Raw genomic sequence first — 263,514 nt, forward strand, 5'->3', positions numbered from 1 at the left:
GTGAAAAAATGTAGAAAATCAGTATACTTTTTCACAGCAGTTTGTGTGAAATTTGATATTGTTGCTGAAACTATGGAAGAGTCTCAGTGGATATTGTGCTCGCTGCGTTTGAAGCATTGTGAAGTCAGTAAAGACCAAATTAACAGATCTTTATTCTTGGGCTTTCTTTTGTACAATTCTTTATAAAGAAATGGTAAGTCAAAGGCAAGTGGACCTGATTAATCCATCATCCAGGTCATGATGTAAAATACTTGACACTTAAGGCTGTATTAAGAGTAGGCTGATTTCCAGGGACTTTGACGAACACTTTAATTGTGCGGTCAGGCATGAGACACCAGAAGAATCCAGTCCAACTGTCATTTATTTCAGTTCTTGGTTCTTAGGTTTAGATCTTCTACCAGGAGATTTGAGGCTGACAACAACCAGTGCTGGTTTATAATATCACACAGACAAACACTTGCTGTCAGTGGAGTGCAGGGATCTGCTGCATGGAAGTGTGTGCTCAATCCAGTCCAATTTCCAAGCTCTGATCAGGCCAAGCTCCTCCTCAATACCTGCTCTTCACAACATGGTTATCCATGTACAGTTGAATTGAGGACAACTGGGCTTGTTTGTAGATGGCTGAGGGCGTTTCAGTTCTCCTCCAAAAGGCTTCCTCAGTTCTGGATGAAAAGTGAAATGTTTTCAACAATGTACAAACAAGTCCAGTTGCCCTTGATTCAACTCTCCTGGGATACTCACCCAAGAAACCTCATCAAACTAATTCTTCATCATGTTTTTCCCGTCAGTGGAAAAGAGTTAACCACTGTCTTTTAAAAGAAATGCTTGTCTGCATAAAATATTTTTACCCAGTGTCATTCAGATATTTTATCTCCTTTATCTTAGTGCCAAACTGGTGCCACGGAGGGCAAAGAGCCTGCAGGTTTTCATTCCAGCGGAAAACTCCACCAGGTGATTTCACCGATTACCTCACCTTCAAGCAGAGAGGAGGGACTGATGAGTGAAATCATCTGGTGGAGTTTTGGGTTAAAATGAAAACCTGCAGGCTCTTGGCCCTGCATGGCACCAGTTTGACACCCACAGCTTGGCTAAGGATAAGCTTGGATAAGCATTTCGTAATCATTTGCTATAAAATGTATCGTAAAGATCACAGTCAGGCTTTTATCAAGCTTGGTAATGCAACCCATGATAGACTTTAAAAATATGTCAGTCATTCACAAATCATTTATCTACTATATTATAGTAGTATATTTACTGTAGGACAGAGTGACTTTGAGAACTGCTACTGTTGCCCAGCAAATATTGAAATCTTAGTTTGGTCTGTTGCTCTCCATACTTGAACCAGTCATCATATGCTGCACAAGGACAGTCATCAGCATCTTGTGGCAAGCAAACAGCAAGAGTATGACAGAAAGATGACTCAGGCTTTCAAGGTTGGAGGGACAAAGTCAGGATAAAAATAGCATTTGTGGGTATAGTCTCTCTCTAAACAAAGTTATATAATCTCTTGATGTGCCATAATGTCCTTGCTTGTTTGTTTCGCATGTATGCATTAGATTTAATATGCAAGTGATCTTTCCTGCGTGCTGTTCACGCAACTTCTAAGGCTGTGAAAAACAATCAACCATGTGTTATTAGTGGCTGCTAGTCTCTCAAATGTCCAGTTGACATCACAGGACAGATAAGACAGTTTAAAACCTGATTTTCCTTAACTGGCAGTGCTTCTCACGTTCAAAGAGAGTGGGAACTCCAGGCAGGGTCTGCTGTTTGAACCATAAAGAAAAAGTACTCGATCAAGGCTGGAGCTGCAGATGGCTTGCAAAGCAGACACTACTCAAATAGCATGTAAATACTGTCTGCAGCTATTCAGATACAGGAGGTAAGGGACGATTTTAATTTTAGATAAGCAGTAGCAGACCAGAAACTGGGTTGTAAAATCACCTCGGCTCACAGTCATTTTTATTTTGATGGAAGACATTTCTGTTTTCACCTTTCGGGGTTAGACTAGGTCAGAATAACACAGCGCTAGCACGCCATCAACGGATATTATGTTTTTAGGACTTGAATGGGACTCCTTGTTTAACTCTGGATCAAGTGTGCCAAATATCAAGACTTTACAGAGTGCTGGTGTCTGAACTTGTGCAGGCTTGCCTGTGCCGAAGGCAAAGTTCCTCTTGTTCATAATGCAAATGTAAAATTTACCCCTCAGAGTCATAACAGCCACACTTGGAGGCTACAACCAAATCTACTTCACAGACAATTCACATTCAGTGGATTAGGTATCAATACAGCAAGCAAAAACAGTAGATGATAAAGTATGAAATTCCAGGTTTTTTGTGCTTCGTGTCTTTCTTTAGTAAGTCACATTTATACACTGATTTATTTACTTCTTCATGTTCTTACTGATAATTCTACCTGTTATATTTTTATCACATACTTACATACTTTTAGTGGTTGAAAACAGTTGACATTTTAATTTTTGCAAAAGCTTTTGACTGGGTAAATTTGTAGGTTTGTAGAAACACACGTCTCATTGTGGTCTTGCCTGTGTTGGTGGAAAACTTTGTGTTTTGTGGCTAAAATCTAAGTGTATTCTTTACGTGAGAGTCCAAAGGTGGTGTTATCTTATACTTGCTGGCAGAGCAGGCTTGGTCACATTTGCTGTAGTCTTGATTGTTAACTAGTCTCACAATGTTCAAACTTTAATATGTTCAGCATTTGAGAAGAGGATACTTTTTCCGTGCAATCCAATTTATAGTCCTCCAAAAAGAAAGGTTGGAGCAGAATAGGCTTGACCATCCAGGACCAGGCCACAACATAGATACATATTCGAATATATGTGAGAAGACAGTACATGTAATTATTGCCCGAGGCAGTGTTTGAATTTCCCTGTTAATGCGAATGGAAAACTTTGAAAAATGACTGACGTTTTTCACAGCAGCCATTCATTCATTCATTCATTTTCCACACTGCTTATCCTCTTAAGGGTCGCAGATAGTGTTGGAGCCTATCCCAGTGCTCACTGAGCGAAAGACAGGGGAAACACCCTGGGCAAGTTGCCAGTCCATCACAGGGCAGACAGACAAACAAGCACATTCACACTTAGGGGCAATTTAGTCTGTCCAATTCACCTGACCTGCATGTCTTTGGACTCTGGTGGAAACCCATGCAGACACGGGGAGAACATGCAAAAATCCACACACAGAGGACCCTGGCCGGCCGGCGGGGAATCAAACCCAAGACCTTCTTGCTGTGTGGCAACAGTGCTAACCACTGCTCCACTGCACCGCCCACAGCAGCTGTTGTGATATGAAATAGCAGGTAAACACAGGTGTTACTGATGACATTAATAAAGGTTTTGTTCCACTGAGATCTAACAGAGTCTTTCAAGTCAGGCTGTCACTCCGTCTGTGTTCAGGTATGACGCAGACAGTAATTTACTAGTATTTTAACTGCTGTTCAAATTACAAAAAACAACAGTGAATATACAAAGATTATGCCAAAGGGAAAATGCAAATATTTTTACAGGCTGAATTATTGCTTCACTCTAGTATTTAAACTCACCTGTTACCCAACCTGTAGTAACTTGAGCTGTTTTTGTCACAATTGTTAAACTAATGCAATCATTATCTCTTGAAACAGACGTATAAGGTCTCTAATCATTAGAATTAGAAATCACTTGAGGAATGCCATCCATAGTGAAACAATAAAAAGCATTTGGATTTTCATGCTCACTATGAATTGGTTCTTACAGCGTCATGTCAGTCAGTACACAACCAACCAGAGATTTGGAAAAATGCAATCCAAATGTGAAATCCCAGCTGTTAGCACAGTATCATGACTTGCAGAAACTGGAACAAATAACTCAAATTCATGGGTTTTATTGAAAACACAGAATTAAACATGATTCTCGACAAAATTATTTACATGGGAAACGCACACTGAATGTTCACTGAAAACATTACAGGCAAAGGCAAACTGTTAAGTATAGACTGAAAATACATAAAAATATATTTTAAAAAAATGTTGTGATGGCATGTTGACAATAATTAAAGTAATAACAGTGCTAGCTCAGAGTTTTACCTCAGCTATGTTGGAAGGCTTTTTTTTGCAGTCACATCACAGTATATTTTACAAATCAATGGTATCAGTGTCCTGCACTGATTTATAGCACCTTGAGTCAGAAACAAACAGATGTATTATTCAAGAGCTCACAAAAATAAGTCACACCATAGTATTTGTAGTATATGTCATTTATCTGAGAAGGACCTTGCATTAAAATGGAATACGTTTTCTTAAAATTAATATTACAACATGTTGTGGCTGTTACCAAGTTCCCTGTGCAATGTCACAAAACTGATAAGCATGCTGGATTTGTAATCTGGTTTCACATTTTTCAAATAATTACAGTTTCAGTACATTTTTTATGGAGGTTCCTAGTGAAACTCCCCAAGTCAACACTTTTTTTGGAACAACATTGTTCTGTCAAAACAAGCCAAAAATAAAAGACCAAGGAGACATATCAGTTTAACTCTTCGCTGCAGCAAAATGAATCATTCAATTGGTGTATCTTCAACTTTTTTCAAAATTTAAAAAGAAACCTAGATGCTGTTTAAAATGATTTTGTCTGAGTGGGGAGGGGAGTGCACAGAGATTTAAGTATTTAAAAATGCATTATCTTGAGAAATGAGATCTTCGCCACACACCACAGACATGTTCACTGCCTCCCACTTGAGATTCTTATCCTCAAAATACTTCAATCTTCCATGCCGTCTGTTAACTGGGGCTCCCTCAACTTGAATGCAAGTCAAATTATTCTGCACGGGATGGTTTCCTTTCCATTTCTGCTGCCTCAGTGTCAGAGGTGGAAGTAATTAACTACATTTACTCATGATATTGTAATTGAGTAGCTGTTTTGTGTACTTGTGGTCAGTAATTTTACTTTTACTGAAGCACATTTTTGCTTGAGAACTTCATTAAATCACATCCATTACAGAGAACAAATGATCAGTGACAGATTGTGGAACCTTTCACAATAAAAGTTCAGTCAGCAAAGACAAGAAGAGTAATCTGGTTCTACCTTGTACTACTTTTTCTCATTTCTAAATTTCCAATAACAGGTGCACAACGAAAAACTGCAGATGGGCGATGGAAGTGAGGACCATTTAGACTTAACAGGCATTTATGTGGAATAAATGTGGAAAAAAAGGGGAATTATATCAGTGAGTATGCCTGGCGTTGAGAACCATGCAGACTCAGTCATCATATTATACGCTTATTCCACATTTTTAGACAGCTGAGTCAACAGGGTCCTCACTTCAATAAACCCTCTGTAGTTTTGCGTAATGCCCCTTTTAAAACATTCTAGTTTGAACATTTGAGATGAGCTACTTTTTGCTTTTACCTCAGTAGATTTTCACAGCACTACTTCTGCTTCTACTGAAGTAAAATAGCAGCAAAGTAACAGTACTTGTACTTGAGGAGTGATTTGTAGTACTCTTTCCACTGCTCAGTATCCTGTGGCAAGCTGACCTCTGCATGTCTCACTGTTCCTCCTGTCAGCAGAGACAGCTGTCAGAGTTTGTTGTCATGCCTCCCCCTCATCCCTTCATCCCTAAAACCACTCTGCTTTCTGCCTAACTCACAGAAATAGATGTTCAAAGATGACACCGACTTTCAGGCAGTTTGGCCTTGTGGTTAAACAGACATAAAATTTAACACAAATGATGTACTCTTGCCGGAGGAGGATCTCTCCTCTGATTACACTTGATGAATAATTTGTTTTGTTTACACAGGAAATGAGAGAAGGCAGTCAAATAGCTAAAGGTTTTTGTACTGTTGATTTGTAATGATGAACAATAACAACTTTTATATGTTCTCAATGGACCTTTTTCACAGCAGCCGTTATGACATCAGGACAGCAGGTAAACACAGGTATTACTACTGACATTAATGAAGGTTCAGCTCCACTCAGGTCTAACGGAGCCAGGGTCGTGCTGCCGTTCATGCTGGTCCATTAGAAAGGCTCAGCTATACTTAGTTGGAATGGAGCCTTGCTTGTACATTAGCCAGTGGGTCTGATGTGTATTATGTGCACCCCTTTTACCACAGATGTTGAGTGTTGTCCTGTAAACTTATAACCAGTATACAATCTATAAATGGTAACATAGTTCATACATTTTCTGATACAGATAAGCTATTATATTATTTGACTGCAGCAGGCAAGACTGTGGCGTGCCAATGCTGTTGAATGCATATGTGCATTTGTAGTCATTTTAATGAAATAAATCAGCCTGATGTACATTTCCACTGAGTGGAACAAAAATTGAAGGGAAGTGAGTTGGTATAAAGCCACTCCTGTTTAGAGTCTTTGGAGATAATACATGCTTGACCTTACAGATATGTGGAGGCAGCACAGCTGAAAAAATCCACACCTATGTTGCGGGGGTAGCCTTGTAGGACCTTCAGCTCAACAGGATCAAACTTCCAGTAGTGCAGCCCACTCAGGAAATGGGCATAGCCTGTCAGAGGGCACAGAGCAACAATCAGCTTCAGAGTTACAAGTTCAAACGATGCAATTTAGCAATCATCAAGACAGAGGCAGCAAATCTGGCTCTATTCATTAGAATAGCATGTGCTGTCTTTAAGGACCATGCCAGTCATTTGGAGTGTTTGGTCCATTTATTACACTTTACCCACATTTCATTGTAACAAAACATTTTGTGAACTGTGAATGTTTTAGTGTAACTTTGATGCTAAACCTCACCATCTCTGTCTCGGAAGGCTGCATCGATATTGCTGGGCACGCCGCCCCAGTCGTGCATGCTGTGAGGGTGTGCGGCATCGACACGATTATCCTGCAGACTGAAGCGCCAGTAAGCTCCTGACTTTAAGAGGTAGACTTTCTCGACGTGCTCCTCTTCCCACTTCACAGCTGCCTGGATGTCAGATACAGGCAGACCGAGCCGCCGCACTGAATCTGGTCCTGTGATTTTCCTCTCAGCATCAAACACCCAGTAGCTGTCACCTGTCAAACAACAAGAGACATGATCCAAGTCAAACTTCATGATAAAGAGGGACTGGAATTAATCTTGGATACTTAAACGAGCATTTAAAGGAATACATAATTTTTTAGGTAAAGCTTTTTTCCACATCTGGGGTGATGTCCACTGTTTATTGTTTATTGTTTACTAGGATCTCCATTAGCTGCTATCTGTAGGTGATACCTAGCCATTTCATTGCCACACCTTGTTTAATTTCATTACCTGTTATGTTAACCTTGAATTCCACTTAATAGTGCCGATACACATTACTATCCCAGGTCTGTTTGTGTTTAGCGCTGTATTTAGATGAGATTTCCATCATCCATAATCTTCGATTTACACAGTAATAACAGACAAACATCGTAGTCGTAGGAAATCATTGTGTGCTGCATAGATTCTGCATACTTATCTGTGCTTTCAGTTGGTTTTTTTTTTCTGATTTTATCAAGTTTGTCACACACAAAAAAAATCCTAAATTATACCAGTCCTTGTATTTGATTTTTTTCTCAGTGTAATTTCTTAGTGTGACTCACACCAGCATAAAACTTTAATCGCTCTGCCCTCTAGAGGCTGAAACTTCAATTCAGTTCAATTCAGTTCAATTCAATTCAATTCAATTCAATTCAATTCAATTCAATTCAATTCAATTTTTTTCAATTCAAATCATAACAAAAGTTATCTTAAGGCGCTTTACAGAAACCCAACAGGTATTCATCAAATCCATGGACCAAAATCTCCCCAAGAGCAAGCACAGGGTGACAGTGGCGAGGTAAAAACCCTTTTAACAGGGCCAAAAACCTCCAGCAGAACCTAGCTCTGGGTTCTGCTTGAGGCACTTTGCCACTGACAGCTGCTAAAAATACTTTACCTGCTGCCACATCACTGATTGGGTGTGGCCAGATGTGCAGCATGTCGGAAAGTTTTAACCCATAGATGGCAATGCAGCTAATGTTTTCTGCCTCATGTGAATTAATATTGATTTACTCAACGGAGGGTAAATCATGTTAAAAAATTGGATTTTCTTATTTGGAATTATTCTTGAGTTTTGTCTTCATTATCCACCAAGATGTGAGAGTTCTTCAAACTCAGTGACTGCAATAAAACAGAGTTTTAATGGCTGCAGTTTCTACAGTAATACATTCCAGCAGGACTGGGTGGGCGTTCCCCCTAGAGTAACAATATTGTTACGACTTGAAGACCAGCCAACTGCAGTCAAAAATTTTCACTTGTTGGAACGAGCACTGTAAAAATATGTTTGCAAATGTTTTCCTAGCTAGGGTTAGGGTTAGCATTTGATAATTAGTAGTTGTAAGGAGTGATTTTTGTTTCTTTAATAAGCAATCAAACAGAATAGGTTTGCAATTAAAAAAATAGATTGAGTGCAAAACTGCTGACTCTGCATTAAAAAAAAATGTTTTATTGCAAGTAAAATAAATTTGTATTTAAAATGCAAATCAAAAACTTTTGTTTGCAAATCCAAAAGTTTTGCTTGCTGTTGAGCTGAATCTCATGAGCCTATGCTGAAAGATGCAAGACATGTCACGTCTAATAACCATTTTAGCAGAATAATCTCATTTCACAACAACAATCCCAAAATCCTCTTTGACACCATCAACCGTTTAATCAACCCCGATTCCAGCAAGTTCCATCACACTCCAACAAACTCTCTTTGTGAGGACTTTGCGGACCACTTCAGAGGTAAAATTGATTTAATCAGATCCACAATTTTAGGTAACCAAAATACTAATTTTAATTCAGTTGAATGTCTGTTTTACCCCGAGGAAACACTGGACAGTTTTGTCCTGGTTGATGCTGACATGCTTGGTAGAGTAAGTTCCCAAGTCAAACCAACAACCTGCCTTTTAGACCCGATCCCAACATCACTTTTTAAAACATTTTATGGATTCTTTGAAGTTGAGCTTTTGAACATCGTCAATTGTTCTCTTCAGACAGGCGTCTTCCCTGCAGCTTTTAAAACAGCTGTAGTGAGGCCTCTTCTGAAGAAGAACAATTTGGATCCCAGCATTCTTAATAATTACAGACCAGTATCCAACTTACCATTTTAAGTAAAATTTTAGAAAAAATTGTTTTTATTCAGCTGAATGATTTTTTAATTAATCACTCAATCTTTGAGAAATTTCAGTCTGGTTTTAGGATGAATCACAGTACAGAGACTGCACTGTTAAAAATTGTTAATGACCTCAGGTGCAATTTGGACACACACAAGCTTTCAGTCCTTGTGCTACTGGATCTAAGCGCTGCTTTCGATACAGTAGATCACACTATTCTCTTAAATAGACTCAGACACCTGGTTGGCCTCTCTGGCACTGTTTTTAAGTGGTTCACTTCCTATCTCACAGCGAGAAAATTCCTGGTAAGCTTGGATACGTGCTCCTCAAGAATACATGAGATAAAATGTGGTGTGCCCCAAGGATCAATTTTAGGCCCCATTCTTTTTAATTTATATATGCTCCCACTTGGCAGTGTCATCAGGAGACATGGGATCAATTTCCACAGCTATGCTGATGACACACAGCTGTATATTTCCATGTCTCCTGATGACACAGGGCCACTGGATGCCCTTTTTAACTGTATTTTAGACATCAAGTCCTCGATGGCAGAAAATTTCCTGCAGCTCAACCAGGACAAAACTGAAGTTTTAATCATTGGTCCTGAGGCCCAGCGAGTGAAACTTTTACCAAAACTACAAACACTGTCTTTAAATCCATCCAATCACGTAAAAAATCTGGGCGTCATTTTTGACTCTGAGCTCAATTTTATTCCACACATTAAAAATGTTACAAAAACAGGATTTTATCATTTAAAGAACATAGCCAGAGTCCGCCCGTTTCACTCTCGGGCAAATACAGAGATGCTGATGCATGCTTTTATCTCCAGTCGTATTGACTATTGCAATGCCCTGCTTTCTGGTCTTCCTAAAAGAAACATCACAAATTTACAACTTCTACAGAACTCAGCTGCACGTGTGCTGACGAGGACCAGAAGGCAGGCGCATATTACACCGGTTTTAGAATCACTGCATTGGCTCCCTGTATGTTTCAGGATCGATTTTAAGGTTCTCTTAATAGTTTTTAAATGTCTTAGGGGTCTTGGGCCTTCTTATCTTTCTGAATTGCTTTTACGTTATGAACCCTCGCGGACCCTCAGGTCCTCCGACACCGGCCTGTTATGTATTCCCAGAGTTAAAACACGAACACACGGTGAGGCATCTTTCCAGTTTTATGGCCCCCGATTGTGGAACAGCCTGCCGGAGGACCTGAGGGCCGCAGAGAACGTGGATATTTTTAAAAATAGGCTCAAGACCCACCTCTTTAATTTGGCTTTTAACCCATGCTCTTAATATGCTCTTTCTTTTAACCTGACTTTTATTTAATGTTTATTTTATACCCTATACGTTTTAAATGTTCTTATATGTTTATACATGCTTATTTTAGCTTTTATTGATGTTCTTATATATTTTTACTTTATATGTTTTTATTTCTCTATATACTTTTTTATATGTTTTCATACTTTTATCCCATATATCCAGTGTTTCCTCAGTGGGGGCCCTCTGCGCTGGGGGCTGTTCTCGGCTGGGGCTGGGATGTCTCTTCTCGTGGGGCACACCAGCTGGGGTGGGTGGGGGCTCTGTGGCTCTGTGGCGGTGCCCCGCTGCAGTGCCATGGGTCCTCTGCCTACCTGTGGCTTGGTGGGCCCCTGAGCTGTGGCGTCCTGGCCTGGGCCGTGGGCAGCCCCCAGCGCAGATGGCAGCGCTTCCTGACCTGGTTCCTCTGTACTCAGCCAAACAAACATTATGTGTGTGTGTGTGTGTGTGTGTGTGTGTGTGTGTGTGTCTGTGTGTGTCTGTGTGTCTGTGTGTGTGCGAGTGTGTGTGTGCGTGTGTGTGTGTGTGTGTGTGTGTGTGTGTGTGTGTGTATCTATGTGTGTATATAAGAGAGAATCGTGGGGTGGGGGTTTAGAGGTTGGGGTGGGGAGGGGGGCGGGGGGTGTTTTTAACATGTAAAGCACTTTGTGCTACATGTCATGTATGAAAAGTGCTCTACAAATAAAGATTGATTGATTGATTGATATTGGCCAGTCTTGATTGGAGTGACAGCTTGGCAACATCCACCGTCATAATATAATAGTGCATTTAGTTGGAACCGGACCCTCTGTGTATAATGGTGGTTTAAAGTACAGTGATGGTTAAATTGATTTTGAAGTAAGACCAACCTTGGAAGAACCAGATGTTCCCAGACTTGTCTTCATAAGCAGCATCAATTTGGTCAGGAATGCCTCTCCAGTGGCGGGACGCCAAGGCTGGGTATGCAGGTTGTAGCTGCCCATCACGGATACGCCAAACATATCGAGACTTAAAGAAGAACAATTCCCCTCTGATCATGGATACGGCGTCAAAACTTATTGAGCAGGCATCCGGCTGTGGCACAAGTCAGAGAGAGAAAGATCAGTGTCAGTGCTTTACATGGTACATAGCCTAATGCAGGAGTTGAGCTTTTTTCTTTTTCACAAATATGTAATAATTCAGTGCATTATGTGATAAAATGCCAAAACTGCTGTCTTCATTTACATCAAGCGCCACACCTTATTATTTATGTAAATGAAACTGTGCTAGAGTGCAGTAAATTGCGCTGATCTGTGCGTCACGCCACCTTGAGGCTGATTCCAAAGCACTCAAAGACACGCCCACAGCAGTCCAAGACACACCCCCTGAGAGAGGTTAAGGTAAGGGAAAAGTGAGGGGAGTACATGATCAACCCCTCTGCTGCACTCCATAGACAGACTCCAGATCTTATTAGTACAAAATGCAGGAAAAAATATTACATTTTTATTACAAAATGGAAGTGTTATTAGAAAAAGAGGGGAAAAGTTATTAACATTTTGGAGAGTCATTACAAAATGCAGCATTGTTACATAATGTGTTGTTACAAGCTTTTTAGCTTTAAAGTCCAAGATTATTTTCTCACCACTCCAGTATCAATGTGGTTGGTTTCCGTGGCCTCCGCGGGTCTCTCCTGTGGGGGGCCATAGAGGAACTGGATGCCCCTCTTGTCATCCTCGCCCAGCTCCAATGGGTAGGAGAAAGTGTAGAAAGGTGACATGATAGCACCAGGCACCAGGGAATGCTGGAGGCCCAGGACATGGCCAAACTCATGAGCAGCCACTTGTAAGAGATCTGTGCCTGAATGGGACAGCAGTGGTTGAAGGGGTCATGACACTGGCACTGGGCCCAAAAATGCGAAAACAGTCCAAGTTAAAGGTAATAATTAGTCATGTGCTGTTGGTGAACAACAACAGGGTATCACAGAGTATACACATAGCAGGGTATTGTATATATAAAAATAGCTAATTGTTTATGACAATGACAATGACAAAACCTGTTTGCTGGTTTTGGTGAAAAGTAAAAATAAGTAGAGAGTGATATTGAGTGAGGGGTGAACTTGAATTTGGAGGGGACTACTGTGTCGCTGTTCTTAGTCAGAACGGTTTTAAACCTCTGTTCTAGAGGAAAGATCACCAAAATCAGTAGGTTTCCTCCTGTATGGGTTATGAATGTGCACAGTATCTTGGAAAAGATTCAAATAGTGGGTATTAGAGTTCATATCAGGGTCGGTGGCAGCATCACATGCAGCAGCGGTGGTGGGGGCAAATCTATTACATCCCAGGCCTGTCATTTTGAAAATGTGATTAGATGCAGCAGTGATAACATAATGTTAGAAGAAAAAACTGCTATCCACCTGCTGTTCAACATAATTTTCTATCCTTGTCTTGAAATAATTTATGTTTACCCACCCACATCGTTGCCCACTGTCCAGTACTCATCATAGTCAAAGTGGATTTCTCCTTCTCGGTGTGTTCGGGGGAAAAAAGCATGGGCGAGGATCCCGCCAGGACCATCGAATGGCAAATTGTCTCCATGCCAATACCTACACAAACGGTGCTGTTATTTTAGACAAACAAATATGAGTTCTAAAAACTACCCCTTTACCGTTGAAAAATACTTTGCTTCTGAAATGACTACAAAGGATGTATGACTATTTGTGCTAATTTAAAATTAATGCAATGGAGAGATTGTCAAAACTTTTTTTATACTCTAGTAATTACTGTAAGCATATGAGCTTTTATTCATTTCTCTCTGGGCAGAAACATCCATGAAGTCATAAATTCCCTCACAGCAACCTGAAAGTAATATTGCCAAGACAGATGAACAACATCATTTGTTGCATAGTTGTAGCTAGCATTCATGGGATAAGTACATAAAATACAAATCTAATTGACAACTAGCTACAAGACCAATCAATAACGTAGGTCAGAACAAAAAAGTCACTAACTAATCTTTCTCTTGGTAATGCTAGCACTGTTGCTAAGCATTGCCTTGCTGCACTGAAAACACTTGGAGCATCAAGAGAAACAAGATTTGTTTCTAAAATAAAATCCTAATTTTAATTTCAACTTTTTAACAAGATTTTGTATGTGGGGTTTATTTGAAAGGTGGTCATAAATCAAAAATCCCAAGTATTTACAAATACACTCAGCCTTGATATGTTTACCTTGAAAAGTAATAATACTCTGATTCAGAGACATCTTCCTAAAGTTTGAGAAGACCATGTGTTTTTTCTGCTTTTAAAACAGCCTTTAGTTGACAAGCCTGAGTCTGCATCCTATAAAAAGCATTTTGGAGGTACTCCAAAGCCTGAGAGTAGGTGCACAACAATAGATGGCTGCATCTTCTGCACAGAAATGGAAAGTTGAATTTGGAATGTTTTGACCCAAGCAGCTGATATACAGAGTAAATTAAAGTGGACCCAGAACTGAACCCTGTGGAACTCCCTTATATACTATTAACATATTAGATGTAAGGTCGTCAAACTGGGAGTCCTGTCAGAAAAGTAATTGACAAATCAACCAACAGCATGATCAGAAAAACCTCCAGAAATACCACAATCCAGTGCATCAAAAGCCTTAGACAAATCAACACAAAGAGACAAACAATATTGCTTATTAGCCAGGGCTTCAATGATATAATTCAAAACTTTCATGGCAGCAGTAACATTGCAATGATTTTTCCTGACCCCTGACTGATGATTGGATAGTATTGCATGAGAGTGTATAGTCCTTAACCTGTTCACTAACAAGGGATTCAAGCACTTTGGCTAGGGCTGAAAGTTTAGAGATTATCCAAAAAAAAACAAAAAAATGATGTCTCCATTTACATTTGAGTGGTTGACCAGATCACACTAAAGGGATACAAGACATGTTCAAATTTGACCTTTACCTTTATTGTAAAATAGAGAGGTAAGCAATGCAAGTCCTGAGCCCTCACACACTGCTAGATCATATGTACGACCAACAAACTAGCTCTGGGCAATTCAGTGCCTATAATCAGTCAACAGCTGTGTAGAGTATTGTCGGTCAGTGACTTGCCATACCTGTTGAAGTCAATAATGATGTCAGCTTTCTCTGTGGTGACCTCCCTGAACCTCAGAGGAGTCACATCACTCCAGACTCTTGATGCTTCCTGCAAGATGCGACGCACTTTGTCCTGACTCATCTGCCAGGGGAAACGAATGATCCTGTTGGAGACAGACAGACAGACACACACACAGACACACACACATACACACACACACACACACACACACACACACACACAAAGACAATTGTTAGAGTAGTGTTCAACCTTGTGAAAGGTCTCTAAGAACAGACAGGGGCTGTTGTGCGTCTGTGTAAAGAAAAGTTGATCCATAATAAAAGCAGATCATACAATATTTAGAGCCTAAAATGCAAAGTAGTCTGTATTACCATAAAGAGACATTGTAGTGGGACATGCTAACATGTTTATTCATTACGTCACCCCACTGCTATAATGTTGTTCATGTTTGTTGGCCAATGCATGACAGAGCTTTTTTAATTCACCTTCGTGGCTCCTGGCTTTTTTTTTTTTTTTTTTTGGTTCATTCTGTTTTGATGCATTGATGCTTTGTTTGCATGATGTATGTTCTAGTTTCCTACTAGTGCGTTACCAACTATGAATCATAGTAATTGCTTGTTTTGCATTATATCATTATATTACATTATTTCAAACAAATATTTCATTTTATTGTAAGAATTATTATTAGGCCAGGGCAACAACAGAGGTGCGCATGGGATGTGTGCATCTGGTGAAAATCTCTCGAGGGTCCACCTCTCGCCTGCTACACCAAGCAGCATAATTCTTTGCAAACAAAACTTCTGTTTGCAAATCACACCCCTGAAGATATTTGGAGAATGACATATTTCATTTCCATCCTTACTTTTGAAATTTCCCAAAACTAGTAATTACATCACGTATAGATATCATAGATTTACTATGTTTTGACAGGAATAAAAGTGCATCATCTGTGTATAGAGCTTGCATTAGGATGAGATCTAACAGCACTGATAATGTGGTTTAATATCAGAATAAATAACATTGGAAATGGAGGATTTCCCTGAGGGACCCTTCAATACAGGACAAAAATATTCAATATGAATACAGTACACATACAATGTATACATTCAGGCTATATTTCTCATGTATGAGAAAAAGAAAGTTCAAGATGTTTTGTGGGTCAAATGTGGTTTTACGGTTAACTGTCACTTGAAACCAAAACAGGTACTCAAAGGCTTAATCTTCTAATTTAAAATGACCTTAATCTAAGATGAAGAAGTCCTGCCAATGTACTTTAATACTGGCATTTTGAACTTCAGACACCTCTGAATGAACACACCAAATTTTGATCAGTCCTTCTTAAGCCATATCAAATTGCTAGCTTCTTGATCATTTAGAGCTCAACAACTCAACAACTCTCAGAAAATGTCAAAGGGTGAGCTGTTCACAGATGTTCACAGACACTAATGTCTCCTTGCACCAAACTGATCATAGACATTTCTTACTTGTAAGTGAGGTCAGTCTTTTCCCAACGTCCACCAAAGAGCACAAATCGTTTCCTGCGCTGTTGTCGCCCGAGTGCTCCCTTCTTCTTCATGTTGTAAAATGACAAGCCAAGCTGCTTTGAGGTGGGATAGTCTGGGACACCACAGCGCGGACGTTTCCAGAACTCAGTGTCATTGCCTGAAGGCACTAGAGACGTCAGATGATAGTCTTCATTAATTGTGTCCTGATCGAGCTTTACCCTCTTCTTCAAACCAAGGTCCTGGTGCTTCTGAGGTCGTCCCTGAAAACATATGTACATACACAAGTCTTCATACAAAAACACAAGCACCGACTTCACCATACCATTGAGAGAAAGTTAAAAAAAACAACCAGACATGTTACAAAAACCAAAAAAGACTTTACTAATCCCAACAGTGAACTCCTGTAAGAGGTGGATGTGGTCCATCCGAGACCTTTACCTGACAGTGGTGTGGGCTACTTTTGAATGATCAGGTAGGGCATGGAGCAAATGTCAAGAGGCCTAAACATGAGCCAGAATGACCATCACATTGCTCCGTACAAGGAATTGAGGCTCTCGTTGGGCAAGTGAGTCAGTAGTGAAAGAGGCAGCAGGAAGGTAGCTTGAAGAACTAGACTGAGACCATCAGAGGCAGAGGCTCCAGTAGTTAGAGCTTGAATAGTCATGGTGATGGATAGTAAAGCTTCAGATGCAATCCAGTGGATTTGCTGAGGTCAATCAATCATGTCCCCTTGGTTGGAGCGATGGAGCAGACTTCTTCTATCTCTGGTGTGTACATGCAAGTCTCAGTCTTATTGTGCAGAAAAGATGCAGTAGACCAAAATGCAGTTTCCAAAATGTGCATCAGCACAAAAGCAATCAGCTATCAGCAAAAACAATCTCAGTCAAAAGAGGTAACAGAAGACACAGGTCAAACAAGTCGTAATTACCACAGACAAAAAAACAACAACAGATAATTACCATCTTTTGGAAACGTGATGCCAATACAGGAACCGCTACATTTTGTGAAGTGGTAGAAAACAAGTTAGGGAAAAAATATTACTGTGCATGTGTAGGGACAACTAAAGAAGGCTAAGATTTTGCAGATGTGGACAGACATGAACTGACAACGAATAATCCTACATGAGAAAGACCTGGCACTGTGGTCCAAATGAAATGAGTTGTTTACTCTCTACAGCCATAGGAGGACGCAGATATAGATACACTGAGCAAGCAACTTGGGATGACAAGTGAAACCATAAAGACAGGGTTAGACATCTGCTCTGGATTTGTAAATGGAGTTACCAAGTAATGTATTAAAATCACACAACAAATCTAGTCATACACACCATTTTCTCACAGTAAAGTCAACCTTATGATGATACATGTAAGTTGTCCCTTTAGCCTGTGTTTGTTGGGACAATTCAGGTTCAGAATTGCTGAATGGGCCATTTCAAGACAGTAGGATCAGCCAGACTGCTATCCTATGATTGAGGATGAGGATGGGAATTATTGGGTGAGAAAGTGTAAATACATGCAGGTGTAATGACAGGGTGGTTTAGATGCAGTTTAAGTGCATATAGATCAATGTTGAGAATAGGTGTGGAAGAGAGTAGTTGAGGGATACCAAAATTTACTGCTACAGATTGTGGGGCTATTATGTTCTGGTGTCTGCCTGTTTTTGAAATGATTCCCATGTCTAAACTGTAAACTGCTCAGGAAGATAATGACATTAGCTATTAGCAAGATAATTATTCTTCCTGGTCTCATCAAGAAACAGACGATGCTACAACAATAACACTCCAATATTGTGATCAATAGATTTAAACTAAAAGTTATGACAAGCCGTACCATCATTGCTCCTTTAGCTAAGTTAAAAATGTCAGCTCTGTATCTAATGTTATGGTTTTGTCGCTTGAATATACTACATACTATATACAGTATGTACTAGACACTACATACTGACTTTCTTAACTACATCCCCCATGTATTACTGAAGCATGACCTGTGGCTTGACTCAGAGTTTTGAGACTGGATCAGCCAAACTGGCCCTGAGACATAACCTCACAGCTGTTGTGATCAGGCTCACTACACTGAACTCAGGCGTGCCAACTTGCACCAAATCCAGCAGTTCATTACACTGCCTCGGGCGTGGCATAGCAGCTCAGTCTCCAGCAAATATGTGGTTTGGTTTGGTGTAATCATCTGACTAATGTCTCAAAAACTGAGACATTTTTTCTGACTGTTTTTCCTGATACATAATGTTATCACCATGGTATTGATCAAACAGTCTGATCAAACATGATACCAAAAAAGATATTTAAACAAGAACTTTTTCAGTTTATTAGACAATGATCATTTTGTAAGCTTCATTTAACTACATCAGCGGCCAGCACTCACAAGCTCACCTATTTATGTTAAAGCCTCCTGCTCAAAACATGTTGGCAGTGCCAATCTCGGGCTCTGTGTACAATGGCGGCCCTGCTAGCTAAGAAAGCTGAAGTAAAGGTTTGGGCATTTGAACGCCTCCAGGTGCCTTATGTATTTTTTGTTTTGAAAAAAAAAAAAAAAATGCTTAATGTTGAGTTTTACATGCCACTTTTATTTGAGATAAACCATGAGAAAACTTTAAAAGATGAGTCAGACAAGGCTGAATCCATCAAAGGTGCCAGGTGCAACCACCAACTGTCTTTACTGGTGAGCCCTCAAGGTTTATTGTTGCCTACGTGGATGGAATAAAATCACAGATCCGGTTTTGAGGTTTTGATTTTCATGTGGTGCCGTAATTTAACTTAATGTTAACGTGAATATGGCACAGTGACTAACGAGAAAATTTCAAACTGGCACTCTGTATCAAAAAGGTTGCTGACCGATGAACTACATCAAACGACTTGAACCCACTCTGGAGGCTGAGCTGAACACACAGGCAGCTACATGAATGTGAGAGACAGAACAAAGGTAAGCCTGTGGGCCAGGGGTAAAGTTTCTTTAATAGCACAGGCTTACAGATTCAACATGGGTAAATGACACTGGTGGGGGGAGAGGAGCAGGAAAAGGGAGCTAACGTGTCATCACAGGACACTGCGGTTGTTGTGTCTCACCCACATTGCCATGCAGGAGCTTTGCCCTAAATAAAGTGATCAAGCTGAGGCAGACTGCAGAGCCCAGCTTTGTTGCTGTACTGTACAGGTGGCATCTGTTACACTGGGGAGTCTTTGTTCATGTCACTTTAACATGTAAACACAAAACATGTATGAGAGTGTACACATGCGCATGGACATGGAAAGGCGTGGAAAAATCATGCACACACCCCCACTCACCCACACACACATGCACATGCATGCACACACTATTCCATTATTAAAAACTACCATAAAGTTGCGAGCAGATGTCTGGAAATTCCCCCCTCACTCATGACATCAGCATGTGTGTGTGTGTGTGTGTGTGTGTGTGCGTGTGTGTGTGTGTGTGTGTGTGTGTGTGTGTGTGTGTGTGTGTGTGTGTGTGTGCGTGTGTGTGCGTGTGTGTGTGTGTGTGTATGTGTGCTGAAAGTGTTTGAGAATGCTGATATGACATTATATTAAATGACTGTCTTACTTACCTTAATCCTAACCCTAAAGAAACTAAAAAAACAAATTAATAAAACGGGCAAAAGTGCATAGAGATTCTTGAGTCCAAAAAGAACAACTTACTACAAAGTTTTATCATTTCAAGTTCAAGTTCAAGTTCAGCTTTATTTAGAGCCCAATATCACTGTTTACAGCCTCAAAGGGCTTTAGAAGTTCACATGTTTACAACAAACAGGATGACACCCCCTGACTCAAACCTCATAGCGGGCAAGAAAAAACGCCAAAAAACCCAGCTGAATGGGAAAAATGTAAGAAATCTGGAGAGAGACCACAGAGAGAAGAGACCACACATCCTTCTATCTTGCATTCACTTCCATTTATTAAATAAGAAAGCTGTAGATTTTTCTCTCCAAACTGGGTCATTATAAATGTAATTAGCTTTATTCCCACAGCCATCCCCTGGAAAATAAAAAGTGCTCCACACTTGAGGTAAATAATGTGCACAGTGACAGAAATCCCTGAGGGGTAAATATTTAACCACAAAAAGACATCAGACATCAGCAAGCACTCAGTGTTATGCACACAAACTGTATGATTAGAGCAAGTGGAGGGAATGTTTGGAGAATAAAAAGGATTAGCGTGAGGGGAGACGAAAGCCGACTCACATCACTGGAGATATTGCTTACTAAATCTCAAAATGATACAAAGCAGTGAGACCATCTGCAGCGATTTGTGACCGATAAGTTCAAGGTTATTGTTCTAGATATGCTGCATGTAGAGAAATCTGTAGAGGGAGCATCAGCTGCAGACATGCATGTTGACACGAGTAGTATCTTGTGTTGAATTAAAGAGCCTCTGGTGTGGTTTTATACCCCTTCATAACATAAACTATTCAGATTGAATACATGAGTATAAATGTAAATAAATGTCAGGGATGATAACCGGAATGATCTTTTCCGAGCAACTTGATACTTTTGGTACTTCTTCCTTTTTGCCAAACATGATGTGTACACATAAACATCAAGTGTTTGACGTTGCTCAGCTACTGAGTGTGTTTTCGCCTGGATGTCTCTCTCTCTCTCTGCTAAACACCTATCTTGTGCTTTCCCCTTTTTTTCCCCTGAGTCAGCAAACAAGCTCGTTTGTTATGCTGAACCAGATGCCTGATGACTTGCCTCTGCCTGCATAATCTTACTCTCTCTCTCAACTTTGTCAAACAGCGTGGAACAAATTGACAGCGCTAAACTTGGCATCCATCAACCTCCAGAAACCTGCTCCCTCTGTTGGAATACAATGGCACAATGCCCATCATGCTTCATGTGGGTTTCTATTGGACTGATCACAAGAAAACTAACATTTCACTTATCTGAATCTGTATTCCACAAATCCTCAAATTCCCTTTTTCTTCCTTCCATACGAAATTATACCTGTGCACAGTTCAGGCACGTCCACCACGTGTCACTGCTCCCTCTTATTTTAGTGAAATTCAAAATTTATCAAAAACCTCAATGACCCCTGAGTGTAACAACACTACCTCTATATGAAGTATTACAAGGCTTTCAGTGCGCAGCTTTATCTTCCAGAAAAGCTTGGAAAACATAAAACATCAACTAAACACATGAAGATCATGTTAGGTATGATAAAGACTTGGATCTCTGTTTGAATGATACGTTAAACTGGTTTCCAGTTCACCCAGAACGGGTATTCATTCTTGTGTGAAACCGACATACTGATTCATAATTTTTGCATGAAATAAAAATGTATGAAATGTCCTGCGAAAGTTGTAAAGAGTGAGCACATGTGCTTCTTCTGTATGCAGAAGTTTCACAAACGGTAGAGGAGAAGAACAAAACCTGTTGGCAAGCCTCAGCGTATTGAAAAGCATGCAATTTACATTCACTCTGGTTCAGGTCTTGTATAGCCTCGTCTTTTACGCACGCATGCACACATCTCCTCCACATCTCATCCTAATAAACGGCGTGTTTGACTCACCGGTACCTGTTTGTGCCTACCGATGGTCTTGCCGTCGTGTACCGGCAGACACTGGACGCTGAGCAGAAGGTGCAAAGCGAAGATGCTGCTGCAAAACACTACAAGCCCCATCATCTTGCAACATGCAAGCCGACAACGATGTGCGCGAAGCAGAGACGCGGAGGAGGAACAGGCTTGCACCCGGCCCGAGAGGCTGGTAAGAGGGCTGTGAGGCAGGAGAGTAGCAGCGGGACGGGGTGGAGGTGGAGGAGGTGGGGGGGGGGTGACACTTTATACATGAGCTCCAGAACCACACACGTGATCCAATCCCTGTTCTTAGAAAGAGCCCCGAGGGTGGAAAGAGATATCACGTCAAGCAGAGGCACACACAAAAGAATAAGGGGGCCAACTGGAACCGACCGTGTGATGATGACACTGTAAGAGCCTTTCAGATCATGGTTCTGTGAGGAACCACTTTTAAAATTGTTCAAATGTACCTCAAAGAGACACAAAGACAGCTCTTTGAGGAATCAGCGATGGTTCTTCATTTCCTAAAGGAAGAATGAAGGTGCCAGCAAGATGTGGAAATACTGTAGTTCTTCACAGTGGTGGTCGAGCAGAGAACCACCTCCGATTCCACAAAGAACCTTTCAGATCATGATACTATAAAGAACCAATTTTAAATGGCTCAAATGCCTCAGAGAGCCATAAAAAACAGTTATTTGAGGACCCAGCAATGGCTCTTCATTTCTTCGTTTTTTTTTTTGTTTTGTTTTTTTTTTTGGCATTTCTTCTTTATGTGATGTTACAGTAGAGCAGGTGACATGCAGCAAAGGGGAAAAAAAGCACAAACTGGCACTGGAAATAGTTCTTCATTTAGTGGTGGTAGAGGAGAGTCACTTCTGATTCTACAAAGAACCTTTCAGACCACCGTTCTTTATAGAATCATTTATTTACAGAAGATCTTCTTTAGATTGTCCCTCAGAGAATCCCCAAAGGTTCGTCAGAGACCTATCAGAAAAGGTCTTTGATGTGGTGCTGAGATGGTCCTGCAAAGATTTTTAAACCTTTAAACCGATTCTTCATGAAACTATTGAAGAACTTTTTTTGAAATGTAATTTTTCTGGGCTACACTTTACAATAATGGTACACTATTATGCATTCATTAATGATTAAATGATGCACAGATCATAATGAGTTAATATAAGACTCATGAAGAAATTGACTCAGTCTGTTAATAGGAGTTTACCTGAGTCATATAGGAATTGCTATTAATAAAGTCATCATAGATTAATTCCCTATCAACATCTAGCATGAATTACTACAGTAAATTCATGTGTTTTACCAGATGAACTGGTACATCTGTTTATTACCTTATGAACTTGAACTTGATCTTTCTATGCCAGAAGCTGTTTTCTGACAGCATTTCTAAGAAAAGCTCAAAAAAGACCATTATCCCCAGCCAGGTCACAACTTGGCTTTGGACCACTTTGGACAGATTGTGTGTCACAGCCCCAGTCCACCCAGCATCACTACCTGTCACAGCTCCTGCAAAATTACAACTTTTTTCCTTCCAATGCTTTTTGCTTGGTATCAGCTACAAAAATCCTTTGTATGAAAATGCACACCCCCTCCACCCTCCCGGCCTTTGCTTAAAGTTGAAATTAATAATGTTATCATTACTGCAAATTATGAATAAACTAGTACAGCTGGCCGATCTGTATTTTGACAAAAGATGTTTATTTGCCAGTGTTCCTCAGATTACCCACAGATGTCTGCGTGGTTTTCTGGCCTCCAGTTGACAGAAAACTGGTTAACAAAACAAGGCCTGTGGCTCCATAAATGATAGCAGCTCAGTTAAACTATGCGGATGGCATCCACTGCCCCAGGACATCTTGCAGAACTGCTCCTCTTAACCTCTAAGCTGTCCCGCTTTGAATAACATGTCTTGTTATTGAGAGTGTTTAGAGGAGCAGATTATTCCTTGCAGCTTCCTTTGGGGCCCTCACTCAGACACATTAGCTGCTGGTGGAATGGGAGAACTGAGATTTAAAAACTTGCACAAAAAATGCCACTTACGACTTATTCTTCAGTCACACAGCAGTCGCAAGAGGGAATATTCTGCAGGGTTTCTGCTGGTCAAACTCAGTTGTTCCTGTCACAAACCAAGCCTTCATTAAGCTCCATGAATTTGCTCTGTAAGCTTAACTAGAGCCTAAGTATGGCACAGTTGACTCTCTATCCGCTTCTGAGCTTTCCGGTGACTTTATTTAATCTATATCAATTTAATCATGCCTCTCATACATCAAGTTTGGAAATCGCCCTGTAGCCTATATGACAGTGTTTACTGAGGGAGTCTGCCACACAGTGCTCAGACACAGCCTGGAGAGACAAAAGGATTGATAGGACTGTTAATATCTGTCTGACTGATGCAGATTCACTTTGGATCTGATTCATCACCCACTACCTCACAGTCTGACAGCTAAATGTCTGAGCTTGAAACTCTTCAGACTATTGTCTAATAACTGGGTGGTGTTGCACCTCGATGACAGGTTCACTTGGCACCAGAGGCATCTCTGTGCTTCAGGAACTGAGGCTCCGAGCCAAGAAGATTTATGTTGAGGCTTTCTTTGTCAAACTGAGCCAATATACATCGACACGTGTCTAATTGCCTTCTATGAATGGTAAACATCAACTGTGCTGGCTCCATTGAAACTATATGAAATACAATATGGTGGCGAGGTTTCGCTTTCAAAGATTTTCAGGGGCATGTAGCCTGGAGGTTGCTTCCTCTCTGGCAGGTGTAATTAATGAAAGAGAAAAGTGCAAAATATAGAACAACAAAGTCTCAGTTATAAGTTCATAACATTGGCCTCTAGATGATGAATAATCCAAAATGATACGGTAGGTTTTGAGATGGTGACAGCACATTGTATATCGCTCTGTAAAAAAAAAAAAAAAAAAAAACTGTGAGTGCCTCCATATCCCACAACTACCTAAAAAAATGTTCCTCTATGCTGTTTATTCATCGTCCCTGTTTAGTTTGACAAACAAAGTTTGGCACACCTTGCCACTTGCTTTTGGCGAGGTATGATACTGTAAAGTGATCAGACTCTGTGGTCTTAGGCCACACATTTTCCAGTCCCAGATATACAGCACAGGGATCTCTCTTCTGTTGTTTGGCTCGTTGAATCTGATGCCAAACCATAGTTTGGTTTTCCAAACTGTCCACAAAGACTGGCATTCCTGCTTTTTGTAGCTGGTTCCTCTCTGAAGAAGTTGTCAGCTTCAGTGCTGTTACTCTAAAAAAGACCTTTTTAGAGGCAAAGTGGACTAAACTGAATGCTTTCTGAAGAAACTTTTCTTTCTGTTTTCTAGCTGGAACAGCATCTACTCAACATTGCTAGTTCAGCCATGTGTTAGGGGTGTATGATACCTGGCCAAAAATGCATGGTGGGTCTTGTACTTGTCTTGCAGTCACTGCAGATGCTCCTGTTGCTCTGCAGCCGTCAAAGTATCAAACTCCTGCCGTTCAGTGGACTCCCAGGCATTTATCAATTAAAGAAACTCAAAAAGAGAAACCCAAAGTCTTCACTGATCAGTATAATAAACTGATCCAGTACAGTAATGCTGGCCATGTTGCTTCATCTTAGAGAAAAAAGCAAAACCAAAAAAACTTAAGGTCTCTGAAATGTCCTTATTCAGGCTTCATCATTATTGTGGATGCGGTGTTGTGCTGTTTAAAATATGCCTTGTCTGCACTTTTCCACCAGCAAAAGCACCTGGTTTGGTTTTGAACTGCATTTTCTTGGTATCATTATCTTGATTCAAGTGGTGTACTCCAAAAATGGTGGAGAAAACTTGGCCAAGGTACTTTAAAGTTACACAAAACAACCCAGGCAACATGTGCAAAAAGAAAAAAAAAAGAAAAAGGAAAAGGAAAAAAGAAGCACTAATGAATAAATAAGATCAGTTTGACAACCATGTCATTACAAGCATGTTGAAGTAATTGCTGGGAATGGCAGTGCCAGAGAAATTATTATTCTTACTACTTTTGGAGAGAATCTGTTATTTTACTGTAAGCATACAAAGGCTGTTTCCATAAAATGAAATTTGAATTGCCTGTGTGAAGCTACAGAAGGAGCAGAAATCCATTTCAAGACGGCTTGAACACAGTCCAGAGTCTAGACTCCTGCTCCTGTTGCTCCTCTCTTCTCCAGCACAACATCCCTCTTTGCAATGTAAGCTGCTTTTTGTCACGGTGTCTGTTATTTTAATTGCAGAGAAGTTTATATAAGATGACAGAAATACCCTGTGCATGCTGCCTTGTGTGCTTAGTGTCCTGTCCTGTACGATCTTGAACCATTAGAGGACAGTTTAGGGGAAAGTTTGGTCTTGTTCTGTCCTGTGTCCTTGTCTCTTTTCATGCCTGAGGTTTGTCTGCTCCTAAGTGGCTGCTGTCCTGTCTTGCATGCTTGTCATAGAAGAATACATAAAAGCACAAACAAGCATGGCTCCACATGCAATGAAGGCACTTGCTAAACATCTTTAAGCCAATGTGTCAGTGTCATTACTACCAGGCATCAGTATCATTTCCAGAACTCAGCCTAGGCAGCTGTATATTAAGTCCAGTTTTCATAGAGTTTAATAAAAGTTAACTTTAATCTGACATGGTGAGATTAAAGTTAATTTGTGAGTTTATGATGTGCAGCTAAGAAAAGCAGCTCTGCACACTGAAGGCAGAGTTTAATTTTATGGCAGAAACAACTACCACTGTGGCAGCAGCTTGCAGCGTTGACCCTTTACTTTGGGCGCAAACACAAAACAGCTGACTCGGCTTTTCAAAATAAAGTGCAGGCAACATTGTGTTGGATGTTTTCAGGACAATTTCCATTAAAAGCAACTGTGATCTTGAATAACGTAAAAACCCCTTATGAGAGGATTCCTTGTTTCACCTCAGTTCTTTATATCACCCAAACAGTGAATTCATCAATCTAGGGTTTAAATCTGAAGTTTCTTTCTTTCTTTTTTTATGAGTAAAACTTTATTTCAAGTCATGAACAAAGGAGAAAAACAAAGAAAATAAAACAATAAAACATAGACAATAAAACATAAAGCAGTGCAAAAGAGAAAAATACAAAAACAAAACAAAACTAACAAAAAGAGAAGAGAAAACACATTGTTGACATATGTTGTTCCATTTCCTTCATAAATAATAAGAACTGATTTTTTTGTTTGTAATGTGTTTAAATGTGGAATTTGGCAAAAAGTAAAAGTAAGTTAATAAGGAGAAATGCAGTACCATCCTTGTTGTTTAAAACCAATAGTAGCATACAATATTGTGGCTAGATTGGCATCTGATAGGCGTGTGGTGATTTCAGTTTAGGAAGAAGAAGAAGAAGAAGAAGAAGAAGAAGAAGAAGAAGAAGAAGAAGAAGAAGAAGAAGAAGAAGAAGAGATATATATATTTCCACCGCAGGACCTTTTCAAAAGAAACTTGTCAAGCTAATACAATTTATTTTTTTTTTTCTTATTATTTACCCAAGCGGCTGCTGCACACGCCAGTCCAGATGGTGGCGAGAATGCGCCTTTAAGCCGGTTTGCCAACCACCAATCAGCATCAAAGAAGCAAACGAAGAAGAATTAAACGAAGAAGAAGAAAAAGAAGAAGAAGAAGAAAGCAACAAGACACACATGCCGTCAAAAGCCAAGAGGAAGAAGCAGAAGCGCTAGCTAGTTAGCTTATTTTTGGTTTACAACTTCTTTACAACTTTTTGTGTTTGAATAATGGCGCCGTTAGACCTGGATAAGTATGTTGAAATAGCAAGACAATGCAAATACCTGCCGGAAAACGACCTGAAGGTGAGCAGACCGTCGTGCAGAGTAATGAGTCTGTTGTTGCTGTGTAACGTTAAGTAACGCTAACCTCAGGGAGCTAACGTGGCTAAAGCGGGCGGCAGAAAGGTTTAATTAATCATTATTTCATGATATGAGTCCGACTTGCAACCAGTGGAGATCCTCTAACTTCGTGTGGACTGACGGGGAAACGTAAAAACTCATGAAAAATTACAAAGCAAGCGCATTTAGACAGCTCACGACATTACAGATGCTATAAAACATGACAACAAGGCTAAAGCTGGAGCCCGGCTCAAGGTTTTAGTACAGGAGTCAAAACCACTACATCTGCTTTATCTAAACATGTTTAAGAAAAAAAAGCCGAGTTTCACAACGTGACTCTTATTTTAATGTTTTACTGTAAATGTTTAACTTTATAGTTCCTCATCCGGTCTGTTTGAGGAAGAGCAGCTGGTGAGCTGTCAGTAATGATCAATGTGTTTTGTCTTACTTTTCTGTGGAGAGCCATACAGTTTGACATGTTTAAAACTATCCTCACCTCTGCTTTAACGAGCCAACCTTGCAGAAGTCACAATTTGGTAGGCTTTGGGTTTGCTGATAAGAAAATGCCATATTGATTAATTTATTTATATCTAAACGGAATGATGGTCTTAATCTGAAAGTATAACATAAAAATAAATATTTTGGGTCTTGGGTTATTTAAATGAGTCATGGTTTTGAAAATGTTATTGCAGCCAGCATTACCTGCAATTTACTTCTAATAGTAACAGATGGAACTAATCATAAAACCATATAACTAACTGAGTTTTGCCTGAACAAATTATTAGAATGGTTACAAATGGATTTGTGTTGAAAAACTTCAAATACAAAGCAGGCCATCAAAATAATAAAAATTGGATGACTGTGTTGCTTGTTGCATGTTTCCTCAAATGAAAGGCAGCAGGAGCACACTTAGAAAAATTGTGTGGGCACATGTTTTAAGGTCAAATGTTTTTTTATTATTATTATTATTGTTCCACAGCCTTTCTGCAATGCCCCTCACTTATACGGCCAATCAGGCTCCAGGTTGAAGCCTCCACACCTATACACTACATCATAAAAAAATAAGTTATATTTCAAATAGCAAGACTTTTCCAGCGGCAGTGGTGACCAGAAAATACCAATGAAACAAATGTCACAATTTGAAGCCCTTTAACTAAACCCTTTAAAAAGACTTTTTCCAATACTGGAGATACACAAATGGGGTCAATAAATACTGCGACTTTGAATTTTCTTTCCTATTGTGGCAAAAAGTTTCATACGTTCTTACAGATTGTACCCTAGTAATACAAAGAGGTGTTTGTTTCCCAGCCAAGGCTTTTCTCCTGCTTGAGATGGTAGAGAAATGACAGTCACACAGAGGGAGGTGGTCTTACTGCAGGCAGAGGCCTCTTAAGCTTAAATTTTAATTTTGATTTGAATCCTTTTGTTTTTTTCCTTGTAAAGACTTCTCTCCTTTCTCACAGTTAGTAAACTTATCATTAAGCCTCCTGCTTTCTGTGGTTTCTCAATACTGCAACTGTAACAGCATAATTATGACTGTTTGCTAACCTCATATTTTATTTTTGTTTTTTTCCAGAGATTATGTGATTATGTTTGTGATTTGCTGCTTGAAGAATCAAATGTGCAGCCTGTCTCTACTCCAGTTACTGTTTGTGGAGATATTCATGGACAGGTAATTGTTTATTATGCTCATCCTTCCAAAAATTGTGTTATCTTAAGTTATCTTCAGGCTGAGGTTTATCCCTGAAATAATACCGCAAAAACACAGCATTGGCATTTTTTGTAGTTAGAAATCTCTTGAAATTAAAGTGACTGTGGAAGTGAGCAGAATCCATGGGTGACAAAAAAGAGCGACATATCTGGGAAAAGTTTTCTGTTTAGCCAACTTAAAACAATCTTACTTAGTATCATTTAAATGCAATTTGCAAAAAAGAAGTTTTTTTTTTTTTTTTGCTTTTTTTTTCTTGTTTATTTTTGACTATAAAGCAGTAGAAATTGTAATCTCTGAATCTGATGTTTTAGAATAACACTGCCTGTTGCATTTAATGAATCAAATAAATGTAAATTGGTCCTCTTGAACTTTCTGTCTAGTTTTATGACCTCTGTGAGCTCTTCAGAACCGGAGGACAAGTTCCAGACACAAATTACATTTTTATGGTGAGTAATGGAGCAGAGAGGGTCTTAGTTTCTAGTTAAAGTCTTGCAGATAGCTGATCTTTTATTGTAAACTGGGCATTGAACATTTTATCCTGTTTTTCAGCGCCATTCATGTTGGCACTATACAGTATGTGAAAAATTGGTTACAGAATCTTTTTCCCTTTCCCTTGGCACAGTTTATTTGGTTGGTATGCAGGTGCAAATTGTGTTTTGTATACTGTCTGGCTTTCACTGAAGTCACCCAGTATCTTACTTACGCATTAAAACCACAATTTGAATTGTTCAAGGGAAATATTCACACAATTCAGTTTTCCTGTTGACTCCACTCATCTCACAGAGAAATCCAAGTTTCATATTTTCATTTGCATGAAGGGAAACTTATGAATATTTTCGGTTCTGAGTGCATCTTTTCTTTTTCTTCCCAGGGAGATTTCGTGGACAGAGGATATTATAGCTTGGAGACATTTACACATCTGCTAGCTTTAAAAGCAAAGTGGCCGGATCGCATCACGCTTCTGCGAGGAAACCATGAAAGCAGACAAATAACACAAGTGTATGGCTTTTATGGTGGGTAACGTGTCATTTATTGTTACCATGTGCATGTCAAGCTATGGATTTTTGCTGTCTTTACTTTTCACAATCTCATTAGACTACATTTTCATTTGTATTCTGCTTTTCAGATGAGTGCCAAACAAAATATGGAAATGCAAATGCCTGGCGATATTGCACAAAAGTGTTTGACATGCTAACTGTAGCAGCTGTAAGTTGATCCACTATCCATTCACATAGTTGTTTTTTTTTTTTTTTTTTTGAGAACATTGTTCTGTTGTGCTTGCCTTTCGTAAGTGTAAAAGCTTTAATGTTTGATCATAAGCTTGAGATTTCTGGACTTCAGCTAGACTTTCCCAAAGCAAGAAACACAAAACAAAAATTTAAATCTCTGTTATTTAATATTATGAGTCTACCTTTATGTTTACAGACCTGATCCCTGCTTTTCTAATAAAATCTTTAATCCCAGTTGATAGATGAGCAGATCCTGTGTGTTCATGGCGGTCTTTCACCTGATATCAAGACCTTGGACCAGATCCGCACTATCGAGCGCAACCAAGAGATTCCCCACAAGGGAGCCTTTTGTGATCTTGTGTGGTCAGACCCAGAGGATGTGGATACCTGGGCTATCAGTCCACGAGGTGCAGGCTGGCTGTTTGGTTCCAAGGTCACTAACGAGGTAAATTGTAACTTCATCGCTCATAATTTTGGTGGAACAAGGAAAGCTTGAGAAAAATGTGTGACTGGCTTGTCAGTAAGGTGCAGATCTAGGCAAACATTTACAGTTCTCTTACACTTGTTTCTGTTGATGCTGTCCTGTTCTCTTAGTTTGTCCACATCAACAATCTGAAGCTCATCTGCCGTGCACACCAGCTGGTGCATGAAGGATACAAATTCATGTTTGATGAGAAGCTGGTGACAGTGTGGTCAGCGCCCAACTACTGCTACCGCTGTGGAAACATTGCATCGATCATGGTCTTCAAGGATGTGAACAGACGAGAGCCCAAGCTTTTCCGAGCTGTCCCAGACTCTGAGCGGGTCATACCTCCTCGAACAACAACCCCTTATTTTCTCTGAACCATTTGTTGTGTTGGTCTTCTGTCTTTTCTTAAACTTTTGGAGACCCCGCAGCCACAGCCAAGGAGCATGGCACGAGTATTAACGCAATGCAACAAGTTTTAGGGAAAAGATTTTTTGCCATCTTACCAAGAGGCAAATGAGAGGATCCATACCAGTTTCATCTCTGTGCATCCAGTACAAAGGTAGCATCAGGTTGCATGCTCAGATAGAATTCAGAAAACACAAAAACAAGTTTTGTTGTTTTAAACACAGCCAGAGTGTGTTGGGGTTGTGGGTTGCGAGGTAAGATGGCTTAAATAATTGATATTCGGTCTCAAATAGATGTCGGCCTGGAAAAAAAAAATCATCCTCATTGTCAAAGTCAGACATAACCAGCAGCTGGTTTGCTAGCAACACTGGTGCACACCTGGCAATCCCAGTGTTCACTTGAAGCAGTGCTGCGCAGCTGCAGAGCAATCATTGCGTCCAGAGGATGTATTTCCAAATGTAGCTGCAAACAACAAAGATCTTGTTTATATGGTTTTATTTTTGCTCATCAGCTTTTGAGATGCTGCACAATGTATTTCCTTCTGTAACGGTTTGTCTGTGACTTGACTGAGCACCAGGATAGTCTCAGAACGCCTAAATGTTTTTTTATCACAGAGGTTAAACATGCCAGGACGCTCTCTTTTACCAACCAAATTAAATTAACAAACAAACCAAAAACTCATTTTAATATTGTTAGTCATGCTATTGATTGATCATCAAGTATCAGTGCAGAGGCAAACTGTAAGACCTGCAAATTCATTTTTTTTTTACTCACAAATTGTTTATCACTCAGCACATCACTCCTCCCACTCAAAACATAATATTCCACCATAATCTTATGATACATACATGCTGTCCAATTTCTGCTAACATTTATACACAAACTGAAATCTTTACCCTGTCCTGTGGATAGTCTCCCTGTTAAATTCCTAAAGGAAATTAAATGAAGTCAGTCCCTCTGTTTTAAAACTTACACATCGCCTAATGTCTTGCACTTTCCCTTTGTCTTTTAGAACCGCTCTTGTGCATCCTTATGCAGCAACACTTGAATTAGTACATACATTTTAAACTCCTGTCTCTTGCTAAAGTTCTCTATAAAATCATGGCTAAATTAACTTTTATTCTGTATGGATGGAATTTGTCTGAGAGGTCTCAATCTGGTTTTAGATCTCAACGCAGTAGAGAGACCGCCATCAGAGATGCCAGATAACCCGAACTGTTTGTCATTTTAGCTGTTAGTGTGGCGTTCCTCATTGACCGTCTTGAGCATTGGGTTGGTGTCTCTGGATCTGCTCTGGTCTGCTTTTAGTCCCACCTCTATTGTAGGACTTTCTGTGTTGGCCTCATAAATCTAGTTTGCCTTTTGGGGTACCACAAAGTTCAGTACTTGGCCCCATTTTATTTTCTTTTTATTTACAGCTGTTGGGCCACCTCATTCACACCCATATGAACTTACATTTTTATACCGATGATGTGCTGCTGTATTAGTGCTGCAATCCAAATACTTGCTTTAGGGAAGTAGGGTCACTACGTAGGGTGGACATTGTAATTGGATGTCCTAAAAAAAATTTTACAGCTTAATACTGGTGAAACTGAGAATATTGGAATTTCTAGATCACTTACTAACTTGAATATTTTTGCTTCATGTCGGTGAACATTGTTGGAATCTTGGAGGTGTTTTTGAAAATTAGATCACCATGGATAAAAACAATAACTCTGCTGCACTCTTGCATATTTCACCTTAGGCAAATCTACAAAATTAAGTCGTCTCTACAAATTTGGCAACAGTCAGTCATGCATTCATAATGTCCCGTTGAGATTTCCGCAATTCCCTTGCCTCTCACCGTCCAAAAATCTCTTAATGCCCTTCAGATGTGCCACAATGCAGCAGCCAGAATTGCATTGCTCCACTGGCTGCCTGCTACTTTTAGAATTTGTTTTAGCATTTTGAAAAGCACAAATGGGGTTTTCCTCTGACTATACAACTGACCTCACTCCAGAAATACCAGCACATTCACGTCGATCCTCAGATGCTGCTCTACTGCTTACTCCAGAGTCTAGGCTGACGACAAAACAAGACCGTGCTTTTGTAGTCGGGGCCCCTAGCCTCTGGAACAACTTATCTACAGAGATTGGGTCAGCAAAGTCAGTTTCTTCTTTTAAGTCTCATAGAAAAACACATTTTTAGACTAGCCTTGATTGTTTATGGTTTTGTTACTTCACATTTTTTGCCTTGATTCTTGAATCACATTGCCTGTTCTGTTTTATTCTATATGCTGCCTATGTTTTACTCACATCTCTCTGGGCATTAATTGCTCTTTTTGGACTTTTGTGTTTTCTATTGCTCCTGGAAAGCACTTTGTGACTAAGCAAAGTTTAATGTTATTATTCTTATTCTTACTGCTCTAATGGATGCACAGAGAAATAGAAATTGGTTATGGTTAATAAAATTACAGCCACATTTATTTATGTTCATATTTGGAGAAATTCATGGGAGTAACTTAGATTTCCAGTCTACACTTGCTGAGAGGATGTTATTTTCTATGGCAAAATCTGTTTGCACCACATCCAGTTTTTACTGTCAAAATGAAACCCCACTCTCCACCTTTAATATCAGACATTGTGTGTGCCTATTTAGAGTACTGTATATTAAACAACATTGTGTATATGTTCAAAGGCTAATGTATTCTTGTTTATGGTTTGCCAGTTTGAATTTGTGGATGGCTTTTGAAAGACCAGGGCTCGTTTCACTTTGGCATGCAATGAAATGGAAAGTAAAATAGAATTGTTGGAATCTACTGTGAATATTAGGCAGTTAGCCTCATTACAGAAAAAAAAAAATCACTGCTGCTGAACCCGTCCAGCAGCTCTATGCATTATTAACACCCTTAGATTTCCAGTTACAAATAAATAAATAACACTTTTTATTTGTTTGTTCTGAACATTTCTGTCCTTGTTAGATCAAATACCATGTACAGAATTTTTAATACTTACACAAATGTCCGTCCTGCATTTACCGGCCATTATTTTCTCACTGTACCTACTGTGTCTTCCCAAAATTGATAGTGTGATGAGTTTTTGCAAAGGTTACAATAGTTCTGTGAGCCTTGAAATTATAGGCTTTTGAAAGAAATTACACATTCGATGTTAAAAAAATCATATAATGCCAAGTACATATTACCTGACTAGGTGAAGCTGAGGTTGATTGGAGAATTTTTTCAGATGCCTATTTGACATGTTTTTACCCTGTTTTGTTTTAAAAAAAAAAAAAAAAAAAAAAAAAGAAGACCTTATTACACTTAACTACAAGCACACAATGCTGTTATTGAGTTAATATTTCTTTCAGTGTATGTTGCATAATTATTTGATTTTTACACTATTGGTTTACCCATAGATGATTATACCTTATGTCAAATTTATTTCAGTCAGGTGTGATAAATTGTTAGTTAACCATTGTCACAGTCGTGCTCCCTTTTCAGTCAAGACACATCATGTTGTGTATTGAACCACAAACTAGACTGTAAGTAGCACAAATTGTTTTTAAGTTGCAAATATTGTTGATCTTTTAACATTTTCATTTTTGACATTACAGTTTGAGAACTGTGTTGGCTTTAACTGCACTGGTCTACCTGTGACACCTTTTCTTTACATCAAATATAAAAAACTAAGAATATTTATAAATAATGATTTTATAATAGTACAAATGATATAACTGATCACACCTTTCATAGTACATCAGTACTTGGTAGTGGAACAGTGTATTCTTGAATGGCACGAATTTGTTATACTGGTAATAGATATATAATCTAGATCTTCTTACATGTTAATGGTGCCAACAGAATTATTAGAATTCCCATGTATGCCAAATTTGAATATATACTAAAATAAAAAAAATCTCATAGCCCTGAGAGGCATTGTGCCTGTCTTAACATTGTCAATTGCACCTGTATCAGCATTATCATCATCACTGTCCACTGGTCTGATTCCAGGTACATTTTTGGCCTAATTATGAGACAAACAGATTAAAGTTTTGCCCTAAAGTTGTTCTCAATACATTACAACTTGCCTAGATTGATGTCATCTGAGGATTTTGTTTTACAGTTTTGACAGCAGCTTCCTGTGGTGTGGGGTTTTTAAACCCTAGACCGAATCTTGCATCTCATTGGGAGATGCAAACCATGATTTCATGAACTTTGGGTTACATTTTAGTGAAAGCTGAGCAGTCATGGGAAAAAATATGATCAGTAATAATAAATAAAGATTTTTTACACCCTGAGTGTACCTGTTTGCTTATGTGACATTAACATGAGTTAACAGTGTGATATATGGTTCCTAAAACACTTGTGCAGCAGCACATTTTCTGATACTTGTTTCCATAATCATAACTTAAGGTCTGATGTGCTCAAATTGCAATGATCTGCTGAGTGCTGTAAAACTATCATAATTGCAGCTAAATTTTTCCCTACTGACAGATGAGGTTTAGAGAAGGCCTTCTAGTTTGTCATATGGCTGTTTGTCCTCAACACTTAACTCTAAGGCAATCTGTGTTGAATCTACTGGGTGGATTGACAAGGCATTCACTGAGTGTATCCATGCTCCTCAGACGATTAACCCTCTAAAATCCATCTACCTTCCCTGTAGCCATCCTCAGGCCAAAATGTCAGCTTTGCACAGGAGGCATCAGTAAATCTAATAAACGGATTTCTATATGTTGAGAGTGCATTTGTACTTTCCAAAAGTACAATCTTCTTGATGATGACCCCATTACCTTAATGTAGGTCTAATATGTAATGCAGCTGAATAAAAACATGATAAAGAACCATGGCTTTGTAGGTCAAATGCAGTTATACCATCTGAGATTTTCTATAGACGCTGGACTTCAAATGATCTCCAGACTACATTGTGAAATGGGAGGTCATCAGAGTAAGATATGTTGTGCTGATGAATAAACCTCTTTGGGGCAACATAAATATGATTTAATCATTCATCAGTTTGACATTTGGTGGACGCAGGGCCAATGAGAATGTGATGACAGGGTGCTGTCATGGTAGCGTCACCCTTAGACCAAAATGTCAAATTATTATCTCATACTGTATTGAGCAGATTGTTATGAAAATTTAGTAAGCACATTCATGCTGCCCAGAGGATGAACCCTGTCAAATTGCTAAACATCATGGACTCATAGTTGATAAGATATAGTCTCAGAGATCCCCATTCCATAAACATCTATAGTGTAGTTTGGCAGATTAACAGTGAAGAGTGTGAAAACTATGAACAGAATATTCATTATTTTACATTCTGTCATTGGGTTAATTCCTAGTCAGTGAAACAATGAAATTAAAATATTCTCCATTTTTGTTGGGATCCCCTAAAGGACCCCTTTAGGTCCCCACACCTCAGGTTGAGAACTGCTGCTCTCTATCAGTGCTGGAACAATGCACACCATCAAATTTTGCAAAAACTCAGTCAGTGCCAGACACAGTGCAAGCTGTGATAAACGCAAATACTGGATGCACCAGACACAGATACTGACAAGTTTTGACAGAAAATGCTTACCAAATTCGTGAGTCATAGTATCACACCAAAATTTTGTGTTAGTTTTGGTAAACTATGATTATGAAACAAAATTTCATTAGTAGTGGACGAGCGTCATTGTGTCAGTGATGATTCATATTTCAATGCATAATTTTGCTGTTGCAAGTATCGTCTTTATACCTGATATTATTTCTGTAATCGATTATTATGAATTATGAATTTTGAATGTGATGAAGGCAGTTTACTCATGGTTTTGCCGCGACAAGCTGGTTTTGCCTACAAGCCCCTCTCTAACCACTGGCGAGGCTTTTATTTTTCAAAAACGCTGACCCGGAAGTAGCTAGCCAGTCGGAGCGGAGCAGAGCGACCAGCTGTATTACTCACCCTGCCGCCCTGTCAGAGGACAGCCAGCTGAAAATCAGGCATCAATACTCCGTCCACATCTGTACCACCGCCTTACAGCGCAAATTAGACTGCATTCAAGGGGCACTTTTATGGTGAGATGCCAAGAAAGTTGCACTTCATCGACAGAGCTCGTCGTGGCTTTTGCACTATTTTCTGAGAAGGACCGTATTTTCTGTCCGTTAACATCAGTCGGCTAGCAAGGTAAGAAATGAATTACACAAGGAGAGGCAGTTAAGCTAGCAAGTTTATTACCTGTCTAACAAACAGATAAGACGTATATCGTTGACATTTAATAGGTTTACCTCTCTAGACATTTTTTCTTGGAATGGGTTGCCCGTGGTGTCTTGTTGAATTGTTCTTTGGGATGAGCTGACTTGAAACAGAGCCAGGTAGCAGGTAGCAGGTGACTTAATTGAGTTAATTAGTCGACGGTTACGTTACTTTACATTAACGGTTTGTTACGGCTGCGAGTCGGGACTCGTGTGCCGCTTCAAGTCCAAATAAAACGAACTTAACCAGTGGTGGCTAAGATAATGCACCAGCATATACATATATGATAGAAAGCCGTGTGATTTTTGCACATTTTGTAGTTATTTGGGCTCGCAAAGCGTCCAGAGAGGAGTTTTCATGTGTTCATTGTATGTTTCACACAAAGGGGCGCTCGGTGAAGGCGATGTTCCATTGACTGAAAACCGTTAATTTGTGCCCGCTAACAACTCGTCATTTTCAGAGACTGTCGTCCAAGACCATTTTCCGTAAATTTAAGATAACACTAAGAGGAGTCAGACCGGATTAAATGTCCAGCTAGTCTTCATTTCTACGTGAAATATTTCTCTAATCTTTTTAATCCACGATAGACCGGAGCATCACTGTACGTTCATGTCTCCGCTGCGAGTAATGTGATTCACCGAGTGCAGCGTAGGTGAAAACTGTGATTCTGGCTTAAGGTGTTTAGTGTCCTAATAAATAACAACGCATTATGCAAGCTTCATTAGTTAGCGTTACACCGCAGATGTTGCAAAGTAGCTGAGGTTATCTATCCTGCAGGCTTTTTTTTCTGGCGACCCTGATAGCTTCCCTCCATCATACCGTCCAGATGCAGAGGCAGACACCCTCTCTCTCCTGAAAGGTAGCTGGCAGTCGTTTTGATGGGGGGGAAAAAACTTATCAGAGGCTACAAATAATTTTAGGATGCAGTCTTGCAGCCTACTATGGCCATTTGGATGCTGTGACCGGACTGAGAGCTGGCTTGACCTGATTGCACATCCATCTTAGCAAACTGGAGGTTACTGCCAGTGTGAAATGAAATGAAAATCTGGGACAGCCCAGGTCAGCCTAAAAAAGGTGACCATGTGACGCAGTTCCTCCGTAGTTTCTTATCTCTGTTCATTTTTTAACTAGGACACCTGTAAGGCAGGCAGTCATCCGCAATGAACACTCTCTAATTTTAATTATTTCAGTATTAACAGATTACAAATGGATAGTCTCTCATTTAAAGACTCAGTAACTGTGCCAGAGACTCTCTTGTTTTTCAGCATCAGAAAAGTGACTTAGAAAACTGTTTGATAGTGCTGCCTATAAGGAGAATGATGCCCTTTTATTTCACCAATTTAAAGTCAAACATTTATGTTTTTTATTTGTAAATAGGTGTGAAAAATAAGTGTCATGACTGGAGCTGAGACTGAGGATGATATTCCATTAGGTGAAAGGAAGACGGTCACAGATTTCTGCTATCTTCTGGACAAGTCCAAGCAACTCTTCAATGGGCTTAGGTCAGTTCTCACATAACTCAGTTTTTCTCCTGTCTGCTGTCTTGCCTTTGAAACAAAACATCCACTGCCAGTGTTTTTTTTTTTTTTTTTCATAGGAAACTCATGAAATGTCACGGGAATGCCCTGATCTTACAGAATCTGCATACAAATAACATGACTTTACACTTTCAAAGTGTGTTCCATGCATATACCAAAGCTGAAATGTGTGTGCAGGTGATACATCAGTCCTTCCCATTCACTTCTGTGGAGAGCAGGTGTATCTAAATACCATGCATCACCTTGAGCGGTCAGTTGCATAACGGTAACGTGATGTTGTATGAAGCCAGCGACAAAGTCCATGTAAAGAGGCAGGTGGGGTGGTGGATGAATCAAACACCACGACTTTACCATAGGAGACACGAGTTTGATTGTCCCGTTGAGCGAGACCTGGGATTATGCTTGTTAACATTAGCTTGCTGGCTAATGTTTCCTAACCTTAAGCGCAGCCTATTCCAAACCTTAGCTAATGACTTACCAATGTTAACGTTCGCTAACATTTAGCAAACATTTGCGAACATTTCCTACCCTTAACCATAACCTTTTCCGAACCTTAACCATAACCTGTTCTTAGCCCTTTCCTAACCTTAGCTAACAACTTGTTAACATTAATGTTAGCTGATGTTTAGCAAACGTTTCCTAACCTATACTATAAACTTTTCCTAACCTTAAAGTATTTTTGGTGGCTCATGTTACCTATGGTGCTAACTGCAGCTAACAAGCTAACGTTCCTGTAACTGCTCTCCACTGGCGCATCACCTGCAGTGCACATGAAATTGGACTTTGGTGTATGCAGTACATGCAAATTGAAAGTGTAAAGTCGTGTTTTTTTTTTTTTTGTTTGTTTGTTTTTTTAATGCAGATTCAAAATAGTACTTTAAAAATGTGAGAAGGCCAATAGAACCAGCAGTGTTTATGTGTGCTGTGATGATCATACATATTTTCTTTTGCCTTAGTGTGCCTTTATTCTTTGATTGCCCATTCAGGGCATTGCAGCTTGACTGTCCTTGTAGTGGATCCCTTTCTCAGTTGCTTTCCCAAGGTTTTCCCCTCCTTTTTTCTGGTGTAGATGTAATGGGAATTGGCCAAGTTATGACATTTCAAAATATTAGCTCACTGTTGGGAGTTTTCTGTGAATGACAAGAAATTTGATCTGATAAAACCTCAGTGAGCCACAGCTAAAAATTTCAAACAACAAGTCATGTTTGATATATTTAGTTCCCAAATGCACTTTCCACTGTGGTTGTTTTAATGAATGTGAAAAACCTAAGCTTGTTGGCTTAAGCTAGCCAGGTTGGCTAAAGTTAGTCATCTTGTCATTAGCTTGTTAAACTAATGACAACAACCTTCCTGCATCTGGATTACACAGTAAATGAATGCAGTGCTTTTTTTTTCATAAACTAGGAAGTGTGAGGTTTTGAATTATCCCATGAATCTGACAAGGAAGTGAATGCAGCATTAGCTGATGGTCTGCAATTGGAGGGTGTCATCTTCATTCAACTTTTATGTCACAAGGCCATTTCAGACAGTAACAGTATTGAAGGAATATACATGCCGACTTTGTTAGCTGCAGAAGGACAACATTACAGGGTGGGTGTTGCAACCAAAAAATCAACTTTGAAAATGGATGAATTTTGATTGTGGTATTAGGTGGCATTAGGGCTGTGTGATTATAGCAAAAAATTAAAGCATGATTATTTTGATCAATATTGTGATCACGATTATTTAAACACAATTATTCACTGATTTTGGAAACCAATGCTTTTATTGTATTTTTAGAGAAACTGGTCCTTATTGACAGTAGATCTCAAAATACACTGGTGCCCCCATTATTTTGTATGTACAACACATAGAATATATAAAAGACAACCCCACACCAGCAGCAGATAGGTGCACACCAATGCTCATTGATGCACCGCCCTGCAACACCTCATGCCACCGTTGTATTTCCAGCCTTGGCACCCATGTGAAAAACATTTATTTCCAGACAAAAAGTTGTTTTGTACTTCTGTGTGTGGTCTTCATATACTGCAGTGCAACACGTCCTATTGGTGCTTGAGGTGGCACTTCACATGCACCATATGCGCTGCAGCATCACTGTGTTTTCAACTTACAGGTGGAGCAATTTTTTTTCTTATTGACTTTTTCACAGCAACCATTTTGACATGAAATGGCAGGTAGACCCAGGGTTTACTAATTATTAAGGTTCCATTCCATCTAAGTCTAACAGAGTCTTTCCAGTGAGCCAGCACAAACAACACATCCTGGCTCTGTTAGTCCTGCATAGAACAGAATCTTAATTAATATCATTAGTAACACCTGTGTTTAACTGCTATTTCATGTTTAAATGGCTGCTGTGAAAATGGTCTATTGAAAGTAGATCTCCTTGACTTTCATATAATTGTACTAACAAACAGTTAAATAAAGCATATTTTTTCTTGTTGGAGACAATGGCAGTTCTAGGGGGTGGCATGAGGTGGCGGCTGACATTCTTAAAAACAGATTTACCACCCCAGCTTTAACCCCAGTTTTGGGCAGTCTCATTAAAATGTCCAAGTTCAAGTGAATGCAGCACAATGTGTGGAAACTGGACAAATATAAGAGGGATGACACTACGTGGCAGTTTTTCTCTGCCTGACAGAGTCAGTGGCTTTGGCTGGGTTTTCACTCTATATAGGCTTTGTAGAGTGTAGCACAGAAGACATGATCTAATACATTGTATAGACAATGGATCAGCTCATGCAAAGCCTGTAGAGAGAGAAATAATAAAGCTACCTGGAAATCCATAAACTGTACTATGAAAACAAAATTTTAGTTATGGATGTCAGAATACATTTTAAGTCTACAGGTTTAACTAATTTATTTCATATGATGTATTTATTCCATGCCATTTTTGCTTTGATATAATATTGTTAAAAAGGCACTGTGAGAAATTAATTATTTTTCCAGTTCACTATTCAAACCTGTTTTCCTCTGCTTTTGGACATAATGCAGAAATAAACAAAAATCTTTACTTAGTGAGGCTGTTAAGAACAGTACTGCTGGTTATTTTCTAATTGCCAAACTGGTGGACAGCTGGCCTGTCACAGGCAAGTAAGGTAACAGCTTGCAGTATTATTTCTAAGAAAGGTGTAATGCTTACAATACCAGGAGAGTGGAGCAAAGTAGGGTTTGATTAAAGTGGTTGTGCTAAGGTCAGTCCTTATACATTTTTTTTTCTTTTTTTTTAATTGAAGCTGTCAATATTTGATGCCAGTATTCAGTATATTTCAGTTTCAGACTTACTCTCCACTTCAGCATAAACTAGCATAAGCGTAACATACAGCATAAGCGTTTTTAGGTTTAGCAGCTATTTGAAGGACCGCACCAGTGATTTTGCATATTTAGGGTTAATATCTACAGAATGTACATACTATTAAATTTATATACTTAATGTATATACATTGTTTCACTAGTAGGAAAACTTGTCGAAACTTTACTACTATTAAATGTAGAAGTTGTTCTCAAAAAGGTAAAAGCACTTTTAAATATTTAAAGAAAAAATTCTTTGCAGGATTTACATGTTCTGTTTACATGCAGCTTTTGACACGAAGGATTGATAGCAGATGACATGAATAGAAGAAAATTAGGCCAGTCAGGGCAGTTGACTGGTATATTTGCCACAAGCTGCAGTTTTACTGTCCTACTACAGGGTTGTTTTATCTCCTGAAAGTCTTACGCCCTCATAATGTTCACAAGTACATAAAAAAAAACACTGACAGAGAGGTAAGAGCTAACACAATCCATAATTTTAAATGTGTATTGTATTTTTTCTTTCCTCATCTGATTTAAAACCAAAGCATCTTCACACAATGCAGGGTGATCCATTTTTAAGTGCTAAAACATTTCCTGTTCAGACTCAGACTGAAAGAATTCTGAGCCAGAGAAAGAACACTGAGCCAGACCACTCCAACATTTTATTGAGGCCACATTTATTGAGGTTTAGATGAGAAAAATGGCACATGCCTTTAATTTATCGCAGTGTTTATACCTCATCAGGTGGCTGATAAAAAGTGTTTATACTCCACAAATATATTTACATTTTAAACATTTATGCTATGTAAGAAGAAAATACCGGTAGAAACAAACCAAGCCAGCTAGTCAAGTCAGCTAGAATAAAAATAGAGCCAAGTTAGGATGTTCTTAAATACCAACTATATACAGTGGTGGAAAAAAGTTTTCAGACACCCCATGCATTTGTGAAATATTGCATTAAGAATTACTCTTAGGTCTTCAAGTGCAATTTCTTTTAGAACAGTCACAGCCAAAATACTAAACAAATCCTGAAAAAGCCATTAAAAACTTAAAATTGATTGGTTCCATAAAAAAAACATAGGGAATTGGGAGTATTGGGTCATTTTGATACCAGTGATGAAGGTCGTTCTTTTTATTAAAAGACACAATTTTTGTTGCCAAGCTTCATGTCTATATAAAGCCAGCACATTTGAAAGTTCTTCAGACACAAAAATGGCTAAAACAAGGAATCTAACACAGGAAACACGCCTGAAGATAAAGATTCTCAGCCAGGAAGGGTACAGCTGCCACCAGATAGCCAGGAAGTGCAGATGCAGTCCTTCAGCAGTTGGATACACTCTGCAGAAATACAGACGAACCAACAGCTTGGAAGACAAACCAAGATCTGGGCGTCCAAGGGTTTCTTCAGCAAGAAATGACCGCATCCTGATCCGCATGTGCAGGGAAAACCGCCAAATGACATCACAGGAGCTTCAGCAGCAGTGGTCAAATCAAACTGGTGTCCAGTGTTCCACCCGCACTGTATGTGGCCGACTTTTAGATCATGGCTTAAGGTCCTACAAGGCTATCAAGAAGCCCCTGATCAATGAGAGACAGAGGTTAGCCCGGCATCGTTGGGCCCAGGCACACAAGAACTGGACAGCCAGGAACTGGACAGCCAGGAACTGGAAGAAGATTCTGTGGTCAGAAGAATTTGTCAAGAATTTAGTTTTGCTAGTTTTTCTTGTAAACAATAAACAAAAAAAATATAATTTGTATTTGTTTGTATCTGTCTAATGCAGCCACACCTTTTGAAACACAAAAAAGATTTTTCCACAAATATTTCATGATAATATTTGAGATTGTGTAAAATTTTAAGGGTGTCCGAAAACTTTTTTCCACCACTGTAGTCTTTACATTAAAAATAGAGCTTCTACTCACAAACTCTAAAATAAAGGCCTTGCAGAGCTTTCACACTGTGAGTGACTTGGTTAATAGAAATAGCCGTATGTTTCTCCACAAATCCCAAAAGCAGCATACTGTGACTGCATAGTGGTTGGCCTTAAAAAAATGTCCAAGATAGTGAAAAACATTTCATACTCAGATTTTCCTCCCCTCTGGGATACCCTGAATGCATAATTTGGTAGACTGTTACAATTTCAGTCACTCTTTCAAATGAAGTGTGATCTATCAGAATTAAATTCAACATTGTTATGAACAGCCACATTTGCCACTGAGAGACCAGCATGTTTTGGCAAGGGTGTGATTTGAGAAGCGACAGGAGGGCTCAGCCATTTGACTTTGCTAAATCAGAGCTGGATTATGTTCATTTGTGGCTTCAGTAAATGTACTTTTTCTTTAGTTTTGTTTTTCGCCAGTAAAATGATGACTCAAATGCTTTGCTGAATTTTGCTACTGGCGTTGGTTCAAGCATAGAAAAAAATGTTGCACTCCTGAAAAACACAGCTGAAAAATGCCTCCTCTGGAGCTCAGCTTGGAGTGGTTTTAGCTTGTGTGCTGCAAAAAGACTACAAATTGGCTTCAGTTATGCTCATTTTATGAGTGTATTTACGTTTTTATATCCAATGTTTTTTGAAGTAGGCAATTGGATGCACTGACCAAAATATTGCTGGATGGTCTGTATTTTAGGGCACCGTTGCTCAATGACAAGGCCTAGGTTGTATTGATGCATCATTGTGTAATTACAGATACAATAGAGGCCTTAAATTAATCTGCAGTTTGAATGTTTTTATTATGATATTTCCAAATGGATTAGATACAAACATAGATAGACTGGCCATCTGGAGTACCAGGAGCTTTCCTGCTGGTTGGTCAACCTGTCAGCTGGTGGTGGGCCAAGCAAGACCAATACAAAAAGATAGAAAGAAAGTGTCATGCTGTTGGGCAAGTCCTGTTGACCAGCTGGGCAGATAGAGAAAGATAGAGAGAGAAAGAGAGAGAGAAGGCTTCTTTGTCCCCACCACCTATTAGTTTCTACCTTTCATGGTCTAATCTGAGAGTGACAGAGTGATGTGGTTGTGTGTTAATCACAGCTAACTTTGCATTCACATTACATGGGAATTATCATTGGAATGTCTTGAATAATGGCTCAAAGCACCAATTTCAAAATGTTTGCATGTTAAGATTAATTTGAATTTGGTTATGATGGGCTAGTCTGAGTCAAAAAGTTTTTTTTTTTTTTTTTTTTTGTGCCAGTCTTGCCCTGGGATACTGATAGTGATAGTATATTCGTGGCTCAATTCAACAAGTCCCAGTGACACCTGTGTCTGTGCAGCAAATGTACAGAGATATAAATGCAAAAGGAAACAGTTTTGATTGTTATGGAAATAATTCTCAGTTTTCCAACATAAACAAATAACACATAAACAAAACTTAATTAAACCTTGAGAGAAAATGTGATAGATATGAACATTCTGTGTTTTTGTTGTCTTCCATTGTGTGTGTTGGTGAATTACCCTAATCCCAGTTAGCCATTTTGAGGTTGCTACCAAACAACCCTGACCAAAAAAAGATGTCAACAATTTAACAAATTTGTAAAGCAAAGCTGGAATACATCCAGTGTGCGGTCAAACACAGCAGGGATGTAGGGCAGACATCTTGGCTACTTCAGTGAAACGTCAGACAATTTCCAGTCAGCCAGACCTGTTTGCATACCTTGTACAGTAACGGCAGTAAAGGCAGCGTTGCTCCAGATTCTCCATTGAACAGCAAGAGGTGCTTCCTTTCTAGTATAATCAATTTAATAACAATCCTCTTAATGTTATTTATTTATTTATTTATTGGAGGGGGCATCTTCTACTGGCTGAAGGCTTGGCACAGGCCTCTTGTGAGCTACTATCTGTGACAACTTGTTGTACTCCTTGGAATTGTTTTCTTTCAAGCACCTGATTAAATTTGTAGTATCATAATTACTGCTCTGCTGCTGTCACCCCCGAAAACACATTGTAAACAGTATAATCAGCTGGTTGGCTGCTTTGGCTCTTCAAGTTAAAGTGATTCCAGACTGCAAACATGGCTCCTACCCAGCTGTTTTAATTTCACACTGTGCTCTTCACAACTGTAAATAGTGGCTGCAAATGCTTTTTAGGTCTATTTATGTCAGTTTGCATCAATGGGTCAGAGAGAGGAAATTAAATAAACACATGTGTTAATATTTGGAAACTGAATGAAAACTTGTAGCCAATATTATGAAATTTGCATGGATCAGCTGATTTCAATACTGGATATGAAATTGTTGCTTCCCTACGATTGTGTTTCCTGCTGAGAGTCAGAGCCGCAGAGTATAATTCCTGTTCCCTGGACGGTATTATTCCTGTGGGACTTTCTACTCTTAGACTTACCTCCATGACATTATCTGTCCCAGCTGTATATGTTATAGTTATAACACCTGTACAGAATAAGTTCATTTTATACAGTACAAAAGTGAGATTTCTTAATTCCAAAGCAATACTAGAGTCACAATCAACTAATAACTCTTGTGTTTTTATTTTCAGTCCTCGCACAAGTTACACACTAAGCTTCCCTTTCCTCCTGTACATAAAATTATCAAAGCAATTCAGTCATGCTGGGATACACTATACTAGTTACATTTTGGTTGCCTTATTCACAGGCTTGTATGATATTTCATAACAATCATATTACTAAGCCTGTCACACTGTGATTGGCATTCCAGGAGTTGTCCAAAAAACTTTTTGCCAACTTTATCCTTTTTTTTTCTCTCTCTCTTTTAAGAAATCATTCACTAATTCAAGTTAGGATGGCCTAATGGCTGTTCTAACCATTCAATCAGTTTATTATTGTGAATCCACCATTCATTAATCATGTTTAGTACACCGTAAAATATAAAAGTAACTGTTAAATCAAGAACAGAGCAATGCTAAGGTGCTAACAATTCTACTAACAGTCAATAAATCACATATGTAATCTATTGATTAGTATCTAATGAAAATAGAAATTCATCTTCTTGCTAAAATCCACCCTTGTTATTTCTCCATTGTACCAAAAGGTGGCAACAAAACCCCTTTTAAAAGCAAAGTTTAAACCTACTTCTTCAGTATTCACTATCTATGTCATGTCCTCTTAATCTTAAATATTTTCACAAACCATAGTGCCAGGTTGATGAGTCTGTTTTCTCAGAAATGTGATGGACCTCATAAAAGAATCATATACTATATCCCTGTAGTGTTTAAGTCTGACGGAGAATCCACCTTACACTTTAAAATCCCTTCACTCCTTTGCGGTTTGACATTGATCGACCATGCCATGTTTAGTATCCACTTATAAATTTCTCATGACTTCAGTAAGGCTTGAACAATTTCAGAGCAGTTCCAGAATTCCTTGCCCTTTCATTCTGTCCTATGGTAAAGATATAATGAGCAGTTTTGTCAAAGCTGGCATTCACATTCAAAAACAATAAAGAAGAATTGTGTCACTTGCCCCTTTCTTCTTTTTTTGATCTTTGCTTTCAAAGCCACACCTCATTGTGTTGTGTGTTTTTCTATAGGATCTTACATTTAAAAAGAAATTTTGACCATTACGTTTGCACAGTGTCCTGTATCTGGCCTGTATTGGACAGATAATATAGAGAAGTGTTTCCCAATGTAGTCATCAAAGCCTACATGTTCTGCAAGTTTCTGGTGCAGCCCTGCTTTTATACACCTGATTTGGTTAAGTTGTAATGAAAATATACAGCCCTTGAGGGCTTTGGGCGCTGAGTAGACAGCCACTGGTGTGATTTTATTATCCTGAAGATTTTTTTTCTGGGGCATAACAATGCCTGCTCTATAAAACACATCTCATAATTGCACTTGCTCATCCAAACAAACATAACTGCATGCATACTACCATACATGCAACATCACAGGCAACTAAGACCAGCCAGTGGCAGATTGCAGTTGTAATAGTGGCGTCCTTTACCCAGTAGATGTCAGTACAGCCTTAAATGTTCTTGTGTGCTTCTTAAACTATTTCTTTACCATTTGATATTGTATCTATATATCTGTTTTTAGCAGCTGTCAAAGTATCTGCTGCTACATCATAGTCAAGCAACTTATTTAAAACAAATGATGTCTGCCTATAATATAATAAATGTTTTTTCTGATATTTTGCCATTGAGACAAGGGATATGTATTAAGATATATATAAAAACTGAGTTTATATAATTATATAAATGATTGTATATTGTGGTCGTACCTAACGACATCATGTTTCTTGTTTATATCCTCTTTCCTTCCATGATTTCTTTATCTGCAGAGATCTTCCTCAGTATGGGCACAAGCAGTGGCAGTCCTATTTCGGACGAACATTTGATGTCTACACCAAGTTGTGGAAATTTCAGCAGCAGCACAGGTCATTGCCATTCTTGCCATTATGTGCCGTTACTTTCCAAGTTAGGATGCATATAAAAGACTTTCTGTGTTCTTATTGTGTATTCAGAGTAACAGTACCAGTGAAATTGAGCATGGATATACGTTTCAGCAATAACATTTTTAGTTGTATGTATGGGTGAAAATTAGGGCATTTCTGGCAAAAATGCTGTTTGATGTTGGACAAATTTTTGACAGGCCGCTTGTGAGGATTTCCCTGAGCTTCTCTCCTCCACTCTGGAGGGTGTAGGCAGGCAACGGTAGATGTATTTTTTGTGTCCTTATCATATTTTGTCAGAGGTAACATGAAGTTGTTAAGCATTCTGCAACGAGTACATAAAACAATAAGTTGTCCACTGTTTACAATGATTGTTTATTGTGTCAGTTTCCTAGAAACATAGTCACAAAAAAATGTAGTATATTCTATGTTGACGTGGTGTGGAAGTGAACTGAACTGAACCTGCCAAATTCATGTGAAAACACACGCTCTGGCATTACCACCTGGCGCCTGTAAAAACAATGGAAGTTTATTTATTTTTAAGAGTACATGATAGATGCATAAAGTATTTGGCTCGATTTGATCACAATTTTGTAACTACGGTATTCAAAAATGCAAAAATTATCACCCACCCATACTGACAACATTTAGTTTTGATGCAGTTGCTGTATGTAGTGTTCTATAACTCAGAATGGGTTTGCAAAAATGACAAAACTCTTGAACATGTCTGGACCTCTGTTTTTAACATTGCAATATTTCAGACAAATCTATCTTACAGTGATCTTTAGGATTCTTACCCATTTAATAGTAGGATTGTGCAATATGGGCACAATCTAATATCACGATATGGATCATTTCAAGTCTTGATGATGATATATATCACAATACAGTATGTTTTCTGTGACTTTGATGGAAATGTGTCTATAGAAATGACCACATGACTACTTTTTGATAATTTTATGAGCTAAATACAAATGAAAGGCACTTTATCTTTTCACCTTTTATTTAGAGGTGACATTGAACACAACTGAGGTTTGCTTTTGCTTTTCAACACTTGCCTCCCATGTAGCTCACATCTTTAGCGTCTCTCTGTCCTGCCTCTTATTGTTCCTCTGTAAGAGGTAGAGGGTGTTTGTTGTCTTGCAGTCTGACATGGGAACTGGTCTGTGGTTCACTGACTCACTTCCAAACCACATCCGATCTTGTGTTGTTGTGCATCCTTTAAAACAATTTTTCATCTTTGTATTGTAAAATCATGTAGTTTTCTGGTGTGTATCTATTTCATTCATTTTGCAGCAGTACACTCCTGGTGAAGCTCCCGTTCTTGCAAGGGGAAGGATTTAATTGACCAAACAAACTGGATGTATTACACTCACATGCAACAGCAAATACCACCATATGGATAAGAATCCACATTAACAGGGCCAAATGAGGGTACTTAAAGTGTTGGTTAGCGCACAGTTCAAGTAATGTGAATTCAAAGATAGGGCCACACAGGTCACAACTGTCACGGTGTTACTTGCTTGGGTCATTGACTTAACTGTTGGCTAGTTAGTTTTTTAACACTGCTCAAGTCTAGTGCTCAATGTATGTTCCTTTGTTTTTTGACTTATGGACAGGCAGGTTCTGGACAGTCGGTATGGCTTGAAGAGATGGCAGATTGGAGAGGTTGCATCCAAAATCGGACAGCTTTACTACCACTATTAGTAAGAGACCTGCTATTGTCAAATTGTGTCTTAGCTGCATTTTTTTGCAAATTGTTTTGAAAATGTGATAATGAAGTTAAATATCAACAAGAGGTCAAGAGAATGCAACAGCCATTAAATTTCCACAACGTATTGGCAATATGTGCTATGGGTAGCTGAATTCTAACCAACATGTAGGCCTAGTTGACATTATTGCTTAATGCCTGCTGCGTTACTGGGAGACTCATGGAAGTTCAAACCCTAACCCTAAACCACTTGCTTAAGGTTGGGGTTTGGTTGGCTGAGGGTTTATGTCAAGCCTGTTTTAGCAAATGGGCAACAGGTCTGCAAATTTTATGACCAATCTATACGGGACTATTCGAAGAATGTGTTAACAAAATTATTTATTTATGTGAAAAATGCCATTTGTTGGTGGATTAAAAAGTATCACCTTTTAGTAATAAACTTTTAGTTGCACAACAGAAGGGTTGAAGCTCATTCGAAGTTTCATATTGGGGCTTAGAGCCTTGAAAGACATTGTGAAATACTTTTTGCCTTTAATTGCCCCCCGGGGACAAATAAAGTTTTCTGAATCTGAATCTGAATCTGAATCTGAATACTTTTGTATTTTATAAATTATTTTGGCACCTGAATTGTATATAATGGGGAGACGGCATCAGATACACATTGATTAGTAACAATGAGCCCCATTGTGGAGGTAGTAATACACTCTCTTCTTTATGATCTTGACAGCCTTCGTACCTCAGAAACAAGTTACCTGAATGAGGCCTTTTCCTTCTATTCTGCCATCCGTCAGCGATCCTACTACTTTCAGGTCAATAAAGAGGATAGGTAAGTTCCCTTGATATGTTCAAGTAGTTTTTATTTTTATTAATTAATTTATTTAATCTAAGTATTGTTTAATAAAAATGATGGAAACACAATTGTCAAGCAATCACAGTTCTTAGTTTAGATTAAATCTTAAGAGTCCTTTTATATTTTTTATTTTAATTTTGTTTTATTGTTCCTCTGCTGCTGTAATATTCATGTGTAAAACCAATGTTAGGTTTCCAACATAGATCTCTTTATGCCTTTACTTCACATTTAGACTCAAACCTGTTATTCTATAGTAAACCCCCACGTTAACTCATTATTTCACCTCCCCACTATATAACATCTCTTCACAATTACCAGCTATATGGCATAATTGTTAGTGTGTACTATATTACTGGAAATGCTTTCAAATAGAATGGGTCTCAAGAAGGAAATAGTGTTTTTTCATGTGTAACGTAATTTGTAGTGTATGCATATCTATCACATATCTGTGATCAGCTTATCTGAGACAAGTGATAGAAACATGCTGAGTAGATAAATTCCCAAAGGTGTCAGTTCAGATGATGTAAATATGCCTGAAGGATTTCAAGCACATTCTGTAGGGACGGACAATCAGGACCAAGTCCAGTTGTAACATATTAAGCAGAGATACTCTGTAAAACAGGGTTGTCATGCTGCCTGGAAAACCTGGAAATTTACTGATTGCTTTTCCAGTCATGGAAAACACCTGGCAAATTTGAAAGCTGATAAAATGGCCTGAGAATAATAGTGAAATCCTGGAACATATAAAGTTTGCCTGAGATTACATATTCCAATATTTTCCACAGCTCATACTGCACATTTGTAGCTGCTGATGCTCTGTGTGAAGATGAAAATTGAGATACCTAGTTGGGTGAAAAACATACAAACAAGAGGACTAATTCCTGTTCAACTGATAAATTAACCATGAGATGTTACCAGTCGGCTTAATGAAAATATTTGCTGTTAAATATATTTGTTTGCTTAATTTAATAAGTTTACATTTTTATTCAACCAGTTTGCATTCACATATTCTCTCTTTCTTTTTTATTAGGCCAGAATTAGTTGTGAAGAAGCTTCGATATTATGCTCGCTACATAGTTGTCTGTTTACTGCTGAACAAGATGGACCTAGTCAAAGTTTTGGTTAAGGTATGGAACCAAAAGGTTTAAAGAGAGATGTTAAAAACGAAACATTCCTTTCTTGCTTTAAAAGGAGCTGATTGACAACAGGGAAATATATAGAAAACTTTTGTTCAAATGCTGTAGCCATTAGCAGTCAGCACTGCAAGGTCATTTTCTGTCTTTGTTTTACTCAGCCAATCTGTAATAGTTTCCAAAAAAAAAAAAAAAAGAAAAAAAAGAATGACGTTGTGCAGTGTAATTGTATAGAAATATAAACTAAATAAGGCAGCCAGGTATGACTGGTGGCTGGTTTGATGGCTGCTACTGCATTCCCCTTCAAATATAGCCCCAATTTAATTTTTGGAGTCATCTAAAAAATGCAGTGGAGCATGCAAAGTCATAAATATACATGCTGCATTGCCTGTTGAAACTCATCTCTCTGTCTCTGCTGCCTGTAGGAGTTATCTGAGGAAATTGAGGACTACACACAGCGATTTAACACGGAGGACCAATTGGAATGGAACTTGGTTTTACAGGAAGTTGCAGCTTTTGTGGAGGTAACTCCACCCACAAAACAACAAAGAAAATACATTTTACTTCTGGTGTTATACATTTCACTGTACAATAGGCATTTTAAAGATCTGTTTGGTTACTTTGTCCTAATGAGTGAAGGATTTCATCAAAGTTGAAACCCAAAGCTGTGAAATTCATAATAATTTGTAAATTATTTAAGCCACTCACTATAAACCCTCTATTCCTGGACAGGAGAATATGGAAGGCCATTTTGTAAGTTGTACAGGCTGAGGCAGTGAATAAACTCTGGCTCACTGATGTTTTTTCTCTGCTTGTTGTGTGAGCAGGCCGACCCAGTGATGGTCCTGAATGAGAACAATTCTGTTGTCGTCACCAGCAATCGGCTACAGGAGGGATGTGTGCCTCCTTTGGAACAAGGCATGGTGGTTGGACAGCTCGTCCTTGCAGATGCACTAATCATTGGCAACTGTAACAACCAGGTTTTAACTTGTTGATTCTAATTCACTATTCCTAACACTCATGAACACTTCATGCACCTCAACACAATGCTAGGGTCAGGGTATCTCAAACTTTTTCATGCCAGGACCCACATGTAGAGGCCGTGTTTGTTAAGTAAAGGTGCATTTTCCAGTTTTAAAGGTTTTATAGCTGCGCTTGAGGTAAAATCTCCATGTGAATAAAAAATTTGGGGGCTTCCACAACATCAGGGTCCATTTACAATAGGCATATTGGCAAAAAGCATATTGAATCTTGAATGTTTGTAATATTGTTATACAATATGAAGATTAATTTGGACTATACAGATGGACATATTCATTTAATATATCTACTTAGTATGTCTACTTTCTATATTCATTTAACACATAGAAGATTAAATGGCCAGAAAAGGGTTTTTAAGATTTCAAAAAATGTCAAGGCAAAAAATTACCACAAATTACTCCAAACAATGAAGTCCAAGTATTCTAAAGTCAATCAATTGCACAATGAGTCCAAGGGCATGATATTTAGCTCACTATCTGCCAGATTTTCTACACTTGATCACCCCAACACCATCAGACCTATTTGAATCACTAGAATTGTTAATAAAGAAACATTTAATTCACAGGTCTGTAACCAGGCTAGTAAATACAAATCTGTGGTATGTAGAGTTTTCAACATTTTTCTAGCAACCTAAAATCGAGTAGGATATTCTATTACCCCCAAAAAACATACTGTGAACAGCCTCAATCAAGCTTTCTGGTTTAATAAAAAGTTACAGTAGTCAAACCATTCAATCACAGATGTTTCTTATTGAAATGAGATTTGTAATTTTTTTCTGTGTTTGTATTTGCTTGTTTGTACAGGTTAAATTCAGTGAGTTAACCATCGACATGTTTCGCATGCTCCAGGCTCTGGAAAGGGAGCCTGTGAACCTGGCAACCCAGACGTCTAAACAGGGAACGCTGGTGAGTGTTAACTTCAGACAATTTTTCCTGCCCTTTGTCTGATGGAGATGATGTTCCTCTATGTTTTTTGTGTTTAGAGTGCTGGTGCTGCTGATAATGTTTTCAGATGAACCTTCTAGTGCAATAAGGTTATACAAGGCAGAGTGAGAAACTGAAGTTAATTTTGGTCGTTCATACTCCATGCTCAGTCTTCTGAGAGAAGGCTTGAGAGCCCAGTTTCACAAATGACATTTGGAGTTTTGAGTATGTGTGCCACAGCCATATGGAGCAAAGAGAGACTCTTGAACTTGGCAAAGTGACTCTTAAAACTGGAGCTGTTTAAAACTGGTTTTAAAATAACGAGTTATCTGGGCAAGTAGCCTCTAATATATTAAGAACTGACAGCTGAATTCAACTGCATAGATGTGCTTTAACACTTCTAAAATTTCTCTAATCAAAGCTGAAAGGTAAGGGCAGCATGGTGGCTCTCCTGGTAGAGCATGTACCACTTGTCAAGGCTGAATCCTTACAGCAGCGGCCTGGGTTCGAATCCGGCCTCAAGCCATTTGCTGCATGTTATCCCCTCTTGCTATCCTGCCTTTCCTGTCTCTGTCTACTGTAGCTATCAAATAAAGCAGAAATGACAACAAAATAATCTTTAAAAACAGGGTTCCCACGGGGTCTTAAAAAGTCTTAAAAGCATTGAATTTATGAATTTGGAAATAATACCTTAAAAAGACTTGAAAAAGTCTTGAATTTTGATATCTAGGTCTTAAAATTTGTTCTGTCTGTAACTTCACCATATCGCATTTCTCGTGAAGCATTTCATTTGTCAACCACGATTATTTTGATAAAATAACGGAAACAAAGAGCGGCGGAACCAATATGAATACGTCACTGAAGACCTTGCGCTTTTAAATTATAATCCAAAAAGTGCATTCATTGGATGCGCGTTAGTTTTTCTCCTCCTGCGCTGCTGTGTGCTCATGCTGGTGTGTTTGTGTGTGTGTGTGTGTGTGTGTGTGTGTGTGTGTGTGTGTGTGTTTGTGTGTTTGTGTGAGAGGAGCACACACACACCGGCGCTGTCTGAAGCGTAGCGCGGCAAGAACAAAGTTAAAACAGCAGCGCACTGACATAGATTGTGTAACAAAGTGAAGAGTTGCCACTCCGGTCTATTTTCACTGGCTAACAGCAGCACACTGGCTTAGCTCGTTTATTCATAGAAGAGGTATCACTTCGGCTTATTTTTCAATCTATGTTATCACATGCATACTAGGCTACTGCTCATTCATTGGTAACTGAATTGTTAGGTCTGTTTGATAAGCAATTTACATTTTTAAAATAATAATAATAATTTAACATATTATTAAATAAAAAAAGCCAACATGATGCAGATCAAAGACTACAAAAAGACTATTGACTAAAACTAGACTAAAATACTTTGTAATTTAGTCGACTAAAACTAGACTAAAATACTTTGGATTTTCTTCGGCTAGAACTAGACTAAAATGCCAAGACTTTTTGCCGACTAAAATGTGACAAAAAAGAATACAAGTTGACTAAATATGACTAAAACTAGTCATTTGACACAAGACTAAGACTAAAACTAAATTGAATTTAACAGTGGTATCCCAGTGGTAATTTTTCTTTGCCGGTAGGGCTGTAAAATAGGCCGAGAAATTGGTATTAATTTTTGATATAAATGGTCTTAAAAAGACTTGAATTTAACTTGAAGAAACCTGTAGGAACCCTGTAAAAAGGTAAGAGATATGTAAAGTACTTATTATAATTTGATCTGGTTTGTTGGCCTATAGCATAGGGCTCTATGTGCAGGATTTGGTTTAAAGATTATTGCAGTTCATTTTGCACACAGTTTTGGTCATTTACATCTGTTTTCACAGATGGTTCTTTGAGTTGTTTGTATTCCCATCCTCATTGCTGCATTTTCTCACTTGCCCTGGTTGTCATGACCACAGAACATGAATGGAGAAGAACAAACTTTCCCCATTCAGTTCAACATAGCAGGATGGTTGGAAGCAGCAGCCATTTTTATGTGCATTGTTGCCATTGCAAAGAATTGTGATCATATGGGTCACCTTGTTTTGAACTGTCCCCTTGTGTCAGTCAGTGCAGTTATGAAAATGTTGAATGAAGATACATCATTACTTTTCAGTTTCATTAAAATCTAATCATAGGTAACTGAGATATTGTGAGTGACAGACTGAAATGTTATCCTATCTTCCTTGTAATAAACTTAAAATAATTATAATTTTAAAATGTGTTTCTTTCCAGGAACCCAATGAGAAACCAGCTAAAAGAGAAAATCCTCACAAGTATTTGCTCTACAAGCCAACATTCAGCCAGCTTTTCACTTTCTTGTCTGCCTCTTTTAAGGTCTGTATTCACCTGTATCATTGACACTCTGGCTCATATGTCTTAGAAAACAAGACAAATTAATAGTGAGTTACTAATAATGCGGGTCAAACTAACAGCTTGTAGGCAATGAATGAGGCAATAAATGACTAACATTTGTTGCCTACATGTTCTTGGTCAAAAGTCTCATATTTTAGGCCAACTGATCTTATTCTCTTGGTGGCCATTTTTAAAACACTGGGTGAGAAACTCTACTTGAAGAGCAAGTTCAGCTGCTCTGTACATCATATAAACATTTTTCATTTCACAGATTCACGCTGAAAAACATTATAAAATAATGGATATCAAGAATCCAGATGACTTAACACTTTAATATATTTGGCCCTTTAGCGCTAGTTAACCAGAGTATAGCCACTTTAGCTTGCTGGCAGTTCACTAACCAGTAAGCTAGCCAGCTGACTTACCTGCTAAAGTTGTGTTTTGTGTTGTTGCACATGTTGTTCCTGAGACTGCTAATTAATGAACTGTCAGGTGTCAGTTCTGAGTTAAATGTTGGACAAAAAAATGTTGTTGATGTTATTGACAGGGTAAAGTGATTTTCCATTTAGTGATTTGTGCTTGATTAAATTCAGTGCAGTGATGTATTATGTTTCATAACTTCTCTGTAGTTTCATCATCAGTTTACATGTAGCTGTTGTGCTCATATGTAACATTCTCATGTTATTCTGCTGTATCTTACATCCTGCTGCAACTTATTTTTGTTGCTCTGAATTAACAGGAATTGCCTGCAAACAGCGTCCTACTTGTTTACTTGTCAGCTACTGGAGTCTTCCCTACTGGGCGTTCAGATTATGAAGGTAAAATCCCATATTTGTGGAAGATATAAAAACCAATAATCCAAACATGTTCTGCAAACTGTGGAAACTATCAGCTCTCTTGAAACAGGAGTGTCTTTGTTTGTTTTCTGTGATACAGTTCTGTGCCAACAACAGCCTTATTCGGTTGGTCAGCGCTTACAATCCTCAATGTACTACCACAGGACTGATATCATTTCTCTACTAATAAGTGCATCATTTGTTAGCAAATTACTTTGGTTGTAGTGCAGTTTTTTTTACTAGCTAACATTAGTATATTTATATATTTTATTTAGTGGTATTGATTAGATATTTGGGTACTTCTTTTAGGACCATATGATTTCGGAGGTGTTTTGACAAATACGAATCGAGATGTGGTGAATGGGGAGACGGTGCAGAAAAGGAATCAGGCCCAGAAAGAAATGCACTGGTAAGTGTCTCTAACTATAATTGTGTTATAACTGGATTTTCACCATTGAGAAAAACACAGTTAAGCTACTTGAAGTGCTCAGAAATCAGGTCAGAAGCTCCTACAAGAGACAACTGCACAAGCAATCACATCTTGCAGCATCAAAGCACTGATTTTGGAAACAGATTTAAGAACCACAATAGTAATGCTAGTTTACATCTTCAGCCTCATATCTACAAAATTTATATACTTCAAGTTTCCTCTAATCTTTTCCCCAAAACAGTTGTATTTTAGAACTCAATAATCATTCCCCTATCTTTTATCCAGCGATTGGTTTCCGTTCCTCCCACTACCATATAAAAATGAACTTTCAGGGACTTCAGACTTTCTTCACTTCAGTATTCCATCACTGTAATAAAGTCGTCCACATTAATTTTTTGGTTTGCTGTAATTATCAGTTCTGTGAATTATGAATGGTGATGACTTTGTTAGCTGCAGAAACAGAACAGTATAAGGTGGGTGTTTCAACCAAAAATTCAAATTTGAAAATGGAGGATTGTGATTGTATGTTGTGAAATCTTTAGTACCACCCCACGATTGGCAAAATTGTTTGTTACAATGTAAAATGTGGGAAAATTGTTGTAAATGGGCGAAACATTTAAAATCACAGGTATGGACTGTTTAAGTGTTTGAGGAACTGGAAAATCCTGTTGTCCTGCTTTAGCCAAATATCCTTGTCTTCTATCTAATATTGTACAAACTCATTTGTGCAGGCATTTTGGTTTGACTCAACATGCTGATGTGAAGTGTTTTTCCTGATCACTCCAGGGTCGATTACCATGTCTTGCTCCTAAACCTGAGATTGCTCCGACACTGATTAAAATACTGGAAGATTCCTTTGCTTTATTATTGTTTGTTTGAAATAGGGTAAAATAGATAACTAGGAAAGATAGAAAGGAAGTTTGCTCTGAACAATTACTAATGCCTGTTTGTCATGTGCCCCAGCCTTCATCCGGGGGACTTATTCCCTTTCACCCGGAAACCACTTTTTGTCATTGTGGATTCTTCAAACAGCACAGCCTACAAGGTATTTATTTAATGGTGTTTATTTATTTAAAAATAAGAAAATCTAGATGTTATTGTATGTCCTTGTAAATAACAATGTTGTCTTTTGTTATTCTCCATTTAGAATTTCACAAATCTGTTTGGCCAACCCCTTGTGTGCCTACTATCTCCCACTGTATATCCCAAGAGTGTACAAGGTGTGTGTCACCCTAGATACTGAAAAAAATGCACTGGAATAGAAATTTTTAATGAGAAATAACGTGGTTTGCAGATGTTCTACAGAAATGAAGAAGCAGCTAGTAAAACCCATCTAGTTTATACTTGAAAGCTGAAAAATTATCATAAGTCTAGAGTTCAACACATTCAAATTTCCATTGATTTTGTATTTCATAATGTAATTCATAATGTTTTTTTTTTTCTCCAGGAGTATGTTTTCACTTTGTTCTTACTTCTGCCATAAACTCTTTATCTTCTCAGATCAGTCGCAGCGTGGCAGTCTCTTCACGTTGTTCCTCTACTGCCCCCTCTTGGCTTTCTTCTCTGTGTGCGGCTTAAATAGTGTGCGACGAGGACTGTGGGAGAGGGCTCAAGAATTTCTGCAGAAAGTGTACCGTGACATTGGGCAGATGATAACTCGATCACCAACCATAGGTAGCACACACCTGATAGACTTTATCTTTAAGGCCCGTGGTTTTCAAAGTGGGCTGTTTGAGGGGCTTCCAGAGGGCTCAGCAAAATGAGGAGCAGTTCAAGAAACCCAGAAACCCATGAGCAAGATTTTATTTTTAGAGGTTTCACTTGACCATCTTCTTGTAATAAAAAAAAAAATATATACATATTTTTAAAAATTATGATTATTATTATTATCCTTTTGGTTAACCTGGTATTTTGTGGTCATTTTTGATTCCGTTTTTTTTTTTTTTCGTTGATCAGTTTTGATTACGTTCTTGCTAATTTCCTGCTAATTTTCTTGTATATATATATATTTTTTTTATTTACTAGTTTCTTGTCATTATTTTCTGGTCATTTCTTGTTAATTTGCTCATCACTTTATTTCCCCTCGTGGTTTTGAAAGAAATTGAGTAAATTTGCTCAGGTTTCACAGTGTTAATTTGACTATGATATAATTCACTTCAAATTGTAAAAAAAGTAAGGAACATAATGTTTTAATCACACCACACATAATCAATTTGTCAATATACGGCTGTGACAGCCTAAACAAATTGATGCACAGCACAAACCAAAATATCTTTGTATCAGTGTTTCTATGGCAACGGAAGAAGATGAAAATGTTTGAAAACCACTGGCCTAGGCTAGAGCATATTGTGAATGATCACATCATATTAGAACATGTATTATTTGTCACTACAAATGTTAAAGGAATTCACATTCTCCAAGTCACACAGAGCATTAATCCTTGTACAAGGAATGTATGTTTTCACAGCCAAGTGTAAACCCTGAAAGAATTTGTAGTGTTGTGGATTATGTAGTAATGTTTTGTAGTAGGCATACTGGACAATAAAACAACCGCTAGAAATTGCCATTGTCTTGTCTATATCTTTGCAGATCAAGCCTTTTTACAGTTCTTTGGTGACGAGTTTCTTCGACTGCTACTGATCCGCTTTGTGTTCTGCTCTGCTGCACTGAGACTACATAAGCTTTTCCGTGTAAGTTAACGCCTCTGTGTTTCTAACCTGAAGTGGGAAAGACATGCTTCTGCCATGTTACTTGTCAGTCAGGTGCTCTGTTTGTGTGAATATGAAAATGAGCAAGGCACATCACACAGCTGAAAAAAAAAAACCCAAAAAAAACGCAGCACTTGAATAGAACGAGCTAACATCTGGCTTTACCTGACCTGCTAGCTTTGTTTCAGTAAAGGCATAGGTTAAAGGATTGCACCAGTGATTTTACATTTTCACTCTAATATCAACATGTACATACTTCATGTTTCTGCTAATCTTTTCCCAAAGCAAGCAGTCGTATTTTAGAACTCCAATATCATTTTCCTCCCTTTTATCCAGCCATTGGTTTCCATTCATTTCACTACGATATGAAAATGAGACTTCAAACTTTCTTCACACAAGTATTCCATCACTGTAATAAAATCATGCACATTAGTTTTCCTAAAAGCAGTAGCACTGCTGTGTTTTGATGACTTGAAATTGGACTGAGTGAAACTTGCAAGTATGTAAAAAAAAAAAAAAAAAAAAAAAAATATATATATATATATATATATATATATATATATATATATATATAAAACCTGTGCAACTCATTGGCAGTTTTATTCTCTTTTTAATTTTTGTGAAATTTTTGGGGCATTTTGTTATAATACAAAAAGTTAATTGTATGCTTTTGGGTAATTTTATTTGGTCACAATTTCATTTTATTTATTCTTACAAACTTTCTTTTGGTATTTTTATAGAAATTGTATTTTTCTTGCATGTATGTTTTTATGGTTTATTTGGTGATTTCATTGTCATTTTTGAATGTTTTTTTTCTTGTATTTTTTTTTAATTCTATGGGTTATTTTGTTGTTTTTGACTAGTTCTTTGTTAATGTTATGGTCCTTTGTTGGTAATTTTTTCCTCTTTTTTGTCATTTCCTCATTATTCTCTTGAAGCTGTTTTTTCTCTATTTTTTATTATTTTTTTTATCATGTTTTTCAAAGAAATATAGTGAATTTACTCAAGTTTCAAAGGGATAATTAATACTTTTGAGTGAGTGACTCTATAAGTTATGTCATTTGTGTATTCTGCCTGAGCAACACAATTTACAGCAGCTTGATGAAAAACATCTCAGCTGGTCATTAATACACCTTGTTGATCACTGTGGTATCTGGAGGAATAAAGGTTTTGCTGTGTTGTGCTTGTAGGAGTCCAGGAGCTTCCCAGAGTCCTACCCTGAGCTCCCCAAACAGGATACAGTGGAGAGCAGCCTTCTACAGAAGCATATTTTGGAGCTTGCCACCATGCTGGACGTGCAGAGCCTGTTTTGGGATGATTCATTGGAGACCTACTGAACATCTTCCCACAGGGCAAAATGGCACAAGTGTACATACAGACACAGATAGACTCACTTGCCAGAGCCCTCGCAGTTCTTTTTTTACAGGTAATCAAATTACTGATTCAGCACACGGTTTCATGTCCTGTATCTGTTACTTGTAGAAGCAAATGTAGTGCAACATTAAAATGTTCACGTAGATAAGCCAGAGAGTTTAATATAGTTCAGATCCTTCATTTTGACAAGCTCAGCTGCTTGTCTCATATATAAGAAAACAAATTGGAGGCTCTAATTAACATTAAGTCAGTGAATATAATTTCAACTAACACTTGGCCATCCAAATGCAAAGTTTAATCCCCTCAGCTGTAAGTCTATTCCACATGTCAGATAATTGTAAAGTTGGCAGCCTCCGTTTTTTCAAATCAGTGTTCTCAATGTGAGTTCTATGGAGAGCTGTGAAGATGTTTTGTGACACAAACTTCACAGGGAATGGAGATCAGATTTGTGTACAGATCACTCCATGAAACATCGGGCTCCAGTCATCTGATTTGTTCAGACATAGAGACCAATATATGTGCCCTGCAAACACGCAATTTTATATTAAAAGTAAATACAGCTTTCCATCAAGGCAGTACATACGCAGTAGTATTTGTAGTTGCTTCCTTTTGGGGGTAGGGGGTATGCCTTAAGGATATAGAGGTGGATTTGTAACTGGAAAGCAGATGGGTTCAAATCACTGGACCACATGAGAAAATGTCGGCCAGAAAAACAACAAGAAATTCTTTTCTCACACTCACCAGTTGTCCTCACCAAAGTGCCCTTGAGCAAGGCACTTAACCCTCAGTGAAGCTGATCACTGGCCAGTAATCGAGGGCTGTGGTGGTACTTGGCAGCTCCACAGTGTGAGTTTGTGTGCATGAAAGTGAAGTGAGGCGGGCTGAGGAAGCACATAGGGCTCAACATAAACCCTTCCCTGTATAAATTATCATAAAAAGAACAACTGTCAAATAGTTAGATAACTATTAGTGCAGTATCTTTGAATTTGATAGATGTAATCTACAATATAAGTGTTAACCTGGAGATTTGTGTTTGACCAACGCTGCTTACTGCATAACGGTTGTTTATTTGCTTGTACGCAGAGCTGCATGAGGTTTTGTTCTGTGAGTTCTGTTTCTTGTTTCGGGTCGTCATCAGTTGTAAAGATATTGTGCTCCCCCTCATGTCATTAATCATATCATAACAATCAGTCTAATCTCTGCTTTATTTTTACACATAACTTAAAAAGCAGTTGTTAATGCCCTGTGCATTTTGAGGAAATGGTAGTTATTTCATGTTTTTTTTTTTTTTTTTTTTTTTTTTTTTTTTTTTTTTTAGATAATTAAGCTCTTATTTGCATGCAAAAAAGGCAAAGGAATGTATGCATTTTGCCCCTTTATCCACAAATTCTGGTCTGCACCCTAAAGGGCACAGGAGACAATATGAAAGGAAAAAGGGTTGTACATTTTGGAATAGCATGGGGTTGGGATTTGCACAGTAAATGGACCTATTACTTGACTTGAATTATTAAATGTGTACATTTGTAGTCGCATCAACAAAGTCAGACAATCTAGCTTCAGATAAGAGAGGTGGAACTGCTCAGTGGTTTTAACTGGCATGCAAACAAATATTCCTTGTGTAGGGTTTTTCCCCTGTTGATAACATTTATATACATGATTATGTAATTATTGCTTGTATTTTGGATGCAGTTATTTACATGGCTGAAGAAGTCTTTGTTAATGTTTCCATTTTCATGCAAACACCTCCCTCCTGACATCAACTATAGTCATGTCGCTTCATTAGTATTTCTGTTGTTGCAGTGACATTTTCCACTATTTTTTGACCACTGAGATTACAAAAGAGAGACAAAAATAATAGTTATAAAAGAAAACAGTAGCATGTTGGAATGATGAAAATCATTGGTAAAAACGTTAAAAACTCTCTTAGGCTGGGTTGCACCAACATGTATTCAATTTTTAAAAAGTGTTAAACCAGAGTAAATCACAGTTACCATTAAATTTTCTTTAACTAAACTGATTTCAAATAAAGGATTAAATGTAAACCTTTCTTTAAATCTATCTATATAGTTCAGTTTTTAAAATTTAGTTTTTTAAAATTGAATCCTGTCGCAACAAAACTTTAAACTTTATTTAAACTATGAGCTGGTATAATCTTTAACTTAAACTTGAGGAGGTTTAAAGTTTAATCCTTTGAAACCTGAGCAAATTTGATTAATTTCTCTCAAAAACATGGAAAAAGAGACGATTTGCAAATTTGCAACAAATGTCTTAAGAATTAGCAAGAAAGTGGTAAAAAGTTAGAAGAAAATCACTTGAAAATGACCTGATTTAAAAAAAAAAAAAATTGCCAAAAAAAATTAACAGAAAAAAAAAATTAACAAAAAACTGTGAAAAACACTATATTTACAAATATTGGAATGGCACATTTAAATGTGATGCAGATCGACTTTTTTTATTTTTTTTATTTTATTTTATTTTTATTACTTTCATTAGGCTGTTTAATTTTGATTTAACCCTCGTAAAGCCTTAAGGGTCAAAACGAACTGAGCATCTGTGAGTCCTTTTTTCCGGGGTCCTGCAGCGCATTTGGGGCCAAGACCGGGGGGACCGGGTGGTCCGGGGGCATGGGGGAGTGCTGGAGGCCACGACCGCCACCGCGGAGCCGAGGGCAAGTCATGGGCGCGTTTTGATCCCTTAAGGCTTTACAAGGGTTAAACCACTAAATTAGGGTCAATTTTTAATTGTACAACAGAGCTCTGCTTCATTTTTTATCTTTTATTTTGTTGGACTCTGATTAGAATTAATCGTACATCAAATTAATCCTTGTTGATGCCACCCAGCCACAGTGTCATATGAAGGCTTGTTTAGGCTGTGAGATAGTTTTTGAAAGAGTTTCAAACATTAGCAACAAGCCAAAAATCTTCCCATATTAAAGTCGGATTGAAATGACATCTTGGTGTAAATACCCAATTTCCCCTCGGGGTTAAATTTTTTTTTCTCACATGGCTGAAGTGAAATGTTCTTACACAGGAAACAGCTACAAAAAACAAGTTCTATTTTGTACCAGCCAAATGACCACAGCAAACTGTTCAGTGACCGTTGTACTCCATTCAGCTGCCGTGGCTGAAGGTGGGTGGTTGTGAGAACGTTACCTTTACCTCGCAGTGAATCAAACTATCATCATAATCAAAAATACTGTTTATAAAAGGTCTTCATAGTTTTTAGAGTGATGATATCTCAAGATTTGACTGTGAAGATTGATGAACAGTGAAATCAAATTTTTAAAAAAAAAATTCTTCAAGCCACTCTGGTCTGATTTTAGAAATCACTTGAGAGTTATTCAGCTACAGCCTCTAAAGTTGTATAGTTAGTTAGTTAGTTAATTAGTTAGTTAGACTTTTTTGTCCCCGGGGGCCAAATACAACTTGGGTACTAACAGGGGTGTCATGTTTTATTGATTATATCATTATCGTTTTCTCAAACTTCCTTTATATTTGGCATGTAGCTGTTTTGTCAGTTCCTTTGCATGCATGTCGGTTTTGTCCAAACATCATGCTGTCTTACTCATGCTCATCTAATTGCAAGTTTGTTTTTGCTCTATCAAAGAAAGTAGCATTATCTGGTCTTGTAGCGATGCTGATAATGAAACCAGCTAACTTTTAACTGCCCTTGACCAACCAGTTAAAATTGTTTAGTGAAGACATACGCATCTAAGCTGTTTGTATGAGTTTGAGATTAGATTTCTGAATTTCTGAATTCATTGACAAATTATAAGTAGAGCACTATTTTTAGTGCTTCTAACCATGTGATATTTATTGACATTGTTTAGAGTATGTGTATAGATTCTGTACAACGTTTTGGCACAGATGTGTTTGTTCAGTACGTGGAAAGTCTATAAAATGTGTGACAAATTATGAAGTTGACATTAAGGAGCAAATTGATAATGTTAATGAGGCCAGTCTGTTCTTGGGCCATTTTTTTTTGTAAAGATCTTACATTCCAACTTTCCAAGGACTTGAAGAGAGGCAGAGGGAATCTACCGCTGTTTCTCCATTTTAGATTTGACTGGGAAAGTGAGCCGTTTATACATATTCTTATATTTCCGTTGTAATACCAACTTCCATGTTCCTTTGTGTTGACAATTGTTATAATGAATAAGATACAGTAGCCTTGCACTTTACTCTATGGAGTTATGAGTTTAATATTATGGTCTTGTTTGTTGTGCTGTGGGAAAAGGAAAAAAAAGAGAAATCTATCCTTATTATTGTTCTTCATGCCGAGCCTCATACTGCTAACCTTTATGCGCTAAGGAGTTGTACGAACTCGCGGGTTTGATTTCAAAGATGTTCTCGTTGAAACCATTCATTCTCTTCCCTTTAGAAACTTGTGTCTAACATGTCCAAGATGTATAGGCTGCTCTCTGAAAAGGGTTTTACAATAAGCAGCAATAACAAATTAAATTTTATACATCAACCAATCAGCCATACTTTATTAATACTCCATCTTTCTTCCCCCTTTGATTTTTCTAGGCTAGTCCTAGCACAGTTGTAAAAGACTACTTTTGCATTTGACTGAAGGAAAAAAAAAACATTATGGGCATGGTAACATTTTACATCTTTGGACATGTAGACATGTGTTAGAAAGCACATGTATGACTAGCTGGGACGTTTTTGTATGTATGAACTAAAAATGAAGGAATTCATTCCTTTCAGGTTATTATCTAATAATTGTGGTGACATTACGTTAAGCCTCACTAACCCATGTTCATGCAGTGTGTAACTTCTTTCCACTTTTTCAACTCTTTCCATCACTTTTGGTTTGAATTTGCCCTCATGTGGGACATTATGATGTAAGTAATTTAATAGTTGAATAATCATCACATCTCTATTTTAATTCTAATCTCATAGGATTTCTAATTAAAAAGCATTTGCGATGTGCAGGCTTAATGTGCAAGGTAAATGAAAACAAATGTTGTGGCTTAACAATGGGAAATATGCTTTATTCTATGAAACAAATAACCCCAAACAATGGAGAGACACTAGGAACAGACCATTATAAAGACAAACACAGAAGAGCCATTGTTTAACAATCAAATGTGGTTCATTTTATTCTGTTAAGACCATGTGCTGTGCCTTCTGTGCTTCATATTTTAAATAGGACCAACATGACATTGCTGCCTAAATCACTGCTTTATGCAGCACAAGCTAGATGTAGTTTGTGCAGACAAAATGTAATTGATCAAAACAGTTTGAAATAGCTTGTAATGCCTTGTAGGCTAACACACCTTTAAACGGGTTAGTGCATCATGTTTACACATTTTATTTTTCATTTTCAAGTTTGTGGCATTACCTTAGACACTTTACATATTTGACTGAAACATGTAGGAACATAGATGTGCCAGGTAAACCTGCACAAAGTTCCTTCTAACAAGCTCGTCTTGTTAGCTACCTGGCAGGTACATGGTGCAGTGGTGGTAACTGATAGGTGATGTAAACGGTTCACATTTCTTCTGCTTGAAGTGACTGTCAGAGGCTACCAGTGGTGGCAGATCTGTCGTAACACTCCTTGTTCTTGGTTGCCCATTGGGGACTGCAAAGTTTTGTGCAAGGAGCAGCAAATCCAAGACTCCAACCAAACACAAGATAAAGCTTTCCTCTTTCCCTTTACTCTGTAGCTTAACCTGCTAATTGTAGTTGTTAAGAAATTGGCTGGGTAAAAATGTTATCTATAGGTCGATTATAAAATCTGCTGTTTTCAGAATTTGTGGCTTTAAAATATACATGCCATTTAAAGGAAAAATCCACCCAGAAATACTCTACCACTGTACAGCGAACAGTGATTATAATTCTTGATCCGTTTAGTTCATTGTTGAGGTATTTTTCTTATTCTTGTGCATTAACGGCCAAACACTGACAATGTGACATCAGTGTGAATGGTTTGTGTGCAGCTTGTAGCACTTAAACCTTTTTGTGTTTGGACACTGCTTAAAAGGATAATCCAATATTTTGGGCAAAATACTCTTTCCTACCTTACCCAGACTGAGAGATGATGTTCCATTGTACCATTTTCATTTGCTTTTTCTTGGCCAGAAAAACTCTTGCTCTCCTGCTCTTACTCAAGTCTGGTATAAAGAATAAGAGATAATATGTCATTGAGTAGCATGTGAGCCCAAACTGGTCCTGAGTGGGGAAAAACTCAGAGTGGTTGTTGCTGTTTTGAATGGGTTTGCCATCCCTCAGTTTATGCCTTATTTAACTGGATAGGGCCCATGCCAGGTGTGAGAATTATGAGTAATTTGTTTATTGCTAACTATTTCTGATTTGATGTGTCAGCTTGTAGCTTTTAAACTGGCATGTGGCTACATTTACATTGTTTTGTAAACTTTAGTCAGTGGATTTAGGCTTAATGCAGCTGCTGGACAGACTACTGATGTTTTTAGATCAGTGACTGATACAACTAATGCGCACAATGGATAAGAAAAACACCAGTTTGCATTGTGTAAAGTGTGTTTTGTAGTATAGATGAATCTATCCTATCCATGTGTTCAACCAGCAGAGCTATAGGGTGTTACAGTGGGATTTTCCACACCCGTCCCATTGACTTCAATTTTAGTGGCACCAATGTCAGGCACCAGTGCTAATTTGGGACTCTGTCGCTGTGACATATTAGTGTCTACTCCTTCTTTATATGTTTCTTTCTCTTACTGAAGTAGAAGAAATGAGGCAGGTTGTGGAAAAGTGGATGCATCCACAACATAAACTAAAAGACTTTATCACAAAAGAACTCCTGTAATCAGAACAAATGCAGTGCACGAGTATCTCAGGGTGGAGTTTTCCTTTAAAACTATCAAATGTTGAACTAAAGCAGACATCGTTGACTAGGCAGCTATAGAATGTGCAGAGCAAATGAAGGCTTTCACCTCACCCAGTCTAGGCAGTATAATCTCTTTCAGACTACAACCACGCCTTGTTGAGAAAATAATTGTTAGCACTCCATAACCTCTACCTATAATCCACCAGAGCACTTGATTATTTTTTTTTTTTCACATGGAGACACAAGCACAAACGGCCACTGCTCCATGTAATGGACCCACATCCATAAAGAAGCATGTCAAGAAAGCCTCTTGGGACTATATCACAAACTGCCGATTGATCAATCCTATTTTCTTCTCCCCCCAGATATCTTGGGGTCATTTATACCTTTTTTATACTTGTAAAAAAAAATGTCCAAAAGATGGTTACCCCACCTTTATAGCAAAATGTGTGACTTGCTTGTTGGTGTGATTTTCATAGTCAGTGTCATACTGTCAATTGTATTTTCAATATCTGAGTCAAAGAAATGCACTGATGATTATATCTGTAAGCAGCATGTTTGTTTAGAATAGAAAGTGCCAAAGACTGGTGTACTCTCACTTTTCCATCTCAACAGTGATTGAGATCAATTATTGTATGAAATGTTTGTTTGGTTTTTTTTTTTTTTCAGTGTATTGCCAGATAAAGCAAATAAAGATTATTTGGCATCATGAAAAGACAATCAAGTGTCTTGACTGTGGAACTGGATATGATACATAAATGCACGGTGTTGTTGCCATCAAGGTGCAGCTGAACCTACTGATGATTAAAGATTGATTAAAACACCCACTGGCAGCAAAATTCTTTACTACTTTATCAGTACTTTTTAGATTTCAATACAAGTATGAAATTAATGCAATTAATAAATTAATGGAAAACAGGAATTAAAAAAGGAATAAATCTTATTTATTTTCAAATTTGTTCAATTATAGTTGAATATATTTCTTTAATTATTTAAAAATATTTTAAAACTTTATGTATTTCCACATATAGTATATCTTGCGTAGCTGCACTGTAGGATAAGTGTGCTGATCTGTCAAATAAAAAATTGAGCCTATGTAAAATTGTATACCTCTATACACCATATCTACACACAGGGATGTTGCACTGTTGAGTTGTTGCCAAGTCCCACACATATACATTATTGCATAATGATTAAACAAGCAGTTTAAATAGTGTACAGTTTTACAAAATCTGATCAGTCTATCTTGTTTATCAAAACAAGGAGGCACATTGCTTTGTCAAAATGGCAACTGACAGCATGGGCTTTTGCTTTTTTCCATTTTACATATGATTTCTACCTTTTATTCAAGATGAAGCCCATTTATCAATATATTCTTTTACTCAAATTCTAATTAATGGCATGCCCGGAGGAACTGCTTTAAGCTTCTTAGTTAGGTCTACCACCCACCCTTCAATTAATATAGCCTCAGTCCCCTTGATACCACACATGATTCAATAAATCAAACAGATGTTCTACATTTCTTGCTCAATCTTCAGTTCTTGAAGACACAGTCTGTTCTACCATGCGGTGAGGGACGGATTTACATTTCCTCACTCTGTTTGCAGGAGCAGAGGCTTGTTTGAGTGTGTTGTTGCTAAGAGACGGTGAGACGTCAGGTCCTCCAATCACTGGAGGACAGGGCTGTCAAATGGTTTGAACTGACCAGTCAGAACGCAGAGCGACGTCACTTCCTGTTAACGTGTGTCCAAAGATGGACGGGAACGAGGCGAGATGTTGGAAAAAATAAGAACAATTCGCCGAAACTCAGTTGGGTTTGCCATATTTTTTGTTCTGCCAATAAAAGTACAAGATGCTTATTTGCATGAGGAACATATTTGAGATGTGGCTGATGTCAGCAACTTTGCGGCTTGTTCACCTCACCTGACCACCTGTCATTCTGTACTTTTTTTTCTATTTTAACATCACTTCATGCCGCAATTTGATAACGTAGCCCTATGGTGTTTGAACAGCCAAGTTGGTAAACGTTGTGATGTAAAACTCTCTTCTTTGTCATATATGAAACGGTGGAATTTGTCAAATAAAAAAACAGTATGTGCATATAATATTTCGGTGCACTTAGCTTATATAAAATGACAGAGTCCTGCCCACAGTATGAGTAGCTAACATTAGCTTTGTACATGAGCTCTGCTGTGGGCATCAGCTAACTTGACGAGAGCGCCGCGCGTGGATCATTTTTGACCAGAGTGAGACCTCTTGCTCTTTCCTATGTGCTCTTTGATCCCAGCTTACAGGAGACTTGTTTTAACTTAATTTACCTTACATGCTGAAGAGTAAACGCTGCTTTGTTAATGATATATAATTTGCTGTGTTGTGCGCTGTATTTTGGTTTCTTATATGGTAAGAACGAGTATTTTTGTTTGTTTGTTTGTTTGTTTGTTTGTTGCAAAGGCTAACTTCTGAGGCTACTCGGACTGCTTTTAAGGTTAGCGGTAGCTAGCTAAGGTTACTTGTAGCTAAGATACAGTCATCACCCTGTAGATATCCTTAAGACAGAAATGTACCATAACCACCCCAAAATGTCGCCGAATTCCTCAGTGACACATTAAGAGGCCATAGATTTTACATAGAAACCCTGAGCTGCAGTTATTTATGTAGCATGGTGCATTTTAATAGAAGTTTGGTTCACAGTAGAGACAGTTGTACTGATGAGTGCAGTCAGCTGTGTGTGTATGAGCCATGACATCCAGCAAACCAGAATTATGCCAGCTTTATCTACATGTTCTGCAGCACTTCACTCTGAAATAGGTCGATGAGGGTATGACAGATATACTGACTGGGTTCATGTGCAGTTTGATTCCCATTCCAAGCAAAACTAACTTTAAAACAGATCCACTTACAGTAAGTTGTGTACAGAAAGGTGCATGCATAATTCATAGTGTGTCATCAATGACAAGGAGCTGAAAAGGCAGTCGAGCTACCTTTTGCATTTCACTCACACCAGCTGACAATGTTGAATCACAGAAATTGAATTGATCTGTTCCATTTTTATGGTTCTGTAATAATTTTGCACATCACCATGTAGTGCGAAATTAATTGTTCATAACGACAATAATAACAGTAACATTAAGAGCAAAGCCCTCTGTCTGGTTCAGTATGGATTAAATGAAATTAAAGTGGACTAATGTTTAATAATTAAAAAAAAAAAAAAAAAAAAAAGTGAATGTACAAGGGGTCTAATTTTAGTGTAAGGTAAGATTCTGTGATTTTGTCTTTGTAACTGACTGCATGATTACAGTTACCAAAAAAAGTTAATTACATGAGGTATCATTTGCATGAACTATTGCTGGCAGTAGTGGTAGTTGTAGCTGATGTTTTTTTCTTCTTGACAGAGCCTCAAGTTATGAGAGTAGATATTATTTTCACCCACATGTTTCCATAGCCCACAGTTGTCCAGACTGTGGTAGTTCATGGTTCACCCATCCCAGTGTCAAGTATGAAAGCTAGAATTGGTTGGAGACACTAATCACTAATCATTCTTCAACTTACCGCAGAGAAAAGCCATGAGAATGCGTTCAACTTCACCTCCAGTTCATGTGCATGTCAATGACTCTACACCGGTACATGTCCATGTGAAGAGCCAACGGACAAGTCCTGCCAGGACGCCTCAGGTTAGACATTTAGGTCATCATTTTTTGGAATGAAACACTGTGAATTCTTTTACTTTTGTTGTTTCTGGGCACTTTACAATCTGAAAATGCACCTTCATGTCAGACCTTTCTGATTTCCATCCTTAAAAGTTCTGAAACTCATTCAAAAGAAACGGCCATCATGACTCATAAGTCAGAATACTGAATTATCATTTTCAATCTTTAGCCCTGATGCCCTTTAAGGATAGTAAAGCTGTGTTTTTACTTTTTTCCAGTCACCATGTGCGAGTCTAAAGTAGGGCTGGCAGATATGGCCAAAAATGTTATCATGATAAAATATATCTTATCAGTCCATATCATACTTTTAAATTACATGAGCAAGGTGTTTCCTCTGTAATTTTATGCTGCTGTGGTGGTTTGGATAATAATTTTGTCCCAAATCTGTCGGTGTTTGGGTGGAAGTTATGTTTCAAGTTAAGGTTAAAAGAGCTAAAAATGTTCTTTTAACACCATTTGCCTAATAACAGCACTTATTATACAAGTGGACTTGACTTTTTGCAATAGGCCTGTGTTTTGTTTTTAGTTTTTTTTTTTGAGAGGAGAGGCTGTGACAGTGTTTTTTGTATGATTTGCACGTTGGTTTATAACAGTAGTACAAAGCTGACATGTGTTTGTTTCCGATAGAGCTTTACACCTTAGTATTGAAACTGGCCACCACGTGAACTGACCTGCTGCGTGTGATGTGTGTTTTAAAGGGGAAGGTCAAGAGTGATAGAGGAAACCTGCGTCCTACAGCTAAGGTCAAAACACGAGTGCCATGGATCCCACCAGGAAAGGCCTCCACCCGGGATGCAACATACAAATGGGAGGTAATACATGTTTTTTATTAGCGTGATCTACATGACAGACATAAGATTAATAAACAATGACAGAGGCAAGATCTTTCACCAACCATACACTGTGATAATCCGCATACACATCAAGGACAAACCAAACAAAAAGTATGCAAAGAGTGAAAAAAAAAAAACAAAAAAACAATCTCAAGGCCATGAAAAACAACTGCAACAACAACAAAGTAAGCACAAACATAGAGCAAAACACCCTAAAAAACATTTTTCTGTTGCTGGAAAACAAGACAGCAGCTTAATCCTGGCCAATAGCCTTTATTTTCTCCAATAAATAATGTTTCACCGTTCATTTGAACCAGTCCAATGTTAACATTGATGGTGTTTGTTTTCTTAATTTAGACAAGCATGTTATTTTCTTTTTTATCATTAAAATTTTCACTGAAATTTAAGCGTGTTATAAGAGCAATAAACAGTACATTATTTTAGGCTTTCTTCAGTATTTGCGATTTCTTTACCCCCTAAATCCACCCCACCTCCAGCCCTCCATCCCCACAAGCCATTCCCACAGCTTAAATGCAGCATAACAGAATGTTCCCCCCAAACTCCATCCTCCTTATTGGCTTAAAAAATGTTAAAAACAGGCCTTTTGTTGTGCTGTCAACATTGCAAGGAGTTGCAGAAAGAACAGACACAGTCAAATCTGGAATAGTCCTCAAAGTATGTTTTCCACCCAGGGGCCAACTCACCGCCTCGAGATCACTCCACTCCCTGAGCCCGAGCCTTCCCAGCCTGCACTGCGGTTGTCTGACCTTTCATCCGAGGAAGAGGAGGCGCTGCATGGACGAATTAACCAGTACGAGAGGAAGATTGACAGCTTATTGACTGAGGTCAGCTCACTGAAGAGTGAGGTCAGTGCCTTTTGCTGTTTCCCTTGTAGTCAAAAGGAAAACTGATGTTTGCACACTGGATGACAGCTCCTAAAATTTTAATTCTGATAGCCATTTTTATTTTTAGCAGCCCTGTGACGTGTTTGTTTTATGCCTGTCAAAGGTCGGTCTGGATCATCACATCCAAATTATTAATGATTCTTTATCACAAATCTTGTGTAAATATTTTTTGAGAGCACCAACTGCCATCCCCACAGTATCATCACATTATTGATACTGAGATATTCAGTCAAAACTATTGTGATAACTGATTTTGTCCATATTGCTCACAATGTGTTTTTGTTTGACTGCTACATGTGCTTGCTGCTCCTGCAAAACTGGCATTAGGAATATTTTTGAGGAATTATTTACATATAATGTAAATAATTTAAGAAATAAGGAAATCTACACCCACCAGAGCTGCAACTATAGACCACTTCAGAGTTTGCAAACAACAATGATATTGTGAAACTCACTCCTTCACTCACAGGATCACAGTTAGCTCTAGGTGTGCTCGTGCCAGTTTGCTGCTTCTTACATGACAGCGAGGGCAGAGTAAACAGTTTAAAAGGAGACAAAGGGAGTGTGGGAGGAGGTGTATTAGCTACTGGCTGTTACATGAATTTACGTAACTATAGACATGAAAACAAACAATAAATGGACTATTATTGGCTCTTCATCATAAACCAAACTTGAAAGCCATCTTTGTGCTTCTGAAGGCATTGTGATAGGAATCCAATGACAGTCTCACATGATTTAGGTCAAATCATGGATCACATCCAGTCACTGGGGGGAAGCAGGTTCATTCTGACCTGCATCTAAAACTGAGCTATTAAGCTGACCAGTTATCATATCAGTTATCTGTTCAATCACCTATTTATGCCTCTGCTTATTTTGCTGACAACATTTTAATTGCAGATTGTATCCTGTCAGTCAGCCTCCATGACTTATCGTGACTGATGCCAGCGTCACTAGCTGTTGCTCCCTGGAGGTGTACCTCAACTCGCTGTAATGAGCAGAGAGGCTGCATTTTATTTCACTCACTAAATTCATATAATCCAAAAGTGCTCATTAATTGAGTTACATAATTCAATGATAGTCCTCCATTGATGAAAAGGCTGCATTTTATTTCTGTCTTGTTTTATACACTTGTTGAATGGCTAAAAAGATACTTAACTGTGTAATAAAGTAATGGTTTCCCAGGCCTCTAAACACAGTGGGCAACACTGCAACAACACAGTTTGTAGAAACTGAACTGCCATGCTGTAGAAAAATGTATAGGTGAACAGCCTCCACTCCATATCAGTGTGTCTGTCTGTCTGTCCATCTGTACTGCATGTAGGTGGAGCTCCGAAGGAAGGAGCAGCTGCTGGAGCGCCAGTCGGAGCAGCTCAGCGTCTCCCAGCGGGTCATCGCCGAGCAGGAGGAGGAGCTGGCTGAGGTAACCAAGGAGCTGGAAGTGACTGAACGTGAAAATGCACTCTTACGCCAGTCCATGGAAAAGATGCTGGAGGAGACCGACTACAACAGGCAAGGCAGAGAGATCGATCCGGAGAGCAGCTTTTATCAGCAACATTATTTAAAACATTTCCACCTTTATTTGAACAAGAGAACATAAGGACGGGATTTCCCTCCAAGCACTTCAGTGTGAATTATGATGTACCAAAGGCCCTGAACTAGAAAAGCAGAAGGGAAATTTCAATGAAATTTCATAAATTTTTTTAAACATTTATACTCACTCAAGGTGGATAAAGGTTGTTTTTAATTTGCCCAATATACATAAATTCTTGCTTAAATTTCTAATTTTTCTGTTGTATATTTTTGCTGACACAGTTATGCATTTATATCAAGACCTAATCCAATTTTTTGTTCAAGTACATATTATACAATATAATATTTCTAAAGCGGGATTACATAATCCCTTAATAATATAATAGAAAGGGTTTTTTAACTAAGAAGCAACATTCCTCTTGTCTTGTCCACCTTTTGCCTTAATTACAGCTTGTGCTCTTACTTCCATCCAAGTTTCATTTTTTCCAAAATCTGATTTTAAATTACCGTGTTTAGAATTTGTTCTTGAGTTTTTTTCATTTACACAAAGCAAAACATCTGTTCCTTACAATTTTGGAAATATGAGATATTTCACATAATTGATTAGTTTAACATGTAATCGGTTTGTAAACTTTGATAGTACAAACAAGGTGAATACTGTTCAATACACTTTTGTCACTAGGCTGATGAGCCTCCTGTTTCCTACACTTTTAAATTGTGGTAATATGATGCAGTGACCTTTCTTAAAGAGTTTTAAGTTCAGCATTTCAAAAGCTGTATGTAGTTTTATATCTCGCGGGAAAAGCAGAGCATAGGTCAAGAAATGTGTCAAAGCAGGTGAGAAAAACTAAAAACTAAAACTGTCCTTTGTTGTCTTGTCCTTGCAGGCTGGAAGGAGACTGCGTGCAAAACAAGGACGCACTGCTCAGGAAACTGATGGAGGCCGAGATGGATGGGGCAGCCGCTGCCAAGCAAGTGTCTGCCCTGCGCGATTCTGTTTCCAAAATGGGAAGCACTGGTGGCAGTGTGAGTACCAGCAGAGGCTTTGCCCTCATTAAGGGCCTCGTCAGAGGGTCCCTACATGTCCTAGAAACCTGGGAACTCATCTGTGGAAAATAAGAATTACCTGCAAGCAGTAATTGTAGCAGTTCCAAACAGAAAGAGAGAACACAAAATAAACTTGAAAATTGTATAGTGAGCATACAATAATGTGAGAAGTCTGGATTTTTCAAAATAACACCCGCTATAGCTAACTCATCACAGGCTGCCTCATGTCTATAGCTGGATAATATTATGTCTTTACCAATTCTAGTGTAATGTGCCATTCTTCACACGAATGCTATTCATTCTTTATTGCCACACCAGTTTATATTGTATAAACAGACCTTTTTCACAGCAGCCATCCTGACATGAGATGGCAGGTAAACACAAGCTATTGCTAATGACATTATTTAAGGTTCTGTTCCATGTGAGGCCTTAATCAGACTGCAGGCAAATCAGATTTGTTTCTCAAATCAGATCTTTAAGACAGACTGTCTGCGCTGTTATTAGCAAGTCATCAGATCAGATTTGTGTGTCCAGACATCATTACCCTATCTCCATGGGTTGCTGTGGTAACAACATTGGTGTTAGTGACTACATACACTGGTGATGCAGCTTTCCAATGTGGAAGACAGGAGAAACATACAGAAACCTCCCCGCAAAATGCCAGCAGTTTATTTCAGTGTCTGACTGTTGTTCTCTGTGTTGTCCTCCATACGGCTCTGCTAGTAGCAGCATGGATTCTACTCAGCTGCTCCGATGCACGTCCATGACTCTGGATATGGCGTCATCATTGTATGTTGCGTTGCAAGTGACATAAAAGACACTTTCAAATCCTATTTGAGTGTCTGGAGTGTCCGGACTGAGACGCATCTGTAAAAGTCCAATTTGAATTGCACTTCAGACACATTTTATTTTTTTTTTTTGCTGTCCAGACTTTCTAAAATCAATATGGATACAATCTGGATATGCTGAAAAACAAATTTGGGCTAGCAGTCTGAACAAAGCCTAAGTGTAACAGAGTCTTTCTATTGAACCAACATGAACAACAGCAGGGCCCTGGCTCTGTGAAGCCCAGTACAGAGCCACACTGAACTCAAGAACACATGGCCGTGTTTACCTTTTCCAATATACGTCCAGTTGAGTTCACTTGGCTGCAGGTGTGATGTTAGAACAGGTGCTGCTGCTTTATCAACAAAAGGTTAATCTACAGAAGATTTCATACACAGCCAATCTGTAATAGCCGGACATAATGGTAATTTATGTTAGTAAAGTATAATGACGTGCTAAAAAGTGGCAATGATTTTGCACGTAGGCTATAGTTATGATTGCATGTCTTCTTAAGTCACTGATGTGTAACGTAATATCAAACATTTGGATTTGCAACTACTTTGCAGTTAAATTTGACTAGACAAGGCCAATTAATGAGGTTATCACTTGATTTTGTATATTATTGCAGGATCTCAATCTACCAGAATAGTGCACTCATCATGATATGAGCATGTGCATATTAAAAAAGCTTGACCATATGAAATGAATGAGTGAGACACCAGTCGCTCATTGTTGCACCAACTTGCAGTTTAGTATAGCGTGGTATCACTCACCGTGTGAACTGTGGCTTAGACCTAAATGGAACAAAATGTCAGTATTAACACGTGTTTACCTGCTAATTCATAATTCAAAAAGGCTGCTGAGGTTCACTTTTCAAAACTACTGGTGTACATTAATTGTACATTGCTGTACAATTGTACAGCAAGTAGTTGTAAGTGCTGAATTCCTTTTTGTGTTTAGCACTTTATTGGGTTCAAATGTCCTGCCACCACTGAATAGGTGTTGGAAAATCTAGGAGATAAAAAGGTAAATATTGGGCTTTTGGACCCATAGTGCAATTGTTTGGCTTCAAAGCACTTGGTTTCTGTTGTATAAGCTGAAGCAATTCTGTTTTTGTTTTTGTTTTTCCAATTTTCGAAACTCTATGAAAACATGCGTTATTTTTCCTCTGCTTTGGCGGTGAAGAGGCTGTCTGGCTCCGAGTCTTCCATCCTCGCCCGTCAGAAGGAGCTGTTGCTGCAGAAACTGGAGACGTTTGAGGCCACAAACCAAGCTCTTCGCCACCTTCTCCGAGAACAACATGGATGCCAGGTACAAAACCTCCATGTCAATAAAGGGAAATCTGTTGATGCAGCTTCAAATGACTAAAGCACCGACACATCAGGGGTAGGATTTGTTCAGAGCTTGATTTAGATGCATATTTTTATCATTTGGATAGGTGCTGAATTAGATTTCTTTGTACAGGGATTGGTGCAGTTTAGACCAGACAATTTTGGATTGGTATTATTTTAAGGTACTAACATGGTGTTAACAGTATGGATTATTATCCTGATTAGCATGATCAGCTCCTGAATAGTTTCCTTGAAGGTTTTTCATCAGTGGTCAGAAACATTTGGCTCCCAAGCCATTTCTGCCTCCTCAGAAAAAAATATATCTGATGAAAAAACGCTTCTTCAAGGATAAAAATGTTCCCAAACCCTGTTTTACATAATCTATGTTTGTCTAGTAGTGTTCAGCCTTGTTTAGTACAGTGACTAAACAAAACTTGATATTGTCTCTTTTTGGGCAGATGGAGTCAGTACGGTTGGCAGAACAAAAAGACACATTACTGAAGAGACTGACAGACACAGAGGCAGAAAATGCGGTGAGTTTTGGAGGAACTTTGTGGAACTAATTTTCATTTTCCCATGTTCTCAGTAGTTATCTTGGGGAATCTTGGATTTTCCTTTGCAAAAACAATTATAGTTGTGTTTACACTTTTTTAGTCCTGTGCAGATTGTGCATAAAAGAGCTAATATTGACCTGTATTTTAGTTCTGGGTCTGGAGAAAATGTCTTTTTGGGGTGAAATAATTTATTTTGACTGAATAATACTTACCAAATACCTGGATGCGTTTTTACCTTTGTTTTATCCTTTGCTTTTACAGCATCTTGTGGTGAAAGTTCAAGAGAAAGAGAGAGAAGTTAATCAACTCACCAAACTTCTAGATACAGAGAAGGTACTGTAAGCATGCAGTTCACCATTTGTGATGCTTCTTAGTATAAAATATGGTTTTATGTGATTGTGGACTTCAGCATTTTTATATGATGCATTTAATATTTTCATTTTGTATATAATGTCACTAATGAGAATTTTGCTGGATATTGAGGATGTAGGAAAATGCCAAGGCTACAGGTGACTTGTCCAAGTCTCTGGAGTCAACAAGGGCCCATTTGCAAGGACAGCTTCGTAGCAAAGAAGCTGACAACAACCGCCTCGCTGTGCAGATCAAGGTTTGTGACGGGATCTCTTATTATATTCATTTTGCACAAGACATAGGCATGGATAATGTATTTGTCCCTGTGTTTCTATCACTCTTTCACAGCACAGTTACATTTTACAGTATTTCTGTTGTAGCCTACTATAATTTTTTGTTGTCGGTGATGTACATAGCGATTGTTATACCAATGTTTATACCTTGTTGTTTTGTGTGGGCTACTGACCTGTTGCTTTGTTGTGTCTTACTGAAAAAAGCCCCCATTCCCAATGGACAAGTATTGTCTGTAGCCATGGAGACAGAGTCTCATGAGCTTGTAAACACTGAATGTGAGCCGACTACTCAGAAAAAAGGGCTATCCAACATGGTTTTTGTTTTTTCCTGCCACAATTGTCATCTGGCATTTGTTTGCAGATGGAAAAAGGCAGAAAATTATGAGCTTACTGCACCAAATTGAGAAAGTGCTCAGTAAGACTTGGATTTACTGCTAGGCTATAGGCTCTGAGCAGCAGACTTACAAGAACCTTTCACTGACTTACTTTTCCACTTTGTAAAACTTCCATGTGTACCACGTGTCATAATTACCTTTCATGCAAGCAGTGCTGATATCTAGTTTGAATCGAATGGCCTTGGTAGCTGAAACACTCAGACACTCTATAGACACTCTAGACAACTATTGTGTGATATTCTATGATAAAATAGGACCATAAACCAGTTGATTATTTTTTAATCTTCTGTCTCAGATGGAAACATAGTGATGCACATCACACTCCATAGAGGTAGCATCGAGATGCCTATTAGGCAGAGAGGACTGGCCAGCACCCAGCGAGCCCCTCCCCTCCTGAAGCTGTAATATCTTATGCTGCCCTCCTTTCAGTCAGAGTGACACAGCTTTTCAAGAGGAGCCAGCTTTGATGGACCTGTAGAGTTGTCATTATTCCCTGACAGAACCAAGATTCTTCAGAGTCTCGTAAAGAGGAGGTTTTAATGACCTGTCTGACTTGCCCCTAACATCTTGGCTCAAATTTGATCACGCTGAGTTGATAGCGCCTCACAAAAGTGTGAGGAAATGCTCAAAGAGGAGGAGCCGCCCTGAGCATGAGCAGGGCCCATGATGTGGTCACACCCATAGTGGAATTAGCAGGCACACTGGGTGGCAGGTCCCTGCCCTCACAGCTATATTTGTAAGATTGTGGTTGTACTTTTGGATGATAAGGTAGAATTGTAAAACACTCAAATATCCATAATGATGAGCATTACACACCTTGGTCAACTCCGCCCATCTCTGCTATCCGCCCCACTGGACGCCGACCAATGAATGCTAATGTGTTCTGTCAGAAAGTGCAAACACCTGTTAGCCCAAAAAACAATCCTGGAATTCACCCAGTATTCCACCTCCATGGATTTCATGCTTTTTACATGGACTAGTGCTTTTTACATGGTTAAAAAAAATCTGTATGACCTACATTCTTAGGGTCAAGATGGTTTATGGGTCCAATGGTGTTTTAGCGTTAACTGTCACTTTAATTTGGACTGTTTAGAGACCATACATATACGTACCACACATCTTGACAAGGGTGCCACATTTTCCTCCAAGTCTGTAATGGGTTGCCATTTAAAAAATCTGATTATGTCCAAGAGACATTTCCATTACCACTTTTGAAATGATCAAATACAGGGAAATTCATTTTCTTTAGCATCAACAGGATAAAATGGGTTGAGGAAAAATGAAAAGAAAAGGACATTTAACCTTGTATGTGGGAGTGTGTGAGGGAATTCTTGCATCTGCAAGGACTCAGAGGAATCAATCAGTATAGATGTTACGGATAATTCTTTCTTTGATATGCATCATGGGAGAGGCCACACCACAGAAATGAAAAGCTGTTCTCAATCAAGCTAAGAAAATGTGAGGTTTTTATACAGAGACACTAACAACTCAAACAGAAAGCAGTCATTGTACAAGACAGTTTCCTTGTCAAACACATGATTACGAAGGCTACAACCATTAGTCTGGAAATTCCCTCTAAGAAAAAACTTACTATATGCCACAGACAATACAACAATTCATATCTCTAACATGAGATGGGGTAGACACACAGTTCACCCAGAGGACTTAGCTATTGTCTGTTCCTCTAACACACAGATACATTCATAAGCGGACAGAATGTTCAGCAAAACATAGTCCTTACAAATGGATACTTCATCATGACAGAAGGTCACAGGACACTGTTTACTTCTACAATGTTACAAGCATATTAGTATTTTCTCACAGTATCACCCTGCAGAGTATTTTTGTTTCCTTATTGAGAAAGACATTGGATAATGAGTGCGTCCTGTGGACGTATAGAGATCAGTTGGCAGCCGTGCCATAATACATCCATGTCCCATCACAGGGATGAATCCTCTATTCGTGCGAAAGATTCTCCCTTGACAAGAAATCCACTGCCATGTTTTGTTAAAAACAGGTGCTGGCCAGTCCTTTCTGCCTAAGACACATGCATAAGAACTTCAAGATTATTAAACTGGAGATGCTATCCCCTTATTGAATTATTGAAAGAAGCTCATTTAAAAATTGTTTAGTCTTAAGTATATTCTTAACTGAAACAAAAGCTTGCTTTGCCAGATGGACTGGTCTCCCCACTCCAGCTGCTCCCAAAATATTTACTTAAAACTGATTTTATCCTCTCCATTGGTCTAGAATCTGGAGCGAGCAGCCAACCAGCAAAGGGGCGAGATGGAGCATCTCACAGAGCAGCTGACGAGGTTGAAACAGCAGGCCAATGCAGACCGGGAGGCTCTGAAACAAGCTACGCGATCCCAGAAACGACGAGCTGAGCGTAGTGAGGACACTGCAGGCCAGCTCAGTGCCCAGCTGCTGGACTCGGTACGGCTGTCTAGTTTACAACAGAGTCAAAAGGCCATTTCACTCGTGTTTTTGGAGTGCACAAATAAAATTGACAGGTTCCTTGAGTGGATTCACTGAATGCTTATTGTGACTTTGGCCTATAGATGGCAACCGATCATACCCCATCAAAACAAATCAGCCAGGAAATGTCCAGTGGTGTGGTGTGGTGTGTCAGTGTGTTGCAAGTAGAACTCGATATGAAACGCTTGGGAAGAATATCTCAATGGGGATGCTCACATTAGGGAATTCTGCATATATCTTAGGATCCCCACTTTCCATATTCTTCCAAAGATAAAGACCCTAAAAGTAGATGCATTGTATCATTCATACGGTTTTTGGGTACAAGGGAAAGTCCAGAGCTGCCTTCACAGTTCACACTTCTTAACAGAGCTCATACCTTTGGTTCTCACAAAGGACCATTTTGAGTTCAATGAGCTCTACCTGCAACTCACTGGTTGAGCATTTGGTACAAAAATGGCTTACAGGTCAATTTAGAGATGACTAATTTTCCCAGACAGGGTTTGCATCATTCATGGAGAACAGCATATTTACCTTTGCCTTGCTTGCCATAATTTAAATTTGTGCTGCTCTTCAGGAGAAGCAAGTGGCAGATGCCCTGTCAGCAGTTGAGAATTGGCGAACACGTCACGCCCAAGAAGTAAAAGAAAAGAGTCAACAGGAAATTGAACTGTCAGTCTTAAAGAGGTAAAGGCTTCTTTGTTATGGCTAGACCTACAAACAGAAATGGGGTTCTGTCATTATGGTAAACCGACACTGGAGAACTTAAATCATTTGCATGATTTAACCTGAAAACCACTGACCAAACTGGTTGGTAGAAATTATGTGCACTTACACATGCAGCCCTCTATATCAAATAATCAGTATTCAAGTTTAAACTTGTTTTTTCTTCAGTGTAATAGTTATTAAGCACTTTCATTACCACAGCAAGTTCTTGGCTAAGGATAAGTCAATATGTAAAGCTCTGCAATGATAAACATGACATACAAAGGGAAAAAAAAGTCCACTTTTGTGTGATACAGCCGTGTAGCAGAGCTCAGCGAACAGCTGAAAAGTACAGAGAACAAAGGCCGAGCAGAGAGAGAAGCCCTGCTGAACCACCTGCATGAGCTGACCACAGAAAGCACCTCTGCTAAACTGGACAACCAGACTCTGAAGGTCAGACACCCAGCAGTATACAGAGAGCTTTAATTAAATTCAGTGAAAACACATTAACTAAGCATGTCTGACTCATGAATGTTCCCAAGGATCAGCTTTGAAATTGTCTTAACTCTTGCCCTCCCATGGTCTCTTCCTTATTACAAGGCATTTATACAAAGCATGTTTTTCTGTGTTGTTGTACTTCAATTATTTTCCTATTTTTTACATTATGAAGAACTTAAAACTGACATACATTACATCACATGTTAAATAAATAAGCCTGACTAAATAATTAACCAAAGATAACTGTTCCCTATTAGGCCTCACTTTCTACAGTTGAGGAGAAACTGACCTTGTCCCAGACAGAGCTACAGCAAGTCAAAGCCACTGTCAAGCAATATGAAAACCTGCTGGACAGCTATAAGATCCAGGTAGGTAGTACTAATGGAACAACTAATTAGGGCCCGAGCACTGGAACAGTGCGAAGCCCTATTGTTATTGTAGTGTTTTTTCTTCTCCTTCTCCTTTCTTCTTCTTATTATTATTACGTCAAAATAAACCTTAATTTGACCCCCTAAACATGCTCCAAAACTCACCAAATTCGGCACGCAGGCCAGGTCTGGCGAAAAATTTGATAAAATGGACAAACGGACCCCCTAAGTGCAAAAATGGGCTCGGTAGCGCCACCTAGGCACACAAAGGTAGCCCCTGCAGCCCACAGGAATGTGCTAGAAAGACCAAACCAATGTCGAAATGTAGGTCTCATCAAGCCCTACAATTCACAAGCTGACACCCCCGACCTAAAACCAACAGGAAGTCCGCAATTTGCGTTGCAAACTCACGTTCTCGCCCAAAATTCCACCTTTGAACAAAATCTATCTCCTCCCAGGGCGTAAATGTCAGCAGCTTGAAAATTGCACAGATGACAGAGGACACAGTGCTTAACAAAAGTTCTGAAGGATTTCGTCATTACTCGATTAGTTTGGATTTTATAAGACCTCCAAGTCAGAGTGACCAGAGCCAAAACCTCATTTTTTTCCCATGGAGTTTGGTGTGAAGAGGCTGACTTTTGGCACTAATTAAGCCCCTGGAGTCTAAATTAAAAGTCTGACGCCTTTGAAAACTATGCAGATGGAAAGAGGACAAAAATTCCTACAAAAATATGTAGTTTTGATGTGGATTGGACCACGTTTGTGGGAGCTGTGAAGAGTTTTCAAACGTTTTTGACTCTGGTGTGCTCTGCTCTGCACTCTGCCTGGACATGTGACTCACTCTAGCTGCCTCAGGAATGCGCAATACACACCCATTGTAAGAGCTCAGAGGGAGCAGAAAACACTCTCAAACTAAAACTGCCATAACTCAAAAACAGTAAAAGATAGCAAAATCATGTAAATGGGAGATTTATAGATCAGAGTCTCATGACTCGTTTAAACTTTGAATCAAGTCTGTAACTCAAACGGTGACCGAGCTGTGACACCTCAAACAGGGGTGGGTTTTCTGGATTTCTCCATTGGATTGAATGAGGATTTCTGTCTGCCTGCATTTTGGTGTGATCATGCCACAGCTGCCACTACTCAAGTCAGTCACACACTAGGACATGCTAAGGGCGCCATCTGCTGGAGGGGCGCTGCTAGTGGCCAGAGGGGCACCAGCAGCGAATGTACTACCAGTGGGTTTTTGTTGGCGTCGTGTGTGTGTGTGTGTGTGTGTGTGTGTGTGTGTGTGTGTGTGTGTGTGTGTGTGTGTGTGTGTGTGTGTGTGTGTGTGTGTGTGCGTGCACGTGCGTATGTGTGTGCACGTGCGTATGTGTGTGCACGTGCGTGTGTGTGTGTGTGTGTTTGTGTGAATGAGTGAGTGAGTGAGTGTGTGTGCCTGCATTTTGGTGTGATCATGCAGCAGCTGCCAGTACTCGTGTCGGTCACACACTAGGACTTCCGCGGCCTTTCAAAATAAAAACCTAAAACTCTTTCACAATAAAAGCACCGAAAAATACCCTTAAAACTGGTTAACTAATGAAATCAACTCAACGTATCTTGTGAAGGAGCCTCACATTGTTTTGCTTAATGCGAGGTCTTTGTTCTACAAGACCCTTTTTTTTTTAAAGACTTTTACATCTTGTGAATTTTTCTTGACTGACACATGATTATTCTCTGGAGGCTGTCAGCTTGTTAAATGGTGCCCACCCAATTTTACACGTTTCTATTCTCACAGGCTTACTGGTTATGGTGGGAGTACATTAAATAAAAATCCATAAATAAATACATGTGACCCTTTGACACAATCACATCCTCTCTTTCTGAAACCGTCTTAAACCTAACACAACCAATTTTTACCAGAAATTAGAAAATTCTTATCTGCCGCTGTATTCAAATTTGACAGAATTGTTAATAGGTGGTTACCTTATTATTCACACTGGTAATCCTGACAGTTAAACTTCAGACTTCTAAAAGTGATAGTTCTGGTTCTTGCTTATATAGTGGTATTTACTACTATATGCTACTATATAATACTATATGAGTATAGTAGATCCATCATGTTTGATCTGTAGATTCCTTCCCTGCCACAAGAATGAAGCAGAGCAAGCAGTTTGAATGGTTTGGTAGCTAGTGTAATACATAGAATGAGTGTCTCAAAACTCTTCTGTTTGTAAATGGATGGTCAGGGATGGCCACATGGTCCCCTTTTTGCTCTCTATCTATGTAAAAAATGATAATGTAAGGTAAAATGTGTCAAATGTTAATCTATAACGGTATGCAGATGACACTGTTATTTGTTGGGCTGATACTAGTGTTCCGGTACTACAGTCGTCTTTTAATATTATATAGCACAACCCTGTCAATTGACTGGGCTGTGTCACACTCATTAAACAGAGAAACCAAACAACACACAGTTTTAGCCTCCTAATAGCAATCAGACACAAACGTGGAAAATATGCAGTAAAAAGTAACACGTTTATTCTTCCAACTTCTAAACAGTTTCGTTGTTGGTTTTTCATATTGAGTGAAAATAGAAAGCTCTTTAACTATTAAGCAGTTTTGGCTGTACATTGATGAGCCCTAGAGGAAGAACCCTATTAATAAAAAATCCACTAGTTTTTATTCGACTCTTCTAATTGCAGTGTAATTTTAATTTATTCCTAATGCCATTATTGTCCATAAAAGGTCTAAACCACCTTTACATTTGTCACAGCCTGAAGCTACTACTGGTTGTTAATAGCATAATGTTAACATTGTCCTCTATTCAATGTCCGTGTATAGGTTGGCAAGACCCGAGCCGAGGCAGACGAGTACTGTACTAGGCTGGGTCAGGCTGAGCGGGAGGCACAGGTGGCACGAGGGGAGCTTGAGCAGGAGATAGAAGAGGTCCGCAGGGAGCTGCTGGGGAGGCTGGCAGAACTTGAGCCTCTTCCTGAAGCCCTGCGACGCTCTGAACTCGAGCTAAAGGAGGCTCAGGAGAGGGTGCACAGTCAGGACAGACGCAGCATGGAGCTCAGCACAACCCTGACCGATTTTCGCATGAAGGTCAATTGGTCCCGATGCATTAAGTGAAAGACCACAATAAGTTTGAGCACTTGACTTACTGTAAGAAAACAAGCCTATCATTGGTATAGTTTAGTATGAATGTAATATTTCAGTATTGTTCCTGTGTGCTTTTAGATCGAGACCCAAGGCAGCCAGATGGAACTGCTGAGGCAGAAGAACATGGTGCTGATGGAGGAGAACAAACAGCTTCAAAACCGGGTGGAGAGTTTGGAGAGGTCAGCAAGTTGTTGACAAAAACCTCTACTTCACACTTTGCACTTGGATGCTTTTTGTGTGTCCAGAGTGTACATTGTCATTACGTTTTTGTTTTCAACAGGTTGATCACCAGTATTCACTCTGAACTTTCTGCAGAGAAAAATAAGAGAACTAGCTTTTTTATTTTGGTTCAATACACCCAGCCTCTTCAAGAAAAAAAATACTGTGCAGTACAGGAAGTTTTGTGTTTTACTTTTCCATCAACAAGAACAATAGACAGGAAGGAGATAGGACTCCTGTGGTTTAGCTTTGGCAACAGCATGACGGCCAGTTGGACAGGTCTTCAGCTAGCCTGGTAACCGTAATCTCAGTCGTCAGTGCCTCCAAGCAGCTGCTGCCTTGTGTAGTGAACCTGCTTCCTGTCATTCAGATTAGTGCAATAACACCTTCCTTTGCTTTTTGACAGGCTTCCCAGCAACCTTAACCTGAGTTGTGTTGATCATTATAAAAACATGCCTATCAAGAAGTCTATTTCAAACATACATACAACATAGATAATGCAGCAGTATTGAACAAACATACAAACATCAAACACAAATTTGTTGCCTGACTTTCATAAGTTTACTTGCCACTGCGTGCTGTGCATTTCTCTGACTGCCACTGATCGTCTTGATTCCTCTCATTTCCTCCTCCAGAAAGCTGAAGGAGGCTGGCAGTCAGAATAGTGACCTGCTGGCAGTCATCACCAAACGAGAAGAAACCATCCACAGCAACCAGCTTCGTCTGGAGGAAAAAACAAGGGAATGTACACTGCTGAACCGCAAGCTGGAGGAGGCTCTTGATGATGCTCGCCAACAGGTCTGACTCTGATGGAAGGGACAGCTGAATCTGGTTTAATGTTTGAAATGTACTGAACGAACACAAGTCAAGACGATTGATGTCAAAGAACTTTCTCCGTAACCTTTCATTATTAATTTCATTAAGTCCTCCTTATCAGCAAAAAACAAAATGACTGCATGCATTTTTTTTCCAATGTATTGAACTGCTGTACTCTCTCTGAAAATTTCGTCATGAATTTAACAAATTGTTAAGTAATAATTTTGGATGGTTAGATATTTTATATTAAAAAAAGCAATTCTGCTGTTTTGTAGTAATTGAACTACTAACTAGACTGTAGAATAGACGTCTGCCCCATGCCTAATTCACATCTCAGAGACAAGGTCAAGAATTGTCCTAAATGATCAAGTCATTTGGGATATATATCACTTATGCTGCAAAATAAATACAATACAAACCGATAAAAAAAAAACCCAAATGTTGAATTTAAGGTATAGTACAAAAAGTATGTGCTTCCTTACAGCTAGCCCCTACATGAGTTTCACCATATTTATTTTTAGGTTTCTGAGACCAGGGAACGTGCTGCAACCAAAGAACGCACCACCCAGTCCAAGATATTGGATCTAGAGACACATCTTAGCAGGACTACCTCAGAGATCAACCAACTGCGACGCAGCAAAGAGGAGGTGAAAGCCTTCATCGGTAATCCTTTCCCACAGAATGTTTGCCTGTGTATCAGCTGTAGTGGTCTAATGTGGATTTGTCACGACCAGGTGGAGCGTCGGTACCAGAGTCGACTGCAGGACGTGAAGGATCGCCTGGAGCAGTCAGACAGCACCAACCGAAGCCTGCAGAACTACGTCCAGTTCCTCAAAGCATCCTATGCCAATGTGTTTGGAGACTTACCCCTCAGCAGCTCAGTCCGGGCCCCCTCACCCATCTGACGACCTGTCAGTCACCGGTCCAAAGATTCCTCTCACAGCTTAAACAAATTTGTGCAGCTGCAGAGCAGCTGTAGCTGTATAGGTATGCACAAATATATACAAACAATTCAAAGTTTCTCACACACACACACACACACACACACACACACACACACACACACACACACACACACACACACACAGACAGCGCTTCAGTTGGTATCCATTGTTGGATACCAAGTCTATTCTAATTTTATTATCCTCCGCTTTTTACCTCTTCATTCATGTGTATTGAATTCACAAAGCGACCCTTGAAAAGATGTTTTAGCCACAATATGAACAAGTTTGAGATGTGACTCAAATAAGGAAGCCATGGTCTAATACGTTTGAAACATTGGCTGCAGAATTTTCTTAATATGACCATTTGAATTAGAAAGTCGATACGAAACTGGAAGATCTGCATGCAGCAATAAACAGTGCTACCAGTGAACCTGAGTAGCAGTGTTGGTAAATATGGGTTACCTAGAGTTTACAAGCTCAGTCCAACAGCTGTGTGCTGCCACCATATTCCATATTTTTTTTCCAAATTTTCCAACACTGCAAGTAGACAGCAGCCTCTGTAAATGCACATGCACATAGCCTGTCCATGTCGTTGCAGGGTAAGAACTAATGTGGTTGCATGTCTACCGGTCTGACTTTATGTTTTGTTGCATTCCAAATTTACAATTGTTTATTCCACAATATGTTGTTAAAAGAAGTTATGAGAAAACAAAAGTGAATATAATGAGTGATGGTCGGAGATCTTTGTGTAACTTTGATGGTGTCTTGAAATTTTTGAGTTTGAATGTTCTCTTGAGAAATGTCTATCTGGGTCTTGGCTTAAGTCTGCTTTTCACATGCCAAAATGAATGAACATTGCACATTTTTATTCTTTATCAAGCCTCCAATATCAGTTATGTTTTAACCTCCACCAAGCAAGACAAAATGTATGTTGTTCTTCATCAGAATCACACCACACAATCATCCTGTTACATATAAAAATATTGTTATTTTAAAACCATGTGGCCAACCCATCCATGAAACATTATGTTTTTTAATGTGTCTTGTTTTTCATCTTTTGAATTGAGGACAGTGGTGCTCCGGTTGCCCTTGGATTAGTACAGTTTTTTTGTGGTTTACTGTCATATCAGTGTTAAATTACAATATAACATACATCACAAACTTAAGTTTTGTTGCCTATGTCTCTTCCTGGATTGCTTCACAGAGCATATTTATGAATAACTGAATAATTTATATCTTCTATGGATTACTTTTGTAGCTGCAATAAATCTAAGGAAAAAAGCCTTTGCCCATTTGTCAGTCAGTAATCAGTGAATCAGTTAAAGGCAACAAATATTACACCTGGTTAGCAGAACACTGAATTGCAATTTTGCACACAGGTTACACTCTACAGTAGCAAGCTCAAGGTTTAGAGCGGTATAGTAAAGCAAAATAAAAAACTGAAAACACAGTATTATGGTAAGGCACACCATCAAACAAAGGCCTGAGATTATATATCCACTTTCATCTTGCATGGTGTGATGGTCCATTAGATTATAAACATGCACTATCCTCAGCTAAAGCTGCTTATTTCTCAGTTCAAAAACATACTGGGGATGTGAACCTTGGCAGGCAAGCATGTTTCCACATGTCAACCAGCATTCACCCATATTTTTTTGCTAAACTGTGCCAAATCGACTGTGCACAGCTGGAGTCGGTTTGTTATCTTTAAAGTGCTAGTGTATCATGGAAACGATACACATAAAAATGGCTGCCATCCTGATATGTTGATTTGAATGGGAAAGACCACTCTACTATATTAAAGTTCTGTGGGTCAAAGCAGCAGAAACATATCAAAGCTGTTGCATGTAACACAGCATAACACATTATTAATAATGCTGCAACACTTCCTCAGTCCTATTGACTGTACTCACAAATAACTTAAATGTGACTTTGATATACCAGCTAATGGATCTTGTGTATAAATATGTGATTGTAAATCCAGAGCACATGTGCAAATGTGATTTACAGTTTTTTTTTTTTAATTATTATTACTGTGGCGCCTCTGTACAGCATTGTCTAGCTGTCTAGCTTTGCCGGTGTTTATTATTAGCTCTTTATGCGATCAGAGTTACACGGATGGAAATAACATGTACAGAAATGTATCCTGACATATGTTCCAGCTCATGCACTGAGAAACACGATCACTTGTCTTTGCCTCAGATGTAATGAGCTCTCACCAGTAATCAGCTGGTCATACTGGTGTGTGTTCACTTCTAAGGCCTTACTGCAGTCAGCTGACAGAGAAATTTCTGGGGGGAATCACCACAGAAAACCAGCTGATCACACAGATAAATCAGACATTTAATATTACAGCAGCTAGTTTTTTTTTTTTTTGCAGTTGAATGCATACTTTCTCAGTGCAGTGTGTCTAATAATAGCTATGTGGACTGAGTCCACAGGGATGGAGAGAGCAATGTCTCAGCAGAAGGAAATGAAGTCACCACAGAGATTGCTGCAGTGGTCTGGAGTAATTTAATTAGGCCTGACCCATTCTCCACATTAGCAACAACATAGATAATGCAGCAGTATTGAACACTGTTAAAGTTGTGCTTTACCCTCTGTTTATGTTGCCCCACTGGTACAGAGTGCCTGTCAGTGAAGAGTGTGGAGAATGAGAGAGGATGGGAGGTCAACATTTATTGCAAAAATTTAGTGCAGTCTCTTCATGTGAGGCCAACACCACCAGTCTGCCAAAAAAAAAATGTTTTTCTAGATAGTTCTTTTATTCATTTTTGTTCATGTTACCCTCTTTGTGCCTCACACACACAATGCCAAGTTTGAGATGCTTCAGTTCTCTTTACCCACATTGGGAATGTCTTTACCCTTGGTCACAAAAGTCAGGTCAGTGACATCCATGGTAATTTATCTGCCTAATCTAACTATAAATGGAGGGATCTCTGTATATATTTCTTTTGATTATCTCTGCAACCATTCATCTGATCAACTTGGCAGGTGTATTGCTGGTCATCCAAGGAAGTGCAATGTCAACTTTGAACTTGATCACATGAACACTTTTCCAGAAAATGCAAGGACACACACATACAGTTCAATGGATGGAGGTAGGGTGAGGGGCAGTGAAGGAAGGCAGGCTCTGGGGGAGTGAAGGGTCTAGCAGATATACCCTTGGACACACACAAACACACACACACACACACACACACACACACTCTCTCTCTCTCTCTCTCTCTCTCTCTCTCTCTCTCTCTCTCTCTCTCTCTCTCTATCTCTCTCAACCTGTCATCTCACACTCTTAGCCCTGCTTCAACTGTCTTTAAGTGTCAGACCTTTCAGGCTTTCAGTCCTGAAAAGCCTGAGGAGCAAATACTTTGCTCTGTCACAGTTTAATCCTTGTGTTCTTGCAATATGAGGTTTTAGGAAATCTTAGATCTGGCTCTGACATGAAAAACAAGCAATTCACAGTGGACAATTTATCGGCATGAAAAGAAAAGTAATCTGGTATAATTTCTGTACATTTTATGAAATAAATGTATAGTTTCTCCAATACATGAGGGTCTAGTTTGAACTTTGCAGGCCTGCTGTTGTGAGTAAAGCATGGGAAACATGTTCAAGAAGTAATTCCGTATAACTTATTTACTTACGTACATATTAATGCTACTCTTTACTTGTACTTAAGGAGATTTAAAATTAAACTAAATAAAAATATTATTTATTTATTCATTTAATTTCCCAGGAATGGGGTAGTTCTACGGATGTTAAAAGTATAGTTTCTTGGGGTGACCGGAGATCGTCAGTTTTCGGCCATTGTCGGTTGTTTTCGTACAGCTGCGGTGAATGACGTCACGTTCAGTTAAAAAAAAAAAAAAAAAATACGGACAGCCACCCTCGTAGCCAACAGAGGTCTCATCCTTCGTCTTTGATCCGCCTCGACAACACTTCACAAGCTCATTAACAGCTAGTCTGAGGTATGAAAACCACTTATTATTATTTTTGAGTTGGCATTTTTAAAACGAACTGACCGAAATGGTGCATAAGTGGTTATCTCTGATGCTCTGTCCTATGCATGTCCTCTCTCTGCTAACCTGTCGGCTCGCTAGCTCGTTTAGCTAGCATAACGTTAGCTGCAGCCTCTCGTCTTTGTTGAACAATATTCACAAGGAGAGACTGAAAGGAGGATGCAGACATATCAAAAAGCATAGCAGATAAAATATCACACTGAAGACAGTTTGCCTCTGGGGTCACAGTTAGCTTTAGGCTAACTTCAGGTTAGATAACGTCCTGTCCTGCCAGATGACATTAACATAAGCTCGCTTTGTCGTTTCTCCAGCTCAGGTGTATAAAAACACTGATTCACCGCCGTGGTGTTGCATAGAAATGACTTTATTTAATTAAAAGTCTGGAAATTGTGAAAAGAGGGGAGCGAACGTAATCCTGGTGTCGTCGGTTGCAGCTTGCTAACGTTACCCCGTAAGTTAGCTTGCTGTATATCTAGCTAACACTGCAAAATCGCTGTATGATTCACTGATAAAATGTAAGTAACGTTAGCTAGATGCTCCCCGATCTTTTGTACATTGTCTTTTGCAAATCAATAAATATGGATGAATGGCTGGCAACACTATCTGGTCGGCCATAGCTGAATGGGAGCCGCCCAGTGCAGCTCGAAATATGTGCGAACAAATGGCCGCAGCTGTCAGCCGTCCTACTCTCATACAGTCATTCAGATAAACACATTAACAACGTGGAAGATAGGTAAATATTCACACTTAACGCTAGTTATTCAGAGCGCTGCGTATTTTATTGTCAAATGTATAGACAGCTTGTAAGACTGCTCAATCTAACTGAATGCCATCGCATAAACTGATGGCTGCAAAATGCCCTCGTATATCTAAATGAGCACTCCTGAAATTGGCTTTGGATTATAGTTGCTGTCCTATCTAAAGAGGTAGGAAGGGCTTCTGTAAAAGTGGAGTTGTGGAAATGTGGAGGCGCTGTGTCCCATCACAGCAACTGTCCCGACCACAGCCTTTTTTAAGGGTGGTGCCAAATTGCTCACATACCAGCTGCCCCTCCACTCTTACAAGGGGTTGAGATAGCAAGCTGCAGTAGACTGTGTGAAACATGTCCAGAACTGCAATGAGAAAGAATTTTACACCCTGTATTATTAAAAAAAAAAAAAAAAAAAAAAAAGGGACATTGAGCACATCTCCCATTTAGTAGTGCACTTAATGAGTTTACATTGTTTGGAATATTACAGTTTCCCCTAGTAGCCTGGAATTGTACATGGTTTTATTTGGTTGTTGGGTTTTCTCAAAGAGGGATGTGTGAGATCATTCAGATTGAGCTTGAAAAAACTGAAGGACGTTTTGTGAGGATCACTCTGATGTGAGTGTTTGCTGAAGGCATAAGACACCCATGTAGCACATGACATGTGAGTGATGCTATGTTGTCTGGGCCTAATGTGAGTGCCTCTCTTGACTCCAGATCAAACTTCTCCTAACTTGAATAACACAAGCTGACATTCAAGAAACAATTAAATCAGACCAGGGTCCTGTGTGGCCACATGCATTGAGAAATTGGGCCCGTGGGTGAGTTAACAGTTAAGATTACATCATGTATGACTGTGCTCTGGTTACAATAAACAGACTAATGTGTTGACATTTGTAGTAGGGTAATCATTGTCTTAAATCTGAGAATGGGCTATCATCTGCATATTAATGTAACTCATATTATGCAAACAAGCATCAGTGGCACCCACTATTATACACATATACCTTTTGTTTATTTATCATCCTGATGCTTTAGGCTAATCTGACATCTGAAGTCAACTTTAGGTTAAGCAAACCAAAAGCTAAAACCAAACACTTGACCATGAAGAAATGGAGTTTGCATTCTTTGTCATAAAGATAAAAAGGAGGGAAAATAGTTAGACAAAGCTGTGGCTGTGATAAAAGATAGCTGACATGGCTGTAAGGTCAGTGACTGCACCAGCTTGGTATGTTGGTAATGCCTCATTACAGCCCTAGTGGCCAATTCACTAAACAGGTTTCAAGAATAAGCCTATTTTTACATGAAATAGCAGGTAAACACAGGTCTTAATAATGACATTAAGGTTGCATTGCATTTAAGTGTAGCAGAGCCTTTCCAGTGAGCCAGCGTGAATAATAGTAGGGCCCTGGCTCTGTTAGACCTAAATGGAACAGAACCAAAAGCTTGACCATGAAAGACTATAGAAAAATTGTCCTGGATTTTGCATTGAGCACATTAACACCTTTGTTTACATTGCTAAAATACATAATTCTTTTTCAGTTATACATCTGGTTTCACAGCTGGGAGTTTGGTACATAGACTATTATTACTCTCTGATAATTTGGAATGCAAACCTGAAAAAAATGGTGGTTATTGTTTAGCAGCCCCTAACATAAATGAGCATGGAAATAGAATATTATTGAGCCACAAATATTAGTCTTTTTAACTCTATATCTCCTCATACAGCATATGAAATTCAAAGATGAATTGTTAAAGTAAGAGGCAATAAGAGTGGAAAAACTTGACAAAAGTACAGTAATGAAGGGCATCGTCAGCCAAGGCAGCAGAGCATATTGGGCATAGTTATCAAAATATTTTCCCCCAGTGTTGATGTGGTGTTCATTTTGTTCCATACCTTCTCTTCTCTTCTTCTCTTCTTTCTGAAGTGCTCAGAGAGCTTGCTTACAAGCAGATTAACACAAGCTGTCATTGGCACATTTGGTGTTACAAAACATGTGAACAAAGTCTTTGCACATTTCTATAGGTGCGTTCAACAATGCTCAACAATTTTTTGTTGGTTTGAGGAGGGAAAATGTGCTTCTTTGCCCAGAAATGGTTTGGTCTGCTAGTATGCATTAAATTCATCCAGCCATCCTTCCTTGCTCTAGCATTTTCCATTATTCATGTATTTTATATGCCCAGGGGGGGATATGGTAAGTGTTCCCAACAAATACAAGTATTGATCTGACTCTGTTTTGTCTGTTTGGCTTTTTTTTTTTTTTTTAACTGTAGGTTGGGTGAACTTCCACTGCAGTTGTAAATACAAGAGGTTGTTGCATTGTCCTTATTTATTTATTTATTTTTGGGACTCTTTTCCATTAAATGTCGCTAGTTGCCATTATTTGTCAGGCATGACGTATCGGGCGCAAGGGCAGCCATATACAGATCTGGGGCTCGGTATAGACCTCCTTAACAGCAGCCTTTTGACATGAAATAGCAGGATCAATACAGGTGTCAGTAATGATGTTAGTTGAAGTTGTGTTCCATTTAGGTTAACATAGCCTTTCCAGTGAGCCAGCATGAACAACACCAGGACCCTGGCTCTGTTAGACCCAAATGGACCAGAACCGTAATCAGTGTCATTAACAAGCGGTAGGGTTAGTTAGTGTCTGCATACTTGGCACCAACTAACCAGTGCAGAATGGAATGGGAATTTTTTCCTTTGGACACCACTTTGTGCATTGTGTGCTTTAACTGCCTTGTACTAAGACCTCAGTTTTTTCATTTTTTTGCGGACCTGTCCCGTGTGTTGCATTCCCACCTCTGCCAGGTCTCTCACTATATATTGCATAACATCCTCATTTCGGCAAACACCATCAATTTGACGTTGGACACTATCCTCTGCCCACATAGTCAGCAGAGCCCTAATGTCCTCATTTGACCTCTAATGCCGGATGTTCTTTATTTGACTTTTCTCCATTATTTCTCCATGTATTTGCTACAAAAGCGGGCTACTGCACTGACATCTGTACTTATCAGCTGCACCTGTCCACCCTGCCTATGACATAGGTATTCGCTGGGCCTTTAGCACCTAGAAAGTGGCCCCAACATAGCCCTGCCAAGGCACAATCAAAGAAGAGAAGTGACTATGGAAATGCAACTGGCCTTGGCAGGCAATAGCACATCCGCGTTTGGCATGACGGTGGAAAGCTGGCTGTTGCGTATTAGTGTTTAAACTGCTGTTTCATGTCATGATGGCTGCTGTGAAAAGGGTTGGTTGAAATGACTTGTGGGAATTCACATCATTATCCCATGTTCCAGCAAGTGTCGGTAATGCAAAGTATACCTGTTACAGTCTTTGGTTCAGTGCATTAGCTCGACAGCACTAAGGCTAAAAGGCAGTCTGAGGAGGGTTGGGTCTGATAATTAGTGCCTGGTCAGCTGTCCAGTCATTTGTTGTTGACCTCTATAGTTGGCTCTCAAGTAATACATTTAGGATGTACAGTGAGTTACTTGATCATTTTAAACAGGTGTGTAATAACTTTTAACAATAGACATTTAAATTGACCTCGCTTTTTGTCATACCCTGTGTGACAGAGTATTTCAAAGGTCTGTCCTACTCTTTTACAATGTTTTGTGATCATTTTGTCTTGTCAGTCAGTCTTGTGATTTTGTCCTCCTGTTCCCAACATCCTAAGGAGTGAATTTTCTTGTTTAATAAATATGTAAAGCACAGTGTAACCATGACCCAAATAGAAAATAGGCCTCCCCATCCTGAGGGTTGTCAGCTTCTCAGGTTGGGTGTCGGGCCTGCCGATACAGCCTGCCTCTGCTAACTCATTGTCATTCTGTAGCTGGCATGTTCTGCTCTCCGACGACATGAATGACCCTGTCTTGCAAGAGAACATTGTTTCTCTGTCAGAGGCACCGCGATGCTTGATTGCCTCCCAGCTGAAAAACAACCTTGATGAATTTCCAACATAACAGTTCCTGTGACTAACATGTTTTCATTCTGATTGCTTTTCTTAATTTCTCTGTGCCATTAATGCATTAAGTTTCACTTATTTGTCCAATCATTGTTATGTCCTGTAGCCAGCCACCACTGACATTCAGCATGTCCACGTTTACTAAACCCAAGCTGAAGGTAACGACCACGTTTGTCTGACCACTGTGTGTTTCTCTGTGTGTGCCTCTGTTTGTTTTGGATGCACCTGTACCTCTGGATTGCGCAGGAGAGAACGTTCGAGAGTAGGGCAGCGGTGATGCTGTTTTGCTGAATAAAGGGTTGGGAGAGGGCAGGGGAGGGGTAGGAAGCAGCAAATACAGAGAGCGAGAGAGAGAGAGAGAGACGCATGGGCTGGGCTAGGTCTTGGCTTCCTCTCTGAACAGCTTAGCCACTGCAGGGGCAATGCGTCTGTCGGTGCTGCAGAGAGCTTAAGTAGACTTTGGTTCCTCAATCACATTCAAGCTCTAATGGAGCGTACAACAGAGATCCAAGCTGCTGAAGACATATGACTTGTGACACAGACATAGCGTTTTGATGAGCCAAGACACGTACGTGGAGACCAGAGGATCCTGGTTGGAGAAAGCTGATGTGTGTATCATTTGGTTTTTGGACTATTTCTCTTGTTTTCATCCTGTCAAACTTTGAATTCAGATCTCTTAACGTGAAATTGCTTGTAATTTGTTTATATTGAATTTCATGAGGATTTGGTAAGTGGCTAGAGATCTGAATTGTGCATGCATTAAGTGTGTTCCTGTGTGCAAAATGGACTGTAGCTGAGGTCTTAGTTTATATTGTGCTGGGACTGTTTTGGCTTCCTGTTGAATTGCATTATGCTCATTAGGGCTGGGCAATATATCCATATTATTATATTGTCATCATGATATTAGACAAGATGTCGTCTGGGATTTTGGATGTGGCAATATCGTGATATGGCATAAGTGTTGTTGTTTCTTGGTTTTAAAGGCGGCATTACAGTAAGGTGATGTAATTTACTGAACGTACCTGGCTGAGCTGTTCTGTTATTTGCCTTTACCCACTTCTCATAGGTATGACTCATGATTATTGATCACAAATCTTTAAAATGTGTAAATATTTAGTGGAAGTACTAATAGTCATCCCCACAATATCATCACAGTATCGATATTGAGGTATTTTGTCAAAATGTTGTGATATTTGATTTTGTGCATATTGCCCAGCCCTAATGCTCATACAGTTATCTAGAAGAATAGACATAAGCTCATTTGCATGCATTTTGTTAGTGTGACATTTCTTTGCATGAAAAGCAAAGCTGGTGTTTACTTGAATTGAGCTAGATTGAAGTATTGATGAGTCTGACCCAGGCATTTCAAATTCTGAGACAGTAGTCATTTCTTCAAAACAGTCTGACACAGCTGTGTGTGTGTATCGTCTTTTGTTAGTGTGCATGTACACAGAGGCCTGCTAGTTATCAGCCTGATTGGCACAGTGACTGACCACTTCACTGGCCTGGCAGAGCTTCTCTCAGCTTCTTTGTCGCAAGCCAAGACCTGGCAAATACTTGTACGTCACACAGTTTGCCAGGTCTTATTAAAGCTTCTTTGCAAACCTCAAACTGAGTTTGATGAGCACTGATAGATCTTATTCATGTCAAACCAATTTGTGCCTGTATTTCATTAACACATTTAGCTGGTTGTCCAGAGTGAATATGCGCTCTGCCACTGGGTGAAAGCTACTGACCTTAAAAACCTTGAAATTTGGTGCAAACAACTGGCAATTAATATGTAAAGTAGATGCTTTGTCATACATTATCTAAGTGAAGTGGGTTAGGCTATATATACTTTTTCTGATCTCTGCTTGAATAGAGGACAGTAGTGTGTGTGTGTGTTTTTTTTGTTTTGTTTTGTTTTGTTTTGTTTTATTTTTCCTTTGGATGAATTTGAGGTTGTGCGTGTTATACATTATATTTAATATTAGGGATGTCATGAGAACTGATACTTCAGTGCCAAGTCGATGCCAATAGTAAAAAAAAAAACAAAAAAACAACAGTACCAGTTATTCTATGGCACCGTAGGTACTGGATGTATTTATTTAGATTTAGCCTTCAGTGGGCCGTAACATATTCTTCCGGAACTGATGGGGGCAGTATACATACGAACCAGAAAGAAGAAAATGATCCATCATTTTGCATTTGCATACATTTTTCATTATATATATAATTCTAGTCACTTAAGTTAAAGTGATAATATTGGTAGAAAATTAAGAGTAGTAAGTAGAATATCCCTCATTTTGCTGAAGACCCCTGGAAACCACTCAGGGACCTGTGTGGGTCCCTGGAACACACTTTGACCACTGGATTAGGGCCTCATATCAGAGAATCAAGATAACAGAGTAATTAGATTTTGTACTGATTTCAGCTTGTGTTTTTGATTAGGTGTCACAAAGCTGTATTTAGTTTCTTGCTAAATGGTATATATTATGTAAAAATTCCTCAGTGGGTGCGGCTGGTTCAATAAACTCTTGCCTCATCAAACGTCCTCTCACTGGCCGTGCTGTAAAGCCAAAGGGAATGACACTGAGCATGCAGGGTGAACAAAGTTCAGTTTGAGCGGAAAAGAGGCGTTGTTGCTCTTGTATCTTTCTGCTTCCTTCTCCGTTCCACACCAACAGAATAGCCTTGCCTTGTCCCGTGGGACTCTCCCATTTCCTGTAAATTCCTTTAGCCTCTCTTCATCCAGTATGGCGTCATCATGACCCCTCTCCATAACAGATGGGTCACCATAGTAACTGGAAGTTGATAAGTGAATTACTTCATCCAATTCTCTGTGGGCCTCTGAGAAGGCCAGAAGATTCATAAAAGGCCTATGCCATCTATTAATCTACTGGAAATAAGCAGCACTCTCTGGGAGAGAGCCTAATGTCAGGGTGTAGCCTCTCCTCATCTGTACAACTACACCTAAGATTGTTTTACTCACTTAGCTAACGAGCTTACATTTGTTGAATGGTTGCAGAAGTGATGAGACTTTTTTTTTAATAACCAGTCTTTAATATGAAAACTAACCTGTTATTCCCACCTTTGGTGATGCACCATATTTTGAAGTTCTAGTCTAATTTGTGGTGGACTTTCAGTGTGCTAATATACATTGACTTCCTCAACAGCTATGTCTAGTAAAGAGGTGAATGGTCTAGAAATGTATTAACTCCACAGTATCCAAACTCATAAACCTGTGTTTGAGACCAAGGTAGCAATTAATGGTTTAGCTGTATCATACCCTCCCCCATACCACTGCGCAAACATCATTTTGTTTTTATGAGGAGGCCAGCACAGACCTAGGTAGAAACTCTTAACTGAATTATCCAGGTGATTCATGTGGTACGTGGGCAGTCATTTTAATTCACCGGATTCCTACCCGTTGTCCTCCATTTGTCTGCCCACACACTTGTATCTCTTGGCAGCGCATGTTTTCTCTGAACACTCACAGGCAGCATGGGAGCCACACAGAGCCTCTATAAATATCCTATCTGACTCTAAGCAGAGTGATAAAAGATGGATGGCCACTTTGCACTGGAGCCTTCTCTGTTAATCAGCTCTGGGGATATTCACATTCCTCCTCAGAGCCCAGAGAATCTTATCTTAATGTACAACATTGAACTTTATTGGTTGGCTTTGTGCTGTTTTATATACTTAATTTGCAAATCAAAATTTATTGCCAGTCACCAGTGTAGTCCTCTCTGTTGCTTCTGAATTTCTTCGCTTTGTTAAATGTGAAGGAGGGCTAGAGGTAATATTTTGGACGATCTGTGTTAGGTCAGAAAAGTAGTGTCATGCAATGATTGCAATTCTGCACCAAATCTTTTTTTTTTTCTCAAAGTTGTCAGTATTTTTAATGTTTCATTCAGGTGTTTGTTAAAACCTCAAGAGGCAGCGTGGTGATTTTTGACAAACAAAATCCTGAGCATTGTCTACAGTCTGTTAATGCATCTCATTCACATACAGAGAAAGGCATCGGGAGTATCCTGTCAGCATTCTCTAATTTGCTGCTAAGTGGCTATAAAAGCAGGTTGTTGGACTTTGAAAGGCTGATGACTTTCAGAGTCATCGGCAGCTGGCATGTGTCCAGAAGTCCTCCCAGCATTAACATTGAATGAGCCTGGAAGAAAAGCAGTTAGGGTTACGTGGACACGGCAGTCCCAGGAAAGGAAGCTTCCAGTTCTGCCGGCTAATGTCAGTATGTGTGGCTGCAGCAGTGTGTGTGTGTGTGTGTGTGTGCGTGCGTGCGCATGTGCACGTGCATGTGTGTGCGCATGTACGATGAAGAGACTTGTTATCTCTTGATACAAGTTGGTAGTAACTGCTATCAGCAGTTGCAGATGCACTGTATTTATGGGCGTCACGCGGGATAAAGTAACCTGCTACAAGGCTAACTCTTCAAAAATTATTCAAGTTAATGAATAAATTCCATTGCAGTTGCTCTTGGAACTAGCATTAACTCAAAAGTACCCTTAAAAAAACATACTTAAGCAAGTATGAGGTAAAACTGGTCCACCGTCCTAGCAGTGAGTTGATAAAATCACACGTAGTTGTAAAAATGTGCTGTGTCATTGCACTTACCCAACAGCACACATCTGCTGCTGAAATGATATTTATTTTTTTTCAAAGCATGTGAAATCCACCACATTTAGCATAAATGTTGTTCAACAGAAAGGTGCTTTAAAAAGAAGAGAAAAGGGAACTGGGGAAAGGGAAATTATACACACCCACTGAAGACTGCAGCACCCTTCATGGCATCCTCTAAATCTTAGTAATAGGAGTTACAATAGGGGAGAAGAGGCTGCCTCATTACAGTGAGTGCTTTCCATGTTATGCTGTGTTCCTGCAATACTGGCTCACTCCACAACAAATTACATAAATAAACTAAGGTCATGTATTGGTCAGAGGATGTGTCTGTCAGATCAGTATGTCTCACTTGGGCTGACATTTGTGTTGAGAACGGGGCTGAGGTCAGTTAAATCCCTGAGATGAATTAAGCCCTGCATGAACTGGGGCAAGAGTTAGGGGAGGATTGGGGGAGGGGATGCTAGCTTTTACTCTAGCCTGTTTCTTGTTTCTGACAGGCTGGTGATGCCAGTAATCTGCTTATACACAGATATACTGCTGTATGTTTTTTGTATCTACTTTGAGATTTAAATTCAAATGCATTGCACTACAGAATAAACCATCCCTTCTGCCTACAGATGTAAGCTTGTCCATTGAAAAGCCTGTGACCTGATTTGTAATGTTAATTGTGTGTGATGTTGTGAAGGGCACTGTAGCAACTAGGCCTTGCTTGGCTGAAAGCAACTGCAGTTTCAGTGATCATCAGTGATTTGGACACTACTGTTCAGTGTGCCAGTGACTCCATAGAAGTTGATTCATACAGGAAGGCAATTTTTGATTTACAGATTTGAGTTTCTGTTTTAAACACCCACCTTATAATGTTCTGCTTCTGCGACTAAAAAAGTCATCACTGTACATAAACCACAGAACTGATAATAAAGCAGATGGAGACTATTTTCCGGTGGAGAGACTGCCTCACTCCACCAAATTTCAAGTCATCAAAACACAGCAGTGCTGCTGCTTTTAGGAAAACTAATGTGGACAACTTCATTATGGTGATGGAATACTGGTGTGAAGAAAGTTTGATGTCTCTGAAAGTTCATTTTCATATTGTAGTGGAGCAAATGGAAACCAATGGCTGGATAAAAGATGGCAAATATAACAGAAATCTTAAATAAGACTACGTGCTTTGGAAAAAGATCAGGCTGAACGTAGATATTACGCTAAACAGGCTAAGTCTCATGTGGTCCTTTTAAGATGTTGTGGAGATCAAATGCACTAGCCCTCAAATGGTCAAAATGAGCAAATATACCCTTTGTTTATGAGGTTGCAGTAAACCTCCTGTCCTGTCAGATAGCATAGTGGTGTAAAAGGGAGATGGGTACTTGTTTGCAAAGCAAATGGTGCCTCTGGAAACCAAAGCATCTGCCTCCTTTAGCTGTGCTGAATGGGATGCCACTGCAGCTCTGCTGACTCCACTAATCCTGCTGTTAAGCCCGGAGGTGAACCGTTCTACTGTTTTATATCCATCCACCCCTCTTTGTCTCACTGTGTGTAATGCCAACAAAAAGTCACCTCATATGTGTTTAGGTCTGACAGTCCCAACCAGCTTCTCGCTGTTTTGGGTATGAACTGCTAAGCTGACAAGCAGACAGTGTCGTTAAGTCTGGGGTTTTGTTGACCTCAGCTTGGTTAGATAGATCAGTATCTCTCTGTCCTTCTCATAGTTTTAGATATATATATGAAGAAAGAAATCATTAATTACAGCTGAAATATGGTGGTCAGGTTTTCTAGATGAGGGGTTTTCAAACTTCAAACAACAACCAAGTTGACTGTCATTAAGCCCTGGACTTCCACTTTAAGGGATTTGCCCTCAGGACTCTGATGTGAAAACATGTTTAGGTTTGTTGTAATTATTGCATTGTCTAAGTGCCATACTCTTCAAATAAATTCAAAGTGGTGAGATTAGAACATCATGTTAAAATAGTCACTCGAACATATTTGTGTCTTAGTGACGTCTGATGAATTAACCCTTTTAAACCTGAGCAATTTCACTTGATTTCTATCAAAAACTTAGGAAAAAATACCAGAAAATGAATTCAAACATTTATTCGCTCATCACAAGGACTTCTTCGTGATAATTAGTGATTCTCCCCCCTAAGTTGCATGTTTGGCATTGTGGGCTTTGGAGATATATTGAAAGTAAAACAAAATCATCAAATCAAAATCCTGGTCTCTGCCATGCTGTTGCCTTAGTTCTTAGTTACTTAGTTACTCACAGCTATTCGAACAGTACTGCCCATGCTTTTTTTCATTGCCAGATTCTCAGAGGCTAAGCCGATGTGGATGCCAACAAAAAGTCTCTGTTCATTACCAGTTCAACGGGGTTGCTAGCCAGACATTCCCACAGTTTGGGGTAGTGGTCATGGGATAAGAGGCACTGCAGACAGGGAAGCTGACTGCAGCAGTCCCATTGTTTGGTGAAGCCTGGTGACTGTTTAGATGCATGTGGAATTTCCGCCCCCCACCCCAGTTTGGCATTTTAGTGTTTCAGCTGCTAGCTAACCTCATGGCCGCTCAGCTTGAGACAGGATGGTGGGATTTTTGTTTGGACCTTCCGCCTTGTCCCTTTTACATCTTGCCTCGTAGTTCCATGGTCAGTTTTTGTGGTATAAATAGTTAAGGGGCCTGGCTGTGGAGCCACATGTACGCTGGTCTCTTGGATGTTATCCCCCTTAGAATTTTATTTCTTGTGTTTCTTGACTTCCCTTCTATGCTTTTGCGCAAACTGCCTTTTGAGTCTTTAAACTGTTTTTACTGTTCAACGAGTCAGTGAAGGGCTGGGAAATTGGAAGTGGTCTTTTCTGGGAGAGCAGAAATGTCAGAGAATGTTACATTTGCACATATCTGCAGTTGGTTATTATAAGTAAATAGTACGCACAAAGATGGCATTCAGACCTGGCATTTCTCATTGATGTTTCTTAAACCAGTGTAGTAGAAAACTGAGATTTAAAGGAGCATACAAGTGATTTTGAATGTTTGGCACATGTACTAGTATTTCCCCACATTTTACATTGCAAAAAACATTTTGCAAATCATGCTGGGGTACAAAAGACCATTTCATTAACTAACTAACCCAATCTCAGGTCATCAAAACACAACAGTGATGCCGCTTTTAGGAAAACAAATGTGGACACCTTTATTATGGAAATAGTGATGAACTCTGAAAGTTTGTTTTTATATTGTAGTGGAATGAATAGAAACCAGTGACTGGATAAAGGGTAGGAAAAATGATATTGGAGTTCTAAAATACGACTGCTTGCTTTGAGAAAAGATTAGTAGCAACATGGAGTATATACATTTGTAGCCTACATGTTAGGCTAAACATGCAAAATCACTGGTATTGTCCTTTAATGCTGTTAAGCACTGAAATGATGTTAGTGAACTCCAACAGGAATTCATTGCAGGTTTGATGCAGTGACCCCCTCGGTGTATGGGCTGTTTGAACAAAGGAACGTGTTTTGAATAGTAGCTTACAGAAAAGAGACTGGGCTGGCCAAATGAAACAGTCCACACTTTTGAAGTAAACAGCAAACCTGCGGGAAACACTGAATCATAAACAAGTCTCAGCCAAACATGATGACGTATGCTCCAAAGGTTTTGATGAGGCTTTTCTCTCATTTGTTCTCTAGAGAATGGATACCACTGGGGTAAAAGTGCTGGAGACAGCCGATGACATCCAGGAGCGCCGCCAGCAGGTGCTGGACCGGTACCGGCGCTTCAAGGAGCTGTCTATGATGCGCCGGCAGAAACTGGAAGACTCATATCGATTTCAGTTCTTCCGCCGTGATGCTGATGAGCTTGAGAAGTGGATCCAGGAGAAGCTGCAGATCGCCTCTGATGAGAACTACAAGGACCCCTCCAACCTGCAGGTGTGTCTGCCTTGCTGTTAAGTGTGTGTGCATCCATTAGACTTTGAGGCCTGTCATCACTAATGTCCATGTGTTTTAGTTTGCGGTGTGGGTCCGCCTTTGTGAATATGGTTTCAACACTCAATCTGAATTTGGGAAAAGAAAAAAAAAAAGGATTGTGATATTTACAATTGAATCACAGTAACATAACTTTTGAATGACCCTTATATGTCATGTACTTGAGGTACAACATATTTAAGGCCTCCCATACATCCTTCTTTCCCACAGGGCAAGCTGCAGAAACATCAGGCCTTCGAAGCTGAAGTTCAGGCCAACGCAGGGGCCATCATCAAACTGGACGAGACTGGAAACCTCATGATCAGCGAGGGCCATTTTGCCTCCGAGACCATCCGAGTAAGACACATACACACTTAGATGAAACTGGTCATTGTAATTTGCATGATGAGTATATGACAGCGTAATGTACACCCATCGTGGGACAATGGAATCATTTTTAACGTGTAACCTTTCAGCCGAATTTGCTATCAATGGTTAAAGTGTCCACACATCAGTTGTCATCATGGCTGACAGGAACCAAGGAAAAGAGAAGTCTTTTGATTCAGTACAACAAACAAAATTCATAGTTATTTTTTATGATTTTGAAGCACACAGTATTTCACAGGTACATAGAACATACACACAGACCTGGGTTTGTCTTTACCTTTTGTTAACCCCCTTCCATCTGATTCAGTCCTACACGCCTTACCGGACACAACAGCGGCCCATAATTAAGTGTGTCAATATGGCTGAGTATATAAAAGTAGGTGCTGGGCTGCAGTGACAAACCTTTCCTCTCGACTGAGTGCAGTGAAAGTTCTTTCACATTCAGCTTCTTTCAGTTTGGTTTCCCTTTCTTACCCTCTCTGACTTTCTTACTTATTTTTACTTCAAATAAACAGACTGTAAAGAGATTTTTTTTTCCTTGCATGCAGTGTGTTTCTCGACAGAGGAAGCATTCTGATGAGTCATGATTAGCAACATTGCAGGGGTGACATTGCTTCTATTTGGCCTCTTTAGAGTATTTCTTCTATAATCTTTTGCTTCAAGGTGCACTTTTTTAGCTATACCTTCCATTTTCTTGGTCTCCTTTGCCTTTCCTGTTTATTATCTCACACTCCCCCACCCGTTACTGTTCCCTCAGACTCGTTTGGAGGAGCTGCATTCCCTGTGGGACCTCCTGCTGCGGAGAACCAAGGAGAAGGGCATGCGGCTCCTGCAGGCCCAGAAATTGGTGCAGTACCTGCGCGAGTGTGAAGATGCCCTCGACTGGATCACTGACAAGGTCAGATCCTCATTTGACATAAAGGAAAAAAAATCTGTTGTTTTGCTGAAAGCAAATTAATTCTGCTAGAGTGAACAAATTAAGATGTAGCTGTATTTCATAGGTATGCACTGATATTCAGTTTTAGTCTGTTAGTATGTAATTTTTTCCAGCCATAAAACATTGTCACATGGGCTCTTCAGCCGCTTGAAAATATGGTTGTTAGCTGTTAGCATTCCTCTCTGAAACACACTCTGAACAATCCTTAGCGCTGCAAACAAACAAACTGCCTAGTGACTAACAGCTGACATAAGTTTAATTGTTAGAGTGAGGAATGCACACGGTGGTATTGTATGCAATTAACTCAAGTACTGGTAGAACATTTTGTTCCACACTGAAAGTTGGCTAGTAAATGCCAATGCCAAAGTGCCCTGTAAAGACTGATGTATAAATTTTAATTCAGTGGATTAATAACATTGAAAAGTAGCACTGCATGTATGTTTGCATGAGAGTACGTCTGACCAAAAGCCAGTGCCTGGCCTCAACAGTGGTTTTCTTCCACCTGCACCTCCAGGAGGCCATGGCCACCTCAGAGGAGCTGGGCCAGGACCTGGAGCATGTGGAGCTCCTCCAGAAGAAGTTTGAGGAGTTCCAGACAGACCTGGCGGCCCACGAGGAGCGTGTCAATGAGGTCAATCAGCTGGCAGCCAAACTGACCCAGGAGGCCCACCCTGAGCTTGAGTTGATCGTCCGCAAGCAGGATGAAGTCAACACTGCCTGGCAGCGCCTCAAAGGTCTGGCCCAGCAAAGGCAGGGCAAGCTGTTTGGAGCTGCTGAGGTGCAGCGCTTCAACAGGTAACCAGCATCAGCACTTTATGTGGACAGCCTGTATACAAAGTACACAGAGATTGGTTCTGCAAGGCCTTCATGTACCTGTGTATTACTTATGTACAAAAGTAATAATGTGCAGCTGATTAAACATGCAGAAAGTTATTCTTCTCTTTCATTGTACTGACACATAAGAAGAAGATGCTGAGTAAAGACTGTGTGTTTTGATTCCAACAAAAGGGATGTGGATGAGACCATCAGCTGGATCAAGGAGAAGGAGCAGCTCATGGCTTCTGATGACTTTGGACGTGACCTGGCCAGCGTGCAGGCCCTGCTGCGCAAACACGAGGGTCTGGAGAGAGACCTGGTTGCTCTGGAAGACAAGGCAGGACATTTGATGCTTCACAGAATGACCATACCAACATATGCAAGATGACCATGACCTTCAAACATAGGATGCTAACTTCTTTTTTGTCTTCTCTTTTTCCTCCTCCTCCAATCAGGTGAACACACTTGGTGGTGATGCAGAGCGCCTGCAGCAGACACATCCCCAGAACGCCTCTCAGATCCACTTGAAGAAGGACGAGCTCATCACCAACTGGGAACAGATTCGCACTCTGGCTGCTGAACGTCACGCCCGCCTGAATGACTCCTATCGGTAAGCCACCAAACGCAGAAAAAGGGCATCATCATGATAAGGGGGGGGCATTGAAACACAGTCTGCTTGTTGCACATGTGGAATTGCAAGTTCAGGGAATGCTCAGATACACACAAACTACAACGTAATAGTATAATTTGTCTTGGATTATCTGACATCATTCTCAGACGTGGAGGCCATCATTTCACTCAGTCCACCTCAGTGGCAGGAGGCTAACAGTGAGCATTTAGAGCAGCCAGCCAGTGTCCAGCAATCAGCAACATTTAGAGGACGATAGCACCGCTACTGTCTTCTATAACAGCAAAGTGAAATGAAATCTTTTTTTTTTTTTTTCAAAATGGGCGAACTGTCCCTTTTTAGATGGTAACTTCTAGTCATAAGTTCACATGATCAGAGTTGTAGCCAGTCTCTCCTGTCCTCTTCTGACCGTCTTCTTGGTCCACTTTTAGGCTGCAGCGTTTCACTGCTGACTTCAGAGACCTGACCAGCTGGGTGACAGAGATGAAGGCCTTGATCAATGCCGATGAATTGGCCAACGATGTGGCTGGAGCTGAAGCTCTGCTGGACCGCCACCAGGAACACAAGGTATAAACAAAGCATCACTCAGCCGTGGCAGACCTGACAAGATACTGCAGGCAACAATGAAGACATTTTGGAGTTTGTTTTATGAAATGAAATACAAGTTTTATCTCACACTTTGATTTATTATTATTTTTTTTTTTTTAACATGGATAGGAGTTAAAACTGGAACAATGTTTAAGCTGATTGGACCATCTGTGCTTTCAGTTGGCAATGTTTTGCTGAGTGTATTTCTCCTGTGTTGACCAGGGAGAGATTGATGCCCACGAGGACAGTTTCAGAGCCACTGATGAAGCTGGCCAGGCCTTGCTCAACACAAGCCACTATGCCTCTGAGGAGGTTAAGGAGAAGGTAGGACCATGTGCCAACATCTTGTTACCTTTATGTTTCATGTGCTGCTTGTTATGGGTGGATATAAAATATCCAAACAAATGGAACCAGTCCTTTCAGATGATGCAGATAGTTTTTTAGTCACTCAAATGGGACCAAACATCAAAATAAAAGATGCTGCTACTGCACCATGTGTATATATTTGGCCCAGTGTAGGTACAAGAATCTAATCTGTAATACACTCAGGATGAATACGGTAATAATCGACCACCCACTAAGGTTGAAGCCACCAGAAAGTGGATAAGCTGCCATATTGGTGCGCCCAGAGGATGCAGAAAAAAACAAAGGGAGTCAGAAAACAAATCCACTGGTGACAGCAACATTAGGAAAAAGAATCATATTCATATGTATCGTTTTTTGACATTATTATAGACTGTATAAATTGTCTGTGGTTTTATAGTCCACTCTATAAATATTTAGAGGCCTGTTTTTACCTAAGAGAGGTTACAGGTCTTTTGTAACCAAATTTTCCATCTAGCAAGCATCGCATTAATTTAGCAGCCAGTGAGCTCAATCACCACTATTAACTTAGGTCTGTCAGTACTGCTAAGGATGCTTATTCTCTGTTTTACAAATACAGTTTGGTCTGTACTGGGATGAGTGTGGCCTGCCTGTTAATAATGAATATTAATAATAATCAATAATGAATGTTATAGATTTAGTTCTTATGCCATTTCTGTATTACAGTATTCCAAAGTTGGGTGTAGTTTTTGTGATGGATCGGTGGTACTGCATAGTGCCTTAGCAAGTAAAATTACTGTCGTGAGTCTTTATTCTTTTCTAAACTTTGAGTCTTTATTCTGCTCTAACCTGTTGCGTTGTGTTGTGCATGTAGCTGGGCATACTCGCAGAGGAGAAGGAGTCTCTTCTGGAATTGTGGGAAGTTCGCCGGCAGCAGTATGAGCAGTGCATGGACTTGCAGCTCTTCTACAGGGACACCGAGCAAGTTGACAACTGGATGAGCAAACAAGAGGTGACTTGTCTCACCAATGCATACACAAGGACCTGCCCACCCACAGGGCATACACCTTCACAAATAAAGGAAACACCACATGTTGTTACAGACTGTACATGTGGAATGAATTACCCTGGTGTGATTTTACTGTTTTTTTCTGTCATGTGAACTCATAATGTGTTTGGTGTGTAGGCTTTCCTCCTGAACGAGGACCTTGGTGACTCCCTGGACAGCGTTGAGGCCTTGCTGAAAAAACATGAAGACTTTGAGAAGTCACTCAGTGCCCAGGAAGAGAAGATCACTGTACGTACGCTAGTCAATTGGCCTCTCCCACCATTTACCTTTCATTCATATAACCTGAAGAATGAGCATAATTCTAATTATATCTTTATATTTCCTGGGCCATAACTAAAGTAGAGGAGTTAGTAGGTTCTTCAAGTGTCTCAACAGTTTACATGCGGATATTGTGATAGACAGAATATTCTACCTCCAGAACATGATCAGCTTTACAGTGTTAGGGAATGTCTACAAGATCTCAAACAACCTTTTGTTGGATATTATTCCATCAGTCCTTAAACACTGGATACGACCAAAGTAAATGTAAGATAAAGACTCCCTCCACTCCACATCTCCTGCAAGTCTTCTAGTATCAGATTCCACTCATATCTTTTGTGTCCAGAGCCATCTATGGAGTATTTTAAATTGAATTAAGTTATTTCCCATTTTTATTGCACTCTACTATCTTCAAATAGGGTGTAACTTTTAACATTGTAATGATCTTTGACCCCTCTAGGCCCTTGATGAGTTCGCTACCAAACTAATCCAGAACAACCACTATGCCAAAGAGGATGTGGCCACCCGCAGAGATGCTGTAAGTACCGTTGTCAACCCCCTTAAACCTCCCTCAACATTATTCATGTATTCAATTTTGACAATTTCAAATAACGAATATATGACCATTGATAGTTAATACAACTAGGCAGCCAACCTGCGTCGGTGTAAACTTAAAATGCATAACGTCCCGTTTTCTTTTGCATTTCATCAGCTGCTCAGCCGTCGTAATGCCCTGCATGAACGTGCCCAGTCTCGCCGCGCTGCCTTGGAGGACTCCTTCCACCTGCAGCAGTTCTTCAGGGACTCTGATGAGCTTAAGAGCTGGATTAACGAGAAGATGAAGACTGCCACCGATGAGGCTTACAAGGTCGGTTCCTGTCTTCATAGAGTTACTGGATCTTAACCAAACAGGCATTGAGAGTGAATCAAAGCTAATTTACAAAAGTGCTGTGTAGAGATTTGCTGTCCCTTGTGAAACATCTTTCTTAATGTCCATGTTGTGCCGCATTAAATCCCCCACTCCTTGTTCATCCTCTTTCTCTTCACCAGGACCCCTCAAACCTGCAGGGCAAGGTGCAGAAACACCAAGCCTTTGAAGCTGAGCTGTCGGCTAACCAGAGCCGCATCGACGCTCTGCAGAAGTCTGGCCAGGAACTGCTCGATGGAAAACATTATGCCTCGGCTGAAGTGGCTGGCCGCATGGAGGAAGTCAGCTCGCAGTGGAAGAAACTGCTAGAAGCCACTGAGCTTAAGGGTACGGTATAGAGGAGTTCTTTTTCGTAATTTTGAAATGAGCAAAACCCAAGTACAACTGCCGTTAGTGATACTAACGGCCATAGTGAGGTGTTTAAAGCTTGCAGAATAAAAGCCCTACTGCCTACGGGCTCCTGGGTATCGTAGCATTAAATTGAGCTGACGTGATCCACGGTTCCACAGATGTAGGATAGTGGGGATATTATATATAATTATGACTCAATGCAACTACAACATTAAAAATTACAGCTAGTGAATCAAAATTAACATTAAAAGAAATGAGATGGGGATCACAAAAATCAGGATTTAATCAGCAATAGAGGAGATAACATACCATCATAAAAAATAACAAAATATGGTCAGATAATCACAAGAATAAAGATAAAAAATTAAATTAAACTAATCACATAATAAAATGATGTGAAACCATTAAAATGGTAAAATGATAAAACCACAATAAAAAACACTATGAAAAGGCCATGAATTTGAGAAGTAACTTAAAAGATTATACTGACTTGGCCAACCTGAGATTCTCAGGGAAGGGATTTCCATACCTGAGGGGTGCCGGATGCAAAATTCCAGCTAACTGTGGTGACGAGGCGTGTATTAGTCGTAAATTTTTGCCTTAACTGGATACTGAAACCATTTGATTGTGAGCATTTTTCTCTGCACCTGCGGCTTTACCACAGGCATCAAGCTCCGTGAGGCCAACCAGCAGCAGCAGTTCAACAGGAACGTAGAGGATATTGAGCTGTGGCTGTACGAGGTGGAGGGCCACTTGGCTTCAGACGACTTTGGAAAAGACCTGACCAGTGTCCAGAACCTGCAGAAGAAACATGCCCTGCTGGAGGCTGACGTAGCCGCTCACCAGGTACCCAGTTTACCTACAGACACTTACAGATCATCTGACTTTTTTTTGATTACGTGACTGGGACTTATCTCTCATCATTACATTTTTCTGCTATTGCTAGACCCTTCCTTAAGTAAAATGACATATTCGATTATTTTTAACATACAACTCCACACTGAACTTAAATTGGAGTGGAATGGACTTTCCCATTCAAATCAACATAGCAGGATGGTTAGAGCGGCAGCCATTTTTATGTGATTTGTTGCTATTGCGAGGAACTGTTGCAGCAACAACCAAACGAGCAGTGGGGTCCTGAGCATGGAGCTACAGCAAAACAAATCTTCTCAGTTCTCAAGATAGTGTGACATGCTGTACGGCCCTACTGATGACTTATCACCATAGCAACTAACGGCAGTTGCCATTTCATGTTGTCCCAGCCAAATGACCACAGCGAACCAAAACCGGTCTGTTTCATTCAAGTTCTTTGCTTCTCCCCTTGGGGTGGATTACTTGAAAAGACTCATTGGGAATGGGTTGTTCTTCAGTTGGATACTCTGGTAAGTGTGTAGCATTGGAATAGAAAATTCATTACAATCTCTTGTGAAACTTTCCTATTAGGACCGAATTGACGGCATAACAATCCAGGCACGCCAGTTCCAAGAAGCTGGACATTTTGATGCTGACAACATTCGCAAGAAACAGGAGGCTTTGGTGGTTCGTTATGAGGCTCTACGTGAGCCCATGGCTGCCCGTAAGCAGAAACTGTCCGACTCGCTGCGGCTCCAGCAGCTCTTCAGAGACGTGGAGGATGAGGAGACCTGGATCCGTGAGAAAGAGCCAATCGCCGCCTCTACTAACCGAGGTAGGCTTAATCAGTATCCAGCCAAGCCAACTATGGTGCTGCGAAATGGGCGTTTATCCTGCTGTGGATAGTCTCCATCACATTTCAGTCATAGATTAAAAAAAACTCAACAGTTAACAGCTTTCTTGGTTTCATTTTTAACTGACCTGAACTGAACTGATCAATTAGCAAAGCAAAGATGAGTTTTGATCATGCTATTTCCCTCAGGCAAAGACTTGATTGGTGTTCAGAACCTCCTGAAGAAGCACCAGGCCCTGCAGGCTGAGATCTCTGGTCACGAGCCCCGCATTAAGGCTGTCACACAGAAAGGAGAGGCCATGGTGGATGAAGGTAATGACTTGAAAATATTTCATTCATGACAATCTCCAATGATTTATCTTAAGCGTCATACTATTACGGCTGTAAATTATATACAAGATGGAAGTCACCTTGACCATACCCCCTGGACCATACCAGTGATTTTCAGTGTTGGGCCCATTTACTACAATTTCCCCACATTTTACATAAATTCTTAAAATGAGTGTGATGGTTTTGGAAAAGATTAGCAGAAACATGAAGTATTTACATTTTGTAGATATTTTGCCAAACATGTGAAATGACTATTGGTTCTTAAAAACCAAAAATAACCCGGATATATTGCAGCAGTTGACAAATGTTCATTTGTGGTTCACAGGGCACTTTGCCGGTGAGGAAGTGAAGGTGAAGCTGGGTGAGTTAAACGGCCGCTGGGACAACTTGAAGGCCAAGGCCTCCCAGAGGAGACAGGACCTGGAGGACTCTCTGCAGGCCCAGCAGTACTTTGCTGATGCCAATGAAGCTGAGTCATGGATGAGGGAGAAGGAGCCCATTGTGGGGAGCACAGACTATGGCAAAGATGAAGATTCTGCCGAGGTATATGAAGAGAATGGAAAGGGGATGAATATTTAAATAGCAGTCAAATTATCCATATTGGTGTGTCAGCTTTGTCTGTTGCAAAAGAATACCTTTTTTTCTGTCAGTTTAATCATGCGATCTGTAACCCTATTTTTCCGAACCAGGATTTATTGTCAGCAAACCAACAAACTGTCTCCTTCTAAAGAAGCTAGTGTTTCTGACACAATTTATTTCATTTTGGAGCCTATATGCCTTGCTGGATTTAGGCACTTTATTTCATTTTAGAGAATTTTTGTTTTGTTTTGCTAAGATGTTTGATAACCTGTAGTCCCATTATTACAGTCCCCCACTATAGTATGCTCAGCCTTTATACCAGTTTTGAGGTTATTGGTGATTAAAAATCCAAACTGCTGAGGCCTTTTCTGTAACAGGATGTTTTTTTTTATATATGTAGCCTCAATTGTTCTCAACTTGAGTTGGCTTATGTAATACATATTTATTTTAAAAATGGTCTTGGCCTTTTTGTATTTATGGGTGAAAGCTTTAGGTTAGGGGCTGGAATAATTGTGGAGTGTCCTGTTTATTATTATTGTAAAATAAGACAAAAACAATTATCTTAAAATTATATTGTATCTTCCCAAATAGTTCTTGTGCTGGGATCACCTGATGGTATAGTTCTATTTTCAGAAATCATATGAATATGGGGGTGTGCCTGCTCCTCACCAAGTAAAGTGTGTCTGTTGTTATGAAGTCAGTGTAAAATAATTAGGTTAAAAATGATTTAATATGCTACAAATTTCTTTTTATGCTTATTCATAATTCATTTAGGCCATTCAGATTAGTGTGCAGATTTTTGATCGACCAATCGATTGGCCCAAGAGCAGGTCAGATTTCAGTTGCCCAAGATTTTCTTTGATTGATGACAGCCCAAAATGGAACAAATAAAAAATATCATAGATAAACAGTTCTGTTATCGCAAATGTCATCTGCTCTCTGAAGTGTACAGAATTTGGTCTGAATGCAGCTTGCCATGCTTCCTGTTTTTTCTGTGTGTTCTTTATTTCAGTTGTCTGGCCATGTTTCACTGTCAAATTTCTCTGTTTCGTCCTTGGTTTAAATCCTTTATCATGTGACAAGTCCAGTTGTATATAACTCCTTCTCTTCCACAGGCCCTGTTGAAGAAGCACGAGGCTCTTATGTCTGACCTGATTGCCTATGGCAGCAGCATCCAGGGCCTGAAGGAACAGGCCCAGTCCTGCAGGGTAAAACCAAAAAACCTCCCTCACATTTAAGCTTTGGACAGGTGCTAGATTGTTGATGCTTCACATTCAAGTGTCAAACCTCTGGATGATGGGTTGCACAGGAATTTGATTTCTCCTGATATAGATATTATAACAATTTCAAGAATGTAGAAATAGAGCACAATTCAGTCAGTGACACAAGTTGTTTGTCTAACCAAACAGCAACAAGTGGCTCCCACTGATGATGAGACAGGGAAGGAGCTGGTCTTGGCCTTGTACGACTACCAGGAGAAGAGCCCCCGTGAAGTCACCATGAAGAAGGGCGACATCCTCACTCTGCTCAACAGCACCAACAAAGTACGAAGATAAACCGGATTTACTTGGGGGAATAGCATTCCATGTTAATCATAGATTAAGTGTCTTTGCATTATTTTCCCTCTCCCATGCATCAGGATTGGTGGAAAGTGGAGGTCAACGATCGCCAGGGCTTCGTTCCTGCTGCCTATGTGAAGAAGCTTGACCCCACCCAGTCTTCCTCCAGGGAAAACCTCCTGGATGAGCAAGGCAGCATTGCACTGCGCCAAGACCAGATCGAGAATCAGTAAGAAACCAACACAAAAAACTCTTAAAGACATAGTTCGCCCATTTTAAAAAATGTGCTTGTTTTTCACCCCCCCCCCCCAGCTTTTATGTAGGACAGTAGTGGTGCTATCTTCCTCTCAACATTAGTGAGTGCTGGATACTGGCTGGCTGCTCCAAATGCCTCATTTTCCCAGATAACACTCTAACCATCCTAATCCACTCAAATTCTTAAAGTTTGGGTTTAATGATGTGTAGCAGAGGTTTTACAGCCTGAAATGGCTTAAAAATGTTGATGGATTAAAAAAAAAAAGATCAGCAGTAGAACTATTTTTTTGTGTGTAGTCTCAGCTCTCTGTGCTGGTCCTCAGTTACAACAGTGGTTGGCAGGTGGCTGAAAGGTATGTGAATTGTGTGCGATAGAGAGGAGCGGAGGAAAAGAGGAAGCTGGTTACAACATTTGAATGAAGCAATGAAGAAAATAAGTTACTTGAACTTTCTGGACATTGATGACAGGAAAAATACAATTATGAACTTTGATTTGAGCAAATCGATGGTCTGTGTGCACTCGCTGGGCATATGTGCTTTTTGATTTTGGAAAGCAACACATGAAAAGTGATGTTAAACCTTTTTAGAGTGGATTGAGGCTTTTATTTTTAAGAATGGTAGTTGGGGGAAAGTCCTGCGGTTAGCACTACTGTCCTACATAACTGCTAGGGGGGAAGTGAAAGTACATAAAATTTTTCAAAATGAGTGAACTATCCTGTTAATGCTAGTTGTTCCACTAACTCGTTCTTTCTTATCTTCCACTACATTTCCCTAACTGGGGTGTATCAGTTGCCCTGTAGCCCCCTCAGTGTTCGGTCTTCCTTCTTCTTTGCCATCTAATCTGATCTTCTGCTCTGTTTCTAATATTGATAACCTTGCCCCTTCCCTTTTCTCTGTGTGCCTCCTCTGCTGTGTCTTCTCTCTGTGTTTAACTACTTAACCTTGCGTCTGTCCCTGTGTTCGCTTCGCCTTGCCACTGTGCAGGCTTGTCACCAAGGAGGCCTGCAGCGTTTCTGTGCGCATGAAGCAGGTGGAAGAGCTGTGAGTAGGAATGAGCGCCGCTCAGCGCGTTGTTGTGATCGTGATACCACTTAAGACCATCAGCCGAGCTACTGCCTCCCCCCAACAGCCCCCTGTTACGTTCTGTGACTTTTGTCTCCACATCACCTCATCTTCTATTCGGCAGAGGGATAGAAGTTATCTCCCTTTGATCCACACCTGTCATGCCCTTTTCATCCCAGGCTTGCCCCATGGATGTTACGCTCTGAATGTTCTGTGTCTGTGAAATGTGTGCATATCATTAGGCTGAAAATACAGTCATACGCACCCATGATATCCCATGTCACAAACAGATCTGCTCTGCAAATGCAGGGCTTTGATTCATTTCAAGTGTTTTTCAGTCGTCATCCATACAGACTCAGAAGTCTGCATGCTTTCATGTTACTCAGTACATCAGGTGATTTCTCTATGGGTGATTTTTGCTGCTGTAATCCTGCATTTGACTGAAATCCTGCAGACTTTCAACCTCCATGAACCATGATTGCCTGGGAAAATTTTAAATTTGTTCAATATATAGTGTAACCCATAGACAACCAGCATAGACAATTTCTGTGCTGCAAGCTTTTGACTTCTTGAAGCACTGGATATCAGCCTTTGCCTGCCTGTACAGTAAAAATCCACATGATGGTGACAGAGCAACACAATTCGCAAAACATGATAGTAATAGCCATCTCTGAACATCATATACTGTTACTAGTGTCTAATCACAAATCTCTCACTGTGGCAGCAGGCAGAACCTGAGATCTGTCAGGGAAAACATTTCTTATATTTTCTGGGCGACACCACAGAACTTGATTGGAGTAGAATGGACATTGCTTCATTTACTGTGGTCATTTAGCTGGTACCCAGTAAAATGCTGATTATAGTTGTTTGCTATGGTGACAAGTCAAGTAAGGTCGTAAAGTGTGTTATACCTTTGTGTCCTGGTGTGTTACACAAGCTCTAAGACATCATCAGACATACTTTTCACCTTGTAATGCCTCCATTCATGTTCTGTGAGGGGCACTGAAAGAGGTTGCTAACTAATTTAGACACACCTTAAGACCTTTGATGTACACACTCATTGATTTGAATGGATTCTGTGGTGATAGCTTCTTAGGTCCTGGCCCAACACTGAAAAACATTGAAATTGTTTAGTATAATAATTCTTGTTGGATATTATTCATTAAATAATTTCTGTACATTTCCAATTCATGAATCTCATGACCTCATGAAACCAGCTAGTGTCCTTTTTTATGATCCTATGTGCTATGCATAAGATCTCGTGGCTTATGGTGATGTTTCATATTAAAGTTGTATCTCCTTTTCCAGGTATGGGACTCTTTTGGAGCTGGGTGAGAAACGCAAGGACATGCTAGAGAAGAGCTGCAAGAAGTTCATGTTGTTCCGCGAGGCCAACGAGCTCCAGCAGTGGATCAACGAGAAGGAGAGCGCTCTCACTAATGAGGAGGTGGGCTCTGACCTGGAGCAGGTCGAGGTCCTCCAGAAGAAGTTTGATGACTTCCAGAAGGTAAGGTTGTTCCGTGGTTTATAAGACTGTTTTAATACTACTTATCTTTTATTAGATTTACATTATCAGCGTGTAGATATCTCCAAAATGTCAATCTCACCTGTGTTCCCCATACAAATTTTTATTTTTTGTGTCTAAAATGATAGCTACTTATCATTAACCCTTAGAAACCCATGGAGCCTGTAGACGGATTTTATTTTATAATGTGTTCTGAATTTTAATGTTTTGTTTATAATGTTTGTGTATTTGTTTACATTTTTTTAAACAATTTTGTTGTATTTTTTTAAATTTGGGGGTAATTTATGGCGATGTTATGGTAACGTTTTAGATATATAATTGTAATAATTAATAATTATAAAATTGTTTTCTTTTTTTCTTTCTGTAGTCATTTTTTGCTCAATTTTTGGGTCATGTTTTGTTTTTGTTTTTGTTTTTTTGTTTTTTGTTTTTGTCTTTTGTTTTGTTTTGTTTTTTGAGGATTTGGTCATCACATTTTTCCCATGTTGAAAGAAATCAAGTGATTTTATTCAGGTTTCAAATGGTCAGTTGTTGCATTGATAAATGTTTGAATTTATTGCAATATTGACTCATTCCGGGTATTGGGAATTTGCAGAGTGAGTTAATGTTTGTATGTGACAAAGTGCAAAGGGAGTTTCCACCACTGAGATGGATGCAAGCCCACAACACAATTCCTCAGCCAGTTTTTTATCTGTGACTTTTCTAATATGTGACATATTGTATTGCCTGGTGTTGCTGCTTGCATATATGCCCATAACTAAATTTAGACAAAGCAGCTGCTGAAATCCAAACACTAATTTAGGTTTGACATGCAATATTTTTAGTGTTTTGGATTGTTGAGATTGTCCAGAGTTGTAATTTGTTCATGATAGTATCTCAGACTGTATGATATCATTCTTCTCCATGCAGGACCTGAAGGCCAATGAATCTCGCCTGAGAGACATCAACAAGGTGGCGTCTGAGCTGGAGTCTGAAGGCCTCATGGCTGAGGAGGCCCCCATGGTCCAGGCCCAGGTAGAGTCCATCTCACTGAATATGATACTGATATTTTTTAATGGAAAATCTTCCATGTTTGGAGATGTGTTGTAAGCAGATGGGGCACACATGTACAAAATAACAGTATTAAATGGTGTGGGTAAAATCTATTGCTCATGATTGTTTGGGGAATGAGATAATAGGTTTGTGAAGATTTTGACTTTTTGAACCGCTACTGCAAAAGATGTATGTTTATAATTTAAACTGTTTTGCTCTTGCAGCAACAGGAACTGCTTGGAGCTGCTCCTGGCAAGGTTATAAGCATGCTTATAATGACTACGCATTTTATTTGCTTATTTTTACTTTTTGCTTGCTATATTTTTTTGTATGCCATGAAAATCAAGTACTAACACATTGTCTTCATGCTTGTTTCATGAACAGGATGAAGCTGATTCAAAGAATGCCTCCCCATGGAAGGTAAGCATCATCTAACCCTGACTTGTCTCCACAAAAATAAATGTGAATTATTCTGATATGTGTTTGACAAAACGTATCAACTACAAAGACTTGACAACCTGTCAATCTTGATGTGATACTTGACCTGTGCATGATTGTGCAGTATTGGGTTGATGTTTGATACTTTTGTCTTTTTGGAATGAGCTGCAATCATGCCCATTGATACATGTTACTGGCATGGGGCTTAATGTTACATCTCCTCATGTAAGATGATTAGACATTGGCAAGTCTCAAGATGTTCTAATCGTTTACAAGGATCTTCTACGATCCCTCATGGCCCAGTGGTGGGAGGCTGGCTGGCCTGTTCTCCAGCCTTGGGTGCGGTGCTAACTGTGTCTTGACTGGTGCAAAGATTTGGGCAGTCTTGGGTGAAAACCAAGACAAGCCCTGGGAGTTTCCATAACTCTCTTGACTGGTGTGGTGTTTTCTGTTTTTGTCCTCCTCCTCCTCCTCCTTTTTCTTTTCTTTCCTTCTACCTGCCATGATTTTTTTCACCTTTGACTGTAGAATATACGCTTGGCTGTTCAAACAACGGCTAACTTTAATACTATCAAGGTAAGAGTAATGAGACCACTCCCACCTCATTTTGAATCCGTCTCCCACTCGCATCTGTGTCCTGCATTGTGATCAGAAAACTAACCCCCGCGTCATGGTTTGATTTCGGTCTCACATGGTTTTGTCCTTTCCAGTTCTTTTGTACCTGACCCAAGTTTGTGTTTAGAGTCAGTGATTCCATTTGATTCCATCCTCCCTCCCATGTCATCGAATGGCTTTTGCCCTTGGTGTGATTTGCTTTGTCCTGTTTCTTGCCTTGTTTTAGTAAAAAGGATTGCTGGCATAGTACAAGAATTATACCTTAAGCATCCTTTTTAGACCCTGATTGTATTTGCTGTGATTGTTTCATTTCCTCCTCATGCCGTCATCAGTGTCCTTACCATGCATCCGGTCCTGTGTGACTTACCCCTGTCATCCACCTCCTTTGTTTGGATTAGCCGCCATTGTCCTTCACTGTCTGTGTCCGTCTGACATAGAGCACAAACTATTCAATTAAGCACACATCAAGCACATATGTAATGGTATTTGTAGGTTCAAATTTGATTTCATGCATTGATAATGTTGCATTTATCACATCAGAATCTGAATTCCAGGTTAAGATTTTTTTGTTTTGTTTTTAGTCCATGATTTTTTTTATTAGTCAGTGTTTAAATTTGGGCTTGTTTATTTCACATTGCAAATCATTAATAATAGTTAATGGTTTATAATAGTTTTAATAGCAAAACCAGAAAGCAAGGAACATGCTGCACAGGGGCTGCATTACGTACATTGATCTGTGATGGGTTGATTGATTATTTTTAGGAGCTGAACAATCGCTGGCGGTCCCTGCAGCAGTTGGCTGAAGAGAGGAGCAACATGCTGGGCAGTGCTCATGAGGTGCAGCGATTCCACAGGTAGGAACATAATGATGAGCTCATTAGTTGCCTCAGCTGGTGGATTTGGACAGGGGTTATGTTTTCACCCCATTCTGTTTGTTACTTAGCCGGATATCTCGAAAAGTTAAGAATGGATTTGAGAGTTTGTGGTGGGTGTGGCCTATCACAAAAAGGTGCATAACTCCAGCAACAGAGATGCTCCCTAAATCAACCACACACACAGAACTGTTCAGTGTTTGAATTTATTTAACAAAAAGATTACCTTCAGTTAAACAAATTAAACAAAAGTTTAATTTGGTCAACTATATGATGTGGAAAAGGCAGATCTTGAGAATTACATAGTGCTGGTGGAGTTACACTCTACTTAGTTTGTTAGTTAAGCTTTATTCAATAATCTTGAGTTTGATGTGTTAATTTTGTGTAATGTCATCTCTTCTGGTTATTTTGGGGAAAAACAAATGGGCAAGAGCCTCAGCCCTTATTAGTTGTGAGGCAGGTCTGCTGTGCTCCTCCTCCCTCTGTCCCCCAGTGGGCAGTCATCCCAGCTGTCTAGCAGCTTCCACAGCAACAGCTGTCCAGCTGTGTCCTGGTGCACGGGAACATTAACACTAGAACATACAACCAAAGTTGTTCTCCTTCCTCCTCAGGGATGCTGATGAGACCAAAGAGTGGATCGAGGAGAAGAACCAGGCCCTCAACACTGACAACTACGGTCACGACTTGGCCAGCGTACAAGCTCTGCAGCGCAAACATGAAGGTTTTGAGAGAGACCTGGCAGCCTTGGGTGACAAGGTCAGACTGACTTCCTAGACCTTGTCTCATTTAGATCAGACTTGTAGCTGACATGACTGTTTCAGTAGAGCTCAGTGGTTTTCAGGGTGGGGTCTTGGGACCCCCAGGGGTTCTTGTTGGCCTTCCTGGGCATTAAAATGCTATTTAAACACAAGAAATCTGATCTGGCATCACTGATCTGAAGTTTGAATAAACAATTTAATAATTATATGTTGACTGTTGATCCACAGCCAATCCCCAGCTGTAAATGTACCACATTTCTTCTCCGTTGATCACAAGGCTTTTTGCAAAAACTCTCTGGGCCCTTTTTCCAGGTGAACTCCCTTGGGGAGACAGCAGAGCGTCTGATCCAGTCCCATCCAGAGGCAGTGGATGATATCCAGGAGAAATGCACTGAGCTGAACACTGCCTGGAGCAGCCTAGTGGGACGTGCTGACCAGCGCAAGGATAAACTTGGGAACTCCCACGACCTGCAGCGCTTCCTCTCGGATTTCAGGTGGGGAGAGAACAACAGGAAAAGTGGATGTTATTTTGTCAGATGTATTGTTCAGGTGAAGAGCTAGCTTGGCAGTTAAGTATATTCTTTGCCATTGGGATATTCTTATTATGGGAGTCTAAGAGATGCAGTCAAGACAGTGTTAGAGAAAAATATAAAGGCGTTTGGCCCTGCCTTGGCTGTAATTGTCTATGTCCATACAGAGATTTGATGTCCTGGATCAATGGCATCCGAGGACTGGTATCCTCAGAGGAGTTGGCCAAGGATGTAACTGGAGCTGAAGCCCTTCTGGAAAGACACCAGGTACTGAATTCCTCCCTTCTGTCCTTCAGATTTGAAAGACCAGAGTTTCTGCAGATGGGACTGTACATGTAAACCTCCTCCACCCTTCGCTTTCTTTTCCTTCCGTCTTTTCAGGAGCACCGAACAGAGATTGATGCCCGCGCTGGCACCTTCCAGGCTTTTGAGCAGTTCGGCCAGCAGCTGCTTGCACGAGGTCACTATGCTAGCCCAGAGATTCAGCAGAAGCTGGAGGCTCTAGACCGTGAGCGTGCCGACCTGGAGAAGGCCTGGGTGCAGCGCCGCATGATGCTTGACCAATGCCTTGAGCTCCAGGTGATTTTGGCATTCATGAGATAAGGAATTAGCAGCAACAGGAGTTTTCTAGTTACTGACTTGTGTGTCCTCATAGCTCTTCAACAGGGACTGTGAGCAGGCTGAGAACTGGATGGCAGCTCGTGAAGCCTTCCTCGCCAGCGATGACAAGGGCGACTCCCTTGACAGTGTGGAGGCACTCATCAAGAAACATGAGGACTTTGATAAGGCTATCAACGTACAGGTCAGCAAGACATTTTGATCATTAAAAGCTTTCAAATTAGTTGTTAGTGGTGCTCTACGTGTGTAACTGGTTTCACTGCTACACAGGAGGAGAAGATCGCTGCTCTACAGTCCTTTGCTGACCAGCTGATCGGAGCTGACCACTATGCCAAACCTGAAATTTTCAACCGCCGCAATGAAGTCCTGGACAGGTAAGCAAATTTGTATTATCAGCTGTAATGCATGTTAAGGTGGCTTTCACACTGACCCCGCTTGGTCCGGTTCAGTAGGATCATGGTGCGTTAATTCGGTTATTTCAGTTTCCTTGGAAAGGTCTTAACTCTCATTCACACTTTGGTTTGGACCAAACAAGCAAACCGTGGCCCTCCCGAAAAGTCAGGGCTCAGTCCAGTTTGAAGTGAATTACAGATGGGACCAAATGGAAAAGTAAAAACTTCACACCTCAGTTGGACCTAGGAAGTGGACTACTGGGTGTGAAAGCGCTCAAAGTGTGTGGATGTGTTTGAGCTCACTTTTAAACACTACATCCTGATGATCCACAGGTGGCGCCGACTGAAGGCCCAGATGATTGAAAAGCGTTCGAAGTTGGGCGAGTCCCAGACGTTGCAGCAGTTCAGCCGGGACGTGGACGAGATTGAGGCTTGGATCAGCGAGAAGCTGCAGACCGCCACTGACGAATCCTACAAAGACCCCACCAACATCCAGGTACACATTTGGCTTCGGTCGGGGACGAGACCAAAGAAGGCATTTTAAAACACAGCTCATCAGCTTTGAATATACTGAATCCTTATTTCCAAAATGAGTCATAGTGTCACTCAGTTTTTGGTATAAGTCAGCTCCTGTTTGTCTGCTAAATCCCCTCTAATACACCCAGCTGAAGAAATTAAACACTTACTCTGTTTTCAACTACGATAGCCATTTTTGAGGCAAGTAGTTGAGCTAAAAGATAACTGTCAGTCATGTGTCACTAGCAAAATTAAAAAAAAAAAAAAAAAGTTTTGTCTTGTTCTAATGACCCATAACCTTTCTTTAACTGTGCCAAACTCTCCCTGTGTTGTGTCTCAAATGAGACTGAATTTGTGTTTCTCTTATTGTCTTATCCTCTATAGCTGTCCAAGCTGCTGGTAAGTTTGAGTAGTGTGTCAGCTCACTAACATCCAAGCAGGTTATCGTTCATGTGTCCACGTCTTTGCTTTGTGTGTAGACACTGTGTAGAACAACCAGTTTGTCCATCTCAAGTTTGTCCCTCATTGGCACCGTCTACTGCCACCTGCTTTTTCACATGGATTTTAATTTTGTTAATTTGTTTACTGTTTAGTTTCAATTCTGCACTCATTTTTTTATTGTATTTTTATTTTATTGTAGGTCTGTTTTGTCATCAAAGGCTACTAGTTGTCGGGTGTGGCTTCCATATGTTTTGTTTGTTACAGTTAATTTTCATGAGGTTGGGTCATGTTTAAAGTTGCTTCAGATATTTGATTCTTTCTTTGTGTTGCATTTACTTACACAGTTGATTCAACAATTTCAGTTAACATATGAAAAAATGTAGGTAAAACCATATGGATCTCCTCTGCTTTCTTTGGGTCCGTTCAGAAATAGTCATAGCAAAACAAATTTTCTGGCTCTGTGCCGGGTGTATAGAGACCAAATGCACTGGACATTTTGTTGAATTAACCAAAGCCAAATTCAGTTAAGCTAAATCTGCTCCTTTTTTCCTGCTGTGGGAAACATGAAGCAACTTTGAAATGACCGTTTCTTCCTCTAGGTTCCCTTGAAACACCCTGCGGATGTCGTTCGCTACCATCTTGTGTTTGTCATGTGTCCTGTGTATCTGTAGATGTTTGTCATGATCTGCGTCTGAATTTCAGTTTTGGACTCAATTTTTGTCCCACTTTTAGTTTTACATTAATAGTGAACACATTTTATCTACTAATACACACTTCACATATTAATTTCATTCACATATGCTTCAGATAATAATTCAGTTATCTCAGTCAAATTGGGAAAAATAGAATGGACTTTGATTTCAGCTTTTGCTTTGAATGTCAGGCAGTTGAAGAGCATCGCTCCATGTTTGCTGTTAGTGACATTTCTGCGCTCGCACGCTCATTTTCACAAAGTTTAAAGGGATCCATTGATTCATAAGGTAACAATTCCTCCACATTGGGGTTCTCACACATCTCCGTCTACCCTCGTGTCTCTCTCCGTGCCGTCAGAGCAAGCATCAGAAACACCAGGCGTTCGAGGCAGAGCTGCACGCCAACGCAGACCGAATCCGTGGAGTCATCGATACCGGTAACAGCCTGATTCAGAGGGGCGCCTGTGCTGGCAGCGAGGATGCAGTCAAGGTATATTCCCCATGTAGAGATATGTATATTACTGTTGTCTTTAAATTACAATTCATTCCCATTGTATTTTGGATATTTAGCTAATGTTTGTATCCAGAGTGACTTGAAATGAGTTAACAATAGAATAAATGGCAGTTCCTAAATCACCAGATATTACAAACATCCAAAAACAAGAAAGGGAGAGGTCAGGGCCTTTTTTATTAATTTATAGTGACAATATCTGAATTAGAAATAATATATAAATTACTTTGTTAATTTCCAGTAGATAAACCTTAGTCAAAATCAAATAATCTGTAATGTAGTAGTTCTGCACAGCATTTTGAGTGTAAACAAATTTCTTGATCATGACTTGTTGCTTTCCTCAGGCACGTCTCAACGCTCTTGATGAACAGTGGCAGTTCTTAGTCAACAAGTCGGCAGAGAAGAGCCAGAAGCTGAAGGAGGCCAACAAGCAGCAAAACTTCAACACCGGCATCAAGGACTTTGACTTCTGGCTCTCTGAGGTGAGAGTCTCCCGGCCAAACAAACCTGTAAACACACACAGGTACACAGAGAAGACCGTCTCAGAGGTTGTTGTATCTCACTGTGGTTTGTCCTCAGGTGGAAGCCCTTCTTGCCTCTGAGGACTATGGCAAAGATCTGGCCTCAGTCAACAACCTGCTGAAGAAACACCAGCTGCTGGAGGCTGATATTTCTGCACATGAGGTAATGGACTGCACTGAGCTTTCTCAGCACCTCTGCTTTTCAGTCATTGTTACAGAAATGTCATTGAATGTGGGTCAGTTGTGCCTCAGGGAAACAGGCGAGACCTTAATTCAGGCCATTTGTCAATTTTAGCCTCATGTCCCACTATCACAAATTACAGAATACCCAGCTGGGTAATTGGTAGTCATAAAAAAGTTATCAGGCCTAGTTGATGTCCTCAAAAAGAAGAGGTTAATTGTTCCACTCAATATCAACTTTCACCAAGATTTAAAGTAAAACTAAGAAAATACGTTCACCCAGATGTGGAGTTCACCGCCTCTCTCCTCGTTTTCCCTCCCTGCAGGACCGTTTGAAGGATCTGAATGGTCAGGCTGACAGCCTGATGGCCAGCAATGCCTTTGACACCTCGCAGGTGAAAGACAAGCGAGATGCCGTCAATGGCCGCTTCACCAAGATCAAGAGCATGGCTGCAGGCCGCCGTGCCAAGCTCAATGAGTCGCACCGCCTGCACCAGTTCTTTAGGGACCTGGATGATGAGGAGTCTTGGATCAAGTAAGAGACATTAATATCCTGGAAGTGTCATGGAACTTGAAAATGTGTTTTCCAGGCCTGGGAATGGTTTAGAAAATGATGAAATATTCCTAAAGTTTTTGAAGAGTCATGGAAGTATTTTAATTATCATTGAGGTAGAACCTGAGAAGGGAGAACAGTTAAGATATTTTTATTTCCTCAATCAGCTCTTGTATCGTTCTGGGAAACCCAGTCAGACTCAAGAGATGGAAATTTGGTTTTGTGGTTAATAGAAAAATCATGGAAAGCTTTTAACTGGCAAATTAGTTCAGAAACTCTGAAGAGAGTCTCCCAGTTCATTAACTGATTTTTAAGGTCACGTCTGCTGATCAATTTTTGAAGTTCAAGTTACAATCTGTAGCTCTCACTGTTGCCCTCCCCCTTGCCTCTGACCCCATCCAGAGAAAAGAAGCTGCTTGTGAGTTCGGAGGACTATGGACGTGATTTGACAGGAGTACAGAATCTGAGGAAGAAACACAAGAGACTGGAGGCCGAGCTGGGCGCCCATGAGCCGGCCATACAGGTGAGAACCCTGTTAATGTAATCTGCTCTAAATATTGCACCTAGAATTGGACCAAAACAGCCAGCTGGCATCTTTGAAATTTGAAGTGACAGGAACTTCAGTGTTAAAACAGTAAAACAGTGCTGCTTTAATGACGACATTTCTCCTTGTGTGTGTGTGTTGCCAGTCGGTACTGGACACGGGGAAGAAGCTGTCTGATGACAACACCATTGGCCAGGAGGAGATCCAGCAGAGGCTTGCCCAGTTTGTCGACCACTGGAAGGAGCTCAAGGACTTATCTGGAGCAAGGCACGTCTGCTCAGCCACACAAATACACTCTTTTTACACATAGACGGATGCACACACACATATAAACAGTTGTCACATGTGTAAATATGCAGACACACATTTAAATGCATTTACCTCATGTCCTTGTAGGGGACAGAGGCTGGAGGAGTCGCTGGAGTACCAGCAGTTTGTGGCTAATGTGGAAGAAGAAGAAGCTTGGATTAATGAGAAGTTGAATCTAGTGGGGAGCGAGGACTACGGTGATACTCTGGCTGCTGTGCAGGTGCATTTGTGTGCCATAGTTTTCTTAGAAAGTCTAAGAAATTCCAGTTTACTATAAACTGCAGCAACTGAGAGAAAGAGATCACTTTAACTTCAGTAAACAGCATGATTGATTTTATTTGCACTTGGGAATAAGTAACAGGAGTGGTTTCTCTAGCACCAAGTGAACTCGTTGACATGATTACATCAGGATGAGGTAACAGTGTAAAACAGTGGCTGCTGAAAGTGTGGCTTCGCAGTCAAACGGCCATTTCAAACACTAAGTAACGCCTAAACTGGGTTTTTGATCAGTTTAATGCTTTGTGAATAAAAAATATCAGTTTTGTTTTAAAAGCCGAAACATTCTCAGTGATTCCAGTACTATCTACTGCTCAAGTTCATTACTGTTAATTACTAGGGTTCAAATTTGTTATTGTTTTCGTAAGAAACTGATACTTTTATTCACTAAGCATTAAATTGATTAAAAACACAGCCAAGAAATTACTTACTATTTTAAAATATAATATATATTTAAATTCAATATTTACATCTGATCACAAGGTCACATTTTTAGCAGCTATTGCTCCGCTGGTCTAACAACACACTGCTCATCCCTCAGTAACAGTGCCAATGTGTTCATTTGCTGCTGGAGAAACCACAGCTATACATATAAAATGCATATAAAAACAATTGTGCTGTTGACTGAAGCTAAACTGACTTCTCTTTCAGTTGCTGGAGTTTGAAGTGCACTGGCATTTCTAAAGTTCAGGTTCAGTTTAAAAACAGCACAAAAAGAACAGCTTTCTCTAGACTCAAAAACATAATTTAAAAACATAATCTTTTTCCATTTCAGGGCTTGCTGAAAAAACATGAAGCATTTGAGACTGACTTCACCGTGCACAGGGACAGAGTCAATGATGTGTGTGCTAATGGAGATGAGCTCATCAAGAAGGTACTGCCTGCCAAATTACACCCAGTTCTTTCCGTTACACCAGAAAAAACACATCCCATAACCCCAGATGAAATACTGATTATCATGTTGATATGGAAAATGACTGCAGAGAAGCAAAAGCAAGAAAAATCTTACTTGTATGTGTGTCTGCTGCAGAACAACCACCACGTGGACAATATTAGTGCCAAGATGGCCGCTCTGCGGGGCAAGGTGTCGGAGCTGGAGAGGGCAGCCGCCCAGAGGAAGGCCAAGCTGGACGAAAACTCAGCCTTCCTGCAGTTCAACTGGAAGGCCGATGTGGTGGAGTCCTGGATCGGTACGAACACTCAGCAGACAGCAGTCCTCCTCCATATCAGTCCTCTCCTTTCAAAACAGGATGCTGCTTATGTGGAAAAATAAGTGACAAAGTCAGTTATCACAGAAAGCTACAGAAGTTGTTTACTGACCTTTAAATCCTAGAGCTACAAAATACTTCAAAGAATCCCTAATTAGATTTATTTGAGTGTTCATTTCTGCTTTGTCATGAACACATTCATGACACTTGGCACTTTGCTCAGTCATGATCTGAACAAACTTAAAATATGACACAAGCTGGGGTTAAATCTGAAAGCAGATTTGTTTGTCCCTCAGAACACTCCCTCAGAGCACTTATCTATCATATTCCACAGTAAATATTTCCTTTTAAGACAGCATGACTTAGACTGAGCTGAACAAACAGATTCTTTTTTTTTTTAAATACATTAAATCATTGTCATTATGTTGTACCAAACTTTAAAACTAGTTTAAAATTAGGGAAATTTAACGTGTGTGTGTGTGTTCAGGTGAGAAGGAGAACAGCCTGAAGACTGACGACTATGGCAGAGACCTCTCCTCAGTGCAGACTCTGCTCACCAAGCAGGTACGCTCTCCTCTCAAAGCCATTTTACATTTCTGCCCTTGCCTCTGTCACAGACACCATTGATCAGCTTTGTTTTTCTGTCGCTCTGCAGGAAACGTTCGACGCCGGCCTCCAGGCCTTCCAGCAGGAGGGAATCACCAACATCACGGCCCTCAAGGACCAGCTGCTGGCTGCCAAGCACGTCCAGTCCAAGGCCATCGAAGCTCGCCACGCCGCCCTGATGAAGCGCTGGAACCAGCTGCTGTCCAACTCAGCCGCACGCAAGAAGAAGCTTCTGGAGGCTCAAGAGCACTTCAGAAAGGTTTTGATCAATCTTTTGATACCCACGAACCTGTGGGCAGGCTTTATTTTTCAAACATTTTATTTCACCCCCTTAATAAAATTCACTTTATTTCTTTGGGCAATTTTCTTGTAACTTTTTACTAATTATTTGCTGATTCTCAGGTTATTTCTTGCTACTTTCCTCATCCTTTTTTCATGTTTTTGAAAGAAATAATGTGAATTTGCTTAGTTTTCAAAGGGGTAAATGCCTGGCTGTGTTCAGACACCTGCTAAGTGTCTGGAATTATTTTTCTAAAACTATTTTACTAGTAATTTTTTGCAGATGTTTTTGAAAGAAATCAAGTGACTTTGCTCAGGATTCAACGGGTTAAACTTCTTCCCCTCTCTTTGCCGTCCAGGTTGAGGATTTGTTCTTGACGTTTGCCAAAAAGGCCTCGGCTTTCAACAGCTGGTTCGAGAACGCCGAGGAAGATCTGACCGACCCAGTGAGGTGCAACTCTCTGGAGGAGATCCGGGCTCTCCGTGAAGCCCACGAGGCCTTCCGGTCGTCGCTCAGCTCCGCGCAGGCCGACTTCAACCAGCTGGCCGAGCTGGACCGACAGATCAAGAGCTACCAGGTGGTGTCCAACCCCTACACCTGGTTTACCATGGAGGCCCTGGAGGAGACCTGGAGGAACCTGCAGAAGATCATCAAGGTCCCCCACTCTTTTATGCTTCTGTAAAAAAAAAAAAAAAAAAAAAATTCCACCTATAAAACTAATGTCTCTCTACTCTAAAGGTAAATCTTAATGGCCACTGAAAATGGCTTTAAATGCAGTTTACCTTATTGAAATTTCTGTGTGTGTTTGTGCAAATGTGACTGCAGGAGCGAGAGCTGGAGCTGCAGAAGGAGCAGAGGAGGCAGGAGGAAAATGATAAGTTGCGTCAGGAGTTTGCACAGCACGCCAACGCTTTCCACCAGTGGCTGCAGGAGACCAGGTACGGGAGGCCGTTTATGATGCACGCACCGTTTAGGATCCTGGGTTGAAATTAGTGAGTTTTCAGGCTGGTAAAGATATCGACGGCAGAAGGGAACATTTAAAAATGGTTTCAACCCAGGTGGTTTGCATGAGGGGGGATATTTGATAACTTTGCATCACGTAATGTCTGACCCAGTCCTGAATATTGTGGCTGAATTGTGTTTGCTGGTAGAAAACTGATGGAAATCCGTTAGCTGCATGAGGATTTTTTTTTTTTTTTTTTGCTTGTGTGTTTTGGGGGTGTCATTACTGTCATGTTGTTAACTTGTATTTGTCTCTTTTTTTCTCCCTCTCTCTCTCTCTCTCTTCCTCCATCCCCTCTTTCCCCGTCCTCTCTCTTGGCTGCTTCGCTGGTGCTTGGGATCACTTTGCTAATCAGGACATATCTTCTGGATGGGTTAATATCACATTTTCTCTTTTTTTTGTGTCAATGTTTGATCAAAGATGTATTGATTTGAGACTGTAACTCTGAGAAATCAAGGTTAGGATGTGATCATGTGAGCAGCTCTTTGATTTGAAAAGATTTAGCACTGAAACCATACACTGAAAGGAGCTCTAGATGAATACCAGACTAGCTAGCTGTCTACTTGCAGACCCTGTTAGAGTATATGCCTTATTTATGTGCATATGCCTTTGATTTCTTTCTGTCTGTTTTCCTCTTTTGCATATTTGAATTCATGTGTAGAATAATCCCTCTGTCTTTCCCTTCAGTTTCTTGGTTGATTCTTACTCTCTGGTCATTCCTTCCCTCCCCCCCTTCCCCTCTCTGAATAGCATAGCCTATCGACGGGTTATCTGTGTCTATCAATACCAAGTTGACGATGATCTTGCCGGAAGGTCAACCGTTCTCCAAGCTTCCTCTGGTTTCATTTGTTTCTCCCCCTCTGACCCACGCGTTGCCCGCAGGGCTGTGTGACTTCATGCACCTCAGTCTAAAAACACCATCTGGTGTGCTCAGCGTCTGCTCTACTAACATCCACCCACCCAAACTGAGACCCACCCACAGTTTCCCCTCATACAACAAGCCTAGCCCCGATCCAGGACCCTCTGCCATATCAGCTGTGAACTTCCTGTGCTGCTCCACAGGAAAATCAACATACAAAAGTTAAAAAACAAACAAAAAAACAACCCTACATTTAATTTTACATAAACAAACAGGTGCCCAGTATCACATGTGCCACATCTCTCATGTAACTTATAAACTTCAGACTTTGTGAAAGACAGTTACACCTTTATTTTCCACCGTAAACAAAATCGGAGATGGCAGCCTTGACTTCTTCGTTGGTGTTTTACCTCCAAGCAGTACATACACTATCAACCGAAAAACTGCCAGTGTTGCCTGGTGTCTTTCATGAACTTGTTTCCTCAATATAAATGAGTGAATTAGAAAGCAGATTATTCAAAGCGTCACTATTTACACAACAGCAAGTGTATTGCTTGGAAGCAATAGAAGAAGAAGTCAAGACTGCCATCTTTGATTTGGTTTACAAAGGAAAATAAGAATATAGAGCTTGACCGTTAACGGACACTTTTCTGGCAGCTAGGTTCCGGAAGCAAATTTCCCATTCATTTCTCCCATAGACTTTTAAGAAAAATATTTTTCAAGAATGTTACAGCTTCAATGGTGCAGATCCTGGCATTATTTTAATTAATTCTGTACAAAAAAAAGCTAGAGAAGGGCAAGGTACAAGACTGCACATATGGTGTTTAAAGAGAAAAAAAGTCTTATTTCTCAAGCCTCACCCCTCCTGGAACTAGCAGCGACAAACAAAACGTCTGTCGAGGCTGTCAGATGCACTCAGTGCTGTCCCTATCACCATGGTAACAGCACTCTGATTGGTAGAACTTGTGTAAAGAATTTTTGGTAATGTAGTACCTCTGCATTAGTCATTTAATGGGCAATTATCATACTCACTATGGCAAACATGAATGGGAATTTTACCTGTGGAACCCTCCGTGCCAGCCCTATGCCTGTTTTTTACGTTTTAATGTTTATTTGTACATGAGGGATGTCGTGCTTGTTTGTGTGGTGAAGGTAGACAAGTGAAGGGTTACATGTGGGGTTTTCTACGGAGCAGCACAGGAGCCTTTAGGAAAGTCAGCAGCTGATTCGACCAGAGAGGAGCAGATAGTCGTGGATCATGGCTGCAACAAGCACTGCTTTAAAGGAATGGAGAGGCCAGTCTTCACCTGTTTCACTCTGTGACTTTTAGTGTGCTGAATTCAGGGATGGAAACTGCAAGGGCTGGCTTCCACTGGATCTTCAACACGGTCGCAGCTTTCTTCACTACAGCCGTGCAAAAGTGCCTTATTTGAGCAGCTTTGGGGCATTTATTTTTCTGCACGTGCCCTGGTTTCAGTGTACAGTAGGGCTGGGAGCCAAAACTCTGCACGTCAGTAGTACCAACTGAATTAAACTGGTAAGGTGTCTGTGAGAATTAGGCGCTACGTTTAGGCGCCTGCTCTGTTTGGCTTGCAGTGTGCAACCCACTTGAGACGCAGAGCTGCAGTGCAGGCCGAGAAAAGTGAGGAGAAACAACCCAAAACACTGTTAGAGAGGACAAAGGCTCTACCTGTCGCAGTATTTACAGCAGCCATAGTGCCACTGGAATGTGGCAATGCTCAGATGTTCAGATTAAATTTCTACCAACTTTTTTGTACATTTTGCACACATTTTTAATTTGCATGTTATTGTTATTGGGGAAAAAATAAAATATACACACACAGATAGATAATAAGCAAGGTTGTAACCTGCAGAATCAAGATAGTTGGCTTTATTTTATTTATCAAATAAAAAGACATGGAGAAAAAAATGGAGCACTTAAAGTACAAAAAACGTACCACTATGGCCAGGGTCACAAGGCCACAGTATCTGGCAGACACTCAAATTTTACCAGCCACTCTGACTTTTTACCACGTTTTTTTCTTTCTCTCTTTTAAATAAAAAAACATTGACAGCGGGCATTTTTTGTGCCTGCAGAGCGACTCAAGGTCCTGAAATGCTTGTGGAAGTTTAAATACTTGTGTCTGCAGCTGCATTCAGACGCCGTTCACAAAAACATTTCATCATGTCAATCCAGCGTCACTGATCATCACTGATCAAGTGAATTTTCTCAGGTTTGAAAAGGTTAATTCCTTCCAGATGTTTTGTCCCAAGAAAAATGACTTTAACTGGCCCTTACCTGAGATCTTGTCACAGTTGTTCAGTTGCTTAACACAGTTAGGAAAGCAAAGTAAAAAGGTAAAAACTACTTCATATAAATACACAGTATGTAAATGGATGTGCAAGACAGATTATCAGAATTCTAACAGTAAATTGACCGTAAAGTGCACAGGAAGGACAGAGCTTTGACAACATCCTCTGATAAAACATGGGCGGCATGGCACCACGGACGTCCAAGGACTGGAGCCTCTGCCGCCGGCCACCGAGTCTGGTGGACTAAAATATCGACCCGCCTCTGCAAATATTTAATCGTATTTGTCAGGTGGCGGGGGCTCCTTTGCCACCCGGGTTCTGTTACTGGTATTGAGCTCCAGATACTGGTCTTGTTGTGGGTGCCCAGCCCTAGTGCACGCCGTAAATCTCTGTCTGACTGATTTTTTCATGTTCAGCTCCTGCCAAATTTGAGCCTCTTGGGAATCTGCTGCAGTTTCCAGTCCTGTTTGCAGTAGCCCTAACCTTGCATGGGACGGGTTCCCTTTAGTTTGAGTTAGCTAGCTAGCCCTTTGGCATGAGTGAGGTTGGCACTGTGCAAAAGGCTAAGTGCTTCATGGATGGCCAACTATTTGCAATTCCTTTCTGTGATCGTGTGTCCAGTACAACAACTAGGAATACTTTCAAGTGACCGGCTATTTTTATATTAGTCTAAAAAAAAATCAGTCTGAGTATATTTGCTTAAAATTTCTTTGACATAATTTTGACCTTTGCTAATTTATAAATACAAGCCTTCCTAAGACCAGACTGAGTGTGTGTGTGTGTGTGTGTGTGTGTGTGTGTGTGTGTGTGTGTGTGTGTGTGTGTGTGTGTGTGTGTGTCCAGTAGTTTAGCAGTTTCTACTGAATTGTGTGATATTAACTGAAGTTTGGTGTCTTCAGGTCTTGTATGGTAGAAGAGTCAGGCACCCTGGAGTCCCAGCTGGAGGCCACCAAGGTAACCGTCACTGTCACTCGGTGCATGTCCACGCTCCCAGACTCAACTGTTATCTACAAGCTACACTGTGTTTTTGAACGGCCTTAATGCATAACACTGCAGTGACGGGACAGAGTTTCAAAACCCCTTGTGCTTGTTTGTTCGCCCCTTTCCCTGTGTGTTTGTGTAGCGTAAGCACCAGGAGATCCGGGCCATGCGCAGCCAGCTTAAGAAGATAGAGGACTTGGGTGCGGCCATGGAGGAGGCGCTGATTTTAGACAACAAATACACTGAGCACAGTACAGTGGGCCTGGCCCAGCAGTGGGACCAGCTGGACCAACTGGGAATGAGGATGCAACACAACCTGGAGCAGCAGATACAGGCCAGGTACACACACACACACACACGTTTAATACTGTACATAATCGCACTTTGTATTGCTTACTATGTATAGTAGGCAAAACATTCTATAAAAAGCATTTTTTAGGTATATTGACACATTTAGATTATTAATAAAGGTACATAGTGATGAATAATATAAATAATGTTGCTCATTTAAAATTGGTTCTTTGCAATTTTAAATTGTTCTGCTGTTGATCCTTGAGCTGAATGTAGCTTCCCATTCTAGAAAGGAGTAAATGTTCCCTTGGTTACCAATGGGGATCCAAATAAACCCCAAACAATGCTTCTTCTCCTCTGTAGGAACACGACTGGAGTAACAGAAGAAGCCCTGAAGGAGTTCAGCATGATGTTCAAGTAAGCAGCTTTGACTTCCACTCGGCAGCTACTGCTTTTAAACTGACTTCACTGTATAACCTCATCCTAACGGGGTTGTTTTCCGTGGCTCGCAGGCACTTCGACAAAGAGAAGTCAGGCCGTCTGAACCACCAAGAATTCAAGTCATGTCTGCGCTCGCTGGGCTACGACCTGCCCATGGTGGAGGAGGGCGAACCAGACCCGGAGTTCGAGTCCATCCTAGACACCGTGGATCCCAACAGGTGAGTGAACACGGTGAAGGATGACAGGAATCCACAGGGCAGTGGTCTTAATTGCAACAAGTGTGCAGCTTGAAAGTTACCTTTGGGAGTTCAGGCACAGTTAAGTGCCTTAATGTTCCTTCATCACTGCCAGCAGTGAAGAAACATCCTGGTTATCAACCCTCTGCAACCAGTTGTGTCAGCTTTATTTTCTTAAATAGCGTTTTTTTTAAACTGACTAATATCAAAGGAGTCACCCTCAACACAAAGAGGTTTCAAGGTGTAAAGTTATGTCACTGCCTGTCACTACAAGGATTCATTTAATTGGTTAGTTCTAATCTGAATGAGTTTAGCAAAACCAAAATGCTTGTGACAGGCATCTGAACACAGAAATCTCACCTCTGACCATTTTAAATATATCATTCTTCTATAGTTCTTGTTACTATTACCAGATCAGTTTAAATTTGAGTTTCACATTTTGGGGCAACAGGATCAAATATGTTTATAATCTATCTATAATATGTTTCCAGTTTTGTTTGTAAATGGTTTGTAAATAGAATTTTATGTTAAATTATGATATAATTTATTTAAAAATGAATCTTTGTTTGTGCAACCCAGTGCAAGAGGCAGAGGAATGTAAATGTAATTGTGTATAATAAGCCGTTTCTTTTTCAAAACATTTAATCACGTTGAAATGTTGAGGTTGGCATGCTGTTGTGTGTGCTTGAATATCCATTTACTGTGTGTAATGTTTGTCTAACTGTGATTGTTTTGTTTACGCAGGGATGGCAACGTGTCCTTGCAGGAGTACATGGCCTTCATGATCAGCCGCGAGACGGAGAACGTCAAGTCTAGTGAGGAGATAGAGAGCGCCTTCCGGGCCCTTAGCACCGAGAACAAGCCCTACGTCACCAAAGAAGAGCTCTACCAGGTCAGATGTGGAAACTTAACGCTTTGCGACTCCTGCCGCCGTCTTAACTTGGACAGAGGATTAACGATCTTCTTTTCCCTTTCAGAACCTGACCAAGGAGCAGGCCGACTACTGCCTGTCACACATGAAGCCCTACCTGGACAGCAAGGGACGGGAGCTGCCGTCGGCCTTCGACTTTGTCGAGTTCACTCGCTCGCTCTTCGTCAACTGATCCCTCCCCTCACCTGCCAGTGACCAATCGGGACGCGTTTTCCCTCACACACTTAAACACGAATACACGGCTGAAACTGCATGATTGTGGCACTAGGAATACTCACTACTTACAACTATCTGTACCTATCTATTTATCTAGCTCCATTCTTCACTATTTGTGCTTCTGGTGATAGCGTAGTGGATCTGTCTGCATTTGAATGTGATTGTTTTAGCTGTTTTAGCTTGTGCTTTCGCTGGATTTAAGACCCTAAATAGTAACAATAATGTGACAACATCTTAATGACTGCAGTGTGCTTTTAATAAACGCTACTGGTTAGAACTGGAACCCCAAACCCTGGTGTCTTTATTGTACTTCCACACTTCTTACTTACAAAAATAGATAATAGTATTTGAAAAACAAGTAAACAACATGATACACAGCTAACATCCAGTGAGCCTGGACATTTAGTTCATTCTGCAACCTCTCTGGCCATCAGCTCCAGCTGCACGGTCTCTCTGGGGCTTTGCTCTGTCAGATCAGCACTCAGATGCCAAATGTTGACGGTGCCATCTGTTTTTCCCACGGCCAGCAGGTGAGGGTTCTGGGAGTTGAAGGCCAAGCAGGTGGCAGCTTGGTTGGCACCACCCTGGTCGATAGTGGCTGCTGGCCGCAGGGACCTCCGGCCCAGGTCGAATATCTGTACCACACCTTTCAACAACAAACAGTTCAAAATGTAAGTCAGCAAAGCTGCATCTGTCCCAAACTCAAGTGCACCTGTCTACACTTTGGTGTGACATCGCCAGTGAGGTATTTCAACTGTGTTGTCACAATGTACAAACTGTGAAAATATGGTATGTATTAATTCTTCACACAGCAAACAAAATTATGTTATAGTATCAAGACGGTCATTTAAAACACATTAATTTCTATCACTGTTTCACACAGATAAGGGCAAATTTAAATTTTGTCTGGCATTTCTGTTAAAAAAAAAAAAAAAACATAACAAAATATCACATTTTCTGAAGCAAATAGTTTTTCACACGTATAGGTTTACTACAAAAAGGGCTACATCTCAGCTAAAACACTTCAACGTCTCTACATATTGTATCAAATTTCAAACACCTGAAATATTAAAAAAATAATAGATAACAACAAACTGAATTTTGTTTTGGTACCTTGTCCCGTGGCTGCAGCAAACACCAGTGGTCTGGTTGGAGACCACCGCACATCGAACACGTAGGAGTCTGAGACCCTGACAGAGAGCAGCGGGTTGGTCTGCAGCAGAGAGTGGAGGTGGGCCAGGCCATCCGTCCCCACACTGAGGAACAGGTTCCTTCAAAAACCACAGAACACACCAAGAGAAAACCGACATGAAGGTCTACTTGGGTCAGGAGAGAGAAACTGCTTTACGCCAAGTTTGCTACGTCATCTCATATTGCCTGCTTATGACCAGAGTTGGATTCAATTTGTCAATTTTCATGCAAAAATATTTTCATGTGTCTGCAGAGGCATAATACATTCACTTGAGAAAATATTTTGGCATTTTTCTGAGTGAGAATTTTCTCAGAATTCCAAGAAACTTTTATCGAAATCTGAGATAATTATCTCATTAATCCAGAAAAACAGCACAGGGTAGATATCCTCTGAAACAGCATGAAGACCATCATGTCAAACCAGGGTGAAAGCTGCTGCGAGCACTATTTACTGACACTACATTTTTCACTGAACAGTAAAACATTCAGAATTCAGCCCCACAAGAGTGGAACCTCATCAAAATGTCTCATAATTATCAGCTCAAGTTAAAGTTTCCCCACAGACAACCTGAGCTGATTGTGATGAGACATTTTGACTGGACCCCACAAGTGATTGTGCCCTTGGGACTGGGATATGAAAGGATATTTTGGTTTTTGTTAATTATGCAATTATCTAGGTGTCATACTGGTCAAATAAATTCATACACTGCAAAAAGTCAAATCTTACCAAGATTATTTGTCTTATTTCAAGTCAAAATGTCTTATTTCTAGTCACAATATCTCATTACACTTAAAATAAGACATGATCAGCTCAGAAATAACTTGTCTTTAGATAATTTTCACCTGTTTCAAGTGAAAATTTACTTGAAACAAGTTAAAATTAGCTTGAAACGAGAAACAAATTCTGCCAATGGAACAAGCAAATTTTTACTTGTTCACTTGTGTCACAAGTAAAAATTTGCTTGTTCACTTGTGTCACAAGTAAAAATTTGCTCGTGAATCTTTTCAGTCATTGGAGTTGGAAGTTGTTTCAAGTAAATTTTCACTTGAAACAAGTGAAAATTGTCTAAAGACAAGTTATTTCTTAGCTGATCATGTCTTATTTTAAGTGTAATGAGATATTTTGACTAGAAATGAGACATTTTTACTTGAAATAAGACAAATACTCTTGGTAAGATTTTGACTTTTTGCAGTATAGTGGGGAGATAAAAACTTTTTTTCTTTTGGACCAAAAAATATGGACCAATGTTTTATCATCGCTACAACACAAAAATGTTTGAGTGATTATTTTAACATAACGTTTTAATAAAAAATACAGTGGAGCATTCTTTGACCAGTATGACACCTGAACAATTCCATAATTAACACAAACTCAAATCTCTTTTTGAGCAGTGATGGGTGCAACAGGCAGCTGTCACCTGTGGAAAGGGGAGCAGTGGATGGAGTGGATGGGGCTGTTGCGAGGCCTGAAGGAGAAGACCGCTGGGGCTCTCAGCGTCACACTCTGGCCTTCGGAGGGCGCTGCAGCCAGAGTCTGGGAGGAGAAGGAGCATTTGAGCAGTAGGCCGCCCTCAGAGCCGACCAGGAAGATATCAGAGTCCCAGGGAGACAGAGCCAGGGCAGTGACACCCACATGACTGCTGCCACGGGCCTAGAGGGAACAAACATGGCTGCATTTGTGTCGCTCTCAACACCCACACACATGTAACAAGTTCATTTTCATATTGTAGTGGAATGAATGGGAAACAGTGGCTGGATGAACAGGTAGTAAAAATGATATCTGAGTTTTCAAATACAACTGCTCACTTTGGCAAAAGAAAAGTGTATACATTTTGTTCAAAAATAGATATTATACTTAAAAAGGTGAAATTACTGGATCCACAGGATCCTTTAACTGCCACTTGGAAGTGGAGAAAGTAACAGAGCAAAGAATGCTCCACTGTATTTTTTTACATTTCCATACCCAAGTGATGCTCATGTTGGTTATGGATTTTGAAATATAACATTCTGATATCAGAATGTTTCATCAAATCACAACTTGGGCACCCTATACGTGATTTTCATCCACAGCCTCAGCCAAACCTTGTAGTTTGAGCGGCTGCTGTGAGGAACCTGCTGGCGGACTAAGGCGTAGCCGGCGCTCAGGACAAAGCCGCCTTGGTCTGGATCCAGCGTCCAGAGCAGCACCCTTCCTCCTGAACTGGCGCTCAGCACCCCAAACTCTCCTCTCTTCTGGAGGGGCACCCAGTCAACCTACACAGCATACATTCAGAGGAGGTTGTTTTAATCCTCCAGTTAACGGAAATAAATCACAGAACGTCTTGTTCCCATTCATTTCCACTGCACTTTGTTGATATTAGTAAGTTGAACATGAAATTGTGACACCCACATGACTCATGAATATGAATCAATTTAAAGCTTTTTAAGACCTTTTAAAGACAGTTTTCAATTAGATGTGAATATTAGACATGTATTTTTCTTATTCAAATAATATTTCTAGGTATCAAGGTAAATACTATGTATGGTTGGTTTTTAACTTGATTATTCTATGGACTATTGTTCATAGAATTTTGTCCTTTTAGATTAGATAGTGCAGTAGCACTGTAATAAATCTAAGTGGCAGGGTGCAAAGGCCTCTGAAATAGGATTTAGACCACAGAACACTGAAAATTTCCACTGAAAGGAAACTACCCAATAAAAATATAATAAACACAACTGTTAACTGGCCTGATAAACTGGCTCTCTATGACTGTCTGCAGACATCCCAGTTTGGGCCATCACAGGGTCCTGTGTGTGACTGGTGTCCCAAACCACCACCTCTCCAGTGTAGAGACCCCCTGTGGCCACAGCAACACAGAAAACACTTCACTCAACAAACGGACATGATAGAGGATGGCTCAGTGATCAACAGAAAAATAGGAAATCCCCAACTCGGACTGTACCTGCAATGAGGGAGGGCTGGTTAGGGTGAAAGGACAGAGCAGTGACTGTAGTGGGAACATCAATGACCAGATCAGGTTGTTTGGGGTTCAGGCCTCGACGGTCCAGATTCCAGGTACACACATGTGACTTCTCAGTGCCCCAGTCTCCTTCATCAATACTGCAAACCAGAAACACGCTCAGCCAAGTGACTTACTGCTCAGTGATGGTAGGAATGAAAAGGATTAGGACCACTCAAAAAAAAATTCTGACATCCATCACAGAATTCTGAGGAAAAAGACAGAGGCAGAGTGTCCATTATGAGGTTCCTCTCAGAGCTCTGTTTATTTTGTGTGGCCCTAATGCTCTTCCATGTCTTCCATATACAATACTCCTATGTCCATGTGCAGTGCACTCTGTTTCTCGTGAATCTTTTCAGTCATTTGAAACTTATGAAAGACTGAAATGGAACTTGATCCTCAGGTTTCTAAGAGTTTCTATAATTTCTTCATACATTATATTATGTAGAACTCAAACGTACCGGCCGTAGGCACAGGCAATAACTGAACCTGTACAACTCCAGGATACGCTGGTTACATGAAGACTTCTTTCTTGAGCACTGGGATGTTGAAGGCGATGTCGGCATGAAACCTCCAAAAAAATGAACAAGATAACTTCTACTAAGAAGGGCGAAACAACCAAGGCCAAATCATCAATTCACAAACAAGTAGAAACATTAATCTACCCTAAAGCCAAACTCATGAATTCTCCTTTTACTTGGAAAGCAAATGTTAGCATGTTGAATCTGTGAAACGGCACTAACATCAGTAACAATATGACATACACAAGACAGACATGAGTTTGAATCGCTCGCCCTGCTTACCAGCTGGCTTTGATCCTCCCAGTTCACCTGGTATCCATCAAAGGCATGGCTCCTGGCATTCTTGACCAGCTCTTTGATGACCCTGTCTTCAACCTGACGGAGGAAGTCCCTCAGGCCAGGTGGCTCTGGCTCCTCATGCTGGAGGAGCTGCTCTGTGACGTGGTCCTGTGGCTCAGTCTGTGTGCTGCTGACGGCAGTGGACACAGTCTGGACCTCAGCATCGGTACTGTGCAGCGCTCTGGTTTGGCAGCCTCTCTGAAACACCAGTGGACCCATTGAACTATGTACCTTCTTTACTATGAAGGTAAACAACATCTACAAACTGTAAATTTCAAGACTCCAGCACACTCTCTAAGTTGCACTGATATATTTATTTTGCATGCAATGTATTGGTGCTAGAGCTCTGTGATGGCCACCCTGCTGCCACACAGGAAGAAGTAGCCTGCCTACACCAATACTCCACAGCTTTATTACTCTTTGACACTAAACTGTTTCTAGTTTGCGGTGCGCACATTTTAATTACTCTGTAGATGTCAGTATGTTAAAGTTTTTGTTCTGTTTAGTTATTCTCTGCTGTGTTTTGAGTTACCTCAGTTCATGGTGTGTGGTCCAGGTAAAAGAGGAGCCAATGTGCACAGCTGCCCTGAGTGGAGTAGCTGGGAGACACCAACTGTGGCTGCTTCAAGGAGGGGGGTCTCCTTAGTTATTTTGATTTATAGTTATTGTTTAGATGTTGACTAAGTTTGTTAATATTACTAAGTATGTTATGGTATATAGTTATTTCTGTACTTTCTTAAATCTAGCCATTGGTTTAATGTACTTTGCTTAGTTTAGTTGGTCTTTGTCTAACAGTATTTAAGCTCCCCTGTGTGTCTTGTAGTTGGGTCGGTTTCTCTTCTGCTCAGTTAGTCAAGTGCTGTTCAGTTGCCCTCATCTCCAGAATTTCTGTTAAGTGTCTTTGTTTTGGACTGTGTTGTACTTTTTTTTTTTTTTGCATTTGAGTGAATAAATGCCCTAATTTTCCTAACTAAAACCTGTGATTCGTCATGCCAGCTTGCTTGGTTCCTCACAGCCTTCATCAGGTAAAATTTTCAACTGCAAAATCATGTTTGGCATTTCATTTAGAGTGGTATAAAGCCTAAATTGTCCAGTAGAATTTGGGTGTAATGCTCTAAAACAAAACCTTTAGTCTGAATGACTTGCCATCTGAGTGTCTGTTGATGTTAACACTGAATGCATCCAGTACTATAAAGACACATAAAACACTAGTTTCTCTATTCTGTGCTGTCAGACAAACAAAAACTGCTGAAATTGCTTGAAGTCAAAACATGAAGGCACTCATTTGATACACAGAAAGCCTGATAAAGTTTGCACTATACTATGAATAAGAATATGTGTGTCCCATAAAATAAGCCATGCATGTTTCTTGTAGGACGTATGTACTGACATGATGCATGTTGGGAGCTATGCACTTTATGTCACAGAGGTACATGTGTGATCAGTTAATATTGTACACCATGCGTATGCTTACTGTCACTGTCTTTTGTAAAAGACATTGTGTATTGTGTGTTGTATGCAGCTATATCAGCACTCGGAGCTCAAGACAAATTTCCTGCCAAGGACAATAAAGTTTATTTGATTTGATTGATGTTATAACTAAAACTATTACACTACTGTGTCGCTGTATTTCTCTTTCAACATAACTAATGCTACCTTCAAGTATTCCTTGTGAACCTCTGCTTCAGAGTACATACAGTAAGTCATAACTGCAGCAGCATGTCTTATTTTCAAATACTGGAATAAAAAACACTGCTGAGGTCATTGTTGCAAATTTTGTGAAAAAAAAAGTGTTGCGTTTCCCTAAAACTTATGTCATAATATGTATATATGCCCAAAACCAACAAGTAAATAAATAATGGCACACATGCCCTAAACCCTAGATTATTAATAGCCGATATACTGATGAGAATTAAGAACAATGTCTCTACCAGAGGACAGGAGGAAATGTAATATCTGTTATCCATCAGGAAGTCACTCTGCACCTCTTTCTCACTGGCCTTTGAGCACAACAAGCAGAAACGTCAGTGACTTGTCTTGCACTTTACTGTTTCCGAGCAGCACCTGAACGTAGCATCAGTCATCTTGAGTGAGCATCAGCCAATGTGAGTGGGCCCTTAGTTCAGGTTCGTGCGAAATCGATGCAGGCTACTATGCCGCGTTCACGCCATATGGTATTTGCCGTAAATAACACCTTCCCACTTGTAAACAGCGTCCCAGTCAACATCCAGCGGGTAATTTGTGGTTGTAAAGCCACCAAATAGCCAGATGAGTGATGGCCATTCCACACCATTACTTTTTCAATAGCTATGTAGAATAACTCAGAAGGAGCTCAAACTCTGATGCAGACCTTATATCACAACAAACTGAGCTAGTCCCTGGAGCAACTGATTCAAAATCTGCACCTCACCTGTTTTTATACTTTTCATCAACTCCACCTGCCAATTTTACCTTTAAAGTCAGTATTAAAACTTCTTAATCAACATTTCTGCAAGCTCCGACATATCCGACTAGGAGGTAAATAACGCCGAAATATCTGAAAATAACGACCGTTAAACGTTGATAAATTCAAATTTAATACTGCTGTTATCATGCATGTTTTTTTACCTAACAAAAGCAACTCTGCCTATCATAAAACCGAGCACATTTTGTCACATTACCTGGTTAATAGCGTTATCTTATGTTAGCTAACGTTGGCTGGTGTTTTATAGTTTACTCAGCTAAGATATCGTTGGAGAAAATGTGTTTATCATAACATACCGACTCCCGTGTCAGCTGCTGAGACTTCCTCCACTGTGACTCGATGCCCACAGAGTCCAGGACTTCGTCGGTAAACATGACAAAGACTCTGTTCAGCTCAACCTCAAGTTAAAAAAACACGAATATTATCATTTTCTGTGCTGCCTCTGCTGTCGACAGTTCAGTCAAAATCCCACAGCTGCATTCCTGTGGCGTGTTTTTCGTTAGGAGAGTGCTAGCTAGGTCGCTACCTAGCTGCACGCTAGCGCTTAAAGCGACTGTTGCCATGGCAACAGGCGAGGCAACGGGGAAGATGAAGGGAACGAGAGGGAAATCCCACGTTCACTTCCGCCCATTTGGCTCTGATAACACTGGTCAACAACAAATTTATTGTTTAAGTTTTTTGAGCTGATTTAGGCTCATTTTGGTGTGCTGAATCCAAAAATCACATTGGTTTTGCTCAATCAGGTCAACTTTCTGAACTATGCTACATATTGGCTTTTTAACATTTTTGCTTACATTTATGGGCATTTTCACGTCATATGGTACAAAATTCTTTCATATTTCTTGCAATAAACAAATTCTGAAGATTTTAATTTTGCCAATTTATGATTAATGTTTTTTTTTAATATTACGAAGCGGAACTGGAAGCATGGAAGGCTTTTGTTCTGGTCGTGAAGAACTTTCTTGGCAACAACAAGGCCAGGAACTATGCAGACCTTGTCACCAATATGCTGACTGCTTTCAGAAACCTTGGATGCAACATGAGCATCAAAATGCATTACTTATTCTCACATATGGATCGGTTTCCTGAGAATCTGGGATCAATGAGTGATGAGCAGGGAGAGAGATTCCATCAGGACATAAAAGAGATGGAGGCCAGGTATCAGGGACGCTGGGATGCAGTCATGATGGCTGATTACTGCTGGACTCTGAAGAGACACATCCCTGCTGCTGAGCATTCGAGGGGTTCGAAGAAACGAAAGTTCATGCCCTGAATTTTGCACAATGACGACTTAATGTTCAATTTACATGTACTTACCTTTATCAATGTCTATTATTCAATTTACAGGAATTAAAGTTTGTAACACTTAATAAATACATCCTGTTAGAATTTTTTTTTTTCTCTTAAAACCTATTTTGGGTGAGAACTATATAAAAAATCAACTGATAAAGTCACAAAAATGTAATCAATTTTGTGAGATCAAATTTTTCAAAATCAAATAAGCAAAAAAAACCTGACCTGATTGAGAAAAATACATGTCATTTTTGGATTTAGTGGTGCAAAATGGTCCTAATTCAGTTGAAAAAACCTAGACAACTTGCAAAAAAAAAAAAATTTGTAACCCAGTGTAATTTTTTAAAAAATCTTTATTTCAAGTCATGAATAAACAAACAAAATAGCAGCATCACTTATTAAAAAAAAAAAAAAGATGAGGCATTAGGATAATAAAACATAAAGTAGTGCAAAAAAAAAAAAAAAAACCTAACGAAGGAAAAGAAAAAAATAATGTCATTATTAAAAAGGCGAGTGTATGACAAAAAACTGGACAATATTGCATTCATGGATTTGGTAGCTTTTTTGTTTTGTGAGGGTATTGTTCCACTTCCCTCATGAATACAAAGAATTCAGTTTTTTTGGTTGTAAATTTACATTTGTGAATGTGGAATTTGGCAAGAGGTTAAAATAAATTTATAGGTAAAATGCTTTTTCATCTTTGAATTATCCGTGAGTCTGGAAGGTTTGGCCATGAATAAATAATAAATAAATAAATAAATAAATAAATAAAGTCAACGTTACGCTAAAGCCTGTCTTTTGACAGTTTTTTTTCCATTTGTAATTGATGCTCTACAATGCTCACAGAAGATGTTTTTTACTGTTGTAATTTCCCAGTGACCATAATAATAATAATTAAAAACAAACAAACAAACAAACAAAACAAACAAACAAACAAAAAAACACATAAGTAATTACTCATAACTTACTGCTGGTCTAATTAAAGCTTTTATCAAAGCTTCTTTATCTGGGATATATATTCTAAATCGACTTCATTGTAAAATACAAGTAGTGCATTTAGTAGTGCATGAGCCCAAACTGGTGGTGGTGGTGGTGTGTGTGTGTGTAAAATGTAGTTATCATTGTTTTGAATAGATTCACCATCCCTCAGTTTATGCTTTATTTACCAGGTTGGTGCCAGTAGTAGGTGTCAGAATTATGAGTACTTTGTCTATTTCCTGCTGCTGTTACTGCTGCTGCTGCTGCTGCTGTTCAGTCGTTTTTCAGATTTCGTCATTGGATCTCTTTTAAATGTCTCTAAAAGTCTTTTAAATGAAGCACGTGGTGTAAAAGTACCCTGAACCTTTGACTTTTTTCATACATTTTAAACCAGATTCCTGCTGACGTGATGGATGTGTCAGATCAGAGTTCATGTGGTTTCTCTCCCACTGAACATACTCACATCACCCCCAGCATCATCACTCCTTCACTGTCTGCAGTGGTGGACCAAAACAAAACATGAAGGATGAGCAGCAACAAGAAGCAAGAAGTTGCAAATTTAACAGATACATGAGCAGATGGAGGAGATGACTTGTCTGCACCAGTAATTTATTAACTGTGACAACTGAATGTCATGCAAATGGCATTTTTTGTTGTTGTTCAGCAGCATACGTGTTGTTAATGTGGGGTCATGGTACAGATCCTTGCACACTGATGCCAGATAAGGGTTCACATACAAAGATGGATGAACAGTCGAGACAAAAAGATCAGATCTAAGGAAAAAAAAAAAACAGAACTGGCTTTCTTTCAGCTGTGGTGTTTGACTGACTTGAGCTGTGTTGGGTTCATCATTAAATTGGACGCAATGTTATTTCAGAATAATTATTCTTGATGGCAGCTACTATGTTTCCTCCATCAGTTTGTATGTTGTGAAGAGCCAGGCCTATGGCAGGAAAAAATCAGTTTTAAACCACCACCTCTCATTTTGCATTTTCCATTTTTAAAAAGGAACATTTAAGTGAGGGGGTCTGAACGTGCTCTGGATCCCCAAGTCAACATTTAAAGTGATTTTACCCTGCAGGAACCCTTACATCAAGACGATGGTCTGTGGTCTGTGTTCAATATAAAACGTTGTGACTGTGAAAGACATCTGAACGCAGTCTAATAGAATTTGAGGTGAATTAAATTTCAGTGAAATTAATTTCTCAGGACTCCCTGGAAGCCCCACTAGGCCCCCCAGGGGTCTCCAGACCCCACTTTGAACAACACAGCTATAACTGCATGTTAAAATGTTTAAGACTGAAGATGTACCAAGACCCTGTAAGAATTACATCATCAGGCCAGCATCAACAGTCTGACTGCATATTTTCTGCCTGTCTTTTGTTAAACAGGCTTTACTGCCACCTATTGGTGGGAGGACTGCATGACAGTTGTATCCAAGAACATTCAGACACCATATCATAGATTTTACACATATAATTAATCTTGAAGGAATAATTAGATGTTTTTGGTTGGTGTTTTTGTTAATTACTTGCTTCTGACAGCAGATTGATATTTGGATGTGGCAGAATGCAGCTTAATGAAGAATTGCTTGTCAAACTGCCAGGAGATGTTGAGTGGCCTACACCTTCATAGGTTGGAAGAGACATGAAAAAACATCCAACAAGTACAGCAGGCTTCTGTAAAAGAATTAAAAGGAAAACCTTTATGTCATGTATTCATTATCTAAGGTGTTTTATGCGCATGAGTTTACCATTTTAGTTCAACAAGTATTTTATGGTCCTCACTGTACTGAAGCATCAGCCCAATGTAATGTAGAGGAGCAACCTGTGTCTGAAAAGCAGCGACATAATTCACCAATAAACAAACACTAAATCCTCAAAACCTCAGTCAGGACAAACTGTTGTTTATTTTAAAACCCACTTGCAATATGGGAGAGACTCATCTAAATCAATAATTCTTGTCAAAATACATTAAAGATCCAGTAGATAACTTTTCAATTATTGTCAGCAGTTAGAGCAAAATGTACATCCCCAGAAATTTCACATTGACAAATGTGTCAATACACACAAAAATTTTTCAACCCACTTTCCTGGACCCCGTTCCTGATCGTATACAAAGTCAAGCCATAGAAAACTGTGAGTGCGTGCATCAACTGAATCAGTCATCCAGTTGTGAGCTGCAACTTAAAAGTTTGGTTTTCCCCAGGTGATATTCCACAGGAAGGCCAGGCTTGAACCTGCCTGAGAATACATCATAGAAAGCTATCTACAGTCCACAAATATGCTCGCCAGTTTCACAACTTTCTGTAAATACATGTACTGAAGACAGATAATTCTTACCTTACTCTATAGCTTTTCAAAAAGTGCAAGTGCATGTAACAGTTAACCACCTAATTTGTGGACTGACCACGTTTGGCCAGAGTGGTTAAGAACATAAAGCTTGATGCACGATTCCAGAGTTAACGGTAACTATGCATCTTTTAGCTGAAATGCCCAATTTGCCTTTAACTTATAATTAAATTTGAACATAACAGGATCTAGATCTGTGAAGGTCTCCTACTGGATCTTTCAACAATCTAAGACTTTTTTTGTCCTTCAGTAGGCTTACTGTGCTGGTTTTTGTTTAGAAACTACTCCAAACATAGTGCATACATTTATTTATTGTAACAAAGCAACTGGTACACTTAATTTAATGTGAACAGGTTGTTTTCCAGTGGAACAGGAGAAATACTGTAGACTCCTTGGGAGATTCTACAGATGTCTTTTACTCTCCCATCTCAAAATGTTTAAGCCAAGCTCAATATTATAACAGTTTTTTTGTTTTGGTTTTATAAAAAAATGTAAATTTACAACTTTGTGGGTGTCTGGAAAAGAAAAACAAAAAGAAAGAAAACACAATATAATGAAAATTCAATTAACATAAATCCAAAGTTGTCAAAAACCCACATGCCCCACCACGCCACCCCATTAGATGGTGTACAATAACAACTGTCATAGCGAGATATAGATCCAAAAAATGTTTACAATGGTTGAAAGGAACAAGCTGGTGCTTTCAATCAGTTCCATTAGTACAATGAGTCACAAAGGAAAACTCAAAGTCTAGTGAGTCTTAGTACCCCCCCTCCCCCACCACTGGAGATATATTTTAATATACATTTATATATAAAAAGTGGCTAAGGATGCTATGATTAAGTTATCACTGCACCATGGCTTATTTTTATTGAACGCACAACAGAAACTGTATTTTCATATCTTACATAGAAATTGCTATTTAATTTAAACCTACATAGGATGACGTGCAGAATGCTACAAGTTTTTTTTTTTGTTTTTTTTTTATTCTTTTGCATGTCTTTGGGAGATGTAATATAAGAATGATAGGCGAGTCTTCCAGATAGCCACTGATCACCCTCCCACCCGCTGCAGACCCGTTGTGGACTACTGAACTATCTTGAGACGTTGCGTTATGGACAGGCTGTGGCTGCAGGGGAACAGAGGACGGACAGGCATACGGCACCGAGGGAGGGGGGGGATAAGAGAAAAAAATAAAATAAAATAACAATAATAATTACAAAAAATAATAATAAATTCTTGCTCCCATGGGTTGTAGGATGATAATGGAGAAAGGACCAGGAAAAGGTGTCTGCTGAAACATCGTTTTGAGGTTTAATCATCCTCACCATCATCCTGAAAAGGCAAACATATCTTTTAAGAGACATCCCGCAACATACATGCACATTTCAGAATTCATCTAAGTCTAAGAGTTCTGGTACATAAATACAAGATGAAAAATATCTTTTTTGATGATTAATTTTAATTAACAGCTTATTAACACCACAAGACAGCAACTCTGTGTCTGTCTTTTGGTCTTGAGTCCTGGGGTAAGCTTCCATGTCCTTACCTCTCCATCTTCTCCATCGCCATCCTCATCTTCATCTTCCCCTTCCTCTTCATCCCCCTCGTCGATATCTTCCAAGCCCTCCTCTTCGTCATCGTCGTCGTCACCAACACCGTCACCGTCACCCTCGCCCTCCTCGTCTTCCATGTCGGGGACCTGGTGAACGATTAGACATTAAAGCGCATGTTCAGTCTAACTGCCACTGTACTCCAATGTTAAACATAAAACTGTGTTAACTTAGAGCTTCTTATATAAACACAGCCTGACTCATGTGGCAGCACAGAAGGCCAGTCAGAGCAGCATTTAAGTCCCTGAGGAGCAACAGCCACAAATAATTATGAAAACCAGAGCGGAATAGCACTGACAAAAATATAGCTATAGTTCAAATGGTTTTCCCTCTTTCCAACATTCAAATGTAAAGAATCTGAATCTTGGTGCAGGTACCTAACATAATGTCTGTGATGTCACATCCGTAAAACCATATTTATGATCAACGTGGCTGCAACATATACCAGAGCTCATCACTCCTGCTAGAGGCTGAAGCGGCATTTGGACATTTTTTGGACATTTAGATCGGGTTAGCGAACTCTTCCTGGCTGTTTATGGTGTCTGTGGTGGACTGACGGACCTATCAGATTAAAAAAGATGGTGCGCGATTCTTGACACAAACTGCATCAGTCAGGGTGTAAAGGAGAACTTTGCTTTGCGCTGTGGAAGACCTGTTCTTGTTCTTCCCTCCTCCAACACAGGTTGCTTTTGAGATGCAAGCGACAGCAAACTCTCTTCATGTGACCGTACTATAGGTGAGCTTTTGTCCGTCTTTTCACTGTAACTTTTCATTGTGATTTAGGGTATATATTTAAACTAACACTGGTAGTATATGTATTTCACTATGAGAGTCACATTTTGCAAAGTAATTCGCAGCTCGTGTGTGTGCTGCAGTGTTTGGGATGATCCATTCAGATCATTGATCAATAATGAACTACAGTCTGTAAAACCTCTATGAGAAAGTGAACAAGTCTCTGAATTTAACTTTAAACTTTCTGACTTCAAATACTTTGCGCCTACCCCCAAGGGCGGACAATATAAAGATATTATAATCGATATCGCGACATGAGACTAGTTATTGTCTGGGATTTTGGATATTGCAATATTTCCATGAAGTGTTGTCTTTTCCTGGTTTTAAAGGCTGCATTATAGCTAAGAGATACAGTTTTCTTAACTTATTAGACTGTTGTAGCTGTTCTATTACTTGCCCAGCCATACAGCAAAAGAAGAAGCACTAACTCAGAAATTAGCCGCATTGATCTGCCGGGACACACCCCCATTGGAGAAATGCAGGAGATGAGCGACTTATAGTTTTGCAGTGAAATGGAACTGCACCACAAGGCCCCATGTCAGGCAACAAAGAAGTGTGCAGCCATTAAAATCATCCTAAAGGATAAACATGATGGCTGGGCTGCATGTTGCTGAGCATGTTGCACGAGTGATCTGTGGCTCTTTGGTGGACGATGGTATACAACATTCAGATGTGCCAGATTAAAAAAAAAAAAAAAAACAACTGGCTGTCGATACAGGCACTGAAGAACCCGCGACACTTGATTCTCTTTTTAAGCACAGAGCAAGCAATATTTTTTTCCAAAGAGTATTTTTTTGGCCTTCCTGCTTTACAGAACAGTGAGATTACAGAGAGGGACAGGAAAGGGCGGAGAGAGGGAATAACATGTAGCAGAGGGTCTGAGCCAGAAGAGGAGCAATGACTAGCCTTAACTATGAGGTTTTGCACTCCACACATTTTTCTTCTAAATGAAATAATATAATAATAAAAACACAATTAAAATAACATTATATGAGAAACCATAAACACATTATCCAAGCTGTGCTTTACAGTGAAACCGATGATGTTACATCAAATGAATGAGCCATGATGAACCTGACTGCTTTGTTTTGCTGCACCTTGTTGCCATCTGTTGCCCCAGTGGCCCCCATGGAAAAATCACTGATCTCATTCCATGGAGATTTGTCTTTTATCAAGATGTTAACATTCATTTTACTTTGCCTGGATTACAGGCATCCCAAAACAGGCTCATCCTCATCACTGGGGGCATCCCCGGAAAACTAACATTCATTACTGAAGATGTAAAGATGTGTTTACTCAACTTGTCTGTAAAATAAGTACAACTATTTGTGAAAAAAGCTCAGCCTTCAAACAAAGCTGGTAATTTTAAGCATTTACATGATATCATTTATTTTGAAAACTACACTATTAATAGTTATTCAACAGGGGTTTCTGTTCAAGCAATCTGACTGATCCAAAGCCATTTACTACAATGTCACAGGAGCCGCATCACTTTGTGTATTATTACACAGCTGTACACAACTACACAACAGCTGTCTAACTACCTTTTCTGCTTCTGTTACGCCAGCTAACAGCGGCTCACTGAAACAGCATTCTCCGTGTTGCCAACAATGGAAATATAATTTTTGGTTTGAATTATGAGTCTGATGAAGAAAAATGGAAACAAGGCAAACAATGCTGCTCATCAAATTTCCAATTTAGCTCCATATCAACTAAGATGAGTTAAACAAACCGGAGAAGAAACAAGGAGCTACAATGGGCCCTCCACTTTTCTAACAGCTGGCTAGAGAGAAACATGGTAACAGATGTAATGTGCCAGATGTAACGCTGCATGTCCACTGTAAACAGTCAGCCCCTCTGATTGGTTCATGTTGTTAAACACATTTTAGGCTGATAAACTACAATTTTTAGCAGAGCATTAAAAACAAATGGCAAATCAGAGCAGTAATGTACTGCTGAATTATATTTTTTTACTTAATTCCAGCTCCTGGAGATAATTTCATGTGCTTTTATTTGTAGGCTACTCTGGTAATGCTGTATTGTTAATGTTATAATAACCATTACCTTTGCCAGCAGAGTTGGTCTGGCCTACCACTGAACACTTTTACACCTAAATTACACCAGGCACGGACCTGGAGTGTTTTTTTTTTTTTTTTTTTTTAAACCTGCTACACTAGTGTGTTGTGTGGGCTGCATGTCAGCCGTGTTTTTCCCTGTTGGAGAGCCACATAGAGGAAAAAAAAGAAAAAACATCCATAGAAAAAACATAGAGTCCCACACGGGTGCATGTCTTCATGTGTATTTCGGCTGTTACAGTGTCATGTAGGTCATTTAGATCACGGGACACTAACCCTTTGTCTAGATCTCAAGTGTGGCGTGAGCAGCAGCAAGTGCTCTGTGTGTGCGTCTAACCAGGAGGCGTTCAGGTGCAGTGTTGAATGTAGGTCACCTGCGTTTCGAAGCACTCATAGCCCGATACACAATGACTGTAGTTACATGTGTAAAACGGAGGGAACTTGACTTGAGGCGTAAAGAAACACTTTAGGTTGTGTTAAATCTGTGAGGGCTGGTGCAGACAGCTGCCTAGATTAAAATGAGAGCTCATCTGTTGCATGTGACAAGTAAAAAAACACGTCTGATATGCTTGCCGTGTAGGTAAACCTCTCCATCCAAATACAGAATGATAATGATAAAACACTGAAGCTACTTGTGTGGCAATCTGATCAAAAAGTGTCCCACACACAACCCGTGTAGTATTGATCAATTACAGAATATGTCATCAAGATGTATAATATCCACTATGTCCGAGGTAGATGACACTGACTGGACCAGACCTGAATTTTTAATAAGTGTGTTACATGGATAAGCTGACATAAAGTGTATGGAATGAAGTAAAGGGCTATCATCCTACCAGGTAGTACTGCAGCGGGTTTGGCCAGATGTCATCCTTGATGACTTCTCCCAACTCGTCGGCCCCTGCATCCGAATGATCGGTGAACCAGGTGAAGAAGCTGTCCGGCTCGTCATGCGGCCTCTTCTTCCCGGCTTTGTTTGACATCTGACCTGCGCGTTTCGTCAGGTCCTGAGCAGCACCAAGAAAAAGATGGCATCGTCTTAAGTCAAGATTGCCTTCCTCTGGGTCACTGGAAAACTAACATTTGGCCTTGTCTCATGAAATTTCATGGAAGGAGCACAATGCCATAAATTTGATTAAGTGCAAAAAGGAGAAAAAAGTGTGATGAAGGAAAATCAGACAAATTTACCTTCAACTTGATTATTCACTGTTCAATTTCCAACCCTAACCCTAGTTTTCTATTGTTTTCATTTTCATTTAACATGTTTCACCTGTCTAAACATAAACGTTAACTCAATTTTTTTTATTTATGAAAAACAGATCAAAATGACATGCATAATTTCTCTTATTGTCACACAATCAAAATGGTGGTGGAGGAGTGTAATCTGGGTTTGTACGTGTATCATGAACCTTCCGAATGTGACATTAAATTCACAATCACATTGTGTGCAACCAAATTGACCAGAATGAAGAAATGCACACCCACCTTTCCAGCTTTCCACTTAATTTCAGTTGATTTCGAAGCAGGATCCCCGCTCTCATTCAAGTGAAACTCTTTGGAGAGAACCTTGTTCTCAAAGTACGGATTCTCATCAAAATACTGAAAAGAAATCTGTGTCAGCATACAGGACTTTGTGCAAACATACTGATAAATAATACTGAAGTACAAAGAAGACAAGGCGACTCACAAAATCTATTCTATAACCAGACTTGATATCCTCGAACTCAGTGACCTCCACCCTGGACAAGTAATGAAGAGCTTCCTCATCCTCCTCTCCCAGTAGAGCTGAAACTACAGGAGGAGGAACATCAGACCATTAGTGTGTGATGTCACATCAATAAAAAATTAAGAATAAAAGCTCCTTTGATATTATGAGCCTTTATCCCTGAACTCACATCACCCACATTTTTTTAAAAGTCATAATTCAGCTTTCTTTCAAGGAATGTCAGGACTTTATGGAGGCAATTTGTATTTGACAAAAATGTTGTGAAGTAGTAGTGTGTAGTTGTGAAGTAGAGACTGAATGAAGAAATTCATCCTGTCCAGCAATGTGGGCAACAAGCAGGAATTGAACTCAACTGGAGAGAACACAAATAGTTTATTTCTAAGTTAATTTCTAAGTAATTGTTTATAAAACACACTAAACATCATCTCAAGGGATGACGTCAAGATACTGTACAGCAAAACAGTCAAACAATGTGAGAAACAAAACAAAACAATTCACTGAAATAAAAAGGTCATACATGTCAGCATTTACCTTGTGGATGGTTGACAAATGTTGTGACCCAAAAGTTGGGAATTTTGGCTATGAGTTCTGATCGCTTCTGAAAGAAGGGCTGGCGTAATTTGATGTACTTCTGCTCTACCTTCAAGATTTCTTCACTGGCCTGTTCGTTCAATCTGAGAGGGGAGATGCAAACAAAATGTCACTCATCAAGATCATCACCATAAAAATAGCTTTAGTTTCTTTTTTAAGGATCATGTTTCAACTTACCTGTCAATTTCATTCTGTACTTCATCAATATGTTCAATAGCCTCCTGTTGCTCTTTTTCTGAAAATAAAACAAAACAGGTTTTACTTAACTTTTCAGAGTAAAAGACAAATATCTGCACCATGCGCTCAACCTGAAGTGCAGTGACACTAAGAGTACAGCTGACAACCAGCAGATTTATGCAAAGAAAAAAAAAAAAAATCAAAAAAAAAAAAAAAAAAAAAAAATCATATGCTTCAGGCTGTTATAGTTTGTTATAGTCTTTAGTCTTAATGATTGTTGGAGCTGGTGTTGGAGCCTGGATCAACAATTTAAGCTAAACCCACACATATCACTCACTTCATATTTCCCCTAATACCTGTTATCCTACTATGTGGCAAACAGACATTAATTCAGATAACAGGAGCCAAATTATTTTCTTGTCGGTGCAATCCTGGAAACTTTGACCTTTTGATGATTACTTCATTTGACAGATGTACAAGTAAGTTGTTAAGATTTGGACAGCCCACCGAGTTAAATCAATTAAATAAATCAAATTACTATTATTTTATTATCATTATTATTGTTAGTTATTTTATTGTTATCTAAGCCACTATTCAATTTCCACAACATCCTGACTGAAAAGCGGCTGTCAAGTGTCAAAACGCACATCACTTGCTGCAGCATCATCCATCCTTACACCATCAAGTCATTATAATAAAATTCCTTATTCATCCATCATAAGATGTAATGTTTCAGTGTGGCTTTAACTGCAACATCACGCGTGTGTAAACAGCCAAATTAGCAAAATAATCTCCTTAATAAAGTACAACTGCACCTATTTAGCCGCGTGCAAGCTCACATATCGTCTAATCTAACATCTGTCACTTACTAGTTAAGCATCAAAATAGAGACATACGGCAGATTTCTTCTGCGCGTGTTAGTGCTTCAACTTACGAGCATGAACAGATACCTGGGAGTGTAAATTCTCAAATATCTAGTGAAAAACTATCCTGTTAAATAAATTTGGACGTGCCTACGGGACAGTTCACTTTATGTGCAGCAGCCCGGTGTGTTTCCTCTGTAAACTCTGGTGACATGCTGTGGCTGTCAGTAGTCTGTGTCGGTGTCTCTGTGTGAAATCACCGCAGTCAGACCCTCGGTAGCTTCCTGTTGCTGCTGAAGGCGGCCTGGTTTGAATGCGGGGCTACACACGGCTCACTTTAACCCGCTGCGGGACTCACACACTCATTAACACGCTGCGATGCTGATCCGTGCGTCACGCTCCGTTTTAACCACCGAGAAACACCCAAAGGCGTCCTTTAACAGAGACAGTGTCGCTATCTAAGCCGATTAATAGCCCTTGTTTACATTTTGCCCAGCTACAAACACACACACACACAAACACAAAAGCCAAGTTGACTAGCATGATAAGCTACATCACTATCGCTGGTCGGCCTTCTTGACTTAAAAGTAGGACCTGAGACACAGCGAAGAGCTAATTAACCTAATAATGTGCCCAAACTTCCACGTTTGAAAACCTGCAGCCACAGATGCTAACAAAGGAAAATTAGACTTGCGAGCGATTTCAGCGACAATTTGAGATGCGTCTGTTTTGCACTGGGAAGTGAATGCAAATTATGTTAAATACACGCTGCAATGAACTTGTGCAAAGCAAATAACGGCCTGCTTATCATGAAGCAGGAGCTAATGTAAGCTAACAGCTAGCGAAGCAGCAGAAACCCAGCAGCCCATGCTGGCTAAACAGTTAGCGCCGTCAAAGCATGCTAAATTGTGAAACTGTTGTGCAAAGCGGCATTTTGGCTACACGTGGCTGTGAATGAACGGCCGAATCCAGCGTGGTACATTATTTCAACTTGACATGAGGCGGGACTACACTGACAACAGCAAAAAAGCGAGGAAAACAAGTGAAGATGGCGTTGTACATGGATAACCGCCATTCCTTAACGTTACCAGAGGTCTCGTCCGCTCCGTCGTGATTTGAGTTCTCCTTCCTGCTGATTTTCGCCGCTGAGGCCGACATGATTATCGTCTGCCGTCAGTCTTTCAACCAGATTTGGAAACCGGGTCGTTTATAACTCTTCCCTGAGAGGATAAAAGTTACTTCCACCTTGCAAAAGTGCGTTTCTTGCACCGCACGACAAGAAACAAGCGCAGCTCTGCACGCTTGCTTCTCTGGCTGTCGCTGAGCCGATTTCTAAAGCCTCTACTGCCCCCAGCTGGCTGGAGTGTGAAACTCTCATGTAACACCAAAGGCCCGAGGTGGCCAGGCACACAGCAGCTGCTCTCTCAAACCTATAATGTGACCATCTGAAAAAATACTGGGCCTGTCGTGCTCCACAGTGTTATTTCACGATTTGCTAAAGTCAGAGTTCTTCTTTATAGTGAACATTTGACTCACAGAATCGTGAGTATCATCCAAGCTGGCAGTGAATTTTTTTTTTATCACAAAACGTCAACATGTTTCAGCTTTATGTCCTGATGTCTTGTTTTTTTGTTTGTTTGTTTGTTTGTTTGTTTTTTGGCTGCAGGCTACCGTAAGTACTTATCATGTATAGTATAGTCCCCAGTGAACATTTGACTCACAGAATCGTGAGTATCATCCAAGCTGGCAGTGAATTTTTTCTATCACAAAACGTCAACATGTTTCAGCTTTATGTCCTGATGTCTTGTTTTTTTGTTTGTTTGTTTTTTGGCTGCAGGCTACCGTAAGCACTTATCATGTATATAGTATATACTTGGACATACTAATAGTACTAATACTACGACTACTACTACTACTACTACTACTACTAATAATAATAATAATAATAATAAATCATAGTAGTAGTAGCAGTAGAGGTAGTAGTAGTCGTCGTATTACTACTATAATAATTATTATTGTTATTATTATTATTATTATTATAAGACCATCATCATCTTTTACACTTTCTCTGACTCAGTCATTCAGGAGGTGTCTGGTGATGCTCATTAAAAGCGCACTGAAGCGAATTTCTTTGTCAGCTTGTTATTTCTCTCTGCTCCATGATAAAGCAGCCTTCATGTATTATAGAAACGATCTGGTGAAGAATAAATTTTCTGTTTTTGGATGTCATATATTTTATTGTCATACATTCTCTGAACACACAATAATCCTGCTTTTGTTTTAGGTCTGAATGTGAGTTAATCCCTTTTATACGTCTCTCACCCGTTTTTTCCACCCATTTTTTCTTTCTCTCGGTGTCTATCAAATAAAGGGAAATACTGTGTGCCATAAAAATTACATACATTCCTAGCTAACTTGCTGAGTGACTAACTAACTGACTCTGTACTTCATTTTGTGAGCATTTCTTTGCTTTACCGGGGCCCAGCCGTGTCTTGCCCAAGGGTACCGCAGCAGTGAAGTGTTGTGTGGGGACGCATTCACTTCCTAGATCTTTATGGCCTTTCACTGGAATTTTAAAACTGGAAAACACACCCGCCTCTCTGCCTTGGCCACCGTGGCGACGAGGTGCACCAGCAGTTAGTATTTATGACCAGGAAAATCACCAGCGGGACATGAAGGCAGCACAACAGGTGCTTTGAATGAGGCGATGTGATTGGCTACTGCGGTCGGTTCGTCAGTGTCCAACCGGCGCCTGTTAACGTTTAGTCGGTATCAAACAGCCAGTCCGACACTCTCAGCCAGGCAGAACCAGTAGTATGTGGTTCAGCTTTTCTTTCTGGGAACGTAAATAGAGCTGATGGAGACTGCGGGCACTGCCGTGACAGACGCTGAATTTCACACGCTATCGTTAGTTTACTTAAGCTAGCCTGTCTGCATCTCTGAACTTTCCACTTAACTTCACTTCACCTCCCTGTTCAAAAGAGCGGCACCGGACACTTGAACGGACGTTGGTGTGTAGATGCCAAGCTAGCACAGATTGACAGTCATGTCAGGTGTGGCGTTACAGGTAAGTTAAAAATGCTACGTGATGGCTGCATCGTTAATTGAAGTTTAGTTATTCTTGTAATATCTCCTAACTTGAGGATACGAAACACTTTGCCTTGGCAGACGCCCTGGATTTTCCTGTTCATCTGGTTTTCCTCCCTTCATAGTTCTTTACCTCCGTAAGCCCATGTCATGGTAAACTGCGGCTATAACATGCCATAGTCTAGCCTACATAACAGTAAGACATGATTAAAAATTGATTCCTGAGTGGTCCATTTCTCATTTAGGATAACATAACCGTAAAAACAAAATTACCATCCCTATGTGGGGAAAGTGAGTAACTTTGAAGGCGTATGAGTTGACATGTTATGAAACAAGTGCAGCCAGTGGATACCCTACATGATGGAAATGTCACAGAGATCTAACGTACATTTAATCTTCATAATTTAAATCAGCTGATACAAATACAAACCTAACTTAGTTTGTAATGATATTCTATCAGACTTCACATTATTTCCTGTAGGGATGAGAATCGGTAGGGACCCTGCAGTACGATATGTTTCACGATACATGGGTGCTTGCTCCATAAGTATCACGATTCAGTATTGCAATATTGCGCAAATTAGGCTATTGTCCAAAATATGAACCAAATAAACATATTTTATTATATTTTATAAAAGTTTAGGATTTTTTTTTATTCACTCTAATGGTAATTAATGTAAAAAGTTTATATCATGATTCTTCTTCTTCTTCTTCTTCTTATCTGTTATGGGGAAATGTTATTTGGACTTGGAAGCTTCTAATGTAGTGGTAAAAATGGTGAGATTGTGACTTCCAGTTTGTCATCAAACTGTACATCTCACAATACAAACTGTATCTTGATCCATGTCCTGTGACATGTATTGTGTCGTGAGTTTTTGCCAGTCCAGTACCCAGTCCTGAAACATGTATTCTTACATATACTGGTCAGATTTAGAATATTTTATCACAAAGACCTGTACATCATTAAAGATGACACCCATGATACTTCCTCTGTTCCTGAAAAGGTCATCTATCATGTATTTATCAGGAGCTACAAGCATTAGGATGTAGTTCTCAAAGAGCAGCCTACTTAATTTATTGTCCATTAGTAAATTTTCTTTTATGTTTTATGTCTCTTTCATCAACCTGATTTTAGCAATAACAATCAGCGACACAACCTGCAATAACAGTCAATGAGCAACCAAATCTTAGAAATGTTAATATCTATGCACAGTATTTATTGGCAGGTGCCAGCAGTAGATGCATATCAGGGCCTTTATCAAAATTATGTATCAGCAGATCAGTTCTAACCACAAGGGGGAGTCACTGTCTAATTCATTGCCAGTGTGTCGCTGGCAGACGTTGTCCAAGTGCCTGGACTGCTTCACTGCTTAAATAACCATTCCTGTAATATCTAATAGTGGTTTTCCATTCTGTGGCTGGCAGCTTACAGCTTGTGCTGAATGTGGGTTTCTTTATAGAAGGTAAACACATGTATTACTAATGACAATAATTACTTCATTCCATTCAAGTCTAACAGAGCCAGGGTCCTGCTATTGTTCACGCTGGCTCATTGGAAAGGCTCTGCTACACTTGCATGCCCCAAAATCTTAATTATTGTTATTGATAACACCTGTGTTTACCATTTCATGTCAAAGTGGCTGCTGTTAAGAACATCTATGCCATAGAAAAACGAAAAAGTTATAATAAGCTATAATGTATTGCAGTCCTGAACTGCAGTTATTACAAAGCAGCGATCAGGAAGCTGTTGTGATTTGTCCCTCCACAGAGCAGTGGCCTGCTGGACCTGGCACAGGGGGATATTCTTGACCCGGAGTTTCAGCAGCGGCTGGAAGATGCCCGTACGCTGATAAGGCAGGAGATACAGCGAGAGCTGAAGATAAAGGAGGCCGCCGAGAGGCTGCGGCGGGCTGTCACAAATCGCAAGAGCGCATCTGATGTGGAGGGCCAGCTCAAGGCTTCAAACCGCAAGCTTGAGCTGCTGCACTGGCATCTGCAGGAGCTCAATGCCAGGGCTATGGCCACAGAGAGAAACAGCAACACAGGTCACTAACACTGTCTGATGTTGTGTTTACTGTCCTGCTGACAGTACCAACCTCTTTAAGGAATACTTCACCCCTAATGCTTTATTTTTGTTTCAAGTGCTCACCATATACTGCCTTCAACTTCTGTTAGTTTTACTCACAAATCTCCATGGTAAGCTTTTATTCCAAAAAGTCATCTCTACAATTTTGTCACAATATTGATATTGAGGTATTCAGTCAAAATTGTGTCAAAAAGTGATATTTGGCATGGTTTATAAATAGTAGCCATAGAATGTTGAAGCCTTCTTCTTGTTTTGGGTGGCACATTTATGAGGCTGTCTATGAGTTTGTTGCCTTGTCCTCACATAGCTCTCTTCGGTACAGTCAGTGGGTTATCATAGGATTAGTGAAAGGGCTATTCTGCCAGTCTTTCAACTCTCTCAGACAAATCAACACAAATGAGAAGGAATTGTTTCCCAAGGTAATTTGATTCCTAACCCACCATGTCATCATTTTCATGTAGGTTGCTCAGAGGCTCCTGACAACATGTTACCAGACTCCTGTCGGTGGGGAAACACCGCATCGCCACGAGCCAGTCGCATCAAATCCCTGAAGAAACAGCTGACCATAGAGACCAAAGTCAAACAGGGGGCCGAGAACATGATCCAGACTTACACCTGCAGCTCTGTCAAGGTGTGGCCTGTTCTCTCTACATGTATGATAAACTAAATATCGCACACACAGGTAGGAACATGCTGGACTGCTTTATTTGGATATGGCTTCATTTGGCATATCAGCAAAGATAAGGATCAAGTGATAGGTCACTTCCTCTTTCAGGAAAGTGTCCACTAGGTTAACTGCTTTGTCCAAATATTACAGAACATTCGGGCCCAAATAAACAGTTAAAGGAATCACATCTTACAAGTCTTCCCATATTTTATGTGATTTCCCATTGATCCAGTAACATATCGAGTTGTTGTCAACTTGAGTAACATTATCTTCACTTCACCTGTCTCTCCTCTCCACTGCTCCACTCAGTGTGTGTGTGTGTGTGTGTGTGTGTGTGTGTGTGTGTGTGTGTGTGTGTGTGTGTGTGTGTGTGTCTGTGTGTGTGTGTGTGTATGTGTGTATGTGTGTGTGTGTGAGAGTGTGTGTGTGTAGGTTCTAATCCCTAATCCCTGTTGAAACAACAGAGCAGAAACCATAATTGACAGTAAAACTCAGTAGATACTCACACTGAGCTGAACTAGAACAAGTGCACATAAATTAGGTGAATAAAATAAATAAAAATTTTGTTTCTTTCAAGGAGGACACGGGCTTCCCCTGAAGGAAATAGTTGGGGAAACGTTGATCAGTGATTATATACATCCTCTTCACATTTATATTTTATTATTTTTTTCTTTTTTACTTTGTAAGGCATTAGTTTCTGTGATTAAAATAAAAACAACTTTGTTAAAAAGCACGTAATGATAGCAAAATATCAGAGTTTGTAACAGTTTAAGGAGAAAAGTAAAGAAGTCAGGAGGAGTCAATATTACAAATCATGTATCATGTGAATCAGATTATTGTCAAGATTCAGACCTTTGTGTTTACTATATGAACACATCTCATCTCTCCAACAATTTCCTGCCATCTGTTTATTTGAGGTGGCTCCTGCTTGTGTCTATTTATGGGTAACAGTCTTTTTAAGTATCACTCTCACTGATATTTCATTGGAGGTCCCCAGATATGTGTCATAGTGATTGGCAATCTGTGTAATTTAGAGTACGTTTCTAAACATTATCCCACACATCCCTCATTCTGTTTCTGTTCCCTTGTGCATACAAGAATAAACTCCCACCTGCTCACTGGTGGAGGTGATTTTCCTACATGCTCTGCCCTCAGAAGTGAATTTGCATTGACTCATGTACTTGTTAGCAGCAGCAGAGATAGGGCACAGGGTTGCATGTATGACTTAGGTGTTTTGGAGTTCTTGGATATTTTATGTACATGTATATAGTTTACAAGTCCTATGTTGATGTCCCCCCCCCCCCTCAGTGTTTCATTTGTCTGAATTTGTGTTAACCAAAGGGGGAAAAAAGTCAAATTGTTACTTAGTTGAGTAACAACCCATTAATCTGGATTGACGCATTGCTTTAATGATTAATCCAAATCACTCATGTAAAATGAAAATTGATCCATTTCATCATTTTCAAAAGCCCAGTCATTTTGAATCTGAGTGAACTGAGCTGTGTTGAAGTTAACTGATTTAACAAAAGACATTTGCACTTAAACATGAGAAATATATCACTTTATACTGAACACCATAAGGTATGTTTTTTATTAAAATAATAGATATTATTTTTCATTTAATTGTATGGAAGAGACAATAAAATTGTCAGTCCTCTGTTGGTTGCTTTTTGTGTTTTGGTGTAAATGTAACTGACTGTGTTAAATAAGCCCATGATATCATCACATATGAATCACAGGCCCCTGAACTGAATCAAATAGGAGTGAAATGCCTGGTGCTGAGGCTGATGGGTTTCCTTTAAAGCGGCTACACACATATCATTGTCATGTATTTCCAGGACCGAAAGATGGTGTCTGCAGCCCAGCAGATGTTACAGGACAGCCGCACCAAGATTGAGTTGCTCCGCATGCAGATTATCAAAGTCGGCCAAGCCAAAGAAGAGGAGCACGAAGCCATAGATGGTGAGTTTAGTTTAGTGTTTAGCTGAAGAACACAGCTGTCAGAGGATCTTGAGATCATAGTATTGAACACTAACTTGTTGCGAACAAATAAATATTTTATTCCTGACAAAATCTGTGAAAACACCAACTTCTTATTATTATTACTCTTGAGACACCTCGGATAAACACTGAATTTGGGAGATGAGCTTTTACTTTCTTTTCCACAGATAAATGGAACAAATCCGAAGAAATGTTAAGAATAAAGCCTCTTGTATATTTGAGCCATTTTGAGACTGTTGGAAAATGTGTTTATGAGGGAGTGATTTTGTTTTATCTTATTCATTTTTCTATTTTTTATTGTTTATTTATGTATTTATTATTTTAGATTTTATCCTTATTTTATCCTTACTATCTGTGTATTTTATTGTTATTGCTGTTTTTTAAAATCTGTATAAAATGTGTTTGCATTTCTTGGCATACTTATACAAAAAGACACAATAAAACAAATCTAAACAAGGGCTGCGGTTTGTGAATTGACCGAGGTACATCAGATGTAGAAATTCAGAGTAATATGTGATAAGATCATATATTCATTCTTATCAGTCATGTTTCTTGTATCTAGAAACATGTTTACTAGAACGAGTAATGGTTTAGATATAGATCAAAGAAGGTTTCACAGGATGGTATCTTGCTATCAACTTGCTGACAAAGTCTGAAATGCCCTCCATGCCCTCAGGCCGCTCCACGGAAATAATCAGTCCTCTGGAGCTGCGGATAGCTGAACTCAGGCACCACCTGAAGATCGAATCAGCCGTAGCAGAGGGGGCCAAGAATGTGGTGAAGCAGCTGGGTGGGCGTAAGATCCAGGATCGCCGGATACTTGCAGAGGTGGGCCCAACTGAGGGTAGGACCCCAGTTACACCTGCTATTAATGTGCAGGGTCTGGGTCTGGATTTATTATCTGGATAAGAAAACTAAAATCAGCATTAATGAAAAGTGTAAGTGGATGACAAAAAAATGAATTTTAGCCAGGATCAGCCAGGTGTAAATGCAGTTCATACAGTGTGTCCAGTCCAGAGAGATGTGACACCATTTTCAATTGTAGAGGTGGGAATCTCTGAGTAACTTGATTATGGTACTATCAAGATATTTTGCCCATGATAATGATGGTATCAACATACAGGTGATTCCACAATATGCAGTATATTTAAGATAATCAGCTGTGATGCACCACAATATCTGTAACTGAAGAAGTAAAAACAGAAAAAGCATAATAATTTTTCACTAAGCAGGAACTGATCATGTTTTTCAGTGTTTTAACTTGCACAGTGACTGCAACATGAGCATGACTGAAGAGTTCCAGTTAAAATGCCTAAAGGCAGGGAAGAAGTATGCCTCACAGGAACTCAAATGTGTGTTTGTGCATATTAAGTTGAAAACTCAAATATTCATTGTTGGATATTTGAGTTATGTGTCAATAATGTCTCACAAAATGAAGTATCACAAAATATTACCTTATTGATTTATTGTTCCACCCTTAATCAATTGGGGTAGAGACCAAACAACAAAAGGTTTTCAGTTTTGTGACATTACAAACATTTATGCTGATAACCCTGTAGTATATATAATTAATAACCAATCCCCATCTTAAATGATGGGGAATTTGCCTTGACAGTGAAGGCCCAACATCTGTTGTTGACATAATGGAGCCTTGTAGTGGTTCCAACAATGAACTTAATTTTACTTGAGTGGCCGATATCATGTGTTAACTACAAGGTTGTTGTTTTATATTTTTATGCTGCTCAGGCCCAGGCGCGGATGCAAGAGTCCTCTCATAAGGTGGATTTGCTGCGTCTTTCCCTGGAGAAGCGCTTAAGCGAGTTGCCTCACGACCATCCCGAATGTGCTGCCATCAAGCAGGAGCTGATGCTGGGATTCTCACCTTCTTATGATGAATCAAGAAAGCACTCAGACTCCTCTTCCTCTACCTCTTCTTCCTCCTTCTTCAAACCAGCCAGCCTTACAGGTTGCCACTGACATGTCAGCTACATTCATTGCTTCATTCAATAACTTGGTGTTTGATGCTTCAACTTGTTTGTTGTCACCTTGCCTTTCTCTGTGATTTGTGGAATTGTATTTTTTTTCTCCCTGAAGCAAATGGTGAATCATCTGTCCACATTAACCTAACACAACCCAGTTGATTCCCGGACAGAATGAAATTAAACCTTAGTCGTTGCCATCATAAGACTTGGTGCATATTGTTGGTTCTTACAATGTCTCACAACTAAGTTGACAACTTTCCTCAGGGCGGCTGGAGGTGTGCATGATGGGTTGTCAGGACCTGTTGGAGTCTGTTCCAGGCCGCTGTCTTGTGGCCAGCACATCAGCCATCCCTGGGAGCTTTATAGATGGAAAATTTCCAAAGAGGAGAGCCGGCCTGTCAGGACGCAGTACTTCTTGCAAAACCAAGGCCGAGGAGTTGTCCAGTAAGTTCATTGTGCAATGTTTTGCATTTGTGTAAAGCATGCGAGCATGTATCCGTTGCCAGTTGTCTGCTAATTGTGATACGAATAAAAGTGAGAGAATAAGATAAGAGTTCTTATAGAGAGTTTACCTTTTTTATATGGGAAACAATGTGAACTCATAGTTTATGGACATTTGGGCAGCGTTTTCAGCTTGTGCTTCATGTTGTAGAGAGTGCTGCTGGTCTTATTCTGAATGCTTGTGTTTTCACTGGTTGCTGTTTTTCTGTCTCTCAGCTGAGATCAGCGCCGTGCTGAAGGTGGACAACAGGATTGTGGGGCACACACACTGGAGACAGCTGGGCAAAGACGCCTGGGGCCAGAGCTTCAGCATTGAACTGGAACGGGTCAGTGGCTTTTTCATCAGCAAGCAGAACAAGTGGACAGCTGGGTCTGAACTGTGTTCTTAAATCAGTACTCCAGTATTCTAGTTCTGAGTTGACATTAGAATATCAAAACTGAGTCTAACCAATATAAAGTTTAGTCATGAGAATCCCAGTAAAGACACCTGGGTCACTCTGATAGTAAATGGGTTTTTGGTTTTATCATCCATGCAAACATGGACTCGCACAGGAGTGCCTCTCTGTCAGAATAATTTAACTTAAATAGGGTATTTTGACAATATTTTATGGATGGGATAACTAGTGGTGGTACCTCTGAGAAATGGTAATTCTTTCTTTAATGATAATGTTAAGTAATAATGCTGATAACTAAATGGTAATTATCTGTTAACAGGCCAAACACAAAAGCAGACCCTCTGTTCTGCTCTCTGTATGGGTCAGAATGACCAAGTGTGACTTTCAGTGTGTCCATCTTCTACTCCACCCATGAAATCCTACTGCTAATCCTTTGACATTTGTACTAATCTGGCCTTGCCCATAAAAGCTCAGTATTGCCGCTGAAGATTGAGTTCCATCACTGGATTCATCTTCCTACCTCTCAGCCTCTCTGTTCCACAGTATTTCTTCTTCAAGTGTTTAAGTGGAGTTTGTCACACAAGCAAAAATTAATTTGTCAGACTTTTGTTTAGATAGGGAAAGCTCATTTTTCTTGCCAGGTGAGAGGTCCTGGGACATCAGATGTGTTTCCCTGTGGCAAAGAGTTAAATCCCAACATTTATCCCCAGCACAAACTGGTCCACATGTTGCTTTCAGTCATACAGAAGATAAAGCTTTATGGTGCACTGAAAAAGCAACGCATGCTTAGATTGAAAAGAGAAATTGTGTGTGTGAGTGTGTGTGTTCGATGAAGTGGTGTTACATGAATTCATGTGTGTGCCTGTATTTTTCCTGGTCCAGTCCAGAGAGCTGGAAATTGGTGTTTATTGGAGGGACTGGCGGGCCTTATGTGCAGTGAAGTTCCTGCGCCTGGAGGACTTCCTGGACAACCGACGGCATGGCATGTGTCTGTACCTGGAGCCTCAGGGCATCCTCTTCATTGAGGTTCTCATTTTTGTATTTAACCCCAAACTAATTTACAGGGACAGTGCTTGTTGCCTGTGTGCATCTATAAACATTTTGTAAAGCTTGGTTTGCTTTGTTTTTTTTCTGTTCCTGTGACGTTGTGTACAATGTAGTATGATAGTTGGAATTATAGAGTCTATATCTATTTCCAGAGCTTATTTAAATTCCCAAACATTTGCATGTTTCTATTATGTATTATAACTTTATCATGGCAAATTCTAATCAATGCTCCTGTTTTAATTTGGTTTATTGTTAGTTTTCTAGCATTGAGGCAAGAATTTAGGAATGAATATCAGAGAAACATTAAAGACTGTAGTTTCTACTGCCTTACCATACCTTACCAGACAAAAACAGGACCAGATGTCTTGTCAACAGTGGTGATTGTACTGGTCCATCACAAATACTGATTTCACAAGTGTATACAGAATATGCTTTGATAATTTATAAGTCAGGGCTAACTAACCTCAGTTTACTCCCAGGCATGATAAAGGCGATGTAGTCCAAGTGTGTTGGTTGTCAGACTTCACTTCTAAGCAGGGTGGCTCACCTGAGAGAGAACGTATATCAAATCCCTACCGAATCTGGGCCAAGCTCGTTGCTGCATGACATCTCCTCTCTCTCCCCTGTCCTTCCTGTCTCTCTCTGTTGTCACCATCAAATAAAGCAGAAATGCCAAAATAATCTTTAAGCTCACAAAGCACATTCAGTGAACATTTATTCAACAAAATTTGAAACTGATGTTTGTTTTGGACAGATACAATTATAGCTGACAAGACATCAAATATGGCCAGTGAGGTTCTCAAAGTATTTGATTACAGTAAAATGTTTTTCTTTATGGCACATCCACAATTAGCTGTGGATAACATGTTTCGTTAACTTATTTCATGAAGCCCTATACCACGGGCATAATAACCCCTCTCCTGATTTCCAGGTGACTTTTATCAACCCTGTCATTGAGCGGCACCCGAAACTACAGAGGCAGAGAAGAATTTTCCCTAAAGAAAAAGGTAGCATCATTTATTGTCACTGGATTAAGTCAGTTATTTCCACAGATTTTATGTTCTTGTTATCAGTTATGAGCTCAAGAATAATTTGTTAACTAAGAGGTCAGTAGCATTCATTTTGAGTTAGAGCTCCACAGGAAATAATTAAACAAATTTTATTTAGTGACCCAGAACAAAATATATTCCTTGAAGAATGTACGTGAATGTCCAAATGAAAAGAAAAAGAAAGGGAAGAGACAGGCCAATCAAATTCATTGTAAGAAAAGGAAGGCCCAGGGGCATCATGGGTCATCGGACCCATGTTGGTTCATCAAACCATTTACAGTGTTAAGTGCTAAGGAATAAAGCTTCAGTGTGGTTGCTGACCAAACTCTTTCAAATTGTGTGCTGTTAGCCTGTGTGTAGTGTCACAGTGTATCACATCTTATTCAGTTTTGTAAACTTGAGATTCTGTTTTATTCAAACATCCAATTCATTAATTGCAGTTGTTTTTTTGTTCCTCTTTCTCCCTTCTGAAATTCCCTTTTGTGTCAGCCATAAAAGATATTAAGCTAATGAGCTGCTACAGGAGCATTGGGCAGCTCATAATATAAAATAACTACTGATAAACTGCTGAGACATATTATCATTTATAATACTTAAACCTGTGAGGAGCACTGACTTCATTTGTGTCTCCTTAGGCAAAGATTTCCTACGGGCTGGACAGATGAACATGAACTTTGCCACTTGGGGTCGCCTGATGATGACAATGCTGCCGGCATGCAGCTCCCTGGAGGCCCTGAGCCCCCCTTTTGAAAGGCCTCATGCTGCCCCCACATCCATTACCTATCCACAAGGGTGAGGCACCAGCCAGCCAGGGACTTCCCTTTGTGGTATCTGTGAAGCTGTACTGTGTAGGGATCAACCAGTATTGATTTTTTTTTTCAAGGCCAATACCAATTATTAGCAATGAAGGACAGGTATAACAATATTTAGGGCCAATATTCATTTGAGGTAAATTTGAATCAAAATGTACAGTATTAGAAATACAATCACAAACCTTGCTTTGGATTAACAAATATTTAATCAACATTATTTGAAAAAATAGTTCCCAGTTAAAAAATATAATAAGTAAATTAAAAGCTCCTGAAACCAAAATATTTATTTCAAGATGCAGTTCTTTGCCTACAGGCAGTTAACTTTGATTATCAGGTATCTACAACTACTGCAACCCACTGGAATTACAATTTTCATTTTTTCTTTTGTATAAAATTGAGTTTAAATAAACATGAATAAATCCAGTAACACAAAAATTGTATTTTGACCATTTGTAAAATACAGTTGTGTGAAGTAGTTAAATGGTTTGTTCACATGGCCTTTCAGAGATGCAGCTGTGATGAAACTGAATTTCACAGAACAACACCCCGTCAAACTCTCAAATCATGACATGGGCAAGACTGCTAACGACACTGCATTGGTAAGTAAATTCAGTTCCTTGTATCTGTAATACAGAAAAGATTTGACACATGAAGGTTTTTGTGGGGTTGCATCAATACTGACTTTAGGAAATTAAGTTGTCGGTTGTAGGGAATTTTCCCCAAAAGGTTGTCGGTAATAGGGTTGTGTGCAACATACGGGGAAAGTTACAGCCAAACCTCGATATACTAGAAATTTGCATGCCCATCTCTGAGTCAGTCACCACCTAATCATTACAAGTATTGATATGTTGTCCAGTTGAATTGCTGCCCCAGCAGGGCCTCCACGACCTCAGCTGTAACAATATGAGTCGCTTTAACTCCAGAGGACGAATCATTATGGCAACAGAAACGTCCCTTGTAGCTGCGCAGTCCTGAAGTCAGTCTGACTCTGTGATGTGTATAAGGACATCCTGCAGTCATGCTTGCTGCTGTTCCCCTGTGTAATCCCTGTGTCTGGGTACCACATGACAAATAAAATAAAATAAGCAATAGTTAAGAAAATAATGTGTCAAAATTCACAGAACAGTGACTTGATTTCAGTTATGCAAGGTTACAAGAGCTTTCATCTTTTTGTGTACTGCTCCTGGGCAGTTAATACTGGAAATGTATTGCAGCTTGTTTTTGCTGCTTATGGAACTGTAAGTTTCTTTCTTAATCTGTGTTCTTTCTCAAAAATCAGCGCACCACGGAGAGCCACAACTCCAAGGGTCAGCCCATGACTCAGTTCACTCCAAAGTAAGTCTTACTGCATGCAAAATGACAAATATCAAATGTTTTGGACATTTGTTAACATGGAGCAGGCAGCAGCACTTAAAGTCGGTTTCTTTGTTTTCTTCTGCACCAGATGACATTGGTGCAAAACAGTTCGCAACAGGCTGCATCTTCTTCCATGTCATTCTAGGAAAGAATTCAATTAAATAAAATCATGGTAGAAAAATAAAAAATATGTATTGATGATAGATAGATAGATAGATAGATAGATAGATAGACTAGTTTTGTGTTCATGTAATAGTTAAAATCATTTAAGGTAAGTTGAAAGACCATGTTCATTTTGATGTTCCATGGTGTGAACAGTTGGAATGGGATTTACCAATTTGTATTCCTGATAGCACACAGGACATATTGCTGCCTGTACTGACCAAGTTCATGCATGCGGCTTAAATCTATATGTGTTTTAAAGCTCAGAGATTTTGAGATGCATTTATGTCAGCTTCACACCCTACATCTGCTTTCTTTATGCAGCAGGAAAGAAGGGCTGCAGATGGAAGCCTTCAACTGCATCTCAGTTCTGGGAAGAGGTCACTTTGGAAAGGTGTCCGTTTGACTTGTTCTTTTGTGAAACAAAAAAAATATCATCAGATAAAAGGATATACTGTCTGCTTTATTATACATTCATGCACAGCAGGTTAAATTAAATTTTATTACTGATTGTATATGATTATGTATTTGATTATGTATGATATCTCATTTTTGTAACCACACCCAGGTGCTGCTAGCAGAGTATAAGAAGTCAGGCAAACTGTACGCCATTAAAGCCCTGAAGAAAGGAGACATGATCACACGCAATGAAGTCGAAAGGTAAGCAGCTCAAAACTTCATCAAAAGCAGAAGAAACATCTGCAAACAGGAGCCTGGTTTGGGCTTTGGGCTTCTCCACATGTTTGTATAGAGCGTTGAAGATAAAGATCTTTGCATCCTCAACATCTTTGCCTGCCTGGTGAGCAAACTGCAAAGGGTCAAGTTGCCCCTCAATAGATTTAAGGGGCAAGTTTTCAATCTGATGCATATATACTATATTCAGAGAGTTTATTGTTGTTGTCTCTGTTGTCACAAGGAGCCACTGTTGGAGCACATACAAAACATACTACTGCTAACAATAATAATAATGATAGTGATAATAATAATGCTAATAACCATTAAGGGTATTTACAAAACAATTTTCTGTGCACATGCTGTCTGTTCAGCCTGATGTGTGAAAAGAGGATCTTTGAAACCATCAACGCGTCCCAGCATCCTTTCCTGGTGAACTTGCATGGCTGCTTCCAGACTGCTGATCACGTGTGCTTCGTGATGGCCTACTCCCCCGGAGGAGACCTCATGACACACATTCACACCAGCATCTTCACTGAGAAACAAACCCGGTGAGGATACACAGTCACACACTGCCAAAGTCTTCTGACATGGAAGTAATACAAGCATATCAGCGTTTATTCCTCTGTTTTTTTTGTTGTTGTTTTTTTTTAGGTTTTATTCTTCGTGCGTGTTGCTGGGGCTGGAGTTCCTCCACCTTAACAAGATTGTTTATCGGTGGGTACTTATCAAGCTGCATTCAGAACAATGCTATTTCACACTAGCAGCCTGTCTTGTCATTTACTCACCCAATTCTTAGCTTTGTCATATTGAATGTCTTGTTTTTTATATATTTATACACTGTAATAATGTATTTATTTGTTTTTAATTTTTGTTTCTTGCTCTTTCTCAGTGATCTGAAGCTGGATAACCTGCTAATGGATGCAGATGGTTTTGTCAGGATAGCAGACTTTGGCTTATGCAAGGAAGGTAAATGATCAGATAGAGAATCAGTCAAACGTTTTATGAGGGATCATCTTAACATTTTCTGTGTTAATCGCACCACAATTTGCCAGTGTTCAAGTATGACATCTCAACAGTTTATCCCCTGTTCACTTGATTTCATTCAAAAACACTGGAAAAAAGCAATTAGCAAATTAGAAACCTTAAAACAGTAATAACTAAAACATATGTTAGATAAAACAAACAAACAAAAAAATGCCAGTTTCAACAGGTGTTTTTTTTTTTTTAAGAATCAGGAGCCAATGGAGAGAAGTAAACCATGATTTTTTACTGGCAACTTGGCCAAACTGTTGAATCTGACTTCTACCTGTAACTGACAGACTTTAAACTGTATGTACATGTGTGTTTGTGTATATGTGTGTATGTCTGTATTGTGTCTACAGTGGTATCTAAGTAAGTCTGTTGTGTTTGCAGGTATGGGCTATGGGGATCGCACTTCAACATTCTGCGGGACACCAGAGTTTCTGGCCCCTGAGGTGCTGACAGACAACAACTACACCCGCAGTGTGGACTGGTGGGGGCTGGGGGTCCTCATCTACGAGATGCTGGTGGGAGAGGTGAGTCCAAACATCTGCATTGGAATGAAACAGATTTCTACACAACAGCACATAGCGAAAGGCTTTTGCAGGGGGTCATGTAGAACACCTTTGTCTCTGTCCAGCCTCAGGAGATGTTTGTGGCTGTGGTGACAGAGGTCTGTTGGTGCTTCCACAAGATATTCATGCACAATGGATTTTTGTTAAACAGTCAGTAGTAATGTGGATATGATGACCATGCAGGTAATACACAACAGTATAACATGTTCGGAAAGCTGCATCCTTTTACCATAAAGCAGCCTTTAAATCCAGGGAAAGCCAGGAGCGCCGGCGGTTCACTTGGTAGAGCCGCTACCATATAACAAGATTGTGTCATGGGTCGGAGTCTGGCCTGAACCATTTGCTGCATGTCATCCCCTCTCTCTCCCCTGCCTTTCCTGTCACCCTCTCTACTGCCACTGTTGAAGAGAGCAGAATTGTCAAAAAAAATCATAAAAAAAACATCTAAAAAATATCTAGTCTCACGTCACAATATTGCTATGATATAGATATATTGCCCGACCCTAGTTACAGTCTGCATGGATCCTCCCAGAAAACTTATTAGCCAGTGGTAAATGGTTTATGGAAAACCAGACACTGGCCCAGTTGCAGATTATGATGTATATTAACTTTATTTTTTACGAAATTTGGACTTTGTCACTTTGCGTTCTTTTTTCTTTTTTGTTTGTTTATTTGTGCAAGACTTCTGGTCAGGTGCTTCTGATCATTGGCTACCTAACTCACTGTTTTAAATGGAAACGGAAGTGTGACACAAAACAAAAAAACAAAAAACAAGGGTTGGACCAAGATAAGATGCATATGATGTGTTGTAGTTCATTGCTCCCTACATTAGTGCAAGGCTAAAACATGAAAGGCAGGTCTGATGGCGTCACTATAAGGATGCTTTATTTGACATACATGTAACCATGACAAACGGATAAAAATGGCACAAATGGCTGAAAACACAGGCTACAAAAGGAATGGAAATTTTCTTTGGAGGGTCATTGAATTTGTTCCTCTGCTTTTCTCTTTCAGTCTCCCTTCCCTGGAGATGACGAAGAAGAAATATTTGACAGCATCGTCAACGATGAAGTGCACTTCCCTCGCTTCCTCTCTCCTGATGCTACGTCCCTCATTCACAAGGTCGGTCCTCTATCACAAGGGTCCATTGCTCCATGGTAACTGACAACAGACTTGCTCATAACCTTGGAAAAAATTTCAAACAATGAACATTTACAAGTGCTGCAATATTTCTCTCCACTGTGTAACGCTGCATAAAACTTACATTGGCTGCCCACCTCAACCCACAGACAGATGTTCACAGCAAGGTAACACAGGACATGCTGGTGCCATCGCCAACTGCCAGTTACATTTTCTTTTTTGTCAGTCTGACTTTGTTTGACAGCCATGTATTTGAACGGAATGTGAACAGAGACGATGTGCTGATGGTATCTTGATTGAACCTTGGGAAGAGACGTGAACATGCTGCAGCTGGCTTTAGTCTGGCATCAGTTTGCGTGGGAGGTGATGGTGGTGGGAGTGCAGAAAGGTTTTGAATCACATCGTACTGACTCTCCTTCTGTGTGTTGTAGTTGCTGCAGAAAAACCCTGAGGAGAGGCTCGGAGCGGGAGAGCAGGATGCCACGGAGGTTAAGAGACACAATTTCTTCCAGGTCATTATCCAGCTCCGTGCTCTTTTTCCAAGGACTGTAGAATAAGCCTTGCAAAAACAACTTGGATTTCTGATCTTAGTTTAGTTGTTCTTTTGGAAAGTTCATCATAGCTGGCCTGTTTTGTCTAAGTTAATATTCCTGCTTCAGCACCAGTGTGTTTAACAGTCAAAGTCCTACAAGAACATCTTTGTCGACAATGATGTTCTCAAGTCTATGTATGTTTGCTTCCTGTAGTTTGGTATTTTAACACAGACACTTATCTTTCCCATTTAATAAATCCAGGCTCTGTTTTCCCACAGAATCCCTCAGTTCCAGTATAATCTTTTAATACATTTTAAGCCAGTCCATACACTGTTCCTCCACTTCCTAGTTCTTGCACTAAGGTAACAACCAAAGTGATGACAAAGCAATTAACAGACCATACTAATGATTTTGAATGTTTGGCCCGTTTACTACAATTTCCCTACTTTTTACATTGCAACAAAACATTTGAAATTTCAAAAATTCGAAATTCAAATTTTAAGTTTTGGTTAAAACACCCACCTGTAAATATTCTGAGAGATGGTTTCACTCCGCCCAATTCCAAGTCTTCAAAACACAACAGTGCTGCTGCTTTTAGGAAAACTAATGTGGACGACTTTATAACAGTGATGAAATACTGGTGTGAAGAAAGTTTGAATTCTCTGAAAGTTCATTTTCATATTGAAGTGGAATGAATGGAAACCAATGGCTGCATAAAAGGGAGGAAAAATGATATGGGAGTTCTAAAATACGACTGCTTGCTCATAGGAATGTTAAGTATACATTTTGTGGATATTATTTTAAACATGGGGGAAAAAAATCATCTGGTATGTAGATCATATTCACACGGCAGCCGACGTGCAGTGAAGCAATAATGTTTGGCAACCTGGAACACGGCATTACGATATTATCCTTTTGATCACAGCATTTGGGCTTCCCACCCTGAGCGCAACATCAGAGGAAAACGACTGCCTTATGAATATGGTCTAAGGTCCTTGCACACTTGAAATGGTGGCAGGTTTTGCATCAGTCTAATGTGTGTGTGTCTTCTGTGTTTGAAACCATTGTGTCTTCCCAGGGAGTGGACTGGGACGCTTTACTGGCCAAGAGGGTGAAGCCTCCTTTCCTGCCAGCCATCAAGGCACCACAGGACGTCAGTAACTTTGACGAGGAATTCACTCGCCTCAAACCAGTCCTCAGTCTTCCAAAAACACCGTGCTTTCTCACTACTGAGCAACAACAAATATTTGCTGACTTTGACTACTCTTCCTTGAATTGAGCAGTCACCCTCTGTAAAAATGAACATCTACGTTGCGTCCACACTTAACTGTGTTTGCCAAAAGTTCCTCTTGATTCAGCAGAAGCAGAACGGCTCTGGTCCTCTGCATGCAGCTCCTCATTACCTCTGGTGTGGCCTGCTCGCTGCAGCACACGGCTGACCACCTGCTATACTTGACCAACATGTGTTCTGTAATTTGTATCTTTTGTCACTGTAGGGATGCTCCCATCTTTTTTAAATTGATTAATCTAAATTTATCAGCTTTTACTTCTACCACTTTTTTGGCACTTTTTTGGTGTCTGGCACGTTAATTTTTCACTGACACTTTTCTCAGCAGCCATTTTGACATGAAATTGCAATGTAAACACAGGTGTTACTAATAAAATAAATTAAGGTTCTGTTCTGCTATTGATCATTATGGTTCATTGAAAAGGCTAAATGTAAATGGAACAGAACCCTAATTAATATTTACTTCTGTTTACCCTGCTATTTCATGTCAAAATGGCTGCTGTGAAAAAGGTCTACCGTTTTAGGCCTGTTGTTTCTGCTGAGCTGTAAGAGAATGACACGGTTGTAGATATTACACCAATTATGATTTGTATTATGTCACAAGTATATTGTTTGTTTTTTTCATAAACTGAAGTCAGGCGTGTGATATTTTAAATACCTGCAGCTATGACACTGCCCTCTCAGTCAGAAACACTACTAAACTGGGATCTGAATGAAGAAATTTCACCCTGAAGCTCTGAATGTGCCTTGTGCTGCTCTGTGCCTCCTGTTAGAAACTATACATGTTGCTTGACTTCGATGTACTGGACAGCTAGATATTGCCAACCATGAAGTTTAGGAATGTCAAAAAGAACTATGAATGAAGTGCCACGATAACTGTAAATGATATAAAGGAAAATAAAATAAATACATTTACAGCTATGAATAACACGAACATTATTGATGAAATAGCCATTTATTGATGGAATACAATATTTTCAAAGTAAAAAAAAAATGCATGACTGAATTGCATGTAAGTACACAACATGAATCAAATGTAATTTCATATAAACCACATCTCATTGACATTAAGTCTAACTGGAAGCAATAAGCAGTTTGTCCAAGACAACTAAGGTACAATAAGTTAAATACCACATTTATTGCTCTCAAAAGTTTACTATTGCACAAGGGAAAGCTAATATGGAAATACCGAACAATTTATTGCACACAAGGCTTTCTACTTACTTCTTAGTTACTATTCCACAGTACTTCTTTAAGCTACCGTATTAAATCAACTGTCATACAAATATCTCCGGCTGTTCCAAAATAGTTTAGAAAATGACATACAATATAAAATAGTTGGAAATGCCGTCTATTGAAAATTAAAGCGCACATCTCGGTTTTGTTGGTTACTAGGAACAATATGAATTCACATATTTCTCACCATTTTCAAACTGCTCAATCGTGCTTAAAAAACATTGCTGTTCTTTATTAGAGTGGTTACAGACAGCTTCTCTCAATGCAAACACTTTTGTTGTTTAAAGAAAAGCTGCTGAGCTGAGCGGACCCTGTATTGCGTCTCTGTGCAGAGTTCATCAAGCCCAGCGTTTACAGCAGCTGTTCTCATGAAACACAACAGTAATGTACCTTCCAACACCAGACATGGCAAACCTACCACGTTGCAAATCCAAGTGTCTGAACCCACTGAGTAAACAATGAAAAAAATATAAATATACCAACCACAGATCTGGATTGTCTAGACATGCTTGGAAAAGAAGTTGCATTATTTGATCAAAGGTTTATGAAAGTATTAACAGATATTAAAGGACCATACTGCTGATTTTGTATGTTTGATCCATTTACTACAGTTTATCAACATTTTACATTGCAACAAACCATTCTGCAAATCATGTCGGGGTGATGAAAAGTTCACAACATATAATCAAAATCCCTTCAATTTCAAATGATAGTTTTTGGTTCAAACACCCGCCTTACAATGTTCTGCTTCTGCAACTAACAGAGTCGTCACTGTTCATAAACCGCAGAGCTGATAATTGGCTGTGTAAAGCAAATGTTTCCCCTGGGACTATTTTTTCTAGCGGAGGGACCATTTCACTCCACCTGATTCCAAGTGCTGCTGCTTTTAGGAAAACTAATGTGGACGACTTTATTACAGAGATGGAATAGTGGTTCATTTTCAGATCATTGAAACCAACGGCTGGATAAAAGGCAAGAAAAATGACATGGGAGTTCTAAAATATGGCTGTTTGCTTTGGGAAAAGATGAGCAGAAACATGAAGTAGATACATTTTGTAGACGTTACACCAAACATACAAAATCACCGTAATGGTCCTTTATCAAAAGTAAACCTCATAATTCATTAACAGTCCATCAGTCAGGTTTACCATACACCCTTCATGGTAAAAGCTGAGTTTTTCACAACATCAAGTCGCTGGTCACATGACTCGTTCAGCAGAGGGAGCTGGGGCGAGGTCAGGTCGGACGAGGATGCACAAACAAGCGAACACCAAGCTTGTGTCCCGGCAGGGCTTTCCAATCCCTCATCACGCCAACAACTTGGTGACCAGCGTTAAGTCACACGGCCCTGAACCGGGCAGTAAAGTGTCTGCAAACGATGTAACTTCCTGTTTTAAAGGAAATACATGCTCGTGGTACACTTAAATGGTTGTAAACAACTGTTAGAGTAAGGAAACATCTCTAGTGCAGGTAGCTAGTTGTTCAGATGGTAACAATGAGTAGGTAAGTCATGCTGGGGACACACTACACAGCCTGATGATAGTGTTGACTCTGGAGGGAGATGGGAGGATTAATATACAGGAACTGTGGAAAAGACCAACACTGCAAGAAGAGACGAGCAAGCGATCCATGAGCACTGAGCTACTGGAAGCGGAGAGGTTGGCGGAGTTATGGCACAAGAGCCTGCGCAAGGTCAACTGCATCACCCGTCACACACAACTCCCGCACTGCTCATTCACTGTTTTTATCTTGCGGACAGGTTCGCAATCCCCAAATCCAACTTAGTGTCAAGTGTGCGTTGACGGTGAGCAGGGCCGTTCTAAGACATTTGGGGGCCCGACACAAAACAACATTAGAGGGCACCTGCATTTTACCATGAACAGATCAATGTAGGCCCCAGAGTAGATTCTAAAACCTTTTATTTCAGCTTATGAACAAAACTCAATGTGGGATTTTTTGGGCACTTTACTTCTAAAATTGTCTTTTTTTAAACTTTTCTTATGATTTTTGACTAATTTTTTGCTTATTTTCGTGTCATTTCTTGCTAAATTGCCATCAGCCTTTTTCGCATGTTTTTGAAAGAAGCCGATTGAATCTTAAAGGTTAAAAGCTTGTGAAGGTTGCGTTCACACAACTTTCGCAAGCATTTCAACACAAGAGATTTGACTCAGCATCACTGATCTGACCTTTAGTCATTTTAATAACATCTACAGTTTGTTCTCTTTTTTGCTATTTTTCTGGTGTCTTTTTTTTTCCACTAATGCTCCAGTATTTTTTCTTCATATTGAATTTGTTGAGTTTCGTAGGCTTGAGCTTTAAAAAAATCTGATTGGTTGTGGGAGCCCTATACTGAGGAAGGCAGGGCCCTCGGTGCAGTGCCTGATCTGTCTAATGGGGCCTGATGGCTCTGACGATGAGACAAAAAAATCGTGTGCCAAAGTCAGTCGTAAAGTGTGTGTTGTCCAGTCTTTTCAGCCTGCGAGGCATTGCAGTGTGTCCCCCTGCATTACCTGACTAAACCTGGTCGCTTCCCTCCCTGAAGTACACCTGTTCCCACACCACCGTGCCCCAGACGCAGAAGAAACCCCACAGATTGTGGAAGGTGCCGCGGTCGAAGGGGTTTTCATCGGCGCCGCAGTGTTTGAGGTAGGAGATGCGGTGGCGCGACATGAACTCCCAGGTGGTGGTGTTGAGAGACACCAGGTAGAGGTGGGAGCCCAGCAGGAGCAGCACCGTCAGGGAGAGCAGAGCCACCAGCACGGCCACGGCCAGCAGCATGCCGTTGGTGCGCAGCCACAGCTGCCAGGTGGGAGCGTAGCTGAAGCCCGTCCTGAGGAACAACGGTATTTTGAGCGAGAGAGCAAGAACTGGTGGAGGCTTTTTTAATCACAGAACAGTCACACAGCATTCAACCAGAAAATACAAGCTGCAAAAACACTTCCTGTGATCCGATTCACCTGAAGAATACCTCCCTCCGTCTCTCCTTCCTTTGTCCTGTACCCTCTTTTTTCTTTCTCTTTCTCTCATGCACCTTCATTCCCTTTCCTTCATTTTGTCCGCTGGTGACCATGACATGTTAGACTGCTAGTTCATATTAATTAATCTGTGTGTTTCTTTGCTTAACAGCGTATTCGAGTAAGGCTAGACTCTGTTGGCTTAGTTATAATTGATGATGTGATGGTTTTATGGACATTTATTTACTTTTTATTCTCATATGCTGCAACGGTTGTGTGTTGCTGGACTACACCAAGTGACACGACTCTTTCCAAATGTAATCAACCATCAGGCCAATCATCAGCCGGTCTAGCTTGCACAATACCAGATGCATCATAGATACAGGTATGCCAGTTATATGAAATATGTACCACTTTCCCGTAATTGTGTCAGTTCTGGGTCAGATACACCCACATGGGTAAGGTTAGGGTTATGGCCGGGTGAGGACTTCACAGATGTTACATCATGGCTCAGTGCTTGTGGGCCATGTCCTGGGCAAAACTGCATTGGGGTTCATAATAACACACCAGATACTATGGTTAGCTTGCCAACAAGCATACATTGTGTTATAAATAATTAGTATCACCAATATGGCTGCCAGACGGTGTGTTACTGCCTAGCAGTTATCTTGAAAGATGAAGAGCAGGAAACCTCTTCATCGTTTCATGTTTGTGACTTGGCGGCGCTCCACTCACCAGGCCATGTGCAGCCCCCACAGCAGCACCAGCAGCTGGACCGCCAGGTAAAGCACAAACCACCGGTGGTTCCTCTCGCCAACACAGTTCTCAATCCAGGGGCAGTGATGGTCGTAACGCCGGACACAGTGCTGACACGTCTGGCAGTGCTTGGATCTCATTGGCTGCTGCTCGGAAGACAGAAGCTTGCATTTAGAGGCAGTTTTCTCGAGGCAAACTGATCAGTGACCATCCTGTTCCACTCAAGGTCTGTGAGAAACTACTTGCCAGGTTTGATTTTAGAAATTCACACTGAAGGCAATTTACTGGTAATTTTCTTGACATTTCATCTTAAAACATTTAATACAACTATAAATAGTTTTCTTGTGATTTTTTAAACCATTTTTTGCACATTTTCTGGTAATATTTTACTACTTTTCTATTTTTCTATTTTCATTTTTCTACGTTTTTGCTTATTTGCTGATCCTTTATTTATTTATTTATTTTTCACATTTTCTGGTCATTTTCTTATAAGTTTTTACTAATGTCTTGCTAATTTTCAGGTCTTTTTTGCTCATGCTCATCACCATTGTCCCCATGTTTTTAAATAAATCAAGTGAATTTGCTCAAGTTTGAAATGGTTAAAGGTGATGTAACCAGTTACTGAGTTTAACAGGGTGATCAATTCTCACTCAGAGGTGTGGGGGATTGCAAAGCTTTCTTACATGAGTACCAAAATTTGTATTTTTTTTTTTTTTTTTTTTTTTTTTACATAATTGTACATTTGACTGAAAATCTACTAAAGAATTTCAATTGCATGCTTGCATGGACTCATCATGAGCTACAAGTGAAAAAAAGCAATAAAATATCAAAACATATCAACAGAGAAGGAATCAGATGTCTCTACACATGCTGGCGTGGAGGATTCATGCCTGTGTAACGTGTGATGTTGTGTTCAGTGGAGGTAGTAGGTGTGTGTAACAGAGAACTGGGTTGCTTAGATAACGTATTTGTTATTCTATACCATAGCGAGCTGTTCCCAGCGCTGCAGAGCTTTAAGTGTTAGATTGCAGCCCGAAATGCCTGGCTGATTTTTGAGGTCAGAGGGACACCATTAGAAAATGACAAATGCAGGAGAGACAGCACTGCCAAATAACAAACAAGCAAAGAAGAAAAGAGACAGAAAGGTGCGTGGGTTTTAAAGTGTAAAGAAGTGAGATACTTGCACTCTTGAAAACCTACACAGCTGCTGGAAGAAAAATTAAAATGCTGAAGTTTGATGTCAAAAGTAAAAACAACAGGTCCCAAAGGTAAAAGTGCTCAGGTGCATACTGATAAAAAAGACATTTTGGTTTCCATCAGTGTCTCTGTTCCAGACACGTCAACACAGGGAGAAAACATCTTTGTCAGGTAACCAGGTGCAGCAGAGGCTCCTGAGCGTGCTGCCCTGCTGGACGACGTACCTGAAGCAGGCAGTGGCCACAGCGCCGCTGCCGCAGAGACTTGGTGGTGGGCGGGATCATGTCCTGCTGCTCCTCCGTCACTCCCAGGGTGAACTGCAACCAAGACAAGAAACCACAAAACAAAATGTAATTTAAAATGTTACTAATAAAATGCCACAAAAATATCTAAAAATAAATAAATAAATTACAGGAAAGTTACTTAAACATGACCTGGATATTATGGGGGAAAAAACACAATATATCTTTATAAAATACACAAAAATTACCAAAAAAAAAAAAAAATAAAAAATGACCAGGACATTAGAAAAAAATGCAAAGAAAATTATATTCATAATAACTAAAAAATGTATTTAACTTTACAAGTATCATAAATTAATTAATTAATTAATTACACAAAAAAAACGAATTACCAAAAGTCAAATAAATTAAACTTCAAAAATGATAGAAAATATTTTTTCAAAAATCCTTTATTAAAAAAAAAAAAAAAAAAAAAAGATCTGCCCAGAGGCTGCACAGGTTTCAAACTGTTACTGTTCGGCCAATTTACCATTGAAAACAATACTGCAGAGCACATGAATGGCTCTGTGTGTGCACAGAGCTGCAGGCTAACAGGCTCCCTGCTGTCTGTCCAACACACTGCACTGACAGCCGTCCTGTTCCTACTGATGCAGCTCACACAACAGGTGCTTTTACATGGCTGGGTTTCACCAACTGCCACGATGTATGTACCTGAACCTTTTGCAGGTAATTAGATGACACATACTGCACTGTTGTATAAGCTGTGATATGCTGCAAGTTACACTGTGTTAGTAAACAGCTCCCTAACAACAACTGCAGCCAAGCTGCCTGGCATCACTGTACTCTGAAAAAATAAATAAATAAATAAATAAATAACAGTATTGCAGACCACTGACAATGTAAACCAGTTCATAATGTTCCTCGTTAGTTCAAAATGACTTGTTTTGAACAAACTAAACTGAAAAGTCAAATTTAGTGTGACCTGATTAAAGGTTCACTTAATGTGGGTGTGTGGATGTGCACATTTACAGGATCAATGAATCTGAATAAATTTATGAAAAACAGTAAACTCCAGACAGTCACAGAGCTAGAGGTAATATGAGAGCTACCAGCAGAGCACCATGGAAACTAAGAAAGGCCCTCCCTGGCCTATTCACACACATGTACACTTTGAAAAATGTACTGAGGTTACTTATACAATTCTTCTCAAAAAATAATAATAATACATATATATAAAAACTGGAAGTCACTTCAGTATCCCTTTACTTTTAAATTCATCACAGGGGCAAGTCCCTTCCCCTTCCCCTGGTTTACAAATAATCCAGTGATAAACCAGTAAATCCAATGCAGGCAACACCTGCACTGCAACATAATACATCTGCAATGCAACAATGCAGATGTATTACTATGTGGATTATGTGGTTACGCCTGTGGATTTGCACTGTTCAGAGAGAACTCAGAGTTACATGACAGGAAACACAGTGGGGACACTCATCACCTGTAGGTCGCTGTCATCAGACAGGATGAAGCCAGGGTCCATGAGTGAAACAGCAAAATAGAGCAGCACCGACAGCAGCACCAGCAGGACGAAGAACACCGGCTGGACCAGGTCGCCTGTCTCCTCCTGCTTCCTCAGGTCTGCAGCCACAGGGACAGAAAACACCTTCGACACACTGCACACTGCACTGCCCAGAGCCAGGCCCCAGCTCAACTTGGTGCTTCACATATGTCATCATTATATAATACACATGTAAACACAAGGCATATGCACAAATGGCAATTATTTCATGCATCATTACATTATTTGCTGCTGTGCACTGTGTGAGTAACTCTGGAGCAGGCTCACCTGTGTCATGTAGGAAGAGGATCAGCGTGATGACCCATGTCAGAATCACATGAGCTGTTCTCACCAGAAACCCTGAGCTGAACACATTTTTGAACATGGTCCTAGCATGTTAGAGCACACATCTCCACCTGCAGACGGATCCAACTCCACTTTGTGCGTGAAGGCTGCTGGGCTCAGGTGAGGGGGTGATAACCAGTGATGAACATCTCCGTCAGACTTGTTCGCGCATCATCATCATCATCTTCTTCTTCTTCATCAGTTTGCACTAAGCCAGCTTGATTAAAGGACTAACGCGAGTTTCCCATCGGCGTTAGCCTGCAGCGTCCACGGTGTTTGTTCGCTCGGCGGTGGACTGGAGGCTGCAGGGAGGCTGAGCCGACACCTTGAGCTGACTGCGTTTTAGAAAAATAATAAAATAAAATAAAAATAAACGACTTCCAGCCTCTCGTATCTGGCAGACTCGTGTGCTGGCTGCGAGACTGCAGGTTAAAAAATCGTCGATCCGCTTCCTTTCACTGAATTTGTTTATTGTTGTCATTCCTTTACATTCTCAACTGTGATTGGCCACAGACAGTCACGTGGTCACATAAAGTAAGGCTAGCCGACAGGGACAGTTTGCACTACCGCGCGATCAGCTGTCAAAATGGCCTGAACATGCAAGAAAGGTGCTGATAAATTATACCACTTACAGAGTTTGTCATACGCTGATTTTTTAGTGGTAACCAAAAAGATCCAGGCTGTGCTGTAGCAAAGTGTGGTCCCAGGACCCCGAGAGGTCCCTGAGGGGCCTGCAGGGGGGTCCTTAGCAAAATTACCATTTTAATGAAACTGTAATTTAATCACTAGAGACTGTTACAGTGCAGATACAGTATGACAGATCATTTTATTATCTCTGGTTTAGTCTCACCATGATTTGCCAGTGATAAAGTATGACATCTAAACAGCTCAACCCTTTGACAGCTGAGCAAATTCACCTGCTTTCTCTCAAAGACATGGAAGATAAAAAGAGGAGGGAGAGGATATTACAAGAAAATCAAACTTTGCAAATGGGGAAAATTACCACTAAATATTTTTAAAATTTCAAGAAAACTATATTTGTAGTTATTAAAATGATATACTATATTTACACATCAGAACAGTGATGCTGGATTGACAACAAATGTCTTGTGTTAAAATGCTTGTGAAAAGGCGTCTCCTTAAAACAAACCAAATAACCCTTGATACAAGGCAAAAGCACTTGAAACAGGGGTGTGCGTCAACTCGGGGTTCATAGCATTAAAAGATTAAAAAAAAAAAAAAAAAAAAACCTGCACTAGCCCTAGTATTTGTCATTCAGTTAAAGAGAACCTAGAGCCAGCCCCTCATGTGTCTGTGTGCAGCTTGACATTATGTAAAACAATAATATTAGGCTAGTGTAGCTCATTTGTTGAGAGCCTGTAGGATCAAATAGCAGCTTCACGAGTCCATACACCTCCAGGGACGGAGCTGAGCTAAAAGGGGGGCACCTTTTTCTGAGCTCTGTGTGAGGGGACGCCCACAGTCTGTGACTTTGAAAAGCCCCTATATTAGGCTGTACTGCCCTGGACTGTATTAAAACACAAAGTTGACCCATTATTTCCAACTATAGGGTAAGCTACAGTTTGGTGGTGTTTAAATAACTCATCCCACATGCTGTTGAAACTCGAAGCTTGGCTAAAATGACTGGAGGAGAGTGTCCGTTTCTAAACTCCAATTATGTTTGAGTAACTACATCCATGCTTTGCCAGCAAACCCCCCCATATGAACCAAGTGGCTGCATGGGGATGTGTGGTGCACAGCCGACAGCCAGGCCATTATAAATTGATCAATGTGATAATTACCACAGGTCAGCAGGTTCGGAGGGAACATTGGTTCTGAATAAATGACCATGTGCAGACAGTACTTTCCAGTGGTTTTCAAGGTCTCTGTGTGGCCTGTTTCACAGCCCTTTTAATAATTTCTGATTTGGTTCTCTACCGCTTTCCATTTGCACCAGCTGATGTCCAAGTTATGAAGATGCACAAAATACACTATAGGCCCAAAGCAAAATATGATGAGATCTGAGCTGCAGATGACCAAGATGTGTGCTTAAATGTTAAAAACCTCTCTTGGTGCACAAGGGGAGATCATCCAAGTCAACCTGCCAGCCACATGTATCAGTTTCCTTACTTACTGCAACACACAGGCCTAACCTACATGATCTCTGAGTTTAACATTACACACTGTCTTTCACCAAGGGAGAATACTACTGAGTACACATCGGCTAACGCTGTGTGAATGACGCATTTATCAGTGTTAGGAAACAATTAGAAAGCTGACAACTAAAGTCACCACTAGTCACTTTCTCATGTCATGTCGTGCATGATAGCATCTAAAAAAAAAAAAAAATGCAGTGAAAGACGACACTGAGCAGAGTGAGCACCTCTATATGTTGCTCTGCAGAAATGATTCACTCAAGAAACAATTCAACTTGAAGGCTTTTTTTTTTTTTTTTTTTCAAAAATATCATGAAACAGATTATTGTTGTCCTGGGACATTTAAAAACAAATGGTGGGAACAAAATCTAGGCTCCACTACAAAGAGATTTCACAGGGATCACAGGTATTAGTGAATGACAAAAAGGGAAGGGAAACCTGGTTGGTTTTATGAGAAATAAAACAACACATTGCATATGAAGTGTTTCCATTCACATGTTGACTGTAACTCCTGGCTTGTCCCTGATTTGGTTGCTTTGTTTCTCACTGATCACATCACAAGATTTATTGCTCCGCCACAACAAAATTGATGAGGTGCGCGAAATTGGCAGTTTATCATAATTATCACATCTCAAGTTTAAATGCAGCTGGAAACATTTCGTTACATTGTTCGTTCTTGGGCAGACAGTACCAAAAGACATCTATCCAGGGATGAACCCGTCATCCTGGGCCAGCCCCCTGAATGCACTGCCATCACAGATATTATTTAATAATCAGAGCTCTATCACAGGGCCTGCAGCTCCTTCACCCTTTTCTCATCCAGAAGGAAGGGAGTCGGTAAAGTCTTCCCTTTCAGCAGCCGCTCCAAGCCCTAACACAGACAGAGAGATGCAGGTTAAATCACAGGTCGCTAAATAATTTTTTTTTTTGCAAATCTTCCAGCTGTACAAATTTTCTTTATCGATTGTTAGTTATTGCAAATCATTCTGATAGTTATTTTGTTTATGTTTCAGACTTTTTCTGCAAATTGGTTTCCTTTTTTACAATCATATTTCTTTTTTTTTTAATCATTATAATTATTATTATTATTGTTTAAAAATTTTCTGGTAATTTTCTTGTAACGTTTTGCTGATTGATTCCTTGTGTATCCAGTGACCCAGTGAATTTGCATTAATAAACACCCTGAACACATTACTCATGCATTTTGAGTCATGAAATAACAGTTTAAAAAAATCTCTGAGCCCATATACACTGTTGACTACAACCAAAATATTTAATACAGTCAACTGATTTTGGAACATATCAATAAGCACAACTCAAGGCCACAAACTCAGTGTTATAAAATCCTTTCTCTGATTGTTTGGCTGCAGAGTCGGGAGCTCGTTCTCACCTCTCCAAAGTAGGAGACCAGCGGGGAAATCTCACATTGTGCTGAAGGACTGCTCTCCCCTGTCACCCTGCCAGAAAACACACATTTTTATTTTTTTGTGACCAAAGTTTTAATAATCCTTCTTGCATTCTGTATGTTAGACCATTTCATCTATTATGACAGAAAACAATGAAGCAGAATAAATAAATAAATAAAAATGGAACAATAAACTTCATTTTAATCATTTTGTACAGGGCTAACCATACTTTATTGCCCATTTATTGAACATTTTTCAGCTTTTCAAAAGGCTAGAAATTAAAGCACTGAGGGATGCATACAGTTTTTGATTGAGCATTATTTAACAGAACAGACTGCAGCAGCTGTTAATGTAGTCATGTAATAACGGGTCAAAATGAAAGAAAATGCCTCTGTGAGGCAAAATGTGAGCTATTAATGCAAGATAGTCCCAGAAAATGTAATATCATCACATTATATTAGCCAGCAGTTATGATGTCACGAGGGGTATAACATTTTTAACTGATGATGTGACAATAATAGACAGATGTCAAAGCTGTTGTGAAGATGACAGGATATCACATTATTACATTAAATTACTATTACATCTTCAATCACTGAAAAATATGTTACAGCCTTTATGAAATAATAACAGGCGTAATATTCATGTCATAATGTGATGATATTAAATTATCTGAATTTAATATCATTTTTCATGTTTCATTATATTGTCAACCCACTTAGAGGGACATTTTATTCCATTTTGACCAGTGACCCTGCAGTTGGGATATTATTAGTTAGTGTGAGGAGTAAAGTCCAGTTGAACCTGGCTGTGGGAGGAAGAGTGTTTCCATGCTGGTCCAGCAGAGCAGCCCCAGCAGCCCGGGCCCAGCGGCTGTGTTGGGCCAGCAGGGAGGCTCTGGCCGTCGTTGGAGTGTCCATGGCTGCCCCATCCGCATTTTTTAGGGGGGAGAACTCGTCCTCCCTCACCACTTCAAACACCACAAAGTTCCTTCCAAAGACAGACAGCACATGCTCTAATTACCTGCACCTGCAAATACAATTTCAACGGCAATTCGCCTGCTGGGATTTCATTTTAGTTCACACTCTGAGAAATGCGCAGGGGTGCAGTGGACACAGGGGGGACGGGGGTGCATGTCCCCCTCACCTGTCCCATCTGTTGCCTGCACTTTGTTGCACCTACAAGTTATAGTTAGTCCAGTTCCTAAACAGTTAAGCCATGCCTCATCCCTACTGCATCTTTTTTTTCTGTTTTGTTTAAATGCTTGTGAAAGGCATCCGATTATTTTGAACCTGAACCTGATTAAATTCACTTAATTTTTGTTAAAAACAAAGGGGAAAAGGCGACAAGTAAATTGGCAAGAAATGACCCCAAAAATGAGAAGGAAAAAAAAAAAACAACACAAAAATTAGCAGATAAAGTACCAAAACAAATTACAGAAAATTAGTAAAACGCTACTGGAAAATAACAACATTTTTTTTTTTTTTTTACAAAAATTACTTATACTTATTTAATTATTTATAATTATTATGAATATAGAGCATATTCAAAATTAAATTACAAGGAAATTACCACAAAAATGTGTAAAAAAAAAAAAAAAAAAAAGAATGCTGATGAATGAACAAGTAAAAATTTCTTTAGAAAACCAGAAAGTTAGGAGTTAGGTGTAGAAACGGTGCAGTAATCGGCAATACCTGGAGAATGGAAAGACATCAAAAACAAATTTCTCCATCTTGATGCCATTGGGCTTGTCAGGTTTCACTTGGTTGCCACAGCCGTCCACAAAGGGCACTTTCTTGATCGCCACGTGTTGCTTCAGCTGGACCTCAAACTTCCTGTGAGACGAAAATGATTAGTAGGAAACCAAGAGCAGTACAATAAGTTCAGTCGGTACAATTTAGTGATCAAGAACGGATTTGGTAAAGGTTCCAGCTGCCTTTTCACTGTACATGACTGCACATACGACATTCATAATGCCCCCCCTAGTGGCAGCTGTTCATAATTGCTGAATGCTAAATTAATGGTTGTAATTAAAAACACACACATGCAAAAATCAATGTAGCAACACCAAATTCACAAGTGCACAAAGTTAAAGACTACAGCTCAAAACTATAACACAGCATACAGACACAACATTAAGAAGTCTACCATCTTGGACATGGCACTGTGGTCCAAACTAAAGGATGAGCTGGCGACTCTGTACAGCTCAGTTTGTCATATGTCATAAGAGTGCACAGTATGAAAGGAAGGTTAGACACACTTGAGCTACCAGCTGAAAAGTGAAACCATAAAGAAGACGGGGTGCACCCTGGGTTAGATGGGTGCTGTGGATCTGTAACCACATCCACACCTGGTTTATTTAGGGAGTTTGTGATTCCTGATCAGAGATGAGAACAGGACAAAGAGGCAGCTGAAGAGTGATCTAATCTTAAATCCCCATGCTGTGCTCTCAGGTATATGCTACCAAGCCCACAGTGCTCACATGTGGTAGGAAAGGGTCTTACTGTGCCACCTCGTGCAGAAAAGCCCTGGTGAAGAAGTGGTTGCAGATATTTCCGGCACTGTAGACCAGCTCTCCCCCGGGTCCTCTGAGTTTGGCCGTCTCCGGTTGGATCTCGCTGTACTCCACCACCTGGTGGACCCCGCCCACCCTGCAAACCACACCCACCGGCTCTGAGGGGTGCCTTTTCTCCACCACCTTACACAACATAAAAATGATCAAATCAATGCCTGCTCAGTCAGGTACACTAGATGAAAGCGCTATGAGACAGAAAGCTGAGCGCCGAGGAGTCTGATCTGTACGCGATGAGAGGAAGCGGAACAAACGAGACCACAGCTAGAGGTTATGGTCAAGATGGAGGAAAACTGTACCTTGGCTCCACAATCCGCCCCTTTGCTCACGCAGAATCCAATGAAGACTGGGTCGGCCATTTTGACCAGGATGTTGTCCACACAGTAGACATGGAGATACTCCACACCCCTTCTCTCCATGTCCTCCAGCACCTTGTTGTCCACCAGAGCGCGGTACAGACCACCATTTCCATCTGACAAAGAATGCAGTGTGTATGCAGAAATAAGGCATTACCTCAACCTTTGCTATTTTTATTTCTGGACTACAAATATTTGAAGTTGTTTTCCTCACTGGATTAATGAAAGAGGCATTCATACTGAGGGGTGCAGCTGCAGATCACGACTACTGCGCTGACTGATGAGAGACTCATCAGTTCTGAGCAGTAATGCAACCCTTGGATTGTGTAATCAAGGTATAAAAATCAAATAAATGAAGTCAGTCTGGATATATTTAAGTGTATTATTAATAATTCAAAACATGCTCACTTCAATATTTTATATATTAGGTGCCAAATCCTAACATAAATTTTAACAAGAGTCCAGAGTCAATACAGAATATTTTAAGCCGCTCTGGACTCATATTAAAGTGTGTATCATATTGAAGTGTGCAATCTGATTAAATCTGATTACAATTGCTATTGCATTATAATAGGCAACTTGGTTGAGGGATCAGAAGTTAAAATGTAATGTCTTGTCTTTTAGTAAAACTAAAAGCAGCTTTCTGAAAGTTCATTTTGATATTGTAATGGAATGAATGGAAACCAATGGCTGGATAAAAGGGAGGAAAAACTATATATATGGGGAAAAAATGGGAGCTCTAAAATATGACTGTTTGCTTCAGGGACAGATCAGCAGAAGCATGAAATATTTCTGGATATTATGCTATTTCAACAGATTGTTAATATATGTAAATGGACATCAAAGAGCACAGCAGTGGCATTGAGCTGAAGCTGATGTATCAGTGATTTAGGTGGAATTAGCTTCCATATCTTCTGGATTATCTGCTCTCCACCTACCTGGGGCCATCGCTATCTTCCCTTTGCTCTGCAGGATGACCTTTCCATCGAAGGTCACAGCAGGGATCATCCGCTGCTCAAACATAATGACGTTTGATGGCTCAAGACCAAAGTAGTGATGCTCTTTGAAGAACTTCTCAGTGGGATCCAGAGTGAACTCACTGGTCATTATGTACCTGACAGCATAGAAATAACAATGGAATAGGCACATTTAAGGCACCAACAGGTTTTGAAGAAAGATAATTTGCCCTCTATAATCTGGGACACCTTATTTCTTGTCTTAAAAACATCTCAAGAATAAAAAAAGATTAACTTTTTATCACTTGGTGACACCGAGAATCCTGAGGTTATAATAGTAATAGGTCAGTGTGAATGGATATCAACCTGTCCTCAAGGCATTTCTAAATTCACCTCTAGTCAACATTATATGTGTTTGCTGAGGAAGATGCACCCTTCATCTTACCAAGGGACAGTGCATTTGGAGCCATGCTTTAGGTCTGCCAGCTCTTGGATTTTGTGAATGCGCTCTGCCTGGATCTGATACAAGGTTTTGCCGCTCGGGAGCCCGACATCATACATCCCTTTAGGATACTGCACACCAAGACGGGTCCCCTGACCACCGGCCAGCAGCAGGACTCCAACGCGATTCTGTGAGATCTGCAAGATCCCTATAAACAAAGAGCCAACATGAGCAGCAGCAGGATTATGCCAGGGGGCACCTTGTGTCCTACTGGTTTTAAATCACAGTCTCTACACATTAGACCACCAACCTGACAAACTAGCAGAGGGAAAACTACATTTTTGTAAAGCAAATAAAGCAAATTCACCTGATGTCTTTCAAAATACAGTGACTGAAAATGACTGGGAAACTAGAAAAATAATGAAGTTACAAAAAAGAAAAGAACAAAAGGTGTAGGATCTAAAATTTAACAATATTAAAACAAATATAAGAAATCTCTATGTATAGTTATTAAAATTCTATATTTAAAGGTAGGATGAGTTGTGCTGTATAGCGACATGAGCATCAGATTTCATGTGTTTAAATGCTTTCACAAGCATTTAATACTTAAACCAAAATATCTCTTGATAAGAGGCCCCCACAGGGCAAATCACTTCAAATGGGGGTCCGTGGTAACTTGGGACATGAAAAAGTATGAAAACCTCTGCTGACGTTTTTAATAAGTCACAGACATAACTTAGAAGTTGCATAACAACTGTAAGATCAGTTTCCTCCCCCAGACCATTCTCTCTTGGTCACCCAGCCACCCCCTCAAAAAACAGACACCCTGAGTGAAAAAAGTCGGGTTTTCCCCACGATTCACTTCCTATTTCTCCTCTGTTCCTGATCTGGGAGCCGAAACTACCAGAGGAGAAAGACTAAAACTATGAGAAAACTCTCATGTGTGTTTTCACATCAATGAGGATTTCACAGACTCAGAAAAACCACACAACAGCGCTGTCGACATTCACCTTCACTCTCCCAGCTGGCCAGAGTGTTTGTGTCACTCTTCTGAGTGCTGCCAATGAACTCCGGAAGGACTGGCTCTATGTTTCCGTCCAGTTTTGTTGACGGTGAGGCTGCAGCCTTTGCAGCACCATCACAGTGGTCTTGTAATCCCTTCAGATCCAGCTGGGACAACTCCAGCAGAAACCGAGCCCGCTCCTCCTTGGACAGCTCTGGCCAAAACTGCAGGACGTGAGACTGTCCCGCGTCCTCCAAGCACAGCTTCACCTCCTGCAGGGAGAGCATTTTGTGCGCCTGTCCAGCTGAGAGGCCGCGGAGCAAAGCGCAGAGCAGGATGGAAATCTGCACACATATGCGACTTCCTTATTCCCGGCTGCAGTGGGGCTGGTGGTGGAGCGAAGGAAATGACTACACCTTTTTCATGAGCAACTCGTGACTGAGGCATAGGATCCAAACAAGGATGTCTGGGGTGAAATGCTCCAATAACAAATGCAGGGATAGCTCGTCGCTGCCAAAGCAAATGTTGCGCAACCTTGCTGCTCGACAAGAAAACACTTTTATATGAGCTACATGATGATGAAAAGTCCAAAACGTCTGACTTATTTGCAAAACTTTAACGCTTGGAGGATTACGTTCGCCAGCTGCACGAGACTTGGTGTTCCATAGTGAACATGGCACTGGCCGAAAAAATGTGGACAAAATGAGGTTATTTACATAATCAGCTGACTGTGTGTCGCTGGGCATTAAAACTAGTCCTTAAATGTGCAAGTGTCTTTTCCACGGTGCACTGAGACCAGAAACTATTGTCATATTGATCAAATTAGAAAAAAATAAACATTAAAAAAAAAATAAATAAAAAAAATTAAAAAAGTCATGTCTGCGTTGACTTCCAATTAAGAGACCAAGTACACACTCAGAAATCATTAAAATTCGTCACTTAGCACTTCATTTGCCATTATTTGGTGCGTATTAAAAGCAGCCACCCCGTTACAATATTGCATATATTAATTAATTATCCATCTTCGGAAAACTTTCCGGGCCCCAAACAACCACCCTAAGCAAACTAGCAACTAATAAACTGGCAGTCATACAGTAACATTTGACAAATCAACAGGAATGGCCCTAGAACACCTTAATCACAGTAACACACTTGTGTTGGTGTTGGCTGCCACTGCTGCCACGGGCGGATCTATGGGGTGGCATGACCTGGCAGCTGACACCCTAAAGACAAAAGCCACCTCAGCTCTGGGCAAAATCATTTTTAAAAATGTTGCTGGTCAGAAATGTACAATATCAAAGCTCTGATGTCTGAGTTCAACTGAAAACGTGTGAAAACCTGTGGACAAATTCAAGAGGGATGAGACTGTTCTTTATTGTCAATGTACAAACATACAATGAAATTCAAGTGCACTTGAGGACCAGGCTCATACACCCTTTCTACACATTTGAATAACATGGTAATCTAACAATATCATTACAGTCCCCATGAAATGACCTCACATGACTTCTACTTCATGTAAAATCAAGTATCTAAAATGGCGACATTGTCCTCGTGGATAGAAATTTTAATCAATAAAATTCTCACAAATCTTTAAACATTCTCTCTCATCCACCAGTTCTTCAAATAAATGTGTTTCCCTCCTAAACTGGGATCCTATTTGATTAGGGCTAGGTCTGTCAAGAAAGGAGTCCATTTCATGGGGTCTTTAATGTCATTCAAATCCCTTTGGACATTGAAGCATTGTAACGAGACAGCATCTAAAAGTGATAAATCAGGTCAGACATTAGCATGGGTGTCAAGTTGGTGAGATACATAATTCCTCATCTCTGCCCGTCCCCTAACTCTACCCTCTCAGTGCTTAAATCAATCAACCTGCCGATAAAACAACCTTTCATATCCTGTTGTATACCTTTTGTTTGCTGTGATTTCATTACCCAATATGCTTTTCAGTTTAGCTGATTCTGCCCTGCTCACAGAAACCACTTCCCCAGTCTTCTTTCACTTCCACCAACCCAGACTGTTAGTTTGTGGTGGCAGTGAAGCTGCTGTTAGATGATCTCCTGTCTCCTTTTGTGCTTATTAATTCCATGAATCACTCAGCTTCTTTACACTTTATGCACAGAGAAGTAACATTGTTATTATAACATTGTTCAAGATTTAGCAATTTTAATATCTGGAAGTTGTAACACACATTCTCTGTTGCCCATCACATCTGGATCCATGTTCTTGAGCTGCAGACACACACCATCTTTGCGAAATTTCAGTCTGGTTTAGTCCACCACACAGAGTTAATAAAGTTAGTAATTACCTTCTTTTAATTTTGGGTGCAAGGGATTGATTGAATAGTAATCCTGTAAGACTTAGGTGTGGCATTTGACGCAGCAGGTCTTGCAACTCATCACCTTCATCAGGTGATGTCAGCTGTGAGGTCCCTCAGGGCTTGATTCCAGGCCCTATTCTTTTCTGGCACGCCTCCATATCCAATATTTATTATGTAGCCTACTTGATTATTTTTTTATCAGTTGTTTCTATCTGTATTTAGTACCCTCATTTTCTGAAAATCAGTATGGTAGCAAACTAGTTTGTTAAAATGACTATATCTTCATCTTAGAAAAAAGCTGCTTAGATGTTTTCTGTGCTGCATTTATAGCATTTCAGACCTTCATAAAAATTGCATCTTCATGTGGTGCAAAATTCAGTGTGACTTTGTGTGCAGTCAATAGTAAAACCAAAACAATGTCAAATCGGCAAGTTAAATGTTGATCAAGTTTATTTAACAGTAGATCCCATACAAGCATAAATATTTTTTCCTTGACATTCATTCAATGGATGCATCTACAAACAGGCAATTACGATAATTTTCACAAACTCATTCTTGCACCTCTCAAATACAGTTAGCATTTTAAAAATAAAATAAAAATATATATATATCAAATACATTTTGTAAACTACACCACCGTTAGACCAATATATAGATACTATACACAATAGACTTAAGTGTGTATAGTCTAGGAGTTCCTTTAAATTTTCAAGTTGACTGACAATCAGCCCAATTGCCTGTTAGTCAATGCAGCATAAGGCGCTACGTTTTGAGACATTAGTGTGTTACTTCTTTTTTTGTTTGTTTTTTTTCTGTGCTGAAAAAAATAGGGATTCAGGCTTTAATATGTTTCAGAGCAAAATGCAGAACATGAATAGTTTTTGATACCAACTGGGCAAAAGTTCACATACAGCCACGTGGTGACAGCATTCTGTGCCACCATTTTATGCATATATAATATCAGACGGAGTCTGATACAAGCGCTGTCTGTGCCGGAAGGAGAGAGAAGCGAAGAAGTGCGGGCCGAGATAACTATCACCACTTCTCGGTTTTGATGGACCAGCTGATCAGGACCACTAGTGAATGTCTAAATTGAGGCCCATCAAATGTTCTCCACCAGCTATAAAGACACAGCATGACTCAAAAAGCAGATGTGGCGCTCGATTAGTAAGGCAACCGACACAGCAGTCTAGCATTCTTAAGGTAACGAGCAGAGACTACAAGTAAGACTTCAGGTATACAAAATGGTCACATTTTGAGCAAAAATACTGAGTACAGCACGCTGGTTTTTAAAGCAGGGACCCTGGTCTTTCGGGGGATAATTCCATCCATTCATACTTTCCACAACACATACATGTACCTGATTTACTAGGATAGATCCTTTTCTCTCTGACTGCCCACAGTGTCTTTTTCTTGTGGTGGTCAGATGTCCTTTTTGCCTGAGTAGTGTTCGTGACAGAAATGCATGGTTTGGCATTCTGGTTATTACCATGACAACTCACAAAATCACAATTACGTAGCATGAAACAGAGCATTTTCGATCTAATTTTGGAATTGAATTTTGAACCAGTTCACAGCTGCCTCTATTACTTCCATTCATTAGGAAAACAAACCCATGCACTTCTTCTTCACCTGATTGACAAGACTACTCAAACACCACAGAACCAACTGAGTACAGATTATGTGTTACAAATGGATCACAGATTCAGTCACCATACCTTTTTTTGTAAAAATAAATAAATAAATATATAAATAAGAAAAAAGCAGAACATTTTGTTTTGATTAAAGCAGAGTACCTTAAAGTGCATTAAGTGTTTCACATACTCCACCTCCTTTAGCGTTTAGGGGCAATGAAGAGAGTTTGGCGCTGATTTCAAGCATTCAACACTCAAGGCACTCATGGAAATCTGTGACCACTTGACATAACTATTAGTCATATGCTGTGAGAGCCATCTCTGCTTGGCAGCACTGGCATATGACTAAAAGAATGGAAAATATTCTGCACCAACAAGCCAGTGCACAATCCTCAAGGTACCTAGCTTCCTACAATGTTCTTTACTAAACAGTCAGATCTATAATGTCTTTTATAGACATTTTTACAATGGAGACTTTACACTGCACATCACGTGATGAATCATGTGGCTCTGTCCATGCCGACTCAATGTAGCCCCTTGCCTCGCTCATTAAAAAATCACAGAGCCTCTGGTTACTTAAGGGGTAGAGTTCTTAACAAGTGTGCTTTCCAGGTAAAACAAGCACAGAACCTCAGTCATTAGAGATTTCTAATATTGCTCCAAAGAAGACTGGGGCCAGCACATTAAATGATTCTATACCCAGTGACTCACTTGCATTCTGTACAAATGCATGAAAAAGGTACTAACCCTGCATCTCCTCTGTCTCAACTCTCACCAGTTTACCAGAAAATGCTTTTGAAAAGATATTTAAAGCTGTTGTATGTGGTTTCACGAGGGGATTTTAAACCTTAAAATATCAAAACTTTATGGTGCTGTGAGGTACTGTACAGCAGTGGTTTTCAAGGTGTGGTCCGGGGACACCCAGAGGTCCTTGAGGGGTTTCCATTGTATTGATTCTCTTATATTTTTTGTCATTTTTTTTTTCTTAATGTTATAGTCATTTTTTGCTAATTTGTTAATGAGGTTTTCGCCCTTGTTTTGAAAGAAATCTATTTTGATTGTAAATTAAGCCATTAGAAATTGCCACCGTACATAAAAAGTAACTGATTTTCTTATCAGGATCCCTGCAGCAAAAACATTTCAGATGAGGGTCTGTGGCTCAATGAAAATCAATTTGGGGGTCCCAAATGTAAAAAAGTTTGAAAGGTGCCGCTGTACAGTACGGAACAAATAACACATTCTGGGAGGAAATCTGGACAACTAGGATGGTAAAGGTAGCGAGTAATTCATTGTGATCTGAATCTTGCAAAAAATTACAATAGAAATGAGCATCTTCTAGGTTTATAGCCATTTTTCTATTTTTAGTGATTATGTCATTATAAGCAAAACTTAATAATACAGCTTTTATGATTTAATGAAGTCCCATTAAGTCATGCCTGACAGCATGTCAGTATATCATGTGCTGACTTCAGCTGTTTGTTTTATAATATAAACAGACAGCCTAATCTGCAGTGGGTTCTTGATCTAGGAGGGAATGCTGGCTTTCTTGTTTGGATCAAAGGTTCTCTCTGTGACAACCCACCAAGAGTTTTTCTGCAAGTGTTACAGACAAAATTGTGTCAAACACACTAAAAGCACAAATTAAAAGCACATGTTTGTTGTTCTGTACAATCAGGACCAGCGGGAATCAGTGCATGAGACCTCAGCTCATTGAACTTAGCCAGTTGCTCTCAACTCAGCTTAGACCTGCATTTGGCCAGTAACTACTGTACTAGTGTACACAGATAACTTCAAGTCTTCATCTGGAGAGCATGTAAAAACAACACAGTGCTTACGCTTACTCAGAAAGCTGTACAGCTCTGGTGGGAGTCACAGCAGAGCCAGTGTGCAATAACATGTTACAGAAGGTACGGATTTCACATGTGGTGAAAAGGTATGGAGGCCTGTGGGAAACTCCCGGTGCAGCTGGCTGAGGGATAAGTGCCCATTTGTCCTAAGTACAATTAAAATGTTAACCCTTTGAAACCTGAACAAATTCACTTGATTTCTTTCAAAAACCGACCACAATACTTACTGAAAAACAATTAAAATAAAAAAATAAATAAATAAATAAAAAAAATAAAACCACTGCAAAAAGCAACATGATTGAAGTGTAAAGAAAAAAATGCAAAAACAGTTAAGTGGCCAGTGACTGGGATATTAATAAAGCATAAAGTGACCTCAAATTATCAAGAAATTTTGGGAAAAAATACAAGAAAAAATACCTAAAATGTCCAGAATATTATTTTAAAAAATAAAAAATAAAATTAGAAAATATTTCTAAAGTAATTATCACTGTAACTACAAGAAACATGCAGAAGAAAAAAAAAACACACACAAAAGTAATTTTAAAGTAATTTTAAAAATAAAAGCTTTCCACAAATAAAAAGGTTCCCCAGGTTTCAAAGGTTAAATCAGCTGTATCAGTATTGGGAAAACAGATATCTGCTTCGTTTACTCCTTTCTCATTGTCTCTTGAAAACAGCGTTTTGTGTGTAACCTGATGAACGTCTTCTGAGGCACTTGTTAAGTACACTACCATACTGACATCTGAGTGTTTTGCCATTTAAGGACTCCACTGACCTTCACTGTGGTTCATACCCCATGCAAACTGAGCAACCATCACTTTCCTGTTAGTGTTACCCTCATCCTTCTGCTGTGGTTCAATTTATACTGGTACACCAAGGTGCCAAATAACAGAATTTTGCACTATAATAATGATATACACTTCTTTCAAAACAAGAACTAGGCCTGACAGATCTGCTTTCACTACATGTCAAATTTATCAAAGATTCTAAGACAAAGTCAGACTTCCCCAATAGGAAGCCCCCCAAAAACCCATCATTCATTGCACAACAAATTTGCATCAAGCACAAGTCCAAAAGTAAATATTATTATAGTCCATGTGAGTGGTCTATCAGGGCTTACACATTCATTATGAAATGTGCCAAACCCTTCCAGTGCTCTACTAGGAACCCTCCATAGACATTCAAGTGTATTTTAAATGTTTCTCAGTCCACAGTAATGTCTGTATCCATGAAGCTCTGTTTGACCTCTGTTTTTAAGATCAGTGCGCTTCAAATTTGGTGTCACTACTTTCAGCATTTTTTTTTTATTATTGCGTTTTGTCTTTAACATGGTAAGGTAAAAGACAATTTTCCAGGTTGCAGACAATAAACTTTTAATTTGGTTAAAAAGAATCTAGTTAGGGGGCATCCTGGTGGCTCACCTGCTGTGTACCACATATCAAGTATATGTCCTTATCACAGCTGCCCGGGCCCTTTGCTGCATGTCATATCCTCTCCCTCTCCCTCGCCTTTCCTGTCTCTCCCTACCACCCTCTCAAATAAAGCTGAAATGCCAAAAAAAAGAAAGAAAAAATCTACTTAGTTCTGAAAACAGGGGGACAGTGATATAATCATTTCAAGGATAGTGCAGAATTTCCTTTTTCCAGACACGGTCTTTTAACCATCTCTCCGCCAAGTCCACTTGATACACTCCTTGGCACATGGAACTAATGAGTTTGATTGACATTGATTGACATTAGGTGATTAAGTGGGACACTTCAGAAACAAAACATTCTTTAGTGCGTGCAAAATCTGTCAAAATGTACATTTGTTGATTAGTGTGCAGCTTGTATGATGTGGTATTTCTTGAAAAAGGAAATGTATGTAAATGCAAAATTGTGAAAAATAGTCTGAAAACCTTAAGCCAGCTTTTCTTGGAGTTGAAGGCTGAAAGGGCCTTATGAATTACATTTCTGTTTTGGGTGACATTTTTTATTTGCCATAAACTCAGCAGCGTAATCATGTGTTTTCAAAACCAGAAAGCACAATGTCTCTCATATTTAAGTGCAGATTTCGAGTTCTAAAGTGAGGATTGTAGAAAAATGTGGGTTAACATCCAGTTATCAGATATATAGAACTGAGCTTGGGTTTTCAGATCACTTTTTGTGCTTAAAGATTTGAAGTGCTTTCATACAATTTGTTTTTGGGGAAAAGCTCTGTAATAGGCAGACATGATAAAAGATGTGTGATATGTCTATTAAAAGCTACCCTGGTTACAGACCTGTGAACTGCACTATTGTTTTAAAAAATTCTAGTGATTCACTCTGGTCTACTATTGCCCAACTCAAGTGGAATTTCTTGGTGGAAAAACTGACTGGGCCAATCAGAGCTCTTGTAGGGAGGACAAATGTTGATGTAATCAAGCTGTTCCAGAGCCAGAGAGATCAGAGAATACGAGCTAACACTGGAAAAGAAAATGTATGATAAAACTACAGATGTTGCTACTGACGTTTTAAATAAATTAAAACTAGAAACACTCAAAGCAGAGAAACATTGCATGTTAAAGTTGTTTCTGAGAGGGGAAGATATTTTGTGCATTCTACCAATGGGATGTGGCAAAAAATGAATTTAATTTATCAACTAGCCCTGCTGGAAAGGCCCCCACTCAACTGTTCAAATTATTCTAGATCTGTTCCAAGGGCTAACAACAGGCTGGCCATGGAAATGCCCTGGAGCAGAGCTGAAATTAGACTTCACTGAACTGTTCATCGAAATGTTTTTCATTGGCTTTTTGGCAATATGGAGTTCTTGCATTTGTTATGACCCCTTCCACCAACAAATTGACTTGGCATAAACGGCACAAAGTGTCAACACTGTCTGACATTTCTAAAGGAACCTAAAGTTGCTAAGTTAGACTGATTTGCAGTAGCGCTGTAACTGGCTAAAGCAGCTACCATGTTGACTGAGAACTACATCAGTTGCTAGTGATTGGTTAACAGGATTCAAATCCCTTTGCCTCTGGCTACAACAAGGGCAATTTCGCATTGAATAATGGAGTGTACACGGAATAGTCGTTCAGTCTGAATATCAGGCTAATGCAACGTCTGTCTACTATTTCTTTCTCATTACAGACCAGATTGACATCTCTTGCCATGTAAAGGACAATCCAAGTTAATTCTTGAGTAACTCACTCCCTCATACAAATGCTAGTGCCACAGTGCTGAACAGCATCATTGGTCCCCAAATCAAGCAGGTTTTCAGCAATCTTACATGGCTTCAATGTAAACCTTGGTCTTTCTATGCCAAGATTAAGCTCGCAATTGACATTTGAAGCACTACTAGACTGCTAAAAGAATGTTTTAAATAGTGACAATAACGATTTTATAACTTAAAAACAGATGACTCAGTCAAGGTTTTGCCCATACAGTCTTCATTAGCTTCCCTTCATATTAGTGTCCTTACAGTCTCCTATCATTTTCTTGTGTCCTCTTTACCTTGTTCTGAACATCCCTTCTTCTCAATTTAATTCCTCAAAATTCTGAATTTAATTTACCTCTAAAATGTGCGGTTGAGGGGGTAAAAAACTAAGCTCTGTGACAGAAGTTTTCCCTCCAGTTTCTGAAGCTCTGTCATTTGGCTTAGCTCCTCACTGTCTTCTCTTCAATGCTCTGCTCAAAAGAAAACAAAAGAACTTAGGGAGTCTTGCTTTATGCTGTCTGCCGCCTGCCTCACCGCGACTGGACACCGAGGGTGATCTTGAGGTGCTCGTAGACAACATAGCTGATGCTCACGGCTGGAATGACCTTCATGAAGTTGGGTGCCAGGCCTCTGTAGAGTCCCATGGCTCCCTCGGTCCTGACGATGTGTCTGAACAGGCCTGTCATGGTCATCTGAGGGCCTCCTTCCTGAGTGGCTGGTGGAATCCATGGAAAAATAGGCTGATAAGACACTGTGCTGCCTAAATAAATGTCATCATGCCTTGACTTCCAGAGGCTGCAGTTCCAACAGCATTTCATTTTAGTTTATAATACCAGAAATTTGATATGTTTGAACTTGTGTTGTAATGTTTCAATCAAGTAAGTCAACTGTCTATATGAATGCTTCTAGTTGTATTGACTATGGATCTGCACATGGAATCCAAGACAAGACTAGATTAAGTTCCTAGATCTCCACTGAATTGGGCACACATGGCAGTCAATGGTAAGACAGTACTTGATAGCCATGGCAGTGACCATTAGGCTAGAGGGAAATAACATGTAAAATTAAAGCAATAAATATAATTTTGGATTTATACTGTGTTGAGTAATGTTGAATGTTATGATGCTTCCTAATAGCCTACATAAGAAAGACTTTACTGTTAAACAGTGGTAACTGTTTTAGGAAGACTGAAATTTACAGTAGTTTACAGTTACAGTAGCCCTCTCTATGCTAAATTAAATAATGCTAAAAAAGATATATTATTTTGACCTGGCACTAATGTCACACGTATTTCACTTACCTATAGTTTTAGGAAATGGAAAACTGATGGTAGCAACATAAACCTTTGTTTTAACAGTCCAGTGTACAATCCATAATAACATTATATCCCTGCATGTTTCAAAGTCTCTTCATTTTTCAGTGAAACTGAACATGGACATAGGACAGAAACTTCAACTCTAAATGTTACTCCAAAGAAATAGATACTGGTGAAACTGAGTTGGGTTACTATACCAGCTCTCAGCTCTATGATTAGTTTGTGCTCAATTGACCTGAACATTCCTACAGCCTACTGTGTCTGGAAAGCTATGAAAGTGGAGAAGGCAGCAACTAACCTTGGGCCTGCATGCGAGTCCTGACCAGGGCTAGTGGGTAGCTGGCCAGCTGGCCACAGGTGCTGGAGGTTGTACCACAAGCTAGGAGGACAAACACACCAGGATCTGCGCTGTCTGTGGCAAACCTCTGTAGCCATGAATTCTTCAGAGTCTGACAGAGGAGAGACATCAAAGCAGTTGGACCAGAGAAAACAAATTCAAAGATAAATGTGAAAAAGACAAGTCAGCCAACAACAAAGGCAGACCTCATAGACAGCCAAGTCAATGCCAGCGTAGGGGATGATGCCCAACATATTGGGGATGTAACCCTTGTAGAAAGCAGCCAGGCCTTCCTTCTGTAAGATGTGTTTGGCACAGTCCACAATGCCAGAGTACTGGCCTGTCTTTCTCAGCGCCAGGCGTGTCTTCAGCACCTGAGGGGAGAGGGAAGGCAGCCTTGCTAATGTATGAAATGAACCTTCATTTTCTTGTCAAAGAATAGCAGGAGGTTGTAGATACTTGAAAACATATATTTTTAACATAAAACGCTAAAAGTTCAGTGAGATAAGTTGGATCTAGACCATGCAGAGTCTTAAGAGTAATTAGTGAAATCTTAAAATCAGTTCTAAAACTAACAGGCTACCAATGAAGACACACTAGATTAGGGAAGATATGGTTACATTTCTTATCAAGATCAGGAATGGACATGTTTTTTTTTATGTGCTGCTCAAAACTGAGCCTGGTGTCAAATAAGATTCCTAAATTCCTGGAGGCAGGTTTAATATACTGATTAGATGACTGAGTTGCTCAGTGCCACTAATGAGGAGCTCAGTTTTGTCTGTATTTAATAATAATAAAAAAAATGGAAGATGTCTGTTATATCCATTAAGCAGCTATGCAGAGAGGACTTTTTTTATTTCACTAGGCTTGCTGGAAATATATAACTTTGTGTCATCTGCATAGCAATGGAAGGAATTACCATGCTTTCTAATTATGTGACCCAGAGGAAGCAAGAATAAAGGGGAAAAAAATTAGCCCAAGAACTGAGCCTTGAGGCACACCACAGCTGATCAAGGACTGTGAGGATGCAAACCTATTCATGAGTTGAGTCCAAAATGGATTAAGTGGCCAAATAGTTAAAAACTGCATGAAATTAACATTTCAACTTACATACTGTCCACATGCTGTTTGTGCATTGCGCAGCATATTGCTTACATGTAAAAACATTTAACACTGTAACAACATACAAACATGTTAACGATGCTATGTTGATGAAAGTGTTGGTTTTGCGGGTTTTTGACTAATCTACAAATTTCTAGGTTTTCCAGCAGGTGTGGGCACCTTGTGCTTATAAGAATCTCAATGACATAAATGCTTGCTCACACCCTGTGCATAATTGAGACCACAGTGAGGGTCTATTTTTCCTCTTTATATGTAAGATAAGAGGTGTTTTACATTGTGATATAATGGCTTGAGGGTCAAGTGGAAATGAGCAGTCATTTACAACCAGAAACAATCCATTGGGGATATTTCTTGCAAAAAATGTGGAATTTTTTTGGAATTTATGAAATGCTTAATATTAACCTTCCATATATCGGTGACCACTCTTTATCATCAGTATACAGGTAAATATAATGTAAAAGCAAGCAGTTTTGTGGTCACATAGTCTCCTCACCTCCATGGGATAAATGCTGCTCTGGGCGATCGCTCCTGCCAGAGAGCCTGCCACAAACCTCTCCATGATTCCCAGTGTCTCCTGGTTACTCCCGATTAGTCGTTTAATCTAACAAAAACACATGGCACACAAAACAATACTGCTTTGTGAAAAGCAACTACACAGAGTATGATAAGACCAAATCACCCACTTTACCTGACCGTGCCTACCTGTTCATAGGCCATGAACTTGATAGCTGATTCAGGGGCAATTTTTATTACATTGATGCCATTGCCTCGCCACAGCGACCTCACTCCGCCCTCCCGGATCATCTGAACAAAGCCACCAGCGATGCGCATGCTGTTGCTTCTGGAGGCATGAACCTAGGGAGGCCACGACCAGGACAAGGCAGTATTGTTATGCATTCTCATAGCACATACAAATTCACTTCTTTCTATTCAGCCTATGAAGAAAACGTCTGAAAAAGTTAGATCTCTAAAGTTTTGTTAGACAGAATTCTCAGAATCAAACTTCAAACTCCATGTAGAGAAAGAGTTCTTTGTATTTGGCACAGTGATACTGTATTTCCCCCAGCTTGAAAGCAGATTGAACAAGCCCATGCAATAAATGCTGAAATCTATTCCCATTCTCTCTGATAACTGATAACATTAATAATACATACAGTCAAAATATGAACCATTGCTTTTTTTTTTTGTTGTTTTTACAACAGAGATAGTCCTATGGTTGCACACAGCTAATAATCACTGCACCCAGCAGAAGGATAAATTTATATTTAGACAGATTCAGCTCCAAATGTACCATTTTCTAAAACAACTTGTTTTCATATTTTGATTTTGTCTTGTCATAAAGATGCAGATCTGCCACTTAAATAACTCAGCTTTGCAGATCCTGGTGCAGTCCTAAAGGATCTGCAATTCAACTTTCAGTTGAATTGCAGATACAAGATGCAGATCCTAAGAAGAGCAGTTACATAACTGATCCACATTTGTGTGTCAAAAGCAACAGGATCTTTGAATAGTGTGGTGTGCTGCAAGTTACGAGAGATTTTGCCACTGACAAACACCATAAATTTCTCTGAAGGACAATTTGTTACTTTAAAACCACCAAGGAAAACTGAGCAACCTTTGTGCTTTTATGAATCAATAAGCATAAAAGATAATCAGTATATGCCACAGTTGAACTCAAGGTGTGTGGGTGTGTGTGTTTTACCTGCATGAGAACTTTGAGTCTGTCAAGTGGAGCAGTACAGGTTCGAGACACAGCACCGGCTCCTCCTCCGGCCACTAGATGTCGCCACCACATCCCCGTTTTCTTCTCTTCTGCTGTGAACTCGTCAGGCACCATCAAACTTTCCCCAACATCAAATATCTGCAGAGGAGAATTTTTATTTTATTTTTTCCCAAAGTTTTGTGGTAATTTTATAGTTACTACATTTTAAATCTAAAATTGTAATATTGTATTATTGTATTATTGTGATAATTAAAAAGGTAGTTTTCTTGTAATTACAACTTTTTGGGAATTTTTTTGGTCATTTTATGTAGTTTACTATTTTTTGTTGCAATTTTTAAGGTAATTTTCATGAGTTTTTTGCTAATATTCTCATCTTTCAGTTCAGTTTTGTAATATTTTTTTATTTTTCGATAATTTGTCTGGTGATTTTCTTGTATTTTTTCTTTTTTATTCTATTTTATTTTATTTTACAGTGTTTTGTAATTTTGTTACATTTCATTTGTTTTATGATAGTGTTCTTGCTTGCTGGGCTACTAGAGCACTAAGCAAATTACTGATGACCACTACTGTGCTGCCTTCAAAAATTGGCAAAAGGTTGGCAGGCAGCATTTTATGCAAGCATTTGAGTGGGACATGACTTGATGCCTTCGTGTCTTCAAATACTGTATCAGCAAACAGCATTTTTCCTTTTGGTATACAGCCTTTAAAGGCCACCACACACTCACACAGGCACACTAACAATATTTGTGAACTGCTCAACATTCAGTGTTCAACTTTTAATTACCCCCTTGCTTTGGTGTGAGCTCTGTCTGTCTATTTATTTGATGTCATTTTCTGTTTCAAAGTTGGCCCACCAACTAGAGGACCAGGTCTCGTCCAAAAGCGACAGCGGGGTCTGCATCATGGGAGTCTGCATCATGGGAGTATTGGATTATGTAGCGCTGACCTCTGTAGCACATTCTGATGCCTCTGTTCTTCAATGTAATGGGGAAACTGTACATGTATGTAAACTAAAAAACTGTCCTGTCTGCCACATGTACCCCTGTTAGCACTAGTTTAGCCTTGAGCGCCATGTAAACAAAGGAGATAACGGTGCATACTCTGACGTTACAAACCATTCATCAACACTGAATAAGGAGTTTCTGCAAATCTTGGAAGGAGTTTTCCAAAAAGTTGGGTTTCAGTCACCTAAAAAAACGCAATTTGTGTGTGGATGGTTTTCAGAAATACCCGTGTTTGTGTGGACATGGCCTTAAAGTCTGAGAGCTTAGGGTGAACATTGATATTGGGGTGTATTTTATGCATGCTGACAGCTCACTGTTAACTGGTATGATAGTGTCAGTTTGGCTGTAATATGCAAGTAAATGTCAGTAAAAAAAAAAAAAAAACAGTCCAGTCAGGGCTTTTGCTTAATGTCTATCAAGTTGCCAGCTCTATCACAAAACAGAGAAGATGATGGTGTACCGTAGAGTGTTTCCAGTAGAGGATGATCTCAGGAATGTTGTCAGCCGGGTGTAGTAGATGGTAATCCCGCCACTCGTTCCAGTCAATTGTCATTGTGCCGTTCTTATCCATACTAGAAATGTAAGGAAAAAAAACATAGGGCTGATTAAAAACTGGACCATTTCCTGCTGCCACCCCGTTCATGATTGTCTGAAACAACAAGCTGTGCTCACATGCACTGTGCTTTATCAGCTGATGGTGACTTTTGTTATGCTGCATTTTTCTGTATGAATTTATTAGCTTTTTGTTGTGGTTAGACAGTAAGATGCTCTCACTTGAGCACACCATGCCACCACTGAACCACCAAGAGCTTCGGCCCGATTTCCCTGTTTTTTCCGACTGAACATTTGTTACTTTTTCAAGATATGTTTGCTTCTGACAGGAAAGAGAAAAAAGAAGAAGAAAAGCTGCTGGAAACTGACAGACGATGCATTGATGGTTGTGACATGTTGAGCAAGCAGACTATGGAGGCTACTACTTACTACATGATAGGGGCCCAGATAAGACCCTTCCTTATTCTGAGACCAGCACAAGAGAAGGAGAGACAGACAGACAGACAGACAGGAGGTTAGAGGAACCACAGACAAGGAGCACACTGGGCCATGATGACATGGCTCGGTCTACTACAAATCTAACCAAAAGCCACTACCACATTAACAAAAGCAAATAACAATCACTTGTGTCACAGTGTGAGAGAATATCAAAATCCCAACAACGGTTAAAAAGGAAGCAGTTACTTTTTATGGAACAAACAATTATATGCAAATCTGTATGAAGTGATCCACAACATTTTTATGTAAATATATGTCTACGTTGTTACTCTTGATCACCAATTAATGTAACACAGATGTCACTTGGCTTACTATATATTCATTTCATTGAAGCTTTTAAACACTCAACTGTCTGGTTTTCCTAGGAAAAGGAGAAATTATGTGTTTTAGAAACAGATTAGTGGTTGTAGCCCATAGTTATCAAGCTTCTAAGGATTATTCATAGCAATAGTACTAAAAGTGCTGTTATGATTAAAATGGCCACCTCTCAGAGTAGGACTTTAGTTATCAAGAACCCTAAACTTACTCTGAGCGAGGAGTAGTAGCTCTCCTTTGAGAATGAATGACTAATTCACTATTTTATGACAGGCACAACCACAAACTGACTAGTTTTTCTAACAGAAAAAAGTTACATTGAATCTACAAGCATAGCAACATGAACGATACCACCTCAATCCAATTGGTATACTCTTTAGTAAATCACCATTATCCACTATTGATAAAACTACCTGTGTGACTTGTGTGTTCTCTGATAACTCCTTACAGTTTAGCACGCCTCTGCAGGTCTCCTGAAATGTAGGGCCAAATTTGCAACACTCTGACAATATTTGGCCACTTAAGTCCATTTTCTTTCTTTGAGAGGCTTGATAACTACTGGCCCAGATAAAAAAAAATAATAATAATAATAAAAAAAAGTTTGCCACCTGCAGAAATTCAAACTCCATCGATAGGATGTAAAAAGTCTGACAGACTATGTACAGTTATCCTGCCATGCCAAACATCTGAGAACTATGTAAGAAAGGTGCGAACATGACATCAAGTGATGAGAGGTAGAGGGAAAAACATTTACCTTTTAAGATCGAGAGTGGAGCGAAAGATTTATGGCACAAATTAAACAATGCAACATGCACACACACACACACACACACACACACACACACACACACACGCACACAGTAATGCAAAGACATGCACACACAAATGCACACTATTGACACTATTAGCCCCACCTTTTGAGAATCTTCTCAGCCTGTTGCTCGGAGATGTTCACTCCCAGGTCACGAAGGGACTGCATGATTTCTTGTGAGTCAATTCGGCCTGGGCCACAGAAAAATCAAATAAAGCAATCACGGATCTAAACTGCTGATGTGTATCTGAGATTTGAGATTCTGCATTTTGATTACTATTGGTCCTCAGTACACCACGGTGGAAATGCAAAATAAGTCAGATTACTTGATAGCAAATGCCCTCACCATCGTTCTTCTTGTCCAGGCTCTTGAAGACAAGTCGCAGTTTCTTCTCATGGTCTCTGAGATAATGCACAAACTCCTCAAAGTCTAACTGTCCATCTAGGTCCTTGTCTCCTGCTTTCACAATTTTCTGTCAGAAGAGAGGAGAGAAGATTACAATCCAGTTTAATACACAAGCAAGTGAGAGAGGAGAATGTGGTGGTGTCCTGCAGAAAACAGCTGTGGATGTAGGGAGTGGCTGTTGTGGGGCACAGATAGAGAGAGGTGCATAATTCATAACAGATAATAACTGTTTTATTAAAGAGATCACCCTCCTCATTAGAGGCAGCTTTATCAGTTTGTGGACAGAGTGATGTGAGAAACAGCGGTGAAGGTCAGGGAGTGTAAGCTTCCACCATCTCTTACCATCTGCGCATTGTTGACTCAGGCTGCAGTTTGGACGGCTTTACAGCCAACACGGCCATTAGGGTAACTGACAGTATGGGCAATCCAGGGCACTTTCTGCCCATCTGGCAGGCCAAGCATGATGGAAGGATTAGAGTCAGTAGGAACCACAGCTAAAGAGGAGATTCACTCACTGCTTCCCTAATGGGCACGATGTCAGAGAAAGACTTTCTCTACTTTCTGATAATCCCCTGGTTCAGGGAATTTTGGGATGAATGACTAAAGCTGATTCAAAGGGCATATATCAGAAAAAAGTAGCTCAGAAATGCCATACAATAATAAGAGGACGAAGACATGCTTGAAATACTAGGCTGTGCCATTCTTGAAATATGCATGTTATGCTACTTGTGGCATTGATGATACACACTGTACTAGTGCAGGGCAATATATCACTATTGTTATATAAGACTAAATATCTTATTAGATTTTGGATACTGTAATATTGTAATATGGCATAAATGTCGTCTTTTGTGTTTGTTGTGTAAACAGCAACTTTATCACTTATCAGTAAACAAAAACAACTTGGCCTCATTTTTAAAACATCCTTGTTATTTGTCTATTTTGTGGTGGGGATGTGCGGGTAATTTTGTGGTAATGTTATGGTAATTTTCTTGTAATTTAATTTTAAATATTGAGATATAGTAATTATAGTTTTTATGGTAGTTTTTTTTTTGTTCTCTAATTTGCTGGCCATTTTCTGGGCATTTTCTAGTAATTTTTACATTTTTTTGCTAATTCACTTGCATTTTGCAAACTATGTTATAGAAAGAAATCAAGTGAATCTGCTCAGGTTTCAAAGGGTTAATGAGCAGCGATATCTGATGGTGAACGTAGTGAGACAGGATGACGAAGGGGATTTTTCACAGTAAAACCGATCTTTACTTTTATTCATTAGATATTTTTATCTTTACAGCAAAGTGTATTACGTTCCTAACATGGTATAAAGAGAAATATAGTTACATGCTTTTATAGCTGATCCCCATGCACTATCTCCACTAACAACATTACATCTTAACTTTTCTAAATACCACTTGGCAGAGGGCTATAATAGGTAACTGTATTATGTCTTCTGGGATGTTTCCTTATCTCCCAGTGTAATACAAATGCTCTCTAGGCATGGATACTGTGGATATTATGGGTAGGATGTGACATCCTGAAGTGCTAATTCATCACACCCACTTCTCTTGAAACAGGTGACAGAACAGATTAAACGCATTAATATTCAAAATGCTAATTCTACTGAATAAAGTCCCACAATCGGGTGCCATAAAATGGCAATGGCTTTTAAGGAGGCAAATGAAAGAGAGATAAATGTTACTGGAAAAGTGGAGGTTAAGGGCCCAGAGGAGCTGATATCCTCCTTGTAGTCCCCTTTTGTCTGTCTTAACTTCTCAAGCATGTGTGCTTCTTGTAAATGCAGGAACACACCATGTGTATCCTGCACCATATGGCAAATAATTACGGCTGAATATAGAAACTTCTCATCAAGTCCCATACTGAGCATTATGGTTTGTCACATTCATTCCACTATACCAAGGGCAAAAATTTTCACCACTAGAGTTACAATAATAGTATGAAGAAGAAGAAGAAGAAGAAGAAGAAGAAGAAGAAGACCAACAGTGACAGCTATCAAATGCACACAAAGGTAATCAGTAATAACCTTGTTAATAATTAAAAGCAATGAATAAAAAATGTGGGAACTGAAAAACTGACATATACCCTTGGAATTCAAGTAGACAAATTTAAAAACACTTGGAATAAATGGACTGAGTATACTGCACCCAAACAACAAGATTTTCCTGTGTGACAAAATCGATTTTGGTAAACGTATACTAATTACTTACCCCTAGTTCGACTGCAAACTGTAAAGCTTTTTTCTTTCTCTCTTATTGCCGTGGTTAATCAGGGATGTATTACCTTCATTTAGATATAGAGGGTCACTGGAGGCCTAATATGAATATTTGATTTGGACATCACCCGCCTTGTATTTTGTGTTATTTTGAATGGATATGTTTCAATTCACCAATACCTTGCAAATTTTATTATATAATAATGTACAATTATATTGTACATTGCTACAATGCACTGTACTGTTAGTAAGAACACTGAGTGTAAGCATATTGGAAAGGTTGTAAATTATGTGGTCATCAACAAATAAAAAAAGAGGAATTTGAAAATGTAAGAATTATTACAGAAAAAATCAAAGGAATTGATTTTTAGAAGCGTTTTAAAGGACTGTAGTGATTTGGCTGCTTCACAATATAAGAGCTTTACACCTTTGCAAATTTAAGTAACTTTCCAATCCAGAAAGGGGGCACAGCTGAGAGGACAATCAACATGTTTGTCTGTCACATAATGCATGTGAGCAATACTTTTCCAAATGATTGGTTGTTTGGGGAAAAGGGGGAATTGACTGCACCTCAGGGAAATCCATCCATGTGCACCATTGGACTCACATGATGGAGACTATCAGTCTAACAGAGGGCTACAAGTGTTAATCCATACAGACATAGAGGGGCGTTCATATGCTGATATACAATCACTCTTGTAAGTGTAGTTTGTTGCTTTTTGTGGTCTTTTAACTCACTGTAATGCTGTGTTTCATTTAACTTGTAAAGCACATTTCATAGCATTGGCATATATGAAATGTGCTATAGGTGGGTTTGGTTTAGCAGAGCTGTCAAAAGGTATGATGTGACAGCACTGTCAAAGTAAAACCTATTGTGATCTGCCCCATTTTTTGCCTTTTCATGTAAAAAATCCATTTTGCATTTGTATGACGACCACAAATGAAGATATGAAAACAAGAGAAAACCCTGTGTTTGGAATTACGTTGTTGCTTTATGTACTAGTCACTTGCTCCATGGACAACAGACCAGCAGGTCAGGTTATTTTTTAGGTCATTTTTTCCAACTGATTTTTGGAAAATGGGAAAGTCTTCACAATTCCTGTAGCGATCAGTGCTGCAAAATCTTCCTTGGAAGTTATGTATTGTCTTTGCACATTGCCACCTTCGATGGCAGTCTAGTCCCTGAATCAATGGCAATATAGAATCCCACTGAGTGCAACAAACGCACTCCATTTCCAAACACAGGACTATTTGCTTTTATTTATGGTCATCATAGATATACTAAATATATCAGTTAAATGAGTATTAAAATAAAAAGCTTTGGTGACACTACAGTATTCTTGGCAGATTTCACAAAGTCTGGGCTAGCTGTTCCCATTCTCAATGTTAGCTCCATACTGGACACAAAAGGATGACTTTGTATCATTCTGCTCGTCTGACCGTGGACATGATATGATGACAATGACATGAGTATGAATGAATGGCATGTGTAAATATACAGATTTTTCTTATTCATCAAATTTCACCCAGCAGTTTGCGATGTGTGTCACACATGTTTATATCATGACGATGAAGCGTATTATCAGTCAGCACTACTTCAAACACATCTGAAATTGTGCACATGTTGAATTGACATGCATTAGAAGTAACACCAGAGTAGTGTTACAAACTGTAGTCACTGGGAATTAGAAAAGAGCAAAGCTAAAATGTCCAATTCTTCCTTGACATATTGTGTGCTTGTATTTGCCTTGCTAGTAATGACAGTAAGCAACACACTGTGCCGGTCATGGGCCATCACTGTTGCTGTGACTGTAGCTTTACAGAGTGGCTTTATTTACCATTACAACAGATGTGATGTAACTGAAGTTTTTTTTATTCTTTTCTCCAGTGAGCACCTAACTTACAGGTTGGAGCAGATACCCTCTAGATACCCTCTATCTATGCTTAGGCTTCCACATTGTCCACAACAAAGCATCCAAAATTCTCTGCGCTGACAATCAGTCCGGCAGCTACTGTAAACTTGTGGGCTGAAAATCCTGCTCAGCCGCTCGTTCAGTTTCCTGTCATTTTAAATGTAGAATTGCCATAATTATGACCACAGCTTTCTTGTAATTGCCTTACTTTCTGTCTGGTCAATTTTTGCTAATTTTCCCAGTACTTTTCTTATAATTTCTTATTGTAAGTTTGTGTCATTTTGTAGAAATCTTTTGGTAAATGTCTTGTATTTTTTTTCTTCTTTTTTCTCTCTTTATTGCTTTTTGGAGTAATTTGTGCAAATTGATAGACAGAAATATAGAAATAGATCAAATTATCAGGTGAATACGTTCAGATTCAAAATGTTAATATTCAACTGGTTAAAGTTGTGTTGTTTTTTTTGTTTGTTTGTTTTTTCTTTCTTTCTTAAAATGAAACAAAGGCTTAAGGTTTGCTGGTAACAGCAGGTTTGTTAGCCATCCATGACACTACACCATGATTGACAGACAACTTACAACTTAGACATAGTTTAGTCAAGTTTTAGCAGAAAAGTAAGTGTTTGTTAGCTAACTAAGAGCTATCAGACACCGGCTGAAACACAATGTTTTTCCACTGCTTTAGTCCTCACTGCAAAACCCCTCATGTGACTTGCTACGTCACATTATACAGAAGCTACCCCAATACCATGCCCATCTAACCATACTGGTATGTTTATCTGAATGGCAAAGACCATTATACTCCATTCAACTTCTGTAGCTATGAGTACCATTTGCACAAAGTCAACACACACTGATGAGGACGAGTTGCTTCTGAATTTGTGAGGGAACTCTCGGCTTTTGCCTGAAAGTGTGATAGTTGTATGGGCATTTGTACAATTTGGCTTAGTTTCAGAGCAAAAGAGAAACTGGCCAAATGATTCAATAACAGATATGTGTGTTGCTGCTTCCGTCATTCAGTACTAACTACAAGAAATGGGCAGAAAAATATATTCATTTAAATCGACCAATCAAGTCATTATCTTTACTACTTCTGAGCCGTGTAGCTGCTGGAGCGCTTGCAAGGGGGAAGACAACAATCACTGATAAATAATATAGTTTACAATCAGTTACAAGAAACAGCACTACTTGAAAATCATGCCAGGTCAACTGAAGTCATACGAGTGAACCAAGCTCAAAGTCATTTCACCGTTCCCACAACATCAGATTTGTGATGACTATATAAGTCTGTAACTACCACTCTCGCACCCCACAGCTGTCAAGATGACCTTAAAAAGAGCACTTAAGCTCAATTGCTCCAGTGACGTTGCCCACTGTGCTCACTGTGGACTGCATGTGTTCTCACTCCTGGCCAGGGCTGAAGTGGTGGTTGATAAGATGAGTGTACCACTAATTAGGTATGCAGATCATTAAGGAGGAAATTAGTATACTCTACTATATATTTCAGTGGCTGTCTGGCTGATAGATGGGGAAAAAGTATATTGCTGATGAAAAAGTTAGATTCATGGTAACTTTCTAGTAGAGCCTCCATTATTTTTTGACATATAAAGTTGTATTTTTTGTTTTGTTTTGTTATTTTAGTAGTCATACTGCCCAACAGACTTGAAAAGGTATATAAACAAGACTTGCCAAGACCTAATTTATATTTTTGGGAAAATAGTAATTAGAAAATAAAGAAAATAGAAAATCGGTTGTAAAGAGGTTGTAAAGACTTGTGATGGGTGATCTGATCATATGGTGACAGACCCTTTTTAAAGCAGCAATCTGGCATAAGTAGTGGGGTAAATACAGGTGTTATTAATGACACAACACTGTCTTGAACAGAGGCCAGGTCCTGCTGTTCATACTGACTCATTGGAAAGACTCTGCTACACTGAAATGGAACAGATCGTTAACTAATGACATTAGTAACACCTGTGTTTACCTGCTATTTAATGTCCAAATGCCTGCTGTGAAAAAGATCTGAAGTTCACCATGTTTTCCTACCTGTGGAAAATCCATAGGGGGTGCCACCATAATTAATACTGTGGTCTTCTTTGGAGGAACATTACTCTTACTCGTTTCTTTTTCTTTATTGTCAGAAGAATGGGAAGTCTTTCCCCTGATGTCAGCTTCCTCCTTGGAGTTTCCTGTAACCTCACTCTCCTTCTTCTCTGGCTCCTGATTTCCAGCAGCCTCACAGTCAGTCCTGCCAAAAAGTCTCTGGAGCAGGAAACTCAGCATGTCCTGCAGCATCCTGAAACCGGGGCTTGAAATGTGTGAGTGCGTTTAACAGGTGTGCAGACTGAATGCCTCCTCTTGCACACTCTGAAAAATGACATTAAAATGTGGCTTTCGGCAGAGGTAGAGTGCTGAACTAGCAGATCAACTGTAAAAAAAGGTCAGGTGAGAATGACATGAGACCACAGTGAGCAAGAGACGTCTCCTCTACTTTGTTCCACGTCACTGCTCCAGCTCAGCATCTCTGTCACTCATCTTCTATTTCATTAAAAACACTTAAGAGACCTCTTCTGTCAGCAAAAAGACGTCCGGTGCCAGATTTGCATTAGTCAAAAATGCAGAAGGACAGAGATGAAGTGCTCCTTTTACAACAAAGCCAAATCTTGCGATGTAAGTTTCGATTGAGATTGACGCATGATTAGTTCTCCTAGAGTACAACACTTTGAATATGTTGTGCTGAATATCATCAAATTCTGGCAGCGGCAGTAGCAGCACAGAAAGCCGGAGTCTGCCACTTAGCCAGTTTCAATATCATGACTTGGAGTAATGCAGCAAAAAGAGCCTCCAGAAACCTGCATCCTCACTGCAGCCATGCCCCAACCAATCACTGAAGCCCATACTGGCAGGTCTGACTACTCAGCACTGGCACGAGCTCCCCAGCCAATGGAGGACAAGATACTAGCAGGCAATTAATTTATGCCCTTGTTTGTCGTACTGACTAAAGGGTGGGGGTGGGATGGAGCACAGGGTTTCCCCTCAGTCTCTCCTCCCTCACAGTAGAAAATCTGCTGAGTGATGCCTCCCTCCTCCCTCCTTTTGTGCCTCCTCCTCACATAACACCCTCCAAGTCATTCCAAGCACATTGTCAGCATCCGCCAGGCAACCCCATCCAGCGTGACAACCGAGCTCTGCCACATTTCAATCCTCGACACGTACTGCTTCACTTGACGCTGCTCCTCCTCTGTGAAGCTGCTTTGAAAACTGCTCTCTGATGCTGCAAAACATGTCCAGCTATCTGCAGACCTGCTGCTACTACAAGCCGCACACCGCAGTCAAACTGCATCACTCACAGGGCAAATATATGGTTTCTGGATCCACCACCAGGATTTTCACATTTGAGTGAATAAGCATCTCCGTCTACTATTACCACAGTCCCTATTAAGTTATTATAAAGAATAAAGTGTGGATTATTAAGGTACAGTATTACCCAGTTGCCATGGTATGTTAGGCCTTATTGTGTTTGTGTTGTTAATATGAAAAAGTCCTATATTGTTCAAATTTGCCATCTAGGTTTGATGTTACACAAGTGTCTACTATAATGGCCATTCTCTAATAATCAATTCCCTTTTGGCTGTTAAAAAAAAATGGTAAATGCCCAGCCAACAATAAGAGGTTTTATGATGTTCATCTGCACTAGTAGTGAGTAGCTGTATTATCCAAAACCTAGGTGTCCCAGCTGCTGTCTGTGGCTTACTGACTAATGGAGTGACTCAGCAGTAATTTATCACTGAATAGAGATGGGAGAGGCCTGTGGCATCCTCTGCTGCGGAAACGGCTCCCATCTCACTCTGAACCGACACCTCCTACATGTGTAGGAAGACAAACTGTTGCAGTTGAGTGCACTGCTTTAATATTCGCTTTTCTGAAACGGAATTGCATTCCATGTAAGGATAAAATGTGTGACACACACACAAAAGGTAAGCCACAGAGCTTGAAAGGAGCAGAGCGGTCAGTGAACTGTATGCTATGGTCATTTGGCTGGTATAGAACAAAATTGTGACTATACTTGTTTGCTATGGTAACAGGTCAATAGGGCCTTAATGTGTGTCACAGTTGTGCAAGAACTGTGCTGCAGCCAATGTACAATATGTGTATGAATGTGTATGTCCTGCTGTGTTACACAAGGTTAGCATAACATTAGCAAGCCTGTGCTTCTCCATTTAGCTTCTCCAGTCAGCATCTACAAGCAAACCTAGCTGGTTAGCATCATCAACTTTACTTAATATACTACTTAATATAACCACTTAAATACTACAACATGTCATAGTGTAAGCAAACTTCAGTGGAGAAGCAAAGAGTTTGGCAACTTTAAACAGGCAACAGACGTCCCCTGAGAGGCTCGACTTCTTCCCACTCCTTCTGTACTTGCTGCAAAAGCTCTCACCTTGGCAAGTCAGCAACTTGCCTGAAGTCAGGTTATATGGTTGCTATCCTGGTACCATGACAACGATACACATAAAAATAGCCACCACTCTGGTCCATCTTGGTATGTTGATCTGAATGGGAAAGACCATTCAATTCTAATCATGTTGTGTGCAGGAAGCACTACAAACTCTTGTAATTGTGACCACTGACTTGCATTAAAGGAGACTGTTGTAAGCACAGACATGAATCAGTGCTGTCAGCAAGCTAGCCAACATTTTGTTTTAGCTGGCTGAGACGACTTGTTAAGCCCAGATTCTTGTCTCATGTTTAACAAAATGCGAGCATTGTTTTCTGGTGATAATCTTTGTTTGTATAATATTGTGTATTAGATAAAAGGATTAATGAAAAAATATGCTTGTCATGAGAGTATGGCTGCAAAACGGCTATGGAAATGGGGCAGGGAGAACGGACGGATTGATGTGTTTTTTTGAGGCTGATACCTACATCTGATATCTTTCTACCCATAATATGCATTTTGGTAAGAGTCATAGTACAAATGGAGGTGCAAAATAGGTTTTACTCTGTTACTAATTCTACAGCTGTATTAAGCGATACACTCCTAGGATAACACGTCACACAAGTGGCAATTTTACAATCAACCAAATATCAAATGTAAAAATAATACTGAAAGACAAAACGCTGCTTTTTAAAGTGGATAGCCAATACCAATAATCTGCCGATATATTGGTTTATCCCTAATGCTTTTAGTCTATACTATGGGGTAGAGGGTGGAAAAGAGAGAAAAGCACTAAATGCAGAAAGAAGAGAGATTAAATAATGGATATACCATTGGATACTAGTACAACGCAAAACAATGGTAGTACGACACAACTGTCTGGAGAATTTTTCCAACAAAATTAACATCACAATAGCCTTTCATGTCACTCTTCAGGTCTAAACCACGGGTCTCATATAAATGATGTATGTTATTGTATCTGCAGAAATAAGGTGCAAATACGACTTTCAATTGCTCCCGCATCAAGCACTGCCCCATGGTTAAGACATCTCATAATGTAATGTTTTCTCAAAAGTTGGTCCTAAAATTATTACGGCTAAAAGCTAATGGTTAGCATTTGGAGCATCCAGCCAGTATCTTGCACTCAGTAATGATGAGAGGAACACAGCACCACTACTGTCCTACAAAACTGCTGGGAGGGGAGTGAAATAATATCTCCTTTTTCAAGATAGAACTATCCATGTAATATTTCAAAAATTATTCCATTTTAAGGCTGTTTAGATTGGACATTTTTATTTCTGCATGATCGTACTGGCTATGTAATGTTGTCATATTCTTCCCAATCTGAATAATTTGTGAGATCAGCTCTAATAGCCTTGCAAAATCAGCTTAGGGATTATTAAGTGAGAGTGGTTGTACTGGCAAAACATTAACTCTATGAGAATGAGTTTTGGTCAAGGAAGAAAACAAATGATAGGTGACTAAAACAGTGTAGCTCATTACATGTCTACATGTCAAGAGCAATGCAATGAACAGCAAGTAGCACACTTGTGGCAAGGCTGTCTGACGGACATCGCCATGTCCTACTGGGTTTCTGGAGGGTGAGGAGGGACATCCACGACCCTGGAGTGTGGCCTACTAATGTCAGCATGACACAGAGCCAGTCACAAGACCTGGTGTCACATAGGATTTAGTGCATCGGTGCACTTACATCACGCTGTATGCACATGCATGTGTTTGGTGAATGTGTGTGTGTGTGTGTGTGTGTGTGTGTGTGTGTGTATCAGTTGTACACATCTGGTGGTCATATTCATTGCAATATATTGTACAGTACTGAACTATGGGCAGTTGTGGTCAACAGTCCTCTTACAGGGAAACTGCCCATAACATAGAACAGATTGTTTTATATTATATTTAACATATTGAAGGACATCAACTTTTTAATGATCTGGTTAACTTGAGATGTATGGACGTGTTGAATCAATTAATCGATACAGGGTCATACAGGGACACATACAGGGCCATTTTCTTCAGGGATGAATAAAATTTTATCTTTCTATCTATTTATCTATGTGTCTTTGATGATCTTGGACACTTGCCAGAATGTTACAGCATCCAGGATTATATGGCTATCCTAACAACAGGGGGAGAAATTTCCAGAAGATCAGGGATACACACAACTCTGTTCTGCTTCCAGTCCACTGGTTACAGACAGTCAAATCATGTCACAGAGCACACCCTTATTTGGTTGCAATCCCTACACATTGGTTCGCTCTAGTCGCTAGTCAGAATGGCAGGATGTGAATTTGAAAACCTACAAGTGTTTGATAGATACTGTAATTGCAGTTTGAAATTGTGATATGGCAAACAATGGAGAAAAAATAACATATTTTCAAATGAGAAGGCCAAAACACAGGTTCAGTGATGGGCCGCAATAGATAAATAATTTATTAAGAATTAATAAAACATGTAAGACTCCAGTAGAAAAGGGCTTAGCACTTTTGAGGAGTACCAGAGCCTGTTTACACAGATGCTGATGGTGAGAGCAGCTGCTGAGAGACAGCTGGTTGCTGCTACCTTATGTCAGGGTAGGACTAGTTTTTCCAGATTTTTACCCACAAAGGTCCTGTAAAGGACCATACCAGTGATCTTGAATGTTTGGCCCATTTACTACAATTTACCCACATTTTACAGTGCAACAAATCATTTTGCAAAACGATTTAATTTAATTCAATTTCATCCAGGTGGGTGCTACACATAAGAGGCGGTTGAAATGAGCCCCACCCCCATTCACTGTAAAACGCTTTGAGTATCTAGATAAAGCGCTATAAAAATGTAATCCATTCTTCACTTCGTTATTATTATTTCTGGCGCAGACCCTTAATTTTGCTACACAGACTGGACTCGCCATTCTGTTATTCTCTATGACAGATGTGAAAATCAGCATAACCAAGTAGTACAGCCACTTACCCTGAGCTCATGCTCAGTGCGGTGCACCCCTAATTTCTTGAGCCCAATAGTCAGGTCATTGACACAAATGCCTCCATCCCCGTTGACATCCAGGACCTGGAAGAGCACTTTGAGTCTGTGGTCCTGCTCAGGGCCTCCACACAGCTCACATGGCTGTGACGGCTGGCTGGGGTCCAGGTCCTTGTCTGGGACAAGAGGCTGGCGGGTCACCGGTTTCGACGTGGAGGCTGTGTGGGAAGCTGTGGAGGGCTCCTCGGCATGCCCGCCTCCGCCGCCCGGGTCGACACCTCGGTGGCACTGGCAGAAAACCCCGCTGAGCAAAGGGGGCATCAAGGAGCCCTGCTGGTGCATCATCCGGCAGCTGCCGGGCTCCAGTCAGTCACCTGGGTGTCTTCTTGGTTAAGTCTCTGTTACAGTGCCAGCCACCGGAGTGTTTAATCAACAGTCAAGCCTGAGAGCACGCAGGAATGCTAGTGGTTTGTCTCCAGCGCCGACTACCACGTCACATGTCGCCTCATTTCAACCGGCCGGCTTTCACACTGCCAGCTGTACCGGCGTCTGGAAACTCGTCTTTCCTTCAAGAAAACATTCATACGGGAAACCGGAGACGAAAAACACACCTTCTCTGCTAACTTGGCGTAGACAGTTATCTAACGCGTGGCACACATCATTTCAAAGGTCTAAATCCAGCGAAACCGTTAACGTTATGGAGAGGAGCGGTTGATGCGATGAGGAGGACCCGGGTTGCCGGCGCCGTGATTATCTACTTATAATTACGGTACAACACTGACGAGTTGATAGCTATACCGTTTGAATATCGATTGCTATGAATATCTCCGATTTGGTACAGTTTTTAAAGACACTTCTTGCTAGAGAAAACAGAATTAATCCTCCCAGCTGTTCCCTCTCTTGCCGACTATACGAGGAAATTTTAGCGTCGTGCTTCAAGTCTCGCTGTGCACCGCGAGATCTGACGAACATGAGGGAATTTGAGTGAGGTGAAGGGTGACAGGCTGCTGCCCTTCACCAGCCACTGTCCTCCTCTGTCAAAGCAACACACAAGTATACGAATCAATACTTTTGTTATTACATTAATTAGTAATTAAAACTTTTTAATAGGCTACTTGTCAAATGATAATTACTGTCCCAAACTATATGTTGGTCATGCCGTTGCAGGTGGGAGTAGTCAAACTCAAAGTATCAAAAGCAATAAAGATATTCACCATGGAAAAATACTGTTCCCTATTCAAAGGTAACTAATAACGACACTTGTCGCCAGTGAAGTGATTATGGCAGGCTGCTCTGTCATTTATTTCCTAATGTATTCACTGATCACACTTGTGCACAGTTTTTTAGTCACCGCTCAGTGCTCTGTCAGGCACAGCATTATACCAGGTTCTGGTATTGAAATCAACAGCCTTCCAGTGATGATGAGAATAATAAGAGTTAGACACAAATCATACTGATTTGTGTCTAACTAAATGCCAATTTAGAGTATGGGGTAGTTTTAAATGACAATCAGATCTTTATGAACATTCTGACAAACAACTTCATAAGTATGTACACAATTCAATTAATACTTAGTAGAAGCCCATTTTGCTTTGAAAACAGCAGTAAATCTATTTTGGATTAAACATCATCAGCTTTGCCCCTCTGTGTAATTTTCCTCCATCTTTGCAGAGGGGTCAAAGTGCAGTGAGATCAACAGGGATCCTTCTCTGAACTCGTCTTTGGGCCAGTCAGCAGATTTTCTACAGGCTATGAATCCAGGCTTTATCCAAGCTGTTCCCTGAAACTCATGCTCTTTTTTCCAACCAAAAAATCCCTACATTTTTTTTTTTTTTTTTTTTTTTTTCTCAGAATGACTGTGGGAATATCCACCAATCAATCAATGAATCAAACTTTATTAATATAATACCTTTCATACATGCATTTCATATAAAATGCAGCTCAAAGTGCTTTCCAGTAAGATGTACATTTGACTGACAATCAAGATCACTTATCCAACAAGACACGTAACAACACCACGGTGTCTTACAAAGCCCCTAAGTTAAAAAATAAAATTAAAAGTCAAAATAAATAGATAAATAAATGTATTGTAATACAGTTTAATGAAATAAAATGTTACTGCTTTGGCAACTTTGTGCCATGAATGTTCATGCCAATAAATCACATTGCAATTGAAACTGAGTGTGCCTTTGTCCATAATGAAGACAAGATGTTCATTTTAGTGAGATTAGTGACTGTTGTTGTTGGGTATGACTCAGCACTATTTGGCTGTGGAGAACCTCAAGGTTACATTTTTCTAGCTATACACTTTCTATACACCTTATAAACATGTAATTACGTCCACTCTCTGATGTCCCTGCTGGACCTCTTGAGGGAGTTCATCTTCCTCCCTCTCTTCTTTGTCTTTTACATTCTATCGCTTTCTTTCATTCTCTTTCTGTCTCTCCATCTGTCCTGTCTGTCTGCAGGCCTCTGTCTTTGAGCCATCTGACAGAGGTCACCAATATTCATCCACATGCAGATCTATCAATCACATCATCACCTGTTCATTATCACCTCAGTAATTTAGTCTTAGTCTAAACTCTGTCCAAGCTTAAGCTTCCAAGTATCAGTGCTTATCTTGCCTGAGTTTCATATAAAAGCCTGCTGAATTGTCTGCCTGGCACCTGTGTGCTATCTGTGTTGGCATCTCGCTGTTTGTACCTGAGCCCTTGTCATGATTTGCAGGTGTAACATTTTTTATCTGTAATGACAAACAGCTGTATTTGCTTCTAAAACATAGTGCTGCAAGAAATTGTAATACTATTCAAGACAGTGAAATGGGCAATAGATATTAAATGTTGCATTAATTATTAGATATCTGAAATTTTATTCTATTTCTATTTGGAAGAGCAACACAGCAACTAATATTAAATGGGATATATATTCAGTATTGATTCTGGCCAGAATCACTAGCAGTTGCATATATAGCTGTATAGCAGTTGTGATCTTCTGTAGCACTCTGCATTTGCTATTGTAATAATATGTCTTCTATATGGACACAACTGTTTTGTTTTTTTTTTTTTCTTATTTTCAGTCACGAAATCATTCTGATGACCGTTTCTTAAACTAGTAATAATTATAATAGGCCCTAACAGCAATAAGATAAAGGAGAGAGATGAAAAGAGTAGAGAAGTTAATAGGCTTGTAACTTTGTTTTTAATTGAACAAGGCTAAGTTACAAAATTACATGTATTGTCTTTGGAATAAAGGAATATAAAATGATACACATTATCACATACACACATGAATAGTACACGATTTAGGGCTGCTTCTGAGTATGCATCAGTGATAGATTCAGAAGCAAATCATGTACAACTCAGTTGCATTAATCTCCCACTTTCTCTATAACCATCCTTCCATATGACAGGTTCATATTTTTCTGTCAAGGATCCCCACAGAGACAGACACCGGACCCCATTTGATGAGACGTTGTCCTTAGGAACCCTGATAATTATGGCCAGTGTTGGCCAGTTAGTGATGGCTAAAAAAAGGTGGCTAATTTTATACAAATATTGGGATTATCAATATATTCTCACTAAAGAGGTGGGTCTGCTTTAACAGTCCTGCCTGTAGGCAGTAAGGTAACAGTGTAAGCCCTGAATAGAACAGCCATCCTTATGTATTTAATGTGCGCCTTCTTGTTGGGAGGGAAATCAACTGTAAAAAGTAAGTAATCTCTGCAGTATTTTGCTGGGAGGGACCCTGGTTATCACTGATCTCTGCCAGCCACTGCAGACTGTAAACAAACCCACTGGAGAGCACTGGCTGTGGCACTGAGGATTTCAATACAGTGTTTTAAACGACATAGTTTGCTTGGCTGGCTGGGTGATTGGAAGTTTGCTCAGCCAATAGCAGAAGACAATTTAGTATGACTGCAAGACGGACAGCCAATGGCGTGCCAGTGGGCGGGGCTTAGAGCACAACTAACGTAAGCGTCGTTAGAAGGAAGAAGAAGCCGATTCTGGAAGCCATTACGTTGCGCACATCAATTGAGTAAATCCTACTATTTTTGCGTACAATACGCACAATTACCTCTCCAAAACAGGAATTTATTCAATCATGGCATCGCTTGCGAAAAAGAGAAAAATGAATTTCTCGGAGAGGGAGGTGGAAATTATTGTGGAAGAAATAGAGAAACAAAAGCACACACTGGTTAACCACTTCAATGCTGGAGTCACCCACATTGCAAAGAATAACGCGTGGGTGGAAATCCTGAAAAAGGTGAACGCTGTGACCACATGTCCCAGAGAGTTGGCCGAGGTGAAAAAGAAGTGGTCTGATATGAAGACCGAGGTCCGGCGGAAGGTGGCCCAGGCCCGGGCTGCCATAGAGGGGACCTCCGCTGACTGCACTCCTGTTCCCGTCATCCTCACTGCCATGCAGCAGAGGATTTGTAACCTCCTGGGAGAAGCCACTATCATCAGTTTACCTGCGGGAGAGGCGGACGCTGAGATAACTTTACCTGTCACCATGAACACAGCCACCACTGTCACACTAACAGAGAGTAAGTTGACCAACTTTTCGCTCCCAGCCTGCACTGGATACGGTTACAGTCTTAGGGGGTCAGCATTAAATCATGCCATTATATGCACTGAAAGGGAAGATGGCGCCCCCTGGTGGTCGCCCAGCGAGAAAAGCTTGAGCATGTGTGCAGTGACAGGCACGTGGACACAATTTAGCGTTGTTGTTGTTGTTTTGTTTGTTTCATTTTTTGAGCCACGAAAGCATTCTGATAGCTATTTCTCAAATTTGTAATGATCATAAAAGCTGACCGATTAAAAGAATGAATTATAGGCTTTATTTTTAATCGAACAAGGCAAAGATACAAAATTGCATGCGGTGTCTTTGGGTCAAAGGAATATAAAATAATACACATGAGTGTAGTGAGGATGTTTCCCTGTGGCGGTCATCTGTGCAACGACAGGCAGAGAGTAAAGTGAAGGAAGTACTGAAAGGAAGTGTGCATACAGCAGCTCACCTAGTTGTGCATAAAGACACTGATCTCTTTAAATAGTCCAGAATTTGAGGCATGGTGTGAGCGGGAAAAAAAAACATAGAAAACACATGGACACATAACCAAGCCCCTCACTGCCCAGGGCTGGAGGAAATGTTAGCACTGAATTATATTTGCATTTTCATCCGTGCATTACACAGCATACACTATAATGCCTTTGTTTTATTAAAACTAGCGTGAGCATGGGAAGAAAGGAGTAAGAGGAGAGCAAATACTTTATTAATATTTGAAATAAAAATATTTTATTAGGGTTTATTAAATTGGGCCCACAACACCCCAGAAAGGCACTAAAGCAGGAATGGGCTGCTAAGTGTATGGCCAGGCAATGTGAACAAAATCAAATTTTATGATTTCTTTGACTATATAGCTTCAGATCAATATTATCAGATTATTTAGCGGATCACTGTCAGTGCTTTTCTGAGATATATATGAGAATTTTGATAAACATCATTAGTAATATGAATAATGGGATCGGGAACAGCTAGAATAGATATATATGATATTACCAAGCTCTAGCCAGGTACCATTGAAGGGATAGTTTGAGTTCTTACCCATGAGTGTGTGTCAGGAGAGAGAGTGTGTGGTCAGGGCTGTTCTCCAAAGTGACTGGACGTGGGTCACTACCAGCAAACAAGATTTTGAGTGGTGAACCCAAAACCCAACACGTATTCTGAAGAATGCAAAATGCAGCTTTTCCTAATGAGTCTTTATCAAAACTCTATTCCAGCCCCCTTGTTTGCTGTCTGGTGGAACTACTTTTCTCTATATCACTACACGGCGACTTCACGTTGGCGCCATATGTTTGAATACGCGCCTGGTAGGCAGGTTGGAATACAGTGTTTATTATGGACAGTCTGTGGCTCGCTCAGACGTCCAGCAACAGTGAAAGAAAGTCCAACAACAAAGTGCTCCCCCAAATTTCTTCATCATTTCAAACGTCAGACATTTCAAACAACGAGTGTTGAAGTTGCCCATTCAGTTGGTGGCCATTTTGAAAGCTCAGGGAGCAAGTCCGGCAGCTCTGTGCATCATACAAATATATATCTTCACAGATTTGCAGTAACAAACATTCGAGACTGATGGATCTAAAAAAATCAAGCCTTTAAAATATTTGGTCCATTAGCATAAGCTACAAGAGTCTAGTCACTTTAACAAACTAGTTTACAAACCAGTAAGTTGGCCAGCTAATTTCCTGTGTTTCATAATGTTATGTATTGTCTCTTTTATTCAGCTCTTCCAGCTGGCTCAGGGACAGTTTGTGACGAAGCCAAACCACTGAACGGTAAGTTTTTCCTCTCCAGCATCCCTCCAGAAACACTTGAATTTCAGTCAGCAAAAAATGCTGAAGCATTTTGGTATTACCCTTTCATCGGAGCATCATGACAAAGAAAAGCCACCTCACTCACCGAAGGTCTTATGACTTACATTATAGAATTTAAACATTGTCCTAGTTTGCCATGCAGCCTGTCTGGACTGTCTCATTGATCACACTGGCAGTGATTTTTTTTTTTTGGGTTGACACTCAGTCAGTACACCTGCAGTTAGGACGAGGTGTAACTGTTGATCTTGTGAGGTTGTCATTCCTCAAGATGCGGTCCAGCAAGTGTACAATATCATGATAACATTGTAAACTTGTTTTACAAGTTAATACCACCGCTGAGGTACACTGTTTGGTTTGTGGTTATTGAAATGTCACGAAAAAGTATTCATATTTAATTAGCCAATAAGTATAGAGACCCTAGACACTGAAAACCAGTTTTGAATGTTTGGTCCTTCTACCGCAGTTTACCCACATTTTATGTTGTAATAAACCATTTGGTAAATCATGTGGGGGTACTGAAGATTTCACAGCATAATAAAAAAAATTTCAGTGAAAACAGACTCTGTGGCCTGCACAGCATGTAACTGCAGTCTGCTCTTCTGTCCTGTCCCCCAGCTGAGACCACGTACCACGCGCTGGAGGAGGGCGGTGTGGTCGAGTACTGCACGACCACTGTTGGCGATGCCACGCCCACCGTGGTGGCGGCCGTCGAGGCTCCGGTGGAGATGCTGGCCTCATCGTCGGCTTCCCCGCCGCTGCCGCAAGGCCAGGCCAAGCCCCAGGAGCTGAAGAGCCGCATCGCCCTCAACTCAGCCCGGCTGCTGCAGGAGCAGAGGGTCACAAACGTCCACATTCGACAGATCGCCCAGCACATGGAGGGTCAGAACGAGCTGCTGCAGATGATGCGGCGCTCCCAGGAGGCGCAGGCGTACGCCCAGGAAAGACAGGCCCAGGCCCTGGAGGGCACGCAGGCCGCCCTGCTGGCCTTAGTGCAGATGCTCAGGCCTGCACTCAAAGACCTGCGCAAATTCCTGCAGAGTGGGACTGAGGTAGCCAATTCCAGCAACACAGCAGCAGGAGGCAGCACGGACGGCTCGGGAGCAGAGGACCAGAGCAGAGCCAAAACCCCGCCTGCACCACCACAGCAAGCAGAGGAGCCCCAATAGACACTGTGTGTGTGTGTGTGTGTGTGTGTGTGTGTGTGTGTGTGTGTGTGTGTGCGCGCGCATGCGCAGGGGCGTAGCCATCATTTCAAACGTGAGTGTGATGGAATGTTCAGAATGTATTTGCTTACTGTGTTTTTTTTTTTTAACATAAAAATACGAAATCACTTTTATTGTGTGAAAATACAAACCCTGTGAAACGTGAGCAAATTCACTTAATTTATTTAAAAAACAAGACATATTTAACATGAAATTATAAGACATCACCATCACATTTGCTCAGAATTAACCAGAAATTTAAAATATATAGCAAGAAAACGATGACATACAAAACAAACAAACAAAAAAAAATCGCAAGAACAGGACCAGAAATGTCACCAAAAGTAACCAGAAAACTCTACTTATAAGTATTGTTCTTTCATATTTAAAATTAAATTATTGGAAACTTACCACCAAATTACTCCCAAAATTTGTAAATTTGCTTTATTTATTTATTTATTTGTATTTAGTTTGAAGGTCATTTACTTCTTTTTTTTTTATATAACAAATTATTTTAACAAATAATTCAAAATAGTGCTCTTGAAGTTTTTGTACTTTTTTCATAATTTTTCAGGAGTTTTCTTTTTTCTATTTTCCTTCTAAATTTTAAAGTTTTTGGGGGTAATTTTTTGATCATTGTTTTTAGTTTTTGTTTTTGATTTCTTCCTTCAAATTTTGTGGTAATTTAAATAATGAATCTGCCAATTTTCTCATCACATTTTTCCCATGTTTTTGAGAGAAATCACATGAATTTGCCCAGGTTTCATAGGATTAATGCTTTCACAAACAAAACAAAACAAAAGGTAAAAATATAAAGATGCAGTAAGGATGAGACGGGACAATATTTAGGAACTGGACAAACTCTTAACAGTTTGTTACGCCCCTGTGTGTGTGTGTGTGTGTGTGTGTGTGTGTGTGTGTGTGTGTGTGTGTACGCGTGGTGCTTACCTTTCCGTTTGCATTACACATAGTTGAGTTTACTCCAGTCCATGCACATATTTCAGAGAACCACAGACAATACTGTCAAGAGTTGCCTTAGGAAGAGTTTGTACAGAAGTTTCGGTTTGTTTAATTATTTCAGGAGCCATGGAGGTGGTGGAAAGGTCATATTGAGAGAGTTTCCTCTCTTGCTTCCTTTGTTTTTATTTTATTTGTCATTATTTGACAATGACTGCATCTCATTGGACTATTGGATTTATTATTTAATTCATATTTTTAATGCTTCAGCCTACAGTAATGGTGTATGCACAGCGAGAGGCCAACCTGATTTGTAGCCGACCATTTGACGCTCTCTCTCTGCAGCCATCCTGCAGGGTGCCTCGAGGGACTTTTACACCTGAATGAACTTGGTTAGTGTGCATTTTGTCAACCCTATCTTCAGAGGTTAATAAAATCTGATAAAAATCACCAGTCTTTTTTATTCCTGAGCAGGCCACCATTAGCTGCACCTCTGATCAACCACAAGAGGTCACTCTGTCCCTCTGTGGGTCTCTGCATTTTGTCACACTGGGATTGTGAATGTAACTGCAAGAAATCCTCCAAATGGAGAAACTACAGGCTTGTGTTGTGTTGAGTATATCTTTTCTTCCCCTGAATACTTAAGTCATCTGCTTTGATCTTTCAAATTAATCAAGACAGCTAGATGAAACACGGCATAAACTGAATGACAGGTATATGAAAAGAATCATATATTCAATACAATAACTAATAAAAATGAATAAATGATGTAGAAATATGTCAAATTCAGTCTACTGCAAACTTCTTTCAAGACAGGGATTTTCAAACTTTTTCATGTTGTGTACCCTCAAGTTGACTTTCACTGAGCCGTGCACCCCTGTCTGAAATGCTTTTGCCTTGAGGACCCTGGTAAGAAAATGTTGTTTTTATTTAGTTTTAAATTGTTTCGATGCTGATCTTGAACACTGAAAACAGATTCCAAAGAATTTGAGAAAATTCACTCTTTTTTTTCCCCAAAAAACACTGGAAAAAGTTGACTAGAATAAAATCAGCAAAACATGAACAAATCTAAATTACATGACAAGTATGTTAACAATTATTGAAATGATATTTAGATTTAAGATCTGACATTCAAATGCGTTCATGTCAGAAAACTGTTATAGAAGAATCACTGAGAATATGAAATGAGATGGTCAAAAAATACAAAATGGAAGGAGACAGGAAACTTTTGATTTGGCCTCCTCAACCACAGGTTTAAACCCAGAGAGGCAGATAATACATTTACACAGTAAAAAAAAAAAAAAAAGGAATAACAGCTGTATGTGCACTTATAAAGGGGGAAACCATTAAAATGTTTATAAAACTCAAAAGAGAATTTAATTTAGAAAATGGGGAAGAAGAAGAAGGTAATGAAGTGACTGAAATGTTGACAAGCGCATACAGACAAACCCCCCTAGAAGATGGTTTCTAAAATGTACAGTAGTTTACAAAGACCAAACGGAAGAAATTCATGACATGTAAAATCAAAATGGGAACTACTAAATATTACATCATCAAAGAGCGATTGGCATCCATGTGCACCAGCTTTAAAAGCTGGTGGGAATTTGGATGGAAAAATTTAATTTGTTTTTTTGTTAGTCCCCACATAAAAAACAAAGAACTAGGTGAACAGCAGCGATGTCGAAGATGGTATAGACAGATAAATACCAATTACTCACATATTTTCTGGTCATGTCAAAAAATTCAAACATTCTGGGACATTCAGATTCCTGAGGAGATTCTAAGACACAAGATTCCCAGAGATTGTATACCTAGGTTTGATAGCTGAAGACATAATTCCAAAGAAGGGCATCTATCTCTTTAGAATCTTAATAACTGCATGTGAAAAGGCCATGACAAGGGGTTGGTTGAAATGTGACCCTCCGAGACCGAGAGGTTTGACATTTCTCAGGAAATATAGGAAAAAACTGACTCCTTATCTCAGGATTAAAGCTGGGATGCATGAACGGTGCTGGGAAAACTGGAGTGCATACAGGAGAAAAGATGAGCCTTGTTATCATGTGGTCTGAAAAGAATGGAGCAAGAGAGAGTAATAACGCCCTTTTATTTCCCCCTTTTTTGTTGTTTACTTTGTTATTTACTTGTTATTTACTTTTTCTGTTGTCTGTTGTTAGTTGTGGATATTGTTCAGGGTCTGAAAAATAAATAAAAAATGGATTCATGTCAGATTCTTGTGTTTAAATGCTTGTGAAAAGATTCTTCAAATGTTTTTGTAAGTATTTAAATTATTCCTCATTTTGCTGAAGGTCCCTGGAATTCCCTCACGGGCCCCTGAGGGCCCCTGCATCCCACTCACACATAATAATTTTTGGTTGTGCTGGTTGATGGTTTTCCTTCCTTTCCTGTTTCTGAGGAACACAAACAAACAAAACACAGAGCTCATATTTTCATAAGAGCATGACCGATGTGCAAGCCGTGAAACCGTCTCTGCGTCCTCTTTTGATCTGGGGAAAATTCTCAGCCAAAAAATCTTATCATCTAATTTTCACTGGCCGGCTATTGTGCACAGAACTGATTTTCAACATTTTTATTACTGGTTTATAAATCTATTCAGAGAACAGGTTTGAGGACACTAAGGTCTATGTGTTTTGTTTTAGTTTTTAGTTTTAGTTTTGTTTTTTCAAGTTATCAGCAATTATCTCATATATACTAAACAAAAATACAAAAACAGCTTGTAAAATTTGGCTTCATACATTTGGCTCAAATTAAACCCCTCATTTACCATAGTTTGTTTCTTTCAAATCATGTGCGCAAAATTTATATACAGGCCTGTTTATGAACACTTCTCCCACCACGAATTGCTCTCACACTAATGATTCCCTTACATGAACAATTAATTATTAAAATTAATTTGAAACTGATTTATGGTAAGTGTATATATTTGTTAAATACATTCCAAACTGGTTTTGGTTCGCATTGGTTTTGGTCATGTAACTGAGCAAACCATCAAAAAACATTGATTGTTTTCACAAATTTGCTATATTAAATTTTTTAAAAAAAAGTTTCACCTGGTCACTGATTTTTACTGTAGCACATAGAAATTGAGCTGAGATTTTGGTATCATACACAAACACTACTGACTAAGGCTGGAAGATATGTGTAATTCATTTTTATTTATTAATTTATTATTAAGTCATTAATTTTACAGCTATTGCGACTGTGATATGAATGACAATTTCAGTAGGAATTGGGACACCTCAGGGTGGGGTGTGAGCTGGGGGGCTTGTTGTGTCCTCTGTCCCCTCGATGTTGAAGTGAAACTTACGCCATTGACGTAAAACTTGATTTGACTACAACAACTTTTTTTCTCACACATTTTGTACAGTTTGGATATTGCAATCGGCCATATCGCATTCGGATAATACCTATTTTCGATAAATCGTTCGGTCCCTGGACTGACTCTGTTGAACTTGTTGCACAAGATCTCGGCACAACACTTTGTGGACGGTCCCTAAGCGGCCGGGCGTTCAGGGAGCCGCCGTGGCTCCGCCGTCTGTACCGCCGCGATACTGAGCGGGGAAAAGTTGGCACAAACGCCTGGAGCTGCTCAGATCCGACACTTATCTAACCTGGAGTCACCTCTGTGGCGGTGCCCAGCCGTCTGCCTGCCAGCCGCTGAAAGCCGCTCCGGACCAGCGACAAGGTGAGCCTCAGTCTAACTTCATACTCCGTGCTGTGTTTTTCACAGTGAGCCATGAATGGTGTCGGTGTTTGCGTGGCAGCTGTCTGCTCTGTGAAAGTCTCGCTGTAAAGAGCTGAGGAGGCTGTGGCACTGTTGTCTGACATCATGTGATGAAGACATTATTCACCACACAGCACCAGCTGTATTTAATTTGATTTAATTTAATTATTTACATAAGATACTGACTTATCATATATCTCCTTCACTTCTGATTGCCACAGCTGTCACTGCTGCAAAAACAGCAGGAGACACACTCACTGAGCAGTCATGCAAATGTCAATCTAACTGTTATCATGTAATGCAATACCAGGCTTCTTGTTCTGTTCCAGGTTTAAACCATTATTCAGAGATGATTAGCCAAGTGGCAAAGAAGGATTTTCAACCTCCACTCAAAAGCAAGATAGATATATTTTTTCTCTTCATTCATCATTGTTGATCCAGATTTGCTCCGTCTGCACACACCAGCAACAAACAAATCCTCCTGTGAAGACATTAGAAGCACTCCACCAATGGCTTTTTTAATGAAAAAGAAGAAGTTCAAGTTTCAAATCCATTTCACTTTGGAGGAGCTTACAGCTGTGCCTTTTGTCAACGGTGTGCTTTTCTGCAAGATCCGACTGATGGATGGTGGGGACTTTGCCATTTTATCATCCAGGTATTTAAAGTAACTCTTGACTTTCACTTCCACATCTGTAATAAAACAGGTACAATGCCACAAAAACCTTTGTTACACACAAAGCAGTGACACTCATGGCTGTGCTGCCTCCAGTTGTTGGCTGAGGCTCAGTACACAGCGACAATGACATTACTGTGCCTCCACAGATATTAAATAGCCCACAGTTATTTTCCCTCCGTTTGAAAATTGTTTATTCTTTGCGGTCCCATTCAAATGGAGCTGGAGTGGATTATGCACACAAACCTTGCTACAAAGGAGTGCCTAATTCACCTTGTGTCTGCTGGTGGTTTTCCACCACAGATCAAGGAAAGACTCAGTTATGTACATAAGTTGTGTAGTGGGCTGCTGGAGAATTCAACTGCACAGCCAGGAGCATACCAGGGATTTTGGATGTTTGTCCTTTTAACTACATTTTTTTTTCATTTTACATTGCAACAAACCAAAAATTGCAAAAATTTTGCAAATGATGTGGGGTTACTACAGATTTCACAGCATATAATCAAAATCCCTCCAATTTCAAATTTGAATTGTTGGTTGAAACAGCCACTTATTATAATGTTCTGTTTCTGCGGCTAACAAAGTCGTCACTGTTCATAAACCACAGAATTGATAATTGGCTCTGTAAAGCAAATGTTTCCCCAGGGACTGTTTTCCATCAAAACACAACAGTCCTGCTGCTTTTAGGAAAACTAATGTGGACAACTTTATTACAGTGATGAAATACTGGTGTGAAGAAATTTTGAAATCTCTTAAAGTTTATTTTCATATTGTGGTGGAATGAATGGAAACCAATGGCTGGATAAAAGGGAGGAAAAATGATGAGTTCTACTGGGAAAAGCTCAGCAGAAACATGAAGTATCTAAATTTTACGTTAAACAAAAACAAACAAACAAAAAAATCACTGGTATGGTTCTCTGCTGTATGGTACTTTTATTCCCACCCTGCTTCACAGACATACAGTGGGATTTAAACAGTTCAGTACCTTGCTCAAGGGCATGACACAGTGGCTGCTAAGGGAGGGAAGAGCATTAATCATTTACTTTGCTCAATCAGTGTGGGAAAATATGGTTTGGGTTCAAACTGGCAACCCTCCAGACCCACGGCAGCTTCTCTAATCTGAGGAGCGCCTCAGCCCCTCTGACACCGTCACACAGACTGCTTCTCAAAGCATCGCTGCAGATTTGTCACTCATTGTGAAGGCAGCAACTTGTATGGACTTGCTACCAAAAAGCTGTAGCTGTTCTAACAGTCTCTGGGGTTTGGGCAGGTGATACACATACCTGGAGAGCCTCAGCTGTGACCTTGAATAATTAGACGGGGGAAGTGAACGCTGCAAAATGTACAAAGTCACTGAGTAACTTTTTAGAAAGAATAAATTTGTTTAAATTTTGGTAGATGTGATCTTTTCATAGCAGCAGTGGTATTGGCATGAAGTAGCAGGTAAACACAGGTATTTCTAATGACATTCATTCAAGTTTAGAAAATACAAAAATGTGCACCAACAAAGCAAAGACAGATTCGTCCTCTTCTCTCTGCTCACTGACCACTGACAGTTTGTGATGGTTCAGGCACTGATGGGAGCCTAAAACATTTGTACTCTGTAGTGAAGCTGATTTAAAATGTAGCTGGAGTACTACACTTGGCAAAATAAAGATTAGTGACTTAAAAAAAAATACTCAAAAAGTACAAGTGCACAAAAAGCTACTTAATTACAGTAGTATGAGTAAATGTAATTATTGGTTACTTCCACCTCTGGAGGTTCATGTGATGTGTAATTGGTATAGTGCCTTCCCTATAAATTTAAATGCAGTAGTTGTCATTTTCTCTACAGATAATAGTAATCTTTATTTATATAACATTTTTCCAAGCAGAATTACAAAGTGCCTCACAACCAATCAAAATAGAAGTGACCTATTGACAAAGACCAATAAAATAAATGAAATAAATTGTCAAATAAACTGTAAAGAAAAAAAAAAAAAAAAAAAAAAGACCGAGGTATAGAGATGAGACAAATAGAGTAGGCAACATAGATTAAACAAGTAAAAGTTTATTTAAATATGTATTTGGGATATAATATGGCAACATCAGGAGTCATTGTGTTACCAAGTGCAGGACCCCTGCTGGCATCACCTTTAGCCTGGGCGCAGAGACAGTCAGCAGGGCCCTGTCTGACCATTTGAGAGGGGATCAAAAGTTCAGGAAGATAAATGGGGGCCAGCTCATGCAAAGCTTTTAAAGTAATCAATGAAGTCCTACAAATCAATTCTGAAACAAACAGTGAAGCTAAAACGAGTTGAACATGGTTCTGTCTCTTAGTTTCAGGTAGTCTTGATACATGAGCCTTTTGTGGGGTTGGCCTGCCCTCCACACTGAAATACCATCATTTCATAATTTAGCCATGAAACAAAATTCTCAGCGAATCTCGGGAATCTCGGAAGCTCGATTGGTTGGTCAGCAGACAGGCCCAACAGGTCAAATTGTTCATGTTGGACAAAAATGTTTTACTTTCTTTGCCTTGAAATTAGGTACCAACATTCATGTTGCCTAGAGGATGAAACCTGACAATTTTGGTGACCCCATGACCGTGAACACAGACGCCCCGCTGTGCCTGCACTACAGGAAAAGTCATAGCAATCCACCATGTAGATTTGGAGATATGGCGCTTTACTTAACCACTGACTAACCAACCAGCTGACACGGTGATGTACAGACAACCACTTTCCAGTGAGGCAAAAGAGAAAAAAAATCACAAAATTGCCCAGAGCTGTATTCACTCAGCCTGGAATCAAAGAGAGCTGGCTCACTCATCCTGCACCCAGAGCTGTTGAAGTTTCATACTGGGAACAAGATCATCTACACCTGAAAAAGCTCCTCTTTGACACATCACTCAATGCAATACAAGCACTGGTGTTTAGACGCACATCAAACATCAGGCACAGTAATCAAACAGGTGAATTAACTCCGTATGCACTAGTGGAAAAAGAGGTGTAAATATTGTGATATTAACAGTCAAGCAAACAGTATACATTAATTCATTTAAAGTGTCAGTATTGCCAAGATATTCACTGGTTAGTCCTGCATTTTGTACCATATCCAAAATGCCCATTCAAAAGCACCATGGTATTCCTTATCGTCACAGTTTTCATATTTACCCAGCTGATGACTATCTGCCACTTTCTTATGCATATTTTCCTATGTGCGTGGCAGGAGAGTTTGCATAGGGGCCTCCTAGCTGCCCTTTTTGTTGATAACACACAGCTCAGAGGAATGTGCTAGTGGTGCTGTTGTGTGTCGTTTTTGTGGTATTGCCATAGAACATGTTTTAATTAATTAAGTAATTAATTAATTTTGTATAAGAGAACAGGATTCAAGGGAATACTGAGAGAGAGATAATATATATCTAGGACTGGAAATTAATTACTCATTAAATTTTTTAATCTTTACATTTTATTTCTAGGCCTGGAACATTTGCTCAATACCACCAAATAAAAAATAAAGTTGTTTATACATTTATAATATTAAGAAATTGGAATCATGGCAAGTGCACAATGTCCCATACAACATTTAATATGGCAGTAAAGGTAAGATGCATGGAGGAGGAGTGCAGAATATCTGTACCATATATGGATTATATGACAACTATGACCACAAGGACACCCTTTACAAAAATCCTGCTTGCCAAGGTGACGGATCACCTAGGGTAAAAGGAAAGGCTCGTTAATCAACTGGCATCTGTATTGCTTGGGGTGACGTTTTAGAAATAGATTGTATATTGATGCATGTCTAAATAATTGAATTTTGTGTGTTGGAGATGAGAGGAAGCTTCGAGAAGCTTCATCTGTTCTCCGATGCTCTCTGGAGGCAGCTCTGTCCATTTCCCAAACCATCAGTCTTGACTGGAATGCAGTTTAGTAAAGAGCAAATTTTCCTGCCAAATCATAAGAAACTAATTATAAGTGCCTCAAGAAAAGAGAAGTATAACCAGGTTGGAGTGTGATGTCCACAACTTATCAGTGTCTTGTTAAAACAGAAACAAACCCATATTCCCCCTGCATTCAGTATTCAGCACTGGTTGTATTTGTGTCCTTGGAGAGATTATACAAGGATATTTTGAAAGTCTGTTTGATGCGGAAAAGTTAACATCGAAAGAACCATGAGCATTGTTACTTAGTCCTTAGTTGTGCTTATTTTGATTTTATGTTTCACAAATGTCCTCAAATAAAGGTTACAACTTTAAAAATAAAAATGAGACAGACATTAAGGATTTAAATGGCATACCTCCATCTATTTTCCCTTTCTCAAGCTGATCATCTTTGGGATGCCAGTCAGGTTTCACCTGACTGTCTGTGTTTGTGTGGTGCGGAGCGCTGTTTATTCGTTTTATTTTTCTGCCAGTTCTATTCAAAAGCATGTGGTCATACTTGACCGTGACCATTTTTCCAAACAGTATTATGACAGACAAAAAAACAAAAACAAAAAAAAAAACAAAAAACAGTTGGGTCTAAGACAATAATGAAGGCCAAACAGCTTAAAATATTTTGTCTGCTCCAAAACAAATGTTCCTCCAAGAGCCTTGATCTCAAGTGACCCCGTTCCTCAGAATAGAGATTTGATGCAAGAAATACACTTCAGCTGGTCTGAGAGACTAACACACGTCTCCATGGACTTGAATTATTCACTGCACAATAGTAACAATTATCCCTCCATCTTACTCCTTAATGCTATCATTGTAGCGTTAATAAGTTATTACCACCTTAATGTTACACATTAGTATATCTAGTGTAAACAAATGGGATGGTCACCACTGGGTGCTACACCACACTGTAGGTGTGACTTGCCAGGAAGAGGATGTTGTGTATGTGAAAGGTGACACCCACCGCACCTTGATGTCACAACCAGGAGAGGAGACAAGGCACAGCCTTAGTCCACTTCTGCTAATCTTCTGCTACCTCCTATATTATTTTTCCTCTCTTTTATCCAGCAATTGGTTTCAATTCATTCCACTACGATATGAAAATGAACTTTCAGAGACTTCACACCAGTATTCCATCACTGTAATAAAGTCGTCCACATTAGTTTTCCTAAAAGCAGCAGCACTGTTGTGTTTTGATGACATGAACCTGGGTGGAGTGAAATGGTCGCTCCGTCAGGGAAAATAGTCGTGGGGAAACGTTTGCTTCACACAGAGAATTATCAGTTCTGTGGTTTATGAATGGCGATGACTTTGTTAGCCGCAGAAGCAGAACATTATAAGGTCTGTGTCTCCAACAAAAATTCAAATTTGAAAATGGAGGTATTTTGATTATATGCTGAGAAATCTTTTGTACCCCCACATGATTTGCAGAATGGTTTGTTGCAATGTAAAATCTGGGTAAATTGTAGAGAATGGGCCCACTCAACATCACTGATATGGTCCTTTAATGTGAAAAGGACTGATTATGGTGACTAGAGGCTAACTCGGTATCAGCTGCATGCTGTGTTTCAGACAAAGAGAATGCTCAAGATTTGCCATGAACAGACACTGCTGTTTTCATGCAGTCTCAAAAAGCCCAAAGAGTGACTCAGAGTCTGCCTCTAAATTTAAAATTGTGTATGTGAGTAGCCTAGTTGAGAGCATAATGCTCCTTGTGAGAGTCCCATGGTTACACTGCATCAGGATGCAGTGTCCCAGGCAGTGCCACTGCCAGGACAGCAAGCCCACTTTTCAGCTGTGTTTATGATTCTCTGTGTGTGTGTGTGTGTGTGTGGTGGCATGCATGTGTATTGTTTGTTTTGGGATGCCAGTGGTTGTCAGCTAATGTAAGGCTCTCTAAAGCACCTTGATAGTGGATGCTGTCAGGGAGAGGGTTAAAGGGAAAGTTCGCTCATTTAGAAAAAAATGATTTCACTCTACCCTGGCTCTTGCAGGACATGCAGGACAGTAGTGGGTCTATCTTCCTCTCATTGTTACTGAGTGCTGGATACTGGCTGGATACTCCAATTGCAACTATCAGCCTCCAGCCATTGAGGTGGAGCGAGACTTCCCCCCAGCTAACAGTCTTCAAAATAAACATTAGTTAGTACAAGTGCGCTAACACCAGCTCATACTGAAGTGACATACATAGGAAACATATCTTTTTTCATTTTTGGAAGTTAGGATGCCTCTGTAAAACACTTTTCCTAGTCCTAAGTCTCTGTTCCAATTTAACACAGGATCATAGACTTAGAAAATGTTTTTTTTTTTTGTTTTTTTTTTTTGGCATTTTGCTTTAGTTGATGATGATTTAGTTGCTTTTTCATTGGTTGCCTTATTCATGGTGCATAGAAAAATACACTGCATATACCAAACCTCTTTTTCAGTAACACCTTGCCTCACATTCACCTGCAGTTACACATACATAAATGGGAGCCGCCCAGTACAGCACCAGCTCATAATGGCGTGGGATGGACATTGTCCCAGCCAGCACAAGGTTTCATTACTCTGTCCTCCTCATCAAAAGCCCACTTCTTTAACCTTAAGCCCTAGGCGTACACTTACTAACTAAGCAAATATGTTGCCTCATATTTCCCTCTACATTACACCAGTTACCTGGGTAACAACACACAAACACACGCATTGCAACTAAAACCCCACTCACCCTTAGAATCAGTCCACCAGCATCAATTTATCTGTTTGTGACAATTACAATTAATTTACTAGACTTCAAGAATCAAGAGGGATATCAATAACAATCATTTTAATCACCAAACATTTGGTTTCAGTCATTCATTTCTCATCCAAAATGAGCATTTGAGAAAATAAATCTAATTAAAAATTGCTGGCCGAAATAAGTTTAATCTCTAGTACTTGGTTAAAATAGATTGGGTACTTTCCTCATGGACTGGGGAACAATTTATTTTAATTTCACATTTTAATGAAAAGGCATTCATCAGGAGGAAAATGAATTAGGAGTAGGGACGATCAAGGCTGTGATACAAGCTGTCATGTATCACAAATGTAATGAAGAGGGAAGGGGATTTTATCTGTGTGTGTGTGTGTGTGTCTCAGGCTGGTTTGCATCCAACTCTGTCTCATTCCTCAGATTCTTTCACTAGAAAAAAAAAAAAGAGAGAGAGAGAGAGAGAGAGAGACTAAACAGCAAGACCACATGGCTTGAAAAGTGGGAGATTTTATCCCAAATTTGCATCTGTGCTTTAGCTATCAGTGAATACACACCATACAAATTACACAATACACAAATACACATGACTTGCGATGAATGATATGAATAAATGTGAAGGTGAAATGTTGAAAGGGATAAATGAGTAAAGGGATGGATAATGTATCAGTCAATGTGCGTTAAATATGTAATTGGATGCTGTCCCTTTCTTGCTTAAGCTTTAGAGATAAGACTCCGTGTTATCTAGCAGTTATTGTTTCCACATGATCCTAAAAATGTGTCAGTGAGTCTAACAGGCAAATGCCCCTTTAAAACTTAAACAAAATCTTGAAGACGGCCAACGGAAACGGCCGAAACAAATTAAAATAAAACAAAACAAGAAAAAATGGCATACCTCCATCAAAACTATGCAGTTTTCATGATCTACCTTTTGTCAGACAAAATTAAACTTTTGTCAGGTCTTACTTTTAATGCTTTTAGCTGAAGGTTACGTTTTGTTTAATAAATTCAAACATTAAACAGTCCTGTGTGAGGTCGACTGAGGGAGCATCTCTGTTGCTGGAGTCATGCACCTTTTTGTGATAGGCCACGCCCACCACCATACTCCCTTTCGGCCAATCGGCTTGAAAGGTTAGTGAACTCTTTCTTGCGCTATGACCAAGTTTTCTACACACTTTTGCCATGTTACATGAACCTGTTCAGGGGTTATGTGCCTTTTTGTGATTGGCCACGCCCACCACCACGTCTCCTTATGACCAATTTGCATGAAAAGTTAATCAGCTCTTTCTTGGTCCATAACCTTTCCACAATATTTTGTGCAAATCCATTCATAACTTTTTGAAATATCACACTGACAAAGAAATAGCCCAACAGAAAGCAAGGGGTGAAAATATAACCCTTGTCCAGCTCATCATAACCTTGGGCAAACTTCTATCTGTCTATGTGTGTATGTGATTGTTTATTTGTTGCAGAAAGCAGAAATTTGGGTGATCAGGAATGATGTTGATGCTTCTTCTCCGGTCTTGTTCCTGCAGTTTTTACTCTGTCCAGTCCAGCATGATGTACAAGTCAGACCTTGTCTACAAGTGTATCAGATGCATTTTTTACTCCTATTCTCTCATTTTAGTCGATGCCGCTGTCTGCACCGGCTCTGTGCAGGCTCACGTCTCGGCTGCGTCCCACAGATTTAACCACGATCTAAAGCGCTTCTGAAGAATTTCCCTTGTTTTTATGTGCATATCCTCAGATGTGTATTTGGCTCTGAGTGCTTCCAAAACTCTGTGACCTATGCTCAACGCTGCACCTGAACGCCTCCTGTTTAGACACATTACACTGAACACTTCTGCTAAACAGACTGCTCACGCTACACTTGTGGTCTAGACATAGACATAGAGTTTGACTCTCTGTGGTTTTCTGTCATTCACTTCCTTGCTATATTATCATTCCACAACACAGTTAACAATTAAAGGGTATTTATAGGGCGTATGTCTGACTGTGACCTTTATGAGACCAGCGCCTTTGGGGGTCGTGCCCAACCAGCTAAGTAAAGAATTGCTCCATTGCAACAGATTGCATTGCTAGTATCAACTTGCCTCACAATGCTGTGTTTGTCAAAGCTGGCAAGTTGAGTTGTAAGAGGAGAAGTAGCAGAACCTGTCTGGCCATTCTCTCTCTCTCTCTCTCTCTCTCTCTCTCTCTCTCTCTCTCTCTCTCTCTCTCTCTCTCTCTCTCTCTCTCTCGGCCAGGCAACGACTTTGAGGCTTGTTGTTTTAAGAGCTGTAAAGTTCAGGTCACCTCTCTGATAAGTGGAGTGGAAAAAAAGTACCTCTGTCCACTGATCCAAAGTTAATAAGGCTGCCAAAGTTGCTGGGAAAAAAGAAAATGAATCAGCAACACAATAACATTCTGACAAAAGTTCTTATGAGGATTTAATAAGACTAGTAAAATGTTATGCTACTTATAATTACTGTCCATATCAATAATGTCAAAACTACATGCCACAAGCACATGGATGCAATGCCAAAAAGCTGAGGAATGTTACTTTAATTGTGTGTGTGTGTGTGTGTGTTAAGTGAAAGAGAGAGGGAAAGAGAAAGAGAGAGGGAGAGAAAGCCTAAAAATGATTGAAAGGACTTGTGGCAGACAACCTACAACATGCCCTAGCAAACTTCAGCAAATCTGCCTCCTGATCATTAACACCTGATTTTCAGATTTTCAGAAAACTTAATTGTTGACTTATAATGTAGGAAGTGAGGAATAGGTATAAGTTGAGTGAGAAATGAGAAGTAGTCGCTCTAATGTGGGACCTCTAGTAGACAATTTGTTGTATAACTGGGAAAAAAGGGTCCAATCTGTGTCAGGACTATTTGAAAAAGGAGGAGGAAGGGAAGTTCAAAGTGATGGTGAGTGAACTTACACCTACATACCTGCAGTCAAGGATGGCTGGTATAAATGGGCTTACAGGGCTAAACCCTCCCTGCCTTTTACAATAAAGACAAGAAAAAATATGATTTAAAAACCTTAGAACAGATTGTTTTAAAGTTTGGTTGAACTGAGAGCAGCAACAGCACCAAATAGTCACAAGAAAAACACAGGAGGTGGGCTTAAGTCTTACGGCCCAAACGCAGGAGCGTCAGCTTCCAGTCATTTTGGGTATTAAGTGAGTGACAGGTGTCATGGCACGCCCCCTTGATTTGCAGCCCTCACCGCCTAATGTTTTTGCTTTTTTGCAAAGTCTTGTTCAGCTGTAAAAGCTGCAAGAGGAGTATATGATTTAGGTGTTTTTTTAAAATGCAAATTTCTTTTTTATCCGATTTAATTTCTATTCTATGCCTTTTTCGTTTTGTCTGTGGTGCTAATAGTGTTTAAACTGTGAGTGTTCACAGACATTTGACAGGCAGACAGTGTGTGCATGAAGAGCTATGGTTTTGCAGTTCCACTTTCATTTTCAGTGTTTTTTTAAACCAGGTAACTGTGCAGCTCTGTGTCTGGGTCTCGGCATTTGAGGAAGTCCTGTATGAAGAATGCTCAGGGTTTGAATAAGTTTTGTGTTAGGATTACACTCAAAACACTCATCATATGTATCGAAGGCCACTTTGCCTCTAGTGACTGACAGCTTTGGCCGTGTAAGCTTTGTATTTATTGCACTTTTAACAAATGACTTAACTATGCACTTTAATAATGGCACTTTGCGTTTTGGAAGTGATATTTCAGTATATATGTGCTCTGTTGTGTGAATGCGTTGCTGATCATATCGGCATACTGGATTATTATCAGTGAATGGAGGCTCATAGCAGGCAGTGATGGATAACATCTGGATTTACCAGCCAAGCTGAGGCAAGCCCAGGACATTGATGGACTGCTGGTGTGTGTGTGTGTGTGTGTATTGTTTTGTGGAATGCAGGGCTTAGTGTCGTTTAAAAAAATTCATTGCCAGTACCAGTTCCTTCACCTTTTAATTTAAGACCAGTACCTACCCTACCTACCTAGTGTTTTTTTGATACTTTGTACAAATGAAAAACTTTTAGCTACATTTAAAAAATATCATCATTACATGATATTTTTATGTACACAGATGATAGTTTTTGACTTTTCTATGATCAGAGTTGACAATTTGTTGGTAAAAAAGGGGTCATAACAAAGGCAAGAGCTTTTTATCACCAGAAAGCCAATGAAAAACATTTGGAAGAATAATTCTGTGAAGTTAGGTTTCCACCTCTGTGTCAGGGCGTTGCTGTGGCCAGCCTGCTGTCAGCCTCTGGAGCAGAGCCAGGCTAATTTTAACAAGCACACCAGGGGTCTTTTCCAGTGGGGCTAGTTGGTACATTGACTCAAACTATTAACAAATCCTACTGACAGAATGCAAAATATCAGTATTTTCAACACTGATAGCATCATCTATAATGTCATCATCTATTTTCTTGTGCTTTTAGCCGGTGTTATCTGCTATGATCTCTCTGGCTGTGAAAAAGACCTCTAGTGAATGGATATGTACCCAAACACCTGCATGTTGCCTGTCAAGTTGTGCAGGATACAATAACGCCAGTAGCGATAGGCTGCATAAACAACCATCATTAGATAAGTATCAAAAATCGACAGCATGTATCATGACATTTTTTGATACTCACTAGGACTGACATAATTCCACTCTTCACCACTCTTCTACACCGAGCCCCGGGGGTGTAAGAACGCAGTGTCGTGTGTTTGAACACCACACTGACAGTCATCTCCCATGAAAACCTGTCTTGGGAATTGGTTGCTGATGATGACACTGCTGCATTTCCAGTTTTGTCTCCTTTCATCAGCATTATGAGAAGGTCCTGCTCTGACTGGGCGAGAAACATCACTTTGGTGTCATTTGTCTCAATACTGCAACATTGATTATTGGTTCAATTCCCTAACGCCTCATTCCTCCTCACATCCTTCTGATATTCCCCAGGAGGATTAGAGCAGGTTGCAGTAGGAAGGTGGTCAGAATATGAGATGCTATAGATCTCAGCCGAGCCCTCCCTCTTTGTTTTTTTAAACTTTACTTGTCCCGGGAAAGCTGACTTAGCTTCATACTGTTTTCCAATCCCACTCTGCCTCACATTCATCCAGACACAGACGTTCACTCTGGGAGCTGCTCAAGGGCATCTTGGCAATAGTCAAAATGAAAGTTATTGATGCACTTTGTTCACCCATACTCACCACACACACACACACTCCACCCTGTCTCTGTTAGTTAAACTTTGCAACATAGAAACCACTGCTTCTCTGAGAGCATGAAGCAGATTAACAGAATGACTATTCATGATTAGGGTTTCAACATCTGTTTGGTGTTGAAACTGTAGTAACTGATGGGTGTTGCCTCAGTGTGTATCTATTTTTCTGGGAGACCAAAACCCAGGGGAGCAGTGATATCAGAACTCGACGGACCAAAGAAATGCTTCATGGGTTCCACCTCTGTCCTTTAGTTACGTTGGACATGGTTTGAACCAGTAATGCTCTACCTGACATTTTCAAACACCACTGAAAATAGACCTTTTCTAGGAAGATGGTTGTGTTGCATTTTTGAATGAAACCTTTGTTTGAGTTAACTAAATGAGTCGGATTAGACCGAGATGTGGATCAGGAGAGATGAAGTGTCAGATTGAAAACAAAAATTGATGGTATGTGTTTTTAATCTTTATTTCATTCAAGAAAACGTAACCAAAAGTTTTTTAATCAACAGCCTCCTACTGTCACACAGATTCGCTGTCCTGTATGACCACAGGCTCATGCACACAGGTTTTTACCCTGACAGAGAGACAGGAACACAACTAGTTCACTATCTAACGCCAGTGTTTTCCCAGTTGGTCTGGAGTTTTCAACCATCAACCTTCCACAGTTTGCTGATTTATGTATTTCCCATTATCAGTTTGATCAATTGCTCTTTTTTTCACATTCCCGTTTTCTTTTCTCCTTTCCATGGGAGAAGACGGTTGCATCAGTTCATGAAATCGTCATGTTCTATTTCACCCTCCGGTTTTCATCACACATCTCCACCTCAGATAAAAAAGTGATGCTGGATTGATGTCAGACAAATTCAGTTGATTTTGTTAAAAAAAAAAATGTTAAAAAGGGTAATAAGCAAAAGAGCAAAAAGTGACTGGAAAGTTAGTCAGAAAATTTGCAAAAATAAACAAACGAACAGAAAATTACCAGAAATTTAGAAAAAAGGGCCAAAAAAAAAAAAAAAAAAAAAAAAATCCTGAAAATTGCCCAAAAATATTTTAAAAATTACTTTCAAATTCTATGCATAATTCATAAAATTCTATATTTAAATTACGATCAGTGATGCTGGATTAGTGTTAGATTAGTTGTGTTTTATTTAGGTTGTGCTCAGACACCTTTCACCTGGTCACAAACTATACTTCCACACTCTTTATGATTTAAACTGTATGATTTAGCAGCATGTAACAGCAGCTGTTTAATGTTGAGCATTTCTCTGACAGACAGTTTTCCCTAATCACCATGTTTCTCTGTGCAGGGAGGAGGTGCAGCAAAACTGTGTTCGCTGGAGGAAGAAGTTTTCCTTTGTGTGTAAAATGAGTGCCAGTTCAATTACTGGAGTTCTGGATCCCTGCATCTGTAGGGTTTCTGTGCGCAAGGTAAACTACAAATCCCAGCATGCAAAATTTCTTCACACCAGTATTCCATCACCATAATAAAGTCGGCCACATTAGTTTTCCTACAAAATACTGATAATAACTTGCATGCAAATAATAATGACGTGCAGTAGTATTGGCACAGTATATACTTGATTTGCCCCATAACACCTGAAGTCCACCTGAAATCAGAGTTACACTTTTGGTTCAGCACCACATTTTTTTTGGTCCCACAGTGACTTTTGCCCTCTGTCTTTGCAGGAGCTCAAAGGCGGAAAGGCCTTCTCAAAGGTAATGCTTGTTTTGTGATTATGAGTTGAAGAACCCCTAAAGCAGCCACCTTTTCATGCTAGGACCCTTTATTGTCCTTTGACCCCCTACATAGTTTGCAGAGTGAAGTTAAAAAAAAAAAAAAAAAAAATGTAGTTAAGCTTCCAGTGCACTCATATCCACCATTACAGTGAATCCTAGTGAACTTTCAAATATTTTTTAAATTTTTTTTATTTTGAACATGAACAAATAAATAAACATAGAACAAAATAAAGACGTAAACAAAAAGTAAACAGAAAAAGCAAACAACAACCAAAGAGCCAAATAAATTTGTCATTTGCATGTTCAAAAGGGAGTGGGAGGAAGTCGAAACTCTAGTCCCATCCCTTCACCTTACACTATTAATCAATAATTAACCCACTTCCAAATAATGATAATGATAATAATCACAACATAAACAAAACAAACCAAATACTAATAATATTTGGAGAGCTTATTTGCAAAAAGATATCTCTAGTTGTATTCATTTCTATAAACAGGTTGTTTTTTTTTTTTTTGTTTTGTTTTTACAATAAGATCAATGAAAAAATCATACCCGCAGGCTAATATACAGGGAGTATTGGCTTTGGCAATGAAATTTTGGATTTTACAGTGACACACATGCACACCTCACAGACAAGAGGAATGGCTTCCAATGTAGTGCCTTTATATATATATATATATATATATATATATATATATATATATATTATTTGTATGAATATTTATATAGTTTCTTAAGGCATCAGCTGCCCTGGATTTTAAAAAATTGTCTGTGAAGCGTTGAAGTTCAGTCTGATGGATGTAGAAACTGTGCCATCAGAAGCCTAAATTCCATGATTTAGAAATTTTCATCTGGCATTTTTGAAAAAAAGAACAATTTATTTTACATTCCCATGCTGGGACCTACCAGCAAGTTTGGACCCGTGGTTTGAAAGTCACTGCCCTAAAGTGTACTAAATAAATAAATGCACTTCAAAACTGCTTCCTTCAGTTCAGCGTTGGTTAGCTAAGCCTCCCACCCACGTGAACCTTTGGACAGCACTCGTAAATCTGAGCGGGCCCTGCTCTCTGTATAAAACACTTTTACAGCCTCATTGAAGGTAAAAGCACATCATAGTGAGCATGTGACAGACGGCTGTGGCAGTGGGAAGCACTCACAGATTACAGTGGGAGCCATAAGACGAACGTGTGTATCCTGTCAGGTTGATGTATCAGCTAGCTGAGTCATACAAAGTTATTGGTGTTTTGTCAGGTTTAGCTCAGTTTAATAACAGAGGCCCTTCAGGATTAGTCATGTGCATAAAGTGTGTTTGTCACAGAGTGGGTCTGAAGTGCATTTCGAAGTGCTTTACAGAATAACAAGATACAGTAACATTAAAGATATAGGGAAAAAATGCAAGAATACAAAAGTCTCATTTCATGGTATAATAGGTGGTGCAAAACATACAGTTTTAAAGTTTTGATTTAAAAGTCATCAGAGTTTTGGCTTGTCTAATAATCTGGGTGGTTATCCCATTATAACCAAACGCTGCTTCACTGTGTTTTGCTCTGACTCTTGGGACAGTCAGAGGACCGGTCCCAGGTGCCCTGAGGGTGCATGAAGGTTTGTATGCCACAAGCATGTCACAGATATATTTGTGCTCAAAACCAAAGAGTGTTTTGTATACGTAAGTAAGTTTTTGTCAAACGGCATTTTCTACAAGTTGTGATTGCCGAAGAATTTTTGAAAGGCCGGGGACAGACCACTGCAGTAATCCAAGCGTCTGGAAATGAAGGCATGGGTTAGCCTTTCTAGGATTTGTTCGGACATGATTCCTCTGACTCTTGCAATATTTGTTTGATGGTAGTTAAACGCCGAAGTTACTGATTTGACATGGCTATTGATATATAAATCGGAGTCCAGGATTAAGCCTAGATTTCTGACTTGATTTAGACTCGTAGTTCTACTCCGTTTCCTGTCTCTCTTCACTACGTCTTGCTTTTAAAACAACAAGCAAATTGGATTTTTCCATAAGGAAGATGCTGAGAAACAGACTGAGCTATTAAGTGTGTTAAAGACAATGAAGACAAGAAGGACCAATATGCCAGAAACTGTTGCTGTATCTTAATCCTTAACCTTGAACTTTGACTTTGTGTGTCTTGCTTTTCGCTTTTCTCAACTGTGTTTGCAAATATGAGTGTTACATGTAAATGTTCGAAGCTTGTCGAATGTTCTCATTCGGCTTAAACTGGGTATGTCCCCCGACCGCAATTTTTCCGAAGCCAAGGCGCTCAGGAGGAAGGCATCACTGAAGAGTGGCTGTTGACTGTGCAGAATCATCAGGAGAGAGAAATCAAGCGAGAGGCTACAAGAGGTCACTAACCTCTGAATAAAGTCGCTGTGTCTTCTGGCCCTTCACTCACTTCCTCTCACATGTATGATCAGACTGCATGGCTGTCAGTAACAGATGTGGACATGGACATGGGAAGGATGTTAATAGATCACATAGGAACACGAATGTACAAGAACATTGCCTAGTGACTCAGATCTCTGCATGGAAAGGAACAAAAATACATAAAATGAGCCGGCCTTTGCCCCTTCTGTGTCAGACACTTAAAGAGGAAGAGATGCTTCAGTGTCTCGCACTTTACTTGTGCTTTTGATTTGCATAGTTTTATCTCCTCTTGGTGGTGCAGACAGTTTTGACTTAGTGAAATTTACTGGTGATAGGCTGAGACACAACAAAAACTGAACTGCAATAAGTCATTTCATGTGTCTTTGCTCCAAAGCTAGATTTTCCTAATATCAAAGTGGACGCTGAGTTTGGGGGAAAAATGAATGGAAATCTGTATTTTCACACCGAAGAAAATTAGAAATTTCTCTCCTCTTAGACTTCAGTCTTACCAGAATGTTTTCATGCATCTACGTTTGTCCTTGTGGGAGTATCTATGGCTCAGCCCTCATGTGACTGTGATTATGCAACAGTTATATGTTTGTGTGTGTGTGTGTGTGTGTGTGTGTGTAAAAGCAGGTAGCTGACTCCATCTAACTATGGCCTTGCAGACACATTTAAAGAGTAACCAAACCCCAAGCCCAAACCTGTGTGAAGCCTGACCTCTGGTGGTGAAGAGTATGCCTGGTCTTTGGTGGCAGGTGATGTCACCACCTGTTCTTCTCTCTGGTGGTGACATCACTTGCCACTCTGCTTCACACCACTAGAGGTCAGCCTGCACAAAGATTTGGGTTTGGGGTTCAGTCACTCTTTCAGAAGAAAATATATACACAGTATCTGACTCTCTTGTTATCCATCTGATTTGTTCTGCCTGGCTGACATCATCATAATCTAACAGGGATATTCCACCTACCAGAATATGTGGTTTCCACCAGCAGGGGGCGATGCAGAGCACAAAATGGGGTTGAATAGAGTTTAAAGCAGTTCAGAGCTGTTTAAATGATGTTTTTTTTCTGTGCATTGGTGAAGATGACCCAACAGTGGTTCAAAAGATGCTCAGGTCTGTGTGCTTTAGAAACAGAACAGAGCGATGAAGACTCTACTCCATTCAGGTTCTGTACATTCTGTTTAGCATGTGTTCCTCACTGGCTCTGATTAAGCTTTCTTTCTATGTAGGCTTTGCTGTAATGATTGATAACACTCTCTCTCTCTCTCTCTCTCTCTCTCTCTCTCTCTCTCTCTCTCTCTCTCTCTCTCTCTCTCTCTCTCTCTCTCTCTCTCTGTGTGTGTTTGTATGTGTACTTCTTTCTCTCTCCAGTTAGGCTTTGCTGATCTCAATATTGCAGAGTTTGCTGGTTCGGGCTCCACAGTCCGCTGCTGCATCCTGGAGGGCTATGACACCAAAAACACTCGTCAGGACAACTCTATCCTCAAGGCAGGGCAACGCACACACACACACACACACACACACACACACACACACACACACACACACACACACTAGCAAACACATAAACACACCAGAGGCCTGTACCATAAAGCTGGATTTCGGCTTAGCGAGCTAACTTCAGGCTTAACCCTGGGTTTTATGTACCACTAAGGTGGTTTACTTTTTATCGGGGTATGTTGCCATGGTAACATAGGCTGAACACCTAACCTGCTCCGGAGCAGGTTAAGTTCAGGATAAGAGCTCAGCAGGTATAAAATCCCCACCTACTGACCAATCAGTTCTCTTGGAAAATGGCCTGCCCTTTTGATGAGAGCCCAGTGGATCGAGGTGCACAACTTGTGAACCTTTTTTTCCAAGTTAGGCGGAGTATTTTTTCCCTTTCTTCTTCTTCTTTTATAAAATTAATAAATTTTACTTAGACTTCTTATTTTAATTCTGTTTGTTTTTCTCTCACATTTTTTTTTCAAGTTTGAAGAGAGGAAGAAGAAGGAAGTTTTTTTTTTACTCATGACTTTACACTGTCCAACCAAAAATTGATCTTGTACACTGATGTAAAGATTTTTAAAAATATTTTTGAAAATAAATGAGGGGAATTTAATTCAGAGGGTTAAATAAAAGCCTGATAAAATACACACCAGCCTCTGGGCTCCTTTGGGTTTCCATTAGTTTGCTCACATTTAGGTGTCTGCCCTGAAAAGTCCACATGAGAGTTGATGCCAAATGTTTTACAGTCTTTAAGTGACACTGAAATAATATTTCAACCAGCAGAATAAACACGAGGCGTCAGATGGTTTATAATATGAAATACCAATTGAATAAAAGTGACGATTCTGACGAAACTCAAACTGAGGGCAGACCTCCAGCGAGGGTCGACCGTCACTGTTAGAGAGGGCCAGTTCCTCTGCAGGAGTGTATGGCTGAGTGGGAGACACATTAATTTATTGAACACACAAATGTTACTGTACTCAGATCTACTTGTGCCGTCATGGTGGGGAAGTAATATTAGAGTCGCACTAATTTACGCATTAACTCAGTCAGCGATTTTTTGCCAGCATTCCTTGCGGCTCTTGGCAGCTGCAGCTGTGTTGCTTTTTGCCTGGATGATGGATTTATATTCCTCGTATTTATTTAAGATTACTGTCTGCTCCTCCATCGTAAAGTATGCAGCTCGGCTGGATTTGTCCATGTCTGCGATTGGTCGTATGCAGCAAACACCGCCCTTTTTATGTGAGAGCGCACAGATCTAGATTGTAAAACCCTGGGTTCAGTTAGTGAGTTGATAACCGGCTTTGTGGTACCAAAAATCAGGATTACGGATGTCTGGTTAAGTGAAGCCAGATAACCAAGAGAAACCCCGGGTATGTTAATCCAGCTTTATGGTACAGGCCCCAGACTAACACTGAGCTGTGTCTGTCTTTTTAATAGGTAACAATTGGGATGACACTTTTATCAGGAGATCCCTGCTTTAAAACGTGAGCTGCTCTTTATTTTTTCTCATTTACAAAAAACCCAAACTGGCCTGCACTTTCAAAATGTTTGTTCCAACCTTTATGTTGCTGCAATACACAAAAATAAGGGTGTTTAAAGGAAATGAATGTGACTGGTGTGACTGAGTTTATTCTTTGTAAAACTGATTCATGTTTTGTGCCTGTGGTTGCACCCAAAGACCTCCAAGCACTGCTAAATCCATCTGCATCGGGTGCCAAGATCCCTCCCTGCAGCTGGACTGCAAGGGTGAGAGCACTGATGCCCAATTCCAGCCACCAGGGGGCATTATTGCAGGAGCTCGTCCCCTGAAACCTCGGCAGCCCTCACTGCTCAGCTCAGGTAACAGCTCAAGCTATTAAATTTCTCATGAAAGTGGGTTGAATATAGATTGAGGTTATTCGGACCTTATCAGGATTGCAGTGTGGTGCAGTGTTGATCATACTCAAGGCTTTCAAATACAAGGAGTAGACAAAATAATGGAAACACAATGGAAATTACAAAGGACTTGAACTTTGGAGTAACTGAATCACATGTACAAAGGCAGCTACACAAACAATTCATGGAGTTAAACGCCATGTAACAAGAATTAAGAAATGAAGTGAATTTGTTCAGGTTTCAAAGAGTTAAAGGAGCTCTTACACATTTTACCCAACACAACTCTGCAACACAACGTATCCTATGTGTGTTTCTTTTCTATTATCCTTCAGTCGTGTCATGAGTTGTTGTGTGTTTTGGCTGCAGGACTGCCTGAGGAGGGAGAGCAGACTGTTTCCAGCCCAGACGAGGTCTTTCATATCGGTCATTTCCGTAACTCCAGCTATGCCAGCCAGCACAGCAAGATATCAGGTCAGGGACCTTTACTTCCTCATACCACCATCAGGACCAGGGACTTTTACTTCCTTGTTTACCCCCACCTCTCCAACACCACACACACACACACACACACACACACACACACACACACACATTCACATATGCAGGCCCTACAACACCCCAAACAAAGTTGGGGAAAAAACTTAACTTACAATTTCCAAATACTCCTAGACACATTAAGTTAAGCAATAAATACTTGAACACTTTTATGAGCTAGTTTTGGCTGTGCAAGGAAAAGCAGACCGGGACAATCAATGATCTGATGAGAACTTGACAAAGAGGGATACCGGAATGTGTAAACTTCTTATTACACCTATAAACATATTATTGCTACTAAAACTGAGCAACAAAATACAGTCAGGCGGTGCTGTTTTGAGGCAGTCAGTGGTGATATGGTCAGATTTTCCACAAGCAGCTCAGCTGGATAAGATGTAAAGATGTAATGTTGTCAATGATGCTGTTATTGGAGGTATCACCGCAGAGACAGATGGATTTTGTCACATATGGGCTGTATTCCAGTTCAAGGGCAATGTCCTTTGAAGGATGCAGTCTACAAAGGATGTGGTCTTTGGAGGACTGAGGGCCTGTCTTAACTAATGGTCACTAATTAGGTCAGTCCACCCAGGATTCTGAAACCCCAATAGTTTGAAAAACGTCCCGATGGACTGAAAGCCCATTAGTCCGATGACTTGTTGTTCCAAAAAAAAACAAAAAATCTAGTCCAAACCCCAATAGTCTGAAAAATGTCCACTCTGTGTAATTGGATAAATTTAAGCAGGGGTTTCCTCTGGTTAAGGTTAGGATAAATGGGTGGATGCATTTCTTAGCAGGAATGCAAAATGTGACAAACGCCGGCAGTCACCAAACTGCCAAACACCTCCAGAGTGTGTCTTGTCAGAGCAATGAGCCTTCAGAACAATGACCTTTTGTTTTCGGGATAACAGGCCATCAGACGAGACATGCAACAGGCTGCAAAGGATGTGGCCTGTTGTGTTCTGCTAAAAGAAGGCTATATATCTAGATAGATAGATAGATAGATACTTTATTCATCTCGCAGGAAATTCTCAGTTTTTCAGCAGTATCCACAGTTACAGATTAAATAAATAAAAAATAAAAAATAAAGAATAAGATCTAAGTACAACAGAATAAGATCTAAGTACAACCCAGTGTGCAAAAAGCAATGTGCAAAAAAAAAAAAAACGGCATATCTGTGATACTTTGGACTGGGACAGCCTTGTTGAGCGACTATGGCATATGAAGGTCTGAAAATGCAAGCTTTTTGAAGGGTGCAGCCCTCGCAATGGGACACAATGCAACAGATCTGGAAACTTTGTTTTTCCATCTTTATTTCCAGAGTCTAGAGCTACCTCTCGTCTCCTGTCATCTTTATAGGCTACAGCACAGAGCACTCTCGCTCCTCCAGCCTGACAGACCTCAGCCATCATCGTAACACCTCCTCCAGCAGTAGTGTCTCATGTGGGGTTTTCCACCCAACTCAACCTTCTCCCTCCACTCCCACTGAGTCACACAGAGAGGCAACTCCCACAAAACCAGAGAGACCTCCACTACCCTCTCAGTCAGTCCTGCTGTCCAAAAGACCTTCCAGGTAGACACACACAGACACACAGACACACCCAAGAACTAATTGTGGTGTTTCCCAAAAAACGATGGTAGTCACTGCTTCACCACCAGAGTACAAAGGATTGTTATCTAACTACGTGTGCCTGTTCCCCAAAATCGCACAGCTGTAGGTCTTTGGTCTGACTAAGAGTTGAGTGTATGCTTTTCTGTAACACAGTCTAGGTGACCGTAATTTAGCCAGATTGGTTACCGTCAGTGCAACATTGTCGGGATAAACTACTGAGGGACTATGCTTCTACTACAACTGCAGAGTTGTCATTCCAGCCCCACAAATTTACAGCGGTGATTACAAATGTTCGTTGGAACTGAAGTTTTCAGATAACGAGGTTTCTGGGAAATGCACCGTTGATCAGTGGTGGTGCTGCTAAATGTAATACCTTAACATTTTGATATAGAGTTTAACTCTTAAAAAATAGCCTACATGAAATAGAACTGGTAGGAATAATGCACAAAAACAAAAACAAAAAAATACCATCATTACACAATTCACAAGCACTTCAAAGCAAGAAACTGAACTAAAAAAAGCTTGGTAAGGCAGCTACAACCACAGTATGGAGCAGAGCAGACATTGCTCCATTTGCTGTTGTCATTTGTCTGGTACAGAGTAAAATGGCGATTATATTTGTTTGCCATGGTAACAGTAGGGCTGTAAAATGTGTCACACTTGTTTGGAAACTGTTCACTTAATGTTTAGGTGAATTTTAATGGAGAACCAAAGTGTCAGGCTGCCACCCTAGGCATCCTGATATGATGATTCAAACCAACAACCAACTTCTGTGTGTTTAAAGCTTGATGCTCTTCTCAGGCAGCAAAACATAGCCTCTCATGCATGGAGAAAGAAGGAAAATGTAAGCGGTATAAAAAATAGATGGACGGATTTCTTCTAGAGTTCTTCTAAAAAACACAAACATATAAAACATGAAACGATGCCTTGCCTAACAGGAGGAAGAAGGACACTGTGGAGAGACAGCCCAGCTGTGTGGACGACACTCGTATCGATGCTGATGACATCGTGGAGAAAATTGTCCAGAGCCAGAACTTTGCTGATGTCAGCAACAATGAAGGTTAGGGAAAAGTTTGACATGATGGGCTAGGAAAACATATGAATAGTGTCTTGGATAATAAATGATTTCACTGGATTAATCACAGTGCTCTGGATGTCTCATTTCCTTTAGACAGTAACTTGAGACTGTTTATCAGCCGGGATGGGACCACCGCCCTCAGTGGAACACAGCTGGGCACCAGGTACACTGTGGCACTGTGTGTGTGTATGTGTCATTTTGTCTCACCCATTTCCTTTATGTTAGTCACCTCTAATCATCTGTTTTTCTGTTTCCCTAGAGTGACGGCTGGCGTCTTTGAACCGGTGGTCATTGAGACCCACTGAAGGACACACTGACGACCCATCTGGGCTGTTCAGCTGCTTCACCGTTTCTGTGACTTCTGTGACTCTCTATGTACATGTATGTGCATACCCGTCTTGAGTTCACTCCACTTGATATGTGACTACTATAATACTGATATTGAACATTATTAGAATATTTAATCAGGTGGTGGGAGGTGTAGAACATATGATTAATCTATTAATCAAGAGAAACTTCTTAATCCTGAAACTGATCAGATCAAGTGTGCAAACTACTTGCCACCTACAGCACTGAATCATTAACAGAAGAAGCAAAAACATTTTTAACAGTGAATGTGAAAACAACAAGAATTATACATCCTAAATGCATCACCGATCGAAAATCCAGTACCCAGTAAATCATTTTCTAGCCAAACATTTTACATTACTTCTTGGATCCCTTGAAACCTTGAAAATTCTGATAGATAATAATTCCCCCACTGGTGTTGTATTTCCTCTGTGATGTAGGCTCGTGAATTTGTATCGCTCTGTTTATCAGAGACAAGCCAGCAGGTGGTGTTGGACCGTAGTGTAGCACCGTCATGACTGTGAGTGTCTTCAGCCGGTATTACCAGACTTTACAAAGTGTCTACTTACATACGTCGTCCAACACGCGTTCAAAGAAGGCACGTGGCGCCAAAACATCTGTGTTTATGTCTCACGTCTCCCTTGGGCAAGTAACGTAACAGAAACATGAAGTTCAGTAATGCGTACATGAATTTCATCTGAAGAGAGACAGATTTTGTGAGTGCAAGCCTTTCCTCGTCAGTACTTGGAGAATTTACAAATCATGGTAATCCCATTTACTGGATGTAACTGTCATTACGAGGAAGAGAGATGACTGAAAAAGAAGAAATGAGTGTAGGACTATACATCACAACTAAAATTCACAGATTTGCCTCTGGATCTAGACTACTGTGACTTGATGAACTGTTTTGTCTTTACAGCTATAGGTACTGTCCACTTTCCCTTATTAGCTATTAAGCAAGTCATCTGTTAACAAGTGCTAACTAACGAGCTAACGATATTTAAATACAAAAACAATCAGCTAGGTCACTGATAAAGTGTTGTCTGAAGGAATAATACGAATCAGTCACTGCTATTTGTGACTTTTGAGTCATAAATTTAGAAACACAATCATCTTTTCTCAGCCACTGTTGCCAAGAGCAGTGGACCTCCAAAGTGGCCGCCAGATGTTCCATCTCCTGAAAGCTTTTTATTTGGGAAAAATTGTTGTTTTTAACAACAGGCCACAACACTGATTGTGAAATGGAGTTAACAGTTTAAAGATGTTGTAAAAGTTAGCTGGCTAATTTATTTGGCATCACCATGGTAATGGACCATGACGCCAGACTCACTCCCTCCAGAACTTATTGAACTTGTTAGCGTGCTGCAGATGGTGCTGCTAACCAGCAGGTTACTGGAGCCCCCAGCCAGTATCCAGCACTCAGTAACAATGAGAGGAAAATGGCACCACTACTGTCCTACATAACAACTGGGGGAGAGTGAAATCATATAAAAACATTTCAAAATGGGTGAAGTACCTCTTAACGGGTTGGTGAATACTGATCTTGTATGTGTTGGCATCTCAGTGTCACCGTATCGATGTCAATCTCACAGCTGTCCCAGCACAAAGCTCCTGTTGTACCATGACGTACAATAGAGCTGTTTATACAATAGACCCTCGCCCACATAGATGTCTTTGTGTCTTTGTGTGTGTGTGTGTGTGTGTGTGTGTGTGTGTGTGTGTGTGTGTGTGTGTGTGTGCGTGTGCCACATCTGGGCGAGTGAGTGTGCCTCCAAGAGATTTACTAAATGCATGCGGGTCATGCATGCTTGCTTCATGTGAAAGCATGGACATCCGTGTGGAGAACATGCCTGTAACCTTTACAGTAATGCTACTTCCACATTTAAAATAAGTGAGTCTTGTGTCCCATTCACCCTGCAGATTGTTTGGTTAGCTGGTTTAAGCAGTATCATGCACATTTGTTCGCCATAGTCCCACCTATCCAGGGAATA

The 263,514-nt window shown here is 39.9% G+C and overlaps 13 protein-coding genes across 29 annotated transcripts in view; 7 read left to right on the plus strand and 6 right to left on the minus strand.

Annotated features, from left to right (window-relative positions):
• Positions 1-3,883: 3,883 nt before the first annotated feature.
• On the minus strand, positions 3,884-21,651 carry LOC115369466 (stromelysin-3-like). The gene is made up of 8 exons (XM_030066081.1): positions 21,538-21,651; positions 15,978-16,258; positions 14,492-14,635; positions 12,855-12,988; positions 12,029-12,243; positions 11,277-11,481; positions 6,767-7,027; positions 3,884-6,521 (listed from the first exon to the last, which is right to left on the minus strand). The coding sequence occupies exons 1-8, from the start codon at positions 21,649-21,651 to the stop codon at positions 6,394-6,396; spliced, it is 1,482 nt and encodes a 493-aa protein (XP_029921941.1). The 3' UTR covers positions 3,884-6,393.
• Positions 21,652-27,163: 5,512 nt separating this feature from the next.
• ppp6c (protein phosphatase 6, catalytic subunit) lies at positions 27,164-34,510 on the plus strand. Its single transcript, XM_030066083.1, has 7 exons — positions 27,164-27,378; positions 28,991-29,086; positions 29,506-29,571; positions 29,997-30,138; positions 30,252-30,331; positions 30,590-30,799; positions 30,949-34,510. The coding sequence occupies exons 1-7, from the start codon at positions 27,304-27,306 to the stop codon at positions 31,195-31,197; spliced, it is 918 nt and encodes a 305-aa protein (XP_029921943.1). The 5' UTR covers positions 27,164-27,303; the 3' UTR covers positions 31,198-34,510.
• A 2,611-nt stretch (positions 34,511-37,121) lies between these two features.
• scai (suppressor of cancer cell invasion) lies at positions 37,122-64,606 on the plus strand. 2 transcript variants are annotated; one of them, XM_030065167.1, is made up of 17 exons: positions 37,122-37,368; positions 38,815-38,939; positions 48,522-48,617; positions 50,252-50,338; positions 51,071-51,169; positions 52,224-52,320; positions 52,752-52,850; positions 53,154-53,306; positions 54,171-54,272; positions 56,544-56,645; positions 57,403-57,481; positions 57,809-57,908; positions 58,893-58,974; positions 59,077-59,149; positions 59,430-59,603; positions 60,519-60,619; positions 61,828-64,606. In XM_030065167.1, exons 2-17 carry the CDS (start codon positions 38,833-38,835, stop codon positions 61,972-61,974), a joined length of 1,698 nt encoding a protein of 565 aa, XP_029921027.1. In that variant the 5' UTR covers positions 37,122-37,368; positions 38,815-38,832; the 3' UTR covers positions 61,975-64,606. The 2 variants fall into 2 exon arrangements, with proteins under 2 accessions (XP_029921027.1, XP_029921028.1); XM_030065168.1 differs by having other exon boundaries at positions 37,126-37,259.
• Positions 64,607-70,565: 5,959 nt separating this feature from the next.
• On the plus strand, positions 70,566-91,040 carry odf2a (outer dense fiber of sperm tails 2a). 4 transcript variants are annotated; one of them, XM_030066005.1, is made up of 19 exons: positions 70,566-70,633; positions 72,379-72,495; positions 73,230-73,343; positions 74,057-74,230; positions 75,591-75,778; positions 76,687-76,825; positions 78,857-78,982; positions 79,461-79,535; positions 79,818-79,889; positions 80,047-80,163; positions 82,846-83,031; positions 83,648-83,757; positions 84,093-84,228; positions 84,531-84,641; positions 87,468-87,731; positions 87,867-87,967; positions 88,643-88,805; positions 89,345-89,470; positions 89,558-91,040. In XM_030066005.1, exons 1-19 carry the CDS (start codon positions 70,598-70,600, stop codon positions 89,726-89,728), a joined length of 2,526 nt encoding a protein of 841 aa, XP_029921865.1. In that variant the 5' UTR covers positions 70,566-70,597; the 3' UTR covers positions 89,729-91,040. The 4 variants fall into 4 exon arrangements, with proteins under 4 accessions (XP_029921865.1, XP_029921867.1, XP_029921869.1 ...); XM_030066007.1 differs by having other exon boundaries at positions 74,057-74,209; XM_030066009.1 differs by lacking the exon at positions 70,566-70,633 and adding an exon at positions 71,000-71,070 and having other exon boundaries at positions 89,558-89,728.
• A 2,583-nt stretch (positions 91,041-93,623) lies between these two features.
• On the plus strand, positions 93,624-139,807 carry sptan1 (spectrin alpha, non-erythrocytic 1). Of its 9 annotated transcripts, XM_030065815.1 has the most exons (56): positions 98,922-99,107; positions 106,785-107,024; positions 107,292-107,417; positions 108,205-108,345; positions 108,899-109,179; positions 109,393-109,537; positions 109,656-109,810; positions 110,260-110,395; positions 110,639-110,740; positions 111,615-111,752; positions 111,927-112,037; positions 112,528-112,605; positions 112,780-112,935; positions 113,118-113,322; positions 114,011-114,192; positions 114,790-115,033; positions 115,241-115,363; positions 115,707-115,924; positions 117,076-117,168; positions 117,370-117,504; positions 117,600-117,748; positions 118,759-118,815; positions 120,145-120,343; positions 121,271-121,375; positions 121,618-121,650; positions 121,778-121,813; positions 122,360-122,407; positions 123,209-123,300; positions 123,930-124,074; positions 124,389-124,570; positions 124,774-124,873; positions 124,988-125,185; positions 125,262-125,408; positions 125,495-125,598; positions 125,950-126,112; positions 126,517-126,531; positions 127,624-127,755; positions 128,121-128,258; positions 128,356-128,460; positions 128,804-129,012; positions 129,433-129,553; positions 129,720-129,841; positions 129,971-130,103; positions 130,935-131,033; positions 131,190-131,349; positions 131,855-131,931; positions 132,023-132,232; positions 132,612-132,908; positions 133,079-133,191; positions 133,612-133,629; positions 137,328-137,382; positions 137,552-137,748; positions 138,064-138,117; positions 138,213-138,359; positions 139,122-139,269; positions 139,355-139,807. In XM_030065815.1, the coding sequence occupies exons 1-56, from the start codon at positions 99,054-99,056 to the stop codon at positions 139,478-139,480; spliced, it is 7,497 nt and encodes a 2,498-aa protein (XP_029921675.1). In that variant the 5' UTR covers positions 98,922-99,053; the 3' UTR covers positions 139,481-139,807. The 9 variants fall into 9 exon arrangements, with proteins under 9 accessions (XP_029921672.1, XP_029921675.1, XP_029921667.1 ...); XM_030065812.1 differs by lacking the exons at positions 98,922-99,107; positions 118,759-118,815 and adding an exon at positions 93,624-93,732; XM_030065807.1 differs by lacking the exon at positions 118,759-118,815.
• Positions 139,796-147,593, minus strand: dync2i2 (dynein 2 intermediate chain 2). Its single transcript, XM_030065816.1, has 9 exons — positions 147,335-147,593; positions 144,518-144,772; positions 144,176-144,285; positions 143,658-143,815; positions 143,443-143,552; positions 142,798-142,968; positions 142,134-142,366; positions 140,638-140,795; positions 139,796-140,170 (listed from the first exon to the last, which is right to left on the minus strand). The coding sequence occupies exons 1-9, from the start codon at positions 147,410-147,412 to the stop codon at positions 139,932-139,934; spliced, it is 1,512 nt and encodes a 503-aa protein (XP_029921676.1). The 5' UTR covers positions 147,413-147,593; the 3' UTR covers positions 139,796-139,931.
• Positions 147,594-151,953: 4,360 nt separating this feature from the next.
• setb (SET nuclear proto-oncogene b) lies at positions 151,954-160,836 on the minus strand. Its single transcript, XM_030064692.1, has 8 exons — positions 160,586-160,836; positions 158,635-158,692; positions 158,398-158,540; positions 157,828-157,931; positions 157,626-157,739; positions 156,977-157,147; positions 153,210-153,362; positions 151,954-152,995 (listed from the first exon to the last, which is right to left on the minus strand). Exons 1-8 carry the CDS (start codon positions 160,653-160,655, stop codon positions 152,975-152,977), a joined length of 834 nt encoding a protein of 277 aa, XP_029920552.1. The 5' UTR covers positions 160,656-160,836; the 3' UTR covers positions 151,954-152,974.
• Positions 160,837-162,268: 1,432 nt separating this feature from the next.
• Positions 162,269-180,816, plus strand: pkn3 (protein kinase N3). Of its 3 annotated transcripts, none has more exons than XM_030064689.1 (22): positions 162,269-162,564; positions 164,353-164,629; positions 165,132-165,301; positions 167,176-167,299; positions 168,015-168,166; positions 169,085-169,304; positions 169,585-169,764; positions 170,038-170,147; positions 171,099-171,242; positions 172,195-172,270; positions 172,948-173,104; positions 173,630-173,723; positions 174,404-174,459; positions 174,967-175,036; positions 175,211-175,302; positions 175,689-175,865; positions 175,969-176,031; positions 176,207-176,283; positions 176,731-176,873; positions 177,927-178,034; positions 178,484-178,564; positions 179,664-180,816. In XM_030064689.1, exons 1-22 carry the CDS (start codon positions 162,544-162,546, stop codon positions 179,862-179,864), a joined length of 2,793 nt encoding a protein of 930 aa, XP_029920549.1. In that variant the 5' UTR covers positions 162,269-162,543; the 3' UTR covers positions 179,865-180,816. The 3 variants fall into 3 exon arrangements, with proteins under 3 accessions (XP_029920549.1, XP_029920550.1, XP_029920551.1); XM_030064690.1 differs by having other exon boundaries at positions 165,141-165,301; XM_030064691.1 differs by lacking the exons at positions 162,269-162,564; positions 164,353-164,629 and adding an exon at positions 164,765-164,780 and having other exon boundaries at positions 165,141-165,301.
• zdhhc12b (zDHHC palmitoyltransferase 12b) lies at positions 180,813-188,638 on the minus strand. Its single transcript, XM_030064693.1, has 5 exons — positions 188,105-188,638; positions 187,757-187,896; positions 186,241-186,333; positions 184,799-184,965; positions 180,813-183,939 (listed from the first exon to the last, which is right to left on the minus strand). The coding sequence occupies exons 1-5, from the start codon at positions 188,199-188,201 to the stop codon at positions 183,624-183,626; spliced, it is 813 nt and encodes a 270-aa protein (XP_029920553.1). The 5' UTR covers positions 188,202-188,638; the 3' UTR covers positions 180,813-183,623.
• A 1,959-nt stretch (positions 188,639-190,597) lies between these two features.
• Positions 190,598-197,724, minus strand: uap1l1 (UDP-N-acetylglucosamine pyrophosphorylase 1 like 1). Its single transcript, XM_030066168.1, has 9 exons — positions 197,060-197,724; positions 196,053-196,257; positions 195,590-195,765; positions 194,595-194,767; positions 194,228-194,421; positions 193,418-193,558; positions 192,528-192,713; positions 191,708-191,774; positions 190,598-191,188 (listed from the first exon to the last, which is right to left on the minus strand). Exons 1-9 carry the CDS (start codon positions 197,337-197,339, stop codon positions 191,102-191,104), a joined length of 1,509 nt encoding a protein of 502 aa, XP_029922028.1. The 5' UTR covers positions 197,340-197,724; the 3' UTR covers positions 190,598-191,101.
• Positions 197,725-204,156: 6,432 nt separating this feature from the next.
• Positions 204,157-226,601, minus strand: slc25a25b (solute carrier family 25 member 25b). 3 transcript variants are annotated; one of them, XM_030064755.1, is made up of 11 exons: positions 225,668-226,601; positions 214,057-214,183; positions 213,814-213,901; positions 212,516-212,551; positions 211,995-212,106; positions 210,510-210,668; positions 209,510-209,662; positions 209,301-209,408; positions 207,892-208,059; positions 207,647-207,797; positions 204,157-206,748 (listed from the first exon to the last, which is right to left on the minus strand). In XM_030064755.1, exons 1-11 carry the CDS (start codon positions 226,019-226,021, stop codon positions 206,564-206,566), a joined length of 1,641 nt encoding a protein of 546 aa, XP_029920615.1. In that variant the 5' UTR covers positions 226,022-226,601; the 3' UTR covers positions 204,157-206,563. The 3 variants fall into 3 exon arrangements, with proteins under 3 accessions (XP_029920615.1, XP_029920617.1, XP_029920616.1); XM_030064757.1 differs by lacking the exon at positions 225,668-226,601 and adding an exon at positions 220,303-220,440; XM_030064756.1 differs by lacking the exon at positions 212,516-212,551.
• A 3,035-nt stretch (positions 226,602-229,636) lies between these two features.
• naif1 (nuclear apoptosis inducing factor 1) lies at positions 229,637-234,662 on the plus strand. Its single transcript, XM_030064759.1, has 3 exons — positions 229,637-230,222; positions 231,964-232,014; positions 232,669-234,662. The coding sequence occupies exons 1-3, from the start codon at positions 229,778-229,780 to the stop codon at positions 233,217-233,219; spliced, it is 1,047 nt and encodes a 348-aa protein (XP_029920619.1). The 5' UTR covers positions 229,637-229,777; the 3' UTR covers positions 233,220-234,662.
• Positions 234,663-237,740: 3,078 nt separating this feature from the next.
• The window catches only part of eeig1b (estrogen-induced osteoclastogenesis regulator 1b), a 26,946-nt gene continuing 1,172 nt past the window's right edge, over positions 237,741-263,514 (plus strand). The window contains exons 1-12 of the mRNA XM_030064758.1: positions 237,741-237,915; positions 238,284-238,609; positions 251,780-251,900; positions 252,159-252,188; positions 255,960-256,076; positions 257,517-257,563; positions 257,758-257,918; positions 258,321-258,425; positions 259,845-260,058; positions 261,036-261,157; positions 261,269-261,338; positions 261,435-263,514. The exon at positions 261,435-263,514 is cut by the window's right edge and continues 1,172 nt beyond it. Coding sequence (XP_029920618.1) covers positions 238,464-238,609; positions 251,780-251,900; positions 252,159-252,188; positions 255,960-256,076; positions 257,517-257,563; positions 257,758-257,918; positions 258,321-258,425; positions 259,845-260,058; positions 261,036-261,157; positions 261,269-261,338; positions 261,435-261,480 — 1,179 coding nt within the window. The 5' untranslated portion in view covers positions 237,741-237,915; positions 238,284-238,463 and the 3' untranslated portion in view covers positions 261,481-263,514. The remainder of the gene's footprint in view (positions 237,916-238,283; positions 238,610-251,779; positions 251,901-252,158; positions 252,189-255,959; positions 256,077-257,516; positions 257,564-257,757; positions 257,919-258,320; positions 258,426-259,844; positions 260,059-261,035; positions 261,158-261,268; positions 261,339-261,434) is intronic.

The sequence above is a fragment of the Myripristis murdjan genome, chromosome 12 (genome assembly GCF_902150065.1).
Source record: "Myripristis murdjan chromosome 12, fMyrMur1.1, whole genome shotgun sequence".
Lineage (NCBI taxonomy): Eukaryota > Metazoa > Chordata > Actinopteri > Holocentriformes > Holocentridae > Myripristis > Myripristis murdjan.

Excerpts from the sequence above, each read along its gene's own strand:
- LOC115369466 (XM_030066081.1), bottom strand. The coding sequence starts at position 21,651 with ATGATGGGGCTTGTAGTGTTTTGCAGCAGCATCTTCGCTTTGCACCTT. Across the intron at positions 12,244-12,854 it reads GACAGTGGGCAACGATGTGG|GCACAGATCTCTTACAAGTG; the intron begins GTGGGTAAACAT and ends TGTCCCATTCAG. Across the intron at positions 11,482-12,028 it reads ACCACATTGATACTGGAGTG|CCGGATGCCTGCTCAATAAG; the intron begins GTGAGAAAATAA and ends CTTGTGCCACAG.
- ppp6c (XM_030066083.1), top strand. The coding sequence starts at position 27,304 with ATGGCGCCGTTAGACCTGGATAAGTATGTTGAAATAGCAAGACAATGC. Across the intron at positions 29,087-29,505 it reads GTGGAGATATTCATGGACAG|TTTTATGACCTCTGTGAGCT; the intron begins GTAATTGTTTAT and ends CTTTCTGTCTAG. Across the intron at positions 29,572-29,996 it reads ACACAAATTACATTTTTATG|GGAGATTTCGTGGACAGAGG; the intron begins GTGAGTAATGGA and ends TTTTCTTCCCAG.
- scai (XM_030065167.1), top strand. The coding sequence starts at position 38,833 with ATGACTGGAGCTGAGACTGAGGATGATATTCCATTAGGTGAAAGGAAG. Across the intron at positions 52,321-52,751 it reads TAGTCAAAGTTTTGGTTAAG|GAGTTATCTGAGGAAATTGA; the intron begins GTATGGAACCAA and ends TGCTGCCTGTAG. Across the intron at positions 53,307-54,170 it reads TTGGCAACTGTAACAACCAG|GTTAAATTCAGTGAGTTAAC; the intron begins GTTTTAACTTGT and ends TTGTTTGTACAG.
- odf2a (XM_030066005.1), top strand. The coding sequence starts at position 70,598 with ATGTTGGAAAAAATAAGAACAATTCGCCGAAACTCA. Across the intron at positions 79,536-79,817 it reads ACACAGAGGCAGAAAATGCG|CATCTTGTGGTGAAAGTTCA; the intron begins GTGAGTTTTGGA and ends TTGCTTTTACAG. Across the intron at positions 83,032-83,647 it reads GTGCCCAGCTGCTGGACTCG|GAGAAGCAAGTGGCAGATGC; the intron begins GTACGGCTGTCT and ends GCTGCTCTTCAG.
- sptan1 (XM_030065815.1), top strand. The coding sequence starts at position 99,054 with ATGAGCCAAGACACGTACGTGGAGACCAGAGGATCCTGGTTGGAGAAA. Across the intron at positions 121,376-121,617 it reads CCCCCATGGTCCAGGCCCAG|CAACAGGAACTGCTTGGAGC; the intron begins GTAGAGTCCATC and ends TTGCTCTTGCAG. Across the intron at positions 129,013-129,432 it reads GATGAGGAGTCTTGGATCAA|AGAAAAGAAGCTGCTTGTGA; the intron begins GTAAGAGACATT and ends GACCCCATCCAG.
- dync2i2 (XM_030065816.1), bottom strand. The coding sequence starts at position 147,412 with ATGTTTACCGACGAAGTCCTGGACTCTGTGGGCATCGAGTCACAGTGG. Across the intron at positions 143,553-143,657 it reads CCAGCCCTCCCTCATTGCAG|GGGGTCTCTACACTGGAGAG; the intron begins GTACAGTCCGAG and ends CTGTGGCCACAG. Across the intron at positions 140,171-140,637 it reads TGCTGCAGCCACGGGACAAG|GTGTGGTACAGATATTCGAC; the intron begins GTACCAAAACAA and ends TGTTGTTGAAAG.
- setb (XM_030064692.1), bottom strand. The coding sequence starts at position 160,655 with ATGTCGGCCTCAGCGGCGAAAATCAGCAGGAAGGAGAACTCAAATCAC. Across the intron at positions 157,740-157,827 it reads CTGGTTATAGAATAGATTTT|TATTTTGATGAGAATCCGTA; the intron begins GTGAGTCGCCTT and ends ATTTCTTTTCAG. Across the intron at positions 153,363-156,976 it reads ACCCGCTGCAGTACTACCTG|GTCCCCGACATGGAAGACGA; the intron begins GTAGGATGATAG and ends ATCGTTCACCAG.
- pkn3 (XM_030064689.1), top strand. The coding sequence starts at position 162,544 with ATGTCAGGTGTGGCGTTACAG. Across the intron at positions 164,630-165,131 it reads AGAGAGAAACAGCAACACAG|GTTGCTCAGAGGCTCCTGAC; the intron begins GTCACTAACACT and ends ATTTTCATGTAG. Across the intron at positions 175,303-175,688 it reads ACACGCAATGAAGTCGAAAG|CCTGATGTGTGAAAAGAGGA; the intron begins GTAAGCAGCTCA and ends CTGTCTGTTCAG.
- zdhhc12b (XM_030064693.1), bottom strand. The coding sequence starts at position 188,201 with ATGTTCAAAAATGTGTTCAGCTCAGGGTTTCTGGTGAGAACAGCTCAT. Across the intron at positions 187,897-188,104 it reads CCTCTTCCTACATGACACAG|ACCTGAGGAAGCAGGAGGAG; the intron begins GTGAGCCTGCTC and ends CTGTGGCTGCAG. Across the intron at positions 184,966-186,240 it reads GTGGCCACTGCCTGCTTCAG|CAGCCAATGAGATCCAAGCA; the intron begins GTACGTCGTCCA and ends TCTTCCGAGCAG.
- uap1l1 (XM_030066168.1), bottom strand. The coding sequence starts at position 197,339 with ATGCTCTCCCTGCAGGAGGTGAAGCTGTGCTTGGAGGACGCGGGACAG. Across the intron at positions 194,768-195,589 it reads GAAGATAGCGATGGCCCCAG|ATGGAAATGGTGGTCTGTAC; the intron begins GTAGGTGGAGAG and ends ATTCTTTGTCAG. Across the intron at positions 191,189-191,707 it reads TGGTCTCCTACTTTGGAGAG|GGCTTGGAGCGGCTGCTGAA; the intron begins GTGAGAACGAGC and ends TGTCTGTGTTAG.
- slc25a25b (XM_030064755.1), bottom strand. The coding sequence starts at position 226,021 with ATGATGCACCAGCAGGGCTCCTTGATGCCCCCTTTGCTCAGCGGGGTT. Across the intron at positions 214,184-225,667 it reads GCACTGAGCATGAGCTCAGG|AAAATTGTGAAAGCAGGAGA; the intron begins GTAAGTGGCTGT and ends CTCTTCTGACAG. Across the intron at positions 212,552-213,813 it reads GCTGAGAAGATTCTCAAAAG|AATAAGGAAGGGTCTTATCT; the intron begins GTGGGGCTAATA and ends TGCTGGTCTCAG.
- naif1 (XM_030064759.1), top strand. The coding sequence starts at position 229,778 with ATGGCATCGCTTGCGAAAAAGAGAAAAATGAATTTCTCGGAGAGGGAG. Across the intron at positions 230,223-231,963 it reads CACTGTCACACTAACAGAGA|CTCTTCCAGCTGGCTCAGGG; the intron begins GTAAGTTGACCA and ends TCTTTTATTCAG. Across the intron at positions 232,015-232,668 it reads CGAAGCCAAACCACTGAACG|CTGAGACCACGTACCACGCG; the intron begins GTAAGTTTTTCC and ends CCTGTCCCCCAG.